The following is a 243891-nucleotide window of genomic DNA, read 5'->3' as shown; positions in this document are numbered from 1 at the left end:
AAACAGAGCAGGGAGCTCGCGTTGGCTGACTGGCTGGGCGCTCACAACGGCCCCATGGGGTTGGTTCTATTCTCATCTCCAATTTTTTTAGGAAAAGAAACAGAGGCACAGAGGAGTTGATTAATTAGCCAAAGTCACACAGCAAACAACTGGCCACTCTTGGATTTCAAATCCAGGCTCCAGGAGAAGACACGGGCCCATGAGCATGAAAACATGCGGTGGCCAGTTAGGGGTGCAGGGCCCGCAGCTTTGCAGAGAGACCCCTGGGCCAAGGCAGGGCGAGATCACCTGCCCTTCGTTGCAGGTCGGCTGCTCGCCTAGCACAGGGCCTGAGGTCAGGCAATCTCACCAGCAACCTGTGAGCCAGTCCCAGCTCCCAGCACTGCCTCTCCAGGCCCTGACCCACCTGTGGTGTCCTGCAGCTGGAGGTCAGCCCTGGGTGGGCAAGCCGTCCAACCAGCGGCAGGTGCGTTCCTGCGAGGCTGCAGGTGCTTTTCGTAAAAATCAGCCCTATGTTTCACTTCCAGAGGAAGATATGTTTAGAAGGAATCGTATGTTGACTCACCCTTTGTACACTAGTGTGATTTTATAAATAATTCCTGGAACCTGTGTGTGTGTGGAGAGAGAGGAGAGAGAGAGAGAGAGAGAGAGAGAGAGAGAGAGGAAACATGCAGCAGTTCACAGATGCCTCATGGTCTTAGTTTTCTGCTCTCAGACTGGCTTTGGCAGCAGCGTGGTCCCAGCTGAGGGAGGGAGTCAGCCGGGTGCTGAGCTAAGAACAGCACACCAGAGCTTGCTCTGGGCTAGGCCACCTTCTCTGCCCGGGGAACCCAGAGTTGGGTCTTCCTAATTTCTTCTGATGATTCCTGAAGGATCAAACCTGGACAGAGTAAGGTGACAATGTTTACTTTGATTCACGTTTTCAGTTACTGCTGTTTATGAAGAAAACCTGCTCAGATGTGTAGCTGAGGGTAGTTTCATGTTTATTACCGCGGTGCTTGCAGTGGACCTGGGCACAGGGCCGGCGGCTGCCAGCTCAGAAGCAGGACAGAGATAAGTGCGCCCCTCCTCCCTCCAGGACCCCTTTGACAGCAGAAAATGCTGTCCCTGCTCAGAACGCTGGGAAACTTGGGTCTAACTCTTAGAAGCCGGCAGATTGTGTAAAGGACAGGGTGTGAAGGTAGGAATGGTGCTGAGGCCCCAGGCCAGCTCTGGCATTCAACCTCTCCAACCTTCCTTCCCTTCCCCAGCAGCCACTTCCCAGGACCTCACCAGTGGCCCCGAGGTCACCTGCGTCCAGCAGTGGGCCCCCAGGCTCACTCTGCAGAGGTTGATGTGCGTTTTGGGGGAGAGGGAGCCAAGGTCTCACTGATTCCTGAAAGGTTCTGGGGTACAGAGAGTGAACTGTTGGTTGTGGGTAAGGATTTGAGTATTTGGGGAGAGAAGACACAGAGGAGAGGGTCCCTGGGAGATGTCAAGGGACTCGGTGTCTTAAGGGACAACGCCGGCATGGGTTCATACGCCTTCCACTTCACAGGCTGCTTGCAGCGTCGTGGGGCCAGGAAACGACATCTCGGATCATGTTTCCTGCTGCCCTTTCAGCGGCTCTTTGGAAAATAATTTTTCAGTGCAAGAAAGTAAAAAGTAAGAAAAACACCCAAGTCATTGCCCACATACTTCCTTTGATCTAAGGATATAAAATTACCAGACGTTGGCCACCGCCAAGACCATATTTATGGCAATGACAAGCTTCCAGAAAGTTCTCTCATAACTGCTGGAAGAGAGGAGCAGGAGTGAGGCTGCAGAGAGAGGCTGTGTGTGGGGGTGGAGACGCAGGTACTTCCTGCCCAGTCCCCCCTCTCGCCTGGAGTGCTGGGACGTATGGCTGCTTTCCCTCAGCTAAATTGGTTTGAGCCTTTTGTTTTCAGATTTGAGGTATTTTGGGGTGGGTAGGGATGGAAAAAATGTGCTCTCCCTTTTCCAAATAATTGCCGTGTGCCCTGTTTTTGTTTAAACTCTTGGAAACTCATAGTGCGGCTTGTGAAGTGGGGAGGCCCTGGGCCCTCCGGGTGGGGAATCCGGGAAGCAGCCGGATGGGGCTAACAGAGGACACACGACAAACACTGGGCCACTGCCTTCCCTTTTGGGGACATGGCACATCAGAGACGCTGTGGTCCCAGGCACAGCGGTGTGGTGGGGCCCAGCCAGCCCGGCAGGGGGCAGCAGGCCACACAGGGCAACGGGAGGGCGGAGATTTTAGGAGCAGCTGCCCCGACAGGGCAGGGACGAAGAGCCCCAGCTTCCTAGCTGTGAGATCTTGGGCAAACTTATGAGTCTAATACCTGGTGAAATTCAAGTTCACTTAGTCGTTCAACCAATGCGGACCTTAACGTTGTGATGGGTTCTTCAGTGCCAGCCAGATAGGTGGGCAAGGTTGGCTCTGGGACTGGAGTTCCCGTCGTCTAGTGGGAGTGCAGGACGGGTGGGGTCTGGCAGCTCCGGGGAAGGTGAGGGAGCTTGTTGGCCTGTGGTCCTGGGTCCTTAGGTTCTGTCGCCGACCAGCTGGGGGACTTCTGGCCAGTTACCTCAGATTTTAGCCTGTTTCCCTATCATTAAAGCTGGAACAGTAAGAGTACCAGCTTTACCCCGTTAGGGGTCAGCTGGTTGTGACCGCCGTTCTCCCCTCAGGCTCCTTTCCAGGGACCCCCAGCCTCCTGCAGTGGCCTCTTGGGCAGAGGTCTCCCAGAGGGCAGGAAAAACGTCTGTGGGCCCAGTGCTCAGGAAGTGTTTGCCTCAGGGAATGAATGTCCAGCTCCTCGAGGATGAGTCACCCCGGCTTGGGGCTTCTTGAGAAAGAACGCTCCCCCATGGAGCACTGCAGGGGGAGTTCATCTTCACAAGGAATTGTCAGGTGGGAGTGAGTCTGAGCAGGGCGGGGTCTCAGTCCTCACGGTGAGCTGAGGGGTCCGCGTGTCCCCTCCCTGGGCTGCCCTTGCATCGGGGGCCTCACGGTTTCTGAAGGCCGCTCATAAACAAGCGCTTTCAGGGTGGTTTTCCCTGCTCCCTGCGTGGGCAGTGATGGGGAGGGCCACCTGAGGGCAATGGTGGGTTTGGCTGTTGCATTCCTGAGTCAGGGCGGTTCCCGGTCATATGCTCCAAGCCCCCAGCCGTCCTGCAGGTGTGGCTCAGAGCATTTGGTTCAGGTGGCGGACACAATCTCTGTCCCTGGCCTGCAGGAAGTAGGTCCTGCCGATGCCTTCCTCATACTAGGGGTTCCGTGTTCCACACGATAAAGTGTTGGTGAAACTGCTCTTTTGCATAGGAGGGCAAAAGAAGGATCTTTAAGAGCATGCAGTACCTATGGGGAAACCGAGGCTGGGAGACTGAGTGAGGGGGGCCTCTGGGTCTCCGGGATGCTGGCATCTCCTGCCTTTCCTCCTCTGAGCATCCCCCTACCTGGGAGCGTCTTTCCTGACTGCACATTTCTACTCATTTTAAGAAGTCACGTGACCCACAAAGTCTTCCCTGATCCCCTCCCTCCGTTGGCCGGGCCTTTGACCTTCAAAGGGCTTTTGAAGCCTCTAGGGCTTTCCCTGTCCTTCTCTTTTGCTTTGTGTATGCAAGACCTCGACTAGACTGTAAGCTACAGGCGGCAGGGAGGTTTTGCTCCCGAGAGAAGTTACTGTATGTCCGAATGAATGAATGAAGGAACAACCCAGTTGTGCAGGAACCAGGACTCGGCCCGCCCACCCCGGCCCGCAAGCCCCGTGAACACTCGGGCCCGGCTGCTCCAAGAGTCTGATCATCCGGGTCCACTTGGCCAGTGGGGAGAGGCCCCAGGGGCGCACGGGGCGGCCGCCCGCCTGGAACGGCCGCATTGTTAGGGCGGCGAGGCCAGGTGACCGCCGGCCCCGCGCGGGCGGCAGCGATTGCCCGCGCTGCCTCGAGGGGGCCCTGCGGCGGCCGCGAGCCAGGAGGACGGCCCGGCCGCGCGCTGCTCGACTGCTCGGCACCCAGCCTGCTGCGCCATCACCCCGCGGGACCACGCCGCTCTCGCCCAGGTACTGGAGGGGCCGCGCAGCCCTCTTTGTTTCGAGCTCGGCGTCTGCGCCCTGGGCGCGCGGAGGGGGATGGGACGCGCAGGGACTGGGCTCGGCCGGGGACCAGGGAGGGGAACGGAGACGGGGTCTGAGGGCGCGGGGACGCAGCTGGGGCGCGGGCCAGCTCAGCCAGGGTCGGAGGACAGGCTCCGGGTCGGGGACGCGGGCCGGAGAGGCGCTGTCGGGGCGCTCCGGATGAACTTCACTCTCCAGGACCGTCCCGAGGCTGCAGGGTGGCGAGCCGAACTGGGACCGGCCATGGGAAGTTCCGGGCGCTCTTCCCTGCCGGTGCCAGCAGGCTCTGCGGTGCCTCCTCCTTCCCTTTCGCTGTGGCGGGAGGGAGGCAGGGGTCGCTGGTGCAGCCGTCCGTCCTGCTGAGGGAGCGGGCGGGGGCGGCCGGGCCACCTGTGGCTTGTGCCTCAGGCGCGCGGGGCGCGCCGCTGACGAGCGGGAGGAGGGGTGCGGGGCCGCCAGGTCTCTGCGGGGTCCCCGCGCGGCCCTCAGCCTGACAGTGAGCCTGATCCTTTGCTTGAAGTGATTTGAAAGTCTGTGCGGCGGGAAGCACGAGAGCTCCCTTCGTGTTGCCAAGACAGGGCAAGCTAGCGACCCCCTCTCCAACGTGGTTGAAACATAATAAAGGCGCCGCGGGCGTGTGGGGCCACCGAGGGCACCAATGAGGGTGTCAGTGCCCACTTAGAAGCCCCCAGACCTTTAGAACAGGCTTGTGTGACATTTCGGTGTATTTCCTGGACGCTTTGGTCTGAATACTCTCCTTGAAGTGCTGTCCTCCCTGCCATTAGAGCCAGATTTGCTTGTCCTTGTGGTTTCTCTTCCCTCTTTGGGACCTGGGTGGTTATATTTGCAAATCAATCAACAAGTATTAAGAAAGGCATTTCTGTGAGGGGCAGGCATCCCAAACGGGAGTGGAAGGGCCTCTTGTGGGAGTGGAGGGGCCTCTGGACCGACCTGACTGGGAACTGGCAGGAAGCCAGACTCCTGACCTGGAAGACAAAGTAATGGTAACCTTCCTTTGTAATATTACAAATCGTGGCCTCAGAGACGTAAAAGCCTGGTCATAGCTGTGCTTGTTGAGTGTTTGCTTGTGTAGTCTTCTCATTTCACCCAAATAACCCTGGGAGGGAGTTGGCACTATGCCCCATTTTACAGATGTGCAAACTGAGGCAAAGAACGGCAAGGTAGCTTGCCAGAGTGGATGGAACATGGGCGGTGCTCCCAGGGTTTGGGCCGGCCTGTGGTGACGTCTGACTGCATGTCTGGCTGAGTGCATGCGTGTCCTGACAGCTAGTCTGCAGCCGCAGATGCATTCTTTCTTTGCCAACCATGGAACAGAGCGGAAAAGCAGTGCCTCAGGGAACCGCGCTCCTTGATGCAACCGGACTGGCTGTGACCCAGTGTAGCTTAGGCATCTCATGCTTTTAAATGGAGCCCCTTGCAAATGTGACCCTGGGAGCTAAAGGTCACTGGGTCAAAGTCTCTTCCTGGCTGTAGGAGTTGTTGCTGAGGGGGATACAAATGGCCTGAGAAGGAGGCAGAAAGGCAAAAAAGGTGAGGAGAGAGGCCCAGAGGGGAGGGCTTCTGACCCAGTGGCCAGCAAAGGCCCATTGTACAGAGTGAAATGGTGAGGCTGGGATCAGAGCAGTCCTCTGGCTCTCTGCCTGCCCTGAGACCCTCAAACATCAGCCTGGCATAAACCACCAGGGTCTGGGGCAGGGCCTCTCGTTCCCTCCTCAGGAGCTCCTGTGTGGGGGAGGTGCGGGCTCCCCTCCCGGAGCCTGCAGGAAGCTCCTGCAATGTCCTTGCTGGCCCCTGGGCAGTGGGGCTCCCTTACAATGCTCCCTTCTTGGGGAGAGGCCTCTCTTTGTGGCTGAGCCTGAAGGTCTGCTCCAGGCAGCAGGAGCTGTGGTGGGGAGGGGTCCAGGAGGTGAGCCGACCCTGGACCCCAGACCCTTTCCTGCAGACTTGGTAAGCAGAGAGGTGTCACCGGCAACCTAGAGCCAGCCCTGTCCATCCAGAGTCCTTTGTAGTCGTCTCTGTTGACTCAGAATAAGGAGTCGGTGTTGGGTAGCTCTGCGAGTGCCACTTATTCCTGGCAGAGCGTGTTAAAGCCATCCCTGTCGGAAGTGTGGTGTCCATTCCATGTGCTGTCTCAGCTGCTGAAGGACAGTCACTTGTGTTAACCTCACAGCTCAGCAGGGTGCATTTTGGGGGGTGTGGCAGGTGGCCGATCGTCCCAGGGATGGCCACATGGAACTGGCATTTAAACCCTGGCTGTCCCACTGCACAGTTTCCACGCTGCCCCACTGCTTTTAAAACAGCAAGATATTAAAAATCACTGTCACCAAATGTGGCTGAACCTGCGTGAACTTCACTCAGGTTCAGAAAAAGCTTTGCATCTTTTGGTGTGCTGAGTCCTGTGTGCTCAGGGAAGGAATGGTGATTTCCTTCATGTCTGTCCGCTTCCTGTACAAACAGAAAACTCGAATCTGCAGCTTAGGGACTCCCGATTGCTCTCTGCAGATCAAGTGTGTCCCTGAGTGCCCACCATGGGGTGGGGGCACTTGCTGGCTGCGTGTCCAGGAGGCGGGCCCTGCTGTGGGGACATCCCTGGCGCAGCTTCACTCAGTGACCCTACCTGGTGTCCCAGACCCCACTGGGGGCTGCCCCTGCTGGATAGGAGGGGTGCGGCCGCTGAAGGCAGGATGGCTGCCACCTGAGCCTCCAGTTAGGAGCTGTCAGAATGTCTGCAATGTCACTGAAGGGTTGATGGTCATCATGGTGTCCCCTACATGTTTAAAAAGAGTTATGTTCATTTTAAAAAGAAGGCAGTGATCTGGAATTAATATGTTTTGTCCCAAATGGGCTAAATTAATGAAAAATTTATTTTTAGGGTGTCTTTGTCAGTGATCATGAAAATTCCTTCTAGTGGAGCCTTCCCCAGGCAGGCCAGGGACATGCTCCTCAGTCACCACCTCCAGGAGATACACCTCTGCTAATATGTCCCTGGGCTAAGCAGCAAAACCTCTCTTGCTCCCAGCCCAGTAACCTTGTAAGAATAGCGCCTTCTTTTGAACTACATGGACCTGGGTGTTTGCGTTCTCCATGATCTGATCATCCCCCAACTTTTCAAGACATGGCTTCATCTCCTTTCTCTGAACTGGGCACCAAGACTCAGCAAGCCTGGATAACTTGGCACCGTCATGGGGCTGGTGGGTCCAGGCTGGGTTGGAACCCAGGTGTGTCCAGGGACAGAGCCTGTGCCTGGCAACAGTCCACAGAAGGTGAGGGCCCCTAAACGTTTAGGGGCTGAGCCTCTGAGAGGGTGTGGGTGTGGTGCCGGGTGGGGTCCCCGATTGGAACCCAGGTCCCTCTGTAATGCTAGGACTTCTTCCTAAGACCACGGGTCTCCACAGTCCCCTGCCCACCTTGCCTCTATCCTGACGGGCAGATAAAGTCTCAGGGAGCCCCGCTGGCTGCAGCTGCTTCCTCACGGGGAGCCTGCGCCTTTCTGTCCCCTTTCCTTCCTCCCTCAGCGCTAATTATGGCTCATCGTGTGCATTGCCTGCCTTCCCCTTCCTCTCCTCCCTGGAGAGGTAATAGCCCTCCACGCATACATCCTTAGCAGCCAGCTTTGTTTTTAAGGTTGCGAAGACATCTGTGGGAATTCTCATTTCAGCTGCCCAAGTGGCAAACAGTTGGCGTCACTCCCAGCCAGGCTGTGCCCCAGGCAGCAGGGGACCCTCCAGGTAGGCAAAAGGCTCACACCTCCTTTCATTGTGTTGCTGCCCACGAGTGTAGAATTTCTGAAACTGGTCATGAACGATGGCTCCCAGCCCGAGGTTTGAAAAAGACAGAGTGGAATTGCTCCAACATGCAGGAGAAAAAGCAAATGCTCCCGAGGAGGCCGTGCAGCCGCCCTGGCCTTCGTGCTGCAGGGAGGCCCTGGGGAGCCAGGGCTCAGGAATCCGCTGTCCCGTCACCCTGGACACAGCTGTGGTGTGTTGCCTGTCACTCACGGTGCAGGCCCACATCTGGCCGCGCGTCGCCCTGGGGCCAGGCTGGGCCATTAGTGGGGTGCCTGCGTTCTACATACATTCTTTCTGGAGCCAGGGGAACAAAAGGGCCCTGTCCACTCTCCCTGGTGCCCCCTATGCCTGTCTCCCAGGCCTCCTGAGAGCTCAGCCCCTCACCACTGGTGATTTTGGACACAGATCAAAGGTTCGGTGCAGGCAGAGGACTGGGAAGGAACAGCCAGGTTCTGGCAGCCGCAAAACTGTGTTAAAGCCACCCTTTGTCACCGTGACTGTCCTGGAGACCCCTGCCTGGAACTCAGTGGCACTCCCCGGGGAGGGGGTGTGCGTTCCTGTGACTGGGCTGTCAGTCCTGCTGTGGCTCCTGGGTCACACTGAATTCCATAGCCTGGCTGCTCCTGCGGGAGCCGCACTTCCCCATTCTTGGAGGGGCGACCCATCCCCCACGGCAGGAGGAGGTCCTAGGTGAGTTTGTGGTGATCCAGGACAGGTGTGTTTCCCCTTCATCTCCCCGGGAAAGGTCTGAAGCTGGGGGTGCAGGAGAGGGCGCTAAACTGTGCTTGTCTCCACTGGGCAGTCGGCTGGGGCTGGGAGGGGCTCTCGGTGGGTCAGGGGACCACTTCTCTACTGGTCCCAGGAGGCCCGGGCCATTTGTCGGCTGTCTTGCTCGGGCAGGAGAAGATTCTCAGGTCGTGGACATGGTTTTGCTTCTAAATTGTTTTTTGATTCTTTTTCTATAAGGTAATTCGTAACTTACATGTACTCCCTGTAGACTTGGAAAAGAGGTAGAGGACACAGCAAAAGTATCCTCGTGATCTCACCAGCCCCAGAGGCGACCTCCTACCTGCTGGTGTGCGGGGTGCACTCTCCTTTTGAGTTGGTCGTGCTGAGATCATAGGTATTATTTCGTGTTGTGCATTTTAGCATCAACGTGGCAGGAAAAGCGTTTCTCCACCTGCAAACAACCATGTGTTGGTGACGGCACAGTAAGTGGCCGTGCGGTGGTGCGTGGTGACCATCTGTCCTCAGGTCACCCCCAGCCTGTGTGCCTCGTTGGGGAACATCCTGGCTAATCGTGTCCTTGGAAGGACTTCTGAGGCTGTTCAAGGTCAGAGAACACAAACTTCTTTTGACAGTGGTAAAATACATATAACATAATCTAGGCCATCTTAATCATTTTTAAAAGTACAGTCCTGTGGCACTAAGTACATTCCCAGTGTGTGCAGCCTTCACCATGTCCGTCCGCCCCCAGAACCCTTCATCTTGCACCAATGAAGCAGAGTTTGTGAAGCACTGACTGCCCCTCCCCTCCCCCGGGCCTGGCCCCACCATCTCCTGTCTGTGTCTGGGAAGTGGCTACGCAGGGTCGCGCGTGTAAGTGGGGCCCTGCTGTTTGTCCTGTGTGTCTGGCCGGTTCCCTCTGCGTGCGGCCCTGTGGGTCCATCCGTGCAGCAGCAGGTGTCAGGGCTCCTTCCCGTCCCAGGCTGCGTGCTGTTCCACCACATGGACACACAGCTTCTCTACTCACATGTCTGGGGACAGCGGCTGCTTCCGCCGTTGGCTGCTGGGAGCACAGGGGGCACACACCTCTCTGAGGCCCTGTGTCCCCTTGTTTTGAGTTTATACCCAGAAGTGGGCAGACTTTTCAAGTCCCTTGATCTTACGGTCAGATTGCAGCTGACAAACAGCATGGTCATTGGAGCCTCTGTGTGTCCACCCAGTGTCCGTAAGCACCCGTGGGGTATAAACCAGGCCTGCAGGAAAAGGAAGAGGGAGCCGTCTTACCCAGCTATTTTGACAGATTGTGTAAACTCAGTGATTAATGGAATGAGAAAGCAGGAAGAATGTCTTTCATTTGAAAAAAAAAAAAGAGCCTTCAGGGTTGCTTGCTTTTATTTTCAATTAGAAGGGTCTGATTTTGTTTCTGGAGACTGGTTTTAATTTGGATAAATGGTTCAGTCTGGGAGCCGCTGCCAGAGCCTGTGATCTGTGAGAGCAATGGCTCAGGGTCCCTCTGCTGCTTCTCTGAGGGGACAACACAGACCGGGCCTGCTCTGTTTGGCCGGTGACCTGGCGGTGGAGGTGCTGGGCCTTGGGAAGGAGGCAGCCCCTCTGACTGTAGCCTGCGGGGGCAGGCGGCCCAGGAGGAGGGGGCCCGGCCGACCTGGTGGACGCTGGTTAATTTTTACCCGGCGTCAGTGTGTTCCCAGCCCATCAGGAATGCCAGCGCGCAGTCCCGCCCCGCCCCCAACACGCTGGGCCAGGATTCCTGGCATGGGTTCCTGCGTGGGCATTAGCAGTACTGGTCACGTGTGGAGGACCCGGAGGGGGGGCATCCTTTTGTGCGTCCTTGTCGCGGAGGCTCCTGGGGCCAGGCAGGCTTCAGGCCAGGTGGGCACAGGTCTCTGTACAAGGTGGTGTGTGTCTTCTTCAAAGGAGGTATTGGCTGAACGAGCTGAGGGAGGAAGTCCTGGAGGGTCCCCAGGGGAGGGAGGCCAGGGCACAGGCCCCGGCTGTGCTCCTGGAGCAGTGACGGGGTGCAGGAGGGCAGGGGACTTGAGGGGCAGCGCCAGCCTCTCTGTGTCCCCGAGTGCAGCCTGCAGGGGAGGACCGTGTGTGGGCAAGGAGGTACTGCAGCCCTCTGCTGTGGCTGAGAACCCTGAGACGACGGAGCCACGCACACCTGGGGGCGGGGGGCGCAGGCTCCGCTGCAGGAGCCAGTGTGCACCCTGTCCCCAGGCCCTGTCCCTGGGGCAGCGAGGGGCTGGGACCACATGGAGAAATGCTGGCGGCGCCTGAGCCCTGTTCTCCAAGAGCTGGGACAGCACGTGCACTCCCATTTCTGGGTCAGGTGCCCCTCAGGGACCTTTGTCACCGCCACCTGCAAGGTTGCGACTTTAACCACCTCAGGCTGATGAAAACCTGGGTGAGCTGAGTGGCCACAGCAGGGGTGGTTTACCTTGCCTTTCACCCTGCGCAGCCCCATTAGAATCGGAATGACCCCACACTCAGGACACCTTTAAGGGGGCAGTGCACTTCTGCCGCGTTTCGTTCACTGCTGACGTGTAACCAAAATCATCGCCACCTGACTGGTGTCTGCACGCGTGTTGAGGTTCCCCTTGTCACACTGTCACCCAGGGTCGCCTTCCTCTTCCTGGCTAGGGCTTTGTAACGGGTCAGCCTGAGAAGTGTGATGTGTGTGGAGCTCATGCTGGTGGGTCCCTGACCTGGGTCCCACACAACGCATCATGTCTCTGTGTCGTCCTCACGGTTCCAGCCGCAGGGATGCCTTCCAGCCCCCTGGAGTGGGGCTGGACGCTGCCGGACGAGCACCTGGCCGCAGGCTGGCCATTTGTGGTGGGCGATCCTGGTCAGCACGGCTCCTTTCAGAAAGTGACGGCCCACTGTGACTCTGGCTTGTTGGCTGTCTCGTGGCCTCTGATTTTGTGTGTGGCCCATGGGGAGGCCAGTGCATCCTCACGCCTGGCCCCTCTGTGGAGGCCGACCGTCCACGCCCTGGTCCGAAGGCCTGTGGCCAGGACCAGCGGGGTGACAGCAGTGGACGTGTGTGTGGCTTTGGCCAAGGTAGGGCCTCACAAACTTGTCCAGCTTGTGTGTCTACAGCAGCTCCCCAGGCCACCATGGCAGGGCCTGTGGCTGCTGTGTGCTGGTGGGGCCCTGTGCAGGGGAGCTACTGTGACGCTGACCTTTGCTCAGCTTCTGGTTTGAGCCCCCAGTGAGCTGGACGAATGGGCAGCTGCTGGCAGGCGGTCTCTCTAGTCGCTGCCGGGGATCCCTGTGCTTCCTGGTTCCTCCCGTCCCTCCCTGCTCTGTCTCCTTCCTCAGACCCCAGTGCTTTCGGGGACATAAGTCTCTCTGTGTCCCATGGTGCCTGCTGCTCTGGAGCAGATTTGAGGGTCCCAGCTGGGAAGGTAGCGGGCTCTGCAGTCACCAGCATGGCCCAGGGACTGTCACCCAGCTTCTCTGAGGTGTTGCTGAGCACCAGTGGGTCCTAGGGGTACTACATACCGGTGTCATTGTCATTCCTTTTCTTTCATCCCCCAGGGTAGTTATTAACCCTTTCCAGGAGCTAAGTCCAAAAGAAGCATTTCCCTCCGTGCTAGCCCCTTCCCACGCAGAGCTTGGGCTGAGCGGCCTGTGGGGCCCGGAGCTCCCCAGGGCTCGGGAAAGACCTTGACCATCATGGCCCCAGTTAGCCCGTCCCGCATCTCCTGACACACTCTGAGGTTGGGTGGTGTACGTTTCGTTCCCATCTGTCATCCGTAAGGTCTGAGCTCTTCCAAGGACCAGAGAACCAAGGCTGCTTGGCATTTCTACGTGATAACAGCTTTGAACAGCTTAGCGATAGCTGCGTGACCTTGGGGACAGCCTTAGTTACGTCACTGGCGCTTCCCCAGCCCTTTCAACGGGAGGAGACAATTCCATACCCAAATGGAAACCTTCCAAAGCCGATTCTTTCCTAGAAGAGAGGGAGGTGCTTGTGCATTTTCTCCGGGTCTCTATTTTAATTTCCTCAGGGCCGCCATTCTGCTTTCTTGGCCCCTTGCTTTGCAATACACTCCACCAACTTTCAGAGGCGGCCCTTAACACTTATCTTACAGACTTGAAAATCTAGCCCACTGTTACTTTTTGGAAAGTAGCCACATTTCAAGTTGTCATATTATTGAAAGTTGGTAGCAAATGCCTGCTAGGAATCCGGTAGGGTCCCTAACAGGACTCGTGAGTACAAAGCCCTTACTTTGCTGTTCTTGTAGCATAAAAGAATGTTCTTTTTGGACGGAGTGTGCTGTGGGGTTTCCTTGCAAATCCACACTGTAGGATGACGAGAATCATGTCCTTTGTCTTGTGCTCAGAATGGGTTCCAGTCTGAGTACAGACCCACTAGCGATGTGGAGGCTCCTGTGCAGCATATAAATGAGGGTTTGTGCCTGTAAAAATGCTGGCTCCCAGCAGATTTGTCTCCTCTCTCCTGATCTGCTCTCTGCTGAGGCTGCCCGGCTTATGTTCACAAGTCCTTTCTTTGGGACTGAACGCATTTACAGAACTGGCCACATTTTGAGAGACCTTTCGTCTGCAGTGTGGCGTGCTTGGGGCCTGCAGCTCGCAGTCCCGATGAGGTGCCCGCAAGAGTGTGGCTTTATTCTCGGCCACAGTCCCAGCCCCGCACAGCCGCTCTCCATTGGCAGACCCGTGTCCTCCAGAGAGACAGCAGCCACGTCCGGGCCGTGGTGTGACCAGTGGCCTCTGGCCCTGGGGGACAGGACCTCCACCACCTGCCTCCACTTTCCATAAGGGACGAGCCGCGGTTGGGCGTCCGTTCACAAGCCTCAGGCTTGTGGCTGAGGGTAAAAGGCGCTACCTGGGGTGGCTGCCGCAGGTGGAGGGGCGTGCTTTACTTACAGATGCATGTGAGGCCCTGTTGGAGAGCGATTCCTTTGTTTGTACCTTCGTTCACTCATTGCTTTTGTGCAGCTGACGTGTGAGTGCCGCCTGCGTCCTAGTGTGTCCACCCTCAGACTCTGGAGAAGGCGGCACTGTCAGGATCCAGTTGCTGGCCCACTCTCCCGGCCTGCGTGTGGCAAAGGCATTTCTAGACTGCGCTGCTCTGCGGCCGACACCTGCACCTTCTCTGCAGCCTCCTCAGAGCCCCTGGCACTGCCCGCTGCTGTCCTCGCTTCTCACGTGCCTGTCTCGACCCCGCCTGCTGGCCCAGGTGGCAGCCACAGGCCAGAGGTTCCAGGGCTGGGCAGCAGCGGGCAGTGGCGGCCAGAGAACCAGCGGGCCAGCAGCAATGGCAGAGGCCTGGTCCTGGGCCAGCAGACATTACTGAGCCCTGTCACCTGCTGCACCTGCCCTGGGCAGCAGGTCTTCTCCTCAGCACGCCTGCCCCCGTGGGAGGCCATTGGCCTTAGGGTCAGCTGTGCTCTTGGCGAGTGTGTCGGCCGTGTGCTCTCCTGCTGGCCAGCCGAGCCTTGCTTTCCCCATGCAGTGGGCGCCTGTCAGTAGCGCTGTTGTAGTACAGGGTGTGGTGACCCGGCTGTGAGCTGTGGAAAGGGGACTTCTGAGGTGGAGCTCCTGCAGACCTGAGGCTGAGGGTGTCCGTGCTTGTGGGGGGGCTCGCTTCCTTCTCACATCTTTAGGATGAAAATGTCAAGCTTTCCCCCAATTAAAGGAAACTGATCGTGAAACCCGTCAGCCGATTCAGTGCTTTTCAAGGTTTGCTCTCCTGGCTTTAGGTCTCCCTCCCCTGTTGCCCACCACCTGCCACCTCTTCTCCCTGAGATAATCGAAGCCGGTGTCTCGTCACCCTGCACGCTTAGATGTGCCTGGAAGCCAGACACTGGCTGACGAATCCGCAGTATCATCCCTGGTGGCAACTCAGCGCTGCCATCACCACCCACTCGCTGCACCGTCTTCACAGTTCCCTGATTGCCCAAAATGCCCATGTGTTGGGAGCTAACAAGGCACCAGGCTGCACTGGCCTCTGTCACCCTGCAGCTCCCTCGTCTCTGTCGATAGCACTGGGTGGCATGGGCGGAGGGGGACAGAGATGGAGGGAGCAGCCTTCACAGCCCAAGTGATGAGATGTTGGGGCAGGTCAGGGGTCATGCCCTTGACCTTAACTGAGGCCTGAGGTCAGGAGAGCAGGGAGGCTGTGCTCCCTTGCTGGGGCGCCCCTCATGCCGCGTCCAGCTGGCGGGACTCTGTCTTCCCGGTCCCTGCTTCTCAGAGCACAGCCCTGGGATCTGCACCAGAAAGCCCTTGGGCTCAACGGTGGCCTTTGTCCTGATGCTGCCTCTGTGGGCCCCGAGGACATCAGCCCCCATTATTGAAATCTGAACGTGTTTCCAATGTCCGCGTACTATTCAAGGGTGCACGAAGCTCTGACGCATGAAGTTTTCCCTTGGCTTCTGCCACGTCGCCTCCCCTGGGGACCCCACAGGACGATCGGCTCTGGGAGGAGTCAGGCTGATTTTCCCATGTTTCGGTCCGTGGACTCCTGCAAAGTCCCCTCCTGCTCCCTGTCCTGGGACATAAGCTGACCCTGTAAGAAGGCCCAGCCTGGTGCCCGAGCTGGGTTCCTGCTGGTGTATGGAGGGTGATGCCCCATATAGGATGCCCAGGTGGGCACTGAGGGGCAGAGGCCAGGACCTCTGCATGGCCACTGCCCTGACTTCTCAGCAGGCGTCGGAAGCCTGCTGAGAGGCTGGGGCTTGATCCCAGCCCCCAGCCAGGGAACCCCGATCCAGGGAACCAGAGCCAGTGGGAAGTTGCCAGCAGGCCTTCAACCCACTTCCTGGAGTGAAACCCCCTCCCCCAGGGCTGCTGAGGGAGGGGCCCCGCCCGGGTTCTTTGAAGTTGGGCTGAGGGACACTGCCTGAGGCAGGGGCACCTAAAGTCTGGGGGCACCTCCAGGTGAGGGCGTGGGGGCCTCTGCCAAGTGTCAAGTCAGCCCGAAAGGAGGGGTACAGATGGCGGGGAAGGGGGCTTTGCTGTTTGCCCTTGGCTAAGAAAGGGAATCAGTGAGCAGAGGAAGCATTCCTGCTGGGGACTCCCTGGAGTGGCCCCAGCTTTGATCCTGGTGCCCTGGCTTGCTGTGGCTTGTCCCCCCTTCTCCTTTCATGTCAGAGCCCTGGATGGAGCGCCTGTGCAGGGCGGAGGACAGTGGAGGTTCTGGCCCGGCCCAGGCCTGCTTGCTGGGGCCTCAGTGATGGGGACGAGTGGTCCAGGGGCTCCAGGCCACAGACAGACAGACAGACAGACATGGAGATGTCCTGCGGCCCATTCACTGCCATCTCCCACCCCATCTCCCGAAAATTGGGCATCCTTCCAGTCCATAGACTGTCTCTGGAAAATTGCATGGCACACGTCTTTGAGCAGTGGCTGTGATCCCTTGGTGCACACTTCCTAGCATTTTGGGTGGAATAATTCCTTGTGGGAGGGTTTGCCTGGGATTGCATGGTGTCCCGCCCTCTCCCACTGAAGGAAATTCCGTATATTTCCAAATGCCCCCGATGTCTCCATTTATTAGTTGGCAGAGAAATCAGTCAGTGCTTAGAAAAATGAACCAGAATGAAAAAAATACCAGTGTATTCTACGAGTACACACACTGGAGCTAAGTATCGGCCGACTGCCGGTGCTCTCAGGAGGGTCTGGGTCGCGTGGATCGGGGGTCCACCTTGGCTCTCCCCAGCTGTCTGCTCAGTCTCCTGTGCTTCTGTAACCTTCCTGAGGGTAGGGGGCTGCATGGGGACAACACATCCGCTGAGCTGTGGCCTGCCCCTGTCACCCTCTGCCCTGAAACCCACAGGTGCCCCTCCTGCCCTGGGAGTCGAGCCTCACACTGAGCAGCTGTGGGAGGGACCCTGCCGTTGGGTCTGAATGGGGGGCCTTCAGCCCAGGCCCACAGAGAGGTGTCTGCAGTCACGCCCCTCGGACATCTCACCTGTCCCCTCTGGTTCTGTCTGGGGAGGAGGCTGTGGCTTCACTTCTCTCTGGTCAGGATGTGTGACTTAGAGGTTTACCTGCTGATAAGAGAAACTGCTTCATAGCAGGGCCCAATTATTGGGTTAAAAAAAAGAAATTGAAAGACACTACACGATAATTGTGCCCTTGTGAGTTGTACTGGCATCCTGTGACAAGCTCCGATGCAGGACCCCCACGTCGTGGGACAAGCAGGGCCGCTGCAGACACCAGGAGAGACACTGTCCAGGGTGTAAGACCTCGGGTCTCAGGACAGCCTGAGGGGGACCTTCTCAGGGAAGCCGCCTCCTGTGTTATTAAATAGAGAGAATTTTGAAAAGATCACATTTTGATGAAACGTTTCTCCAGAATTGCCTGCAGTCGATGGTGTTCTGAGCAAACCTCTCTGCCCAACAGTCAGTGGGGTTTATTTTATAAAAGAGGGAACTGGAATTCAGGAAGCTCCAAGCACACACTTCACACAGAGCCCTGCCTGCTCGCCTCGCCCTGCCCGCACTGTGCACGTGTGTTAACGCACGTGTCATGGGCCTCTGTAGGCACAGCCCCGTGTGCATGCGTGTATTATACATACACATGTGTATTCGTGTCAGTATGTGTGCGTGTGTGTGGGTGGGTATACACACAGCTGCGTACAAGTGTGCACGTGTGTGTATGTGTACATGTGTCACTGATTTCTGAGATGGAGGCAGAGACAGCAGCGATTCCGTTGTTGCTGCTGCGTCTTTGTTTCCCCAGGCAAATCGTTTCTCACGCTCTCGGTGCTGAACTCCAGACTGCTTCCTGGCTCCTGAGATTAATGGAAGGCATCTTTAAGCAGTCCTTTTATTTGTCAAATCCCTGTTATTTTGTCGAATCTATCTTGCAGCCAAAATAGCCTCAGGGGGAAAATAATGAAAAAAAGATGAATTGGGTGTGTCCGAAAAATGTGCAAGGGGGCGTATGCAAATAAGCCAGCCTGTGGCTCCTGTTCCCCTGCCCCTCAGGGGCCCCTTGTGGGTCTCGGGGCACCTGCAACACCTTGGGGCGGGGTAGGCGGCTCCAGGCCCCCTACCGTGCTACTCGCCCTCCTCACAGATACATTGTTGGACCTTTGCATAACTGCCACGTAGTTTGTTTTCCCCTCAAGGACTGTGCTTTAGCAGAAATCAGTCTTCGTTATTACATGGTCTCTGTGCTGGGAGGATTATCTTACCTGTTTCCAGGTAGGGGTTTGCGCACGTGCTCCTTTCACATGTGTGGGATGTATCCCCTGTGCCAGGTGCTGGGGGCACCGAGTCCCTCTGTCCGTCTATGTGACCTCCCCTGTTGGTGGACTTTGTCTCCCTGCCACTGCTAATGACGATGGCATGCTCACCCTCATGCCCACCTGCTCACCCCTCGTGTCCAGTGCCTCCATCATTGGATTGTGGTTTGTGATACATGTGGTCCAGTCACTTTCCTAAGTGCTCCGCCAGTTATTGACCTTCTCTCATAGCATGTCTCCCACCGTAGTTTCGGACACTGACCAGGCCAAAGCTCCCCGCTGCCCTGTGGCTCTGCCTGAGCCCAGCCCTGCCTCCCTCCCCTCCTGATGTCCTCACCCAGGCCACCCACACAGCGCTTCATGCACACTGGCTCTACGGTCTCCCGTCCACTGAAGTTCACACCCCAGCAAGACAGCCACCTTGTCACCCAGCCCCGCCAGCCTCCTCCTCCGGATGGGTCCGGGGTGGAGCCGCCTTGCCTTGGCACCTGCAACCACCTGGTGCCAGCCACCAGCCACTGTTGTCCCTTGCCAGGGGCACATCGTGGGTACAAGATGTTGACTGGACTTTCTGTCACTTTGCACCCGCCTCCGCCCCAGCCTCTGTCACAGGGCAGCATTGGAGCCACGTCACGGTGCCAGACCCTCCCACCATTTCCACAGACCAACTCCTTACATTAGCCACAAGCCTGGGCCCCGTCCCACCCCACAGCTGCCACTGTCCCCCACTAGGATGTGACCTGCAGTGGCTTGTCCCCACCCTTGGCCCCTGTGTTCTTCACGTGTCTGCTCCGATGTCACCTCCTCAGTCCCACGTATAAAACATCAAAGAAAACATCAGATTGCCCTTGCTATGCCCCTCCCCCATCTCTGGTGCAATTTCTGTCCTTTCCTCTGTTTTCCTCTGGGGCAGCTCACACATCTGTTCTGTGGGTTTCCCGGAGGGCTGGCTCTCTCAGGAAAACAGTAGACTGGGTGAGGACAGGGACTTTGTCTTGTGGGCTGTGACCTTGGCTGATGCCCCTGACCTTCGCCTTGCCGATCTCTTACACATCAGGTGCAGTGTGAACTGGCCAGCTGACCAGACAATACATGGCCCCCGGGACCCTGTGCTTGTAGTGGCAGGGGCCCCAAGAGCTGGGAGAGCCGCTCCTGCACCCACACTTACTGGGACCTCATGTCCGGTGTGTGTTGCCTTCCCCGACCCTGGATTTCAGCAAAAGCCTGTCACACATCTGGACCCAAACCCCAGTGCTGTTGGGACTGACAACCTCTGGAGCTCTGGCCCCAGCCAGGCCCTTCTCTCATCAAACCTGTTCTTGCTCCTGAATTCCGAGCTCAGTTAAGGTCATCCTGACCTTGGGGCCAGCTTCCATCTTGCCACTGCTGCCATCTTTTCATCGCCACCATCAGCACAGGCCTCCCCTCTGCCGGCCTCCCGCCTCCCCTCTCGCCCCTCCACCCCTGCTTGTGAGCTCTGACTCCCCCTTTTGACCAGAGTCAAGTCAGACCTCCAGCCTGGCACCCAGCCCTTCCCTGTTTCATCATCAGGACCATCTTCCCCTTCAGGCTCTGTCTTCTGGTCCCTCCCACGCGTGTGAATAGATGGGCGGTGAGTCATGTCAATCAGCTATCAGAAATCAAAGGGCAGCAGATACAGGCCCCAGGTTCCAAGGCCCAGCCCGGGTGTGGCCCCAGGGAGTGGCCCCAATGACCTGGCGTCTGTCTTACTGACTTACAGTGCTCATTCCCTCAGTGATGTGCCAGCACAGCCTGTCCCCAGTGGACACGCAGAGACCGGAGCCTGCAGTCCTGGCCCCGTGTGGCGTCCTCGTGGGGGGTCACCGTGTGCAGGACGCAGAGGGCAGCGAGGGGCGGTGGCCCAGCTGTGTCCCCCCCTCTGTCTGACCTGCAGGGACAGTGTCTGCAGGGTTCCAGACACCACATGAGAAGCCCCAGTGCTGAAGTGGGACTGGAACTGGAATAACTTGGAAAAAAAAAAGGTAGGATTCAGAGGACTGTCAATTCTGTGCTTTTTAAACTCACAATCTTTAGCTTTTTTTTTAAACCCAAACCCAAACCCTGTGTATGGCCTCCTTATTTATAATGCTTCTATTTAGTCTTCCTTCGTGTAGGTCTTTCAGATAATCACAGCAGAATGCAGATAAAACAGTTTGCAGTAATTTCTACGTGCCCTTCCCTAGTAGCCTTCTGGCTTTGCCGTGAGATCTTGCGTCTTCCCAAACGGAACCCATAAAAACGCTTCCCGGACCTTCATTTTATTTATTTTATTTAAAATATGTTATGCAGGTGTAATGGACGTATAACATTATGTCAGACTCGGGTACAACATGAGTTGGTATTTGTGCACATTGTGACCCGTCACCGTCCATCACCACCCAACCACCCATTCCAGTCGAAGTTGTTTGACATGTATCTGCTGGGTTTAGTTGTGAGATATTGTTCCCATGCTTGGTGGCATTAAATGAAATGATTTCATTAAAATGCTTCGGTGGCATTTTTGTGAATGATTGCTTCTAGATCATTAAGGACCCAGCCTAAAATTCATCTAACCATGAGGACTTACTTGTAGATTAATCATGTTCTAGATCTGTAAGTTGAGTGACAAAGCACTTGAACAAAAATTTTGACATTTAAGAATTTATATAGCTTAGCTGTAAAAATGAGAAAATGTTGTTGGTTTTAAAATCTGGTAACTTCACAATGAAAAGAAATTTATTTTATAAGTGTTGTGACTGAAAACACACTCATTTGATAATCAAAAAAGAAACCTTTAACTTTTTAAAATTATAAAAGTTTTATTAACTCGGGTTTTAAAATTATAAGCGCCACATGCCCGCCTGGGAATAAAAATGCTGACTTGCAGTGGCAATGAGAAACGCAGTAACTTGCTTTTTAAAAAACTTCAGGAATAAGTAGTTAGACTTGCTCGAAGGGATGAAAACAGCCCAACTGCCTCAGCCTGTGATGCTGTTTCCATGCCTACTAGCCCCCCCCCCCGCCCCCCAGCCCGCAGGGGCCGTAGCTGCGGAAGAGGGCTACCACTGGTGTCTTCCAGAGCCCCTCTGTGCATGGCCTGGTGGAAACCTCACCGGAACTTTGTGGGGTCGGGAGTGAGTTGTCATCCGCATTGGCAGAGGAGGAAGTGGTGGCCCAGAGTGACCACTTCTAAACCTGCATACAGTCGGCGGGTGACAGAGCTGCCCCGGTGCCCCTGGTGTTGCCTGCCTGAGGTCGGTCCCGCCTCCTGGGGGATGATGCACCAGGCCACGTGGTTGGTCCCCAAGTCTCCGTGCCCCGTGCTTCTTAACCCAGCTGCAGACCAGAGGCCCCAGGGGAGATTTTGAAGAGATTCCAGGCGTCCGGTGCCCCCCAAAGGCTGTGGGCTGAGAACGGTTCGTTCCAGGTGGGACATGGAGGGTGGTGCTGGGTTCTCAGGGGCAGAATCTCCGCCCAGAGTTCCAGAGGTGGTCCCGCTGTTACCCAGTTTTGTCTAAGCCAGACCCTGGGTCTGGAGAACTCGGGAGTGGAAGGAGTAGGGTGAATTCAGGGGGCTTTGAGCCGAGGCTGCGTGACTCAGGGCTCTGTCAGCCTCACCTGTCTCCATTCGTCCTCCCCTGGGCAGAGGGTGTATAGGGCCTTGTGCAGGGACGCTCTAGGTGATGGGCAGACGGGCGTGGGCCGTGTCCTCACGCCCACCTGGGGTAACGGCATGACTTTGGGGCCACTCACTGTAGCCACCCTCAGCTGTGGCCGTGGAGTGTCACCAAGCAGGCTGACTTCCCTGACCCTCTGCTTGTCTGCAGGGAACCAGGATTTCGGGTTGGGGTGGGGCGACACCTGGCCCATGTGGGCATTTTGAGGCCCGTCACCAGGCATGGACAGCGATACAGATTTTCCTTTGTGTTAAACAAAACCCACCTGAAATAGCTCAATTCGGTATCAGTGGGGAGAGTTGGGGCCAGGTGAGTCCCAGCAGCCGTGTCCATTTCCTTCAGCGTCCAGCAGGAAGTGGACACTCCCCTCTCTACTTCGGGTGTTCCGGTGCCGAGAGCAGCAGAATCTGTCCCCCCATTGTGGGTCTCGCCGTCTAACTGATTCGGGGGTTGTGCTTGGAGTCCAGTGCTGGTGCAGAGCCCCAGGCACCTCCAGGTTTATCACTGGCGGTGGCTTGGCACTCAGGAGCCCCAGAGGTCTGAGAACGGACCGGAGGACGGAAAGCTGTGAGCCGTCGGGCCGGTGTCTGAGTGTAAGAGGCAGGAAGACTGGCCGAGGGCCCTCCACGCTTGCAGTCCCCTTCCCCTGGGTCAGGTCAGCGTGCAGAGAAAAACCTTGTTTCCATTTACTAGTCTGATATGTATTGTTGCATCTCCACCCCTTTTCCCTATGGGAGGGTGAGGCCAAGAGTTTGGGGGCCCTTCTTACCCCAATGAACCCCTCTCTGTATCTGTGAGGGGGCAGCAGGCAGGAACATGGGGTGTGAGAGGCTGTGGGAGGGTCCTTTTTCCTCTTTGAGGTTTCACTTGATGTCCACTCAGGCAGAAGCCTGCACACTACAGCCCTTCCTCCCTGCCCTCACCCTCTCTTGCTGCACCCCAGCCTCCCCCACGGGGCAGGTGAGGGCCCAAAGATGCTTCTCTCGCAGCCCAGTTCCCATCATTCCCTTACTTTTCCCCCTGGGGTGGCCAGGAGACAGAGGAGGAAAGTGCGGTAGACCCCAAGTCTGGAAAAGAGATGACACTGCCTGGGGGTGGGAGGGTGGCCCTTAACCCTTTTGCTTTGCTCTGCAAGTTCTTGAACAAAACAGTTGCTTTTTTTTTTTTTTTGAGCAAGGAAGGGGTAAAAACACATATTGGAAGTTGATTTTGTAAGGAAAGCATTTTTTCTGTACTTTTTGAAGGCAGAGGAAAGGAAATGATGAAAGGGGAGAGAGGCGTGAAATGCCTATTTTCCGAGCATCGGCAAAAAACATTCTGCTAAGTATGTCAGAAGTTACCACTTTGTTCCTTAAAAGAAGCCATGAGCTGTGGGAGGGTGCTGGGAGCTCAGGCTGGGGGTTGCCCTGAATTCTGTAGCCACCGACCAAGACATGTGGGTTATGTTGATGGGACTAAAAGACCCCCTTGGGGCCAGGGGCTCCTGCGTTCATCACGTCTTTGAGCACCTGCTGGGACTTGGAGGAGCAGTGGCTGTGAAAGACGGAAGCTGAGGTGGCAAGGCCTTACTGTCCTGGTCCTAATACACCCTGCGAGGTGGCCCCTGTGGCCCCGAGGGGGTGCTGGGTTAGGTGATGTGCCTGTGCTCCCTGGCTCTCCATCTCCCAGGCCCCCCTCTCACCCCTAGGCGCCCTGGGCCTCAGTTTCCCGTGTTCAATGTTCCCCATCAGGAAGTACTAGACAGTGGTCTGTGCGCCTGGGTGGTAGTGGGGAGCAGACGCTTGCTGAGCAGGGGAGGAGGGTGAGGGATGTCCTGAGAGCCAGGATTTGCCCGAGGTCTGCGCCCAAGGTGGCCCAGGTGTGCCCGCCACCAGCACCGCTGGACGGGGAGGGAGGGCCAGCTCAGAGCCGGGGGCGCAAGAGCAGGCCCCAGACAGCTGTCTGGGCAGGAGCTCTGTAAACCGAAGGTCTTCTTCATTGTCGGAGGTAACCTGCTTCTAAGACGCTTTAGGTGTCTGGTGGGGACTCCTTGCCTCTCCAGTTCACAGCACAGAGGAGTGTACTGGCCTGTGACAGATGCTGCGTGTGCCAGGGCTGGAGGGTGCAGACATTGGCGTGTGCCCAGAATGTTTGGTGACCCCACCGCAGACCCCAGGCTGGGAGCTGGGGCGGGGCCAGCGGGTGCGGGTGCCTCTGAGGTCCGCGTGCAGGGCCTGGTCACCGTTAGGTTCAGGTATTGTCTCCGAGCAGGAACATCGGCAGGAGAGTTGTGCTGTCACCACCCGTGCGTCCTGGCAAGGCCAGGGTCTGGGCCCCTGACTGAGGAGGCGTGGGGGGCCTGCTCTGTTGTAGACTTACTGTCCCCTTTTACAACAAAGGAAAGGGGATGGAGACTGTGCAGAGCTGCTCCAGAGTGACAGATGGTAGACTGTGGCTCTCCTCTGCGAGGTCCCAGGACAAGTGGGAACTAAAACTTTTCCCCTTCCTCATACCCTCAGCCCCACTTACTGCTGAGCCTCCTGCCACCATCCTCTCTGTCCCCGGGGTGGGAGGAGCCTTGAGGCCACGCCGACGTCTGTTTCTCCTCAGACCTTCACTGTGTTTCCTTATTTCTGTCAGTAGGACCCATGGCCTCATGGATTACTACTGTGTCCAGTGGTTTATAACCCAGTAGTACCGCTCTCAGTGGCCGTCACCAGCCGTCCTTGTATCCAGTGGTTTATAACCCAGTAGTACCGCTCTCAGCGGCCGTCACCAGCCATCCTTGTATCCAGTGGTTTATAACCCAGTAGTATCGCTCTCAGCGGCCGTCACCAGCCATCCTTGTATCCAGTGGTTTATAACCCAGTAGTATCGCTCTCAGCGGCCGTCACCAGCCATCCTTGTATCCAGTGGTTTATAACCCAGTAGTACCGCTCTCAGTGGCCGTCACCAGCCGTCCTTGTATCCAGTGGTTTATAACCCAGTAGTACCGCTCTCAGCGGCCGTCACCAGCCATCCTTGTATCCAGTGGTTTATAACCCAGTAGTATCGCTCTCAGCGGCCGTCACCAGCCATCCTTGTATCCATGGCAGAGCCGGCCTCATCCAGGGGCTCCTGCCACAGTGCAACCTGGTGTCCAGCCCAAGGTGGGTGATGCACCCGAGGCCCTGAGCTGGGGCTTGTCCTCGTGGTCTGGACCCCAGTGCTCTGAAGTCCGTCTTCTGCAGGCAGAACCTCGCTTTGGTTCTGGGCACTCAGTGCAGCGAGCAGCCAGAGCCGGCGTTGGGTCCGAGAGGAGCATGGTGGGCTGCAGCCTGACGAGGGGCAGCCAGTTGCAGGGTGAGGCCGGCGAGGCCAGGGCTGCTTGCGCCTGGGTGAGTGGGCTCCAGTCCTGCCCTGGTTTCTGGTCCCCAGGGTCCCCAGACTGACTGACCCCAAACCCTTCTGCTTCAGCTTGCTTCTGAGGGGGTCGGGTGAAACGCTGACATTGACGGCAAGGACAGGGCGGAACGCCGACTTTTTCCTTCCTGCCCCAGCGTTTATTGCTCCCGCTCTGTTTTGTGTGTGGAAAACCCCAGACAAGGGTTAGGACTGCAGCCTGGAGGCACAAGACATGACCACACTCCAGGGCTGTGCCCCAAGGATGAGGTCGGTGGGGTAGGGGGCAATTAACTGGTCAGGGCGGTGGGACAGGAGGCGGGTCTGCAGCGGAGCCCAGAAAGGCAGCAGTTTCCAGGCAGAAAGGAGAAAGGAGACTCCAGAGTGGGGCCCGCAACCTCCAGGACACAGAGCTGAGGTGTAAGCTGGCTGGGGAGAGGGGGCCGCTAGCACAGTGGGGAATCACTGCAGGCTCCCAGTTTTGCATTTGGGGAAGTAGCTTGGGTTTCGGGGCAGAGACCACGTCCTGACTGCTGACTGCTTGTGGCAACCCCATGGGGTGTATCACGTGCATGTAGTAAAGTGTGGGAGTTTTCTGAATGGTGCACCTTTCAAATAAGTAGGAGACCCAGGGAGTCCCCAGGAGAAGAACCACCATTGTTTTCCAATCGTGCAGGCCTGGCCATGAGCACTGGCGTTCAGCACAAACATTTCCAGGGGCCGGGGTCCCCCCAGAGAGCCTGGTCCCCAGGTCCACGGGAGCTTTACCATGTTAGGGTTCACCTGCTGTCTGCTGGGATCAGGGTCCCTCTGCTGGTCCGTGGGTGAGGCGCTGCTGCGCCCTGTGGCTTCTGGGCCAGGCGTTTGCACCGCCCTGGACAGCACTACAGTGTGTGTCCTGGTCTGTGCCCGGCCTGTGTTAGGTCCTGGAGAAGCAGACATGAACGCGGCCGGGTGTGCGCAGGCTCCTGCAGTCACGGGGGAGAGGGCTGTGTCTGCAGAAAAGAAAGTCTCAACATGGGAATAATGACGACGGGGGCAACGAGTAGGGCTGGGTGTCTGGTGGGCCAGGAACCCAGAAGGGCACCCGCCTGGCCTTCTCGTGGTTGAAGGTCGGAGAGCAGCTCTGCTGTGCACCGCAGAAAGGCGGATGGATATCCAGCGCCAGCGCCTGAGAGGTTAAGCAGCCGGAGTCCTCGCTGGGCTGGAATTCGCACATGTGTTAACCATAAAGGCCCTGGTCCAGCCCACCCAGACGACTGCAGAGCTAAGGCATCGGGAGTTGCGAGCAGAGGTGAGGATCTGAAGTCGGGCGTTAGACCAACACAGCTCTGAGCTGTGGACGCATCGCAGGTCACTAGACCCGCACACGGCTGGGCCTCCGGGCAGGTCAGGTCAGGTCACTGGGGCCACTGCTGGGGGTACACCGGGGGCCAGCCTGAGGCCAGAGGGTTCCCAGCGCCATCTGCTCCCGTGCAGGGGCCTCCTCCGTGCCCCACCGGAGGGAGGAGGTGGCCCCAGCCGGACAGGGCCATGGCCAAGGTGGCCTTCCCGTCTCTTCCATCCACAGATGCGGGAGCTCCTGGTGGAATTAAGCCCCACTGCTCGTGTGGGCAGCCCACGAGGTCCATTCTGCGGGGTCCGGCAGGCCATGGAGAAGCCCTCCCTCCCTTCCCCGCTGCCTTTCCGCTCTCCAGGTGTCTGCTTTCTTCCTGAGATACCCCGTCTCCACTGTACGGCCCACCTTCACCTCCCAAACTCCAGGCTTCACATTTCCTTCTGAAACTGCAGCCCCCACGAGCAAACTGGGACTGGAAACCGGATGTGATGTGGGGAGCTGGGTGGCACGAGGGATGGTGGGGGGGCAGGAGGCTGGGGGTCCCTGCCCCAGAGGAAGGCCCCTCATCACTTGCTTTCAGCGCGCCCGAGTCCCCACCTCATCCCTCTGGAGCAAGGCTGCTCCTTGTTTTTCTTAGTTGAAGAGGCAACTCGGAAAGAAAGCCTTTCTTTCTGCCTGACGCTTGTCCTTCTTTCCACTAAACCCGCTTTTGGGTGGCAGCGTGAATTACTAGTGATACTGGCCATTACCCACGCACTGGGTGACTCGACGCATTCAAGGCTTAAAGCCCTGAAGCCAAAGAGCCTGCGGGTTCTGCTTTTACACCGTGGTCAGCGTTACTGGAGAGCTCTGAAATCCCAGTCAGGCGGCACCCTTGCCGAAGGCGAAGGTAATCCAGTCGGAGGCGGCAGAAGCCTCGCCCCCCACGCCTGCCCGGGGGCGTTTCTGCTCCACTCGCCCTGGGTTTGGCTGAGAAGCCTTCGCCTCCTTTCTGGAGCTGCGGTCTGAGGTGGGGGAGGGAGGGCTAATTCGTGTCAGATGGAGGGGCGCCGGGGGACCGTGCGCTTGCTCGCCTGGCTTTTGTTCCCTGCATCTGACTTCTGAGTGCGGAGTGGAAGTGGAGGTGGCGGCCGTGTCCGTTCGGGCCTCCGGGCGTCGAAATTTTCCTGGGACTCCCAGACGCAGCGGCCCAGAAGGCACCCCTGTGGGGCACCGCCGCTGCCCGGAGAGTTGGCGCCCGCCGACGTCCTCACTTGGCCCGGCTGGGCTCTTCCCCGGCGCCGGGAGCCGCCATGCGGCTGCGCGCCCTGACTCGGGGGCCGCCTGGAGGATGCGCGCGCGGGGCCCGGGCGCGCCGGCACCGGCGCCAAGTGAGTGGGTGCAGGATGCTCGGAGCCGGGGAACCCGGTCGCTGGGGGCGCGGGGGTTGCGGGGCTCCGGGAGGAGGGGGCGCCAGGGTGCGGGGCGCTCAGAAATGAATGCTTTCGGGCTGTAGCGCGCGCGTCCTGTGTGCGCTCATACTCTCCTCCGTGCACGCTCGTGCAAGTCTGTACTTGTGCCGTGCACCCTTGTCTGCGTGTGCACGTGCACGCTCGTGCCCTTGGTGCGCGTGCCCAGGTGTGCTCATATGCCCACGAGTGTGCGTGTGTCCTTGTCTGTGCCCCAGCGTGTGCGCTTGTGTACCCTTGCGTGTGGGCGCAGGAGAGGAGGAGAGATGGAAAGGGGGCCTTGCCCGGTGGGAGGCGGGCGCCCGGCTGAGGCCACAGAGTGGGAGACAGTTCAGGATTAACTTTCTAATCCAACCACCTCTCGAACAGGCTTCCTTGGACTCCGTTCAGGGAATGGAAGTAGGACATGGGGCATTACGCAGACTCCCAGCGCAGCCCGTGTATCTTGCAAAGGAAGGGCGCTCAGCTCTGTGCAGACGCTGGGTGTACTGGCCTGTTGCAGTAGTACACGTTCCTGGAGGCTGCATCAGAGTCCCTGGTCCGCGGTGGGGCCTCCAGAGGCTTAATTTAAACAGAGCGAACCTCCGACGGGACCCGCAGCCCTTTCTTTGAGTCCAATAATTGGGCCTTGATGGCATTCAGTTTCCTGGAAACTTTGGTAATGTTCTGAGGAGTGAGAGGTTGTCAAAATGTCAGCTCCTTTCCATCCTTCTGAGTTGTGCAGTGTCCTCATTTTCAACTCACCAGCCAGAGGGTGTTGCTGGGAAGATTGAGGACGAGGTGTGGTGTGGGGAGGGTCCTGAGTCCTATGCCCCGGGTCCTGTGGCTGCCAGTGGATGGACACATCTCCAGGCAGGGTCAGTCACCCCCCAGTTTGGGGCACACACTGTCCCGGTGGGAAGTTTCGTGGCCGTTTAACTTCGGAGCCCAGCTGAATTGTGTTGTCACTCTGTCTGCCTTCCTGGACTGCTGAGGTTTCCCCAGGTCCCCAAGTGCACCCTGGATCCTCGTTCCAGAGAGGAAGACAGAACTTGGGTTTTGCGAGTGCAGCTTTGTGTGGGAACCCCTGGGAGAGAAGTCTGGGAAGCTCTGCCTCACCACAAAGCAGAGTGGGGCGGGGGGGGGGGGGCTCCCCTTCTGCACTCACAGGGTGCACTTCCTTCCCCAAATGTACAGATTTTTCTTTCTAAAACTCACAGTCAAGACCAGTACTGACCACCGTGCACCCCTCAGGGTGGAACCCCCAGCCTTGCCCTGTCCCTTCCCAACCGCCTGCTCCAAACAATTGAATGCCATTTAGATTCCTGAACTGAGCCTGCTCAATACTGCAGTACTGAGGCCTCCCCTCCCCCTGTGCTCCTGGGCCCCACCTCTTTGGGAGAAATGAAAGCACCTCTCAGGTGAGAACAAAGGCTGTCTAATCCGCCTTTGGGCTCCTTGCACAGTGGAGATGTTTTGTGCAGATGCCATGTCAGCAGATGTCATTACACTATCTGAAATGAATCCTCAGGCATCCAGCCACTGAAATGGGTCCAGCCTCCCAACAGCACCTCTGCTGTTTCCTTCTTCCTCTCCCAGCTGTGGCCCAGCGGCCACGGAAAAAACCTCAGGAACACAGTGGCTCTTTCTCCCTGGTTGGAATAAAGGTATTTGTAAGGAATAAAAGGTCACAGTGTTTCCTCCTTGGCCCACAGACTGGCCAATTCATTTGGTCAACAAATATTAATGGAGGGTCCACAGTTCAGTGTCTGCAGGTGCCATGCAGGGCTCGCAGGACAAAGGATAAGAGCCCGTCGTCCTGCGTCTGGGAAATGACAGTGAAGCACAGGACCAAAGGCATAGAAACAATGGGAGGAATGGATGTGACAAACTGGGCTTATGAAGGAGGGCTGTGTGTGTCACATGCGTGAATGCTTCCTCCTGTCTGAGCATGAGGCTGGGCTGGACACCGGTCCCAGCCCATGTCCCTTACCCACTGGCTGTGTGGTCTCCGTCTGGCATCCTACAGCCCTGTTGCTGGAACAGTGACGACTGTGGTTATGGCACAGAAGGGTCCTGCCAGTGCCATGAACTTCATGATGGCGGCACTGTCGTTCCTCCATGGAAGGAAGGTTCTCAGAAAGTGTTTAACCTCTTACAAACCCAGACACACATATGAAGACACACGGAGTAACAGTGCCTTACGGGCTGTAAACACATCTTCAGGGTCTAGTCCATGGGTAGTGCTGGCTCTCAGTCCCACTTGCACGGTGGAGTTTCTGGGGAGCTTTCAAAGAATTCGCATTCTTGCCCCACCTCAGTCTGGGGTGAAGCTGAGGGAGAGCTGTTTTAAAAACTCTGCCATAGCAATTACCATAGGCTTCCAGTGCTCACAGCTGGCACCTGGGTTAGCCCTTGGTCATTTACAGTAGCTCTGTTAACAGGCAGGAGGCAGAGGGTATCTTTCCTCTTCAAGAAAGGTGGTGACTTGCCAGGGTCACAAAGCTTGTACTGTGGGTGGCAGAAGTGGTGACACAGCTTCTGCTTGGTGCAGGACACTTTCTCTCATTTGATAATCTCGACAAGATCAACCCAAACACCAGGAGATAAGTGCCCAGAGTGCTGCCGGACTGCTAAGGACTGGGGGTGGGGATTGGAGTGGTCCCCGGAGAAAACTGTTGCCAGCATTCCAGAGAGCTTGAGTAGCAGGGGAAAGATGGCTGGCTGTCCAACGCATGCTCTGTGAGCTTGGAATGGCTGAAGCATTGGTATAGCTTAAGGAGTTTTGAATTCACTTTCATTTATTGCTGGGTATGGAATTCTAGGTTGGCAGCTTTTCTTTCGGTCCTTCATGTTGCTCCACACTCTTCTCACTCGCTTTTTTAAAAAATGGACAGATCCGCTGTTTTGCTAATGGTTGGTCCCCTGTATATAATGTGTTTATTGTTCCCCCATCTGGGTGCTTTTAAGATTTTTCTTTGTCACTGGGTTTGAGCAGTTTGAGCAGTTTGAGTATCGTGTGTCTTGGTGTGCTGCCCGTCACCAAACTTACACTTTAGATTTGTTGACTTGCTTGGATCTATGGGTTCATAGTTTTCCTCATGTTTTGGAAAAGTTTCAGCCATTATTTCTTTGAATGCCCACCCCTCCCCTGCCTTTTCAGAGACTCCAATTACATGCATGGTAAGCTGCTTAAGGTGGTCCCGAAGCGCTGTCCCGCTGATGCTCTGTTTGTTTATCTATTTATTCACTTACTTAGGTTGTGTTTTCTGTGCTTATTTGGGAAGTTTGTACTAAGATTTCTTCATGTTCTCCATTCTGCTTTCTGCAGCATCTAATCTCACCTTAATCCCATCCAGTGTATTTTCACATTTTCTTCCATAGATATTTGATTTGGATCTTTTTATACCATCAAGGTCCCTACTTACCTTCTTGAACATACGGAATACAGTTATAATGCCTCTTAATAGCTTCTGTGCTAATTCTGTCAGTTCAGGGTCATATTCATTTAATTGATTATTGTCATCAGGGGCTGTGTTTTCCTGTTGCTTTGCATGCCTGATAATTTTTGATTGGATAGCAGACATTGCACATTTTACCTTATTGGGTGCTGGGTATTTTTCACTCCTATAGATATTCTTGATCTGAAATTCGATTAAGTTACTTAGAGATAGTTTGAGCCTTTTGGGTGCTGCTTTTCAGATGAAGCAGGCAGAACAGGAGCAGTGCCCAGTCTAGAGTTAATCATTCTCTACCATTAAGGCCAGATCCTTCTATGCTCTCTGTGCAGTACTGTGTGAATCTTGACATGTTCTGGTCTGGTTGTGGGAACAGGCACCACTCCCAGCTCTGTGTGAATACTGAGCACAGTTTCCTCTCATCCTTTCTGGTGAGTCTTTCCCCAGCCTTGGGTAGCTCCCTCATACATGTGTGTGCACACATGCACGCACGCACACACACGCATGCACACATGCATGTGCTCCTCAGTACTCGGCTGAATGCTTCAGAGTACCTCAGGAAGACCGTGAGAGTCCTGTGCAGCTCTCTCTTCTCTGGCATCCTGTCCTGTTCTGCCTGAACTCTTAGCTCCTCCTCCGCGACCCACGGAGTTGCTGGTTCCCCTTCCTTCTCCGCATCCTGGAGCCTTTCTTGATGCAGGAATCTGGGGCAATCGTAGAGCTCACCTCGTTTTTTTTCTGTCTCAGAGGAACTAGATAGATTAGTTTGCCTGTGTGTGAACATCCTATAAATAGAACCATTCACTGTGTGCCCTTTTGTCTGGCTTCTTTCACGCTGCGTAACACTGCTTTCGATGTTCACCCCTGACGCCGTGTGTTAGTGGTTTGCTCTCGCTCCACTGTGGCTGGCTTATCTAGGCTCCTTCTGATGACGTTTGGGTTACTTCTTGTTTGGGGCACTTTTAAATCAGGTGGCTAGGACCATTCTTTGCCTGTCTTTTTGTGGACATTTGCATTTGTTTCTTTCTAGTGTCCATAGCAGTGGAATTGCTGAGTCATAGCATTGGTATAGATTTAAAAATATTTATAAGAAATTGTCAAACAGTTTTCCAACATAGTTGTACCATTTGTTTCACATTCTCGATCACAGTTCCTCTTCTCAGTGAGTGTTAGCCATTCCGGTGGCGAGCAATGGCCTCAGCGAGTCTGTGTGGTATTAGTGATTGATAGAATACACCATCACTTATCCGCAAAGCGGTACAAGGATTGGGGTTGGGTTTCCAAGGCCAGCTGAACTTTCATAAGGTCATCACCCAGCTGTGAGCCTTGAGTCTACAAACACAGATTTGGTGGCTGACAGGTGGTCCATTTCCTCCTAGTAACAGTGCGTGTGGCAGACTTGAGGCCCTCCCAGGCTCAAGGGGGAACCGCCTATCTTTTATCACTCTGGTCTTAATACGGCCTGCCGTACACAGAGGCTCACATTAACGCAAAGAGGCCACGGGGCCAGGAACGTCAGTTAGGTGGCTTCCTCTGGACATAGTTGTGCTGTTTGTTAATCATTTCTTCCAGAAGAAAGCGTGCAGGCCGTGGGAGTGCATGTGGAGACTTGGTCATAGGAGCAGGTGGTTGTAAGCCTCCAGCCTGGCAGCTAAAACATGATTGCATGAGCCATGGTGATGCGTGTGGTACGCCTGCCACACTTTACCTACTGGAGACTGACCAGCTGGGCGGGTATGCACCTCTGTCTGGGACGCTGCCATCGCGGATGCTGACAGGGTGTCCAAAGCCCCCTGGGGACCCCAGCGTTGGCAGGGTGTCTCCTTGTTCTGTTTGCCTGGTAAAAGTTCCTCTGTTAGCTCTTTACAAATGCTGCTAGATTTATTATCCCCTGAAAGGGAAAAGGAAAAGCCAACAGTTATAAACTGAAGAGCTGACAATTTCTTCCTTTACCTTTTTCAGCCAGAAGAATTAACTGCGAGTCTGCACAGTTTTAAGAACAAAGTCTTCAAAAAAGCCAAAGTCTGTGGGGTTTGCAAACAAATTATTGACGGCCAAGGGATTTCGTGCCGAGGTGAGTCCACATTCTTCATTCTGTTGCTGATTAAACCGAAGCAAAGTGAGCAACAAACAAAAAACAAAATGAAAATCTTTTGGGAGTTTCCAAAAGTTAAATCTTGGAATTCCCCTTCTTAGCTTGTTGATTCCCCCCTGGTACTGGGCAGGACCGACCGTATTTATAAAGATAAGTGCTCATGACCAAATTTTCCCAGAAAGAGCAAAGCTACCCATGTGGGAGAGGGGACAACAGGATTTGTTTGTCCGTCCTGTAGTGTCAGTAACTCAGGTTATTCATTTTTGCTTTCTAATCTCTTATCAAGTTTACAGATGTTTCTGTTCTTCAGAGTCAGGCTTCACTGTGCTACTGCCCTTTTAGCCTGTTGTCAGGCATGATTTCCGTCAGTAAACAAAGCCACCAGCCTCACCATTTGATGCTTAAACACCAGGTGATCAGTGGGACTTGCTGTTCTTACTGTGCTTGCATATTGATAAGCCTGTAAATGGACACTGAGAATGGCATCTCTTGTTTCCCTTGAACCCTAGAATGGGGGCTGGGGGCCGTGGTCTGTGTCACAGAGCAGAGGTGAGCTGGGGAACCGGGTCCTGGAGAATGATGGGCTTTGGGATTTTCCCCCCTAGAACATTTGCAGTGTCTTGCTGGTGAGCTTCTCTTGTGTTGGGAGAGCCTCTTGACTCCCCTTTCCTTCCTGTGGACCCGCTGGCAGACAACCGTGATGGCTGCTCTGGGGTAGGGCGGCCGTGTGGGGAAGACGCAGGCCTGTCAGGTTTCAGTGGGGTAAGGATGTGACCTGGGGTCTCAGGGTCTCTTTCAGAAGTAAAGGTCCTGATGCCATCAATTCCTGCTACTTTGTTCCCAGTTGCTGCCTCCTAGGGGCCCAAGAGAAGTCCCCTCCCTACCTGAACCCCCAGGTAGGGGGTGGGAATTGATGCTCCTTAGGGCTTTCACGGGCTTCTCAGAGTACATTGGACCCTCTCACTTTCTCCCCGGAAGCAGCCTGTGTGACAGAGCCTCGGGGGTCCCCTTCTCCTAGAATTTGCCCTGCATCCTGGGGTCACCTGTGGGCCTTCCTGAGCTGGCCCCAGTCGTGGCCTCTGCCAGCAAGCACTCTTAGCAAAAAGCATCCATGACCTTCAGGCCACAAAGAATGGACCCAGTACCCCGAAGGGACAGTCCATAAGTGTCCTCCAGGCTGGGAGACTTAGAGCAGAAGAATATGGCCTGACGAGGACGCAAGGAGCGGTGAGGAGTGGACGAGGAATGTCCGCGTAGCCACTGATGTGCACATGTGCTGGCAAGGGGAGTGTGAGGGAAGGGCCACTGCGGGACGCACATGCCACCCAGGGCTCTCCGTCAGCGCCCACGGGGCCACTCGTCCCCCCAGAGGCGCTGAACTAGCCCTGTGAAGGGGCTGGCACGTTCCGGGTGCGCAGGGCACGGGCGGCAGAACCAGGACTTCAGTCTGCCTGCTGATCTCTTCCTACCTCCAAGGTTCCCTCCGTCCATCCAACCATCACGGCCACGTGCCGGGGCGACACACAGGTGTCACACTCGGTACCACCGTGTCGCCCTGGCTCGCCCTGCACGGGGTGGGAATGTGTCCCTGCGGGAGAGACGAGACGTAGCGGATGAGACACAGCTGAGGGAGAGGGCTTCTGTGCGGTGGTTGCTTGAATGATCTCCTGCAGGGGAAAAGCAGGCGGGTCAGAAAGTTACCTGCGTGGGACTGGGCCGTGTCTCTCCCATGAGGGGTTCTGCACACAGAGGGGCATCGGGCAAACAGGCTCAGGTTGTGCGGCACAGGCTGCTGCTCCCGCCCCTCTGCTCACCTCTGCGGAGCACACACGGGGGCCGTGCTGGGCGCGGACGATGGCTCGCCTCCCAGTCGGAGCGCTCGAGTTGGCAGGGAAGGCAGGCCGACGTTGGTAGCCACCCGTGCCCACTGATGGCCCAGAGGGCTACACGCTGGGCCTGCTCCCACATCTGCCTGGGCACCGCACGCGTGTGCACTCAACAGCATGGTGTGCATCTCCCCTAATGACACTGGGTGACACACAGCACGATAAGCATTGGAGCCTCCTGTCCACCTTGAGCACGGTCGTCTGTTCTTTCTCAAGTAAAGCACTCGCGCTGTCTCTCTAAAGATGAGAGAGCACAGGTGTCGTACAGCTGCCAAGTGCACGGGGTGCCCAAGCAGTGCGAAGCTCTCACCAGTACCCTCAGGACGGGGTGTGCGTGTGCTCACGCCAGGACACGCATGTACAAGCACATGCTACCCCACAGCTGCCACAGGCCCCTTGGCCCTCCCCCCATCTCACCACTGCATCCAAAAATGCCACAAAGCAGATACATCTGGGGACCCTCCATGGCCCCAAGCCTGTGAACTGTGGGACAAGAGCGCCCACGAGCGTCTCCACGTGCCTGGTGGGAGAAGAGGCGGGAGGCCCTGGTGGGCGGCAGAGCCAGTGCCCAGGCACAGCGATTGCCAGCCTGTCGGGCTGCACCCCGGCTCCTGTGGCAGAGACGGAAGCGCTGCTCTCAGGTGGTGAGGGCGGAAATATGGAGGCACTAAAATGGTGTGTGGGATCGCTCCTGGGGAGCCCCAGCTTCGTTTACACAGAGAGACAAGGTAAAGTTACTCCACAAACAGGAGCCGCAATACGGGCCATTGTTAACATTGGGAAACAGCCATGTGTCTGTGGAACTCGTTCAGAGAGTGACAGCCAAGCCACATCGGCCTATGTTCACGGTCTACACGTGTGCACAGCAGCGAGCCCAGACACAGGTGTCCCAGTGGGAAGCACCATGGCACATTCACTCGTGGGCTTTCAGCTGAAATAGTCATCACAGCAGCCACAAAGCTGAGTGCCAGAGTCCTGTGTGTGAGGAGCTCACTGTCTGAGGGGGCGTCCTGTGTGTGAGGTGCTCACTGTCTGAGGGGGCGTCCTGTGTGTGAGGCTGTCACAGTCTATAATATACTGAGTGATTGTAGTTCAAGGCTGAGGTAGGTTGGCAGATGGATAGGTCTATGTAATTCACTGCCAGCTTTGTGCCAGGTGCTGTGTTAAGACCCCAGGACGTGGTGGCTGCTAGGACCAAAGAGGCAATGAAGGGAGCATGGTGGGTAAGCAGACTATGGTGTTGGGCAGTCTGCCCTCCTCTGAGGGCGTCTGGTCCCCTCCCATCGCAGGTAGCCAGTTACTGGGGACACAGAGAGGCTGGCAAACTTGACAGTGATGTGGGAGAAGCAGAGGTGACGCCCAGGACTCATCTCTCCCTCGGTAAATATGTGTAGAGTGTTGAATAAAGGCTCTGACAAGCCTGTGAGACCGTGGCCTGGGTTCCCAAGGCTCCTGGAGACGTCATGAAGAATAGCAGTTCCAGGACAACGTGGAAAAATGTCAGCGTTTCAGAGCCATGTGCTGTGGGCCTCACTACTGCTGTGGGAGCCAGAATTCTTACCAATGACTCTGGAGACCCCTGTGTGACAAGGACGCCGCTGTGTGGGAAGCCGACCGCGCTCACCCCATGCAGCCTCTCACATGTGGGGCTCAGGAAGCCGCCGCTGGCCGGCAGTGCTTCGGGAAGCTGAGCACACGGAACTCCACCAGCTCTCGTTTGACGCTTCTCAGCTTTTCATTTCTGCGAAACGATGGATGAAAAACACTATCTCCCTTTACTGTATTTTTCATGCATCTGGTTATTATTAAGGCTGAGCATCTAAAAGGTACAGAAAAGATGTCTGTAATGTTTTCGTTAATTAGCCTTTCAAATCCTTTGCTTATTTACAAAAGTAGAATTTCCCCCTGCATTTCTAAGAATTCATTATACTATAAATATTAAACTTTTATCTGTTATATTAGGCAGAACCTGTGCCAATTTTTGATGGATTTGATCTACAGAATTGTTAATTTCTTATTACCCCATCTTATATATTGCAACATTCTGGGCAGTTCCTTGTGTAATTCTGTTTGTGGGCTGTTTATCATGTAAAAGTTTTAAACTTATTCAAATTTAGCCATTGTTTCATTTAGTTTCTGTTTTCGTTTCTTATTTAAGGATATCTTCCCCTCTCCATGGTCATAAAGATATTGCACACTATTTGATTCTAATATTCATGTCTGCTTTACCCATTCTGGTCCAATTTCATGGCTGATTTATTTGGAATTCATGTTATTTCTGTTATTTTTCATAAGTGAGCCGGTTTTCCCAGCATTATTTATTGTATGGCTCACCCTTTCTTCCATGAGTTGTGATGACATCTCTGTCCTGTGCTGAGTCTCACAAGTGGGTGGATGAGCCCATGGCACACGCCTGTTTTTAGTTTGTTTTGTGCCGTACGTAGTTTTATATCTTTCTCCTCGCCTAGTATAAGCATTGCCACATACGGGATTTGTACGTGATTTTTCCATAGCTACCCAATATTTTATTTGTGCATCTACAATTCTTTTCTTTTTTTATTGCTTTGGTAACTGATTTTTTCGTGGCAGAAAGGAATCTGTGTTATCACTTTGTTCTACTCCTCGTTACATACAATGAGAGCAGTGGCATTGCTGTATATATACTTTTTGCACTTCTGTTACGTATGACAATACAGAGGCTGGATCTTCCTGTCTGCTTCTGCATTCGGTCTGTTTCAACATGGTACTCAGCAGGGTTCTCCAGACAGACAAAACCAATAAGATGCACATGGAGACAGAGGTTTATTCTAAGAAATTTGCTCACACGGTTATGGAGGCTGACAGCAGTGGGCACGCTGGATACCCAGGAGAGCCGATGTGTATAGTTCCAGCCGAGTCTATAGCAGGAGAAGATGGATGGATGACGGACGTCCCAGCTTGAACACAGTCAAGCAGAGAGAAAGAGTTCTTATTCCACCTTTTATTCTGTTCAGGCCCAAAATGGAGTGGATGAGGCCAACCGACACTGGGGAGGACCATTTGCTTTCCTCAGTCCAGGGATTCAAGTGTCAATCTCTTCCAGAAACACCCCCACCCCCACCCCAGATACACCCAGAATAATGAGTAACTAAATATCTGGGCATCTTGTGGCCCAGTCAAGTCGACACATAAAATTAGTCATCACAAACGTGTTGATTTGGTTGAAGTATTTGAAGAAAATCCAGCCCCATACAGATAGGTATTTGGGGGGGGATTTTTTTTTTATATCCTTTTCAGATTATTGTGGATATTCTTTTTTGATACTATACTCAAACTCAAGTGATAGCTTCTTAAAGTTTAGTTTCAATATGGAGTATTGAACTGTATAATGAGCTTTTCCTACTCTGTTCTATTGTCCTGTCTGGCACTTTGAGTGGATCTGCTCCCTGCGTGACCTGACCGTGTGACATCACGCCATGGGCGTCTGAAAATACTGGTTCACTCAGTTAACTGGATCTTCCCAATGTTGACACGTTTATTATACAACATCAAGAAAACCACCACATTTGTTCATGTTGCTGCCAATTTTATCTGAAAAGTCTTAAGAGTGGTTGATCTCATGGTGATGGACACATCTTCCAAAATTCTAATTCCCCCCTGATAGCTCACATTTCATCATTGACCAGATGCTAGCAGTTGTTTTCCTGTGACAGCCGTACTTGGTTAACTTGAGACCGATGAGCACTCAAGTCTGATAACTGTCTGTTGTCTGTCAGGAGTTCTTTCAGGTAAACACTGTTCCTGAGGAAGCGGCTAGTTTAGCTGTGAACTCCACGCGCACAGGTGCGTTCCCACCCCCCACTCCGCCGTGCTTCCCTGAGCAGATGGCAGTTCTGTGTGCTTGTCCCATTTGGTCCCAAGAACGGCAGAAACATGCCAGGTGACTGTGAGGTAGGGGACAGAGAGCGCTGCAGTGCTCAGCAGAGAGCAGTACTTCCGAGGCCCGCTCTGCTGCTTCTCAAGATGCCAGACCACGTCCGCCTGTTGTCTCCTGGGTAATCACGCTGCGGTGTGGACGTGCCAAGAGGTGTGTGAGCCAGCTGGTGAAGTAAGAGGCACGAAGCGGTGGGAAACATAGACGAGAAGTGACTCAAGCTACATTCCGGGGGTAGTTTGGGCAGTTGTGGGAGGACAGCAGGGTGCGTGTACACAGAGTTGCATGAGGGTTGCGTGGAGACAGGTCTGTGGAAACAGAAAGACCGTGACAGTGACCCATGAGCCTGGCATTGAGAGTTAATGGGTGCTCAGCACCTGGAAATGACAGAAGTTGTAATGGAGACAAACCCACAAGAGGAGGAGTTGAAAGAGCGGAATTGATCTGTGCTATCCTGAGAAACTGACTGGATAATAGCGGAAGTGGTAGCGATAGGTGCATCCACGGAGCACGTGCCCTACACACTGTGCAGGTGCTGCGTTTTATGCCATCCTCTCAAAGACCCATTTCACAGATGAGGAAGCTGAGCCCCCTGGTGTGGCCTCTGTGCTTAAGCTCGGAGGATGTGTTGATGATTTTAGCAGGAAGAATTTGCACAAAGTTCCTAAGAGCCAAAGGGAATGGGGTAATGAGGCAATTTTTTTTTTTTTAAATGAAAGGGACATATTTGCCGTTATAATGAGTGGGATTCTTTTCAGGTAAGGAAGTAAAAGTAATGAGATGCTGGAGAAATTACAACGAACATATTTATATAATGCATAAATTTTATACCAACTAATTTAAAACCATCGCCAATGGTTTTAGGAGGAAGAAGCACAACTTGAGAAGAGCTACGTAGTGATTGGCCCAGAAGCAGGGACGTTAACATGCTGGTTTTTATCTGTGACTGGAGCATAGTCTCTTTGTTATAGAACCTGCGCAGATCCTGCCCCTTAGAGGGACTGCTGGATTTTAAAAAAATGATTTTTTCTTAACCCTCAGTAATTCAGAACTTTTCATACAGTTGAAAGCTGCGTGCGGCTGGGTGAGAGCTGTGGCCTGGGGTGGCAGCGGGCTGGAATTCCAGCCTGCACTGGCCACGGCTTGGCCTGGTGACCCTCTCCCTTCCTCCCTGTGGGGTGGTTATGAGGACGAACGCCCTAACACTCGGGGCGGCATCTTGTAAGGGCCCCACACGGCTCCTCCACCCTGGCAGCTGAATGGCATCCGTGCTGTTGGCGTTGGGGTGTAAAGTCCGTGAAACTATGAGGGTCACCTGCCGACACACCATAAACTGTGGGTCTGCCTCTGGGATCTCCGCCTTAGCACTTGAGTGGAGTCTGCGATTTCACTGTGACTGGTTCACTTTTATGAATGTAAAGATTTTGCTCTAAGTGGTCCGTGGCTCTCTTGTTGCTGAGTCGGCCATTCTCCATGAATGTCACACCACTGTCACCGTGCTTCCACTGACAGAGCCCTTTTGGGTTGAGTTGGCCTGTTGTGTTGGTTATCTGCTCCTGCTAACAGGTCACCGCAACAGTTAGAGCCGTCACTCGACAGCAGCACCTGTTATTTCTCACTGCTTCTGTGCATCAGGACTTGGGGCGTCACTGGCTGGGCAGTGCTGGTTCCGGGTCTTGTCAGGGGCTGCATCATGTGAAGGTTCAGCGGAGGCCGAGGACCTGCCCAGGGGACTGACTCCCTCGCGGCGGACGAGGTGTTGCGGGCTGTTGGTGGAGGCCTCAGTGCCTCCACAGGGCTCCCCAGGCCCTCACCACGGGGCACCTGGCTCTCCTCGGAGGGGTGCACAGACATACATAGACAGTTTAAAAAATAGATCTTGCAAAGATAACAACCGTGGCTGCTCTCGACCGAGTTCCGGAATCACCAGCCACTGACTCCATTACTTTGTTGTATCCTCATTGAATCTATACAGGCCTGTGTGAGGTCAGCATTTCTGTCCCCAGTTCCTCGGAGGGGACGGAAGGTGGGATGAAATGCTTGGGTGTTGAAGCGCTGAGCCAGGATTGGGGGTGCTGACTGCTGAGGCCTCGTCCTTCCAGGACCCCACATACTTTCTGTCCTTTCAAAGCAGGGTCCCTTGAATGGTAATGCCTTTTGGCATCGCAGTAACCATGGGAGAGGGGACAGAGGCCTGGAGAGTTCACTCTTCTTGACCAGAGTGGCCCAGAGGCAGAAGGGAGGGAAGCCCAGCTCACGTGCCCCCCACACCCAGCCCCTGCCTGCAGGCTTCACGTGCAGGAAGGGGGTGCCCTCTTGGAGTCCACATGGGAGCCTGTGATGGGCTTAATGTGTGCAGCTGCTCCATCCCTCAGCCTCTCCCTGTCCTGCCCTCTCTGCCTGGAAACATCGGGGGAGGGGGGCAGGGTCTGCATGTCTCCTCCCCCCCCACACACTACGTGGGGGGAGGTGTCAGCACAGCTGCTGCCTCTGGAGGGTGGGCCTGTGAAATCACATTGGTTCCGCTGGAAATCTGTATTGTCACGCCCCTCTGGGGTTCACACAGTGCCTCCGTGGAAGGCTCCCCCTAGGAATTGAGACATGGATTTAGCCTGATGGTCAGTTCTTGGCCGTAGGAAGTGGAAGGAGTGTGCGGCTGAAATGTACGACTCTCCCTAACTTACGGCCCCAGTCCTGATTCTTTGGGGGCATTTTTGAGTTTCCCTTCTTCAGTGGGGAGCTATAATTTCCAGGCAAACAGTAGTGCTTTTTGCTACACAGTCACCCCCTCCTTCTTCAGGGCTCCACTGGCCACATGCACCCCTGGGAAAGCCTGTGACTGCTCCAGAGAGCCCCACAGGGTCTGAACTGTGGCCGTCAGCACGTGGGGGCAGGTCCTTTCATACACGTGCACCCCGCCCGCTGCCAAAGCACCACGCGCCGTGTTGTGCGCGCAAAGCCTCCCTGGAAATGGGTTTCTCGAGGATTGAGAGAGTTTGGTGCAGAAAGTCCTGTGCAGAGAGAGCCCACTCAGCTCACGTGTGCTTTGTCTTTCTCTTCCAGCCTGCAAGCGTTCCTACCCCAGGAAATGTGAAGCCCAGGTAAGCTGGGGCTGCTCCCCCGGGGCCCCCCCGCCAGTCGGCCTCCCCTCCCATAGCTGATACGTCGGGGGCCACTTTGGACCTCGGCCACAGCCGTGAAACTTCAGAAAGGGCTACTGGGTGCTTTCCAATAGGGTGTATACTTTTCATCTCAAGAATAAACTGAAGAGCTATGAAATCCATGTTTTGAATTATAGAAAAATAACGCTTAAGAATCTGGTTTCAGATAAGAATTTGATCATTTTGCCCTGATCATGCCACAGGCCTTTCTCTGTAACAAACGATCCCTTCTTTCTGATTACACCGACATGCTGCTTTCAGGGCAGAGAGGGGGTGGCAGCAGGCCCCAGGGCACACCGCTGGCCGTGAGGAGTTTTCTGGCTTCTTTCTAGGGTAGTTGTTCATAGATTGGGGTTTTCAGACTGTCGTGGAACTCTGGGGGACCCTGAATTGGGGGTCGTTGTCCTGCAGGGGTTAAATTGCCGGATGCCCCCACCAAGTGCTGGAGGCCTGGTGTGCTTGGCTGGGTTTAGGACTTTGATTAGTTGGGAAATGGGGTGGCCTGAAAATGGCATGTGGGAAGCTGCAGCCTTCCCATGTGGGGAGGGGCCCAGGTTTTGTACCTGGGTCACAGTGTGTGCACCTCCCACGTTTTCTAGAAACAGTGTTAGCCTCTGCGAGGCCAGAGAACATGGGGGCCCTGCCGACTGGCTGGCCCCACCTTTGTGGGGGCCGTCAGATGTCCCTCAGGCTGCTCCCATGGCTGGCGGTCCAGGAAAATGGGGCTTTAGAGTGTCCTGGCATTTGCAGCTGCTGTGGACCCACTGTTCCTGAGAATCTCCAGCTGGACCTCGGGCTGGGGGGAGGCTGCGTGTACTGTGGGAAGGCTTCACGTGTGTGCTCTGCACATGAAGATCGGGTCCTGGTTCCCTTCGCCCTCCTGCCACACACACCCACACACGTGCACACACAACACACCCACATGTGCACACATACTCAGACATGCATACATATGCACACACAGTACATACATGCATGCATGCACACACATGCACAATTCACACGTGCACACACAGACATCCACACATATGCACATACTGTACATGTATGCATGTGTGCACGCACACATGCACACACAATGCACACTCCATACGTGCACACACACTCAGACATGCACACATATGCACAAACACAGTGTACATGTATGTGCATGCACACCTCCCCTCCCGCCCTCACACACAAAGTTGGAAGAACTACAGTCCAGCCTAGTTTTTTTTGTTCAGGAAAGAGATTCAATGACTTCTTTCTAAACTTTTCACTATGGAGAATTTGGGATGCATGCAAAGTAGAGAGAACGGTACAGACCTCCGTGCTATACTGTTACCCAGCCCCCATGCCAGCAGCCCCTCCTGCCCTCTCTAAACCCCTTCCTCTTCCAAGATGTCACGTGATTTTCGTTTTGTGCCTTTTCAAACACAGGCATCTGTGGTGGGGCTTTGGGGCATTTCTGCTGTCGCTTCCGGTCTTGCTGTGGGGACAGCTGGCCCTTTCCGGCCGAGGACAGGCGGTCCCTGCTCTTGCACACTCACAGGCAGGACTGGTGTCGGACCCCGGCTTAGTTTATCCCTCTGTACCCACACCGGGGCTCTTTACCCACGTGTGCCCTGCACTTGTAGTCTCAGACACTGTGTGGGAGCAGAGGTTCCGCGTGCGGTGGGGCGGGGTAACTGCCACCTTGGGGAATGTTTCAGATTTCAGAGGGGTATTTCCCACCCCCTTGTGAGGGTTTGGACACATTCCCAGCCTGAGGCTGTCCTGTCCTGAGTTGTGAGCCTTGTCCACCCTCACTTATGTGTCATCACCAGGGGGCGGGCAGGGGGGAGCCACCCCCGGGGCCCCGCCTGTCCTGTGTCATCCCTGCTTGTGTGCGTGTGCACCGCCTGTGACCGTGTTGCTGGTCCCGCCACCTCCGTGCCACCTGCACATGCAGCGCCGAGCCTGCTGCTCTTGGCTCCATTTCTTGAAGGGGCCCAGCCAGCTACTTAGCAGATTGAATTCTTCGGTTCAAAGAATTTTCCAGAAGTCTTAACTATCACTGATTATGGCATTTCTAGCTGCAGAAATTGGCAGTTTGCTGAGCGGTAGATAAGCCTTTCCTCTTACTGGATCACAGCAGGGGAAATGTATCCGTATTCATTTTCTTTTTCTTTCTTTTCTTTTTTCTTCTTCTTGATAACGCAGCTTTGAAGGGCAGGAGAGAATGCCACCAGCAATAACAAAGCCCCTTCTTATTCCAAAACCATGAATCCATGGCTGGGGGGGGACACAGGGCTGGCCATAAATTCAGGAGACAAGCAGGGACAGCTGGTCCTCTGGGAGCTGAGGTGAGGCTGGCCCAAGCGGCTGGGTCCCTGGTGACCACGTGTGTGGGCTCCCTAAACACAGGCTTGTCAGGAGACTGCAAAGTTTAGTTAAGAGCACAGCTTTGGCCGCACGCTGCACCCGTTCCAGCTGCTTCCGACTTGGGGCTGACGTGTCCTGCGGGTCCCCCTGTGATGGTCCACAGCCCTGCTGGGGACTCAGAAGGACTAACAGTGCCTGAGGGTGCCCCACATACCCCAGGGCCCGTTCGTGTTCTGTGAACCCCACTGCCATCGCCCTGTTGCCACCAGGACCACTGTCCACAGAAGTCACGGAGAGAGCCACCCGGCAGCAACGCGGCCAGGCCAGCGCTGGTGGCTAGGCAGGGAAGCCAGGCCATAGGCCGGATGCTGGAGCATGAACTGAGGTCACTTGCTGGCCATGGGGTAGTATGTCCCCTCAGGCGAGGCTGTGGCCCCGGGCACATAGGCAGAGACGAGGTTTAACCCCAGCGGGGGCTTCTGGGGCCAGTGCAGCAGCCAGAGCCCCAGCTGCTTTGCGCCAAGTTGTGAATGACACTCTGTGACCCACCAAAAACGACTGACTTTTAGCTGTGAATTACGAGGATGTTAATTATTTAAGTTTTAGGGAAGTCAGATAATTTGTGACAGCTGGAAAGTTTGGGGTTCCAGAGACTTGGCCTCCTGGGAGGCTGTGCTTGTCCACTGGACCCATGCTAGCTGCTTGGACCTTGTGACTTGGGTTTTTTCCTGACCTCTAGTTGACTCATTGCAAAGAGAGAAAAGGAAGTAGGAGAAATGAAGCCGTTTTAGGAAGGCAGATGACGCTGAGACATGGGGACGGTGCGGTGACTTCCCCACTGTCCCACAGCTTCTGATTCTGGCCTTGAGGGGAGTTGGTTTTCCAGCTCAGTTTTGCTGTCTTTGTGGCCTCTGTGGTTTGGGCCTCACTTGTCAGCCATGAGCAGACACGGGCCTGTGGGCGCCCGGTGCACTTGTGCTGGTGCCGCAGAGCCCCCGGCACCTTTGCTGGCCTTGGCCGGGGGTTGGGCAGTGCCCTCCCTGCACTGCGGCTCCCTTCTCCCCCTGAAGGATGCCCCCTCCCCATGGCTTCGCTCAGGTCCCTGCTTTGCCCCAAGGTGCCACTCACCTTCCATTGGGACACTTTCTCTCTGCCACTTCCCGCCCCCTTCCTGCTGCTCTGCGCCATCAGAGGTGGGGTGAAGAATGGATGTGTGCACGCTCGGCGTTCAGGGTGGACGGGAGCCCTTATCTCTCCACGGATGTCGGTGGTGGCACTCATGAGTGGGACCCAGATCTCTTGGGGACTGATGACCTGGGTTTGTCAGTAAAAAGGAAGGCCTGAGAAGTTTCCTGCAGAAAACCACTGGCTCCGTGAGCCCAGGGCATCTGAGGGGCGGGTCATCGCTCCCACTCCCACGTACACGCCCTGTTGCCTTGGGCAGAGGACAGTGAGATCTGAAACACGGGGCACAACCCAATCCGACAGGAGGTTTGGGGTAACGCAAGATCGCACCTCGAAATCTGGCCCAGCGGCCGGCTGGTGTTCCCGGCTCAGGAGAAGCAGCCACTGGCTCCATTGTGGAGGGTTATCAGCCTCCTGCTCAGTCTTTGCTCTTCTGTCCCTTCAAAGTCACGGCCTCCCTTGGAGGATGCACTGCAGCTCTTGCCCCAGTCCCAGGTGTCAGCTGGGATCTGAAGGAGTGGTACTGCCTGCCCAGGGGACGGGGGGACAGGGCCACGACCTGCGTGCTGTCCCCCCAGGTGCTGTGTCCCCCCCAGACTCTGTGTCCCCCCCTCAGGCCCTGTGTCCCCCCCCCAGGTGCTGTGTTCCCCCCGCAGGCCCTGTGCACATCCCCCCAGACTCTGTGTCCCCCCCTCAGGCCCTGTGTCCCCCCCCCAGGTGCTGTGTCCTGCCCCAGGCCCTGTGTCCCCCCCCCAGGTGCTGTGTCCTGCCCCAGGCCCTGTGTCCCCCCCCCAGGTGCTGTGTCCCATCCCAGGCCCTGTGTCCCCCCCCCAGGTGCTGTGTCCTGCCCCAGGCCCTGTGTCCCCCCCCCAGGTGCTGTGTCCCATCCCAGGCCCTGTGTCCCCCCCCCCAGGTGCTGTGTCCTGCCCCAGGCCCTGTGTCCCCCCCCCAGGTGCTGTGTCCTGCCCCAGGCCCTGTGTCCCGTCCACCCCCCCAGGTGCTGTGTCCCCCCCTCAGGCCCTGTGTCCCCCCCCCAGGTGCTGTGTCCTGCCCCAGGCCCTGTGTCCCGTCCACCCCCCCAGGTGCTGTGTCCCCCCCCCAGGTGCTGTGTCCCATCCCAGGCCCTGTGTCCCCCCCCCCAGGTGCTGTGTCCTGCCCCAGGCCCTGTGTCCCCCCCCCAGGTGCTGTGTCCTGCCCCAGGCCCTGTGTCCCCCCCCCAGGTGCTGTGTCCTGCCCCAGGCCCTGTGTCCCCCCCTCAGGCACTGTGTCCCGCCCCAGGCCCTGTGTCCTCCCCCCCCAGGTGCTGTGTCCCCCCCACGCCCTGTGTCTCACCCCAGACCGATCTGTAAACCCTGGGCCCTACCGGTCTCCATGTTTACTCCTTCCTTCCTTCTCCCCTCCCCACTCCCTGCACTAAGGGAGGCCAAGGTTAATTTTTAAACCGGCCAATTCAGCAAGTGTGTCCTGGTTTCGCTCTAGGCCGGCACCGAGCTGGGTGCCCAGCTGTAACTTGCTTCCTGCTGGTCCATTTTGGCCAGAAGTTCCATTTACCCACCTGTGTCAGACACGTGTGTGCCCATGTTTAATGTCTGACAGGTGATTTGTTGTTAATTAATGGGGGTTATTTTTCAGAGCAGTTTCAAGTTCACGGTAAAATGGGGGGGGAGGGGCACAGACTCCACACTCATTGGGCTTCTCCCTCCGACACATGCGTTTCTTAGTCGATGAGCCAACTCGGAAGCCTTTTAATAGCTCACATCTGTCGTTTGCCTCCGGGCTCACTCCTGGTGGTGGACAAATAGTGATGACATGTGCACTGTCAGCGTCACACAGCGGTGTCACTGCCCTGAAGTCCTCTGTGCGGCCCCCGCTCACCCTCCCACCCCCAGACACTGACCTTTTCACTATCTCGTAGTCTTGCCTTTTCCAGAACGTCACAGAGTTGAGCCATGCAGTGTGCAGCCTTTTCCGACTGGCTCCTGTCACTTAGTAACATGCATTTAAGGTTCCTCCGTGTCTTCCCGTGGCTTCACCGCTCATTTCTTCTCAGCGTTGCATCATGTCCCACTGTCTGGATGGACGCAGTTTGTCATCCACCTGCTGAAGGACGTCTTGGTGGCTTCCATGTCTTGTGTTTTATTTCTGCACGTTGCCGTCACTGCTGTCAGAAGAGCTGTGGAGCATTTTTCAGTTTTGCCTTCTTAGGGGAACTTTTGTTTCTCTTTCCGTAAGACCCTTTTCCTGGTTGACTGTCCTCAGCAATCTCTTCTGACTCAATCCACTGAGAAGAAATCACTTCGCACATGTCACCTCGTTAAAGGTACGCTGACAGCGGTGGCCATTTTCCCATCAGGAACTGTTAGTTTGAGTCTCCGAGCGTGGGCCGTGGCCCCACAGTGGAAGCTGCAGCGTGGAGCCTGGGCTGTCTCTGAGAGCCGGCAAACCTTTTGTCCTAGGAGAGGGCCATTTTCTGTAAGCAATGTGGTTTCCTTTGGACAGGAATTAATGTTTTACACCCAAAATAATCTTGGTCCTGAACAGGGGAATTGCCTGCGGGGTCTTGGAGCATTTGGGGACTTGGAGGTGGCCACTGGACGTCCACTGGACTAGTACAGCCACTGCACGTCCACTGGACAGCACCGTCGTCAGCACCGCCCCTCACACTGTCTCAGGGTGCTTAGCATGGCCACGAGTAGAAAACAGAATCCCATTTGTGGTCAGCCCTGCAGCCAGGGACCCACGCAGAGGAGCAAGCAGACCTGGGTCTGAATTCTGGCCCTGTAGTGGCCACATGACCGTGGGCCTCGGCCTCTTCCTCTGCAGAAGCAGTAAAGGCCCCTGGTTCCTGTCCGGGGTCTTTGCACGCGCTCTAGACCCACACGGTGTTTCTTCCTGAGGTCACCAGACAGATCCTCCTGGGGCAGACAAACGCCTCCTTTTGCGTTGATGTGACCCGCTCTGGTGCCTCACTGTGTGACCTCTGCAGAGCCACGTGACAGGGACTTTCCTGGTAGTCTTGGGGGTGTGCTCCGTCTCTGGCGGGAAAGGAGGTTCTGCTCGTTCCTCCGCTGTCTTCCAGGCCCCGTGTTCAGGCTGGCAGAGGTCCTCAGACCCCACGCTGACTTCCTGTCTCCTTGCCCCCCCAGTGAGAACATGCTGGTGGGCTGGAGGGACCTTGCAGGCTCGTCCTCGGGGCATCGCACCTGCAGGCACCCTCTGCCTTGGGGCAGTCCCCCCAGAGCACACGTTTGGGACGGCCGTCTCATCTGGGCGAGAGCACGCGTTTTGGACTGCGCCACTTGGGCCAGAGGGCCAGCCCTGAGGTCAGCACTGTATGCCCTTGGGCGTGTTTCTGGGAGTCCGTGGGGGCGTCTTCCTGCCTCCGTCTGAAATGCTCACCGCTCATGGAGAAGGGTATTTCTTACCACGTTCCTGGTTCTGTTTTGGGCTGGCGGCTTCTGGAGGACGCATCGCCCCATTTCTCCGCTTCTGGCTACATTTGTAGCAGCAGGATGAGCAGTTAACCACACGTGGGAGTCCCACGTCCAGATTTCAGTGTGAGACTGAACTCCAGTTGGACCCTGTGCACTGTTTTCTCTCCAGTGAAGCTGTGTCCTCGGGGCGGGGGACTCAGGCAGTGCCACCTCCCGCCCTCCTTCATGCACAGACACACTCAGGGGCGCTGCTCCCCGGGTGCGGCCCTACAGGCCCTCGGTGAGCCCCAGGCAATTGTGGCTCCAGCCCTCTCGTACGCCACGTGTCTCTGCCTTTTCGCTCCTAATTCCCCCGGAAGTCTCCAGAGCCACAGACGCCCGCTGTTCCTTCACAAAACTCTAGCTGTGGACTCCCAGCCCTGCTGCGTGCTTCACAGTAATAAACTCAGTGCTTGTCCTGGGGGTGGGGGTGGGGGTAGAAATCTGAATGACTGAAGACATGCTACGAAACCAGGACTTCTGATTTTTCACCTAAAACCTTGGGTTCTTCTAGAGACTTCCTTACTTTACAAGCGTTTGCGGGAGGTTGGCGGGGCTGTTGGAGGCCTGTGCACAGCTCAGTGCTGTCCCATGAGAGCCGAGCGCCTGTTCCCACGGAGGGGACACAGGACAGGGACTCATCCTGGAGATTCCGGCCTGCCTGCTGGACTCGTCCTGGTGGGGCAGGGGTGCCAGCCGTCCTCGCGCTTTCAGGTGGCATTCTGGGTGGACAGTGACGCTACTGGCAGGATTTGTGGACGTGGATGGGCGTTTGGTTCCGTCCAGGACAAACTAACGGGGTTTAGTGGGGGGTCAGTGAGCAGGCCAGATGCAGCCTAACGCTACATTATTTTTTATTTTAAGATTTCATGATAAGTTGTGAACTATTAAAATTTCTCCTTTTCTCCTTTTCTTGTCTGCTCCTCCCTGGATCAGAGGACAGTTGTGGAAACCAGACTGTTCACTTTTCTTAGACACTTTTGACAACATTTCTGGGGAAATTTCCTCCAGTATCCCCCTTTGTGGGATTTACCATAGTTTTCCTGAAATAACTGTTGTGATGTTTGTGCCTTTTCTTCCGTTCTCTTCCTAACAAGAAAGGATTTGTTAAAAAGTCAGTCACGTGTGGGCGTCATTCCGTTTTTAAGCTCTTAAAGAAAAACAACAGCATACACATCCCTAATGTTCAGGCCTGAGGGAGGGCATTCTTACCTCGTCTCCTCCTCTGCAGAGATGCCCCCTGACAGCTGTCCTTGTGGGAGGGCGTGGGGGGGCCTGGGGGTGGGGAGAGCATGTCTTACTGTGTGCCCCTGAGGAAGGAGCCCTCTGGTCTGACCTTGAAGTGTGGCTACTGCAGAGCAGGTGCGAGAGGTGGGCTTTCGGGGCAGGGAGGCAGCCTGAGGGCTCAGGAAGAGGCTGAGCCTGGCCACTGCCGGCCGGGTGCCCCAGGGAAGGGGAGGGGAGGGTGGAGAGCCGTGAGTGGTGGTGCCAGCCTTCGACACTGGGCCGTAGTCTGCAAGCTCCAGGAAGGCTGAGGTGCCAAGTCCAGCCTGCCCACCGCTAGCCACCAAGCGCCCTGGCCTGGGGCTGCATCCTCCACGGGTACCTGTGTGACGGGCAGGACCTGTACCTTCCTGAGGGGGGGAGCAGCCCCCCGAGAACGACCGTGCACTTGTCCCTTGCAGCAGTGATAGACGTGGCGTGCTGGCCAGTGGTGGGAGCACCCCATGCAGGGTACACAGAGGCTGGGTGTGTGTGGGGGGCTCTGGCCCAGGGCCTCGCCGTCCCCATCCAGATGTCCCCATGCGCCTTCTCAGTCCAGGATTTTACTTTTATTTTAAACATGAGGGAACCAAAGCAGAATGTGCTCCTTCACTCGCTTAAGGCCACCGGTTGGGTGACCAACACCGGTGAACGTGTGGGTGCAGGAAAGTGTTGTACTGTCTTAATCCTGTTACCCTCACCGCGATCAGTGACCCGAGGACGCCATGGCCCTGGCCTGGAGGGCCTCGCACCTCAGTGAGGTGACAGAGGCCTCGTCCGGCTGTCACAGAACCAGAGCACGTGTGTGAAGAGGGGGTCTGAGGGGAGCGCAGGGCAGGCTTAGGTCTCCGTCTGCACAGCGCACACTGTGCTGTCATCTCTAAAGACCCCTGAAGCACAGCCGCGGGGAAGAAGCCGGCGTGGAGGAGAGCAGGGCTGCGGCTGAGACCTGGGGCCGGCGCGTCCTCCCTGCGGGAAGCACGGGGCGGGTGGCATCCTCACAAGTGGCTCGGTCGCTTTCAGGAAAGTGCGATCAGATGATCCCAGTGGCTCCTTCTCTCTGCGGCTGCCCCGTGCGGGTGGGCAGGACCCAGAGGGCTGCCCTGCGTTTGTGGGGCACGCGTCTTCCCATGGGGGTTCGGCGGCCACACTGTGCGATGGCGCCCGTGGGAGGACGGGCAGTGGATCCCTCAGCAGGGGTTCTGGGCCACGCCTGACAGAGGGGCTCAGAGTACGGTCAGCAGGAAGCTCGTGAAGGACGCAGATGAGGTAGTGAGGTCCCAAAGCCCAGCACAGTGTGTGGCCACCCCGCACCCCAGGAGCAGCGGCGACAGCCTAGAAAGAGGAGCCACGCCACCTGGCCGTGAGCAGCCCTCCCGTGCTCTGTCTGCAGGACCTGCTCCCGCTGGCCTGGTGACAACGTCCTGTGTTGACTGGGTTCTCTGCTGGCCCTGTCAGACCTCTGATGGGGGTGCTGTGTCTGAGTGTGTCCCCCCCAAGTCCATGTGAAGTCCTACCCGCTGGCACCTGTGACTATTTGGAGACTAGGCCTTTACAGAGGTGATGGAAGTAAAATGAGGCCATTAGGCTGGTGGGTCCTAATCCAGTATGACTGGTGTCCCTATAAGAAGAGAGGAGGACACAGACATCCAGAGGGACATTCATGTGAGGACACGGGGAGAAGAAGGCGTCTGCACACCCAGGCGACAGACCTCGGGTGGGACCCGCCTGTCCACACGTGGATCTTGGACGTCCGGCCTCCAGGATGTGAGAGTCTGTTTAAGGTCCATCTGTGCTGCCTGTTACGACGGCCAAGCTGATGAGACAGTTGGAATCTCGGCCGTCTGCTCCTCTCTCAGAATGTCAGTGCCGGCGAGGGGACTTTCCTCCTCTCATTGTTCTGCACCCCGTTGATAATAAGTGGTAATAATGGTGGTGAAGATGACTGAGCCTGCATCTTTCTTCCATCTTGTGGAATGGCCGTGTACAAACATGCCAGTCGATTGGTAACGTACCACACAGGAAGCAAAGGCCGTAAAATAATAAAATCGAGGTGACACTAAAGGTTCTGCTCCTTCAGGAAAGTCCCTGCCCTCCTTCCCAACCCACAGCCGCTGTGTAGGGGTGAGGGAAGCGTCACCCCCACTGTGCTGTGAAGCCCCTGTACCCTGTGGACGTCACATCTGCGTTCTCTGCAGTGCGTGGTGCAGAGCGTGAGAGAAGGTGGCTTGTGCGGGTGGCGCAGTTTGGGACAGAAGCTGCTGCAGTCTCGATTTCACTGACTTTCCTTCATAAAGGGTCCCCTCTGTGAAGACAGAGCCAAGGTGGCGAACGACAAATTTTATTTCCTCTGTCGGTTCCCGCTGAGCACTGCTGTGGCGTTAGGAAGGGGCACCGCCTGCGGCAGGCGCTGCCTCTGTGCTCGGCTTGGTGTTGAATTGCCTTCAGAGCCCTGGGCAAGGTGAGTCGAGCTCAGCCTGCTTCTGTCCCCGTCTGTGCTGGTTTGGCCCCCTGGGGGGTCGGGGTTGATTTGGGACATGTGTGCAGTCCTCTAACGCACCTTAGGAGCTGTTGGCTGCTGCCATTGAGGTGACTGTCCTCCCAGGACCCTGGCGTGAATGAGACCTGCTCCTGCAGCCGGCCGCCAGGCTGGGGAGGGCGGGCCTGTGGGCAGCGTTGCCTGGAAAACCTATGGGCACCATGCGTGGGACAGACCAAGCTGCCGGCTTTGGTTGCAGCCACTGCTCATGTGCACACGTGCACAAGTGTGACCTTGAGCGTCGCTGTCACTACGCGCGTCTGTGGGGCTCTGTGGCGCTGCTTCACGCGATCCTACGTGGTGTGCAGGGCGTTAGTTACACACACACGCTTCCAGAGAACTTGCTTGGGAAGTGGGACCCTTTGCACAGCTTTGTCCAAAGTGACATTGAATAAAAAAGGCCGATCACAAAAGCTGAGTTTCTTGTTTGGTGGTGCAGTTGTCCCCCCCTTATCTGTGATTTTGCTTTCCGAGGTTTCAGTTGCCCGTGGTCAACTGTGGTCCAAAATATTAAATGGAAAATTTCAGAAAGAAATGATTTATAATTTTTAAATCGTGCGCCATTCTCAGCAGCATGATGAAATCTCGAGCCGTCCTTCCCCGTCCCTCCTGTCTGTGAATCGTCCCTTTGTCCAGCATCTCCACACTGCACGCTCCCTGCCCAGCAGTCACTTGGCAGCCGTCTCGGTGATCAGATCGACTGTCACGGTGCTTGTGTTCACGGCTTTACTGAATAATGGCCCCAAAGTGCAAGAGCCGTGATGCTGGCGGGTCAGAGCCGCCAACGAGAAGCCCTAAGGTGCTTCCTGTAAGTGACAAGGTGTGTACATATTGGAAAAGCATAGTATATACAGGGTTCAGTACTGTCTGTGGTGTCAGGTGGCCACTGGGGGTCCTGGAACATGTCCCTGCGCATATGGGGGGGTTGCCTGCCTGTACTGAGAAAAAGGAAGCCGTGTCTAACGCGTGTGGAGAATGGAGCTGTGGCCTCTCTCCCAGCACTTCCATCTCAGAAGTAAGCAGGGGACCCCGTCAGGCTGTGGGAGACCTCTCTGCTGGACAGAGAGCCTCAGTCAGAACTGGGCTCAGCCCTGGGCTGTCCCCAGGGGGTGAAGTGCAGGGCAGGGCAGGGCACACTCCCTCAGCCACATAGAAACACACTCCCAGCCTCACATGCACACCCCTACCTCAGACTCATAAACTCACACTTTCAGTCACATGGACACACAGTCTGGCACACACACACGCGCACACACACACACATTCCCGGGGCACAGTCACTCCAGGGTGTGAGGCCCCCTCCGTCCTGGTAACCTGTCGCTTGCTGGTTTGGGGACAGGTTACTGATAGCAGTGGCTGCAGGTGCCACGTAGGCAGGCGCAGCTTGTTTGTTTGGTTGTCCTTGGTAACCATGATGGGGCCCCACGTGGAGCCGTGACAAAGCCATAAAGTGATGTGGACCTGGCCCTTTGGGGCTCGGGGGCTTTACCAGTCACTAGTGGGCACTGGCTGTGCGTCCCTGCCTCATCCCCATTGTCACCTCTCCTCACCCCCTCTCCCAGGGGCTTTTTTTGCTGAGAGGGAGCTGTTCCTATCAGGTGAGCCACCTGGAGTTTGGACCCAGCGGCGTCTTCTCTCCTTCCTGGATCATGGGCGTGGTGGGCCTCTGTGGGACTCAGCGCCCCAAGCTCGGGGTGACTTTGGGGTTGAGGTGAGGGCCAGGGAAGACCTGTAGCCCCAGCACTTGGTCCTGCTGTGACGTGAACACTGGGGATGGCCCTGCTGTGACGTGAGCACCCAGGGGTGGCCCACTGGCAGCAGGGCCTGTCTTCTGTTCTCCTGCTTACAGAGCAGGGGAGGGGCTTGGCCAGGGGGTGGCCGCCCCCTCTAACACACTGGCCATGCACGTGGGTTCCTGGGCAGCAGTGTGAGTAGCACGGTGGCAAGGGAAGCAGTCCCAAGCACATGGTGGCTGCCTGCTCAGTGGTCCTAGGGTCCCGGGAGCCAGGACTCGCCTGTAGGACCTGCCTGCTGCAGAAGCCCCATCCTTCACACCCGGGACAAAGGCCGGCCGGAGTTGTTGAGGGCCACAGCCTTTCCTCTTGTCCAGTGAAAGCAGAGGAAGAGCCCACGGCACTGAGCCTGTGATCAGAGGTCGGCTGTAGAGGGCGCAGCAGGTGAGCTCGCTCTGCCCTGGGACCTGCCTGGCCTCCATCCTAAGGACTCGTTGCCCCCGGGGGCAGGTGCATGGCCACCTGAGTTCCTAATGCCCAGCGGGGTGGCCTGTGAGGTCATGGGTGTGTCCTGACCCTCCCCCCATGCTTCTGTCAGACTGTGGCCAGTCGCCTCCTTCTTTATTCTTCGAAGGCTGGAAATGGGACATGAAAATCCGGTCCCTTTTCACGGAGTTCCTGTCCTGGGACCTGGTGACCCACACAGCAGGAATCCACACCTGGCATGTGCAGTTCCTGGTCTTTATAAGTCAGGGGTTCCTGATGTAACTTAGTTTCCTCCTGGCTGACACACAGGTGGCTTGTCCCCCAGACTGTCCCCTTTTCTCTAAGTGGCTGTTCTTGTGCATTGTCGTGTGTTCTCACTGGAAGCCTGTCCTCAGGCATCTGTCTGCACTGTCACAGGGTGTGTGCAGACAGACGGGGGTTGTAATGGGTCCCTGGACAGGGCTCTTTCTGCAGGAGTGCGGACGGACGTGGAGGGGCAGTCGCTGAGCGGGGGACCCCGCGTCCCCCCCAGGCCCTGCTCACTGTCTGATGAACCGCGGTCCCTGCAGTTTGTGCCCATGCAGGTCCCCTCCTGAAGGACTTGTTGGTTGGTTACTGGGTGCCGTGAGGAACAGGTGGCTGGCCCGAGAAGGTGCTCCCTGCCAGCGTGTGAGCAAGGCGGGGGTCGGGCAAGGTCGGCGTGCAGATGGCAGAGCTCTCCAGAGATGTCGCTCCCGGTCGGTCGGGACCTGTGTGACGACTGGGCGTGGTGTGATTCACGGGCCCCCATGAGCGCGCTCGGTCTCTGGGGCACACGCTGGGGCCAGGCCCCCCAGGTGCAGGGGGACGTGGGAAGAGCACTGGTTCCTACACTGCGTGCGCCTGGTTGACCTTTGAAAACTCAAGTTCTGATACTGCGTGGAGCTTTTCCACAGACTCAACAAACGTGTGCTGCCAGACAGCGAACTTGAACAATAACTGATAGACTTTATTTTTAGGGCAGTTTTAGATTTACAGAAAAATTGAACAGATAGTACAGTCCTGGATAGGGTTTCCAGGCGGGAATTCCCGCCCGTTCTCAGGAATGTTTTTCGCTTTCCCGTTCCCGAATCCCGAGATATAAACTGTTTTCTGTTCTCCACAATGAATCGTTTCCACAAAGTGATGGCCGATACTACCATCCACCTGGGTTCAAGGAGCCGATTTTCCCGATTTCCCGACCAACTGTTCGGGATTCGGGAATGGAAAAGCGAAAATAATTCCTGAGAACGGGCGGGAATTCCGGCCCGGAAACCCTAGTCCGGGATGCCCACATGCCTCCCACTCCCATTAGAAACATCTTGTGTTAGTGCCGCGCATTTGTTCCCTTCTGCCCCGTGAGCCAGCATTGATACATTGTTACTAACCCCATGAGCCAGCGTTGATACATTGTTACTAACCCGAGCCCGTGGTTTACATCAGCCTTAGCTCCTGCCCCTGTACCGTCTGGGTTTGCACAGATGAGGTATCATCACTGCGGTATCCTACCAAGTGTGTTCACTGCCCTGAACGTCCTGGGCTCCCGTTCATCCCTCCCCCAACCCCTGGAAACACTGACCCTTTTACTGTCGCTGTAGTTTGGCCTTTTCCAGAATGTCACAGAGTTGGAATCACACAGTGTGTAGCCTTGTCAGAGTGGCTTCTGTCACCTAGTAATATGCAGCTAAGGTTCCTCTGTCTTTTCATGGCTCGATAGCTCATTTCTTTTTGTGGCTGAATAATACTCCGCTGCGTGGAATACAGACAACGATTGTTAAAGGCAGGGGCTCTGATTCCTTGCACGTTTCTTGCCAGTGTGTCAAATGTTTCGTGAAGCACCAGGACGAATGGGCCGAGTAGAGACTGTACAAGAGACGGAGTTCATTGCGGTGCTCCATCCACCATGGCGTCCGCGTCTGGCAGCCACCAGCCAGTTAGCCTATGTCTGTGGCTCCCTGTATTTTCAAAGCCATTTGTTTTGTCTTGTTTTCTGTTTTACATTTATTTGTTCACTTCCCTCATCTGTTCATCAAACTTTAATACATATGTGGATCTGAGGATACACAGATGAAAAAGAGGTGTCCTGCTTTCCAGGAAGTCTACTGTGGGGGGAGCCAGTAGGAGGTCAGCAGTGCTGGCAGCCAGAGGGGCTGCTCTGTGTGTGTGTGGGGGGGATAGGGTGCCGGGAGAGAGGGCCCCTGCCCCAGACGAGATCGTGAGTCAGAACCCGGTGCAGTAATAACACTTCTCAGACCGCCTGTCATGTGCCTTAGGAGCTTAGTAAGATAAGCAAGAGAGTTATAAATAGTCACCCTGGCAAGAACCAAGGTCATGCTGCCAGCCTCTCCAACCCACAAGGACAGCTGCTCAGGTCCCTGGGGTTTCCCCGTCTTATGTACATTTCCAAGAACTCTAAGGATGGGGTACAGGGTCCTGGGCGGGGGACAGCCGGGAGGCAGCTCACGGGGAGGTGTGTCCCACTTGCAGGCGCCAGGACCACACAGAGCAAGTTGTGTCCCTCACCCGCTGGTAGCCCTTTCTGCTCGGGGACAGCCGGTGTCCCAGATGTGGAGAGCCCGCCCTGTGCCAGCCTCTGTTCTGAGTACCACGAGCCCTCGTGACCCCTAGTTCTCAGACGAGGAAAGCGGGGCCCAGAAGGATTAAAGCTACGGCCCCGTGCTGAGGTCCCACCTGAGACACACTCCCAAGCTGGGGCCTGGGTCATTGTTGGGTCCCTCAATGGGGCCTGTAACTGTGTCTCCTGTGGCTCAGTGATGGTGGTGGCCTTGTGACCTTGGTGGCCTCGTGACCTTGGCGCAGGCTTTCTTGGGTTGCCCTTAGTTCCTCAGAGGACCATGGTGGAGTCCTGCGCAGAGCCACGTCTGGGACAAGACGACTGCACGCCTGGCCACAGTTAGACTTGCCATTCGCGTCTGCTGTGGAAACATCTAGAAGCAGTGGTCCATCTTACAGAGGACCCCAGCCCTGAAGAGCCTGGGCAGAGCGCCCTTCTGGCCGTGGCCCCCGCGGTGCTGGGAGGGCTTGCACTGGCTCAGGCTTTCAGGCCTGGGAGCCCCCTGGTTCCTGGAAACTGGAGATCAAGTTCCACACATATGAACAGTGGGCGTTTCTCTTGGGTCTCCGTGGTGTCATTACATTGTCTGCAAAGACTGGGACTTTACAAAACGGCAAAGAACGTGAACTCTGTTACTCTAGGTCATCTCTTGAGAGACTGAACTTGGTGACCGAGAACGTGGTCAGGGACGCTTGGGTTTAAGAGCCCACCTGCTCACCATGTTTCTTCTCCTATAGGTGGCGCTACCCCTCTGTGCACAAGGCCACCTGGAACAGGTAAGTCCCCGGCATCTCCTTGGGGCCACGGACCTTCGTCACAGAGGGCGAGGTCTTTATGCTGTGCCCGCTTTGGGGTCCTCCGGGGTCCTTGGGTCCTCTCCCTGCTGGAGCCACAGCTTTTTCTCGCACAGTGCTTACAGGCCACCCACATGCGTCCCTTCAGAGGACAGTCACGCACGAGTGTGTAAGAATTGCTGTTTGGGTCAGTTCCTATGAGGGAATCCGTTCCCTGAGCCTGAGCTCCCTTCTCTGTAAAGTGCAGATACCACATGTCCGTTTTCTCAGACATAAAACTGTGGGGCAGGTAGCTGTCCAGGGTGTCCGTGCGGGAGCAGGAAGTGGTGGCTTTGGAACAGGAAGCTGGGCAAATGCCGTCTTCCTATGGACTGAAGGTAAACGTAGTGATAGCACTTTCTCTTTGGCTTGCTATTAGGTAAATATAAATTGCCGGCTGCTTTTTAAATGAAAATGTCACTTGAATGTCATGGTCCCTCTGGGTATTTGCTTTGCCACCCCCACTGGAGATGACGGGATAAGCCTCGTTTTAGTGACTTAGTGGCTGGCAGGACACCCTCTGGCTGCATGTACTTCCTGGACAACAGGACACTGACTGCCGTTTTCTCCCGTAGCAATGGGAAGTGACTCGCTGTGTGTGTGTGTGTGGGGGGGTGCCGTCCCTGGCCCCACCCCTGTGGGCAGCAAACAGGTGTGCCCACTGCCTCCTTCAAGGTGTCCTCAGTTGTGTTCTAAACCCTCCCCACACTGGAGCATCAACCAGCTCGTGGCCCTGGTTTCGTGGACGCAGGATCCAGGCTTTGGGGGGGCATTTTGCCTGCCTCCCTGGTCCCCGTGTGTCTATTGCCTGAGCCTGGTAGCCCCCTGACCCAGGGCCGCTTTTCCCACGGTGGCTGCATGGAGGCTGTCCTGTGCATGGCTTTCTCCCTACACTGGGGGGTGTCGCCTCCCTCTGGCTGCTGGAGGAGAGGAGTAGGACAGATGTGGCGGCCAGCCGGCTCGTGCCCCCCAGCCCCCCCGCAGACTGGACAGCCTGGTATAAATGGACCTGCCTGTGCCCAGTGGAGCTTTCGGGGGAAGGCCTCCCCCTACACGCCATCACTTCTCAGGGTGGAAAGCACAGAAGCCTTTTTCTCCCCTGGCCCTCCGTCGGCCAAGAACCTTCCAGCACCCTGGGCCTGGCACTTTGGATGGTTTGGCCGGAGCTCCACGTGACACCCACACTCCAGATGTGACCTTGGGACTCACCAACCTGCGTGGGTCCTGGCCAGGACACCTGGGATCCCATTTCTGCCTCTGTTCCCTTCATGGAGTGTCTGCTGTGTGTCAGACGCTCGGGGGGACATTTGCCCAGAAGGTCACCTTAGCTGAACGTGAAGAGCCTGGGGCTGAGAAAGTGAGGTGACTTGCCAGGTCACTCGACACAAGCCGCCGTGGCCGCGCTGGGTGTCCACGGCCCTGCACGCGCTGGTGTTCGTGGTAAGACGGCTTTGTTGGTGCTGCTCCTCAATTTTTCATCTGCCGTGTTTCTAAGTTGGGAGTGACTTGTGCAGGAAAACCCTCCTGCCAGTGGAGCATGGCAGCAAATTGGGGCACTTAGTGCCCCGTGTTTCAGACCCTGCTCGGTATTGCTGGGCCTCGGTGCCTCGTTCATTCTCAGAACATCTCGGTGAGGTGGGCGTCAGGGGTCCGAGCAGGGGCCCCTTCCCCAAGGAGGCATTGTCCCTGATGGAGGAAACGACCGGGGGCCTTGGCCAGGCCACTCAGCCTAGCCCCAGCGCTGCCTGAGCCAACACACGGTCCATACCTGGCTCCTGCTCCCGTCCTCTCATTCTGTCCTTTTGTGTCATCGGTGGCCGTTGTCCAGGTTTGGGAGCAGGTGGCCTGCGTCCTTGCCCACTGAGGCTGCACTTGGTGATGGGCTTGGGGTGTGACGCCCCTTCGGCGCTGCTGTGTCCTGCTCTGTGACCCACTGCCGTTCGTCCACATCCTGTGCCAAGGACCCTCCTCCGTGTGCCAGTCACCTGCTCTGCAGATGTCACCCGAGTGGCCTGAGCCCTTCCGACAGCTTCCAGAACAGTGTCCTGTCGGCTCGCTCTGACTGAGCTCCCGGTCTCCCTAAATCCCATGGCAGCATGTGGGCCCCAAGTGTCCTTAAACCCTGGTCCCAGCTGGAGAGGACAGGTGGCTAATGGTGGTACCAGCAGGACCCGTGGACGTCCCTGACTGACTGCAGGGCCCTCCCTGTGCCTCGATGGTGCTATGCTCTGTGAGGGTCCTTGTCTGCCGGGCAGGGCGCCTTGGTGACACCTGGGTGGCTGGGACACACCAGGGAGGAAAGCCGTACTCAGTGGCCGTGCCTCAGCCCTCGCTGTTCGCCTGTGGTGCCCTTTGCCTATGAGTTTCTGGTGGCAGATGCTTCTGTTTGTTGTGATGACTTAAGAAGAGGTGTGAGGTTCGATTAGTACACAGACTAAAGAAAGGGCAGGCAGAGGGGCCGAGACAAAGGCCTGGGAGGCCGAGCGCCCTTTATCCGTGTTCACTTAGCTGAGGGTGGACCTGACCATGACGCTAGTTGAGCCGTGGGGCCTGGCCCCGAGTCCTCTCACTTCTGGGCTCCTTGCGGGTCTCTGTAAGGACCGAATGAAGCAGCCTTGAACGTGCCTGGTTCTGGTTACAGCACAGAAAACCCACGAGCGGGAAGAGCCTGCATTGTGCCGTGAGCCCAGGAGGGCAGTCGGGGCCTCTCCTGGTTTCTTCATCACTGTTGTCTCACCAGCTGCTGTGAGGGAACCAGTCCGGTCGGTTCTGGAGGACGCCATCTGCTGCGCCAGGACACGGCCCCGTAACAGCCACTTAGGGGACCTCGGTTCTCCTCACCCCTTGTCGGGAGGCATGGCGGGTGTCAGAAGCCGATGGACAGACCGTGGTTGCTGGGCGGTCGCCGGGCTGACGACAGGGTCTTTCAGGACACACAGGTCTGCGGGAGGCCGGCTGCTGTGTGGACGTGCGAGGCAGCCGCATGGTTGTTTCCCGTCTTTAACTCCCATGCACTTTCCAGGGGAGCTGGCTCCTATCAGCCAGAGGAAATTCCTGCCTGGGGGCAGGTGTGGCTTTGGCTGGGACTCCATGGAGTCCACTGGTATGAACCACCCACACAGCCTCGGCCCAGGGCCTGGGAGCGGCCGGCCTGGCTGGAGCACTGTCTCAGAAGTCGGCTTTTTTCAAAGTGGCTTCTGTCCTTGAAAGAGTCCCTGTCTTCCGGGGGGCAGGGCTGCGCCACTCAGCCTAGGACACAGGGGCAAGCCTCACTGGCGGCCGCACATGTGACTCTTTGCTGGGCTGCTGTGGTTTCGTGCTGGAGGAGAGGTTGTCTAACACCCGTCTCTGAAATTTGAGTCGGCGTTTCCTGAACTCCCTATGGCTTCACGTCTGTTTACTTAGAGTGAAGACAGTGGTGGTTTCTGTGGAAGGTGACAGTAGGCGTCAGGTTACAGAGTCCGAGGCTGGAGTTTCCAAACTGAGATCTGTTAGCTGCACCTTTGTCTCTGTGCACAGGCCTGGTGTTGGTGCAGGCGTGTGCATGCCCAGGGTCCCATGGAGGACCTCTGTGTAGGGGGGCTCATGGAGAGGATGGAGCCGGGACGCCGAGAGGCTCGGTTAGGACGGAGGGCAGGGCAGAGACACGCCCAGGTCGCACAACTAGAAAGGGGACAGAGCTGTGGAGTCGTCTCTGCTGGACAGCCTGCCCTTCCAGCCCCGTGTGACACTGGCAGGTCCCTGTTTGCGGGGGGAGGAGCACCCACACTGGCTGGTGTGCGTCTGCATGGCACACACACTGACAGGAACGTCCGCGCTTTACAACTTGGGGGAAGCATGGAGGCGTTTGGGAAAAGCTTAAGATGAGTGGAGAGGTGGACCAGGCCCCTGTCCCCAAGGTTCTCTCGCACCTGTGACCCAGAGCACACCAGCCCCTCAGGCACAGCTCAGAGCTGGCCGCGCCCCTGGCTGGGCTGACGCAGTTCATTACTTAGCTCCATTTCTCAGCTGCTCACTTATATTTTTGTTCCTTTTCAGAGTCCTCCGTGAGGTTGGGGATCCCCGTAAAGTTATATGGGCCCCAGTGGGGAGGAACGTAAAGCCACAGTCCTGAGCTAGCTCAGCTGTGCCTTTCTGTAGCTCTGCATTTCGCCCCTCTGAACATTCCTGTTCTAAGTCTCCCTGTACTCGTGACTGTCTCTTGAGTGGAGCAGAATACGTTTGGAGGAGGGCAGGCCCTGACCGCTTTCACAAATGCACAACTGGCTTTCGTGAGAGAAAGATGCACAGTGGAAAGGAGCTTGGATATGGACAATTCCGGAGCCCCGTCCTGACCACTCCAGAGGATGTGCCAGCAGGACGGGCACGGTGGCCGAGCTCACAGACGACGGGTGTGAGGGGCTTGTGAGCGTGCAGGCGACGGGAGGGTGTTCGTGGAGTGTGTGGAAGAGAAGCCTCTGGCATGTGGCTGGGCTCGGGAGGTCACCAGCATCCCTGAGCTCCCCAGGGACAGGCCTGCAAAGTGCTCAGTGCCGACAGATGGGCCCTGGGCTGGTGTTAAGTCAGTGAGCCCCTCTGGCCTCCCCGGAATGGGCAGGGTAGGGCCCCGGCCAGTTCTTGGAGGTGGCTCCTGGTCCCCAGGTTACAGGGGGGGCCCTGACCTCTGCCCCCAGCCTCTGCTTGCAGCTGCTGCCCGAGGTCCCCGTGCGCCTGCCCTGGGCCCAGGTTTCCCAGGAAATTGGGCACCTGCCCTTTCCCTTTCTAACCAGAGGCCAAACTTTGGTCCACACTCTGCTTTGGTTTCACCATCTCCTCCCACGCCTGAAATAACATCCGGCCTTTGGCTTTTGTCAGCGTCGCGGGAAGGTGGCCCGGGTTTCTGGGAGAGGCTGCGTGTTAAGAGGCCCTGGCAGCATTGGTATCTCCTTCTCAGGAACTCCTGGTCACCTTTCCTTACGTCTGAGTTCACTGACCTGCTGAGGAAGACGGGAAACCCTCCACAAATCGAGGAGAAAACCCACTCTGGTGAACCCCTCCCCCCCAGCCAGCCGCTCTTTGTGGCCTGGACTCCATCTGCCCCAGGCAGAGGGCCTGTGAGGGGAGCACCGAGGGAACCGTGCCAGCTGCGGCAGGGGAGCTGGGAGCCTGGCTGATGGGGAGCCCTCACTGCTGCAGGCGGCACACGCTGACCTGCCTGCTCTGTCCCCGTCCTTGGGTCAGACGTCAGTCCCCTGCCCCCCCCCCCCCATGGCCAGGTGTGTGGTGCACCTGGCTAGAGCTCCCCCACCTTCTGTGGGCTTGGGGCCAGCCCTTGTCCTCGGGCCACCACGCCCAGGCCCTCTGAGGTGACTGCAGCCCGCTTGTCCCAGGGAAAGGCTTTCGGAGGTGTTTTGCAGTGATTGACTGTCCCCAGGAAGGAAGTCTGCAGGGGCTGAGAAAGGGGTTGAGGGTTTTCTTCCATGGCACCGAGTCTGCAGCCTCCCACGTGTGACATGAGGCCCTGGAAGGCAGTGGTTACGTGCCACCGTACTGGAAATAGCAGTAACTACTGGAGGGGAAAATCGAGTGCTTATTTTTTAATACCCGTCACCTAGACAAAGCCATCCCATGACGAGGAGGCATAACAGTCCAGACAGAGGTCAGGCATCAGATCGGCACAGCACTGAAATTACCTGAGTGCATTTTACCTGCAAGAGGGCCCCTCATTAAGAGACCCACACAGCAGCACCACCCCCACAGAAGAAGTCTCTGCTGGGAGCCACGGTGGCCGGAGTGGCCCCGGCTCTGAGTTTGGGGCCCAGGGTTCTGGAGCCAGGTCCCTCCCGGGTTCCACATGGCCTAGGTCTCCAGCCTTCTCCTTTCTCAGCTGGTGTGAGGTCTGCAGTCTCCTAGCCCTGATGGAAAAGTTTCTGTCAGAAAACCAGGGGCCTGTTGCAGTTTCATTTGTCAGGTCATCAAAAGTGCCTGTGAGCTTTTCGGGAGGTCTCCCCTTCCTCTCTGGTGGATGCCAGGCCACAGGGTACCTCCCTTCTGAAAACCAGGCACCCCAGCAGCTCAGGGCCACACGGCTGCTGCCCCACCGTTATTTATTCTGCTAGTGCATTTACAGCAGGTTTGTCTGCAATATTTACTTTCCCTAGAGGATGAGGGAACACTGCTGTAAAAAAAGCAAGTTTTGTCCCATTTGGAGACTCATCTGTACAGAAAGAACGAAAAACTGTGTGTGGTTGCCTGGGCCTCGCCCATTTCTGTGGACAGGCTTTTCCACCAGCTCACGCTTTGTTTCCTTGAAATGGGATCAAGAACATTCCCCACCGGCCCCTCCTGGGTGCCCAGGAGTGTGGGGAGCGTGGTGGCCTGTCCCCCTGGGTCTCAGGAGTAGGTGGGAGCCAGGGTGACCCTCCGAGTGCAGACGTGGCCTGCATGCAGGTGCAGCAGTGTCCCCTTTGTGACTTTGGGCTGAGACATTGTTTTCTGATCTATACAATAGATGTTAAAAGTAAATGCAGAGCTTCCTTAGTTACCTTTGGGAGATGCTGGGGAAAGTGCTCATCCTGAAAACTGGTGAAGAAGGAGAAGCAATGAGGCGTTTCACCTTCTTTTCTTGTACTATAGTACCTCCGTTTTATGTAATGGGGAGTTCCAGCTGACAGATGTTGAGAAAGTGATAGTTAGGATATGCCGTGTTTCAGATGGCTGATAACGAAAGGGCTGGCTCGAGGCTGTGACCCTCTGTAACCTCCATGGGGGGGTCATGGGGCCTCCCCGGAAGCACAGGCCACCCGCCGGCCGAGCCCGTTGCAGAAATCGACCAGAATGACACCAAGACCAGACCCAGCCACCGCTTACAGGAAGTGCAGGCCCTGAGTGAGCTCAAATAATTTCGAGGGTCAGCACATCCCAGAATGTGGAAATTCTACTGGTCATTTGAAAAAAGAACGCTGGTCGTTTGAAAATAAACTGCAAGAGGAGCAGGAAAAGCCTGCACGGTTCAGGCACTGGAGACATGTCCGCCTTTACTTGGATTCTGATGCAGATAAGTGGACTGTAAAAGCACCACACCAGCCAGAACAGACAGGCGCACGTCTGCAGTTGTCTTCCATTACTCAGTGGCTCGGGGCTGGCCTGTGAGTGGGCGTTCCAGACACTGACATCTGGAAAGACGTGTCTGCCTGATGAAGTGTTTCGCTGGAAACCTGCTGAGTTCATCAGCACATGACAGCGCTGATACCTTGTTTTCTAAAACAGCAACATTTGCTCCATGGAGCCCGTTTTCAAAGTCCTTCTGCTTAGAGGGCTGTTTCACACTGGCCAAGCGCATTCTTACTCTTCCTTGGGGAAATCACCCCCCTCCCCAGACGGATTAATTTGACTGATTGCTCGTGGGTAGAAATTGGGCCAAGTCGCATACACACATTCTGAGTCAGTGTAACAAAGAGCTTCGAAGAACTAGGAGCTGAAAAAGATTGGACATAAATGAGGTACTGAGCTGCCTGTCCTTGGGGCGATTCAAGTAGAGGCTGACAGTGTCACGGCAGTGGTCTTTTCTGAAGGTGGCTGGGAGATGGGGGACCGAGTGAAAGTGACAGTGAGGGATGTTTTAACGAGACTAGCGTCGTGCATCGTGGCACAGTTTTTAGCACAAACCAAGCAGTGGACAAATAGTTGAGGTCAGTGGTTCTCAATGTGGTCTGGGACCAGCGGTGTCCGTGTAAACCTGAGAACTCGGACACAGATTCCCTGGCCTCATCCCAGACTGTTGACTCAGAAATCCCGGGCGCCCCAGGTCTCCCTTCCCATAGCCTTGTAGGTGCCTGTGATGCAGGCTGAAGTGTGCACACCTGTTGTAGCAGTTGTCTTCCTGGGTGGGGCCCTGTCCTGGGGGCGTAGGGACGACTGAGGATGCTGCAGCCGCCCGGGTTTGGGGTGCCTCCCTCAGACCCCGGCCTCTGGGCCCATCCTCATTTCCTGGTGCTTCTCTCGTCTGCCTCCTGCACAGACAACCGTGTGCTCCTCTTGTCCACGCTCTAGAATGTGAGCTAGTCCTTCTGTCTTTGTCTCGGAAACCCTCCATGCTTCTCCGTGCAGGGCGTGGGCAAATCGGGGGACTCTCAGGAGGAAGTGGAGCTCTGGGGAGGGTGCATGTCCTTAGAAGGAAGTGTCGTTTGTGGCCCGGGCCTCAGTCTGCCAAGGCTCAGCTCCTGTCCGGGCATGAAGAACCTAACCACAGCCTCGAACGCTTCATGTTATCGGGACAGATTTGTGGGGGACGTTAGAAATGGGATGTTTTCTTCAGTGAGTCAAAGATGGAATGATCCTCAGGATTATATAGGTTACGTCACAGCCGAGCCACAGTTTGTGGGCTTTGCATTTGCAGATTCGCTGACTTGCTGTGATGTGTTTAATCCCCACACCGGCACTCACTGTGCTTTCCCGGTCAGTCACAGACTGCGCAGGACGGTGGAAAACGTGCGCTGCTCGCCACTCAGGCCACCAGATGAGGTCAAGCAGGCGACTGTGCCTTCTTGTTTCAGGCCTGACAGTGAACAAGTGTCCACTGTTCAAGTTATTTAGTGCTGCATTTTCTGCATTTTTGTGCTTTTTCCTGGTGATCTCGTGGGTGAAAATGGCCCCAGCTATAGAGCTGAGGTGCTGTGTGGTGCTCGTAAGTGTGACAAGGCTGTCCTGTGTTCACGGTGACGTTTTAGAGCACGGTGACGGCGTGACTGTGGTGGTGAATCCATGGCCAGTGACTAGGTGTTGACTGGATAACAGTCGGGTTGGTTGGCTGTTGATTAGGAATTGATTAGGGATTGGTTGGCTGTTGATTAGGGTCAGTTGACCACCCAAGAACTTTTTCCCTGACCTGCCTGTCGGAGAGGACAGACCCCAGCCCACTTTCCCGTTGCCTCCCTGTGACTCTGGTGGCGACTCAGATTTAGACCCTAGAAGTGGGGAGCAGGAGAGGCCAGGCCTGGAGGGGTTGTGCTGGAGCGCTGACGGACGGATGGACGGACGGACGGACGGACGTCCTGGCTTTTGGCCCCGAGGGAAGTCGGGACATTGACGTGGAGGTTCACCCTGCTGGAGTAGGAGCTCGGACCCTGAGTCCCAGGCCTGCCGCTCACCGGCCGTGTGGCTTTGCGGTGTCACCTCACTTTGCCAGGCCTGGTCCTCAGCTCCCTTTTGGCAAAGTGGGGATGGTTAGGGTCCCAGCTGGTGGTGCGGCTGTAAGAATCCCAAGAGGGTTCAGGGACACTGAGCGCTGCTCAGGGCTGAAGTGACAGGAGCATGTTGCTCTAAGCATCACTGTTCTCCCTGTGGTGACAACACTGATAAGGACTGTGGCTTGCGTGTCACTTGCCATTTATTTGCTTTCCCATTCAGTCAAGCCTGTCCCTTAAAATGATCAGAGTCAGTAGGGGGTTGGTGAGCTGGGACATCAGTTAACTTGTGGAATCCTGACATGTTCTTGTAACGTTAAACTTGAGCATTTAATTGTGTCTGAAAACAGACAGCAGTCACTGTCTACCTATGAGCTCCGATCAGCCCTGCCTTTGAGTTCAGTCCGGGGGCAGGGGTTCCCCGTGCCATTTTGCACAATGTACACATGATGAGTCCTCCAAAATTCTCTGTCTGGGCTTCCTCGAACTGTTAGGAAAGCTGCCGGCGGCTTGTGGGACAATCCGACTGCATCAGCCCTGATTTGCCCACGTCTGACACTCCTGTCCAGAGCTCTGGCGACCAAGCCCTCCTGCAGCTCTCAAGTGGGTGGGTGTCTCTGTCCACGGCAACGACAGAGCTCTTTGTTTTTAGCTTGCACGTCGTTGGTTTGCACAGAATTTCGTTTAACTCTGACAGTAGCCAGTGCATCTGGTGTAGACAGGTTTGGGGTCTTGGGGGCCCCCAGGTTCATGGAGGAGGCGGCAGAGGATTGTGGAGCGTGGCCGCCGGCCCCGGCCTCCAGTGAGTGGGGCTCGGCCGTGGGCCTGTCTCCCAGAACGGGTGGAAATGGCCAGCTGATCGGTGACCGGGCAGCGTCACAGAGACCACGTTTGTTTGGTGAGAAGCAAGGCAAGATGGAGCTGAGCCCGTCAGCAGGCGGCCAGGGCTGGGCCTCACTGTGGCCGTCGCAGCCGCTCCCACAACAGGCACTGTCCTCCGTCCGTTCTGCATGTGTCTGTCTTTTCTTGAATGCCATCCCTTGCCAGGCAGCATTGCATTAGTTCCACACTCACGGTCCTCTCCTTCCCGCCTCTCTCATTGCAAGTTTCCCAAATGTGGGGAATCTGCTGTTCGTTCTTTTGCTTCCGACACCCACAGTGGGTCTGCATACACAGTAAGTGCTGGGAAAAACAACTGCTAACTTTAATCATGCAATAAATCAGCTTTCCCGCGGACGCACCTGTAGTGTCGGGTGTAATCTGTGGATTACCCGATATTCAGGTTTGTACCGAAGGCCTCCTGTTCAGCCGATGCTGGATCAGCTGCAGTGGAGCTGGACCCAGCCTGATGAGGAGCTGCACAGAGGCCGGCTAGCGGCTGCTTCTCCTCCCCCTCTGACGTGTCGTAGTTTCCATCAGATCTTTCTGATTATGTCACCCATTTCCACCTCAGGGTGGTTCTCCCCGGACTTTTTGTTAAACAACTTCTCATATGGGGCTCCTGGTGCCGCTCTGAGCCGGGCCTTTTTCACTCCACACCTGTGTGTGCCCCCTCCCCCACACTGTGTCCGAGCCGCACACAGTCAGCCCTTACTTCCTGGAGAGAGAGCGAGCAGGGCAACTGGTGGGGCTGGTGGGGTGGTGGGCGAGCACCTCTGACGACAAACACCTATCCCCTGAGGCCTCTGGAGCGCAGGTTCTGGGGGCCGGGAGGGGTGTGGTTTCTCCTGTTATGGGCTTCACATCCTAGGAACACAGCCCATCATTGGTCCAGCACTGACCCGGGGGGGGGGGGGTGCGCGCAGAGATGCTCTGAGGCCCATCCTGTCCTCCCTGCCCCTGGTCTTTGGGACACTGGTTTCATGCCCACCCCCACACCTCAAATCCCTCTTTAACTCTGCTAAGGCAATTCCTTCTTGAGAAAGGGGATCAAATATTCTCGAACGCAGAGGCTCGAGTGAGCTCCTTATCTTGGGACCTTTGCTCCAGTCTGGTGCACGGTCCTGGGAATCCAGGCTCCGCTTTCCAGGGACGGGCCCCGTGAGGTGCTTGCGACAGGAGCCCTGAAGCAGACTGCACGTGTAGGTGTTTGTCCTCAGCGGCACTGAGGACTGGGGCCCAAACAGCATTCAGGTCGAGGGGAAGCCACGGCCGTGCTGGGCAGTGGGTGGTGTGGACACACGGGGCTGTTCTGTGTGAAACACGGTGTGTGAGAGGGTCAGGGAGGTGCTTTCCTGTGTGGCTACCTGTGCTTGTCTTGGGGTGAGAGAAGGCAGTTGTGGGAAGATGAGTCCATCTTCTTTTTGTGTGTCTACATGTTCTAAATTTTCTACAATAAAATAACTTGCTTTTATAGTAAGAAAGAAAGCGAGTACTTTTTATTTGTGAAAAGCCCCCGCAGGTTTCCGGAGCTGACCTCCCACGAGGAGGTGGGACCCTGGTCTGCAGCTGTGAGCGGCTGGAAGGCTGCTGTGCCCCGTGAGGGTCTGACCCCAGCCCGTGTGCCCGAAGGGGGGCAGGCAGACCAGTCGCTCCTGCTGCAGAGGGCGGCTTCTTCGCCAGCCTCCCGCTGGCTACCATCTATCTCCCTGCAGACTGATTTGACTTCACTCTATTTTCCAAACCTTTATTTTATTTTGTTTTATTATTTCCAGATCCAATTTGTACTGGACACCTGACCGCCCTGAGTGGGGGTGGGCCATGGGGGGAGGTTTGTGCATCCGAGAGGCATTGCTGTTCTAAGCCCATGAGGCAGCCCCGGATGAAGCCCCAGAGGGTGGAGGAGGCCTCTGAAAGCTTGATGCTGTCACCACTGTTTGGGTGAAGTGGGAGGCCGTGCTGTGCCGTGAGCCGGTTACTTGAAAGAGACCTGGGTGACTGTCCTGTCTGTCTACACAGCTGTGGGGCCTGTGGGGAGGGACAGCCGGGCCGTGGGCCCGGGACACCGACCTGGGGTGGCTGTGGCTTGCACTGAGTAGACAGGTGACCTTGGACACGGAGGTTACGTACCCGGGGACTTTCTCTCATCACCTGTGAAGACAGAAGCACGTGTCAGTGAGGATCGTGCATGATTCCGGTGCAGCCTGTCACGTCCCAGACGCAGTAGATGGACATCATTTTGGGACGGGACTCGTGTGGGATGGGGTGGGTCCGAGAAGACTCATTTGTGGGTGTTTATCAGGCTTCTTTGTGCCCAGGCCTGTGACATCTCAGAGTCGTTGGATTGGCTCTAACCTGGCAGGATGTCTCGGAGATGAAATTTTCCTTGGTACAGACGCGGGTATTAGCTGGAAAACCAGCAGGATCTTTCGGGGACAGGCTTCTCTGTTTGTTGGCTGCCTGCAGCACGTGGGGGCGCCACTCACAACACCCCGGGTGGATGTCATTCCCCGTTTCGTGGGCAAGGACGTGAGTGACAGGTTTGCCTGCTTGAGCAGGAGCGTCCTGTCTGTGGAACACAGACGGGACTTGAGCCCCGCTTGTCCCCTCTCTGAAATGGCCGTCAGGACGGTGACAGAAGTGTCAGGAGGTGCTGCTCTGGGTGGTGCTTGGGGGAGCAGTAAACCCTGGTCACTGGGTGAATTTGAAGTTCCGTCACATCAGGCGTGTTTTCCGGTCCTGGCGGCACAAAAGCGTGGTGGTGAGAGGCGTTTCTTGAAAGCGTGGTTTGGGCGGCACTGAAGGAGTTACTGTAGGCGGGAAAATAGGGGGAAAGGGGGGGGTGGCAGGGCTGTGGAGCTTGGTCGGGGTGACGGGAGCCTGTCCTTGGGGGGCCGTCCCTGTTCAGTGATGCAGGAAACCTGGAGGGACCGTGGTGCTGGGGGGGGATTTATGCCACAGGAATGGCCAAATGCTACAAGTCAGGTTTCTTTTCCTTTTTTTTCTGTTTCTTTCCTGGAGAGCCTCTTGTTAAACATTGACAGCATACCATCAGAATGGCCCTTGGAGACGGCCTGTTTTGAAGGATATACTCACAGGGAGATGTGACTGTCGTTTCCTTAGAAGAAAGGGCAGGGGAAGAGAGAGGAAGTTACTGTATTAAATTGCCCAACATGGCGGAGGCCCTGGGAAGGCTGCGTAGGTTTGTGGACGGTCTGTCACCCGAGGACAGATGACAGTCCTGGAGGCGCTCTGACCGGAACTGCCAGGAAGCTGCTCGCTCGTGGGCTCCAGACCTGGGGAGGGGTCGGAGGGGAGCAGGACGGCCGCCGGCCGTGTCCTCTGGGTCATTTTGTGACATGCTTGCCCACTTGCGCCCATAGTGCTGGTTTGTGGACCCCATTTCTGTCTCAGGACCACTTATGTCCTCATCATCGGGACCAGCTCTGGCTGTCTCCGTCCTTCATTGCCAGGTCTCGCCTGCCCTCCTTGCTGTGTCGATGGCCTCGGAAGTCAGAGCAGAACAAGCGTCACCAGGCCGTGCTGCGTGCCATGCTCCGTGTGCCTTACCTCCGTGCTCTGGGTTGTGTGCAGTCGTCACCCCATCGTGCCCCTGGGGAAACGGAAGCTTCCGGAGGTCACACAGGCAGGCGTGTGGTCAGTGTTTAACAGAGGTCTGCAGGGAGAAAAGCCCCGACCGGTAGCATTTGCCGATTTCCGCAGCTGTCCCCCATCCCGCAGCCTCTGTCTCCGGCCAGCAGGCCGGCGTGGACTTGCTCTGGGAGGGTGCGCTCGCTCAAGCACCTGGCCGAGGGCCCGGACTGACCGGCAGACCCACTCAGGGTCAGGCCGCTAGTCTGCAGTCAGCCACACTGCACTTGTAAAATTCAGCAGCTGCGCAGGTGCCCTCTTTCCCTGAGGGGCTGGTGACAGTCACAGGTGCTGGCTCCGAGCTCCCAGTCCCTCCCGTCCTCGTGAGTCCGTGAGGCTCCATTATCAACCTGCTGCACAGCCGTGACTGATGCTCGGAGGGTGAAAAGTCCTGCTCGGGCTCCCAGGCTGCTGATGCGACCCTTGTCCCCATGTCCCCTGCAGGAAGCCCCTACCATCCCTCGGGAGCCAAGACCCCTAAGGCATAGCACCCAGCTGTCGTCAGCCCAGGTCCCCTTCGCAGCTTCTGGTCTGGTGGGGACAGGGCTCTGGTTCTGCTGTCCTTTCCCTCTTCGCTTCACCTCTGGGTGTCAAGTAACTGAATTACATCAGTCTCACACAGGTCAGGAGACCTGTGAAGTCACCGTTGTCCCCAGGACTTGATGCATGTACAGCCACTGTCTCCTTGAACCTGGGAGCCCAGGGAGCACGTGGTTTCAGGAGAGAGCAGCCCTCTGCGTCCCCTCCCCTGGGCCCCCTGCCCCTCTTCTCCCTTGTCGGGCTCCTCATGCTGACCTTGCTTTTGTGTTTGTTTCCTGGTGTGCTGTTAATTAAAAAGGACAGAGGAGGAAAGCAGGCAGATGGTCACCAGGCACCTGTCAGGCTCTGGGGCACAGGCTGAGCACCTGCCCCCAGGAACCCATAGCAGATTTCTCTCCTGGGGGGCTTTGGGGGACAGGAGACCGCCGCTGTACCCCATTTCTGTGCCCCAGAGAGGCGGGGCTCGGCCCCTGCTCTGTGCAACCCTTCCTGGTCTGCAGGCTCCTGCCCTATGTACAGGCATGCGTACTGCGCTGTGAGCCGGGCGTGCCACTGCCTGGGGACCTCCCCACTTGGGGCGGGCTGTCCCACCTGCTGGACGGCTCCTGTGGCCACGTCAGGCCAGTGACAGGGAAAGGGTGCTGGACTAAAGGCAGGGAAGGAGCAAGGCGGTCGGAGGGATCCGCTTCTGGAAGGAGCCGCCCTGGCCACGGCCCCCGCCCAGCGCAGTAAGTTCCAGCCCCCGAGGGATCAGCAGCGGCTGTGGGTGACACGTGCGCTTGGCCCTGGGTCTGTCCTGCCGCCCCTGCTCTGTTTGCTCACGTCGTGCTCTGCAGCAAACCCGCAGTAAAAGTTCCCCTGAGCGCCGCAAGGGAGCTGGCCCCGCCTGCTGCGTCCCGGGGGCGGCCACTGCCCGCCAGCCTCTCTGGGGGCATCAGACTTGATGTGAAAGCTGTGGGGACACCTCCTTCCTCTTTGCCTTCATCAGCCCCTCATCCCATATGGTTCAGACCAGCCGACACAGCTCAGGGTTCGGAGGCTTGGGTAACAAATAGCCACAGTCTGAGCAAACCTAGCTTCCAGTTGAGCTTGGGGGCAAAATGGTGTTATTTCCGTTTCCTAACTTTAGCCGGGTGTGTTTTTCTGGCCGTTCATGGGAATTACGCTCACGTTGAGGGCCAAGAAGACAGTTCAGGGGGTTGTGCAGTCGTGGTCGTGAGTTTGCTCCTGGGTTCTCATCTGGAGGGAAAGACGTCTCGTTGGAATCTGACTTTGGAGCAGCACTTCCCTACTCCAAGTCTCTATTCTCTGGCCGCAGAACGGTGGTGCTGCAGCTTCAGCTGCTTCCTGTGTTTAGGGAGGCTTGTGGGGCACTTGCAGCTCGGGCCCGTCCCTGCCTGGTACCCACATACAATGACTGAATTCATAGCTGATATTTGTTTAGCACAAATTCCTGGCCAGGTGCTGTTCTTAGCCTCGCACTCGTGTTTCCTTCTCTAATCCTGCAACACCCCACTTCCCGGTGAGGAAACTGAGTCACAGGGAGGTCGAGTGAATTCCCAGAGTCACACGTCACGGAAAGCGGTGGAGACAGCTTCAGCCCCAGGTCTTAGGATTCCACGGTGCGTGTGTGTGACACCCCACCTGCCCGGTGGTGAGTGAGTGAGTGAATGAACGAATAAATGCCTTCAGGTGTGTCAACTGAGTGTGGCTGGTTGTTGCCTTTGAAAAAGGTTTTCCATCTGTTTTCTCTCCACTTGCCTGGGGAAACTAAAAACGTGCAGAGGTGTATCAGCCGGTCTCTCCCTGAGTCCAGCCCTGCCGTGCACTGTGCACCTGCCACCAGGCCACATGCAGCCTTGCTTCCTTGTGAATCTGGCTCCCGTTGCGCAATGTCTCTTTTGTTCCTTTTTACGGAACTGTTCAGAGGCGGATCAGGGTGGCCAGCCGGCTGGGAGCCCCACGCAGCCCCGGTGACTCCGGCAAAGCTGGTGTCCTCACTGCGCTGCCAGACCTTGCCGAGGTTCCTGGCACGGCACCCACGGAAGGTCTTCCTCTCTTTGCTCCTCACCTGAAAGCCGGAGCAGGCAAGAGGAAGGGGACAGCAGGGCCAGGCTTCCATCTCTCCAGCTCAGGCATCCTGCTGCTGCCCTTCCCCCGGTGAGCAGGAGCAAGGGGTGGCCTGGTGACAGTTGCCACGAGCCCCCTGGTGGAGGTCAGTGGTGTGCCCGGGCATAGCACTCCTGCCCGGCTTCAGCCCCCCGTCTTTGGTGGTGGTGGGGGTTCCAGGAGAAAGCATTAGGGAGGGCACGTGGTACTGTAGCCGAGTCCCACCCAGTCGGCAGTCCCCGGGGTGCGGCTGAGCCCACGTGTGGCGCTTACCGACGTGTCTGATGTTGGCGCTTCACCACATGGCCACCCAGTGATCTGTTCTTCCTGAGTAAGCCCCCCACTCCTCACTGATTCCATGTGTTACAGCAACCTGGCCAAGGCCAGACTTACTGCGTTTCATTCTCCTGTTAGATGACAATTCTGTTTAAGCCTCTTGGGTACACTTATTGCTGTTACCCTAAAAATAAAGCTCACTAGGTGTTTGTTACTGAAACATATACGCCGTATCCCGTGCCTCTTAAACAGGCCACCCCGTCCCTCTGAGCGACTCCTGGGCATCCGCAGGTGGTTTATTCCTTCATCCTGCAGACCTGAGTTCTGTGCAGGACGATGCTCAGGTGCTGAGCTGCTGGGGGCAGGCAGGTGTCCTCATGGGGGGACGCAGAGCTCAGACAGGAATTCCCAGAGCTAATGATTTCTGCGTCGTGGAGGTAGACGGAATATGCAAGCGGGGAGGGAGATCAGGGCCCTTTGTGCGGAGCTGCTGTCTGAACTGGGAGGTCTAGGGTCAGTAAGAGCCAACAGGTGAGGCTTGCACAAGTGGGGGGCCCTGTGTGGCCTGTGCAAAGGCCCCGGGGCAGGAGGGAGTGGACTGTGTTGGGGGAACTGAAAGGAGGGCTGAGAGGCAGGGCTGGAGAGTGAAGGTGCGCTGTGGGGCAGGGGCCGGCTCTCCCAGGGCCGCATGGGCCCGGCCAGCCCCCTGCCCGACTGCCTTCTGCCTGCAGGACGCACAGCTGTGCCAGGCCCACTGTGTGTGTGTGTCAGGGGTGGGGGCTCGTTGCTGTTGTGTCTTCTGGATGAAGCAGCCCTCTGTCCCCTGCGGACGTGACACTGCCCACTGAGTGACCTCGTGAGGCACTCCCTCCTCCGTCCTCACTTCCCGTGGCCCACCTCCTGCTCCCGGAGCTCCCTGAGAGTGTCGCTGTCGACACGAGGCATTTTTCACGTGTGAGTCCTGTTCCCTGACAGGCCTCCCTGCTCTGACCCGATGACCTCGCAGAGAAGGCTGCCACCTTCCTAGCCCATTTCATGGACGAGGAGCTGAGGCCCCACAGCTGGCATGCGCAGAGTTCTCACTAGTCAGACTTACAGAGAGGCCGTCCTCTGAAGGGGTGGGGCTGGTGCTGCCGGGAGAGCATCCTGGCTGCATGTCATTCGGTCCCCAACTCGGCAGAGCGCCTGCCTCTCTGAAACGGCGTAGTCGATGTTGGGAAAGTATTTCCTTCAGAGATGCTGGGCCCAGTGTCCCAAGTGCTCTCGAGCTGCCCAGTGGTCTTGGCAAATGGTGCCTGTGGGACAGGGTGCTGTGGGCTGGCCCGTGGTAGGACGGGTCCCTGTAAGGTGACGAGCTGCATCACGGGACGCTGTGGGACAGGGCGTGCTGTGTGGGGTGCCATGCTGCCTACCCGACAGGATGCTGTGGGACAGGGCGTGCTGTGTGGGGTGACATGCTGCCTACCCGACAGGACGCTGCAGAATCTCCGCATGAACAGCTGGCCCTCCCTGCCTGCCCTGTGTGGTCTGTAACCCCAGGTGACACAGGGTCTGTGGTCCTGGCCTGGAAAGACGAGGCCCACAGGGTGTGGAGTGGCCGAGCCTGAGTGTGGACCAGACAATCTAAAGAGGCGCCAGGCTCTTTGTCAAAATCTGGGCCAGTTTCTCCTCCCTAAACGATGGCTTGGCCCCATGCCATCCAGCCAGCCTCCCCCACCCCCACCCCATGGGCAGCACTAGGGGTTCTGTCACTGTTAATAAAAGCATGTTGTGTCAGCAGGTAAACCTCAGGGGCTCACTGTCCTCGCTGGAAAGATGGCCACCTGGGCTTACATCCCATGGCTCCAAAATTGCTGTTGCTGTGTCTGTTGCAAATAAAAAAATAACCCATTAACTAAAGAAATAATTTCAAGCATACATTGAGTCACAAGCACTTCTGGGCAGCTCACCTGGTTCTTTATCTAGGGGAGTGAACACACCCTCTGCTTCTGACCTGGGGACACGTGGACTCCAGGACCAGCCGCCTTCTAAGCGCTGGAGCCACAGCTGTCATTCTGTTCGAAGGCCTCTGCTGACTGGGTCCCATCGGGAGCCAGGACGGCCTGGAGCAGCCAGATCAGCCCTGGGCCGGGCAGCTGGACTGCTCAGCAGAAGTGTGGCCTGCGCTGTGTGGGTCTGTGTTCACCTGCCCAGGTTAACCATCAGCACAGTGCCTGGGCAGCGTCCCTTTCGCTTCTTTTTTTAGCGCCTTTAGAAGTTGCAGGTGGTGATAAGAGCGTGCAAAGTGCTGAGGGGAAGGAGGCTGGGCCGGGCAGAGAGACGGGGTTGCATGGTTCCAGACACCAGGACAGGACACAGGACACCGGCACTGCTGTCTCCTGGGACGCCGGTGTCCGTCCTTCAGGACAGCTGTTGTCCTGAGCCCACAGCACGAGGCCTTCCGAGGAGGTGGGAGAAAAGGGCTTTGCAGCACACATCTAGGGTCCCAGGGCCCAGAATCAGAGATTTTCTTAAACTTCTTGTACCAGCTCGGGATGCAGTCTCGTGAGTTAGGGAGCGTCTTCCATAAACTACGATGGTTTCTCCATCATTCTTGAGTCATGGAACGTGCTGTGATGTATAAGGAGGGCTCTGGCTTTTGGACCCCAAACGTAGGCGTATTCTGTACCCCGAGTAAAGGCACACAGAGGGTGCCTTCCGTCCTGAGCCCTGCAGCGTGCGTGATCAGATGGACCCAGGCCCAGCCCCCCTGCGGCCTGTAGGGGTGAGTGGCAGGAGGGCGAAGGTCGGCGGCCAGGGCTTTCTCTGCAGCCTCTTGGGGGCCCTTGGACTGGGGGGAGGGCCTCCCTTATTCATCCTGAGGACCCTCCCTCCTGTCTCTTCCCCTTCTCTCATGTGTTCTGGCCACACTGGTCCCCTCCATGTTTCCCCAGCTGCAGATGGCCCGTCCCAGGCCTCGGCACCTCTGAGCTCCCCCGAGGCAGGCTCCATCCACGTGCACGTAATGCCTCTCCCAGGGCCTCAGCCCACCTCCCTGCCCTCAGTGGGGCGGGCAGGCGGTGTGTGGCGGTTCCAGCCCCAGCACTGGTTAGGTAATGGGGGTGGAAGGCAGGGCTGGAATGCATACAGGATCTGCTTCAAGGAGCTCGCTCTTTATTGACAAACTTACAGGAATGGATCGTGTCTGATTGTTCCAAATCAGTGCACAGCACTTCAGTCTGACCCTGCAGGTGAAATGGAGAAATGATGGGAGGGCAGGCAGAGGCCGGGCCTGCTCATTATAGCTTTGTGTGTGTATGCGTTTGTTTAATTATCTATATTTATCTACGTACATACCTATGACTCTTTATGTCATCTATCCACGTATCTGTGTACCTGTCTATGTAACTATGTATCTATCGTCTGTCTATTTCCATGTCTATGTATCTCTCTGTCTGTCTATCTATCTATCTATCATCTCTGTGTCTCTCTTACATCCATCCGTGCAAAGAGTGATGGAGCCCAGGACCTTTTGGGGTGAGAGTTGGTTAGGCCCCTCGGTGAAGCTGCTACAGGGGGAGGGCTGTCCCTTTCGGTGCAGCCTCTCTACCCTCCTGGAGGCCAGCCTTGCCCAGGGCCCAGAAGCTGCCCAGGGCTGTGCCCTCTGGATCAGGAAGTGTCACGTGCCCCTGTGCTAATTCTGGGGGGAAATTACAGAGCAAATGTAAAACAGTCCCTGTGGACCTGGAAGCCAGGAGAGCAGAGGGTGTGGAAAGATGAGGCTTTTGGAAGAGGCCCTGCTGGCTCCTCGAAACTCAGCCTCTGTGTGTCACATCCAGAGAGGCGATGGGGACCCCCCTGTGGGCCACAGTGCACATTCCTGGGGTGCCCGTCGCAGGCAGCTTGGCCTGGTCACAACAGTGCGTGGACATCAGCAGGAGGGCTTGGCTGCAGGACCCCCAACGCTTCCCTGCCTTGGCGTCGGCATGTGCTGCCCTGCTCTTTCACCACCGAGCGTTTACACACCTAGGGGAGCGGAGTATGCCGCCTGTCGGTAGAAATGCACAGACATGAGACCGGAACCAGCTCCGTCTGTGCTGGGTCGTCGTTGAGGGCGCTGATCTGCAGACAGCTTTGATCACACGTCTCTTGTGGCTCAGACCTACTTGTGTTCAGTTGTAAGTGTAGTGTGATGGAACACAGTGTCACGTTCTTTATAAATTATGTCGTGAGCTTTAATACCTCATGAATTATGTATGTAGTTGCTAACACAGTGTGTGCGTTCTTGTATGATACAGGCATGAAATTGTGAAGGGGGGGAACTGAAAGGCAGTAGACAGCGCCCCCCCCCCCCCCCCCCACGGGCCGTGGTTCTCAAGCACAGTGGTGGCTGGGCTCACCCGGTCAGCTGAAAAGCCGCAGGGCCAGCCTTCACGGCAAGGTTTTGAGGATGTGTTGTGACCGGTTATCGAGTCCTAAGGGAGATGTGGCCACTAGGAGGGAGGGCGGACTGGGTGGCCTCACCGACATGGTGGTCAGGTGGCCCCAGTGGCAGGGACGTGGCCACGGCGAGGCTGTGGGCCACTCTCAGGCCCTGCATGGTGACTGGTCAGCGCTTGTAGGGGCCAGAAACATTCCTGTCCCCAGTGCTCAGTGTCCACCCTTGGTGGCTCCCTCGCTGCCTGCCGTCCAGGAGGGCCACTGAGTTCGGTGGCAGGAAGGGCCCTTCTGCAGGGTGGGGGGGAGGCCTGGCTGCCACCCCGGGAGCTGAGAGTCCATCTGAGCTGACCCAGGAGGCAGGACGCCCTCTCCCTCCAGTTACAGGATAAACTATGTTCTAAGTGGAAAGGGAAAAATCACACAGAAGAAACAAAATGGAATAGAACATTCCAGAAACAAAGAATGGTCCGATCAGCCTGCAGTCTGGCCAGACCGTTAACCTGCTATGTGCGTATGTGTGTCATACACGCATCACGTGAGGTGGAGCAGCACCGTGGTCGTCGGGACCTGGGGGGTGTCTGCTGTCCCACGTCACGCGTGTCTCCTGCCCACAAGTCCGTCTCCATGTGCACAGCCACTCAGCTTCCTGTGGACACCTCACCTGCACGTGGCTGAGCCCTTGGGCCGCTGTCTTGCACGTACAGGTTTGGCACCTTCTGGTCGTTCCGAGGACACATCCTTATGTTGCTACGTCATGTGCGTCACTTCCGTTACTGCTTTTCCTACAAACTGATGAGCTGACCGCTACAATGTTGAATCAGTCTACATTTCACCAATACTTTAAAAAAGCTCTTTTGTACGTTTCAGTCTTTGCCGTTCTAACAGGCAAACAACCATCTCACGGCTCGGCGTTCGTCCAGCCTGAGCCGTTAAGGCTTTGGAAAGAGCCACCGAGTCTGTGAGCCCCCGGCCTGTGGCTGCAGGGAGGCTAGTCTCGGACGTGGGAGCCCTGGGCTGCACGGCTGCCCCTGGCCCAGGTCTGCCCAGTCTGCAAGCCCATCCTATGCTGGCTGAGCAGGGCTCTGACCGCTGATGGCGCCATCTCAGTCAGTGCCCACACACCTGTGAGAGGACAAGACAAGCTAGAGACAAGTGTCTCGGCCAGTGTGACGCCCCAGGGTGAGCGCCCGACACGGTCTCCGGGGAGGAACGTGTGGTCCAGGTCCTGCCTTGTTTGAGGGTGAGGCCACGACCCTGTGACTTGGAGTTGGCTGAGGCATCGTGGTGCTGAGATTTCAGGGAAACGTCTGTCTTGCTAATCCCCAAATAGTCCTGGTCGTCATTTGCTGTCCCTTCTGTGGGAGCCAAGGTGAGCCCGGAGCCCGAGGGGGTCACCAGGTGCAGTCAGGTGTCAGGTCCAGTCTGAGAAGGGGGCTCTGTCCACCGAGGCAGGCTCAGGGTGTCCTGATGCACACGTCACCCAGTGTCACCCGCCTGGGGGTGTGTGCTGGCCCGCGCTGGTCCACACAGCAGGGTCTGGGGAGGAAGGGCGTTTGGGGGAGCTGTGGGGCCATCCCGTCCCCCTGCCCCTGCCGTCCTGATAGCTCCCTGAACCTCTCTGAGCCTCAGTTTCCCCACGGACATATTTCCCACCTGGGATGCTGGGGGCATCTCCTGAAATAACGTATATACAGCCTTAGTGTATCACACGCACACACGTGTGCACACACAGAAGGCTATGCAAACTCTGACGGAATGAGAACCTGCAGCTTTTCTTCCTGTTGGGTTGGCTTTGGAAACAGGAGTAGATAATAGACCTCTCTCAGCGTTGTAATTGGTTTTTCAAGTAGATCTAACAGTACCGATGGCAACAGCTGCCCGTGTTGGTAGAGCACCTGCTGCATGAGGCACAAGCCTGGGGGTTGTCTCCCTGCCCCACATGGAGCCTGTCCACTCTTGGTTCATGGGATTGTGCCACCTGGACTCCGCAGTCCGAGGGCTGGGCACCCTCCCGGTGATAAGATGAGCTAACAGCTATAGGGTGTGACTGTCCATTTATGATCAAACCACGGAACAGCTGTCGGTCTCCATCCTCTGGAGTTTGTGACGTGGGGACTGGCAGGGCGGGTGACTGCAGAGTGACACGTGTCTTGTCATTTGCAGGCTCCGGGAGGCGCCTCAGCGTCCGCTTCTCTCTGCTGTGACAGATCATCCAGGTGAGTGTCCCCGGCCTTGGGTCAGACCTCAGAGGAGGCTTGGGCGTGGTGCAGTTTATTCTGCCGTAATCTTCATTTCTTTTCTGATTTAAAAAATAAATGTCCAAAGGCGCTGCATGCACATCGTGTTACCTCTCTGTTTCTGGGTGAGACGTCCTGGCATGAGAAGCTCCATCCGGAAACGTGCGATTGGCTCTCAGTAAATAATTACAGAGCCGGGGCCTGGTCGTGGGGGGTGTGGCTTGGGGAGGTCCCACGCTGGAGCCTCTCGGGGGAACGAGCTCTGTCTGTGCCTCCGAGGAACGGCACAGCCCACGGCACGTGGATGGTCCGTGATTGCTCTAGAGGCACATTGTGTATTTTTAGATCAGTATTCACAGAATTTTGACTTGATTTTTAAAAGGAATCACCACTCTTACGCATCCATGTCTGGTGCGTGAGGTGGAGGAAAAAGTACCTGACACCTGTGCCTTGTGCCGCACGCCCTGGGCTACCCCAGGTGCAGTCTGGGCAGAGCCCGCACACAGTGTGTCTCCCAGTCACCAGCCGGCCCTCCCCCAAGGGGAAGTGCCCTTCAGTTTGCAGCCGCTGGGGTCTGTCTCAGGTCCTCCCCTCTGCAGGTTCAGCGGCCTCCTCCCTGGGATGCGGGCCCCCACTGCCCCCGATGCTGCCTGAGACGGCCTTGCAGGCCCCTCCCAGCCTTAGCTTCTGCTCCCACCACCCCGCCCCGGGCACTTCTCAGCTGCCCAGAGCTGACCTGACACCAGAGCAAGGCCCTGGTGTCCGAGCCCTGCTCCCTCTGCAGGTCCTCGGGCCACACACCTGTCTCCTGGTTATTCGTTGCTCGTGGCTTGTAGTCCCCAGTTGTGACCGTTAAGGGCGTTTAGATGGTGCCATCCTGTGGTGACAGCACACTTAGGATGAGGGGACGGTAAAAACCCAGTACGCATCCCCAGGTTCCTGAGGCCCGTGTGTGGCCGCCCTGCAGACACGCCGCTCTCTCCTAGGCCGGCGCTGCGCGGCCCCAGCATGGAGGACGGCCGCGAGCTGGAGCTCACCTACATCACCGAGCGGATCATCGCCGTGTCGTTCCCCGCAGGCTGCTCGGAGGACTCCTACCTGCACAGCCTGCAGGAAGTGACACGCATGCTGAGATCCAAGCATGGGGACAACTACCTGGTGAGCAAACGGCTGGGGGCAGGGTGGACGCTGAGTTGCTGAGACGGGAAGGGTGCGCCAGCATCTTGGGGACCCGTGAGCTGCGGGGGGGGGGGGGCGGAGGTCGGTTCCTGGTTCTGAGGAGCAGCTGCTGGGGGAGTGTTTGTCCCTCCTGCCGTCCCCTCAGTGCTGTGGAGGGTCCCATGTCCACAGTCCCCAGCTGCCAGCCGCTGCCCCGTGTGCACTGAGGGGACACCAGGGGGAGGGATGGCTGTCCCAGCACCCAGCACAGGCTCAGTGGGGCAGTCCTTCCTCCTGAAGTGACCAGGAGGACGAGGGCGGGTGTCTGGAAGCCAGGACATGTGGTTGGAGCCACACGTGCACCTGGAGCCCAGGTTAGAGGGGGAGGGTCCCCAGTGTCTCCCGGTTCTGTCTCGACGTGCCTCCCCCGCCCACCACATAGCGTGGCCCTGCTGCTCTGTCCCAGGTGCCATTACTCCTGAGTGAAATCTACCCACAGCCTCTGCCCCACCCGGGAGGCCTTTTTATCTGCCGTGATTGTCATCCCTGAGGCCCCTCAGATCACAGAGTAGCTGGGACAGGGCCCCAGAGGGAGGGCAGCCGGGAGTGGACCCTCTGACTCGGAACAGTTAGTGCTCCCCTGGCTCCTGGTCCCCAAAGACCTGCTGCTGTCTCCCGATGCCCGTCCTCAGCACCGCCTGGCTCCAGGCAGGGAGAGCCGAGTGCAGGTCCCTGGGACCGTCACGCCCGCCTCAGCCTCTCCGGGATGTTTTCCTTCCTCTCGGAGACCGTAGGCCTCCTCCTGGCACATGCCCAGATGGAGGGCAGGACGCCCCCTCCGCCTCAGGAAGGCCCATGGCCTGGGCGACAGGGATGGGATCTGGGAGTCCCTCCCTTCACCTCGGGTGGGGCCTCGCTGGGTCAGAGCACCCCTGCCAAATGGCTGGGGTGGGGTCCCTGCCTTTGTGGGGACCAGGACCTCTTTGAGAACTCTGAGGGAAGACACTGTGGGTGCCTGTAAGAGCCAAGTTGAGAGCCCGGTGAGCCCATCTCTCCCCACATACGTCCCGGTGGTGTCCTGACAGCTGGACGTGGACACAGAACAGCTCTGGGACCCGCAGACCATGGCCCAGGCCGTCCAGTGGGACACGCTTTGTCAGGCCGTGTCATTCTAATGGGGCCCATGTCCCAGGGTCCGGGAGGCAGTCTGTTCCACGGAGCAAACAGCGAGCGTCCAGGCCGTGCCTAAGGCAGCCCCCACCCAGCAGACAGGCCCCCCGCTTCCAGGACCAGCCCTCCTCTCGGCTCTCCTGGACATTCTGGATGTCCACTCTCAGAAGTGACACAGACGGAAACGCATTTCCCAGGCCCCGTGTTGTTCCAACATTGTCCTCTGCTGGACACGTGGTCAGCTTCCCCCAACAGCCCTGCCTCTCCGTGAGGGCACGCCCGGTTCCCGCTGGTCCCGAATGCTGGCGTCCGCTCCTCGCAGGCCTGGCCTCATGCCGCAGCAGGGCCGCCCTCCTCAGGCTGTGTCCTCTTCCTCCCGAGGCCAGTCCCATGGGATTCTGCGGGCTATCCTTGTAGTACACTGGCTTTATTTTGTTTCTTTTGTGTTCTGTGACAATGACATATGTGTACATTTCAATCTTTTATAATTGTCGAAGGTAAACTGCATGTAAAAGTGAAATTGTGTTTTTTCCTTGGATTCCCCAAGACAGTGATTTGTCCAATAGCTTCTTATCTTTTCTTCGTAGGTATTAAACCTTTCAGAAAAGAGATACGACCTCACAAAGCTGAACCCAAAGGTATGGCCCTTTGTCCTTTGTATCCTGAGTGTGTAAAATGTCAGTGAGGCTTACCCTGCTGTGCAAAATTGTTTCAAGTGTTTGTGGGACTTGACTTGATAAGGATTATTAGGAACCGTTTGTATCCATGGGCTACTTTTTTCAATTAAAATTTTTTAAAATTTGAGATAATTATACACACAGAAGAAATTACAGAAACAACACGGAGAGATCCCATGTGGCTCTGGTCCTGTCGCCACCACCAGCAGCACGATACATCAGTGCCCGTAGAATGTGAAAGCCAGTGCTTTGACGTTGGTACAATCCACAGACTGCGTTCAGCCCCCACTGGGTTTACAGGCAGCATGTGTGTGTGCACGTGTGGTTGTGTGTGCACACATGAGTGTGTGCACGTGTGTGTGCACATGTGTGGGCATGTGTGTACACGTGTGTGTTCATGAGTGTGCATGTGCTTGTGCATGCATGTGCACGTGTGTGCACATGTGAGTGTGCACATAGGAGTATGTGTGTGTGAGAGCACGTGTGAGTGTGTGCGTGCACGAGTGTGCACGTGGGTGTGTGCGTGGGTGTGCACGTGTGTGCATGTATGAGTGTGCCCACGTGAGTGTGTGCAGGCGTATGTTGTGCACGTGTGAGTGTGTGTTTCTCTGCTGTCTCATCCTGTGCAGACCTGTGTCATCCCCCTGCCATTCACACAGGACGTTGCTACCGCAAGGGTGTCCCTTCTGCCACCTCTGTGCAGTCACACTCCCCCACCCCCGCTCCATCCACACTTCTTTTAACAGCAAAGATTTAAGGGGAAACTTTTAAGATGAAGTGTCAGTTATGGTATATATGATATATGTGTTTCATATGTTGGGATATTTTGCGGCCATTAGAATAACAAAGATAGGGAGATGGTGAATTGGCAGGCTGGGTGCGAGGTGACAAAGGCGGAGCATGGGGCTTATGCCTCACCATCTCCACTCTGTCACATTTGTGTAGAGGTCTAAGGGATTCCCCGAAATGTCAGAGCTGTCACTTCTGAGCAGTTGTGTGGCTTCCTGCTTCCTGGCCGTTTTCTGGATTTTTCCATCAGTTTGCACTATTTCTATTGCTTCCATGATAAGGCAGAGCTCTGCCTCCCCTCCCCCACTGAAGGAAGGAACAGGAAAGGAGGGACCCAGGGCCCAGCTGCAGGTTCCCAAGGCGGTGGCTCTGGTGCCAGAGTGCTGCAGAGGCCTTTCCTGCCTTGGGGCACATTTGTCCCCTCTTGGGGAGTACCTGTGTCCCCAGCAGGTGCCTTGGGCTTCCGTCTGAGATGTTATCCCCGGGGTCCTGGGACTGGCTCACTGCAGTCTCCCAAGCTCGATTGTATTCGGAGCGGAGGAATCTGAGCAGCGGCTCAGCCAAGAACTCCCATCTCAGATCCTGCCGGTCCCCCTCCCCCCCAGCTTTGCACCATTAGCGGCTCCTGGGAGCCCTTTCTAGAATCATCATTCCAGCTTGGAAGAGCAGATAAGACCCAGGAACCGATGTCTCATGGGGCAACTTAATCCCTTGCTTTTTCTTTCCTGGTCGCAGTTCCCACTGAGGGTTTGAAAAGCAGCACATGGCTGGTTCTGTGCCCTTGAGTGGAAAATGCTGGTAAAACAAACAGCATGGACGTGGCCTCCAAGGGCCCAGAGGCGGGAGCTGAGGCTGCTCTGTCGTTGCAGATTCTGGACGTGGGCTGGCCCGAGCTGCACGCGCCACCCCTGGACAAGGTGTGCACCATCTGCAAGGCGCAGGAGTCCTGGCTGCACAGCGACCCCCAGCACGTGGTCGTCATCCACTGCAGGGTGAGCGTCCTTCCCGGCACTGCCAGGGCCCAGCGGCTTGCGGGGTGGGGGTCAGGGCTCCGTACTTGTCCTGGGCAGAGCCATTCCCCCTGCTGCACGAGATGGCCTTCAGAGTTTTCAGGACAGAGGCTCCTGACGTGCTGCTGGGCATTTTGAAACTCATGAAGGCCACCGTGGGAGTGAAACATTTCACTGTGTGCATTTCTGTTTCTCAAGGAAAGCCCCCTTTCAAGAGAAGGGCACTGTTAGGGTACGTGGCGTCGGGCTTCGTGCCGCCCGAGTGGTCAGTGACTGCGGGCACTTCCCAGGGCGCTGGGGTCTGTTCCCACACAGCGGATGTAAGAGTTGGCTGCCCATGGTTCAGGCGGCCAACTCAGGCCATGTGGTGACCACTCGCCCCCGAGGACAAACCCACGGGGCGCTCAGATGACGTTAACTTCTCTGTTTCTCACCTTTGCCCACACCTGACTTGAATACGTTCTCCCGCCGACAGCCAGGCACTCCTTTCTCTTACCAGATTGTTTCCGCTAACCGGGGCCTTTTCAGTGACATTAGGAGCTTCTCTCCAAATTTTTTTTTTGGTGCAAACTTAGAAAAACAGACAGAGAGGCTCTTTTAAAAAAAATATTCTCAATTAAAACAAATTCATATTTTCCATGAGGCTTGGACGGACGGTTTTGACATCGTGCAGATAATACTGATGGTCGTCGTTGCCTGAGGTTCTGTCATAGCCTTTCTGAGCAGCGTTCCCTACCCGGGCTCTCAATCCCACCCACATTCCCACCATTCCCCTATGTTTTCTTCTAGGAGTTTTATGGTTTCAGGTCTTACATTCAAGCCTTTGGTCCATTTTGGGTTAATTTGTTTGCATGGTGTAAGATGGTGTCTGCTTTTATTCTTTAATGTGTATCTATCCAATTTTCCCAACACCATTTATTGAAAAACCTGTTCTTTCTCCATTATGTGTTCTTGGCTCCTATGTCATAAATTAATTGACCATATATGTGTGGGTTTAATTCTGGACTCTCTATTTTCTTCCATTGATCTATGTGTCTGTTTTTATGCCAGTGCCATGTTGTCTTAATGACTGTAGCTCTGTAATATAGTTTAAAATCGGGAGCATATTGCCTTCAACTTTATTCTTTCTGAAGATCACTTTGGCTATTCAGGGTTTTTTTGTGATTCCATGCAAATTTTATAATTATTTTTCTTTAAAAAATGCCACTGGAATTTTGATAGGGATTGCACTGAATCTGTAGATTGCTTTGGGTAGTACGGGACATTTTAATAATACTAATTCTTGCAATCTGTGATCATGGACTATCTTTCCATTTATTTGTGTCTTCTTCAACTTATTTCTTTATTGTCTTATAGTTTTTAATATGTAGATCTTTCATCTCCTCTGGTTAAATTTATTCCTAGATTTTTTTGATACATTGTAAATGGGATTTTTTTCTTAATTTCTCTTTCTAATAGTTGGCCTTAGTGTAGAAAATACAAGAGATTTTTCTGTATTGATTATATGATTTAATGCAACTTTTACTGAATTCATTTATTAGTTCTAACAGTTTTTTTGATGGAGTCTTTAGGGTTTTTCTACATAATATCATGTCCTCTGCAAATAGACACAGTTTTACTTCTTCCTTTCCGATTTGGATGCCTGTTATTTCTTTTCTTGCTTCATTTCTTTGGCGAGGACTCCAGTGCTGTGTTTAATAAAAGTGGTGAGAGTGGGCGTCCTTACCTTGTTCCTGATCTGAGAGGAAAGGCTTTCAGCTTTTCCCCATTGAGGGTGATTTTAGCTGAGGGTTTGTCAAATATGGCCTTTATTATGTTGAGGTGCATTCCTTTTGTACCCACTGTGCTGAGAGCTTTTATCATAAATGGATGCTGAATTTTGTCAAATGCTTTTTCTGCATCTGTTGATATGACCGTATGATTTTTACCCTTCATTTTGCTCATGTGGTGTATCACGTTGATTGACTTGTGGATGTTGAACCATCCTTGCATCACTGGAGTAAGTCCTACTTGATCCTGGTATGTTACCCTTTTAATGTTTCGTGGAATTTGTTGTTGTTTTTTGTTTTTGTTTTTTTTGTATTTTGTTGAGGATTTTTACAACTATGCGCTTCAAGGATATTGGCCTGTAATTTCTTTTTCTTTTCTTTTTCTTTTTTTTTTTTTTTTGTGGCAAGCTTGTCTCGTTTTGTTATCAAGGTAATGCTAACCTCGTATAATGAGTTTGGAAGTGTTCCCTCTTCTTCTAATTTTTGGACAAGTTGGAGGATTTTTCTTTGCATGTTTGGTGGAATTCACCAGTGAAGCAGTCTGGTCCTGGGCTTTTCATTGTTGTGAGATTTTTGATTACTGACTCGATCTCCTTACTAGTAAGTGGTCGGCTCAGATTTTCTGTTTCATCAGATTCTTGGTAGGTTGTATGTTTCTAGGAATTTATCCATTTATCCTAGGTTGTCCAATTTGTTGGTGTATAATTGTTCATCGTACTCACTTATAATCCAGTGTATTTCTGGGACATCAGTTGTAACACCTCCTCTTTCATTTCTGATTTTATTTATTTGAGTTCTCTGTCTTTTTTCTTGTTGAGTCTAGCTAAGGGTTTGTCAAGTTCATCTTTTCAGAGAACCAGATCGTAGTTTCTTTGACCTTCTCTATTGTCTTTTAAGTTTGTATTACATTTATTTCTTCTTTAAATATTTGTCATTTCCTTCCTCTACTAACTTTGGACTTTGTTTGTTCTTCTTTTTCTAGTTCCTTGAGGCATAAAGTTAGATTGTTTATTTGGGATTTTGTTTGTTTCTGGAGGTAAGCATTTATCGCTCTGAACATTCCTCTTAGAACTATTTTTGTTGCATCCCACAAATTCTGGTATATTTCCATTTTCATTTGTCTCAAGGTATTTTTTTTTGGTTTCTCTTTTTAGTTTTTCTTTGACCCATTGGCTATTCAGTAGCATGTTGTTTAATTTCCACATAATTGTGAATTTTACAGTTTTCTTGTAATTAATTTCTAGTGTCATGTTGTGGTCAGAAAAGATGGTTGATATGATTTCAATCTTAAATTTATTAAGACTTGTCTTGTGGCTTAACATGTGATCTATCTTGAAAAAATGTTCCATGTACCCTTGAGGAATGTGTTTTCTGTTGCTTTTGGATGGAATGTTCTATAAATATCTGAACTCTGTTTGGTCTAACATTACTTTGGGCTAATGGTTTCTCACTGATTAGCTGTAACTACTACAACTTGCTGTTGCTGTGTGGAAATAGCCATTGATGTACCTACACGGGTGTGGTCGTGTTCCAGTCACACTTTATTTATGGATACTGACATTTCCAGTTCATATAGTTCTCGTGTGTCATGAGATATTATTCTTTTGATTTTTCTTCAATTGTTTAAAAACAAAACAACTCTTAGCTCACAGGTTGTGAGGACCCAGGTTGTGGGCACAAGTGGCTTGCCTACTGCTGTCCTGGGTCATGGCGGCATGTTGTAGAGGGTGGCAGTCCATGGTTCTGGGTGAGGGTGGCCTGACACGTAGCTGTGGTACTTCCAGACGTCTCTTCCTGTTGGTATGTTGGCCGGTGGTTCCAGCCAGGCCGCCAAGTCTGGAATATACAGGCGTGTGGTTATGGATTGAGCCATGCAGTTTTCGACAGTGGTCTCCTGTGTATGTGACCAGGCATGGCTGGGGAGGCTGTGCCAGTGACATTGTGGTGTGGCCAGCTCACTGGAATGTGCTGTCCTACCGATCTGGACTTGTCCAAGCTGTGTGTGCAGCCTCAAAACCCTCATCCTGTGCAGGGAGCTTCCAGGTCCCTGTCGCCTGGGTCATGGAGTCGTGCTACTTGCCTTTGTCCCGGCCCAGTTTTTCCGGCCTCACTGGGAATTGCTGAAGTGGCTGGCTGCCCCTGTGCAGATTTGCTCTGGGGGTTGGCACAGACACCCCGACAGCACCCGCTCCTGCTGTGGGCACCCTGTTGCCCTGGGTGCTGCTGTCCCCAAAACAGCGACCAGAGAGGGGAATGCTGTCTCCCTCCAAGTGAGCTCTTTGTCATCCTGTGACAAGTAACTGTTCCTGTTGTAACTCCATCTCTGCCATGGGCTCGAGAGAAAACTAAGTCCTCCTTTGTCTTCCACAGGGCGGAAAGGGACGCATCGGCGTGGTCGTATCATCCTATATGCACTTCACCAACGTCTCGGCCAGGTAGGAGGAGGTGTCTGTGCTGCTCTGGGCGGAGAGAAGCGCTCCGCTTGGTTTCCTTTTGTCCCTCAGGCCTTTGCAGTCATGAGGAGGCAGCTGTCGTGGCTCCCGCTTTGCAGAAGGAAACTGAGGCTGGGTGGTATTGACAGTGTGCCCGTGGGCAGGAAGCCTGGACCAGCCTGGTTGTCAGAACGTCCTCTGGCGTCTACCATCGCCCTCATGTTTCAATGGCCACTTTGTGCAGCGAGCTGCCCCACTGAGGAAACACAAGCCTGTTCATACTGGCCGATAAACCGTTCCTTTCTAGCAGCAGGGATGAAATTTGACTTTCCGAATGTTTTCTCTGCAAACAAATTGGGGAGCTTGGGCCTGCCAGGGAGGAAACCCAACCCCCCGGTGAAAATCAGACCCCTTCTTGGTGATAATGAGCATTTGTGTCTGTGCAGACCGTGCTCACATGAGTCCCTCAGTGCAGCAAAGGCGTCTGGGCGGAGACCAGGCTTCCCTGGCGATTCTCGACAGGGCCCCTCACATTTCTGCGTCCCTGCCCGCAACAACGCAGCTCTGTCTAGACCAGCGTCCTGTGCACTGTGGGTGTCCCGGCAGCTAGAAACAGACTGAGAGCTTTATTCATGGAAGGCCCATCACTGAGCCGCTTCTAAAAGCTGCTTTCCCTAGTAGTCAGTCCATATTTCCTCTGTATGTCAGGCAGTTTACATGCACCTCTGAGCCTCACGGTCCTTCCTTGTGAAGCGGGGTGACAGGTATGCCTCACGAGCTCTTGTGACACTTCCCTGTGTCATTGCACGGAAGGCACTTAGCCCCAGTACTCGAGTATCAGCTGCTGTTGATGCTGCTCCTGCCATAGGAGCAATAGGAGTGGGTACTTTTTAGGGACGTGAGGTGACAGACACCACAGTGCTTTTGTGACCTGCTTTTCTGAATTAGGACTCTTTCCTGAACGTCTTCCGTGATGTTGTTTAAGTGGCTGCACAGCTCTCGCTCGGTCGATGAATAGATGACATATTTCAGCATTTGGTGATGTTGGCTATCCAGGTTGCCTCCAGTTTGGCTTGAGAATTTTAGTTTCTTGTGCTGATTCTATCTGCGAAAGCAGCTCTGATCACAGACTCGTGTACACCTGTGATCATTTCTGCTACTGTTCCTCAGGTGTCATTCCCAGAGGTAATCACAGGGCAGACAGTTTTCAGGCCTTTGTTGCAAACTGTGCTCCAGATCCGAACAGAAATCTCAAGGCGTGAAGTAGGAAGAATATTCCCAGGCCAGCATCGTAAAGATAAGCATTCGGGAAGGTAGAGCAGTGGTAATGCCTCTCATCCTCGTGACGTCAGATACTGGGCATAAGCGTCGGCCAAATGCATTATAGCATTTAACAGAACCGGTGAATTCCAGACACAGGAATGCTAAACATGAAAGGTGGACATGGAACACCTGTGGGCTTGTGCAGCCAGAGTTCAGTGTCAGACAGGGTGGAAAGCCGGTGGTAGTCACTTCAGAAACATAGTTATGCAGCCGTGGCCTCCGTCAGCTCTCCTCCCCACCAGCCGCAGTGATGCCTCTTGAACCTGTGCATAGATGTGACTCCCTGAGGCAGCACTCAGGCTGTCCCCTGTGGGTCCCAAATGCTTGGTGGGGTGCCTGGTACCCTGTGACACCGACGCTTGGGTCTGCCCTCTGGTCTTGTATAGAGCCCACTGAAAGCCACCTCCCTTGATTGGAGCCGTGTGCCATGGGACGTTTAGGGGGTGGGGCTGGCAGTGACTGTCCTGGGCGCTGTGTGTGTGGCACAGCTCAGTGCCACCACCTGGGACTGGGGCTGCTGTTTCCAACAGGACGTAGGCCCTGTGACCTGGCTGCCACTTTGGGCTGAGCATATGTCTGCAGGGACTGGGGTTAAGAAGACGTAGGTGGGTGTGCAGTGCAGCGTGTTGAGCTCCGTCCGAATGGGCGCCGGTGGCCCAGAGTAGCCCCTGCACTTGTCCCCTGCCACCAGCCACACTCGGCGTCCACGGTGTTAACAAGCTCTCTCTGCTTCCCCAGCGCTGACCAGGCCCTCGACAGATTCGCAATGAAGAAGTATTATGATGACAAAGTGTCAGCTTTAATGCAGCCTTCCCAGAAACGGTACGTACGTCCCGGGCCGCCGTGGAAAGGCGCATGACAGCTCACATTTAGAAATGTACAGACACAAGAGGCCCCTGGCCAGCCAGGAACAGGAGATGTGCTAGGAGCCCCCACGTGTGGAGAGTGGGGAGCCCCCTGCGGTGACCAGTGACATTGCAGCCAGGCGTATCTGTGGTCACCACGCACTGCCCAAGCTGTGTGATGAGGGCTTGGCTGCCATCAGCCTCCTCATGCTGCTCTCAACCAGGGGTGGCAGGACTCTCCATGTGCATGAAAATGTGAGACGGAAACTGGTCCGTGTGCTTACTGGGCCCACGACGTTGAGAGCAAAGGGCCCCTTGCTCAGTGGCTGCTGCACACGCCTGAACAAACGGCCAGGTGCCCACAGGCTACACAAGCCGGACAGCCAGCTGAGGCGACCAGGGCCTCCCACACTGGAGGGGAAGGAGCTGCTGTCCAGAGCAGGGGATAACTCGGGGGCCCCCTAATATCCTTCACTCCTCCTTTCTGGGAGCCACAGAGCTGAGAACCCAGAAACCTGCAGTGTGCCTCACTTAGCTGATCAAGTGCTTGGACAGGTCACCGGGTGTCCTGCCACACACACACACACACACACACACACACACACACACACTCTCTCTCTCTCTCTCTCTCTCACACACACACACACACACACACACACACACTCACTCACACACCCACACCCACACACCAGAATTAAACGGGGTGTGCGGCGCCCTCTGGTGGCCAGGCCCTGGCTGTGGCCTCCGCCGCTCTGGGTCCTTTTCTGTCACCAGGACAGTGGAGACACTGTGAAAGGAACCTAAGCTGAAGCAGATGTTTATCTCTAACATTTTCCAAGGAGCACCGACTATCACAGGGTTTTAAACTTTGTGTTTAGCATTTACCGGACATGTCCGTGTTGTGTGTGCACGTTCAGCGGCAGTGATGGACCAGAGTGTGTGAACTGCAGGCATGAAACCTACGCGAGGCCGAGCCTGCTGGGCCGCGCGGTCCTGGCGGGCGGGGCGGAGAGGGGACCGCTGCCCCTGGGTGGTAGACTGGGCAGCCCCGCTGGCGTGGAGGGCCTGGTGCCATGGCAGCCGGGAGGCTCGGTGACTGCCCGTCCCTGGCTCTGCGCAGGCGACACAGACGCGCGCGGCCAGTCAGACGTGGGGCCGCACAGCACACGGGGCTGGCGGCGCTCAGAGGGGCTCGCCGGATGTCTTTGGGGTCGCACCGCGACAGTGGCTCTCGGGGACGTGGGCTCGAGACTTGGGTGTGGAGACCCCAGGAGAAGCAGCGGGTGTCCCTGCCTCCCTCGGGCCCCACTTGGGCTCCGGGACCACTGGCGGCGCATCCTGGGGACGCTAAGCCGGCCTTGCTTTGCAGGTACGTCCAGTTTCTCAGCGGGCTCCTGTCGGGGACGGTGAAGATGAACGCCTCGCCCCTGTTCCTGCATTTCGTCATCCTGCACGGCACCCCCAACTTCGACACGGGCGGAGGTGAGTGCCGCCCGCACGGAGGGGTCTGGACTTGCCGGCTGGTCCTGCCCCTGCACAAGCAGGGCTCCCGTCCGTCCTGAGATCTGTGCCCTCCTGGTCACTGACTGGACAAAGCCATCCGTGTGTGGCAGGGCCAACTGGCTTGTCAGGGAAGGACAGGCGGCCAGTGAGGGGAGCAGGGCCTGTCCCCAGGAGCCCCGGTGCTCCTCACACTGCCCTCCACTCCAGCCCTGCTTCCCCAACGTGGCAGGCGGCCCGTGGGCTCGTCGCCTCAGGGCACCTTTGTCCCTGTTTGCCAAACGCTGCCCTTCCGCTCACCGAGGGTCCCGCCTCCCTTTCAGTGTGCCGGCCCTTCCTGAAGGTCTACCAGGCCATGCGGCCCGTGTACACGTCGGGGATCTAGTAAGTGTGCTGCGTGCGGGAAATGGGCCCGCTGGCGCCCTGCAGGGGCGGGGCAAAGCAGAGAGGTGGGCGGGGCAAAGCAGAGAGGTGGGCGGGGCTCCTCTGGTGGCTGGTGCCCCTCCCCCACTCAGCACGGGCGAGGGGCACCCGCTCCACAAAGCATGCTGTCCTGCAAGTGAATCAGAGTCCTGTGACTGGGCCATTACTGTGAGCCTTTCTTCCCCTTTGCATTTCAGACAAAGGGCAGGCACACATCCTCAGAATTTGTACAAATTGCTGGGCTTTTTGTGTGTTGGGATAAGCATTTTATGAACATTAATGGAAAATGGGTAAAGGTGAAAAATGTTCTCACCACTGTGTCATCAGGCAAAACAAGCTGCTTTCGTGTTTCTGGACTCACGGGGGACCCACACAGGGGCGATGCTTTGGCAGTTGTGTGCACCCCATGCCACATGGCCCCAGGCACATGCCCTGGGGTGAACGTGGGGTCCCCGACCCCATGTCCCTGGCCTGGCAGCTTTCTGCCCCTTTTGGACTCATTCTCAGGACTTAGATTCCTGGCCGCATGGGATATTTTGTGTGATTTCTGAGTTGTCAGCTGTGGGCTTTGTTTTCTCAAAGTGTTCTTCCCGTTAAATCATGAGGCGGCACAGTGACTCCCTTCTCGTTTGTTCCAAAGCAACGTGGGCCCAGAGAACCCCAGCCAGATCGCCATCGCCATCGCGCCTGCCCAGCTCCTGAAAGGGGACGTCATGGTGAGTGCTCCCTTGGCCCCGTGGCCCTGCTCGCCCATCATCACCCTAAAGGGGAAGACTGTTGTCTTCAAACAATCGAGCCCTCCTGCCCCCACACCTGCACGAAGGGTGAAAAACAGCTTTTACCTTAGGCAGTTGATTAATTAATCCTGTGAGTGTTTTAATGAAAGGGACAGAACAAATCCTTGGAGCCCTTGACATGCACCTGCAGTCAAAGTCCTGACTCAGCCACAGTGCTTCCGAGGGGTCACGTTCCCTGCCGGCCATGTCTGACCCAGACGTGTTGGAACCTCCAGGGAAGGGTGGGTGTAATAAGGTGTTTATTTGCGGGCAACAGCACAGCTGGCGGTGCGTTTCACTTGTGGTGTGCTGGTTCCCGAGTGGCACGAGCTGTTCCAGGTCTGCCTTTTATGTGCCTTGAATACAGCACATTTCATACATTTAAAGTAATTCTCGGGGACACTTCTGTGTAGCATAGCCTCCATGGGGTCTCCGCGTGGCCTAGGACGATACGCTGTGACAAGAAAGGAACATGGTTCAAGAGTTGGCTTTTTGTTTTATTATAAATGGTTCATTCAGGGTTTTTGAAGGTTCTTGTTAGCTTTCCCTAAAAATTTGGGTTTAAAACTCTTCCTTAGTGGTTGGTGAACTCCCACCTGGCCCCACCCGGATCTTTTCAAATCAGGTTGGTGGGGTTCAGGAAGACACACACCCCTGGGCACACCCATATCCTGGACACACACCCTGGGCACACTCACCTCTGGGCACACCCGTACCCTGGACACACCCCTGGGCACACTCACTCCCTGGGCACACTCACTCCCTGGACACACATCTTGGGCACACTCACACCTTGAACACATTCACACCGTGAGCATACTTACCCCTGGGCACACTCACTCCCTGGCCACCGCCTCCAGCTCTGGAAGAAGACTGGGCAGGCCCCACCCCCCACCTCTCAGTTGTCCCACCTGTAGGCAGCCTGAGAATGGGGGCTGAGTAAACGTCACAGGTGCTGCTCAGCTGGAATGTGGTCTAAGCAGGTGGCCTGGGGTCACTGGGAGGAGACTGGGTAGGTAGGGGTCGAGGTTTGGCTGAATAGCTGGGAGGCAGGTCCTGGAATGGGGTGGGGCAGGCGGAGGAGGTGCTGCCTGACTGACGTGCTTGGACTTGGTTCCTGTGTGGCAGTGCCACCAGCCAGCCCTGGGCACGCGGGAGCTCAGTGAGGCCGTTTGCTACTCCAGCGGGAGGCAGGGTCCCGTAGGGATGGGCGCTGCTGCCTGCATTGTCCGCAGATGACAGATGACCACTTCAGTAGCCTGAGCCACTAGAAAGCTGTTTGCACGAGAGCATTTGATCCAGAGGCCACACAGGGACTGGCTGTGGCATCAGACGCCCCTGCACCCGCTTTGCTGCGGCAGGAAGTCCGAACGGGTGGTCACTTGGCTCCTCCCAGAAAATGTCATTTCTAGCTGACACTCGCCAGCCTGCTTAGTGTTGAGCAAGACGTCCAGAAGCATGAGCCGCAGACGGAGGCGTTCGGGGTGCGCCTGCCGTCGCCCTCCAGACGGGCCTGGGGGCTGAATGTCTCGGGCCGTCGGGACCTCTGGCAGCACTGGGCAGCTCACGGTGTCCTGGCCGGGCCATAGGCCTTGCGTCTCTGTGTAGCATGGCCGGCCGAAGGGACGTCCAGGGAGAGGAGACCCCACAGTCAGGGGGGAACAGGCAGGTGGGGTGCAGCAGCCCCAGGAGGAGGCTGACAAGATGGGCAGGCGTGGGGCTTTCAGAGTGGGGCTCAGCGCGGGGGCTCCCATCCTTGGGCAAAGCAGTGTGTTCTCCTGCTTCCCTGCCGCCCCCCCCCATCCCTCATCCCTGCACGGCCCAGACCGTGGCATTTCAGCCGTGTCCGTGGCATGGCCGTCACTCCCTCTGCTGCTTCCTGGGCCCCAGCTGCCGGCTCGAAGCCCCTGCTCTCCTAGTCGTCCCCAAGCCTCGCCACCCGGGGGCCGTCCTGAGCTGCTGTGCCCTGGGCTCTTGGTCCCCTGCCTCTGCTCGCTTCTGCCACCAGCCCTCGGGCCCCAGGCTCACAGCTTGGTGTCCCCAGCCCACTGGCATCCATCGTGCTGGTTTCTAGACCCCACCCCACACCCCAGACTCCAAATGTGAGCTAAGTCTTCATTATCTCATGAATTCTGCATCTGAACCCGGTGACAGACACGCGAGCCTTCCCTCCTCCCAGGGCTGCTGCTGTGTGTTCCTAGCCGTGCTCCACGCCGTGTGACACAGGCTCCCATCCGTTCAGCCTGTGTCCTCCCCCGGGGGAGGGAGGAAATCCAAGCTCCCTTATGTCACATACGACCCCCTCCTTCCCTCCCCTCAGTCATTTACCGTGGGGACACTGTTATCTGTCATATTCTGAACATGGCCCGAAGTCACCAGGGGTGTCTGTGCTGCCATGACTGGCCACTCCCTCCCTCATGCATGTCGGCGATGTGTCGTCTCAGCGGCCTGCCAGCCTGCAGCACGGCCATGTACTTGTAGCCTCTGCAGAGCGGTCACCTGCTTGTCAGCACCTTGCCACGAGCTGATGAGGCAGGCACGGTGCCCAGTGTGTCAGCATTGTCCCCAACTTACACTTCAGGCCCTGTGGCTGAGGTGACAGTCCCTGGGCAGGGCCACACACCAGTGCTGGCCGAGCAGGGTCTCCACTGACAGCGGCCCGCGAGCCTGCTGCTGGGTGAGTGGTGACAGCCCAGTGGGGGAGCCGAGGGCCACGCACAGCCATGTGTATTCCAGGCCTGTCACATTGCAGGGATAGCGAAGGTGTGTGAAGACTGCTGCAGCTGAGGGAACCTTCCGGCATTCAGGCCTCTGTGGCTGTAGCTGGGGGGAAATTTGGGGTGAACATTTCATGTCATGGAGCTCCTGTCTGAGTTTTGGTTCCCATTAGAAATGCCAGCAAATAGGATGCCCAGACCCTTCCATGGGAGCTGTCACTGTGACCAAACAGCTCTCCTGCCCGCGTGCATTGCCGACAGTGGTCTTAGGGCTGTATCGCCTCCAGGTTTGTACTTCCTGTGTTGACAACGCATTTTTGTGTTCTCCACTGACTTCCTGCAATGTTATCAGGTGGGAGGAGGGGACGTGAGTTACAGCTGAGAAGGGGAATTTTTCCATCACAGAAAAGAGTTACTAAGAGGTTTAGTTCACTTACTCGTCTCTAAGAATCCTAAAAATAGTTGCAACCTCTTGTCCCATGGCTGTTGTAGCACAAAGTACCACAGGCTGGGCCTTAACCAGCAGACATTCATCTCTCCCGGTGCTGGAAGCGGGTCATCCGAGATGGGGGCGTCGCAGGCTGGTCCCTCCCGAGGCCGCTCCGGGGTGTGAGATGGCATCTGCTCCCCGTGTTCTCATGTGGTCGTCCCTCTGTGCACGTCTGTGTCCTCATGTCCTTCTGTCAAGGACACCAGTCACGTTGGATCAGGGCTGCCCCTAGGACCTCATGTCCCCTTCCTCACCTTTTTTAAGACCCCACCTCTAAGTACAGTCACGTCCTGAGATAGTAGGGTTAGCACCCCTACATAGGAACTTTTGGGGACACAGTTCAGCCCATAACCCCTGTGTTCATCAAATGAAGCCCATCTAGCAAGATTAGTGAAATCAGGTGCCACTGGTCACCCAGTACCAGTGGCCGTGATTTGTCTCCAGCATTCATTCATTCATTCCCTCATTCATTCATTCCCTCATTCATTCATTCCCTCATTCATTCATTCCCTCATTCATTCATTCCCTCATTCATTCCCTCACTCATTCCCTCACTCATTGATCCGTCCACACAGCGGCTGCTGCGCCAGGCAGGGCAGTGGCCGTGAAGGTAAATCACACGCAGACCCAGCTGCCAGGGGTTCTGAGCGGGGGGTTGTATGACTAGAGCAGGTGGGAGACTGTGGGGCCCGGGGACGTGGGGTCTGCACGCACTCAGGAGGGAGCTGCAGGTGCACAGGCTGGCGAGACAGGCCCGTCCCAGGGTCCGCGGAGCCTAGGCACCGCCAGGGTGACGCTGACGCCGGTCGTGACCGATGGGGTCCACAGAGTGCTGCAGCTCGAAGTCCCAGGCTGCGGCTCCTGAGCATGACTTCAGGGGACAACACGGCAGGACAAAGACCAGCGTGTCCCTCCATGTTGGCACAGCGTCCCTGGACAAGGCGGCCATGCCCTCCCCCACTGTGCTGCTCGGCCTGTTTGCTGGCTCAGAGGCAGGACAGGTGCACAGTCCCTCGTCTCCAGCCTGTCCCCCCCGACCTGCAGGACACACGTGCACGGCCGTGCTGGCCGGGCCCCATGTTGTGGGGGGCACTGCTCGGTGTACCTCTGCAAACCACTGGGCGTTTCTCAAGTTGGGAAAGTGGCAGGTGGGGCGTGAGGTTTGGGGCCTTTTCTGTGAAGGGTCACATAGTCAGCACTTTGTTCCACACTGAGAGTCTGGCAACAGTCGGGACTCAGAAGGGACCCTGAGTGCACAGGACACTTACAGCTTCGCTCCCGACAGCTGCCGTCTCACGGCCTCTCTGCCCAGCCACCTCTGTGCTCGGGGAGATAGAAGGTCGCTGCCAGGCTGCCGTTCATCCTTGGTCGCCCTCCCGTGAGACGGCATCTCGTCCTCCTTGATTTTTCCTCTGTGTGGTTTTGGTGTCAGTCTTGCGTGCAGATAAATTTGCCTGTTTCCTCATGAGGGATTCCGTGGGTCCAGTTTAGGTCTGACAATTAAGTTCGTGAACTTGTTGCAACAATGTTGCTAACCTTTTTTTATATCAGAGGAATTATTCATTATGAATTTGTACCAACTGCACAAACAGTTAACCAAGTTTACTATTTGGAAGTGCTGAAAAGGCTGTGTGAACAAGTTAGACGACCTGAGCTTTTTGCCAACAATTCATGGCTCTTGCATCAGGACAATGCACCAGCTCACACGGCACTGTCTGTGAGGGGGTTTTTAGTCAGTAAACAAATAACTGTATTGGAACACTCTCCCTACTCACCTAATCTGGCCCCCAATGACTTCTTTCTTTACCCAAAGATAAAGGAAATATTGAAAGGAAGACATTGTGATGACATTCAGGACATCAAGGGTAATATGATGACAGCTCTGATGGCTATTCCAGAAAAAGAGTTCCAAAATTGCTCTCAAGGGTGGACTAGGCGCTGGCGTCGGTGCATAGCTTCCCAAGGGGAGTGCTTTGAAGGTGACATTAGTGATATTCTGCAATGAGGCATGTAGCACTTTTTGTAGGGTGAGTTCGAGAACTTAACTGTCCGACCTCGTACAGGGAGTCAGGCTGTCTACTTGACGGGGTTGGGAAAACTACTTGGGAGAGTGGACTGCTATTGTCACTGCTTTGACTTGCGAGCTGGTGGTGGCACTGTTACTGGTGAGGCAAAGCTGACAGTGGCCACTGTTTGAACAGCCCTCCCCACGCGCCCCCACTACAGGGGCCCGCCCGGCTCTGGGCGTGCTCAGGCTGGAGGTCAGAGTCCCGAGTCCCACCCAGGAAGGTGCTGGTGAATGCTGCTGTTATCGTTATGTAACCCGGCCAGGAATGCATGTGGGCGGGAGCCTGGCAGGGGTCCAGGGCCTCACGGACACGCCCGTCCACGTGCCTGGTCTTGCTGCCTCTGCTCTGCAGACCCTGTGGCCACTGCGATTTGTGTCTGTGGTTCAGGGCTCAGCCCGACTTCTGAACAGAGGGGCTGCATCCTCAAGGAGCCTTTGCATAGAGAGCCCTGTAGTCAGTTCTTGCCCGGTGTTTGTGCAAGGTCAGGGGAGGCAGCGGGCTCACGGTGCCCTCCTCGCTCTGCTGTACTGGGACCTTCCTGGGTCCCCCACCCTCGCCCAGGTATTTGCTGCCCTTCTCTGTATGCGTCAGAACCCAACCCCTTACTGTCCCGTGAGTCTCCCCAACATGGCTGGGTCTCTGTCCTGTGGCCTTAGCACAGGGGACTTCATGTGTTGTCATGGACCGCCAGTGGCGAGTGAGTCTTCAGTGGGTTTGGAAATGAATTTCAGTACCGACACCCTCTGGAGTCATTTCCAGCTCTGGTGACATCATGGCTACTGCTGGCTTGCGTGAGGCGGCACCCTGACGACCGGGGCTAGCCACTCTCTAGACCTTCAAGTGTGTATGTGTGTGTGTGTGTGTGGGGGGGCGCTTTCTCTGAAGAGGGCCATCTAGACAGCCACTGGGCCACTAGCAACGTCGGGTGAAATGGGTGACTCCCTTTTCCAGTTGGGTGTGTGTAGAGGGTCCTGCATTTCTTGTGAACTATGTTCCCCACAGAAGCTTAGAGGATTTAGGGGAAGGTCGGTCTGAGTAGGAGCTGCTTTGGACAAGGCTGAGGCGGGAGCAGGAACTGGGGACACTCGAGGCCGACCTTGACCTTGACCTGGGCTGGTGCTCTGGGACTGGCCCTGAACCTTGACCCCTTCATCCAGGTGCTTTTCTCTCTTGGTGGAGATTTGAAGCAAGCAGACCCCACAGGGCCTGGGAGCACGAGGGCTGTTAGTTTACCAGCTGCCTGACACCAGGCAGTTTGTCCTCGGAGTCAGGATTCATCACCAAGGACAGCGCCTGGCGCGTGTGCGTGTGTGTGATGTTCACTCTGGGGAAACTGAGGCTCAGGTGCTGCTGGGTCACAGTCACGGACAGCTCAGAGTCCGATCTGGGGGACCCCGGTTTTATGCGGCCGTTGGAAGGCGAGGCGGGGCCAGGCTGTGCCAGATGCTGCATCAACCACGCAGCGCGCCTCACCGCGCACGGCCGTCTTTCAGGAGGCTCGGAGCTGGTCCGAATGCAGCAGAAAGCGTGTGCTCACACACAGGGTTACTGTCCGTACACTGCCGACCTAATCCTTGTGACACGTCATGAGGCCGGTGTTGTCACGTCCACGGCATGGTCAGGAAAGCTGCGTCCAGGTGAGGATCTTCCCTGACACCTGAACGTTCCCAGAGAGTTGTGACGTGGCCCACGCACCAGGTGCCCTTGGGTGGGCTGTGGCGACAGCCTTTGACGGATGACGTCACCCGATGCAGCTGTCGCTGTGTCCTACTTCGTTTCAGTACTGCAAAGTGGACACTGCAAGCCTTCGAATTGTTTCAAACGCAGATGTTCCAAAACCTGAGCAAACACCACCCACACCTATGGATGAGGGGAGTCCCTCTGACCGCCCTGAAATGTGATCCTTACTTTAACCCGAAAGGGGCACCTGGCTCTTCCTCCCAAGTGTCAGGAGCAGGACCTGGCTCTCTTGTCACCACGATGACACCTGTGAGCGTGATGAGCACGGCTGCTCGGGGTGTCCTGACGGCAGGGCTCCTGCTGGTGGGTGGGTGTCGCCTTCTGTCCTGGCCGTGAACGGGACCGCATGTGATGGAGGCACCTGTGGTTTCCTTGCCTGCAGGATACAGCAGTGGTCACTCCTGAGGTTGTCAGGAGACTGGAGGGGTGGCGGCCGCCTGTCTAGTGGGGACAGAAGTTGAGCTGAAACGACGAGAGGCGGTGTGGGCAGGGCTTCCGGTCCCCACCAGCACGGCTTGTCAGAGCCGCATGGTGCCCCCAGGAGAAGGGGGCCTGGACTCTCTGAGCCGTTGTCCTGTGAAAAGCTGGGTGTCTTCAACTTGCTCTCAGCCGGGGGACGGCCACCCCTTCTCCTGTCTCCACCCTGCTGTGTGTGTTGACCTCTGCGTCTGCCATGCCTGGTGCACAGGGGACCCTGTCGTGAGTCAGGCTGTGTGTGCAGCTCTGCTGAGCCCTGGGAGGGGCAGAGAAGGGAGCCAGTGAGCACGGGAGGTGGGGGAGGCCTTGGGGCTCCACGTGGGGGGCTGGCAGCAGGAAAAACCCAGAGCAGGAGCAGGGCTCCCCAGAGACGGGAGTGCTGGGGCCGTCTGTGCCGCAGAGCCACACCAAGGTCCCTGCTGTCTGCTGTCAATCATGAGGGCCACCCTGGAGCCACCTCCCCCTCAGGCTGTCAGCTTCTGGAGATTGGTTGTGTTTTTGAAGCTTGTTTTTGTCAGTATTATAAAGCTTTGAGGGATGGTATGAGTCTGGACCTCCCCTTTCTCCACGTCCAAGATGCCTCTCTGGGGAGGGGCAGACAGGGAGGCTGGGTCCCTTTGTCCCATGGAGACGGGGGCAGGTGGGGACTGCTCTGCGGAGTGTCCTCTGCAGTGTGGGGTGGGGTCTGGCTGCAGGAGGCGTGGGCAGTGCCATGTGAGGGGCATGTAGCACGTTCCAGAAGGTTCCGGAGGACGGCCGGCCCTTTGGTTGGTCCTGCTGTGGCGTCAGACCCCACACACAGGCGGGAGGCAAGCCGACGGGAGTTGTCACGTTCTCCAGAATTCTTGTTCGCTGGCTGCAGACGCCCCAGATGGGGGCTGGCCAGGGCCTGGATCTGGTGGGGACCACTCAGCACGAGTGTGTCAACATGAAACACCCCCGAATGGCGTACTTACATTTGTCAGACTGTCCTGGCCGATGGCTCAGAGGTAAACAACCTCGGTCGCCTCCCAGGCTGTACTGCTCCTTTTGGGTGACAGCTGCAGTTGGTGACATGGAGCCTTGCTGCTCTGGACAGTGCAGTGTGGGTACTTGTCACCCACGTTTGTGAAGCGGAGTATTCCAAACACATCTTTTTCCAGGAAAAGCCTCTTTCAGGAACACAGCTGTCCCTTGGGGCCCCCGCCTCCCCTCCCCACCGGGCATGTGAACGGGAGGGCGTACCCACCTCCCCTTCACTCCGTCTGTCTGAGCCGAGTTCTGCCTCTCCTGGCCCGAGACCCTGGGGACCCTGAGGACCCTGGGGACGCTCGGGCCCTGGGAGGAGCCTGTGTTCACATCAGGTCTCTAGTGACCGCTGCGGGGTGTCCGGCCAGGCCTTTGTCTCTGTCTCCCCCGCCCCGTCTCTGTCTCTCCTGGTCTCACTGCACACGTAAGCGTTTAGCATATTACAGGTGGTAAGGACGTCCTGCTGCCTTGGTGAAAACAGAAAGGCGTCAAGTGGAAACATGGGGCGTTGAGATGAAAGAAAAACTTCCTCACGATCGTTAGAATTTCATAAAAAGAGGCCGTGGAATCTCATTTCCGATGTTTCCCGAAGGAGGAGAGCATGTTGGTGGGTCTGAGGGCGGGTGTGGCCGGCTGAGAACTGAGGACTGTGGCATGTTGGGCCCTGGTCCCGCGGGGCAGCGCAGGCGTCCTGGGGAAGGGCCAGGCAGCAGGGACGTGCCACCCGTCACCAGGGCCAGGTCCTGCTGGGGGACCCGCTGGTGCACACCCCACGTGTCACCCCTGAGGAGCGGACTGTCCCCTGCAGCTGTCTTGTGTTTCTTGGCACAGGTGAAATGCTACCACAAGAAGTACCGCTCGGCCACCCGTGACGTCATTTTCCGCCTGCAGTTTCACACGGGGGCCGTCCAGGGCTACGGGCTTGTATTTGCAAAGGAGGATTTGGACAGCGCCAGCAAAGGTGAGGCCTCGCGGGCACCCCGCTGGTGCAGGGGGTTGGGCCACCTGCCGCCTGGTTGTGTGTTTCACTCTCTATTCTCCCTGCCTCCTCCCACTAATTAGCCGGTTGACAAAATTATGACCAATCTCAGGAAAGGCTGACAGTTGATCCAGCAAAGAAAATACTGGAGAAACCAGGACACCCCTGGCATTCCTGTGCCATCAGTGAGCCGTGGTGGCTTGGGACCGGTGCTCTCCTGCTTGGAGTGTGACGACAGTCCATTCCCGCTTTGTTGGCTCCTGGTCGCCACGTTTGCTGAAGGACAATTTCTGTTTCAGATGACCGTTTTCCTGCGCATGGGAAGGTTGAGTTAGTGTTCTCGGCCACCCCTGAGGGGATGCAAGGTGGGTCGAGAGAGGGCAGCGTGCTGGTGTGGGTGGGTGACCGGCGTGTCTGGGGCCCTGAACGGTGTCCGGCCGCGGCCCAGGCTCGGACATTTTCACAGCGTGAGCCAGGCCGGGCCCACACCTGCGTCTGCGCGCGTCCGCCCTGAGCCGGTCCTGAGTGGGAAAAGGTGTGGGTGACCCTGAGGTGCAGGAGCTGCACCCAGGCCGAGGGTCCGGGCTCGCCCTCCTTCCCCACGCAGTTCTGACTGCTGCTTGCTGTGCCCGAGCCCGTGCGTGCCCGGCCGCTTAACGCCAGGCTGTGGGTGCAGGGCTGCACCAGGCACCGGCCCCCAGACTCTGGGGGCCTCACCTCCGGGCACGTGCCTGAGGGGCTGGCTCGGCCGCACTGATGCCTGTGTACCTCCCCGCCCCCCTCACAGGGTGTGAACATCTGTGCAACGACCCCAGCGTGAGTGTGGACTTCAACACGGCAGACCCGCTGATCCGCTGGGACTCCTACGAGAACCTCAGTGCGGATGGTGAAGGTGCGTGTGCTTGTCTTGTCAGCTCCACGTTTGGGTCAGAGGAGCCCCCGGAGGCTGCTGGGAGGCTGCACAGCCTGCTGTGTCTTGGAGGTGCAGCACCCACGCCCTGTGGGGTTGGGGGTGCTCGGGGGACCCGGCCTGGGAATTGGGCTTTGACAGCTGTGACGGGTGCTGGCCGGGCGGTGAGGTCACCCCCAGGGCTTCCGTGCCCGACGTTGCACAGTGCATGTTGCCGGGACCGTCCCGCTTACTTCTGTCCCTTCCAGCTGTGTGTGGGGTGCCAGACATCTGCTCGGGGCCAAGTCCCGGGCAGCAGGCTTTGGGCTTCATTTCTGTCTGCTTGTCACTCTGCTGTCCTGCTTTTATGGCTGCATCATAACCTCTGTTTCTGAGTCCCTTTTCATGGGACATGTAATTGGGGTCACTGTAGTGTCACGAAGGAGGGACGGAGGGAAGGGTAGTGTCTGCTGGGTTTACTGGAAGAAGCCACTGGAGGCTTGTGTCAGGGTGGGATGGAGACTTCCTGGGTGCGTGAGAATGCAGGCATTGCATGGTTTTCAGCCCCTGGCGGAGAAGCAGACCTGATTTGGGAGAGGCAATCCAAATAGGTTCTGTCCACTGAGTTGTGTCCAGATGTAAAGTAGCCAGAAGCCCGTGTTGTGGAGACAGCGGCACCACGTCCATCTCCGTGAGTCGTGAGCTTACAGGGCTGCCAGGGGACATCCTCGGTGCACGCTGGGGTCATCGACTGTGCCCTCTGGGTGGCACATGGCCCCTTGTCCCTCCTGGGCTTCTGGCAGCAGTGTTGAGCGTGCAGACGGTCCTGCTGGGTAGCGATGACGCCCTCCTCTGGGCGCCCTGGGTATGGTTTCTCCGTATTGTGTCACACAGTGGGGCCAGCCCTGCGTTGTCTCCTGGCCCGACCTTCCCGTGTAAGCCCATGTAACCCCTGTGTAAGCACCGGCTTGTGTCTCGAATGCCTGGTTCGTCCACCACACTGTTCCATCAGAGGGTCCCCCAAAGGCTTGCGACCTTGTGCAGAGCTCGTGTGGGTTTCTGCGTTCTCACCCCCGCAGACGCTCGATGGAAGACTTCTCCTTCCCGCATTCCCGCCTCCCAGCCCTCGTTGCCGTGAGGCCCATCTGCCAGGCCCTTCCCGGTGCCCTCTGCTGCTGCCCGGAGCCAGCGGTCTCTGACTTGGCTCCCTGGACGAGGACACAGCTGGGCCCCCAGTCCCTAGGAGGCCACCCTGGCAGGGAGGCGGGCAGGAAGCAGGCGGGGTCCCAGCCACCTTGCCAGGCCGGAGCGCCATGGGGCGTGAGGGGCGGCAGCCTCAGGCGCCGGGTTCCCAGGGACGGCAGGACAGGACGGGAGGTGTCACAGCAGCCTCCACTCCCCTCCAGCTCTGCCTGTCCCTACCCCACCCGTAAATGAAACCCAGCTGCCTTGAGCCCGTCTGTCCCTGGAAGTCCCTGTAGTGCCCTCAGCAGGCCCTTGGCCCCTTTCATGGTCTCCTAGTAGGGACCCTGGCCTCATGAACGGAGCTCAGGTCAAGCCTTGTGGGGTCAGGTGGTCTCATCCATGGAAACCGTGTTCTGTCTGTCTGGGGAAAGGCAGGGCTGCGGCCGTCCCTGCACCTGTGAAGCCTGGAGGTGTGCCTTTGCCAGGTTGGGCCCAGGCCTGTGGTCACGTCACCAGCATGGGACCGAGTTCTGACTGATAAATGGAGCCAGAAGCCTGGGAAAGAAGGGCTGGTGCACACGCTTGACCCCCGATCCCCACGCACCCTCACCCCCGCTCGTCCGGCCTGATGAGAGTCTGGGGCCTTCCAGGTCCCAGAGATGTGGCTTTATCACGCCCACCCTCCCTTGGAAGGGGCTGCAGAGCGCAGAAGACCCAAGGCCCCTCGGGGGGAAAGGTGCCTCCAGTCAAGGAGAGAGGGAGGTGGGAGGCGCGTGCAGGAAACGCTCTGTGCAGTGCATCCTGACGGCCACTCAGCACACGCGCCCGGGAGGGGAGCGGGGACGTGTTTTCGGGCTGCTGTTCTGCAGAATGTGGACACGGGAGCTGCTCTGTGGATGGCGCCCTGCAGGGCTGAGTGAGCAGGGGCAGGCCTGGCGCTGGCTGGCTCGTCTCCCCGCCTCCAGAGTGCAGGTCTCACGGAGCCCGGCTGCGGCAGACCCCACCCTCGTGTTTACACTGCACTGGCCTCTTTGCCAGAATCAAAGTCCCGTGCTCTGCCAACAAGGCCTCCACCTCTGCTCGCCGGAGGGGCCGGGCCCTGTGGGAGGTGGCCCAGCCCAGGACGCTGTCGGGCAGACGGCTTTCTGCCCAAGGAGCCTGTCCCACAGCTGTGCGCTAACCATCTGCTGGGCCGTGTGGGAGGAAGGTAAGTGGGAGCTTAAGCGCGTGTGTGTGCCTGTGTGGCTTCTGCAAAGCCACAAGGACTAAACACAGCGGGCCTCAGAGAGCCGCTCAGCAGACAGAAGGCGGAGGGCAGGAGGTGGTGCTGGCGGCGTTGAGAGTTGTGTAACACGCGGAACCGCGTTTCTACCTGGCAAGGAGTGCCATGCGGCCGGGCCTCAGGACACTGTCCACAGCTCAGGGCGATGTCACTGCTTCTTCTCTGGGGCTCAGGTGTGTTACAGCTAGGGATATCCGAACAGGACCTTGGCGGCCTAGTCAGAGGCTGCCAGGACCAGTGCCCTGGACGGGACAGGCAGGGTGGGGTGTCGGATGGCAGCAGTCCTGGCCACAGTCACATTTGTGTGGGCCGTCGGGGCCGTCGCCAGGTCCAGGACACGCCGGCCACAGCCCCACTCTGAAGCCCGTGGTTTTATCGCAGCATTCCGGGGCCACGCCCAGGGGCCGCCAGGAACGGCTGGAGCCTCCCGACGCTGGGTCCCTTCCCGGGCAGGGAGGCGTTGGCTTCTGGTTGGAATGCCTCACTGCTCCTCTCGCAACTTTTTTTCCTAACGTGTGTTTCTGTAAGAATTTGCAGCCTGCCTCCTTGGTTCTAGAAAACATTTGCAGGGAGCTCAACTTGGCTCCAAAGCAAGTGCTTTTCAGCAGCCCCCATGGCAGGCGTGGTGTCCCAGTGTCACTGCCAGGTCTTCTCTTGCTTCAGGCGCCTTGCAGGTCAGGGGGCAGCTCTGAGTTTGGGGGCTTGGCAGGTGAGTGCTCTCAGGGGCGCTGGCGCAGGGAGACAAGCTGCCTGCAAGCACAGAGGCACTTCTGGAACTCCGCCCGCGGACTTGATCTCGTCCAGAGGTGCACGCCCTCGGGGACTTAGTGTTTGTCACCATCTATTGCTTGTCCTTTAAAAAAAAAAGGAACAGTGCGCATTTCTTGCAGCCCTATAATGTCACAGTCAGCCAGTGTCTGCTTTTGTCGGTTAAGGTAATAGTCTCCAATGCCCAGCACACGCCCTTGATTTTGAGGTGGGAGGTAACTCAGCACAAACGGTACAGACGCAGGGCCTATCGAGTCAGCACAGAGGGGGTCGTACTGCAGGAAAGTAAAAGCAAACATCTTACAGTAGCAGGTTCTAGCCGCTATAGTCATAAACGTGCGTGGAAAAGGACACTGCTTGTGAGACGTGGGCTTGGGCCGTCGGAGCCCCGTGAAGACTTATTGAACTTCGGATAATTTCTTTTAAAAGTCATTCTTCAACATGATTTCCTAAGAATGAGGTCAGTTGAGCTGAGTTGTGTGTACTCATTAATCACACACAAGGGGACATCTTGTTCCCCAGGCTCTGGGTCCCTAAGTTGACACTAATGCCACGGCAACCCTGGCCAGGTGACTTCTCTGCAGATAAGGAAAGCATAGCACAGAGAAGTCGAGTAACTCACCCAAGGTCACACAGCTGTGATCAAGCCATGATTTCAGCCCTGATGGATTATGCCAGAACATGTAGAAGGGGAGTGAAGTCATACAGGTAAGTCACTGCAGTAGAAAAGTCCAACAGGCTTTGTGCCACAAGGGACCAAGATAGCCATCCCAAAGAGAAGCGAGTTGTCACTTGTCATGGAGTCTGGGAAAGGGAAGGAAGGTCCTAGAAGGGAGGGAAGAGGCAGGCAGGCAGGGAGGGGACCGAGCCATGCAGGGCGGGCTCCTTCCAGTGGGAGCTTCATTTCTGTGCCGATTGCCTGAGCACGTCAGTGGGGGTGTAACGTACACAAGTAAAACCCACCTCATTTACTGTGCAGTCCTAGCCTTTGGTTCTGTCCTGAAACCCAGCAGAACCAAGACACAGAGTGCTTTCTTCTCGTGAGCCGTCACCCCGCTGCCCCTTGGCAGCCTGCTCGTCTCCTGACCCCTCCCCAGTGCCAGGCTGGGGATCGGGGCCTGTGCTCTGCGTGGGACACAGAGGCAGATAATCAGTTTGTCCGTCCTCCACACTTCTGGGAGGGCAGTGGTTGTAGGAACCCTCTGTGTCCGTGGGGACTTGGGACTGGTACTGCCCACTGCCTCCACTCATGGGCACACGTCGAGGTGGTGGATTGATTAATTTAGCTGGGTGGCCCAGTGAGTCGTCTGGAGGGAGAGCTGGAGAACGTGCATGCAGGACGCAGCGGTGACCGTCAGTGTCCAGAGAAGTGGTCCGTCCCGTGGTGGGTCAGGCCAGATGAGAGCCTTCCTGCATGGGGCCCGTGACGTCCAGGGATGTGGGGACATGCACGGAGCAGTCACGGATCCTCTAAGTACAAGGATAGAAACGCAGTGATGGCGTCTGCTTCAGCCCAGGACAGATGGAAAAGTGTCCCCATCCAAAGCCACCAAACGCAGGATTCTGCCTGGGGCAAGGGACCACTTCAGGAGTTAGGGGGGAAAACAGAAAATGCTTCAGTAGTTTCAATGACATGATTATGTGTGTGAGTATGAGTGAGTGTGCACTCAAGTGTGTATCAGTGTGTGTGTATCAGGGTTTGTGTGTGAGAGAGAGAGAGAGAGAGAGAGAGAGAGAGAGTGTGAGTTGCAGAGAAAACATTCAGGCAAATTCCTTTCTCAAGTTAAATTGCTCATTTCACAGAGGAGTGGGTTGGGTTTGGAATTCCACCCTTTTAAAGGGACAGGAAGCGGTGGGTGTGGTGGGAGGCAGGACCTGGGTCCCAGGTGACGCATTCAGTCAGCGTTTACACCCTAAAGAGCTGCACAAGCTCGCACCTGTTTTCTCACCTGTGAAGTGGCCTTTCCGATTCCTGCTGCACAGCCTTGCCGTGGGGTCCCTGGGGTCAGCGTCCTGGCACATGGCAGTGCTGGAGCAGCCTGGGTCTGGACCGTCAACCTGATGGCAGGACAGGCGTCTCGGGAACCCTCTCTCCTGAGGGCAGCGGCCTCTGGACCCACCTCTTCTAATATCCGGCTCTCTCTCTGCCTCTGAGCCGTCTGCGCGATGCCAGGGAAATGCACCCGCCTCCCCTTCACCTTTTCTGCTGTCCCTGTCCCCAGGCTGGGCTGTCCCTGGCAGGTGCTGAGTAAGCCCGGGGGACTGTTTTCCTCCTGGAAGACTTGCAAGGAGGGCACTGTGCCTCTTTCAAAATGAAAAGTTGCTTTTTAAGCAAACCTGTCACAAAAGTAGAACGTAGGATTTACAGGGTCAGTACATAGAAGAAAGAAAGAATCCGGGGAGCTTGATACACCCCGGGCTTGTCCGTCCTTTGTATTGGATCGTTTTGTTGTGGTTGGAAGCAGGCCCAGGGGACAGCTGAAGGTATTACAGCCAATTGTACACGTTTTCTGTGGCCCAGTGGTTGGCCCTGGGAAGGAGCCCCCCCTTTGCGAATCTTTAACACAGCCGAGCACACACTGTGCTCACACCTGAGAGCACAGGTGACGTTGGTTAATCCTGTGTTCAGCTATGATGGGAAGGAGTGTTTTCATCCTTTTTCTTTTCGGTCTGCCCCTTTTCTTAGATTGCTTAGGAAATGTTTTCTGAGCGCCTCCTGCCCTTGTGAGAAAGGCCCTTTCGGAAGTCGGGTGGGCGGGCAGGGGGTGGTCATGGCGAGGATGGGGCCGTCACTGGTCACTGCCCGTTAAGGAGGCAAGAACGTGCTCTGTGTATTCCTCCTCGCTGGTGTGCACTCGGGGAGTGACCAGAGCCCGTGCCTGGGTGTGATTGTGGACTAGGCGCTGGCCGCAGGGCAGCCATTACCAGACAAGCGAGGACCCTCTAGTAGTGATCTCGGTTCTGGTCAGTGGGGGCAGCGGGCAGGTAAAGCGGACGCAGAGGGAATGCCAGAGGCAGTGTCGTGGGCTGGGATGCAAAGGCTCCTGGGAAGGTCACTTCCTGCCTGCGGACCAGGGTCTTTGCACAAGAAAGATCCATTCAAAGTACCCCAGTCTTCCTTTGAGCTGGAAGCACCAGCTAAAATGTGTCTTTTAAATATACAATAGACACCAGGGCAGATAAAGCCATGACTCCACCTTCGAGAACTCTTGTCCCCGCCCCACACCCACCCCGCAGGGGAGGGGAGCGGAGCTTGGCGGCCCTCAGCCTCCTTCACCCACCAGCCTCCCTCTCCCTGCCCCTGGGACCCCAGCCACGGCCACCCAGCGACCACAGACCTGGGGAGGCAGATGCTACGTCAGGTCTATGCAATGACTGGGCCTCAGCTTTCACAACCCAGACCGTGTCCTAGGGGCACACTGCCACCCGTTAGATCCAGGAGTCCCTAAGGATCACCAAAGCTGGGGGCCTTGCACAGCCAGGGGGCTCGTGTTTCCTGTTCCCTGGAGAGTCTGGCAGCCAGCGGCCCCCAGTAGTTTCCAAGCGGGAATTCCCACCCGTTCTCAGGAATTTTTTTTTTTTCGCTTTCCCATTCCCGAATCCCAAGATATAAACTGTTTCCTGTTCTCCACGATGAATCGTTTCCACAAAGTGACGGCCAATACTACCAACCAACTGGGTTCAAGAAGCCAATTTTCCCAATTTCCCGACCAACTTTTCTCGGGATTCAGGAATGGGAAAGCGAAAAGGATTTCTGAGAACGGTCGGGAATTCTCGCCTGGAAACCCTAGCCCCCAAGCCCAGGCAGGCAGCGGCCCCCAGCCCCCTCGGTTTCCATCGTAGCAGTGGTCCCCTTATGGCTGCCACCTACAGACCTCACACGGGGTCCCAGCAAACAAAACGCCAACCCAGGTACGTTAGGTCGCCCTTTTCTTCCTGCTGTACCTCAGAGGCAGGAAGAGCTCTTGCAGGCTGCCCCTGGCTGCCCCTGCTGTGTGCACGTGAGCGAGGGGCGTCTCCCTCGCAGGTGGCGGCAGGATAGAGGAGACAGGCCCACTGCACGCCAGGCCTCTGCCTTGCTCCTCCCCCTCCCCCAAGCTCCAGCGTCCCCGTGTGTCTGGACAGCATGTGCAGACGTCCCCTGGGCCTCTGTCCTCTCTGCTAGCCCCATGGGCCCTTGGGCTCACTGTCAGGTTTACAGCATTTGTTTCTGTGACATTTTGGACGCTTAGACCCTGTGACTTCCAGCACATCTCCGGTTTTGTCCTTTGGCATTGGAGGACCAGCTTGGCTGTGGAAGGGCAGGCTGAGGGGGGGGCCTGCTGCCTGCCGGGGCGTGGGGGCCCCGGGGCTGCAGGTGGCCGAGGGCTGCCGGCACTTCTGCTTTCAGACCCTTGCCTTTTGTGTTTGTTTTTGGTTGATTGTTTTTTGTCTGCTTAAGGCTGCTCACCGCCTTTCCAGAACAGCTCCCCAGGTTTTGTTGTGTGACAGCAAACTAGAACACTCAGTGTCTCAGCTACGGAGTGTCACTCGATGCCAGGGACTGCTCCCTAGTGTGGGGGGAACACAGGCAGCGAACACCCTTGCCCTCCCAGAGCCTGTCCTCATGGGGGGATGTTGGGTAAGCCTGCAGGGTCTGAATGGAGGTGCCAAGGAAAGGAGCCTCAGGGACGCCCACGCCGAGGACGTGGAGAAGTAACCAAGACAGTGCTGGAGATGGCCGTGCAAAGGCCCGGGGGCAGGCAGGCGTGTGCCTGCTGTGGGGGGAGCCCCGGGAGGCCGGGAGAAGTGAGGGCAGCGGGGCCGGGTCTCCTGTGCTCGGTGCTTGTGCCCAGCCAGCTCTGTGCTGACTGCCGCGTTCAGTGTGCCTGTTGTCATTTGCGATTTCTGCTGCTGATGCAATGGTGACACCGGGCTGCCCCTGACTGCAGGCAGGGGCTACGCTGCTCTTCACACCCATGTGGGTCACGCAGGACGGTCCCAACGTGGGGCCTGAGGGAGGGCCCTCCTCACAATGGCGACAGCCCCTTGGCCAGCATCGCAGTTTAAATGAGAAGAATTGTGTGCAATTCATTGTTGGCTTCCGTTCTTCTTGTTTCAAATCTCTGTGTCAGTCCATTTTGATTCTGATTTAGGGAGAAGGATGTGGAAGGCATGGATGCACAGGCTTTGCAACCTGCATGTAGAATTCTGGGGCTCCCCGCCGCCCCAGCTGTCTGGCCCTGTGGCCTGGCAGGTCCGCCCCCTCCCTTATATGGGGCCTGTGATTCTTTCAGAGCAAGAGCATTGCTCAAAGCCACTGGGCCATCTTCTCACGCCCTGGGGAGCGGACGGCAGGGCCCTAACCTACCACGTCTTGGGGTGCTTGGGTTTTCCTGGAGACAGAGGGGCTTCAGCAGAAGGCAGACTAAACGGTGTCTCCTCGGGCTAAGAAGACACTCCTCTGTGTGCTGTGTCAGACCCCACATAGAATTCACACTCACCCTCATCTCACAGCTGGGAGTCCAAGGTCGGGGGCACCCAGCTCGTGGCGCCTGTCTGAGGCCCCGGTCCTGCCCCGTTCTGCAGGGGCCCACAGTGTCTTAGCATGTGACCCAGTGACTCACAGACCGGTGGCATTTTGCACTTTCGCACTGTCGAGACATTTGCATGGGCCTTGTAATGCAGGGCTGCCTTTCCGGGCGTCCTGGCCTTACCTTGTGGTGCTCCAGGGAAGGTCTTTCTACTGGTGCCCGTTCAGAGAGCAGTGACCGTGCCACCTGGCTCCGGGGCAGGGCCACGGGCACAGGCCTTGGGATGTGTCCCGTGCTCTGAGCAGGTGGGGGGCAGGTGGGGAGCAGCAGGTACACAGTTCAGGGCTCCCCAGGAGCTGCCTGGCCTTGGGCAGGTCACTGACTGTCCTAAAGCCGCAGGCCTTTACCTGTAAAGAGGGACAAGCCGAGGCCTGGATAGGCCATTCTGCGGGAGGCAGAGAAAATGTGCTAAGTGCCTGCCCTTAACAGGTGCTCAGTAAATACCAGCTGTCACTGAAACCATCACCCTCAGTTACTCCCAGCTGAGTCTAGCACCTGCCCCTTACTTTGCAGCTGGTCACCAAATGACCTGTCCCCTGTCATGATGTATCTGTGTGTCCTCTCTCCCCCAGCCCTCTGCCAGGCTCTGCTCTGATGAGGGTGGATAGGACCCAGGCTGGCCGGTACCCTGGTGTTGCCACCCCCCATCGCCTCTCCCCCTGCTCCCTCAGGCACATTTGAAATAAGAACTTGGGCAGAGCACCCAGTGTGCTCCACAGGCCTCTGTCCTGACATGTTGCCCAGCGTTTCCACAAAAGCCAGAAGCCACTGACCGTGGCCATGTACCCAGCATGCCAGGTTCCCCCGGCGCGGCCCAGGCCCAGTTTCCACTGGGATGTGGTGGCTCCCAGGGTCCAAAGAGTGTGGGCCAGGCCCTCAGCAGTGTCGTGGCTGCCTGCAGTGTCGCCGGGGAGGGTGGAGGCAGGAGGCGCAGGTGGCCAACTGCCTGCCCTGCTGGGTGTTTCTCCCAGCTCTCTGGGACCCAGGTGTTAGTGTGTACCCGTCAGCAGCCTGAGGCCTGAGAGGCGTGGAGGCCGCAGCCGGGCCTGTAACTAACAGCAGTAGCAGAGGGCTCGCTCCTCCTGCCCACGTCCGAGGCCCTATAACTTTCGCGTGGCCGTCCCAGTGTGTGGAGACCAGTACACAGGGGTCGCTGCAGTGTTCTGAGCCCCCCCCCCCCACGTTTGTGGGGCTGCTTCGTGGCCCAGACGCTGCGCTGGCAGGAGGCCTGAGGCCAGTTCTTACAGTTCCTGTCTCCAGTGAGTTATGCTTTTCAGTTTCAGCAGATGCCAGAGTGTAGAGAGGATGGCAGGCTCGGGATCTGATGTCCTGCCTGGTGAGACCAGGGCACTGGCCTCAGCAGAGGCTGTCGTGCTGACGGGTGCAGGGAGCCCTCCTGGTCTTCTGCATCCGTGATTCTTGGGCATTTTAGAGCTGAGCTGAGCTCAGCCTTCAAACTGCTGGAGAAGTTAACAGGGCGCCCTCAGGGCCAGTGGCTTATGTGGGGGGCCGGGAGGTTCTCCAGATGACCCTGCAGATGCCGCCTCTGCCTCAGAAGGAAGAGCGTGCACGTGCCAGACGCTGCTTGTGCAATTGCGTTTTGTCGGCCTCCGCGTGTGTAGAACCTGGGGCTCCTGGGGAAGTTTTGTCCCTGATTCTGCCACTTGTCGTTAGGAGCTCATTTGTTTGTTCACCCAGTGCACACACCCGTCAGTGCCCGAAGCGCCAGCACCCTCCACTGACAGCCCCTCTCCATTTTCTCTCACAGTGCTGCACACGCAGGGCCCTGTCGACGGCAGTCTGTACGCTAAGGTACGGAAGAAGAGCGCCTCGGATCCTGGCGTCCCAGGGGGGGCCCCAGCCATCCCCGCCGCCAGCAGCCCAGACCACGGCGACCACACCCTGTCTGTCAGCAGCGACTCAGGCCACTCCACTGCCTCGGTGAGGACAGACAGGACCGAGGAGCACCCTGCTGTGGGACCCAAGAGGGGCCTAAGCCCCCAGGAGAAGGCTGAGTTGGACCAGCTGCTCAGTGGCTTTGGCCTGGAAGATTCCGGAAGTCCCCTCAAGGATATGACTGATGCTGGGAGCAAGTTCAGTGGGACACGCCACGTCGTCCCAGCACAGGTCCACGTGAATGGGGACGCCACGCCCAAGGACCGGGAGACTGACATCCTGGATGACGAGATGCCCAGCCATGACCTGCACAGCGTGGACAGCATTGGGACCCTGTCCTCCTCGGAGGGCCACCCGTCGGCCCCCCTGGGCCCCTTCGCCTGCCACCAGAGCAGTCACAACTCCCTCCTGTCTGACGGCTTTGGGAGCAGCACTGGAGAGGACCAGCACGGCCTCCTCCCGCCCGACCTGGGCCTGGGCGTGGAGCCCCCATACAGGCGGGAGCAGGCCTTTGGGACCCGCGAGCCCAAGCCACCGCCTCCCGTGCTGGGGGCGCCCTGCGTGTCCGCCCCGACGCAGGTCTACGAGCAGAGCAGCTACTCCACGCAGACCTGGGTGCGCCAGCAGCAGATGGTGGCTGCCCAGCAGTACAGCTTCGCTGCCGACGGAGAGGCCAGGCTCGTCAGCCGCGGCCCTGGGGACAGTCCCCACCTGGCACAGGCCCCGCCCAGGATCCCGGTCACCCCCACCCGGGGGGCCAGCAGCAGGGTGGCCGTCCAGAGGGGTGTAGGCCCTGGGCCACATCCCACCGACACACAGCGGCCCCCTCCCAGCAAAGCCTTCAAAGCCAGGTTTCCAGATGTCGGAGTGGTGAACGGGTCGGGCCCGGAGCCCAGTGCTGACCCTTCCCCGGGCTCGCCCACCCTGGACATCGACCAGTCCATCGAGCAGCTCAATAGGCTGATCCTGGAGCTGGACCCCACCTTCGAGCCCCTCCCCACCCACCTGAGCACACTAGGCAGCCAGGCAAATGGCCCCCCAGGCCCGGACGGCGTGGGATGCGGGCTCCGGGCGAGCGGCCGCCTTCAGGACAGAGGAGGGGGCCCCAGCAGGGCCCCTGCGCAGCAAGGTGAGCGGGCGTTTCGGGTGCAGGCTCCCCTGCGTCGGGATTAGAGCCGAGCACAGGCTCTTCGCTGGCCTGAAGGAGGGGATGGACGGCTGGGACCTCGGGCACAGCCTTGGGGAAACCGGGAGGTTGCTGCATAGTACTGGCTTGTCAGATGCCCCTGAGCTGGCCGTGCACGGAGGGAGGCTGTGCCTGGCCATTTTGGGGGTGTGTGGAGGGAAGCCTGGAGGGGCAGGGGCAGGACAGTCGGGGCTAAGCGGTGCGGCCGCATCCAGGGCCCAGCACGGTGGGGACGCGAGCCTAGTGGGGGCCCTCTGCACCCCTGCAGCAGTGGGGCCCGTGCTGAGTCGGGCCAGGACTGCACAGGCCCTTGCCCCTGGATGTGGTAGTGCGGGGACCGTGGCCGAGCCTTCTTGCTCAGCTGCTCGGCCTGGGAAGGCTGGGGGTGGCGATAGTGGACAGGCAGTGACCTGTGGGTATAGGGATGCTTGAAGGGGGGGCCACATGTTGGGAGGGAGTCTGTGACATGCTTTCCGTGTTGGGGAGGCATCAGGCTGTGGGGCCCTGCCTCTACGTGTCAAGACTGGACGGTAATGAAGGAAGGGCACTGTCACTTCGTCCGTATTCCTGCGTCTGACCTGAGTGCTGCTTGTCAGCTGAGCCAGGAGACCTGACGGGAAGCAGTGCAGTTCGTGGCAGTGCTGCTTCCTTCTCCCCGGGGCCCCCTGGCAGCAGACACAGAGCCCGTCTTACAGCTGAGTTCCCGAAGGTGTCAGGAAGCGAAGTGGCCCGCCCAAGGTCACACAGGTCGCAGGCAATAGAGCAGGAGTCGGCCCTGCCCGCTTTACAGTCAGATGGAGTGGGTTTCAGCCCCACTCGGGTCGGGACGGCCGGGAACGTGAGCTTTGTGTCCTCGGTGCTTCTGTGCTGTGCGGTGGCTGGTCGTGTGGCCTTGGCAGGTAAACGATGTGATCTCTGAATTCCTGTTCACTCCTTCTGGTAAAAAACATCCTGTCACAGGACCCGGCTGATGTTCAGGAAATGCAGGTCGACATATACCTGTCCTGGACCTGGGTCACTGTGAGCCACGTGACCTGCCAGCTTCCTGGGTCCCTGTGTACCCTGAGCTGGGAGCTGGAAGAAGCTACAGCTCCCCGCAGTGGATTGTGAGCCTCCACCAGACGGCAGCAGCTGGTCCAGCTCTGAGGACCCGGGTGTGTGAACGCAGTCAGGCTCCTGCAGGGAACGAGGAGTTCACAGAGTCTCAGTGGGAACAAATCCCGCGACATCCTCTCTCTTAGCACCACCTCTCTCTTTAGACTCACCAAACCTACTTCAAATAAATTACTTGGAAAAGTAACAATCAGAAGTTTTTCTCCAGGATTAAAAAATCTCCTTTGAGATTTGGAGGCTGTTGGAGGCATCTGTTGGGGTAAAGGGTCAGTTTGCCATCCCGTGGCCTCTTTAGGTTAATGTTTTTCACTTGATGGAATTTAGTCCTTAGTCATGGTGGTGGTGATGGTGGTGGTGGTGATGATGGTGGTGATGGTGGTGATGATGGTGATGATGGTGATGATGATGATGGTGATGGTGATGGTGGTGATGGTGGTGATGATGGTGATGGTGATGGTGGTGATGGTGGTGGTGATGGTGGTGATGATGGTGATGGTGGTGATGGTGATGGTGATGGTGAGGGTGGTGATGGTGAAGTTGACAGTGATGATGGTGATGGTAATGGCCATGATAATAGTAAATACTGCTACTCTGAGTGCCTGTGCTGTTCCAGGTACTATGTTGAAGCTTGTCGACATCACCTTTGACCTCACCTACCTTGCCGTGTAGACAGTTTCTTTCCATCTGACTCTACATTTCATGGCTGTGCCACCATGAAAGGCTCTGCCACTAGCCAGAAAACCCCTCGGGTGCAGCCTAGTGACTTGTTCATTTTGTTTTCTGGCACATGGTAATGTTTATAAACAGAAAGGTCTGTGGCATAAGTGGGGGTACAAGTGACTGTCCTGGGACCCCTGGGGCTATGCTGAACTGGCCAGGGACTGTAGTGAGGTTTACCAAGGGACAGTCTCCACTCACAAGGTAAAATGGAGGCTGTCTAGAGGTGGGGGGTCTCAAAGCTTTGGGCAACCTTGTGAAATGGAGTGACGTGGGGGTGTTTGGCTCCCTGCAGGCTCTGAGTGCCTCTGTGCCTCCCTGCTCTGATCTGAGACTTCACTGCTTCGGGCACAGCCCCTGGGCACTGGTGTGGCCTTGTTACACCCCCTCACCCGGGTCTCCCAGCTGCTCTGCAGCCCTGCATGTAAGTGGGTTTCTTGGATCACATCCTTTAAGTGGGGGGAGATTTCACCGATGACACCCCAGTGACAAGGAAATGGCTCCTCAGTGACAGTTACGGGCCCACTGATGGCAAGACCCAGCTCTCTTATCTCATACCTGAGGGCTCTTTGCTTCATGTTGTCAGAATATTTTATTCATGTTGCATCAGCCCCCAACCCACAACTGGGAGCCCGAGCAGGCCCTGCGATGGCTGTTTGTGCGCAGGCGCAGACAATAACACTCCTCCTCATCATCCTGAAAACATTCATAGTGGCGAAAAGTATTCGTCACTGACAGTGGAAACCTGTCGATCGAATTATATGAGTGTGAGTTCTATGACTCCCAGCCAAAGGCAGTCAGGGTGAGAACTCAAGGGCATGTTCGAGTGAGAAAGCACTAGACTTACTGCACACTGAGTCTCCGTGGGAGGGGCTGCGAAACACAGGTCGCCTCAGTGCCAGGCGGTGGCCTGTGAGCAGGCGTGCATGGGTGGGGGTGCTGCAAGCGCCCCGGGGGAGGTGGGGAGGCATGAAGTGGCCACAGCTCCCGCACTCAGTGCAGCCCGGGTCAGGAGAAGAGCGGTGCCCCTTGCATTTGGCACTGGTGACGGGTGTGATTTTCTGAAACCCCAGGTGTATTCACCTGTGAATTGTGTGTTACAAGTGGGTGGCCTCAGCTGTGACACCGTGAGTGGCAGGCCCTCTAAGCTTGAGCAGGAGGACCACTGTGCACGTCATATAGAATTTACCACTTTCACCATTTTAAAGTGTGCCATCCAGTGGCACGAAGTCCCTTCACAGTGCTGTGCAGCCGTCACCACCATTCACTTCCACAACCCTTCATCACCCCAAAGACACCCTCCCCGTTAGCCGCCACTCTGCCCCACCCCCAGGCCCCCGGCCTGTCTGCTGCTTCTCTGGATGTGCCTGTTCTGGCTTCTCACACTGAGCGCTGTGTTCCAGGCTCATCGTGTGGTCGCACGTGTTGGAGCGCCACTTCTGCTTAGGGCTGAGCTGTGTTCCCTGGTGGGGGCGGACCCCACTGCGCTCCCCCATCCCCTGGGGCTGAACATGGGGCTTGTGCGCACCTTGGGCTGCTGTGAGCATCTAAGTACAAGCACTGGTTTGGATGCAGCCCCAGGAGTGGAGCTGCTGGGCCACACGGCAATCTGTGTGAACTCCGAGGGCCGCCCCTCAGATGTCTCCAAGTCTTCTTTGGAGACCTGGCCTCCAGTGTGCTGTCTTGTTTCCGGAAGCCGTGCCGCGGGTGGACGCCGCTGGTCTGCACAGATGAGCTCCCCCAGGCCCCGTGCTGTGTCCCGTCTGCTCTATGAAAACTGATTTGTCCAATCGTGGCGGGAGGGGGGGGGGTCCTCTCCATCGGGTCTGAGGCTAGGACGTGGCCAGCCGTCCACTGGCGCTGGCCCTGGCCCTGAAGGTGAACAGCCCTGGGGACTGTCCTGCATCGCATGATGTCAACACCACAGTTGCTAAAAGATGGCACGTTTGGAGAGAAGGCCAGTAAGATCAAGTATTTGGGGGGGTGATAAAAAAAAGGAAATAAGTTCAAAGAAGCAAAAGGAATGGCAGCCAGGCAGCCGCCAGCTGGTGGTGTCCTGAGGGAAGGGTCGCGTGTGGGACGCCAAACCGTCTTACGCTGGCTGCCATGCGGCTTCTCACGTCTGCACTTTAAATTACAGTTATTTTGAGGATAGATGGGAGTATTGCTAGCATTTCTCCTTTGGAAGGACATACTTCCTAGGCTTTCAGACCTACTTCCCCATGGCCTGGCCGAGCCTGTCAGTGTTTCTCAAGAGAAGGGATTTTCACTTTTGCCGTCCAAAATACAATTCCTTTCCTGGGCATTTGGGGGGCAAAGGCCTGGAGCAGCCGGGGACCAGCTGCTGGAGTCTGTGCTCAGGTTTTGAGCTTCATTGGCACTCAGACTGAGGGCTTCCAGCAAAAGTCACCCAGTTCTGCAAGCACACAGGCTGCAGGGGAAGGGGCTAGTGAGCCAGTTGCTTGGGGGACAGAAAAGCTTCTTAACTCCTCTGGGAACACAAGCTCGAGGGGGTGTCCGCTGCCACAGCCGCCCTGCTCCTCCCCACCGTCTCTTTAGAAGACACCCCGTGGATCTGAATGTGCTTAAGTCAGGAGGCCCGAGCTAACGCAGGGCGGTTGTTTGTTTTCAGGCCTAGGAATGCAGGGAGTTTCCAGAACCCACCGGGTACAAGCGCATAAGCACATATGACGCAGGTCTTCGGTCTTATCTGATCATAAGAAGATAAATAAATAGCTAAGGGCACTTTACCTTCCAGTGGCCCAGATAGAAGAAGCAGCCATATTCTGGGAGGTCCCAGGTCTCCAGAGCAGGGGTTTGTCCCCAGCCACACAGGGCGTCCCCTGGGAGCTTTACAGATGCAGTGCTGACCATACCGTGCCACCTCTGCCATGGACGGTCGGGCGGGCAGGCTGGGCTTGCGGCCGGGACGTCAGAATGATCTCAAGCTTTCCCCACGCGTGCACCTCCACTGTGACTCTGGCCTTGTGACCTCCTGTGGCTCTCAGCGTGGCTGCATGTTGAAAATGCTGAGAGTTTTATAAATGCAGGTACTGTCGTCACAGGAGAGGGGAGAGGTCTAACATCAGGATTTTAAATGCCGTCCTGAGTCCACAGGGCTTTGAGAAGCGCTGTTTTATATTCATGTTTCTAACCTAGGCGTGTGTCCCTGGAGGGCTGACCCCCGCTGGGAGAGGCAGGAGGGCCCCCCCACCGGGATGTTCTGGGACCCCGCTGTGCCAGGAATCTGGGCTTTGACTCCTTATAGGCCCCCAGAGGCCCCGGCGGGGGGCGTTATTCCAGGGGTGGGGAGCTGTGACTCCAGCACGTCAGTTCTGGGTTCCTCCTCTCTAAATAGGATCCAGTAGTCACCCCGAGAAAGCCGAATCGCCCTGCACAGTGCACGGACCACACGTGCGTCTGAGTCCCAAGGACAATGTGGTCGCTCCCTCTCTACCCGTTTGCATGGCTGGGCTTCTGTGTGTTTACGGGAAGGCGCAGACTTGCCATGGAGCTTCTGGGTTTTTGGACACAGTCTGCTGGTGAGCCGTCTCAGAAGGTCCCCTCCCTCACGGTGGCCACCACGGTGCTGACCTGCCGGGGGAGGCTGAATTCAGTCCCTGGTGCAAAGCACTTGACAGGCACCCCGCAGTCATGACCCGATCCCCCACATCTCAGATCTCAGCGGGGCGTCTGGGTGTCCACGCAGGAGGACTGGCTCTCCTGCTCCATCCTCAGCTCCCACGCGTTCCGGCCCTGACCTCTCCCCACCCTCTCGTGGTGGCCAGCGTGAGGTTGCGTCTACGTACTGGGCAACTGGCTGTGCCAGGCCGAGGCGCCTCTGCCCTGCTCCTGGCAACGCTGCCCGGCCCAATCGCATCACCTGAGTGACCGAGCATTGTGTGTCCCAGGCTTAGCCAGGACGCGCTCTGTCTGATGAGCAGATCCGGCCACCAGACATGTAGAGTTATCAGAGAGAATGAAAAGTCTGTTGAGCAAACTTGAGAGCTGTGGGTCTGAACACAGAAAACGCACTAGTGAGAATGAGTATGGGGGACCCGGTAAAGGCAGCGCAGAGACAGCAAAAGGGGAAGACGCCTCGTGCTTCCTGAAGATGGTCTGTGTCTTGTTTCTCCACGTTAAAAGTACGTATTAGTGAAAACTGGAAAATATAGTTATTTCAAAAAATACCATCAGTGCCTAGATTTGCAAACCCAGAGGGAGCCTCTTATGAACATTTCGGTACATTTTCTTAATTTTTAGAATTCAATCTGCGATACAATGTCCAAACTACACACCGGCCGCAGGCTGGCCTCAGGGAGCTCCTGCCCCTGGCGGGGCCTGGGTCACAGACAGCTCCAGCCCAGGGCCCAGGGCCCCGGTCCACACTCTCGCTCTTGGACCGGACGGGCTTTGAAATGTGCCTGGTCAGTGCCCGTCGCCCCCATGTGCTGGGAAGCGCTGGCAGCCACGTTCCCCAGTGGACCCCACGTGTTCACTCACAGCAGGAAGGCGCATTCCCACAAAGCGTCCACGTGGTGACAGCAGGAGCTGAGGAGTGTGTGTCCGCTGCCCCACAGCACGTGTCCAGAGGAAGGGTCCCTCTTTCCCAGCCTGTGTCCCCTTCATCATCCATGTTAATCGTTAGTCACTTGCACGTCGACACCACCTGTGGTTCTGAGGTCAGGGCCCACCGACGTCTGTCTGGGTTGCGTCCCCCAGGGGGCAGGTCTCCAAGGACACAGCCACTCACTCAGCACCTTTCTGGGGCCTCACGCTGCCCCCTGCATTACTGTGCTGTCCTGTGTCACGTGGGACCAAACAGCATTGCTTATCATGCACACTGAACAGAGGAAGTGCCCCTTTCCGCCCACGTCCCTCTGAAAGGCTTCCGAGCAGCGTGGCCTCTGCATTTCTCGGCTGTGACAGACCGCAGGTGTCAGCCCAAGGGCCGCGGAGCCCCCGTGCCCCAGCCTGGGCTGGCCCTGTGTCAGCCTCGGCTCTCGCCGCTGGGTGTCAGGGTGCCGTTGCATTAAATGTCGTTTTACTTCATCCTTGCCCCAGTTTTTCTCCCCATGGGAGAGAGGACAGCAAGCGCTGGTCACGTTTTGCACATAATGAAATGGGGCTGGAGAGTGGACGAGCCTCCAAATCTCACATTCTAACGCCCTCCCCTCTAGGCCGGGTCTGGGGGGCCGGCTGTTGGGATAGGAGGGGGACGTCAGGACGGTAGATTAGTTCTGGGGGGGCCCTGCCACGCGGCGATCGGGTTTGGGTCTTGGTTGCTCAGGCACCAGCCTGTGACATGGGGCGGGGTGTGGGGGGTGCCCAGCTGGCCTTTGCCCACGGGGGGTCCATTGGGAACCTAGAGGGTTGGGAGATGGGACCTTGGAAGGAATCCCGCTCCTTTGTCACTGGACACAGCAGCAGAGTGTCCTCCTGCTGTTGAGTTGTCTTTCCCTAACGGGGCAGCTTTTGAATTCCACACAGCTTCTTAAAGTCCATCCTGGGGGAGCCGGGGGACAGCTAGGCCAGTCACTGTGCTCACATGACCGTGTGTCACAGCCACGGACTCATCAGGGACAGTCGGGCCAGGGCAGGCCTCACACACGGGCAACTGAAGCCTTGAAATGCAGTCGGGTGCCCTCCCAGTTCAAAGGTTAGGTGTATGTACTTTTCATCCCAACTGGGTTGGGGGGCAGGGGAGCCCGCCTGCCCCCCGAGTCTGAGCGCAGCCTGCCTGCCCCCCGAGTCTGAGCACAGCCTGCTCACCCCCCGAGTCTGAGCACAGCCTGCCCGCCCCCCGAGTCTGAACACAACCTGCCTGCCCCCCGAGTCTGAGTGTAGCCTGCCCGCCCCCCGAGTCTGAGCGCAGCCCTCCTGGGCCACACTTCATCTGCAGAGCCCTCCCTGAGCAGCCCGCGTTGGCTGGTGCTGAAGTAAAACACATTTTTGTCACTTTGCAGTATAAAGCGTACAGGTTACCAGTTCTGATACCACTGTGTGTTTGTCTATATGCTGGGAACTGGCAGATTAGCACCTAGATGACGTACAGGTGTTAAAAGCTAAGAGATACAGTTAAAAGAAACGCCGCAGATGGGGAAGGTGACTGTTTGTTTGGGCGGGTGGCTGTGGATACATGTTAGTGACCCAGAAAGAGTCTGTGTCTAGGACGTTGTCACCTCCTTGATGGTCATAAAGCAAAGTGCGAGCATCTGGACCCAAAGTTGACCACTGGTGCCTTAGAGGGAAAGATGGACAAGGGGTAGTGACAGGTCTCAGATAATCAAGTCCCAGGTGTCCACGGCCACCAGGGGCCACCCTGGTGTCTTTCACGTGTAACCACCAAGAATCTTTCCTGCACCCTTGGTGAGGGATGAGGGAAGAGTCCTCCTCCTGGTGTTCCCTGAGCACCTACTGTGTGCAGGCAGCGCCCTCCTCCCTGGTGCTCCCTGAGTACTTACTGTGCGCCGTGTTGCACACACTGGGGAGCCAGGTGGACAGAACCCTTCACGGAGCCAAGACTGGATGAAACAGGAAATGAGCAGAGATCAGTTTAGACAGTAACAGGATGAGCCGAGAAAACATGATGCCGAGTGAGAGAAGCAGACCCCAAGGACATGTGTCATATGGTCGCATCCACAGGAAATGTCCAGAGCGGGCAAATCCAGAGGCAGATAGTGCGTTGGTGGGTGCCAGGGACTGGGGGAGGGCTAATGGGGACGGAGTTTCCTTTTGGGGTGAAGAGAATGTTCTGGAACTGGAAATAAAAAGTGACTTTGAGAAATTTCAAAGTCGGGGCCCCATTTGGCTGAAAGTGTCGGCGGCTCATGTGTCTGTCCTCATAGTCTCCTCAGGTGGCGAGCCCCTGGGCAGGAGGTTCCGGAAGCTGAGCCTTGGGCAGTATGACAATGCTGGAGGACAGCCAGCCTTCCCCAGGTGCGGGTGGGTGAGCACCACCGGAGCAGAGCAGGCCCCGAGCCTGGCCGCTTTTCTCTCTTCAGCAGAAGCCAAAGAGGTACGACCGCCACCCTGGAGCCCCGCCACAGCCCTGTCCCAAATCAAGGTCCCCTTACTGCCCTGCCCCCGTCTCACAGGTGCGGTTTTTCCTTGAGGCAGGTGTGCAGTCGCGGCCCCTGAGCCTGTGCTCTGACCTGTAGTGGGGGGATGAGCAGTGAAGCCGGGGGTGGGCGGTGAGGTTAGAGGTCACGGGGGCTCAGCGGGTGGACGCCAGCAGTAAAGGGCAAACAGACTTTCTGCGCAGACCCTTGGGGTCCCCGAGGGAAGCAGGAAGCAGGTGGGTCAGGTGGACATGTCACCCTGTGGGGACATCACAGAGCATCTTCCAGGAGGCGTCATTAAGGCTTTTAAGCAGACTGAGTAAGACAGGCCGGCAAACCCCCAAACAAGGAGTTTTTTCAAATTAAGGCTTTGTTTATTCTCAAGGCAGGAAAGGTGGGCCCGGAATAGACAAGAGCAGTCGCTCACGGTCTTAGCACACTAACAACACAGTGCAGACCTTTGGGGCCCATCTGTCCCGCTTTGTAGCTACGCCTGCGTGTCCGATTTGTGGCATGTTTTACGTACCTGTGACCGTAGCCTTGGGAAAGATGGTTCTGCCCTGCTGTTCTCACTGAACGATAGAAACCCTCACTTTCCCCGCGCTGTGCTCAGGTTCTGCCTGTTGCACCTGTTAGCTGGAGCGGCGCTTTCTCCCACTGTCCCTGCCTGGGAGCAGGACTGGCTCCCAGGCTGCAGTTTCCGAGCTGCGCCTCCACCTGGCTCCCCCCCTCCCCGCTTTCAGACAGCGATCGCTGCATATCCCCAAGACCTCGACGGGGTCGATGGCAGGATCTTCTCTCCAACCAAGAATGGCAGTGAGCCCCTGTCCCCCACGCCAGCGTTCCCCGTGTCTCCACAAACACCGTACGGTAAGGAAGAAACCAAGCTCCCTCTGCGCGTCCCCACCTTCCTTCTGGGAGGGGACTGAAGCAGCTCATCACTCTGCTTCCTTTCCCAGTGACAACGCCCCCACACTACCCGCCGTTCAGCCCGCCCGAGCCGCAGATGGGCAGCGCCAGCGGTCTGTACAAAGCTTCTCATGGTAAGACACCCGCCTGCGCCCCTCTGCTCTAGGTGGCCTTAGTGTAGAAATATTTCCATGTCTGTCACATCTGAGAGCCACACGAGTGAGGGTGGCTGTCACCTGGGAAACTGCAGGGCACAGCCCACTGGGTTGTCATCCAACAGTGCTGTGTGTCCTCTGGGTGGGGTCCGGGTGGGCCCAGCAGTCAGCATCAGTATTCTTCAGCTCCGTGTGGCATTACTTGGAGTTGAAAGAAGAAACTGCTGCCCGTTCACAGTGAAAGTAGAGCCCACAGAGCGCTCTGTGTGGCACAGGCAGCCCTCGCCCGCTGCCCGGTCACATGGACCTTACATCCTCCATGCTGGCCACTGCCCTGCATATCCCCAGGGGAGCGCTGACGTCTGGGACGGGTCTGTTGTATTGTCGGAAAGTGCACTGCACTTTCCATCCTGGACACCGTGTCTGCGATGCACCACCTGGGGGAGGCATAAAGCAGGCGCTGGTGGTGTTACTCAGCACCCTTCCTGGGGGGCATTTGCCACTCTCCCCGAGAGTCCAGGGCAGTGTGACCTTCGGCAGATGAGGAGATGCAGCTAAAGCCCCCGTACTTCAAACACCACTCTGCTCCGTAATTGTAGATTCTTTACGCTGCAGCTTTTCTGCCTTGAAGGCGAGTGAGTGTGCCCGCTAACGGTCATGAGGCTCGGTCCGGGAGTGGGGCGCAGACACGGCTAAATCCTGTGCTTACCCAGGAGTGGTGCTGGTGGTGACAGCGAGCTCCGTTTCCTGTCTTCCTCCAGAGAAAACCAGAGGCAGGTGTGTTTTAACAGAAAGGCCATCTTTCTCCCAAAGTTTCCTTTATGTTTTTAGAACCAGAGGTGCTTGTACACCGAGCATACACAGAGCATAGCAATTAAACTGCCCCCCTTTCTTGGCAGGTGTCATGGGAATGTGGGTCAGAGAGCTGTGTGCAGTGTGACTGCGTGTGCTTGTATGTTACGTTATCGGTGCCTGAGGAGGCGTGTCTGTGTTCCCGTGTGTGTTAGCACAGATTCAACAGACGTAGCCATGTGTCTGTTCTTCTATATTTTAATAATTTAGATGGGAGCAAACATAGGGTCGTTGCCTCCATCTGTAGCGCCGCCCCAGCCCAGTTGACCATGACTGATGGCTAATGTGGACGTGCTTGGGGGGTTTGGACGAGAACCAGCCCTCTGACATGCAGCCCTCGGCTCCTACAGCACCAGGGCAGGCTCACGGGAGCACTTGTGGCGGCAGAGGGAGGTGGGTGACGGGTTCACACAGATGCATCACACATTTGTTTCTAACGGCCCCAAGCGGGAAACACCGCAGTTGTCCTTCAGCGAGGGGTGGTTCAAGCCAGACGAATTAAAAAAGAAAAAGCCGGTTAAAGCTGGAGAATTCCACAGACATTTACAGACCAGGGAGTGTGAGTTCTATACCGTCCCTTCCAGACAATAGAAGAGGAGACAACACAGCCCAGTTCGTTTTATGAAGCTGATGTCGTCCTGACACCAAAATCAGGCGACGACAAAAACAACTCCAGAACTAGACCTTTATCCCTTAGGAACAGGCACGAAAACCCCTGGGGAAACATAAGCAAATGCAAGTCAGTAACACACAAGCAGTTACGCATTGTGAGCAAGTGGGATTTACTCCAGGGATGCAATGCTGGTTTGACCGTTGAAAATCCGGCCGCGTAGAACCCTCTGAAGGTGCTAACAGAGAACTTTCATGATTACGTCATGGATGCAAACTAGTGTTTGTCAAAATTCACACCCATTCATGACCAACAACCCCGGGCAAAACAACAGGGGAGCTTCCACCACCTCAGCCTGCTCTCAGTGCTGGCAGGTGTGCAGGGCTGGCCCTGGCCACTGGCTTCAAAGGGCAGAACGGAGGCGTCTGCCAGAGGAGGAAGCGAAGAGGAGCCCAGGAAGGTCTCCTTGGGGCGGTGGGGGGAGGGGTTGCCTGGGGTTACTTGGAGGCGATGCTGTATTTTTGCCGTTCTTTTTTTAAGTTGTCACTCTTCAAAGCTTGACAAATTGTAAAATGCTTCCACAAGGCCTCCGCCTTCTTCCTGTAGCCGACTCGCTTTTCTTTGGAAATTTTGTGACCTTTTAATGAGAGTGTTTAGAGTGGGGACAAAAGCCCATTTGTGCAGCGTGTGTGACACCCTGGATGGCTCTGCATTGGCATAGCCTGGGAACACGCCCACCTCCGTGTGTGCTCAACGCACGTGTGTGGGTGCATGTGGAGCATTCACACCTGTGCATGCGTGTCCTGCTCTGCTCTGCGATCAGTGCACAGCGGTGACTGGTGACCCCAAATAACTGGCAGGGACAGCAGCTGCTGCCCCTGCACCCCGCATTAGCAGCATGGAAGCAGGCACGGGACTGCCTAAAAGTGTGTTCAAAACTGAGCGCCCCTGCTGGGTGGGTGCGCTCAGCAGTTGGCCACGATAGGGACATTTATTGATGTGAGTGCCTGGAGCTCAAAAAGTACCAGATGCTGGCACACAGCACGACACCTTGTCCACAAAGCAGGCCTCCTGGCGGTGTCCCCACATGAGTGGCCGTTTCCCAACCGTGATGAATGCCCTGTCTTGTGTGCTTGCTTTTGGTTTAGAGGAATCTTTGTTCCTCTAAATTTATTTATTAGCTCATGTCACCCCCTCTGGTGGGCTGTTCTCGAATCTCAGCATGGACACGTGACTGTGACTTGCCAGCGGGTGTTTGCTCTACTGTGGGAGGCAGGGGGCCCTGGGGCGTGGTGACAGCACATGGGGTCCACATCTCCACCGTCCTGCACGCACCGCAGCAGCTCCTGAGACAGCTTGAGCCCAAGTGACTGCAGCTGTGTAGGCATGGTGCTGGGGGACGGTCTCCGACAGGAAGGGACGTGTCAGCGTACATGCACAGTGACGTGCCAGAGTTGACCTCGAGATGCAGCTTTTCAGCTGCAGGCCCCTCGTCGGTGAAGCCACACTGTGTGTCAGAATGAGCTCTGCTCTGGGATTGGAAAATCCGTCAGTCTGGGCCTGGCACAGGTTGGGCCTGGCAGACGGGACCCAGAATCCACAGCCCAGGCCTGTGCTTGTCCCTGAAGGCATGAGGCGGTGGCCAGGCCACCCCTAGCTACGGGATGACTTGGGGAAATGCACAGCGGCCGACTGGTGGTGTTTCGCTCTGGAAGCGCTCACCAGTGCCGCCCGCACTGTTTACCTTTCTCCCAAAAGCCCTGCGAGCCCTGGCCCCACATGGACAGCAGCTCCCAGCCTGGTGGGAGACGGCAGGGACAGATAGCCTGTCACGCTGTCACCTCAGGCTGCATTCTGGGCTGTAAAATGCTATATTTTGCTGGACTCACTTGGGAAGGTTTGGGATCGTGACTCTGGAGAAGGGTCAGCCGTCCTAGTCACTGAGGGACATGGAGATTTAGACCTGCCACCTGCCTCTCGCCCTTTGTAACTGGCTGTGGCCTGGGCTGGTCAGAGACTTTGAGGGTGTTCACAGGGAAACCCAGTGACCCCAAATTAGGGTGCCTCCTTGACAGACATCCCAATTAGGTAAGGAAGCATCTGTGTTTGGTTCAAATCCTATCACACTTTAGTGTGTTCTCAAGAACACATGACAGCACACGCACACGTGCCATGTGTATAGTTGTGTGTGTGTGTGTGTGTGTGTGTGTGTGTGTGTGTGTGGTTATGCCTGGTGGAGGCGCCCGGCTTTCTGAGCATTTCATATGTGCATATGTAGAGAAAGAGAAAGCTTCTGGAAAACCAAGAGCCAGCAAATGAGAACCACAGTTGGGATAAGAGGAGGCCCTCTCCAGGGCCCGGGAAGCAGTCGAAGGGCGGTGTGGGCAGCTGTGTGCCCTCAGGTCTCGCTGGGTCACAAAGATGGATGCATGTGTGTCATTTCCATGAGGACCCGGAGGTTGGGCCGCTGTGAAGTGAGAGTGTAACCAACTCCATGGGAGGCAGGCTTGTGTGTGACCCCCTTCTCTGCGGACCATTCACTTGGGTCTCAGAAGTCCTGAGCAGGGCCTCCCGGGAGGCCCCAGGCTTCCCTCCGATGCGTGCTCACTGGGGCCTTCCTCTGCCGTTCATTTTTCTGGGCAGAGCACTTGCTGAAGCCGTACGTGCAGTCACTGGGGGTCTCCTCTGTCCCTGACCCACCGTCCTGCACACTGGGAAGCCCATTTCTCTTCCGCAGCACACCTGAGGCCTCCGTCACAGATCCCTTGTTCTGTCACATCCTAAGTCCTGTGGTCAGGGAGACCTGGGGCCATCACAGAGTGAACACCAGGCAGACAGGGCACTGCAGGTGACACGGGTGGGGTCTGCACTTGTCCCTGACTCCTCCAGGGCTATGTGGTAACCCTGCCAGGGCCCAGTGCTGTGGGCACCGTGGGTGCCCTCCTTCTGGTGGTGCAGGTCCTAGCACCAAGTGGGGCAGCAGAGTTTCAGGGGACGAGTTCCCCAAATGTGAGTTTTCATCAGCACAATTGGTGGCCCTCACAGCACAGCCGCGAAATCATCTCCTCCCTGTGGCGCCAGCCCAGCTGAGGGGATGGGAGCCGGCAGACAGAGCTGCAGAAGGACCCTAAGTGACTAGACCGCCCAGCCACAGCTGCTCTGGTCACGGGTGGTTAGACAGAGAGCACAGAGGTGGCATTTCAGAAACGGGCCCCGCCCACCCCGTGTGCCCACGGGCCAAGGGAAGGACCCACCCTGAGGAGCGCCGTCCATCCGGCACTGCCCTTCCTGGGCCTGGCCGCACGACAGCCGCCTTCCTCTGTTCAGGGGGTGACGGGCCCTGGGAAAGGCCGGTCCGTGTTCTGCGGAGCTCGCTCTGGGTGGAAGTCAGGCATTTCTGGCAGCTCCTCTGCTGCCCTGAAGCCAGTAAACACATAAACAACACAGGAAGTGCCCTGCTGGACCTGGGGGAGGGCCCGGGCCTTCCTGTGCCTCCTGCTGAGGGCACGTGCCTGTCCGCCTGGTCTAGGTGGGTGAGTGGGTCAGAGGGTGGTGCCGGGCTGGGCAGGCGCCGCTGTGCCGAGTGGTCGGCTGCCACGCTGGAAGCCTGTGTGTGCTCATGCCTGCGCCATCTCAGGTTGCTGGGCACAGTGCCGGCCCATGAGCAAGAAGGGACTTCCTGGGAGGGAGGGATGTGGGACCTCGTCTGCAGGAGGACTTCAGGGAGGTGGCTCAGACTTGCCGCCTGAGTGGGCCTGTGCCCCTTGGTGGCTGTAGAGCTCGGATGTGCACGTCTGCCCTGGAGCTTTGTCCTGTGTCTCGAAGGCCACACCCAGGACAAAGACCTCCTCTTTACCGTGTGGACTCGTTCCTGTCGGGTTTCAGGCCACCAGGAATGGAGCACATCCTGCCACCTGACTGGTGGGGGTGGAGTCCCAAGTCCTGTACAAACGTGGGGTCATTTGAAATGGGCTTTGAAGAATGCATAGGAGTTCTTTACCAGCTGGCTAGGAGAATTTGGCCTTTCGGATAGAAGGGCCATGAGCGAGAAGAGGTGTTCAGACCTGCCAACAGCCTGTTGGTGGAATGGGCCACCAGCCAGGTGCTCAGGCTGAGTGGCTGGAGATGAGATTCTGCAGGTGAGGTCTGGGCAGCGGGTCAGAACCCACTGCAACCAGAAAAACCTGTAGGGTTTGAGCAGGGCAGTGACAGGAGGAAGGTCCCCCGCTGCCCTGGGCAGGGGGTGGAGTGAAGAGCCTCTAGGATGGTAGCCGGGGACAGGTTACAGGTGATGTCCCCATCCAGGGGCCCCGGCAGGTAGGAGCTGATCAGGGGCTGCAGTGGTTGCCAGAGGCTTCTCTTCTGTGAGCATAGGATCCCAGGGAAGCGGGTCTGCTTTGGGGGAGGTGGCAGTGGGGGGGCAGGTCCTGAAGTGGGAGGCTGTCCTAGGCCCGGCTGGGTGGCCTTCTCCCCTTCGCCAGCTGCTTGTCCCTTGGGTGACACTGGCCCAGGACTGGAACAAATCCGAGGAGGATTTCAGCTGGGAGTTTGCAAGAGATTAAGGGGGGGGAGGAAAAGGGGGTAGAAACGCAAAGGAAGCAAACGATGCAGCTGAGTGAGGCGGGGCCACCGCGGTGGGGAGGCACTGACTGGGCAGGCTGCCGCCACAGCCCAGGCCGCCAGCCGTCCGGACTCTCCTCCTGCCCGCTCTCCCGGCCACCCTCTGAATGGGCCTCCTGGGAGGTGGCCGCCCTGCTTCCCGCCCCAGCTCCCCCAGGACACTGGAACGCAGAGTTGCTCTGCCTCGGTGGGTGGGGGACACCCCTCACCGCTCACCGCTGCTGGGGACTAGCCCACAGCGCTTCCCCCGGCCCACGGCGTTCCAGGCCCTTCCATGGACTGACCGGCGCCCCGGGGCACCCAGGTAAGCGGAGCTCAGTCCCAGCCCACAGTCTTCTGGCCACGTCCCTTTGCTGCTGAAACCTGATCTCCAGTGGTGGGGGAGGGGACGGAGGCTGGGGTGAGGTGGGCTTCGGGATCCCCAGGCCAGCCCGGAAAGGAGCCGAGTCTGGATTGGGAAGAAGGAGACTCTTCCCAGTGCCCCTGTCACTTGGTGACAGCCCTCAGGGCCCTGAGACTCTGGGTCCAAACACCCAGCTCCGGAGCCTGGGGCTCCTTCCAGAAGAAAAGCCGCTTTGTCTGCGAGACGCACGGGGCGGAGGGAGCCTGGCTCACAGATGTGCGGCTTTCCGGAGGCCTCTTCCAGCCCAGCATTCTTCTGCTGAAACCAGAAAATGTGCTGCCTCCTTTCAGGGCTGTCGCCTGCACCTCGGCTGTCCCCTCCACCCTGGCCGTCCCCTCCATCCCTGGCCGTCCCTCCATCCCAGCCTGTCCCCTCCTCCCCTGGCTGTCCCCTCCACCCTGGCTGTCCCCTCTACCCCTAGCTGTCCCCTCCCCTGGCTGTCCCCTCCACCCCTGGCTGTCCCCTCCACCCCTGGCCGTCCCCTCCACCCTGGCATGTCCCCTCCATCCCAGCCTGTCCCCTCCACCCCTGGTCTGTCCACTCTACCCCTGGCTGTCCCCTCCACCCCTGGCCGTCCCCTCCACTCCTGGCCGTCCCCTCCACCCTGGCATGTCCCCTCCATCCCAGCCTGTCCCCTCTACCCCTGGCTGTCCCCTCCACCCCTGCCCGTCCCCTCCACCCTGGCTGTCTCCTCCAAGTTCTCTCGCACAACCTCCAACGAGACAGTTTTCTTAAATGCTGCAAGCAGGTGTCAGGAGCCAAGTTGGGGTTTCAGAATGAGAGTTACTATTGTCCCAAACAAGTCACTACTGTCACCCAAGACCTACAGCCACCAAAGTAACCTGCTCACATCAAGAGAGCTTCCCGAGGGAAGTGTGTAGGTCCATCCCGAGTCTTGCCCCTGACATGTCCGAGGTGCGTCACCGGGCGTGGGCCCAGCTCTCAGGGTGGCCTGGGCAGGGCAGGTGCCCAGATCATAGTGGCCATGCTGGGGCATCTGTGTCCGGCCGCGAATTCTGCTGTCACACCACGTGTGTGTGTTAGCTAGAAGGATGGGGACGATGGAGAGGGGGGAACCCCAACACACTGCATTGTGGGAAAGGCTGTGCGAAGGCGGGAAGAAACATAAGCCCAGCGGGCAGCGCCTCCCTGTCACTCCCGCCCAGTGTCCCCTGTTTGCTCCCCTGAGGATGGTGACACGTCTCTGCACTTGAATGGAAGACGGTGTCTGTTCACATGTTTCCTGTGTTTTGCACACGTTTATATGCACCACAGCAATTTTCCATGAGTCCCACACGTGTATCATTTATTAGAAATTGTGTGATCAGGATGGAACTATTTTTCTAACCCCAGAAGTGAGATTAAGAGAGTTTGGGTTGGTTTGTACTTGGAGGGGCTTCCTGCGGACGGCCTGGGCTTTCTAAGTGGAACCCACGGGCCCAGGGCCATGGGCAGGTTCAGCGCCCCGACCTTCTCCTGTGCGTTCTCGTCCTGCCCGGGGCGTTAGGGTGTGTTTGCGGGAGGAGGCAGCCACTTCAGGGCAGGGTTCTTTTATTTAGTTCGTTCCCTGACTTTGAGAGCTTCCTGGTGGTGGCACAGATGCCTCCTGGAGAAAGTGTAGCCTCCTTTCCAGTTGTTGAGATGTGCTGGCCGCCTTTGAGCAAGTTTCTTAGCCTGGTCTCCAGAACCGCTGTCCTCGTGCCCACGGGAAGGTTTTCACCAGGAGCAGGTCAGGTGACACGTGCACACGGCTTCGCAGTGCCAGGCACACAATGGGCGTTTGGCCGGGAGCGGCCATTCTTCTTATTTCCGTTATCATCATCTTTATAAAAAAAGCGACCATGCGTTGGTGCTCGGATGGTAGGGCATTTTGAGACACCTGGAACTAGAAAGCCGAGGACGTCGACCAGCTCCTGCAGCTGCCACAGAGCTGCACCGAGTGTGGCGACAGCCAGACCCGCATGTAGTTCAGGTGGGATGACCGTGGGCTCTGGGTACGCAGAGGGGCTCATTAAGGACCACTATGGACACTCGGCCTGACAGCTGCCCACTTGCCTTTCTCTCTCTGACTCAGTTTCCTCTGCCTGTATCTTAAGGAAACGGTAAATAATCCAATGGTATCAAGCTGCTCGGTGGAGCGGGCCCTGGACAGGCAGGCAGGCTGTGTGGTGAGGGGTGTCAGGCCTCCTCCCTCCCCTGGTGCTGGGCTCCCAGCCGTCAGCTCAGAGCCCCCTCTTGGGAGCTCCTCACTCACTCTGCAGAAGACCCGCCTGAGCATGTCCTGACTCCACACATCCTCTTATGATCGCAAGGCAGTGGGACCACCGTTTATGTAAGAACAGGCGTCCAGATACCACGGTCACAGCCCACACAGCCCATCCCCCTGCCGCCCTCCAGAATGTACGCGTAAGAGGCCTGGACTGAAAAGTCCAGAGCAGCTCAGCTTCAGGTCGGCCACTACATAGCAAGGTGACCTTGGCCTGGGGCCGTGCCTGTGGTCTGGCGTTTGACACGGTAGCCTCAGGGGCCACAGGTGGGCATCTCAGGAAAGGTGGGTGGTACCAGCCAGACCAGATCCATAAAATGAGACAGGATTTTACAAACCCAGAGTGGGCGAGAGCAGGATGAGGAGGGCGGACTGGGCTTGGGCTATGGTTGCGACTTAGCTGGGCAGAGGGCGTGGGCTCGCTAGGACAGAAAGTCGCCTGGGTGACCGAGTGCAGATAAAGGACCCTCTGGAATGCCCTGGAGTTCCTTGACAGCTCTGGACAGGGCTGTAGTGACAGACAGACGGGCAGATGGACGGGGCCAGGCTGACAGGCGTGAGGAGGCGTGCGTCCCATGCAAGGTCACTGCATTCCCCTCTGTCTCAAGAGCTCTGTCTCAAGCTTGTCACACAGCCATTCTCCACAGCTCAGATGGGACACAGGGCGAGGACACCGCTGCCCGCTTCGGGCCTGGCTAGAATCTCAGCTGCTAAATGACTTGCAAACAGCAGACTCTGGCTTCTGAAATCGGGGGATGCATCCCCCTAGCTGCTGAGGGTCCCCACTGTGTGGGCCGGGCCCCCAGGGCCCAGGTGAAGGTCCTTGGAATTATGTCCATTAAATCTTTCCAGGAAATAGGGTTCTCCAGCCACACAAGAGCAATGAGAGAGTCCAGCAGTGTCCCAGCTGTAAATCTCTACAGTGCAGTCTGGATGGCAGGGAGCTGTCATCCTGGAAAACACCCCTCAGGCTTCATATGTCAGTGTGGGCGCTGAAGTGACCTTTCTTTAGAAGGTCTGTGACAAAGTTACTGTGTGTCCTCGTCCCACTTTTGAAGCAGCCAGATTGGCTGGGAATCTGTCTGAAGGGGGAAGGAAGGAGCAAGGCCCAGCTGTGGGACGGGGGTCGTCCTGGGCACCTGCGACTTGCACCCACACAGGGGTCGGGGTCCGGCCACGTCACTGACTCAGACTGGGCAGCATGTCGCAGGGTCTGTGCCTTCTGCCAGCAGCGCGTCCATTCCCGTGTAACCTTGGTCACTTCGCGTCGTGCTCTTCACCGGCCTGTCACCCTCTGAGCGAGTGGCACAGCTTTTCCCTCTGCTTGGGAAACGCCATCTCTGGGTTGGTGGCTCAGTACGAGGGGGCCTCAGGGGAGTCAGACCCCTCACCCCCGAGCCCGTTCTTGTCTGTCTCCCTTCCCACTGGCTAGAGTTTCAGCAAAGGTCTGTGTCCATGGGCTGCTTTCTGCTGCAAGGAACGAGCCCCAACTCAAAGAGGATAAAGGAATACAAAGGACATGGAATGTTCACTGGCGCTAGAGCTGGGAGGTACCCACGTGTCCGTCCAGGGACCAAGGGACAAACAGAATGTGATCCCTGCACACAGTGGAGTGCTGCCAGCCTTAGAGAGGAAGGGAATTCTGACACCTGCTCTAACACAGATGGACCTCGGGGACATAAGGTTATGAGGTTCCACTTCTGTGTGGTCACTGGAGCGGTCAGACTCATCGGGGAGAAAGCAGATGGTGCCGGTGCCAGGGCTGGGGGGAGGGGCAGCCAGTGTTCAGCGGGGACACGGTTTCAGCTTTGCGGAATGACAGTTCTGTGGGTGGATGTGGTGATGGCTGCCCCAGTGTGACTGGACTCAGTGCCACCAGGCTGTACACTTAAAAAAGATAGCGAAGTTTATGTGACGTACACTTCACCACAACTGGGAAAGAAAGGGAAATTCAGGTGAGCACGGAGGGTGGCTCTGGCCTCAGGCCTGGTGGCGCCAGGCCTCACTCCTGCCCCCGGTGTCACAGCTCCCCGTGCCGCTCTCAGGAACCGAGGACCTCAGCCCCAGACCGTGCTTCTGAACCAGCGGCAGTGTGTCCCCGAGAGCTCTCACGACGCCACTGTGCCAGCCGCCGCGTTCACGGGTTGCTAAGGGCCCGCTGGAGACACTGGCCTCGCCTGGTGCATCTTAATGTAGAAACTGCTTTGCAAACCCTCAGTGTGAAGGGGATTCCACATTAGAATTCCCTCCCCGGAACCCACGAAGTGAGGCAAATGTGCTTTCAGTCCAGCATGTGTGAATCCGAACCTCAGCCAAGAAGGGGGGCGTCTTCAAAGGACAAGAGGAAGGAGGGTCCCCAGTGTCGTGAACTACTGTTCTGCGGTTCCTGGTTTGTTTCTGTGACTGGGCAAAAGGGACACTGCCTGTGTTTCTGAAGGGATCCTTCCGGTGTGGATAGGACTTCCCAGGAGGGTCACCCTGTTCACAGACAGGGACCCCGAGTAGAGCGCTGGCTGTGCACACCCACCCCGTCGGGCAGTGAGGACGTCGGATGCTTCTAGAACAGCCAGTTCGTCCTGGGAGCACTTCCCTGGAGCTTATTAAACCTGGACACCTCATGCCATAGAACACATTCGTGTTGTGTGACTTGGACGGAAGGGGTTCCAAGAGAAAGAACTCACGGCCGAGGAAGTGACCGCGTCGGGTCCCTTCACCATTTCTTCTGTGTTTGGGGGGTGTCTGTGCGGTCTGAGATGCAGCCCTTTGCTTTTTTATTAAAACAACAACAACAACACATATAATGGCCTGTACTTTTCCAGTCTTCAGTAATTAATTCTCATTCTATCTGGCTGCCCGCCCATCTTTCTTTCCTTTGCTTTCCAGAAGGTTGGTTAAATGGCCTGTTGTTCAGAGACAAAGAACAGAAGAATTATAAGATCAGGACCCCTTAAAACAAAAACGCAAACGAACAACAAAAAAACCTATCGAACTCCCCGCATAAAGTCTTGCTTTCTTAAAACGATACTTTAAGTTTAGAGCTAACCAGCAGGAAAAAGACTGTTTTATCTATGGAATGTTTTGTGTAAACCTCATGGTAACCAGAAAGCGAAAATCTAGAGCAGAGACAAGAAATAAGGAAAGGGGACACAGAGCAAAGCACCATGGAAAACCACCAGCCCACCAAGGTAGACAAACGCAAGCAGTAGAGAGAGAAACTTAGAGGGGACCCTGGAAATCGTCTGAGCTGAGCCTGCCGGGTGGGGTTCTGTCGAGATAGGACCTGAAGGTCCCAAGCTTTGGCCTGGGTCCAGCGGCCCAGGACAGGCAGAGCCAGGCTGGGCCTGGGGTCACGCTCTCCCTCCTGGCAGCCCCAAGTCTCACCCCTAGAAATATAGTGAGAGGAGGAGACAAACGTTTGCTAATATCCCATTTTGTCAAAAGCGCTCAAGTGGTGAAGGGAGCTTCCTAGTTAAGTACAAGGTCCCAGGTGGAACTGGGAGAGGAGACCGTGGAGGGACACACATCACAGACGGACGTGAGGGAGTCATAGGTGGGTAGCTGTGGGAGGAAGGTGAGATAACAGATGGATGGAAGGAAGAAAAGCAAAATGGATCATGGACTTACTGCGATTCTGCCTGTTTATTATGCGTCCAAGGTCGAGGCTGACTTTTGGGCCGTTAAATAACAAAACTCAAGTTTCTTTGTCTGGATAGGCTTGTGTACTCTTGACTTCAGTTAAATTTATTTTGTTTTTAAAGGTCTTATAAAAAGCTTAATGGTAATTTGTAATTGTTAACAGAATTAATACATGAAGTGACTAATTTTTATGCCTTGGTAAGACTTTTAATGTCACCAGGAAGACAAGGAAATGCTGATCTTTTTTTTTAATGTCACGTGCCCTGACCTTGTCAGTAAGTTGTGCTTCCTGCGCCCAAGATCCCAGCTGTACTGGGATAAACCTTGATGTTGGGGTGCGTCCTCAGTTTTCACTCTGTCGGGCAGACAGGGGCTTTGGAGGACAGTGAGCCAGGGGGTCCCCAGTCTTCCTGTTAACTTATGTGTGATGTAAATAGAGGACAGTGGGGAGTAAATGGTATCCGGCTTCCCACAGACCTCCTGCTGCAGCTCCAGCGACAGCACAAAAATAGACCTTGTGGAAGAGAGCCTGTGACCCGCTGACCCTTGTTCTGGGCAAAGGAAGTGCAGGAAGGGGATGAGGGGAGAACAGCCTGGCTGTGTTCAAGGGCCCAGAAGGAGAGGGCGCCCTCGTCCTGCAGGCCAGGACCAGCTGGCACTGGGGACAATCCCAGAAGTGAGGGGTTTGCATTTCTAAGCACGGAGGGGGTTCTGCGTCCCCTGTGTGATCACAGGCAGGGGTGGAAGTGAGAACATGGTGAGGGAGGGCAGAAGTGCAGCTTTGCGGGGAGGGTACAGGGACCTGAAAGAGGCGTGTGTTGGGAGCCCAGATCAGGGGGCAGCAGGGCTGTGCCTGTGCCGTGCATGGGGCCCTGGTGTGGGCTTGTCCCCGACCTGTATGCTCATCCCCATGGGGAGGCGTGGCCCAGGAAGATGTCTGCCTGCCCTGCAGCCCTGTGGGTTTGGTGTAGGACCCGAGTGCTCACCGCGTCCGGCCAGGAGCGGAGACGGCCGGCCAGGCACAGTCACATAGAGGCCGCTTCCTCCCATGTCACCTGTGGGACCTCCGAGTTGCCCCGGCCTCCTCAGTCCAGACCTGAGACAGAGGCCGGAACCCGAACAGGCAGCTGGGTCACGGACAGTTGTCCTCTTAGAAATTTCACCTGTCAATTAGCTGAACAGCAAGTGTGCAAAACAGCACAGCACATTCTGCTCGTAGGACGAGCACGTTTCTAGGAGTGAGGTGAATCCTTGCAGCGGGAGTTGTGGTCTGCGGTCCAACCCACGGAGCTGGTGTGTTTGTCTGTCGTCCTCTGGCCTGTGGGGTCCCTGTTCTCGCACTCTCGATCCCCAGCAGGGACAGTGGTCAGTACCCACTTTGTGCCCCAGTCCCCCTGAGGCCGCACGCAGGCCGGGTGGTGGCGGTGGTGGCCGCCAGCTGCATGCATCTGAGCGCCCAAGTCCCAGGCTGGGGGCCAGGTGGGCCAAGGTCCTGGACTGCCCTTCACTGGATGGAGGGTTGAGTCCTGTTGCCTGGGGCAGGACTGAGCCGAGAGCTGGCCCTGAGCTGTGAGCAAGGCACTTGTGTGGGAGATGCTGTGCTTGCCCTTTTGGGGAACAGGCAGCATGACCACAGGACAGAGCGGGTCCTGTTTCCTTTGTTGTCACCTCCTTTGGTGGACGTCTCAGGCGCCATGAGAGTGTGGCACGGATTGCCGAGGTGCTGGTGGCTCTGGGACTGTGCCGACGGGGTGTGCAGCCCACAGCACCACAGGAGGGCACTGGAGCCGGCAGGCCTGGGAGTTAGTGATTCCATAAGTGGGTGCCACGTGTGCACGAGCCATTTCTGACCCCTGTGCCTCCCTGCGTGGGGCCCTGGGGGCTGTGGGCACCTCTGTCCTCCCACACCTCGGGCCGCCCCTTGACCTATGCTCCCACTGTTTTCCCAGCTTGCCCTTTCCTTTTCCCTTCAACCTCCAAGCCTCTGCTAACTCATTCACTCATTCATTCATTCATAGCCCGAGTGACCTGGGCCCCCACCTGTGGCAAGCTCAGTGGTGGGGCCCGCAGTGCCCAGGGGCAGCTTCTGCCCTGTGGGCACAGAGCCCACAGAGGGGGCCCAGCACCCATGTCGCATCCTTTAGTCTGTCAGACTCCCACCCATCCTTCCCGGCTTCCATCACATGCCACTTCCTCCAGGAAGCCTTCCAGGTCTCCCCAGACAGAAACGATTCCTCCTGCAGTTATCTGAAGCGCTCAGGCTACACCTCACATCCTGTCTCTTTGTCTCCTTATCTCCTCATTCTGACAAAGTGTTCACCCCCCACCCCCGGAGGGCGCCCACTCCCCGCTCTGCACTGACAGCTGGCAGGTTCGAAGCAAATACACTCTCCGTGTCTGCAGATGTTATTTTAGTATCAAGATGGCACATGCTGGTGCTGGTGCAGGGCCACCTGAGAACCAGCCTTGGCATTTGTCTCCCAGCTTGGGGCGGAGGGATTGAAGGGTGGGCTCTGGACTGTGCAGCTGGTGAACTAAGCATTCACTTTAGGACATTTAGTAGGGAATGTCCTCCTGGGACGCGGGGCAGTTGTGCACTGTGTGTAGTAAGAACACTGGGTCTCGCTGGGAATTGTCAGGCAAGGGCAGCAGGAGGCACGCAGGGGGCTTGTCCACACGCTGGCACCCACCCGGCCACCCTGGTGGCACCCAGGCAGCCCATTCTGGTGACAGTTGCACTCGGGAGACGGAGCCCCTCCCAGGGGCCTCCAGTGTGGTTCGTACAAGTGGAACATTAGCAGGAGGCTTTTCTATAGTGAACAGTTTACCAAATGTCTAACAAACTTAACACCGAAATTGACTCCCACCCTCCCCGCAAATTGGACAAGGTGCTGTATTTAAAGTTTGTCTTTGACTTTCGTAAGCATTACTATTATGTGGATGTATGTAGTGTTTTTACTTATCTTGCTTAAGTTTCTTGGGTTTTTTTAACATGCAGCTTGATTTCTTTAGTCTGTTTGGGGAAATTCTCAGTAAACATCTTTCCAGCATTCTGCCTCATTCAATTTCTCCACCCACTTCTTGGGCTCCACCTGCACGAATGTTAGACGTTTTCATCGTGTCCCGTATGTCTTTACGCTTGTTTCTGTATTTTTCATACTCTTTCTTCTGTGTTTCAGGCGGTATTTTCCTGATTTACCTCCCAGATCACTCATCATTCCTTCTGCTGTGTCAATCTGATAAATCTGTCACCAAATGCTTACTTTCATTGTGTTTTGAAGTTCTAGGATTTCTATTTGATTATTCTTCATGTCCTACAGTGGTCTGGCGAAATTCTCCCCCTTTCCTTCTATTTTCTGAAACAGCTCTACTTTAGTTATTTTAAAATCTGTGTCTTTAAATTCCAATTTTTCTATCAGGGTGGGTGTTTTTTCTGTCTTTACTTTTTTTCTTAATTTTCATTTCTTTGTGCTATTACCTGGCATTGCTCATCAGTTTTTTTTAAATTAAATATTTGATATTGTGTCCAAAAATGATATAGATGGATGAATAGATAGATGATAAATAGAAGATAAGTGATATATAGAGATAGCTAGTTAGCTGGATAGATAGAAGGATGGATGGATGGATGGATGGATGGATGGATGGATGGATGATTGGATGGATGGATGGATGGATGGATGGATGGATGGATGGATGGATGGATGGATGATTGGATGGATGGATGGATGGATGGATGATTGGATGGATGGATGGATGGATGGATGGATGGATGGATGATTGGATGGATGGATGGATGGATGGATGGATGGATGGATGGATGGATGATTGGATGGATGGATGGATGGATGGATGGATGGATGGATGGATGGATGAATGATTGGATGGATGGATGGATGGATGGATGGATGGATGGATGGATGGATGGATGGATGATTGGATGGATGGATGGATGGATGATTGGATGGATGGATGGATGGATGGATGGATGGATGGATGGATGATTGGATGGATGGATGGATGGATGGATGGATGGATGGATGGATGGATGGATGAATGATTGGATGGATGGATGGATGGATGGATGGATGGATGGATGGATGATTGGATGGATGGATGGATGGATGGATGCATGGATGGATGGATGGATGGATGGATGGATGGATGGATGGATGATTGGATGGATGGATGGATGGATGGATGGATGGATGGATGGATGGATGATTGGATGGATGGATGGATGGATGGATGGATGGATGGATGGATGATTGGATGGATGGATGGATGGATGGATGGATGGATGGATGGATGGAAGGATGGAGGCAGGCTCTGAGGCTGTTGAATCCCTCAGAAAGGACAGGACTTGGTTTGAGGCAGGCTGTTTAGATCCGGTCAGGGCTGGTCTGTTCCTGGAACTTGTACTCCCAGGCTTCAGCCTTGAGGCCTCTCCCTGGGTCCTTGCAGTGGCCCCTCTTCCTAGCTGAGGTGCTGAGCTCTGAGCCTCGTTCTCAGCCCCACCACGAGAGTGCCCAGACCCCTCGTATCTGACGTTTCTCGGTAGCACTGCTGTCGTGGTCACCCTGCTTTGGCCCTGTGCCTCTGAGCGTCGGAGTCAGTAATACCTGGAGGGGAGACGGCTCTGAGCGTGCCAGTCCTTCCTCTGTGGTCCCTTTCCTCTGTGCTCTTTGCCTGTCATGTCCTGGCTGCCTTGGAGCTCTGCTCCCCAATTTTTGTCTCCCCAGACCTGTGGGATTCCCACGGCCTTGACCGTGGGCTTCCGTTTGGCCTCTGCACCACATGCTCCCGAATGGGTCTGTGTCAGGCAAAACGGCCATGACCGTGATGCCCCTCAACGCCATCGCTTCCCAGGACTGAGTCATAGGCGTGATGCGGAGTTGCTTAGCTTTTCTCTTCTCCTACCTGTCCTCCGTTGCTTTCAAGCAGAAAGCAAAATGCCCTGTGTTTCTCACAGTATTATTGTATGATGTTTATACATTTGTCCAGTTCTTAAAGCTTACTTAGAAAAATAGACAAGGTTTTAAAAATCCTGAGAAATAATGGAGATGCTGGGCTGTGGGCGCGGTGGGCATTTCGTGAGTGGAATCCTGTCACACAGGCAGGTGTTCAAGGCTCTGGGCTTCTCATCTCCTGCGTGACGGGCCCGGCAGGTGGTCACTGTACCTCACAGGGCGAGGACACCAGGGCCAGGCCGTGCTGGAGGGGGGAAGTGTGCCCGGAAGGCAAGGACCCAGGTGCGAGCTGAGTTCCCAGTTTGCAGAGGGAAGGCTTGGCCCTTTCTAAAGTGACAAACGGCCTGGGTCGTCTACACGCTCAGTAGTCGGTCCGGGTAGACTGGTCTGCAGGTGGTGACATCGTGCTTCCCTCCCGGGTCACAGGGCCTCAGGGGCAACGCAGTGAGGACGACAGCTCACGGTCCCGTATTGGAAGCTGTGGTCAGGGACTGACGTTGGGTGACTCACGTTTGGGAAATGCTCCCCTGCTCGGTGGGATTGTAGCTCCTTTGGCAGCAGGAAGCTTCAGAAGTGACACCATACCATACAGGAAGAAGGGCCCAGGCTGAGTCTCCCCGAGTCCTGTAACCAGGTCCCTCTGCTCTTGTGTCATTGCCACAGAACCACGAGGCTGCGCTGAGGTCCTCAGTCACGCTGTGGGGATGTCAGAGAGCCCCGTGGGAGCCAAACCCGCAGTGCTCCGGGCGGATGTGCCCACAGCGCCCTCCTTCCAGCGGGCATTCACGCCCTCCTGCACGGTGTCCAACAGCAGCCCCAGCCAGCGGCGGGACAGGTACTGACCCAGGCTGCGGCACAGGCCCGCACATCAGCCCGGGAGAGGCCGGCAGGGCTCGTCCTGCAAATGACCCCGGGCCCCTTTGTGGAATGACAGCTGTCACTCTCAGATGTACATTGTGAAGGAAGGTCCTGAGCGCATCACTATTAACAGGCAGGATGCACAGGAGCCCACCTCCACCTGGCGTCTGGTGACAGTGCCCTGAAACGGGTGCCAGGGGAGGGCTGTCTGAGCTGAGGCTGGGCAGGGGCGCGGGGGCCTGACGGCCAGGACAGGCCTGCCTCTGGGCTCATGGAATTTGTGACGCTGTTGGGAGAGCAGAGGGACACTCGGTGGGATGAGAAGGGCAGAAAAGAGGGGCGGTGACGGAGAGAAATACCCTGTTTCTATTTCACAAGGAGCAAGTCCGTGGCTCAGAGCAGGCGGGTCCCAGGGCTGCTCGTGCGGGTTCAGAGCTCCCCGGAGAACCCCTGGGCTCTCCTCCCTTCTGTGTGGGTGTGACACCACACACAACACACGCGTGTTTGCTAGTGAACTAAACGCGCGTGTGCGATCGGGTGGTTTGTCAGCCAACTCTCTGTATCCCTGAATGTGGAGTAGTTTCCGATATTCTCCCCCCGTGCCCCCCAGTCAGCGGGTTTGTCCAGCAAGCCCTAGTTGAACACTGACGGCCTGGTGCCCGTATTAGGTGTCAGGGAAAGAAGGAGAAAATGGGTGACACAGTTGTACCTGGGGGGGCGCGGGCTCTTCGAGAAGCAGACACTAAGTGGCAGCTGATGACAGCTTGGTTGACCCCTGTGCCCGGGGTGGTGGGACCAGGGGTTCAGCGCCGGTCCCCAGGTGCACAGACACTGGCCGGGTACTGGGCATGGCCTGGGCAGCTCCAAGTTGGTGACACACAGAGCTTCGTGTTAAAGAACGGGAGGGCCTTGTCTAGTTGAAGAGCAAAGGTGGCTGGGGGGCTGTTGGGGGTTCATGACACGAACACTGTACCCACGAGGGACTGTGGAGGGGCTGCCCTGGGGCCAGCGTGGCTGTGCTTGCTCACAGGCTGCCCGTGGCTCATTTTGTGGCCTCTCCATGGATTGGGATCTTCTCTGATGCTTGGTTTGTCTCCTGAACAGCCCCCCCTCTGCCGAGCACCAGTGGGTGGAGACTAGCCCCAAAGCCACACGGGCCCTGCTGGGGGGCAGCCGGCCCCCAGGAAGCCTTCTCTGCGCCAGCGAGTTCCCAGGTCCCAGCAAGGACGGCCCCGGCCCCGGCCGGCCGCACCTCCTGCCTGCCGAGCTCACAGCCTCTTTCCACAGCCATGAGCCCTCCCTGGTGGAGCTACCGGAAGCCTTGGGCCCCCCAAGCGGCCAGGCCTTCCTGGGCCTGCCCCCCAGGGAGGACCCTGGGGCCCTGCTAGCCAATTCCCACAGAGTGTCCCAGCCCCCCAGCACCCCGCGGACAGCAGCAGCTGCCGACAATGGTTTCCTGCCCCACAGCTTTCTCACGGTGGCGCCTGGACACGGCGGCCACCACAGCCCCGTCCTGCAGGGCCAGAGCCTGTCCCTGCCCGGGCAGCCGCCCCTTCCCGAGAAGAAGCGGGCCTCAGAGGGGGACCGCTCCCTCGGCTCCGTGTCCCCGTCGTCCAGCGGCTTCTCCAGCCCCCACAGCGGGAGCACAATGAGCATCCCTTTCCCCAATGTCCTGCCGGACTTCCCCAAGCCGCCCGAGGCAGCAGCTCCTTCCCCAGGTATGTGTCCCCTCCTCTGCGGGACCCATGGGACCCACCGTATTCACTAAGGAAGGACCCCCAGGCTTCACACCTGGGCCTGAGAGCCAGCGCCACCTCTGGGGCTGGGCTGGGTGCCTGGAGGGGGACGCCGAGGGAGCAGCAGTGGGCGTGTCCGTCCTCTGTGTCCCTGTCCCCACAGCTGAGACTCGTTCCGACAGCAGGCCCCACCGTTCCCGCCGTGGTGCTCTTTCCACTGGGCGTCCTGCTTGTTCAGAATAACTTCTGTTCTTTAATGCAATGCTTTCATTCGCAATTTAATGATGAGCCATTTCAGATTATGAGAAGATGGCCCTGGCACCCTCCAGCAGCCCGGGCCAGCTCTGTTTGCTCCCGCCTTCTAACCATGCGCCGCTGCCGCGTGCTGCGTGGTCCTGGTCACAGTCCTGCTGTCTGTCGTGCTCCCGGCACTCATCTTCCCCGGAGACCCTACACCCCGGGGTGGGCACTTTGACCTTCTAGTTCCCTGGGAGGTGAGAGCTAGCAATAAAACGCCCTTCACAATGCTGGGCTTTAAATTCTGTTTTGCAGATAATCCAGGCGATAAGCACGTGTCCGTGAGCTTCGTGCAGGACACCTCCAGGTTCTGGTACAAGGCGGACATCTCCAGAGAACAAGGTGCGTGGCAGACAGGGCTCCGAGTCCTGTGTGCGGCGGGGCCTGAGGGGGACATGAGGGCACCGCTCCCCGGGACGCCGAGTTACAGCAGGGCTGCCCTGTGTCACACACCCCGGAAGTGCCACCACCTCTAAGTCTCTGTAGGACAAGTGGGTCCTCGTGAGGGAGCTGCCGAGGAACAGGGGTGGCCTCGCGCTTTCCGGAGGGCAGGGAGTCATTTCCGCCAGCCGCCTGATGGCGTCATGGCTGGTGACAACTGCAGATTGTGACCGAGGGTCGGGAGGAAGGACAGACGTCCCTCCAGCACCGTTGCATCTGCTTGTGGGAAAGACAAGCGCTGATAACAGGCGCCTTGCACGCACGTGTGCCACCTGCGTCTGCTGCAGCCTCATGGCAGCTGGGAAAATTTGAAATCACCCACAGTTTTGAGCAGCTAAGTCATGTGACATTCTTCACTGGAACTCAGATTCACGAGGTCTCCGAGAGGGAGCCTGGCCGGCCATTAGAGCGGTGGCCCCTCTGGGGCAGCTCCTGGGCAAACAGTGGCCATTCCTTCAGCAGATCTCGTTTGTCCCCGAGACGTGCTGCCCTCCACTCGCAGGGAGCTGCTGTCCCCCTCACAGCTGTGAGAGACACAGCCTCCTGGGGGCTCATAATTCCCAGAAGTCCCTCAGAGAGGACGGTGTGTGACTGCCCGAGGAGCCTGGGGTGCACGGCCAAGACACAGGAAATGAAGTTCCCCTGTGAACGGTGGCTCGGGGCTGGGAAAGGGGTGGCAGTAAACTGCCCGCCACGGTCCCCACACAGCCCGCGGGCTGTTCTGTGTGTGACCTCAACCTGGGGAAGAAAATCCTTAAGCCTGTCCCAAAGATGACTTGCCTGGACACCAAGAGTTAAGTGGCTGCAAACAGCACAGTCCCATTTCCTCACTGAAATTCTTCTGTTCAATTAAGCAGATAATAAAAATGGTAAGAATGTGCATTTCTCCCCAAGAGCTCAATGAGACTATTGTCACTTCACACAGGGGGCCACAGTGGGAGAGGCGTCCCATTCCCTCAATTGGCCTTTGTGGCTGAGCCTGGCACCACGATCCAGGCTCCACTGTTGTCCCCTCCCTGCTCTTGTTGCAAGAATTCCCAGGACTGGTCCTTAGCTCCAGCGCCAGGCGCCTTGTCCAGCCAGACGGACTCTGAGAAGTGCTGGTCGAACACTGTATTCTAGAACACTCCATGTGGACCCTCCCTTGGCGCAGCCTTTTACACCGGGGTGCTGGGTGGGGCCAGGCTGCCCCCTTCTCCATGGGACAACCAGGGCTCCAGCTTTGGAAGCCGGCAGCCTTGGCTTGAGTGTGCCAGGTGACTCCGGGGAGTGTAGGCGACAGAGCCAGCCTGAGTGTGGCTGGGCGGTGCTGGTGGGGGAGGCACTGTTGCTGGCACCTGGTAGGCACACAGTAGGCGGTAGCAGTCACTGTTGTCATCTGCCTAATTTAGCCCCACATTTAAAAAGTCCCTTTGGGTGGAGCTCGTCTCAGAATAGCTGCCATGTGCCCTGGGTGCTGCTCTTCCCAGCTGGACTCTGAAAGCGTCACTTCCTCCACTTTCTCAGCATTTTGCGTGGAGGACACCTATACGGACGAATGTCCTGTGGGTGTGACAGCTCCTCCAAGGGACAGAAAGCTGCCCTTGGGCTTTGTCTTCGTGCTGTGTTAACTGTCAAGATGTGCCTTTTGCTATAAAAGCTGCAGTGAAGTTTCAGGAACACGCAGGAGGGAGACACCTGGGTGGCCTCTTCTGGAGCATGATGGGTCCATGTTACTATGGGAAGGCTCATTCCTTGGGGTGCTTCTGGGCAAACTTAAAAGTACTCAGGAGGAAAAGAGCTACAGGAAAATCAAGTTCCGTACCGCTGTCCCCGCCTTTCCACTGGCCCTGAAAGAGCCCGTTGCAGGGAGGGGAGGATGAGGGTGGCCCTGCCGTCCACCGTCTTCGGAAACGTGGGTGGGGTTGGTGTGTCCTGTGGGACCTGCACAAGCTGGTTTTTACAACCTCAGCAGGCTGGACTCTCTGGCTCATTTCTTTTGCAAAGAACCAGAGTCTAGCATTGTCCCCAAGCTGCCCTCCACTGGGAGAGGAGCCCAGGCTTCTGGGGATGAGCCTGGGGGGAGAAAGAGTTGGAGCTGACCTGCCGCCCTACACGGGGGTGGGGGTGGGGCAGGATGGGCGGGGCCAGGGGCGGGGCCGGCCTGGAAAGCCCGCCTTCCCCACAGCAGGAGGTTGGGGCTGGACACTTATTTACTGAGGCGTCACAGGCGTCCTGCCACTCACTGGTTTATGTCCTCATTCGCTCCAGACAGCCTTTGGTTTTACAGAAAGGGGGCGTTTCTATGGCTGTAATTTTGTATTACTTTGTACTCGAAATTCCTAGTTTTCTGTCTTTTTTTTTTAAATAAAGGCTGAAAGTCTATAAAAGAAATCCTGAGATGAATTCCTGTTACTAGAGAGAATTCTGGCCGGTGTCTGGGCGGCATCAACCTTGAGGTTACTGTCACCCTAAGTGGTCCCTCTGTCTTCCTCTGCTGTGCTGACAGGACCCCGGCTGCCAGATTTCAAGCAGGAAGGGGGGGGGGGGGGCGTGTTTTTTAAAGCAGTAATTATGAGCTAAACTTTCTGACCTCACCTAGGAAAGATGGAAAGAGTCCGTTCTGGGCTCAGCAGCTGGCCCTGAGTCATGGTGACGGCCACAGGGAGGTACAGCCCTGTCCTGGCTGCACGAAGGAGGACCACCTACAGCCACGTTTTTGCCATTCCCCGGGGCAAATCCTGGAATTTGTATTAAGTACTGAGGAGCTTTGGGGCATATCCTGTTTATCTTCAGAAAGTGTGACTGGAAAGTTCTTTCCTTTCATTGGAAGTTGAATGCGCACACACTCTAAGATCCCAAAGGAAAAAAATGCCATATGGCCCAGTGGGGACGGTGGGGCAGCTCTGCCTCGCTTCCTGCCCGGCCAGGCCGGTAGGTGGGGGTCGTCGTTTGGGCTTCCTGGGTGCTGTGGGATGGACGGAGCCGTGTGCTTGGGGCAGCAGAGCCCTCGCGTGCTGGCCACGTCTGTGAGGCAGGGAGGGGCGGCCCTGCACCTCCACGTGCTTCAGTCAGGTCCCCACGAGAACTGCACGTCATCACAGACCTCCCAAGGGCACTGAACCGCGCTTTGTCCCCTGGCCAGCTCCCACTGACCCAGTTTGCAGAAGGCATGAGAAGAGACCCTGCTCAGGGGACAGTCCCAGCAGAAACAGACTGTGTGTCCCCGGCACACACTCATGTCCCTCTGTTCCCTCCCTAGCCATCGCCATGCTGAAGGACAAAGAGCCGGGCTCGTTCATCGTCAGGGACAGCCACTCCTTCCGAGGCGCCTACGGCCTGGCCATGAAGGTGGCCACCCCACCGCCTTCCGTCCTGCAGCTGAACAAGAAAGGTAGGGTCCCGGGGCTGACGTGCTGCGCTCACCTGTGTGTCGGTCGTGCATCCGCCTCTGACGGTGGCTGAAAACAGTGCTCGTAGGCTTTCCCTGCGGTAGTGGTGTTTTCAGCTGTATTTTACTAAGCACTGTCTTTATTCAAGAAAGCCCGTTAATTATCTGTAAACCTTATTCCTTTATTGCTTTGGATGGGTGACCCGTTTCACTGTGCAGGTATTAGAACAGCAGTACAGGGCTCCACAAATGCGTCGTGTCCCCCTCCGTCCCCTTCCCTCCCCGTCAGACCACGCGTGATCGCTTCCTGCTCTGCTCACGGACTGTCCGCCCAGTGCCAGCAATGCGCCTTCCCCCCGTCCTCACGTGAGGTGAGCAGGCTGCATACCCCATCTCGTGATGGATAAAGTGAGGCCTGCAGTCATCACATTGTCCCCTCTCCAGCAATGGCCGTGCCGTCCTCCCCCTTGCTCCTCACACTGCACAGGGGAAAGGTTAGCCAATCGCATGTAGATCCATTCAGACCTTCCCCTGCCCTTCTCAACGCCTTCGCCATGAGCCGTGACCATGTACAGCCATGGTGACGCCTAGTGCACAGGTGACCTCACCGTGAAGCGGCATGTACACCGCCCAGGAGGTGCCTGGCAGGCAGCCCTGTGTACACCCCTTCCTGTGTGCCGTGAGCCATCCCACTGTTACTCCTGGGGTCCAGCAACCCCACATTTGGCCACGTGAGGCCTTTGAGCTGGCCCATGACTTTTGCTGTCCCCGTTAGTCCATGAGCACGGCCAGGCCTCTGCAACTGTGAATGTGTTGCAAACTCGCTCTGCACTTCCCTGCCCAGCGTCCGTCCAGACCCCTGGTCTGCTCACCAGGAAGGGCGTCAGGAAAGCCTGACCTGTCCCTCCACGTGCTCTGTGCTATTGAGTGTCACCGCTTCTCTGCAGTGACCAGACCTAGGGAAGGTATCATTTCTAAAAATTCATGCACTCCTGCTGACACTGCCCGTTCCAATGTGGGCTCACAAGGTCCTTTCTCACCCTCTCACTCAGTGACCAGCTTGTTCCCAACCACAGCAGACCATGCCACCCACAGCAAGAAGCCCAAGTGAAATGTAGACTGCAGGGTTTTTATACTAATCACCAAAATACGAATCCCTGAACACTATGGTTTTGCCTATTTTCAACCTTGTGTGAGAAAACCAATGCAATGTGTATTCTTCGGTGACTCTGGCTCAGAAGAGGCACTCTTTCTGCTTCTGACGGCTGTAGCTGCCGTCCCCCTCGTTGCTGGCAGCTTTCCATCCTCTGAATGAATGGGCTGCAGGCTATGCAGTCCACTGTTGGTGGACGCTCGGTTTTCAGTTTCTTCTTCTTTTTGGCTCACCCTGCCCTTCCTGCCTTTCCTGCCACTGTGCCTCAAACTAAGGAAAGGGACAGGACTCTTTTACCCTCTTTCCTCTAAGTGGTGAGTGTGGATGGCCATCATCAGGTCCCCGGGGATGGGGGACGTCAGAGTAAGACAGGGCTGGTTTCTACAGAACAAAATGGTGCACAGTGGCTTCACTCACATTCTGTGCCTGGACCTGTGGCTTTTTCCAGATCCTTCATGAAAGCTCGGCTTAAGCTTCCTGGAGAAAATTGGGGGACTTAAGCCTTGAGGAATGTGAGGTTTGCCTGTCAGGGGCGGGGCCTTAGGCTGAGCTGAGGGTTTTCAGGAGGCGCAGATGTCTGTGAATGGAAGCGGCGGGGCAGGGCAGGAGGGGACTCTGAGTGAGCACAGAGCCCAAATCTGTGGGGACTGTCCTTGTCTGGGAGTGAAGGGGGAGAGGCTTGTGCACACAGGTAGGACAGGTGAGCCTTGGCAGGTGGGGTCTAAGAGCTGCCAGAATTCCAGTCTGAAAAGCTCCAGCAGGCACGTGCCTCACTTTTGAGTGGAAATAGGGCTGTGTGGGATCTGATGGAGGAGGGCCTCAGACGACTGTCCTAATTGGGAACCTGCTGAGTGACGCTCGGTCGCAGCAGGACAAGTGTCAGGATGGGATGTCTGTGGGTCTGTGGGGACGACGGAGCGTGTGGGAGCGCAGTGACCGACCTCTTGGCAGCTGTCACCTCCTCGGTTCCAGCTGAAAGTTTAAAACGAGGCCAAAAAACTGGTGTTTTGCATGCATTACTTTTGGAAATACAGGGGGCGATGTGTGGCCCTTCCTACTTCTGGGCAAACGTCCCGCCTCTCAGGCCAACTGACTGGACGTCAAGATGAAGGTCACACAGTAGAGGCCGTTAGAACAGCCGTGGCAGGAAACAGTGAGGCCGCGTCCTTGGGGTGGAACCCCACGTCCAGCCCTGTGCCTGCTGGCACCACCACTGTCTCCCTTCAGCTGGGACATGGGTCCTTTCCTCCCACAGCCAAAGGGCATTTTTATCCACCTCGCCCTTTGCTGGGAGCTGACCGTTTCCATTCTGCCCCGGCGGAAGCCTGACAGTAATGGCGTTGTATATAAACCTTATTTGCGAGCTACTGTGGGCGAGGGGTGGGGACCAAGCCCAAGTGCAGCGGGTCCTGCCGTCAGAGTTCCAGTATGGCGGGTCCTAGAAGCCACGGCAGACGTGCCCATGGAGCGCACAGGAGCGGGGCCGACAGCACCATGTGACTGTCTGCTGGCCACCTCGGCAGGGAGCCGTCACCTGCTGTTCGTGTGTTGCTGTCATCGGTGCTGTCCTGCCCCCAGACACTCTGCTCTCCGTGGCTTCTGTGACACCGCTGTCCCCTTCATGGCTGGTGCCGCTCAGCACAGGGACGTGGAGGCAGGCTGCCGTCTGAGTCCAGCAGGGGGCACCCTCCCAGCCTCCTCAGTGCGCCCTGCTGGGCATTGCAGTGTATCCAGACGCCGCCAGCCTCTGCTCTTAGTGGGGAAGGCCCTGGAGTCTTGTTTTCTTTCCCAGCTGCTAACTCATTCCTCCACCCCCACCACCCCCCACCCCACCCCCGCCAAACTTTTTGCAGGACGTGCGAGGCTGTCCCCAGGGCCCATCCATCTGGGTGCTCAGCCTGCTGTCCTGGGAGGACCCCTGGTGACCAATGCACTCAGTGGCAACAGGGACCTACAGGTCACACAGGGGCCTTCTCCACGGCAGCTCCTAACCACCCTATAACTTCCATGCTTTCATTTCTAAAAATTCTTTCTTTTAAATTTCTTGCCTCAGCTGGAGATTTGGCCAACGAACTGGTCCGGCACTTTCTGATCGAGTGCACCCCGAAGGGGGTGCGGTTGAAAGGCTGCTCGAATGAGCCGTACTTTGGTGAGTGGCTGGGGGTGTGCAGTGGACATGGGCCGGCGTCCCCTCTGCTCGTGGCCCTGGGCCATCACTCGGGAGCCCTCCACCCTCATGTGCTTTTCATCCCCAGTTCTGAGATCCCTCGCACCTGAATCACCGTCCCTAAAACAAAGTGGACATGAAATCGTTCTTTAAAGCTTCCCCACACTGAACAAACGACAAGCAGGGAGCTGGGCCTGGGTGGGGGTGGGCAGATGAGAGGGGCCGAGGCTGGAGCCGGCGTGGCCCCTCCCCAGGTGCAGGACTCCCCGGCAGCGTCCTTCCTACCCAATGAGGCCATCCTGCCCTCGCAGGCTTGTGGGGACGCTCCCTGAGCTCCCGGGCGGGGAGTCTTGTGTACACGTACACGAGCGCATCACTGTCTCACAGCCCCTGAGGCCCCTGACAGATGGCATTGGCGGTACAGACTACGCCGAGTCAGCAGACGGACTTTTCTTATAAAGTATGAGAATGTGTGTCTCAGAGCCATCTCAGCTCCCTGGCCCAACCCCTCACTGTCTCGCTGAGCTGTGGCTTCACGGAAGTCTTGCATGAAGGCCCAGCAACGGAGCTTGCTAGCTGCCGACGTCAGGGCTCACCCTGCAGCAGCTGCCTTCAGGGGACACCAGCGGAGTGTGACACCGTCCTAATGCTCGTCTGCCGTTCCCTTTTGCAGGGAGCCTGACGGCTCTGGTGTGCCAGCATTCCATCACGGCCTTGGCCCTGCCCTGCAAACTGCTTATTCCAGACAGAGGTACGTGTGCGGCCATGCTCAGGCCACAGGCTGTGAGTGGGGTCGGCCGCAGGGTCCCTCGTGGTCCAGCGAGTTACAGACAGGACAGCTTTCCCTGCCTTGTGCTCCGTGGGTAAACCCCCGAGTGCTGACGGGTTCACCGAGGCCAGGACACAGGAGGCTGCCTGTCATACCACAGCCCATGTCACATTGTCACAGCCCGGCCTTTCTGACAGGGTTCTGTGGAGCAGAGACTCTGCAGTTCAAAATGTAGAACGCCTGAGCAAGAGGCCTTCGGGTCGCTCACTAATTTCTGTGACAACAGAATGCTGATGTGCTGGGCTGGGTGCTGGGGTTGATTGAAGGGAGCCGCAATAAGACGTTAAAAACAAGTAACGCCTACAGCGTAACAGTGCGATTGGGCCTTAGGGCCAGCTCTCCCAGCAGTGTCGGCTTCACACCGTTTTACTCCAGACAGAGGAGTAATTTACACTGCAGTCAGTGTGATTTCCCTCTTAGAATTTAGTTGTTCATATAAATTAATTCAGAGGTCAGGAAAATATTTGCTGGGTGCTGTCATACCAGCTTTTGCAAAGGATGTGATGACACTTTTGCGGGCTATTCTGCTGTCACCCTCTGGGATTTCAGTGACGAGTGTATCACACTCCTAGGAACCTGCTTTTCCACAAGCCGCACTCATCTCTGTTTTTTTGCTCCTTCCTGCAGACCCGCTGGAGGAAATAGCAGAAAGCTCGCCCCAGACAGCGGCCAACTCCGCAGCTGAGCTGCTGAAGCAGGGGGCAGGTCAGTCACGCTCCCTTGTCCCCACGGCACCCAATGACAGCCTCCTCCCTCACCAGTGTCTGGCTCCCTTTCCTTCTGCGTGTCGGAAGGTTTTCTTCCTGTGAGAGCTGTAAGGGAGGGCTCCACATGCTGGAAACGTCCCTCTGGCTCAAACAAGAGCCAAGTCAGTGGAATGAACATCAAGTCCCGTGTTTGGTTTGGGGAAGCACAGTCAGACAGGATGTGGTGACCTGCCCTTCCAGCCGTCAGTGTAAACGTCCAGGAGATGTGACTCGATCATCGAAATGAGCCAATGGTGTGACCTGTGCTGCCAGCACTCCAGGGTGACACAACCCCCCACAGCCCCCCAGTGCTTCTTTCTTTCTTATTAATAGACTTGACTTTTTAAAGAGCTTTGAGCTTCACAGCAAAATTGAAGTGAACATACACAGACTTCCCATGTGCGCCCTGCCCCTCCCCCCCACTGCACAGCCTCCCCCGTTGTCCACAATCCCCACTAGTGGGACGTTGTCACCAAGATGAAACAAATTGACGTCTTTATCATCCAGAGTGCGCAGGCGCCGTTAGGGTCACTGTTGGTGTTGTTCCTTCTGTGGGCTGGACAGATGTGTAACAACATGTCCACTATTCGTGTCTCACAGGGCAGGGCAGCGTCACTGCCCTAGAACCCCTCCATGCTCCCCCAACCCCTGGCAGCACTGACCTTTTACTGACTCCGTAGTCCTGCCTTTTCCAGAACGTCACAGAGTTGAGCCATGCAGTGTGCAGCCTTTTCCGACTGGCTCCTGTCACTTAGTAACATGCTTTTAAGGTTCCTCCATGTGTTTCCGTGGCTTCACCGCTCATTTCTTCTTAGCGTTGCATCATGTCCCACTGTCTGGATGGACAGTTTATGTATCCGTCACCTACAGAAGGGCATCTTGGTGGCTTCCAAGCTTTGGCCATTATGAATAGAGCCGCCATGACCATCCATGGGCAGGCTTATGTGTGGACATAAGTTCTCATCTCCTTCAGTAAATACCAGGGAACAGATTGCTGGATCGTATGATGAGAGTGTGTTTAACTTTGTAAGAAGCTGCAAACCGCCTTCCAAAGTGGCTGCACTGGTGTGCACCCCACCGGAAACGAGTGATCCCGGGGCTCCACGTCCTCGCCGCCGCGTGGGGTGGGCAGTTTTCTGATAGGAGAGCAGTGGCTCCTCATTGCTGCTTTGGTTTGCGTTTCCCTGATGACATGTGACGGGGAGCGTCTTCTCAGAGCTGATTTTCCTTCCGCGTGCCTTCTTGGGTGAGTCGTCTGGTGAGGCCTTGGTGCATTTTTTTTTATCAGGTTGTTTTCTTACTATTAAGTTTTAAGAGTGCTTTGTATATTTTGGAAAACAGCCCATCAGTGGTGTTTTCGCGACATTTCCTCCCACTCTGTGGCTTATCTTCTCATTCTCTTGACTGTGTCTCTCGCAAAGCAGACGTTTTTCATTTTAATTAAATCCAGTGTATCAGTTAGTTCCTTCATGGATTGTACCTTTTGTATTGTATCTAAAAAGCTATCACCAAACCCATGGCCATCTGGGTTTCCTCCTGTGTTTCCTCGAGGTTTATAGTTTGCATTTTACATTTAGGTCTGTGGTCCATTTTGAGTGAATTTTTGTGAAGGGTGTGGCGTCTGTGTCTAGATTCATTTTTTGCTTGTGGACGACTGGTTGTTCCAGGACCATTTGTTGAAAAGACCGTCTTTGCTCATTGACTTGCCTCTGCTCCTTTGTCAAAGGTCAGTTGACTGTATTTGTGGGGTCTGTTCCTGGGTCTCTATTCTGTCCCACTGTCTGTCTGTCTGTTTTGTCACCAGCTAACATGCAGTCTCTCTGGTTGCAAGAGGAATGTTGGAGTGTTGATCTCTTCAGACTTTCCTTAAAGGAGAAGTGACATATGGCCAGAACAGAGATGACAGGTGTGTGCCCACGTGTGCTACAACCTGAATCTCCAAAGTGAAGAGTGCTCAGTCCTGGGTTCGAGGCTCTGCCACTCAGATCGCTGAGCCCTGCAGACCTCCGCATAATACAGTTCCCCCGCTACCTCAGAGTAGAGCGTTCCTCTGAAACCTTGCATTAGCCAAAATGGTGTACAGTGAAGCGTACCCCCACTTTCCGAAGGCTGTGTTATGCTACTTCCCTTTTACAAAGACCTACGTTCGTGCGGGGGCCTGGCATATCATCTCTCCCCCACACCGTGAGTGTAAAGACCAGATGAATAGGACACAGAAAGGCGCTGGGGCCTACGTATAACACGGTCCCAGAAACTGTTCTCATATTCCCGCCACTCTGCTTACATGTAAAAACACTTTTTCTGGCCCAAGAGCAATGGCCTTCCCTGTGACCTCGTCCTTTCACCACGTAGGCCCAGTTGGAAGGGCAGATCCTGGGTGACAGCCCGGCAGCTGCAAGGTGGTGGTTCCTGTGCCAGAGATGACCTCAGTGGCCCCCACAATCGTTTCAGACGGTCCCTGCAGCCCCCAGAGGCTGTTGCCTCCTTATTTCAAAGCAACAGCATGTCTCTGGGTCCTGGCAAGGTTCCCAGGGCACACCAGAATTTGCTGCAGACCCACCTATGCCCTTCACACAGGAGACAGGACTGCAAACCCTGTTCACTCAGATTTGTTGGTTTAGTATCATCACCACAACCAGCATTTCATGTTTCTCCTTCAACTTTATTGCTATTTAACATTTTCCAATAGATGTGGAATTAATGGGTCAGTGGATGAGTTGACCACAGAAAGGTGACACTAAAGTCTTCTGTTCTGGCTTTTCATTTTTAAGTCACGTTATGATCTTACTAAGTCATACATAGCACATATCAATAACTACAAGCGTTTTGTTTCTCTAAAGGGTGGGCCTTCTGAGTGTCAGGACTTTAGTCAGAACCTGGGGTCTTTTTTAACCATCTGAGTTGGGCATTTTCATAGAGGGTTAAATCATGAGTTAAATTACGTCCTTTGAAAATCTCTTGGTTCTAAAACACATCGGAAGGTAGGGATTTCTGTACAGCTACCTTCATGGCTCACAAGATAAAGAATCAGATCACGACACAGAAAGGTGGCCAGAAGAGCGAGGCCGCTGTGGAGGGCAGCCCCAGCCACCTTCCGGGAGGTTCAAGGTCATTTACACAAATTCAGAGCAACCCTGGCTGGGAGGTGTGCAGATGGTCCGAGCTCTGCTTACTGCAAGGAAACTGAGTGAGGTTTTTTCCTTAAAGTACATTCCATCTGCTGTCCTATTCACTGAGATCCCTGGACCCCTGGACTTGACCGTGCTCCGGGACTCTCTCGTCCAGCTTCCTCGTAAGTGGGGAGGCCCAGGCAGGACAATGGGCAGGGCTGGACGGCGTGTAGCACGAGGCGTAGACTTCAGAGCTCTTCAGTTAATGCCTTTCATTTGAAACTGACTGTGAGTGTGTCCAGTCTCTAAAACAATTCTGTTTATGTTTTTAGTCCCAGTTCTTAATTGGTTCTTGTTGAAGCAGAAGAATGCAGTATAATCCTGGAAAGAAAGGCACTTTAACCAGACTTCTGGCAGACTTCCCACAAGTCTTGGGGCTGTGGTTTTACCTTACTGTGTTGCAGTGTATTTTTTTAATAAAAGTGATGTGTGTTCTTTAAGTTAAACAAAGAAGATGCAGAAAAGCGAGGGAGACTGGATTACTCAGAGACCCATCACCCATTTGCAGACACTGAGTGATAGCCCTTCTCTCACGCAGCGTGAGAGGCTCAGCCGTGGTTTTGCAAACACACTGTAGCTCTGTCATTGTCAGCAGCTGTAGATCTGTCATTGTCAGAGGCTAAGTGACGGTCCGTTGTGCGCCCCAGCTCCTGTGGTTGTTCGTCTAGCTTGTTACTAGCGTCCCCGAACCCCAGATGCTGCTTAGGAGGCCTCCTCTCTTCCTTACTTCTTTTCAAGATTCTGGAGTGTTGCCTTAGGATGCTACCTTCCCAGAGGGTAGGCCTGAGTGACGACCTCTAGATCCTGGACTTCTGTTCCGAGCTGGCAAATCACTTTCCCGGAGTAGCCCAGCCAGCGCCATGCAGCGCTCCACGCTGGGGATTTGTGGGTGCTGTCCCATCCAGAGTCACGCCAGGCGCCACGGCTCCACATCCCTGCACAAGAGTACTTGCCCTGTGGACCTGGATGTCTTGGGCCTGGCCCAGCGGGACAGACACAGCAGGGACCCTCAGGCCCACCTGTCCGCTGCTGGACAGTAAGGACTCGGGGGGCTACTGCGTGCTCAGCACAGCTGCTGGAGAGAGCAGTGCCCCTTCCATGCTGTGTGGAGTGACAGCATGGCTGCCCAGACTGCTGCTGCTTCCCATCAGAAGGCCGCCGGTGACTGCAAGTGTGCGCCCCATGCAGACTGCCATTGGTGGGATGCCACTGACGTTAGATCAGAAGTTTCTCTCTTCCTCTTTTGTAACTGCTTCGTTGGCATGACAGTGGGACTAGTAAATCAGAGACCGAATCTTCACTCTCTGAAATCAAAGTGCCCTTCCAAGTCCTGCATGCTGTTCAGTTTACTCTTCGAACCAAGCACAGACACAGTTTTATTATGCTTCCCCATCGCCATGAAAGTTCTCCACGTTGCTGTACAGTTTCCATGGTCACCATGTGCTGGTTGTTTGATGCTCCATTGAGGGACTGACTCAGCCCCTCCCCTGTTTGGGGACATACCTTGTCCCAGCTTTTCTCGCTATAATGTGATGTGGCTCGGCCTCTTCTCCAACTTGGTGGTCTTACATGGTCATGGTGTGTGTCCTGTGTCCGTCCTCTCAGAAGTGAGACCTCTAGCTTAGCGGGTGCAGGCGGCTCTTCTGACCATCCCAAATCCCAAACCAGGACGGCTGTCCTGGCTGACACCAGGTTTCACAGAAGCACCTGGTCTGTCGCAGCTTTGCAGGCACCGAGCTCTGGGCCGGCCAGTCCCTGGTCTCCACTCTCAGCTCCAAGCAGGGCGGTGATGGGTGCAGACCACACGCTCCCCTCTGGGACGCTTCCTAAACTCCAGTCGTGGTTCGGCTCTTGTCCCACCCAGACTACAGCCTCACATGAGGACGCCAGATGCAAATGGCACAGCAGGGTGAAAACTTGTCCTGGGGTCACCAGGAGGGTCCCCAGGACTCCAGTGCTACGTTTATTCTCTGCGTTGGCCTTGGGGCAAGTATCTCTGGGTCACTCAGTCTCCATGCCTTCAGAGTTAGGGGCAAAGGGCATTTGCCTCCGCTGCACCTGGCACAGGCCACAGGTGTAAGCCATTGGTGCACTTCAGGGCCACCGTGAGTGACTAACCCTCTGCTTCCCCTCGTCTGCAGCCTGCAATGTGTGGTACCTCAACTCCGTAGACATGGAGTCCCTCACAGGCCACCAAGCCATCCAGAAGGCACTGAGCATCACCCTGGTCCAGCAGCCTCCACCTCTGTGCACGGTGGTTCACTTCAAGGTGTCAGCCCAGGGCGTCACCCTGACAGACAATCAGAGGAAGTGAGTGTGGGCATGGCTGCGGGGGGCGTGGCTGCGGGGGCGGGGCTGCAGGGGGCGGGGCTGCAGGGGGCGGGGCTGCAGGGGGCGGGGCTCCTGGGCTGAAGTGATCCATCTGCCTTCCTATCATCAGATGGGTCCCGCTTCCTCTTGCGTAGGCTGTTAATGTGGGGCCCAAATGCTTTTTCTAAGGAATCAGTAAAATTAAAAATTATGCACACTCCTGTGTAATTTATAAATGCAAAATCTTTTAAGTTATTTCTGTAAAAATACTCTAGGAGTAATAGAATCCACATCACTTCTAACTGGTGACATTGTGGCCTTGCTAAATATGATTTCAGTGTCTACATAATATAATTGTTACATAATCACATAAACTAATCAATATTAATAAGTATTGATTATTACCTCGTTCCAAGTGACAGTATATTACAGTATCTGACTATCTAGATAGTAGGTGATAGTTCAGTTTCAAGCCACTTTCATCAGAGCTGCCCATGTATAGCTCTGCTGAGCAGGTGGCCCAGGGCACCTTTGTGGCCCCACCTGAGCAGCCCTGCCAGGTGCCAGACAGAACAATGGCAGGCGTGTCCCTCCCACCAGCAGAGGCTTTGAGCTCCAGATCAAAGGCATTTCAGGCACAGTTATTACTGATTTGTTAGGAAACGGCCTGATGTGACCGATAAGGGCACCAGTCATCAACCGTACAGACAGATGGCGGGAGCGTCCCGGGCACCACTCAGACCAGCTGCCCAGGCTCTTCCCTGCCTCCCCCACCCGCCCCTCACGAGGCTCCAGGTCTCCTCCGTGAAGGGGATGGTTTCTGAACCAGAACCTTCCATCCACTGCTGTCATGGCGAAGCGGGTTGGGCGGTTCACCCATAACCCTTCTCCAGCTCAGGACAGGGGTGTGACGGGGGCCGTGGGCCTTGATCCTCAGATCTGGGTGCCTTGTCCCGGCCACTCCCCAGTGAGGTGACCACGGCAGGTCCTTCACCCTGTGACCCTCCGTTTCCTCATCTTTCTGCGTCAAAGTCATGGTCTTGGGATTTTAGTGACTTAAGTGAGCAGGTGGCAGGAGCCCAGAATAGCTGAAGAGTGGACACGATGGGCAGTGCAGCTGTTTCTTCCCAGCATGTCCCCTGGCTCCAGCCACCTGTGCTTTTTCTGAGCTCTGATTTCCCACGTCCTTAGAAACCCGGCAGGTGTGTGTGGGGGGACCCTGTCCCTAGCATTCAGAATCTGTCCTCTCGTGAGACACAGAATTCAAATTGAGACTGGCTGGTGCTGGATGGGGGGCTGTACCCTCCCCAACAGCCCCCATTAAAGGGGTGCTCAGGGCCCCCGACCGGAAGATGTCCAGGCCTGTGCCTCTGTCACGCGCTGGCCTCTCTCTCCTCCTGATGACCTTTCTTCCTGTGTCAGGGGCAAAGCCAACAGTGTCTGCGGACACGACCTCTCCCAGGAGGGGTGTGGGGCCTCAGAATCATGTGGACCTGGGGCAGGTGGTGCTCAGAGGAGCAGGGGTGGGGGACACTGGCACTGGAAACTAACGATGCCATGATGTGAGCCTGGGCCGGGGACAGAGGGGTCCTCTGGTGGTTGCACCAGTGGCCGTGCTGGCTCAGCAGATGGCTGCCCTTTCTACAGCGAGGCAAGTCAGGCTGGCGACGGTGGGCAGGGCAGCCTCTCACCCCCTCGCCCGCCAGCGCCTGCGTGTCAGGCCCCGCGGTTGCTCCTGTCCCGCAAACTGTGCTGTGATTTCCCTCCGCACCCCGCTTCTCTTCCCCCGGTGGCAGTTTTCTTCCCGCGCGCCAGCCTCCCCAGAACGTCCTTGCCCGGCGTCGCGTGTCTGCGGACTTGCGATGAGTGTACGCTCTGCTCTTCCCTCCAAACCGCGGAAAGCGTACGCGGCCCCGCCCCGCGGTGTCCTGGCGGGAGCCGCGCGGGCCTCACCGTCGCCCCCTCCCGTGTCCCCACAGGCTCTTCTTCCGGAGACACTACCCCGTGAGCAGCGTCATCTTCTGTGCCCTGGATCCCCTCGACCGGAAGTAAGGCCCGTGCGCGGCGGTGCGCGTCCTGCGCCCTTTGAGTCTGTGCAGATGGTAACGTAACTGTTCTCTGTTTCTCTGTTTGGCAAGGTGGATGGCGGACGGCCTCTGCTCCAGGTGAGCTGCCTGCGCGCCGAGCGCCCCCGGGATTCTGGCCCAGCCTTCCGCGAGGGCCTCGTGAGGACCGGGCTGAGTGATGCCAGTGGGCTTGGGCTTTGCTTTCCCAAAGCGGGAGCGTCCCGTGGTGCCCGGGCCAGTGGGTGTGCCTGCCCTCCCAGTGTGCGGTATTTGCTTGGTCCGTGGAGTGAGACACGGTAGTGAGAAGCAGGTGGGGCTGCAGTCGTGAGGTCGGGCATGCGGAGGAAGAGCTGTGTGTGTGGGCACAGGTGACATGGGCACACGGCATCCCCAGATGCAGAGGGATGTGCCTTCCGGCGCCACACTCTGTGGCCACACGTCCTGGGCAGCGTGGGGCTGTCTGCAGGCCCCCAGGGGAACGTGGGCCACACCACCTAACGCCGAATGCCAACCAGGAAGGCTGAGTCACAGGCGGCCTGTTCACGTCGCCCCTTTCTCTCAGCGTTGACCAAGTTTCCAGAGGCCTTGCTTAGGTCCCTGGTGGGGCCGAGCCCTGGGCTCTGGCTGCCGGGCTAGCAATGCTCCCAGCCAAGTGGAATGTGTGACCCCATTAGGGTGATGTGTCACCCCATTTGAGTGCCCTTGGCTGATCCCTCCTGTGGTGTGGAAACGGCTAAACTGAAACAAGACAGTCCTTCATCTCTCTAAGAGGGAGGAGAAAGGCTTTGCAGGGACTGGGACCCCGACAACAGCAGTTACTGTGTCAGGTCCGGGCTCCTGGGAGCCTGTTCAGATAATGGCTTCAATTCTTCTAAGAGGAATAACTGGACATGCTGTGGTTTCCACGGGCCCTCAGCTGTGTGTCGTGGTGATGCAGGCGCACAAGGCCTTAGGGGAGACTCTGCCCTGTGGGGGTGGGGGGGGGAGTAATCTGACCCCCAGGGGCAGCCAGGTCCTCCCCAAGGACACTGGGGAGTGGGCTTGACAACTCACCCTGACAAGTGTCCATAGGCCTCGGGCTGGGCGTGGAGATGCCGCTATGACTCCTCTGGTCCCAGACCAGGATGGGCGGCCCTCACCTGTGCAAAGGTGGAGCATTAGCATCCTGCCACAGAAGGGTGAAGGTGCAGAGGATGCTGGCAGGTGTCCTGAAGGGCACGAGGGCCCTGGCAGGTGGAGGTGGCAGGAGGAAGCTGGGCTTTGCGTCCCCACTCGTGCCTTGCAGGTTGGGACACTGATGCACTGACCCTACTGTCCTTTGCAGAGTCTTTGGGTTTGTGGCCCGGAAGCAGGGCAGTGCCACAGACAACGTGTGCCACCTGTTTGCAGAGCATGACCCCGAGCAGCCCGCCAGCGCCATTGTCAACTTCGTGTCCAAGGTCATGATCGGCTCCCCTAAGAAGATCTGAGCCCCTCACAGCTGGAGTTGGCAGAAGGGCTGGGGTGGCCCCGCTGTGTCACCAACTGTGGCCCTGACATTGCTGGCCCAGGCCAAGGGGCTCCTCCCACCCCCTCCCCCAAGAGCAAGCAGTGTGTGCTGGGCATGGTTCCAAGAGGAGCCACGCCCACACGTCTGCAGCCCAGCGCTTTCTGGGCTCTGCATCACCCACTCGGGTTGCCCGCTGGAAAGGACCGTGCGAGCAGACATGGGGTCCCGTGCTCTTTGCACGCTGGTGTCTGGGAAGAAGGGGCGCCCAGCCCTCTCTGCTTGCTGTGGCTTTTGTCCTCGGCCCAGCAGATGCCATTAACCTGGGGAGACGCCTGTGTGATGAAGGCTCATGCAGGTCAGGCCCTTCTGGAACACGGCATGAGTGAGGGGACAGCGTGAGGGGCTGTCAGGATGGGGTGTCCCGTGGGCTGGAGAGCCCCACCTCGGCCTGGTGACTGCCCTAGCCCCCACCCCCGCATGGGGTCTGAAGGGGCTGCTGGGCCTCGGGAGGAGAACTGGAGAAGACGCAAGTTACATGCCGTTTCCGTGGAATTCCTATTGTACTTTTGCCAAATTATTTATGGTCGCGATTTGCCACTGCTGCCCTGTGCTCTGCCCCAGTGCCACGTCCTGCCTGTGTTGGGGGCACCAGGACCGAGGGTGGCACAGTGGACCGGCTCCCATGTGAGGTGTCCCCAGAAGGTCCCTTTGCCTCCAGCATCCCACCCCAACGCTTGGCCCTCGGTCTGTTGTTTCCAGGCTACAGGTGGCGTCCTTTCTGGGGAGAAAGGTTCTGGAAGGATGGGGTATGCTTAGGTTTGAAAGCGCCATCCTGTTGGTCCAAGTGTGTGGGCTCCTGAGCGAGGGGAGATGAGAACGTGCGAGCCTCTCAGGGCACTTGTCTGCCTGGCCTCAGGCCTCAGGAGCTGCTGATGTGATCAGCAGTGCGGGGGCCCGTCGCCCGTCCATCCGTGGTCACAGGCTTGCAAGAGCCGATGGCCCTGCATGTCCCATCATCCTAAGTTACCCTCTCCTCCCATGGTCTCTGGGCATCACCATGACGTCACCAGGCCAGGGTTTGGACGTGCGCTATGTGCACACTCTGTTGTGTGTCAGAGACATGGCGGGAGCAGAGCTGGCACCGCAGGTGGCAGTGAGCGCAGTGCATGTGGAAGCAGATGGCTGCCCGCATTCAGCTCGTAGCCATGCGCCAAATGCAGGCACCTGATTTCTGTTCTAAGCGAGTGCCTGGTCTCCGCCGACCTTTCCTGCCACATGATGGGTGACGGGAGAGCCTGCTGGCGCCTCCCAGGCCTGGGGTCCTGGTCCCCGCAGGAGTTGGAGGTATCCCCACGTGGCGCCTGAGATGGCTGAGGTGCAGACACCCTGAGATGGCTGACACCGCGTGTGACCCAAAGGCCGCAGGCCAGGCCCCTACTTTCTGACGAAGGAAGGGGGCTTGTGTAGAAATCGGAGCGAAGGGTGGAACGGGGAGCTCGGGCTACGGGGACAGGAGGGGCTTCCGCGCCCGCTGCAGAGTGCTTGAGGAGCCACACTGACTGGCCCACTGTGACCTGTCCTCTCGGGCTCCAGGGCATCAGACTTGCTCTAAGCAGATGGCTCTCTCGGGGGAACCGGGGAAGCCAGCCCCTGGTGTCTGAGGAGCTGGTATGTCAGCCCCGCTCCATGTTACGTGTTACATGTGCGTTGACTGGAACAAGACCACATGACCTTGGTGCTCCCGAGAACTGTGCCCACAGTGCCACAGCCAGGGTCCCACTGGCCCTCACTAACCGCACACTGAGTCCTCCAGTGTTAACCTGTAACCATGTTAAGTCACAGCCGTTACGGTCTCCCCGTGTACCCTCTGCACCGGAGACTGCCGCGTCTCCTCTGCCTTAACCAGTAGTGGAGTTCTTACTTTTCTTATATTGTAAAGACTATATCCAGTATGTATATGAATGTTCTATAAGCCCTTTGTATAGGCGTTTTGTCTGTCCATTAAATATCATCTCTATCAGAGTATAATAAAATATTAACCATGGTGGTTGTGGTGGGCGTCTGTTTTTGTGCTGGGTAGATGTGCCCCGAAGGTTGTGTGCAGGAGTGTATGTGTGTGCAGGTGTGTATACATGTGCATGCGTCTGTGTGTTTCTGGGGAGTTTGAAGGCGATTGCTCATGGATTCAGTTATAAATTTGTGTGTATTTTCCCTTCAAGAACATAGTTTAAGAGTTCTGCCCTGACACTTTGGAAACATTGTATTCAAGATTTTAAGAATGTAATTCCTTGTGTAATGTGTGGTGTGATCGTGGGTGCTGGCAGGTTTTGCTATTGAGCCCCTGATGGGACTTGCCAGGTGTCACCTAGTTGGGCATTGGACTGAATGGAAAATGGAGTGGTCCCCCATTTCTTCAGCAGGCGCAGGTGGCAGGTGCAGCACGCCCTCCTGGCTCTCGGGGCTGGCGGGGTTTGTCCCCCCAACTAGGTGAGGGCGCATCATGTGGGCTTTCTGCCCCCTTGGGTCTAGACCCCCTGTCCTGGAGACCTCCCTCCTCAGACAGGTGATGGGAGCACAGGACCTCACTGCCCTTGTTCCCTCTGTGACACAGGGTGGCTGCCGGACACGCCTCAGCATGTATCTGTCATACCCAGGCCCCAATGGGTGGATGGTTACTGCACTACATGGGCCTGCCTTCCTCTCCCGAAGCAGGCTCCAGCATAGACATGGTCATTATTGTCACCAGGCTCAGGGCAGATGTGTGACATTCATTTAGCTTAAGCCTCATGACTGTATCCGCTCCAGGCCAGAAGACAAGCAGTGCCTGGCCCCGTCTTGGGGTGGCCAGGCACGCAGATCTCAGCGGGCGGCCCCTCCACCCTTAGCTTGCTTCCCTGCCACCCTGTGAGCCTGTGCCACTCCTCCCTCCACTCTGGGACGCTCCAATGAGACGTGCCCACATGTTGGGAAGGTGGGCTTGTAACGTGCCAGTGTAGGGCCAAGTGTGGAGTGGGCAGGCGGAGCTGGGTGGCTCCTCTCCATCAACAGGTCCCCGCTGGGCCATCAGAACCCCTGGCTAATGTCCTGGCAGGGAGTGATGGTGGCCAGGGCACTGCTTCCACATCCTTCATGGGTGTGCTTTCCAGGAACACAGTCTGGGTGTGTCGCAATGGCCCAGAGGACTGTGGGAGATCCGCTGACCACCAGGTGTCGCTGGACAGGCCTTGCTGTGTGGGGGTGGCACGTCTCAGTTCACATTCAGCGGTTTATTATCGATGGGCCCAAATACATCAAAATGGAATCTTAAAGACTAACCAACAGGTCGGCAAGAAAACAAAAATGAAAACAAGGCAAAACAAATAATAACACAGCTGACTGTAGCCCTAATTTATCAGTAATTACCTTAAATGTAAATGTTTGAGCTATGCCAATCAAAAGACAGAGATTGGCAGACTGAATAAAAAATAAAACGTGACCCAATTACATACTTTTTATAAGACATTTCAAATTCAGTGGCATCGGTAAGTTGAAATTAGGATATAAAAAGATACATCATGCCAACGTTAACGCAGAGAAACAACCACCGTATTGCTGCCGGTGAAGTGCACTTGAGAGCGAAGAGAATTGCTGGTCGCAGGAGAACACGGCGCAGTCACACGAGGATCAGTCCGCGGAGAGACGTAACCGTCCCGAATGTGCTCACCAAACAGCCTCAGTGCACGAAGGAAATGCCGCAGAGCGAGAGGAAAGGTGGACATTTGGGACTAGACACGACCTTCTCAGCAGCAGATGGAGCCACTAGACGCAAAGGCAGAAGGAACGGAAACCTGAGCCTCGCAGCACCCGGCGGGAGCCAGCTGACCAGTGCTGAGCCCGCTCGCAGCCAAACGCACGCTTTCTGCAGTGCCCACGGCGCTCGCACCAGGATACACGGCTTGGATTCTGAGCTGTAGACTGGAGGTGGGTCCCCGCAAAGGTGCGTCCCCTCTGGGGAGATGCACGGTGTCATAGGCTGCCAGGTCACCTGGGCGCTGCAGGACAGCAGTCGGTGGGGACAATGAAGCCGACATTGGTTGCCTACTGTTGACCAAGCACAAGCACTTGCCGGTGGGCTCTGGAGGAGGGTCCGAGCCCCCTCTGAGCCCAGGAAGTCTCCCCCAGCACACCCAGGGGCCTGGCTGGAGGCGTGCTTCCTGTCGTCTGAGCCAGGATTCGGCCGGCACCATGGGTCACCCCAGTGTCGTGGGCACTGGCTTCTGGTCACCTTGTCCAGCTGCAGTGGCAGCTCCTATAATGTAGGGCACAGACGAATTCGGTGACCTTAGCTGCTGACAAATGAACAGCTGAGGTGGCGATGGCAGGTGGCCCCTGCCCATTTCCAATGACGCTCAGGGTCAGAAAATCTGGGCATTCGGGACACAGGCCTGGATGAAAACGGAGAATTAGTTCTTTACAGTGGTGTGGGGTTTGATTTTGCTCCAGGCGCCATGGGAGGCTGCGAGAAGTCAGTTGCACATTCCTCCCTGCGCTTGCGCCGGCCCTACCTCCCCACAGTGAGCGCCTGCTTTATGCCCTCTGCCCTCTATTTGCCCGGGAAGATGCCTTCTAAACTGTTGTCCAGGCTGCCAGGACTGGTGCACAGGTCCGGGGTTGAGAGCGTCGTGGGCAGCACCGCCCCCTGGTGGTCGGCGCGTCTTACTGCCGCAGGGTGCAAAACGGAGACCGCGGTGGCAGTGCCAGCGGCCGTCCGCAGAGAACCTTGTATTGCCGTTAGCGGCGTGGGTTGTCTGGCTTCACATCTGGGCTCTGCGGTGAATTCATGTGTGACTTTGACACGTTACTTGACCAGTCCAGTTTTCTCCTTTGTCAAATGGGACCAATGACAGTGCTACGTGACAAGGTCGTTGTGAGAATTAAATGAGGGGTCAGAACTGCACCTGATAAGGAATTGGCACTGACTAATTTCTAGCTATAGTTAGCTTTAAGAACTATTAGTAGAGTCCAGAGTCCCTGTTAGGTCAATTGACAGTATTTGTTGGTGGGTGTTCAGCATTTCAAGCCCTGAAAATTTGAGACCCGTTGTACAAGTGAGAAGTTGTCCTTTGCAGCGGCGACCCCATCCCCCCGCCCAAGGGGTCAGCAAACTCTCCAAAGAAGGCTGGATGAGTTGCACTGGTTTGAACAGAGACAGCTGGCGGACCCCTCCCACTGCTGGGTGGACAAGGTCCCTGGCCAGAGTGACCCACGCGTTGGTCCAGTCGTCTCTGTGTCGTAGCACGAATAGTTGCTGGCAGGGCCGAGCTGGTCTCAGCTCCCACAGGAAGGAGACACACCCCTTCCTCCCTTTTCTGTGCACCTCCCACTCCACCGGCCGCCTTTCTGTCCCCACCCACCTGCTAGCCATCCTTGCGATGCCAGGTATGCAGAAACACCAACAGATCAAACGAGAGACACTTCCTTTGTGAGGTGATGAAAACCTTCTAAAATTGGTGCTGCTGCTGGTGCCTTGTGGGAAATACACTGAAAGCTGCTGACCCTTAGCCTCCTCGTGGGTGAAGAGCATTATATCTCAATAAAGCTGCTGTAACAGTAAACAGTAGGCAGAAAGAATCTAGGAGAAGATCAAAGACAAACACGGGTGTCCTCAGTGACATGCCTTGCATGGGGAGTGTGGCCGGACAGCACAGACGAGACGTGGCTGCCACGTCACCCAAGGCTGCCACCTCGGAGGCCTTGTGAAGCAAGTGAAAGTGCGCTTTCTGTCTGTCCTAGCGGTGTTGGTTTCAAGGACTATCAAGTGCCTGCAGAGGATGGGCCTGTGTCACTGCGGTGTCAGGCTCCTTCTCTGTGACATGGCCGTGCCGGGAGGCCTCCTGCAGTGAAGGGAGCAGAACACACCCAGGTGATGGGAGGGGAAACTGAGACACTGAGGGAGAGACAGGCCGACCTCCCCACACATAATGGGGGGCTGTTCTCCTAAAGTCCCAGGTTTAGCTTTCCAACATCACCTTAGGCTGAGAGATGCACCCAGCAGGCTAGAATTCCCAGGGTGCCTAGGTGGCAAGAAGGGTTGCCCATCCCAAAGCCAAGGCAGAAGACAAGGGACATGAATTCTTGGTACAAACAGGATGTTTAGTAGCGAGGCTTGGCAGGAGTCTCTGCATGTGCGTGTGCGACTGTGTGTCTGGGGTCCTCCTTATCACCTCTGACCCCAGCAGGTCAGTGACAGTGGTGGGCCAGGAGTGGCAGGGGACACAGAGCTCCTCGGTGGCTAGCAGGGACCAGGCCCGGAGGGGCTCCTGGGGCCCAGTACCTTCCTGCAGCCCCAGCAGTGGTGACAGGAACGGCTGGCAGAGCCTGCACCTCACTAAGACCGGGGGTTGTGGGCCTGAAGTCACATGAACCCGCTTTAGAGAAAATAAAGTGGGCAACGCTTTTGCAGGTGGGTGGGTGCAAAATCCCACCCGCTCCTGGGGAGACACTGCCCCCTGTTGGCCGCACCTGCCCAGCTGTTGCTGGGGGTCCTTCCTGCCCCACCAAGCCCTCAGGGTGTCATTATGTGGAGAGAGATGAGAGAAAAACACAAAGTGGTGACAAAACGGTAGTTGTGGCAGAGTGGTTGGGTTCTTCCTTTTTTGGTTTCTAGAAGACACTTTGATGCTAAAGTCCCTTGTCTTAAGGACCTCGCCGAAGTCGGCCGTCTAGGCGGGTGCGCGGGCCCGGGTGGCCGGCAGGGGGCGCGCGCCATCGCAGACCCGCGGAGCTGCCTGGGGCGAGCGGGATGGCACACGGAGAAGACCCGCCCCAGGACAGGGGCCGCGGTCCTGCAATTCGCACACCTCGGGGGTCCTCCTGCCGCGCCGCGTCCTGTGCTCTGAGCGCGACACGGGGGGTGCGGACGCTGCGGCTGTGCAGTGAGGCCGGGCTGCTGTGTCCCCATGCAGGCGACACCGCATGTGACGCTGCGCAGGAGCGAGCTTAACACCACACACACACACACACACACACACACACACACACACACACACCCGCATTGCAGGGTAAGGAAAGGGCCAGGCTGCGTGAGCCTGGCGTCCCTGAGGCAGGAGCGCTGCCTCTGGTCCCGTCCTTCCCCAGACCGCCTGTGGCTCCGTGGGCGAGGTGCCCGATAGGACCCACCACTTTGGCAGCCACTGGCGGTGTGGCGCTCCCCACGGGGACTTTTGCTGAACTCCCCCAGCTGCCCCTGAGTTGCTCTGTCCCCAAAGACCCCCACCCAGTGTCCTGGGCTGTCAGCCCCTCTAGGATTTGTCCTGTTAACGTGGCCTGAAACACCTGAGAGCTTTCCTCTTGGGACAAGCGGAGACCCGGGGTGCAATGAGTGGGGGTCACGGCGTGGAGAGGTTCTGGTTCCCTGCAGGTAGTACTGCTGGAATTACTGCTTGCTCACTGGGACCACCTGGTTCTGTGACCCAGGAATACAGCTTTTCCAGGAAACCAGGAAAAATGCTTCATCCTCTTCTTTTATTTGTGTAGTTTTCAAAATGAGTTTATTCCTTAGACTCCCCTACGGGCGACCAAGTTCGGGTTGATTTGTTTCAGTACCTTTCTGAACTCCTCAGCTGTCAACACGTGTTTCCATCCATGGCTAGACTGGCTATTTTAACTTTGCATGTTACATGTAACCTTGAACCTTTCATGTTAAAGGCACATAACTCTGCCACAAGAGCCAGGATGATGGACAGTTCCTGCATCCCATGTTCCATTTCTGGGATTCCATCCCAATCATTTTTAAATCATTAAAAAAAAACCAGATCTGAGTAAAAGCTTTATGAATGCACATATTGGTCAAAGCATTTCAAATAATGAAAGTTTGCAAATGCTCTCATTATTCCATAGCCGTTCAACAGTTGTTTAGTAAAATATGGCACATCATTTGAAAATATTGATCATTTTAAAAACAATGTTAACAGTTTTTTAGTATCTTTATTGATGTTTAACATACATAACTACGATATTCAGCCAATTTAAATGTCGTTCAGTGACTTTTCATAAGTTTACACAGTGTGCACCCATTGACACAACCACATCTGACGTCACCTGTGAGTTTCCTCGTGACCCAGAAATCCCACCCCTGGGTCTCTACTCCATGGAATCGAAAACAGGTGTTCAAACAGAAACTTGCGCACGGATGTCACAATTGCCAAAAGGCGGAAACCACTCAAATTTCCATCAACTGATGAACGGATGAAAAACGTTGCGTGTTCACGTCATGGAATGCGATCCAGCCCTGAAAAGGAATTGCTGATATGTGCTCTGATGTGGGTGAGCTTGAGAAACACTGTTGGGAGAGAAGCCAGACCCGGAAGATCACTGCAAGATTCTGTCTACATGACACGTGCAGAAGGGGCCCATCCACACACAGGAAGTGGACTCATGGGTCCAGGGCTGGGGGAGGGCAGGTGGGGAGTGACCGCTGAGTGGGCATGAGATTTCCCTTTTCAGTGATGAAAAAGTTCTGAAACTAGTTGCACAACATTGGGAAGGTACTAAATACCACAGAACTGTACACTTAAAGTGGTTAAAATTGTTCACCTTGTCTTATCCCACTCCTGAGTCTCTACTCCGTGTACTTGACTACAGTGAAACAAATCAATTGAGCCTCCGTGAGTGGATTTGACCGTCTTTTGAAAGGTAGTGCAATATGGTGGAAAGACCACAGATTTTAGATGTGGGACAATTTGATGATAACTCGGATACTTTCTCGCTCTGTGACCTTGGCCAAACCTCTTCTCACAGTTATGGAGGCTGGAAGTCCAAGAGCAAACTGTCCGCAGGGTTGGTGACCTCTCTCCTTGGCGTGTAGACAGCCATCGTCCCATGTCCTCATGTGGTCTTTCCTCTGTACGCGTCTGAGTCCTGATATCCTTTTGAGGACGTTAGTCACATTGGGTTAGGGCCTCACCCTAGTGACCTCATTTCACCTTAATTACCTCTTTAAAGACCCCATCTCCAAACAGCAACTTTGGGGGTTAGGACTCTGCCCTATGCATTTTAGGGGGACACTATCTGTGCATAACAGTTATCAAGCGACAGGGTACCTGCCATAAAGGTGAGCTGACCTACGGGAGGTGGCCTAAGAGAAGACCAGTGACCTCTCAGCAGGAAGGAAGAGAGATCTTTTCAGTAGAGGAGCCATGGGTGTTAGCAGAAGGGACAGGCCAGGGCTGCAGGACAGTGGCTGAATGAAGCTGGCAGGTGGGAGGGCCCCGAATCCCAGCATGGGGACACCCCGTGTTGTAACTGGAGACAGAACAAGGTAAGCTTGCTCTCTGAAGACAACCAGCCCAATGGCTGCATGAAGCCTCTGCGGTTTCCCCAGCACCTGACCACTCGCGGTTCCCGCCGGGCAGCCCCCCGGAGCTGGGTCTTCCAGTGGCCAGGATGCCAGCTCTGCAAAGGGTCAGCTGGAGCGGAGTCCTTGCTCTCTAGCAGCTTTTCAAAGAAGTTACAAAACACGGAGTGCTGTGGGAACCCAGGCCTCTCCCACCTTCCTTTTTTTGTAAACAAAGGAACTGCCAAAATGGAGCCTCTCTCTCCGTGCTTCCTTCAGAGGGTGATAACGTGGACTATCCATCATTTTTATTTCCATGTGTGAGCCGTCCCAGCAGGGTCGGCACTCTCTTCCCCACCGGCCAGTGCACTTTTGTCCCCATCAACAATTGGATCTGGCACCATTATGAGGTTGATGTTTATTTCAACCTCATAATTAAAGAAGAATGTTAAGTGTACAAGTCAACTCTATTCCAAATGCTGGGAAGATCTGGAACAATGTAACCCCAAGAGAAAAGCTTAGGAAGAAGAAGAAAACCACATTTACAAATAACAAATTTGGAAATAACAGATCATCTTAGTTTGGGACACATGCAACTTTCATAGACTTTTTTTTTTTTTTGTCTGTTTGTTTGTTTTTTAACGAGAATTCTTTGAAAATCAACAGAAAGAGGTCAATTGCAATAACAATTTCAGAATAACCATTAGAAACCAAAGGAAAACATGGAGATGACAAAGAGGATTGATTGTCTGTGTGAGCCCATTTCATAAAAGTGACCGATGAGCAAAGACACAGATGCACAGGTACCCTGTGCCCTCACTTGTGCCAAATGACAGCTTTCAGCCTCAGCTTTTAGTCGAGGAAGAGTGTTTGTCCCCTTCCAGCAGCATCTCCTGAAACTGCCACAGGAAGAAAGTTTCTGTATTCTGGTGGCGCTGGTAAGAAGCCGAGCGATTCTCCGCAGAGCTCAGGGCTGCCGGGTCTGGAGCTTTGGACCCAAGTCTTGCTGCAGAGCAGGTGCCTCCTGCCTGTCCTGCCCGGAGCGCAGCCCCACCGGGGAGGCAGAAGGTGACATGCTGAGGCCGTGGCGTCTGGCCTCCAGGAAGGGATGTCTGTGGGGACACCCCAGCACACAGTTCAGTCCAGCACAGTGGATCTGGCACCTGCCATGCCCGGGGCCCTGGAGGCCGGCTGCTGTGATGGGGACGCCTGCCTGAGCGGACGGCATGCAGGACGTTACCCTCCTCCAGGCGTTTCTCCACCGAGGTCTCCTTTAGGGTCTTAGCTCCTCCAGGCAGTGGACGATGGCAAGTCAGCCTTCACAGTCCCAGCAAGAAGCCATAACACGTTCTCTTGACAGGAAACACTGCACAGACAGTCATGTTTTAACAGGACAGGAGTCAGCCTGGGCCTGCGGGAGGGGAGCCGCAGTGACCAGAACTTCCCTCCCCCAGGCCGTGCTCCCAGGTTGGTTCCCACAGGGACAAAAGCCGAGCGTCCCCAGGCCCTCACTGCCTTTCCCAGCCCCGCACCCTTCTTGCCTCTCATCTCAGAGGTCGGAGGGGTCGGAGTAGCTGCCTCTCGGCTCCCTTGTGAAAGCGGGTGCCGAGCCACTCAGTTCTGGGCCAGTGGGGTCCAGGCTCCCGGTGGGGCTGCCGGTCCCCTGCGCCTGTGCCTGGTGGGGCTGCCTGTCCCCTGCGCCTGTGCCTGGTGGGGCTGCCTGGTCCCTGCGCCTGTGCCTGGTGGGGCTGCCTGGTCCCTGCGCCTGTGCCTGGTGGGGCTGCCTGGTCCCTGCGCCTGTGCCTGGTGGGGCTGCCTGTCCCCTGCGCCTGTGCCTGGTGGGGCTGCCTGTCCCCTGCGCCTGTGGTCTTCTGCCCACCTGCCCCTCCTGCCTGTGAGCAGGCATGATGCCTGGAGGTGCCAGGCCGTATTGCACACGTGGCCATCTGCTGCCCACTGAGACACTGTGGCTGGGACAGAGGGCCTTGGCCTTCACAAGCCATCGCCCTCTGGAGTTTCGCAACCTCCTCACTTGTTTAAGCTTAAGTGGAGGTTTTCTGTCATGAGCATGATGATAAAAATCCTGCATGACAAGATGATAAATCAGAAAAAGACCAAAAGGGGCCCTGAGAGCACATTCGTCGTAAAGAGAAAGGGGTGCGGGACAGCCAAAGCGCTGAGGGCTGCCAGCATCTGCAGCCTGGGACCCTGTCTCCCACCCGCCGGCACACAGCAGAACACGCATGCGTTTGGACTGCAAGCCTGTCCCCAGGGACTAGGGGACATTCAGTGCCCACCAGTCTTGCTGTGGGACGCCCCGGACCGCATATAACCCAGGCGGGAGGGGCGGGCTCCTGGCACTGCTGTGAGGACAGACAAGCCTGGCCCCAACAGTGGGCAGCGTCTGGCAGGAAACTGCACCTGAAACAGCCTGAGCTAATGGGGAGATGGCAGCAGAGGTCAGGGTGGTGGGGGTGGACCAGACCCTCGGCCAGCTCGCAGTGGCTTCCTGCCGACCTCTGGCGGGACCTCCCACCACCTGGAGGCAGCCCCACTCTTCAGCCTGGACGCATGTGTCTGTGCTCGGCCCACGCACGCCATCCTGACCTCCCCAGCCGGCCCCCTAGACTCATGCAGAATTCCTAGCAGTGCCCTGAGGGTCCTGTGTTGTCACTGCCCACGCCTTCTCATGTGCTGTTGTCGCATTACCAACTGCGTGTGGCCAGCCTCATGTGCTCTGTAGGACTCTGCGTGCTTTGGCCACATGCCTGCCCCAGGTGACACCTTTCCCGTGTTGTGAATCTTTAGATGAGCTGACACCTGCTGTTCTGATAACACAGCTGAGTGCGTGTAAGTCACATAAATGACACCCAAGTGGCTGCAGAGTGACTCGTCTGCATCAGTGGGGGACACCGTGAGCCCCGGGAAAGAGAAAGCGGGGATGGAGACAGATGGGGGCCCTGCAGGAACGATAGCCGGGAGAGGCACAGGGCAGCACCTGTCGACGTTCAGCTGGGAGCCGTGCGGGGCGTCCTGAGGGGACAGGCCACTCCTTCAGGGAACCTGTGTCCAGGAAACGGCCTCCTGCTGGTGGCTGTTGTGGGACCTCGGGTTGAGTTGCCAGGGCCGAGCTGAGGACCCCCCAGCGTGGTGCGCGGACAAGCAAGGAATGGATCGGGTTTCCCGTGAGCCGTTCTGACCTTAGAGCGGGACCCTCAGAGCTGGGGTGCAGAAGTACAGCAGCTGGGGCCCGGGTGTTAGACGAGGGCGAGAAGCCGAAATCTGAGGGCTCACACGTGACCCGGACTGGGAGGCACTGGCCTCGGTGCTCCCGGGGGCACTTTGTGGGGGAAGCAGCCCTGGGAACAAAGTCCGGTGGTGTTAGAGCGGCAGCATCGTGGGAGGAAGCCACCAGCATCACCCCAGGCCCCAGCGGCCTGCCTGTCACACGCTCTGCCTCCCACTGCTGCTGGTTATGCTTCTTACCGCATCGTCGTTCCCGAGGCCACTCGACACAGCAACTTGGGGGGCCTGCCTACCTAGGGGCTCCACCCCTGGGTCACCCTGAGACCTGGCTGACTCTAGGCCCTCCTCCACACGCGTGCGAGAGAGAGAGAGTGTGTGTGTGTGTGTGTGTGTGTGCATGCTCCTTTCCTGGATTGAAAGAACAGTTCGGTGCATTTAAAAGTGTTGGGCTCAGGACCTTATATGACGTGATTGGTCAGCATGGAGTGTCCAGTCCAGGACTGTCCCTTCCAGTCTCTGTTCCTGTAACAGCAGCAGGGCGCTGGGCCACAGTGTCCGCTGGGGTGACCCACACAGCCTTGGTCCCTTAGCCCCACCCCAGCCATCCCCCACATTCCTGTTCTGCTCGTGACTTGAAGCTTTCGTTCCCATGTCATCTTGGCCATTGAGGTTCAGCCCAGCCGTTCTTGCCCGGGCTCTGACGCTTTGGCCCTCAGCTTTTCCTGTTTCTCACCTGCGTTGGAGCCAGACCCCGGGTCTGCATTACAGGCGCACACTCGTCTTGTGGGTGAGACCGTCACTAGCAGCAGAGGCACTGCATTTCAAATCCCAGAGTGGCACATAGCAGGGGTTCGTGTATGTTCTTTCTGGGCTGGAATTCCTTGCTGTCATCGGTCTGCCAACATACATGAGCCGGATGTGTTTAGAGCAGTTCTGTTAGTTTAGAGTAAGTGCTTTCAGAAGGAGCTGGTATTCAGGTGGATCGCGTCTGTACGCAATCCCAGGACGATGACAGTGACATCTCAGCTGTCCAGGTGGCTTTACCGTCTGGATTCTCTGCATTTCCGTATATGTTTGGACCAGCTTGTCAGCTGCTACAAAGGAGCGTGCTGGGATTTTGGCAAGAATCAGATCAAAGCTACAGACCAACTGAGGGTAACTTTTCATCTGTAATGTTGTGTCTTCCATGGCCATGAGATGTCTTTCTGGTTATTTAAGTATTAAACTGTGTTTTGTATTTCTTAGTGTATAGTGTTGCATGTATCCCTAAGTATATTATTCTTTTGGGTGCTAAATAGAATTAGTTTCTTAATTCATTTTCAGATCGTTCATTGTTAATGTACTGAAAACAACTGACTTTTGTATATTGACCATGCAACCTGCCACGTCGGTAAGCTAGTTTGGTTCTAACAGAGTTTTGTTTTGTTTTCCTTGCATCTTAGAATTTTCTACATAGATTAGAAGGTTTTAAACAAAAGATTTTAATTTATTTAAGAATTGTAGATCTATTCAGGTTAATTCTTCTTGAGTAAATTTTGGTAGTTTGTTTTTCAAGGAATTGGTTCAGTTCATCTAAGTTGTTCAATTTCTAGGCAGAGAGGACCCTGGGACGCCACTGTTCTCCTTGTATTATTTGTGTGTTCGGAGTGACTATTCCCTTCTTTCTTTTCTGATACTGGGATTTTGTGTCTTCTTTATGTCTTAGTTGGTCTGGCTAGAATTTTATTGATCTTTTCAAAGAACCAGCTTTTGTTCCACTGGTTTTTTCTATTATTCTGTTTTTAGTTTCCTTGACTTCTTTTCTTATTATTTCCTTCCTCCTGCTTGATTTGAATTGATTTTGCTTTTCCTGTTCTAGATTTTTAAGGTAGAAGTTTAGATTACTGATTTGAGACCTTTCTTCTTTTCTAATATAAGCATTTAATGCTGTAAGTTTCCCTGTGAACAGTGCTTTAGTGACATACAACACATATTTATAGGTTGTATTTTTATTTTCATTTGATTCAAAATCATTTCTAATCTCCGTGGAGACTTCTGTTTTGACCCATGTGTTGTTTAGAAGTGTCTTATTTAATTTCTAAATATTTGGAGATTTTTCCAGATTTACTTTTGTATTTCATTTCTAGGTTAATTCCATCTTTGCTAGAGAACATAATTTGTATGAGTCAAGTCTTTTACAGTTGTTGGTGTTGCTTGTATAGGGCTGGATATGTTCTCTCTTGATGAATGTCCCACGAGCCCTTAGAATGTGTAGTCGCTGTTGTGAAGTAAATTGTCCTATAAATGTCCATTAAATCATTTGTTGATAGTGTTTTCCAAATCTTTTATGTCCTTGCTGATTTGCTCTCTCTCTTTTTTTATTGATAACTGAGAGTAGAGTGTTAAAGTCTCCAAGTTTAATTGTGAATTTCTCTACGTCTTGTTTTAGTTCCATCTGTTTTCAGTTGATTTGTTGGGATTATTATACCTTATTGGTAAGTCAACCCTTTATCATTATGTTATGTCCATATTCATCCTTGGTCATTTTGTTTGTTCCGAAGTCTACTTTCCTAATATTAATATAGTCTGTCTGCCTTTGAGTTTTTCTTACTAACAGTTCATTTTGGAATAATTTTAGATCCACAGAAGAGTTGATTATTTGGAGTGCAGTATCCTTACTGCTAATACCCCTTTTTGTTGTTCCAGAATCCAGTCCAAGAGACCACATTGTACTCAGTCACCATTTTCCCTCGTCTGATCTGGCCCGTGACAGACAGTGTGTCAGTCATTCCTTCCTTTTCAAGATCTCAGCCGTTTGAGGCTAACGTCAGATGTGCCGTCTGAGCCAATGGGGCTGTTCTGAGTCCCTGCTTCTTCCTACATCCGGTGACACTAATGTCCTGACAGCATCAGGCCACCCTGACGGTTACATTAGATAATGTGTGTGGAGCACCAGCACTGTTTGCGTGGCACACGGCATGGGCTGAAAAGCATAGTTGGTTTCATTTCTTCAAGCACCTGATAGTTTGTTTGTTTCTAGTGAGCAGATTTACGTCTGTTGTAACCAGGACTCCCAGCTCTTGTTTCCAGGCAGTTGCCTCCTGGTTATAAATATATGTGACGGGTTGATGAAAAACCTTCCAGGAAATTTCTGTCCAGCACATGGTGACAGAAATCGCATGCACATCTGAGAACCCCCGAAAGGACCTTGTGCCTAGAATGGTCCTAATATACCCAAGAGCATCCAAACTTCAAATATATCGGAAAAGACTGGGAAGCTGTTCAGGTTTCTCTCTTTCTCAAGAGTTGGCACTTATTATTCTGGAGGGAAATACTGCAAATATAGCTTCTTGTGAAATGTTGATACCTCAGGTCACAGTAATCCCTTGGTTTGTGGAAAAATAGTGTTGTCCGATTCCCTTGACACCTCTTGCTTTGTTCTTTGGACAGAGATGAGCGAAGAAGCAGCAGAAGGTCAAGGCCACTGTGCTCTTTTCTTGCAGCTCAGGGTTCCCGCTGGTACAGCCGAGGCTGAGTGTCATGCGGATTGGAGAGTGAACAGGCAGTTTCAGCAGCGCAGTACTCATCTTCAAGTTTTAGGAGTTTTAGGGGTTTCTCGTTCCCTTGACAGTCAGCTCTTGAGAATTTAGAGCTTTCTCTGGAGGACAAATGTGTGTTTTGACTCATCAATATAAATGGTACAGAGAAACGAAATCATACGTTTATAAGATACTGGAGCTGGATTGAAAGGTGAAGTGTTTTGCCCAGAGTTGCAAAGCTCCTTCGTGGATAAGTCAGGACCAGAACAGTTTTCTGGGTCTCAGTTAGGTTCCAAGTTTGACATATTTTGTGCCTTACAGTTACTGCCCTCAGAACGATCCTCTGTCTCCTGTCCCCCACCTACTGCCCCGAGTAAGTCGTTATTGGGCAGTAATTGTAGGCGACTGTCTGCCTCAGGGAGTCTGGGAAATTTTGTTCACATCACAGTGCCGGCATTGGAGCGGAGTACAGGCTCCCCACGCACGGCTCAGAAGGATGTATTTGACTAAAGCTTCTGAGAGAGCGACCCCCGCCTCCCATCGCAAGACTCGATGCTGCCTTTTTAATTCAGCTTCTTCTCATCAACCTCACAGCAACCCACGGCCCATAACAAAGCAGGGGCGTTACAAGGGGCATCTGTGAGTCCTGCCTTCCATAACCTTCAGCGTCAAAGCTATTTCCCGGTCCTTGCCCATGTCCTGGCTTGGTTCTCCCTCACCGCTGCCTGCCTTCCGGATATGACTGGCTCCAGTTTTCTAGAGGAGAAAACTGGAGTTTGAGAGGCTCAGTCAGCATCTCCCCATTTGTAGCTTGTCTATGACAGAGTCCATCATGAATCACACTTTTGGACCTGCAGCCCCGTGACCTCTTCATGGTACCAGGCACTTCCTGGCTGACACACGCGATGACACTTGTGCAGGTTTCCTCAGTGGTTCTGAGGATAAGCCTTCCCCTCATGCTGTGCTAATGTGGAGAGCCAGGTCAGTGTGAAGGGAAGGTGAGGGGCCCCGTGCAAACTGCACCAGCACCGTCACCTCATCCGGCAGCGTCCTGAACGAGCTGCTGCCTTCCGCGGAGTCTGGTGTCATCTTTCCTGTGCACTCCGGGCTGGAACAAGAGTGGGGCCACCGGAGGACGTCACTGTCCCAGAACGTTCGGTTTCTGTGGAGTCCAGTTTGTTCCATTCCTGAAGAATTGGGCAATCTCTAAGAGAAAAAAATAAATATGGGAGACATCCAAAAGAATTACAGAGACAGCGAAAGAACCCAAACAGGTACAGTGGTATCTCAGTTTTCGAACGTCTCCGTTGACGAACATTTCAGTTTACGAGCACTGTAAATTTTATGGATCTATGGTTTCATGAGAGAGTAAAATTCAGGCTAAATTTGCAGTTTTAGGGGTTGATTTTAAAGGTCTGGAACGGATTAATCCATTTTGCATTACTTCCTATGGGGAAACTGTGCCTCGTTTTTTTGAACGTTTCAGAACTGGAATGGTCTTCTAGAACGGATTACGTTAAAAAACCGAGGTACCGCTGTATTTGGAGCTGACTTTAGACAATCACCTGCTAGTCAGCAGGCTTTTGTTGTTGTTGTTGTTGTTGTTACAAGTGTTATGCAGACCTTAACATGTGCTGTGCTTTACTCCAGTGAAGTCTCGTTTTCCTCTTGCTGGTGACGTCCTGGTCCCACCCTCCTTTCTGTGAAGCCTTCCATCTTGTGCAATGCCTGGGAGTATCTCTGCTCACTGGGTGAGAGGCTGCCCAATTCATGAACCGTTTAATAAAGCCAATTCAAATTTACTCAGTTACATTTTGTTTAACACACCTCTCCTCCCAAAAATGGCCACTGTCTGTTGTTATGGCTTTATCACCCAAACGTGCATCCCCAGACACTGTTGTTTAGTCTTACGTATTTAAAATTTTTTAAATATGTATTTGAAGTGCCTTCTAATATGCAGGTCCCCCTCCAATCCTTTCTTATTCCTCAATGTATTTGTAAAAGGATCTGGGTTGTATGACCTGTAGCGTTTCCCGTGGTCTCTCTTTCAATGTGTGCACATTCGTGGTGCCGACCAACACTCCTTGTAGTTCCTGTTTTACAAATGGCTCGGGGGCTCCATGACCAGATTCCCGTCTGTGGCCTTTGGCGAGGTGATAAGTAGTGTTCTGTTGTTTAATCACAAAACTCATAGTATCAGCTTATCTCCTTCTGTGATGCTACGAGACATTGAGGCTGAACGCCTAGATCCATCGGGTCATTGGAATTATGCACTGGGGGTATTCTAAGTCGAGCACTTCTTTTTTCATTTCTTGGTTGGAAGACTTTCATAAACAGGTCTTTCCTTTCATTGACTGTTTGCTTATCCCGTGGTTATCTAGTTCATAAAGGGAAGGGGAGAAAAGTGTTTGATTTTCAAGATAAAGAAAGGTCTTTCATTCTCTGAAGGTGATCGGTTACTTTAAAAAATATTAGAATAAACTCTTGGATTTAACATATATGATAGGCTTCAATCCAGTGGCAATTATTTAATTTATTGACCTCACAACCTCTATGTTTTGCCAGTGGGAGACTCTTCCAGGTGGCTGCTGGCTTCTCTAAGGTCACCCTAGTCCCTTTGATGGATTCCCTGCTGTCTGATTTTGTGGCGTGCTCAGGGCTCATCCCTCCTGCCACAGGCATGGGATCAGCAAGATCTTAAGAAGCCTCATTATTTTAGTATAAATGGTATTTCAGTGCTGCAGCCGTGGTTTACGTGTGCCCGTTGCTACTGGATTGGTCATTATTCTAGGAAATTTTATTGAATAGAACTATGAAATTATATACATTTCTTCTTTAAAGATAAAGTACCTCATGAGTTCAGACTAATATATCCACTAGGACTATTTCAGTGTTTGTGCTGGCTCTTCTGCATGTTTTTGTGCCTGGTGTGTTTCACTCAGCATAACGCCCAGGCTTCACCCTAGTGTGGGACAAAGTCAGGATTCCCTTGCTTTGTAAGGGTCGTATTTCCATATACCTTATGTATTTTCAACAAACACGGGATCATTCTCCATGTGTTGTACCTTCTTGTAACTTGTTTACTTTTAACTTTTAAGTTGATTTGTCTGACTTCCAACCTCTCCCTCACAGCAAGGGAAGACCTGATGAAAAACTAAGAGGAAAAGGGACAGAGAAACGAGAGACACACTGTGCTCCCTGTCACAGGCAAGCTGGCCCTGCCACCTAGGGAGCCACCCGCCATTGCTCTCAGGCGGCTAACAGCCACCGGAGGGTGCGCATTCAGTCCCCAGCTGGTCCTTGGGGGATGGATGAGTCACGCTTGCACCCAGACCTGGGAACTCCCTGCTCATCCATTTCCCTGGAGCCTGAGCCTCTGTGGCGCCCAGCATCTCTGCCAGGGCGGGTCGTACGGGTTATTTATGCCGGTGACAGTTGAGCAACTGCAGCATACACGGCCAGGGGCTCAGTGGCCATGGCTGGCTTCCCACTCTTGTTTTCTTCTGGGCTCAGAGCCGCTGTGACTTTTCAGGACTGACTCCATCTCTGGATGAGCAGCAGAGTGGGGAAGGGACATCATGCTGGGGAAAGAGGAAGCCAGACAGACTGGACTGGCCTGAGGGTCAGCCCATGGCATTTGTCCCTACAACTGGTGCCTCAGGTCCTCGGCACTGCTACCAGCACCCTGGGGGTGGGCAAACCCTGAGATGAAAATGAGAGCGAGCTCCTGAAAACTCTGTAGGTGTGGGGATCGTGCACCAAGGTGTCACCTCTGGTGGGAAGTAGGCATTCTTCCCCCACCTCCCTTCCTGCAGGGGGCAGCCATGGTCTGGGGTTCTGCATCGTGCCAGGCTTCCGCTGACCCCTGTGTCCCCTGGAGATGCCCAAGGAGGTGACACTGCCCAGCAGGACATGCAGCGAGGCCAGGAGACGGTTCAGCTGTAGCCCCAGACCAGTTGGGAGGACTCTGATTCGAATGTGTAAGGAAGAATGGTGGGCGCCCCCAGGGACACTGTGCATGGAGGAAGTAGAGGTTCTCTGACACCCCAGGAGTAGAGTCCGCGACATGGCTCATCCTGCCCCTGGTGCTGGAGGGACCCTTGAGCCGTGCCCCCAGCAAACCAGTAAGTTGGTCTCCTGACATCTGCTGTCTGAGGGCACGTGGAGTACAGGGGAGGCAGTGACGCCCAGACGGCCAGGCGAGAGAAGAGGCAGAGCAAGGAGCTGTGCACAGCTGAGGACTCTGAGCCTGAGCTGTCCTCTCAGGGGCCGGTCTGTGCTCTCAGGGGTCACCAGCAGGCCCTTGAGAGGAACAGCTTACTGAATATCTCCATCTGACCCTCCAAGTACCTCACACAAAACAACTACCTGAGCTATCTATGTCGCACCACCTGGGACTAAACGTTTTGAGTGTGTTTATACAATTTCTTACCTTGGGCAAGTCACTCCCAGAGGGATAATGGGTAATAACCAGGTCCTGAAGTCAGGTGATATCACAGCTGCCTCTTTTTTTTTAGCAGAAATTGACAAGCTGATCCCAAATTCAGAGGGAATGCAAGCAACTCAGAATTGCCAAAACAATCCTGAAAAGGAAGAGCAAAGCTAGAGGGTTCACACATCCCAATTTCAAATTTTACTGCAAAAGTACAGCGACCAAGAGTGACTGGTGCTGGCATAGGGACAGATATATAGAGAGTTCATTTTGGGGTGAGGGAGAGGCCCCATTTAATTCTCTCTGTGTGAATTAAGTTGGACCTCACAGAAAAATTAACTCAAAATGGATCAAAGACCTAAATATAAGAGGTAAAATCATAAAACTCTTAGGAGAAAACATAGGCATAACACACATATCCAACAAATCATGGATGTTCATAGCAGCCCAGAGTGGAAACACCAGGACTGTCTTGTAATTAATAAGTGGGTTAAAATTTGGTCTACACATAAAGTGGAGTATTATTTAGCTTAACAGGAATGAAATACTTATATATACTCCCACATACATGAACCTTGAAAGTACTATGCTGAGTAACAGGAGGCAGGCATACAAGGCCGACTCTTGTGTGATTCCATTTATACAAAGCATTCAGAACACACAAGTCCATGGAGAGAGAAATTAGGTGAGTGGTTTCCAGGGGCTGGGGAGGGGAGGGGTAACAGCTAGTGGGCACGGCGTTTCACTCTGGGGTGATGGAGACATTCTGGAATTAGACAGCGGTCTGGCTGTCCAACTCTGGGAATATACCCAAGTTACCAGACTGTGCACTTTCAAAGGTGAATTTTGTGGGATGTGCATTATATCTCAGTTAGATAAAAAAGACTTTCAAGACAGAGAAGGTGGAAATATTTTGAGAGAAGACTCAGAAGTTAAACTTCAGCCCGTTGTTTCCTGATCTGGGGAGAAACTAATCTGATAGGCGTGGAACAAGAGGAGTATGTTAGATAGAACTTGAAGAAAATCCAAGTTCTTACCAGCACAGTGCTGTCCATTGGGAAGCAAAAGGAAGACCACGGCCGTCTCTTCCACAACTATCGTCAGAGAGAAGGCATGTCTCTGACCTTCAGGACTGAAACACACAAAGGCAGCAATGTTTCCTTGTCATTGGTTCTGCACTGGAAATCAAGCTTTTGTGTGTTTTCTCCTCCTATGCTTATTAATGAAAGTTATGCTAATTGTGGAAAGTTAAAAAAACACAAAATGGAAAATGAGGTAGGGCATAGGTCACTCATCCCACTACCTAGAGATACCCATTATTAAGGTGACGGCACAGTTCCCTCCAGGATTTTCTCCTTTTTATCACATAGTTGAGATCACACTGAATGTATAATTAATGGCCTGCTTACTTGGTTTCATCTTGTAGCACAAGCGATTTCTGTTCCCTTCTGGCCGTTGGGAAACTCACTGATGGAGCAGCCCCTGGACAACGTGTGTTGCTTCGTGTGGAGGCCGGCAGATGTCTGCTCAGCACCTTCTGTGCTGGAGGGAAAGCCAGAGCTAGAGCGGCCCTTTCCCCCAGGACAGCAAGCTCTGACACTCGCCATAAAAATAATTGACTGATGGTGGAAGGGGCTGAACCTAATCAGGGACAGCGTGCAGAAACCTCAGCCCTGCCTGGAGCCGCACAGCAGAGCCATTTCCAGCGACCGTGGCGCTGTCATGGCGTCTGCCACAAATAGCATTCCTGGAATCAAGATCGAGGTTCCTAGAAATCCATGGCTTTGGGGCAGGCTTCCTTCATGCTGTAAATAACCGTGATGCGTTGCAGCTGCCTGTGGTCAGGTTGCCCCATAGATGTCCATGTCAGGGTGGGGGTAATAGCTTCACTGTGGCTGCACACTGTCCCGTGGGGAGCTGAGGTGGCACGTACCAACAGTGGATGCTTATGCGATGTGTGCCCCTGGGGGCCACGGCTGGCGCTGCAAACCAGGAAGGTGAGTGAAGGGCTGCGTGCTGTAACTGGGCCAGGCGTGGCGCTCGGCTTGCTGGGACAGTGGCAACTCTGGAGGAACAGAGATGAGAAGTGGGAAGAAGGAAGGAGACTGACCTAGTTAGAAAGAAAGCCCCTGGGAGAGGCAAGCCAGAGAGGGAGACACACAGCCACCTGTCTCTCTCTCCAATTTTACTTTATTGTGGCAAGAACACTCCCCACGAGCCCTGTCCCCATCACGTTTGATGCATAGCTCAGTGTGGGTGGCTGCAGGCAGGCACGCTGCTGCAGCAGATTCCCGGGGCAGCCATCTCGCTGACGGGCACTGTGTGCCTGAGGAGTGATGATCCCGTTTCCCCTCCTCAGCCCCTGGTATCACCACTCTGCTCTTTGAACCTGTGAATCGACCATTTGCAGTCCGTCAGACAAGTGTATGAAGCAGTGTTTGTCCTTCTGTGTCAGCGTTATCTCAGTGTGACGTCCTCCACGTCCATCCGTGTGGTGGCGTGTGGCAGGACGGCTGCTTCTGAAGGCTGAATGGCCCCGCGGTATGTACAGACCACGTCTTCCTTACCCCAGACCGGCTCCTTTGGAAATCAGCGGTGAGAGGAGGGGTGATGAGCAGCTGCCATGTGAAGATGCTGCGCTGGATACTGGTCCCGCCCCTAGAATACGTGCAGCACGTGCTTGGGGAAACTGAGGCCCAGAGACAGGGCATAACTCGGTGACACATCAGGGAGGGCGGGAAGGACGTCCCTCCCAGGAGTCTGCCACCAGAGCACAGGGTCACCTCACCTGGACAATGCTGCCTCCACCAGTTGGGTCCTCAGGGTTTCTGCGTTTTCCTGGTCACAGCGGCCACTCTGCTCACATCCCTACCAGTGTTTCCAAGATGTTTGATCTCAGCAAGTGGCAGCTCTTCTTTGCCACAGATACCTTGGTGCGTGTGGGTGTCCTGTACGGAAAAGACGGTTGACCCAAGGGCTTCGGGTCACGACTGACCCCTGAGAGGTTGTCCCTAGATGGCAGACAGCCTGTCAGTCTTGCTGTTTTGGAAAAGTAGAAACAAGCCTGAATGTCCGCGTGCATTGATGCCCTGAGTCCGGAACACAAGAACCTGCTTCCATTGCCCCCCACCCAACTGGCTGTTGGGCCCGCCAGAGCACCCCGTGGCCACACCCGCCATGGGTCAGGACAAGCATGGACCCGTGAGATCACAGGGGAGGAGGTAACGGAGGGACAGGAATGGCAGACATTGCCTACCTGTCCAGAAATAAGCAGCTGCTAGGAAAAAGCTCTAACCCTGAATTTCTAAAATGGCAGCATTCCTTGGTCTCCTTAGGAAGAGGCTGGGGAGTGAATTTCTGAATGCCACAGGCAAGAGTGTCCCAGGATGACATGTCAACGTGACGCTTCTGGCCGCCACCTGTGGTACCTGCGATGGACTTCAGGAGAGCTGTGGGTGTCACTTCACATGTGTTCATAATTTCTCAAAAGCAACACTGTTTTGTTCATTTGGGAAATGGAATCTTGTCATTTTTTAAAGCTTTTCATTCGTGTTCAATTGGTGGGAAACTCAAAGTGAGATGTTTTACTTGAAAAAAAAGCTGCTTTTCATGTAATGATCACTTTATCACAGAACGGCTGGATGCCGGATGCTTTCATGCCAGGGTTTCTGATCAGGGACAATCTTTTCCTTTAAGTTCTTAGCTTGGAATTTTATATAAAGACTAAAAAAGATGTGAACACAGGACGCAAACACTTCTAAGATAGTCACGGTGGGCAGAAGAGGGAGCCGCTGCAGAAAGGGCGGCCGTCAGGAATGACAACAGGAAAGGAAGCAACGGAGCCAAAGAGACCAGGACACACGGGTGGGGTGGGGTCGGGGTGGGGCTCAGGGCAGAGATTCGGGGCTGAGTGTGGCTCCCCTTAGGGAACGTGCTCGATGGCTCGCGGAGCTGCCGTCAATTGGCAGAGACTGATGCCGTGACTTGGTGTTTGGCAGTTGTTACATCTGACTTACCCCCCCCCCATTTATATGTTGAAGTTGTAACCCCCAGGTCCTCAGAATGTGGCTGTATTTGGAGATGGGTCCCTACGGAGATGAGGGAGGTAAAATGAGGTCATGCGGTGATCCCAGTCCAGCGTGACTAGTGTCCTCATGAAAAGAGGAGACTGGGGCACAGAGACACACAAAAGGACGACCACATGAGGACACAGGGAGAGGATGGCCATCCACACGCCCAGGAGAGCGGGCTCAGGAGGAGCCAGGCCTGCCCACACCTGGATCTCAGACTCTAGCCTATAGGATGTGAGAGAACACGTCTGCGGTCCAAGCCGCCCGGTCTGTGGGGTTTGCTATGGCGGCCCCAGCAAGCTAACACAGCAATATCAGATCAATAACAATTGCAAGTCAACTTTGACAGAGGCTGAGGAGTGGCAGCCAGATCAGGGGGCATCACGGCGTTCCTTCTTCGGGGTTTATGAAGGTGAGACATTGAGGGGGACAGGCTCTCTGGGGCTCGTCTTGCCTCCTGTTTCTGTCTGTTGAGCACATTTATGTGACTCAGCTCCTCACGCAGAACCCAGCACAGCCTCAGCCCCAGGACGTGCTTGGGAGCCATGGCATGGCCCAGGCACCTCTTCAGTTGTCATGGGGTCGCTCACAGGTTCTGGAAACTTCAGGGCTGACGTCCCAGGTGTTTGCAGCAAGTTCTGGGGTCATGTTGGCTGTACATCCTCACTCCCCACCTTGCTGGTTCTGGACTTGGTAGCATGGCAAAGACCTGCAATGTCCTGGGAAGAGGGTGTCTGCGCTCAGAAGCTCAGGGACAGCCGCACCAGGGAGGCTGAGGGGTGCTGGGGGACTGGGGCTTTTGGGGGGCTGCAGAGGTGCTGAGGGAGGCGAGGGGAGCCAAGGGGGACCGAGGGGGCAGGGGCCTCTTGGTGGAGACAGATGGGAAGATAGACCAGCTGGAGGGAACAAGAGTACTTCAAACCAGGGGCCTAAATCAGCGAGGCTCAAATTTATGTGCCTGCAAATCATCTGGGGACATTTTGAAGAAGGTTGTGGTGTGGGAACAGCCGTGTTTGGCATCCTCCCCAGGCACCCCGAGGCAGGTGTTCCGCACCCCTTTTGAGAAACGCGGCCTCAGCTGGTCCACTTTTGTTAGTGTCTCTTTGGAAGGCAGGTCTTCAGAGCCACACTTTCGGATTTCCATGAGGACATGTACCGTGATTTAAGAAGAGTGTAATGTACAAAATGCAGAGAATTTAAGTTGAGAAAAATATGAATACAGTGTATGTTGGCTCGTGTGCCCCGATTCTTACCCACGGGCACGACCAGTTCCCGTGCTCACGTTCACGTGAAAAAGACAGACGTGAAAATAAACAGCAAAAGGAAATGTCAGTAAAATAATGAAAGATGGAGAAAAAACTCATTAAAGCCTAAAAGCTTTAAAAATTGAGTAGAGAAAATGGAAACATGGAAATAAATGATGAAAAGGAAGAATAGTTAAAATAACAAAATTAAAATAAGAATCAGCTAAATAAACATCTCCACAAAAGCAAAGAAAGATGATTCGAGCTACTGAAATAGAAAATTGGCCTAAAAACCAATCATGGAAGAAAAAAAAAAATGGAAACAGAGGAAAGAGAAAAATACCTGTGGAGTCATAAAAGAGCTAAGTGAATATAAAATAATTATAAACAAAGGCTAGTAAATATGGAAAGACCACTTGTCCTAAATAAATAGTTTAAAAAATGGAAAGAAGTGAAAACAAGCTTGAAGATTTGGAAGATGGGTGATAAAAGATACCACTGCAAAAGGGAACAGCATAAATCAAAAACATGGACAGTATAACACATGGCAGAGTTACAGGGTTTAAGTGTTTTTAAAACAATAAATATATCCTTGAGATTATGAAACAAAAACAAATAAATTGAAAGCAAAAAACCCCAGAGTCCAAAGCCAGCGAGTGGGGCGTGTCCTCAGCTGCGCCCTTGAGTGGGGAGAGCTGACCGGAGCCTGTGTGGGAGCAGGCGACCTCAGGCCACCTCCAGGCTTCACCTGGCACCTGGCGCCCCTGTGTGTTCTGGGGGCCATCTTGGACAGGAAAACACTTCCAACCCAGGGACTGTGCCATGACGTTCCCGTGTCAGCTTGGCCAGACCACAGCACCCGTTGTGTGCTCAGACTCCAGCCAAGATGTGGCCACGAAAGTCTTTCACGTGATTGTCACAAATGACCCTCCGTCATGTGGGTGGGCCTCACCCTCCCGAGCAAAGACGGATGTGCCCCAAGGACGGCTGTGCTGAAGGCTGCAGGATAAACACCCTGCCTCCTGTTTCTTGCCCACTGCCTCCCGCACGTCCCAGACCTGCCAGCCCCCGTAAACCATGGGCCAGTCCCTTAAAATGCACCTTTCTCTACCACATGCGCCCTGTTGGTTCTGTTTTTCTGCAGAGCCCGCCTGGCACAAAGGTGTCTGCATTCTGTGTACAAAGAAAGTGCGGCTCAGCAAACTTTGGACATGCGAGGGCCCTTCCTCTGTCGGTGCGTCAGGCTGTGGGCCCCGTGTCTGGGCACTGAGACCCTGTGCCGTGGGGAGGCCTGCATGGAGGTCCTGCTTCGGGGGCCTGTGTGGGGACTCTCCCACCAGGTCAGCTGCTATTTTCCTGTCTGTGAAATGGGAATGGCAGCATTCCTGGCTTTGGGGCATTTGTGAAGATTCCAGAAGCTGTGCCTGATAAATGTGTTTGATGCATAGAAGGTGCTCAGTGACAGGCACCGAATCTGGTCGTTTTGAGCTCCTTTCCTGACCCCCGGCAAGGAGATGAGATGACGCCAAGTTAAAGTGGTAGGAAAGCGAACTCCAGTTACCTTTTCATGGTCTGTCCCTTTAGGAGCAACCCAGTGACCACCAGTGGTGGGATGTGAGAACTGCTACCCCACTGCCCGTTTTCTATAGGATCCTTTGGGGAGTAAGGAGCCAGTCAGAATAGGATTTGGCGGTTTCCGGATAAGAGGGGTGTAGGCGGACACTTGGCAGGTGTGGGGCTCCCCTGATGGGCAGGGGGTGGGAGCCAAGGGGCTGGGGGTGGCGGCTCCACCGACCGGGAGGTCCACCTCCTGCCACGGGCAGCGCCCAGGGACCTCCTATGGCATCTGGCACTAAGCAGAGGGGCTCTGGCAGTGGTGCGACGCTTCCAGTTGGCTGTTCTCTCCGCCTGTCCAGGCAGTGGCACTTGGCCAAGGATAAGGGGCTGACTTTGAATGAGGACACGTGGGCTGTACAAGACCATGGTCATGTGGGGAGACCCACGCCCACCCAGGAGCATGTGAGCCCTGGGGATCTGGGGCCTCCCGTGGGATTGCGGGGAGATCTAAGGAGTGGGGTGGGCATTCTTGGCAGCCTTGGTAGGGGGAGCACAGAGCTGGGCTCCTGCAGAGGAACAGAGACAAGTCGTGCACGGGCACCCGAGCCCCTCCCCCGCAGGTCCCAGCGGTGCTGACTGTCAGTATGAGCCTCCCACTCTGACCAGAGTCTGTTGATGGAAACAGGTCACACTGGCTTCCACATGCACTCATTCTGGGGGTCAGAGGACCAGACCAGGGCGGGGGGGTGTTGAACCCTGGGGCCTGGTAGATTCTTCCAAAGTTGGGGAGTGTGGGTGGAGCAAACCCAAGCCAAAGGCCTAGAGAGGCAGCCATGAGCACGGGACTGACTGCTCGGGGGCTCAGTGCATATTGGGGCTCCCATGGGGGGCTTCTGGACACAGGAACCCCAGGCCAAGCAAGGGAGCGGCGGGGTGTGGGGCTCAGGTCTGTGCACAGATGAACAGCCCTGTGACGGGGCCATGGGCTGAATGACAGGTGGAGGCGCGTGTGTGAGTTGGGTCAGTGAGGTGGGGTGTGTACACAGCCAGCTGGGCTCAGGAGGCTGCCACCTGCGACCCACACCACATGGCAAGACCTTTTATGGAACATTTTAATGCTTTGCTTTACAGTGTGGCTACCAAACCAACATAAGGGGTCAAAAGGTAAGAGGAAAATAAATATGGTGCATTACGGAGCAATGAAAGGGAAAGAAAGAAAGAAAGAAAGAAAGAAAGAAAGAAAGAAAGAAAGAAAGAAAGAAAGAAAGAAAGAAAGAAAGAAAGAAAGAAAGAAAGAAAGAGGGAGGGAGGGAGGGAGGGAGGGAGGGAGGGAGGGAGGGAGGGAGGGAGGGAGGGAGGGAGGGAGGAGAGAGAGAGAGAGAGAAAAGAAAGAAAATACGAGGTTTAACAGGAGGACAAAACATAGAAATAAGTAAGTAGGAAAAAATAGAATAGAAATAGTTCTCTTCTTCCAAGTGACTATTAAATGAAGGCCCCTCTCCAGCCCCAGTGATTAAATTGCAAAATATGTGAAAGGCAGGATTTGTTCTGAAGCCAAAACCACAAATCACGATTATAAGGAAAAGAGTGTTAGAGAAATGTTTGACATTGAGGCAGTCGTGTCGGCGATGACTGAGCAGAACACAATTTTAACTCCTCGGCGGTCATGGTGGAGACTCCTAACCTCCCTTATCTGCTGCTCTCCACTCCTTGCTGGGCTCGTGGGACACTGTCCCTGCAGGGCCCTGCACACTGGCCGTGCCCTGCCACCTTCTAACCGGCAGGCTGTGTGACCTGAATTTCCAGGTGTCACTTCCACCCTGTGGCCCCCAAGAGCTCTTACCTGCTGTGGCAACTGAGGGAGTCCTGTGTCGGGTGACAGAGCTTCTGGGGGCTGCCAGGCCTGCAGCACACTTTTCTTTTAAAAAAATTTTTTTTTAATATTTTTATTAAAATATAGCTAACATACAATATTATATCAGTTTCGAGGATACATCACAGTTATTCAACATTTATATATCTAAGAAGTGATCACCATGATAAGTCCAGCAACCACCTGACACCGTACCAGCTGTCACAATATTATTGACTATATTCCTCATGCTATACCCTACATCCCCATGACTGCTGTGTAACAACCAATTTGTACTTCTTAATCCCTTCCCCTCTTTCACTCACCCCCCAACCCTCCTCTCATCTGGCAACCATCAAAATGTTCTCTGTATCTATGAGTTTGTTTCTGTTTTCTTTGTTAATTTTGTTTTTTCGATTCCACATATAAGTGAAATCACATTGCATCTGTCTTTCTCTGTCTGACATGCTCCACTCAGCGCAGTACCCTCCAGGTCCATCCATGCTGCTACACATGGCAAGGACCCATTCCCTTCCCTGGCCGAGCAATATTCCATTGTATATATGTACCACCTCCTCTTTATCCATTCATCCATCAACGGACACCCAGGCTGCCTCCACATCTTGGCCATTGTAAATAATGCTACAGTGAACATGTGGATGCACACGTCCCCTCGAAGGAACATTTTGGTTTTCTTCAGATAAATACCCAAAAGTGGGATTGCTGGGTCCTTCTTTGTCTCTTGTTATAGCATTTGTTTTAAAGTCTATTTTGTCTCGTATAAGTATTGCTACCCCAGATTTGTTTGTTTGTTTGTTTGTTTCCATTTTCATGAAATATATTTTTCCATCCCTTTACTATCCATCTCTATATCTTTCAATCTGAGTCTCTTGTAGGCAGCATATGTGAGGGTCTTGTTTTTTTTATCTATTCACCTTCCTATGTCTTTTGATTGGAACATTTAATCCATTTACATTGAAAGTAATTGTTGATGTATGCGTAGCTATTGCCATTTTATTCATAATTTTGATGTGTGTTTTTTTTTCCGTCTTGAAGAAGTCCCTCTAACATTCCTTGTAACACTGGTTTGTTGGTGATGACCTCCTTTAGATTTTTCTTACCTGAGAAGCTCTTTAGTTGTCCTTCAATTTTAAATGATAGCTTTGCTGGGTAGAATAGTCTTGGTTGTAGGTCCTTGCTTTTCATCACATTGAATATTTTGTGCCAATCCTTCTGGCCTGTGAAGTGTCTTGTTGAGAAATCATCTGACAATCTTATGGGAGCTCCCTTATAAGTTAATAGTTGCCTTTCTTTCTGTTTTTAAGATTCTCTCTTTGTCTTTAACCTTTGCCATTTTAATTATAATGTGTCTTGGTGTGGGCCTGTTTGGGTTCATCTTGTTTGAGACTCTCCGTTATTCCTGGGCTTGTATGTCTATTTCCTTCACCAGATTAAGAATGTTTTCAGTCATTATTTCTTCAAATAGTTTCTCAATGCCTTGCTTTCTCTTCCCCTTCTGGTACCCCTATGATGCGAATGTTGTTATGCTTGATGTTTTCCCAGAGGTCTCTTAAACTATTATATTCTCATTTTTTTGGATTCCTTTTTCTTTTTGCTGTTCCAGTTGGATGTTTTCTTCTACCTTGTATTCCAAATTGCAGACTCCCTCCTCTCCTTCATCTAGCCTGCTGGTGATTCCTTCTAGTGCATTCTTCATTTCAGTTATTTTATTCTTCACTTCTGACTGGTTGTTTTTATGGTTTCTATGTACTTTTTTATGTTTGCTATCTCTTTGTTGAAGTTCTCTCTAAGTTTCTTGAGTATCCTTATAGCCATCGTTTTGAACTCTGTATATGATGAGTTGCTCGCCTCCGTTTTGTTTAGTTCTTTTTCTGGAGTTTTCTCCTGTTCTCTGATTTATGATGTATTTCTTTGTTTCCTCATTTTGCTGCCTCTCTGTTTGTTTCTATGTATTACGTAGATATACTACATCCCCCAGACTTGGCCAGGTGGCCTTATGTAGTAGGTGCCCTGTGGGGCCCACGGGCACAGTCTCCCTGATCAATTGCTCCGGGTGCTCCAGGAATGTCCCTTGTGTGGGTTGTGTGTACCCTCCTATTATAGTTGAGCATTGGTTGCTATTGGCAGGTTCGTGGATGAAATTGACCCTCAGGGTTGTGGCTGTGGGGTTTGGCCACGTCCACAGCTTTTGGGCTTCTGTGCAGGGGGCTTACCTCAGTGAGTGGGATTTGCCCCAGTGGACTCTGGTGCCTGTTGAGACCACCCTTTTTGTGTGCCTCTTGTGGGGTTAATTGGGCAGTGCTCTGCTGTGGTCTGAAGCCAATCTCCTAATATGTTGGTTCTGGGGCCTCTTGGGGGGGGGCTCCAGTGCAGGCCCAGGTCACCCACTGCCTGTGACTGTCCAGGGACTACCTGATAGGAGCTTCAAAGTGATTCACAATTGTTCACTACCTGTGCTAAACTTGGAGATATGTAGGAGAGGCCATGCTGCAAACCAAGGACATCTGCCACCAGTCCTTGGCTTGGGGAAGAAAAACAAAAATCCAGGACACCCTGAGGCTAGCTGCCACCTGCCAGCTCCCTTAAGGTTCAGCCATTTTTAATGCCTCACGTGGTATGCAAGTTGGGTGAGGCAGGGTCTCAGGGAGTCACTAGAGTAGGAAGAGATGTGTCACCAGGTTAATGTAGATTCTGGTGTGGTGCCAGTGCTGAGCCTGGAGCTACTCAGCAAAAGCCTCAGAGCAAACCAAGGCCAGCAGCTGCCTGCCTGCAGCCTATGGGCCATGATAGTTTTCCAAGAAAGAGGGCAATACAGGCTGGGCCGGGGCTGGCTGCTCAGAATAAACTGCCTCCCAGTGCGTCAGCACAGTGGAGTAGGGGCGCTCACAGACCAATCAGATTCAGATTTGGCCGGAAGTGTAGTGGGTGGGCTCAACGCAAGCAAGCTGGTGCCTGGCTGCCGGCTGCACGGGAGAAGCACCTCTCACAGCGAAAATGCTGACTGTCCTCCAGCCCTCGCTCTGACACCCCCGAGTCACTGCCCCTGTGCTGGAACCCAAGGTGAGTGCCTGCGAGCAAGCGAGTCTGTGCGCCGGCCGTTTAAGAGGACGTCTGGGTTTCCTGCATCCTCCGTCCCACCTGGACGGTCGGGATCCCCACTGTTTTTCACAGCCAGTTGTTGTGGGGGCTCCTCTTCCTGGCACCAGTGCTCTGGGCTGGGGAGTCCGGTGGGGGGCTGGGGTCTGTCGCTCCTCTGGGAGGAACCTCTGCAGCTGAGATATCCCACCTGATTCTCATTCACCACACTCAGGTGTGGGGCCTGTTCCACTACTCCGTCCCTCCTACCTGTCTCAACATGGCTACTTCTTCACATTTTTCAGTTATAGGACTTCTGTTCAGCTAGGCTTCAGATGGTTCTCCAGGTTGATTGTTGTATAATTTAGTTGTAATTTTGATGTGTTCGTGGAAGGACACAGCCACAGTGTTTATCCGCCATCTTGGACCTCCCTTCCACACTATGCAGCACACTTTTCTATAACTAGTCAGTGAATTTTTGTTGTATTAAAACCACAGAGGTATTGGGGCTTGTTTATCATCAAGCACCCAGCAGCCTGTCCTGACTAACCGAGTGTTGGTGGAAATGCCAGGGGTGTGTGTAGTCATGAGCACTCATTGAATAATGGAGACCCATTCTGTTTATTGGACAAACTCCTTGGCAAGATACCCAGGACACTTGGTACTCGCTCCTTTTGTCACTCCCAGCATGAACACTTCCCAGCCCCACGTGCCATGTTCTCTTTAAGTTGCACTTTCTGCTCACCATCTCCTGCACCTCACAGCCTTGCTCACATGTGCCGTGTGCTCAGACCCCGTGGGTGCACTGTATTCCTACTGTGTGCACTGAGAGAATATTGCACCCCCACAGCTATGTGCAAGCATCTGCTCTTCCAAGAAGCTTCACGACTCGGGGGTCCGGGTGCCTTGCTCCCCATACTCTGCGAGGTGTTGAGTGCCCTCCCTCCCGGGACTGACTGCAGGCTGTGACGGTGGCTGACGGTCCAGGTCTGCAGTGCGTTCTGCAGTGTAATCCAGTGCAGAAAAGTGTGGCATAAATACCACGAGGCAGTTAATGATTGTTAGGTTTAAAGGCTTGTTTTCTTTTTTGGAGAAAAATGATTGAGGTGGTTGTTATAGCTACCGTTAGACACCCCTCCTCCTTCCAGAGGTTGCAGGTCAGAGCTGGGAGGTCAGGCTGATCCATCGAAATAATGTGTAGTTGTGAGACCTTAACCAAGGTAGCATCCACGAACATCTGTGTTTTAACTACAAAGTGGGGCAAATAGAGGTGCCATTGTAAAAATCCAGAGCCATCCTGCACCTCACATGGCGTCTGGCACACCACAGCCTCGTGGGATGGCTGTCACCATGCACATCTTAGCAGTACTCACCCAGGTTTGCGTGCTGCGTTACGCCTCTGCTTTCGTGGTGGGCGTGTGAGGTGCAGAGACGTGGATTTCATCTTGGAGATGGACCTGTGTGTTGTTTCCTGGAAAGTCAAGGTGATTAGGTGATGGAGATCTCTGTGGATGCTGTCATGGCAGCATCTGCAGTGTGCGTGGGCTGCTGCGGCTGGAGTGGTCACGATGTTCCTTCTCCCAGAAAGGGCCTGCATGGCTCTGCTGAGTCCAATGGGGCGTGACAGGTACGGCCACCGGCTCCGCCAGGTGCTGTGTCGGCCTCCGTCTCGGCAGGCCCCTGGCGTGCAGCGCTGCTTTGGGTGCTGTTACTTCTGGTTCATTCGTAGAAGGGCATGGAAACCCATGCCTTGGCACGTACCCAAGAAAAATGAGTAAATATTTCTTCCAAAAGTCATGTGCGTAAGCTCATAGCTGCTTTACTCATATTTATAATGCCCCAAATCAAAAACCACACAGATGGCCACTTGAGGAGAGAGGGTGAGTAGGCGCGGTGCAGGTGTGGGACATACTGTCGGCGGGTCGCACACGTGGAGGCACCTGCAGTCTTCATGCTGCGAGAAAGGAACCAGGCAGAAGAAAGTACACACACCACGATTCCAGTGATGTGAAGTCCACAAAGGGCAGGATGAATTAATGATGCAATACCAGAGAAATGGCTGGCTGTGGGCGTGGGGGTGGGGGTGGGGTGGGGGACGTTGGTCAGTGCCTGGAGTGAGGCGCTTGGCAAACTGGTGGGTGCTGTGCTAACTCTGATCTAGGTGGATGTGTCCACACTTGTGTGCATGTGTAAAATGTCACGAATCAACACTAAGGTAAGTTCACTTCATGTGTTTTATGTTCAATTCTTATAAAAATGGAATGAGAGAGAGAAATAGGGAGGAAGGGAGAGGATGGGACTGGAGAGAATGAGCTATTTCTTCACATTGTCATTGTCTATTGTGTTCTACTCTTTCTACATTAAAAGTCCCAAATGGAAAAAACTAGACAAATTACCTTGTTCCTGTGGGAAGTGCCAGAAAAGACAGCGGGGACTTGCTCTCCTGTGGGATGCCCGAGTGTGTGGACACGTAGGGAGCTGCGAGTCTCCCCACCCTGTGCTCTGACAGGTGTCCTGTACTTTGACAGGTCGGGGCAGTGATGACTAGAGCTGCTGTCCCCCACTTCTCTGCTTCCTGGTCCCCTTTTGGTGACGTGATGTAGGCTCGGCCCAGGAGCCAGTGCAGGCACCGTAATAAGTGCTGAGATACACTTGTGTGTTGGCCGTGCTGTGTAGACCTCCACACCCACACCTGGGGCACCCGTGTCTGTTGTCATTGCTCGTGACGTCATCATCTCTTTGAAAATCAGTGACGGCAGGAGAGCTGAAGAACGTGTGAACGGCCCAGAAGTCTTGGCAGATTCCGCTAAACCAGAGGGTCTGCAGTCTGCCCCTGTAGAGGTTACTGTCTGGTGTCTTTTCACTCACGTGTGCTGAGAAAGCGGGCACAGTGCTGGTGGCTAATCTTTTAGCTGTGGCAAGACCCCGAGTCCCCATTTTGGCCATGCGGGCGGCGTGCAGCTTGCTGGGAGTCAGGTGGCGCTCTCCCTGCAGGGCGAAGATTGTCCCTGAGCTGGCGGCAGGCAGCAGGCAGCTGTTTGCAGTGTCCCCAGGTCCCCTATGTCCATACCTGTCTTTACCTCCCCCTCTGTCTCTCGTTCTCTGTACCTACGGCTATTCTCCTCCATATCTCCCATGGACGGCCCCCCAGTCTTAGACAAGGCCCCCGTCCTGCTTCTGGAAGGAAGGGCTCGGGCTGGGAGCGCTGGGCTGTACAGCACACCCACAGATGTTTTGGGTTAAATTTTCTACTTGTTCTGCCAGTTCCTTTATGAGCTTTTTATGAGTTTTCTTCTCTGGCATCTGCTGAGAAACAAATCAATGGCAGATGCTTTCCTGAGCGATGAGCTCAGCCTCCCGTGCGGTACCTGCTGATACTGGGTCACTCGGAGCATCCTTCCTAGGGGCGTAATGAGGAAGAAAGAGAATGTGATGGAAATGGCAGAAAGACGTGATGGAGTCACAGTAGACTGAGCTGGAAGGGCCCTGGGTCGTGCCCGACACCCTGTCTGATGGGGCCAGAGAGGCGACCTACCCCCCCCAAGGTCAAGCTCTCAGAAAACCTAGTCGGTCACAAGCTGTGCCCGCCGACCAGGCTGACAGCAGACGCCCAGGAAGTACAGATTCTCGGTGGGCTGACAGCCCAGGCCCAGCGCAGTGCAGACCCTCACAACACAAGTCGTCCTTGGCCTCTGAACCCGGCACCTGGGAGGGCATGAGGCAGAGGATTTGCCCCAGAGGGAAGCGTTCATGTGACAGGGCGTCAAGGGACAGCCCGTCCCAGCAGGCATGAGCTCAGAGTTTTGTGCATGAAAAAAGTGAAGAGTTTCATGTGTCAGGACACACGAGAACAGGAATGATGTGCTCGTTTAACAGTGGACACAGTGGGTCCCAGAGGCGATGAGTGTCCGTGGAGTCTGTATGTGCTCAGTTTACTAGATTTTGTCAAAGAGATTTCCCAGGTGGCTGAGCGCTGCCCTCCCATCCAGGCGAATGGCACCCCCACGGCCCCACAGCCGCACCGACGCTTCCTGCTACCAGACCCTTACCATCGTGCCAGCCTGATGGCTGGAGGTGGCATTTCATGATCCCCGTCTCCATGTCCCACGTTACCATGCACCGCTGGGGGCAGAGCAGTGACTGCCGTTGTTGCTGTCGGGACCTGCAGCCTGCAGGTGGGGAGGTGGGTGGGGCCAGTGGGCCTCAGGTGACCGTCTCAGCTCCCTCGCTCTGCTTTTCCTCCGGGTTGGTATTTGTTCCCAGTTCAACATCAAAGTGTGAACCGTCATCAGTTCAGACTTGTGTTCTGGTGATGTCAGTTTTCCAGACACTTTCTACGATGCCCCTGAGGCTCAGGGTGAGAGGCAGGCCTCGTCACCGAGTGTCCTCCCCCAGCACCTGGCATGAGGCAGCGGGGGGGCAGGCAGCTGTGTAGGCAGCAGGGCCTGGTACAGCAGATGTTTGCCCGGGAAGGGCCATGAGCTGTGGCCTGACTCCACCTCGTGACCTGACACCTGGGGACTCCACCAGTTCTCTGAACTGTCACTGCTCCTTCATAGACGTGCCATCGGGTGACCCAGACTGCAGTGCCCTCTGCTCTCATAGTCACTTTGAATGACTTTGCCTGAACTGTGACATCGCAGGAGCTTGGGGGCCCTCTTCCCACGTCATGACTCATTCTGAGAACTCCGGGCTAGGTGTGTCACCTCCCTGATGACACAGCAGGAATCAGTGTATAGCAGCTGGTCTAAATCAAGATCAGGTTTAATTCAACAGACACTTGCGACTAGTTCACGTTCTAAGTGCCAGAGCTGCAGTGGTGGATGAAACGTGTCCTGCGTCCGGGGTTTACCTGCTGACGGGAACAGACAGTGCACCAGGAAACACACAAATAGGATCATTTCGGGTCATGGCCGGCCCAGCAAGGAGAGTCCAGGCCAGAGAGGACAGAGCACAGCAGGGAGCAGCCCAGTGAGGGTGGAGTGTAAAGGAGCAATGGCCAGGAACCAGTGTGAGCAGGTGTGAGGGGAGGTCAGTGAGGCTGAGCGAAGACCCCACAGACGCTTCTGGGAGCCGGCTCCGGGTCTCCAGGCACTGACGGAGCCTGGGTGGCTGGATAAGGGGGAAGTGAGGTCTGTTCCCAGCTGTCGGCTGTAACAGCGGCTGCTCTGCTTTGGTCTTGTGTGGGCCTTTGGTGATCTGCTAATGTGGTGGAAGCTGGAGAGACAGAGGAACCACCCCACCCCAGTCCCAGCCTGGGCAGGACGCCATGGGGCAGCCCTGCCTCACTTCCTCCAGCTCCCATCCAAGTTCTGCGGGCATCCTGTCAGTGAGCCCGAAACAGCTCCGGGGCCCTGGCGCTCACTGTTCCCTGACTGCGCTGGGCAGCGAGATGGGGGGTGGTCCTCTCCCACTGGCTGCGTGCACAGCTCCCATACCTGGCCGGGCCCTGGCCAGTCCTGCACACCGGGCATACACAGGGGCACACGTGCCCCAGGAGAAAGAAAGGAGGGACTCGGCTAAGCCTGTTCACCCTCCAGTGGTGCCCCAGCACCTGCACGGCAGCCATCAGTGCTTTGCCCGCGTGGAGTGAACAAGGGCCAGTCCTCGAGCCAGCCCTCCCCAAACTGTCCCTCTCTCGCCACAGAGTTGGAAGGCTGTGGTTGGAGGCACTGCTGGCCTGGTCTCTGGGTTTCCAGCTCCGCCTCCATGCGGACTCAGAAGCAGCTTTGGGGGGCGGGGAGGGAGTGAGTGAGCCCACTGAGCTGTTTTTCTCTCAGAAAGTACCTGGCAAGCTGCAGACGGCTCCTGTGCCAACATTTGAAAGCCATAAGTAAGGTTTGTGTGGACAGGCTCTTGTGAATCACAGTAGGGACGCTCGGGGAGCTGGTGTGGGAAGGAGAGTGGACGCAGCGACCTGCCCTGGGCAGGTGGCCCTTCCCTACAGGCCGAGGAGCATGGGAGGAGGGGCTCCGAGCGCTCAGCGTGCAGGTGCTTGCGCCTCGCGCCTGTTTCCGAATCGGTCCAATAGGGAAACTGACGGAAGGGAGAGCTCCCACAGGTGAAGCCGTGACCCCGCCGACCCGCAGGGCCTGTGTCCTAGTGCCAGCACGTTGTCTGTCACTGCAAGGCCACGCCCTGCGCAGCCAGCAGAACCTGCCGTCGCTAGGAGGCAGAGCCGCCAGTCCCCCACGCGGGCACTTTCACGATGCCACTCAGGCCGTGCTGGTCTGTGTCCATTGTTGGTTTACTTGATGAGTCCCACACAAAATTACCAGGACACACGTGCAGTGCCCTCCCACGTACGAAAGGCTGTCGCTCGTGACACAGGCGTCGGTGCTCCTGTGCCCGGCCATCTGCGCCCTCACCCGGGAACGATTCCCTGGAGGGTATGGCCGATGCGGCCACGGGGACCTTCCCTGTCCTTCCAATTCGTTACCCTTTCCACAGCTTTGTGGACCTTGTGAGTGGGCTGCAGGCAGGACGGGCGTCAGCCGCCATCTGCGCTTCCTGGTGGAGATGCAGACATGCCGTGGCCAGAGGGGGGATTGGCTGGGGGGCCCCATGTCCCACGAGGAGTTCAGAGGTCGTTGTACCACGGACAGGAGAGCAGTGGGGCTACGGGATTGGATTGTGGTCCTTGTCTTGGGGGTTCAGCTTCCAAGTCTCAGAGCAGGGGCTGGAATCCCTGCGACGACGGACCCCACAGCCCCTGCCCCTTCATGACCCCTCTTCCTGGCGAGTGCCCTCAAAATGCTGTCTCAGGCCCCCAGCCTCCTGAAAGGGACCACCAAGGGATGCCCTGGGATCTTCATTTTAACGCTTTGCTCTTGGTTGGGCATGTGCTGGCGGCCTCATCTCCACAACACCACCCAGGGGACAGCTCAGGTGCTTCTGAAACTCTCCACGGGCACCAGATGATGACTGAGCACATTTATCTACCTGAACCCTCTGCAAAACAAACTGGTTTGTGGATGTTTTCCGTGGGTGGTTTCTTAGAATTCAGAACAAAGCAGAAGAAAACAGGAACCATTAGTCTCTGGCCTTCCTCCGTCCAGCAGATGGCTGTCTCTGACCAGGAATCTGGGGGACCAGCCACCACAGAAATGCTCCCCTATAAAAAGAGGACTTCCCTTTGGGGTGTGCAAGGAAACTGGAAATGTTGTGCGTTGTGTACGAGGGAGCGTGGCCCTGCCTGATCTCAGACCTCTGGCCTCAGGAACGGAGATGAGACATGTCTGTTGTTTAAGACGCCTGGTCTGTGGTCCTTTGTTATGGCCACTCTAGCAAACGAATACACTCTGCAGTTGCGGAATAGCCCTAACTGCAGGGAGCTTACAGTCGTCTGAGGGGTCAGGTACATGAAACACAATACAGCTCAAGGTGGTGAGGCTGGAAAGATGGCCCTTGTGAAGGAGACTTTGGGGGTTTAGGGGAGAGGGGCCCAAATGTGCTGGGAAGGAAGAAGAAGGCTTCAAACCTTGAGTGAAGTCTAGAAATGGCCAATTTAATTAATTAAATTAATTTAGGTCACTCAATTCAGGATAACTTTGAATGGCTACACACGTCCGTTTTTATTATATCACAATTCTATTTTAAGCTGTCTTTTTTCTTGAAGGCCAAGTATTCCTAATGTTTTCTAGTATAAAGAACTTAGGCATGGCTTCATTATGGCTACATTTCCATGCTATGTAGGGAAAATTTCTGTGTTTTAGGGTAAATTACTTCCAGTGTAATAGTAAATGTCAGGATACATTCAGATCACTTTGTGCCTTTGAGGTCACCACTCTTAAGAAGGGCGAGACGAGCACGTTCAGGAGCGGAACCAAAACCGGGTCCAGTCATCGGAACGACCAGGGGGTGTGTCTGGGGCCAGTCCACGCCCTCCACGTGCCCCCAGGAAGAGGCAAAGGACACCGTCCACTGTTGGCACTGCACACTGTCAGAATGGCTAAGTTGTTTCAACTGTGAAAGATGGAAAGTTTTCAGTGAGGGAACAGCAAAGGACATTGCCCTCTGCCCTGAATTCTGACGAAGGCCCAGCTGCTCAGAAGGAAATGGGCTTGGAAGGCGGGTCACTGGCACGAGGTCTTCAGTCTCAGACACCAGAAACAGGCGGGAAACCCGCCCACCCGCTGGAGGGGAGGCCATTGCGTGGACAAAGCGGCCACAGAGAGCTGTGTGCTTGACTCTGGCTCTGCTTCAGTGGCCCCAAAGAAGGGGGTCACTTCCTGGAAGCCCCCAGAGCGCTCCCGGCTGCCAGGTCAGGCCGCCATGGTGCTGCTGGAAGCCACAGGTGGCCGTCTCAGCTCTGGGCGCCCCACGCCATGGCGACACATGCAGACCCCGCCAGGACCACCACCTTCTGCACACAGACGCTCTGGTCAGTGTCCTCATGGCAGGTATTTGCAGCTTCTGACGTCAAAGAGAAAAAGCACAAAATCAGTGTTTCAGATTTTTCCCTGAGTACTTGGCATAGAATGAATATATTGTTTCCTCTAGAAAATACTTTTCTTTTCTTACATGTCATAAAAATTAAAGTGAGGAAAACTTTTAGCCATGTGACGCTCACAAGATTAGAAGGAAAAACGTTCCCTTTTACTAGTCACATGCTGGTCTGTTGTGTGTCACAGTTCATTAAATGACAATCCACACATCCTCCCCAACGTCAGGTGAACCTTTCAGTGGTTCTCCGTTTACTCCAGAGTTGTGCATCCATCATCCCATTTTTGTCACCCCAAAAAGAAACTCCACGCCCCTTAGCAAAAATGTGCCACCTTCTAACTTGAATGTCAAAGGGGTAAGAAGGAAACGTCAGGAATGAAATGTGCTTCCCTGATTACTTTTAAAAAGTGGCTGCTGTGTTATCTGGATGATTAGGACATGAAAATGCCCCACGTGCCACACCGTTCCTGGAACAGGGAGCAGAGGGGGTCCAAGGCATTCAGCCATGAAGAAAGTGATTTAGACAGAAACGATGTTTCTGAATTTCCTTTTATGATTCATTATTCCTATTGCTGGGACATGTGTGGAAAGGCCTTGTACGTGGCAGCAGTGTTTGAATATCCACAAAGTGTGGATGGGGCGACATTCCTCACCGGGCGGTGAAGTGACGTGGACTCGCGATGGGCAGACAGATGGTAACGCTGACAGTGGGTTTCATTTCCGTGGGCCGATGGTGGCCCACGTGTTCTGCCAAGCTCTTCATCCAATGACGGCAAAGCTAACACGCGTCGAACTTTCACTGGGTGCCAGCCGCTTGGCTGAATGCCACATGTGGCTTATTTTTTTATTCTTCCCAACCCAAGAGGTGACACAGATGGGCAGATGTCACTGAGCAGCGTAGAGCTGCCTGATCCCCAGGCCTGCATTGCCCCTCTGTGACAGCAGTCCTGGTTGTCACGGGGGAGGTGACGGCTCTCCCGTGTGTGTGGAAGCCCTGCTCTGGAGCTGCCCACCTCCCGTGTGGGGTGCGCACTGGGACATGGGGGTCTTCACATCTTTGCAAAGAGCATGTCTGGGATTCAAGAAACAGAGTCTGTAGAACAATGCGTATTTTTAGACAATAGAGGAAACTCCATAAATAGGGTAAAACTCCGTAAAAATGTGTTCTCTAGAGCGACTCTGGCTGCCATTTGTACACTTTGACCTTGTGGGGTTTTTTTTTTAATTATCCATTTTATAAAACTTGAGCAAGAACGTCTAAATTCCTGAAGGCAGAATTCTTTCCACCCCTGATGTAAGTTTCAGTGGCCGTTAACCCTTTAACTGTGTTCCTTCCCCTGCTGACAATGACGTGTTATGTGACACAGCAACATGGCGGTACCAAGACCTCTGCTGCTGCTCCTGGGAGTGGGGGTTTCAGGCTCTTCGTGGTGCCCACACCCAGATGTCACGTGTACGGGTAACAGGTGTGTACACAGAAAGGAGGGGACATGGGGCGGCCACCTGAGGTCACACTGTTGTTTCTCATTTGTGTTCTCACCAGTTGGCTGCAACAGTTAACGGTATTTCCCTCCCTTACAGTTGCAGGACGTCATCTAGCTGGGTTTTTTAAAATGAAAACATATCATAGCCTGTGAAGCAAAATTATACTCAGAATTTAATGAAATTGAAGCAGAGAGAGAGAAAGTGGGAAAGTGGGGACACTGGCTTAGCCCTGGCCACCTGGGTTCCAGGTGTGCCGGTTCCTATGCAGGGGGTCTGCATTCTGGACAGGTTGGCTCCTGTGTGCAAACTGTTTGCACAGCAACTGGTGACTCTGCCCTTATAACTGTGGACAATACACTGCGAGGAGGGGATGTCATGTCGCCGCTGGGTCTGGGCATCCAGAGGCCGTCCTCAGCTCTGTGTCCGCTCTGGCTTCTGGCTCTTACCAGCTGTGCCCCCAGACGTGTGAGAGCCCAGCCCAGGTCAGCAAAGCTACCCCGCCCAGCTCCAGGCAACCCACGCTGACACCTGAGTGAGGCCCGCTCCCGGCTCAGGCCGGCACAACTGTGGGGCTGACCCATAGGTGGGAGGGAAATTCAGTGCTTATTGTCCCTGAGTCATTTGGTTGTTTGTGCTGTGAGGAGCCGTCACCCTGGGTGACTTCAGGCGAGTCATCCTCTCCCTGGTCCCGCCTGCCGTTAACTGCAGATGGCGATGGGCAGAGGCCCAGGGGAAGGCACCACAGCGCTGTGTCCCCAAAGGCCCCTGTGTGTGCACGTGCGTGTTCCTGGAAGAGTGTATTTACATGAGAGGTATCAGACTGCAAGGCGCCTGACATCTGTCTTCCCTGCCTGAGTTTTGGGGGGAGGTGGTGGGGGAGTGGTAGACGTGTGTGCAGCTCTAGTAACAGCACATCCGCTGATGGGCCCCCCGTCTGTGTGCTCTTTGCCCCGTACCTTCCCTCGAGTGACAGTGACAAAGAGTCCTTGACAAGAAGAGGAGGCTGCTCCGAGGCTGTCTAGTCTGAAACAAGCATTGTGGGCCTCTCCCGTCACCACCCTCACCACCAACTGCTCCCACACCAGGTCTCAGCAGACAGCAGGGATCCCCCCAAGCTCATTACAGCTGGACTTGAAACTCCCACCGTGGGTGGCAGCCCTCCCAGCAGCCCTGGTGGGACAGGCAGTTGTGTCGTCCACCGACAGCCGTGGAACAGCACACATGCTCATTCTCTGCGTGGACGTTCCACAAACAGCCAGGCAGGCAGGGACCTCAGTGTCTCTTCCTCTGGTCACTTTTCCCTGTGGTCTGACCTTCAGTCTTCACCTTGGTCTGGACTTAATCCCCCCGGGCTTCCTGGCATCTGATCAGCGACTGTTTGCTGGTTCTCACCCCAGTGTCTCTTCTTTTCCAGCCAATAGAATCCCGTTCCCTCCTCCAGGAAGCGTGTCCCTTTTGGCTCTGACTAGCCGGCCCCACCACACTCTTACCTGCCTGTCTTTCCTGCTCCTGGGTGAAGTGGGGAAATGGTGTTTGACTTCCCCATGCTTCACAGTTACTGCAAAGACTAAATGAAGCGATCGGGTCTCCAGAGTTACCCCTGAGCGCCAGTGTGAGAGGGCACCGCCCTGGCTTAGCTCACGTCTGCCTAGAGGAGGAAGGAAGATGGACATGCTTCAGGGTTTGTCCTGAGTTTGCCTATGGTCACCAGCCCCCGGTGTGAGTGGACTAACACAGAAATGAGGATTTTGCTGTTGGGTAAGAGTCCTTGCCAGCTGCCCCTCATGGTAGAAAATGGAACCACAACCAGCCGCCGTGGGCATGTGGATGTTTTCTTCCACAGAAAGTCTTTGCTGCATCATCATGGTTTGCCAACAGGTCTTAAAATTTAGGGAGGAAAACAGGGGTCCATTAAGGAAAATCTGTCTCCCTGACAGACACCTGACTGCTGATGGTCATGACTTTCCACTCTGTTTTCCGTTTTGTCTTGTAGATGGTGGGTGGCTGAAAAATGTCTCTATTTAGACATTGAAAATACAATTTAGGATTGTGTCTTATCAGTAAAGTGCTCACAGGCACCATGTATTATCTGATCCGCCAATCTCGTTGCGCGATCTCATTCGTAAGAGGTACGTACGCCAAGGAAATGTCTGAATGTGTGAGCACATATGTGTAAAATTGTTCTCAGTATTGCTGGGAATAGTGACAAATAGGCTCAACCTAAGTATCCATGATAGAGTATTGTTACAATAAGGATGGCGCATCGGAGCAATAAAACACTGTGCAGCTATTAAATACTTTTTATAGAAATCCCTTCGCGTTATATCCTTACTTATGCTTTTCTTCTCAATCTGGACAATCACATACACGACGTTTAAAGAGTGTTTCCCTGGTATTGGGATTTTGAGTAATTTTAATGTATTTATTACATTAGAGATAATGTATTCTATAATTTCAAATTTTTAAAAACATAAAGAGAAATACAAATACTGCTAAATATGGAAATAATTATTCCTACTGACTATTAATTAAGAAAAGTCTCAAAAGGCACTAAGCTGTTCTGCACCTCCTGTACTTGCTAAATAAAAGAATATAGTTGTTCTGTGTCGTAGAACTGGAGTGAGACCAGGCTTCCATCCTAAGCCGAGCCTGTGCCGTCCACACATGCTCCCTGAGCACACAGCTCAGTCAGAAACGTCCTTCAGCTTCTGACATGGTAAATATCATGGTGCTCATTTCAAGGACAGTCTTTGTGAGAAATATTGGCACTGGACATTGAATAGTTATTATCGGACATGTTGCACGTAATAGTTTGTGGTCTCGGCTCTCGTTTATATAAGGAGTGTGACTGTGGTTGTAAAATACCTCATGACTTGGGTGGGGAACGTATCCTAGGAACCGAGCAGCACTGCCGGTTGGCTGGTTAGTGTCAGCGCTCACCAGACGCGGCCTCCTGCACACACCTGAGGGGTTTGGGCACAGGGGAGGAAAAGTCCGATCCGGCGGGAGGGTCTCACATACGCCCAGTCGCTTGGGGAGAGGAATCTCGGGCCTGTATCAGGAGTTCCAGCCAAGCAACATGGGACTCTTCCTATGCTACTTTTGGGGACAACAAAGGGAAACTAGAGGGGTGTATCCCCAAATGAAGACATATTACTTGTGTGTATGAATCATGAATTTCCTAAAATATGTGTTACGAACATTGAAAATGCCATTGATTAGTTGAGGGACTCCCAAAGGCTGCAATGCAACCTGAAGAGTTGAATAAACTCAGGAGAATCTTCCTTCTGAAGAACGCGTACAGACAAGGAACAGGACCGCTGTCCCACGGTTGACGTGGACGGGTCCCGTGGCCCTGGGGGCCCCCGCGGGTGCTGGACCCTGTAGGTGCTGCAGCCTCCGACCTTGATGGTACTTGTTTCCAGCCACTTCCATCCCAGCTGCCACCACCCTCCCCACAAGGGCAGTTGGCGGGGCTGCCTCTCCTCGCTGGCCTCCTCTTGAGCCCTCAGCACACGGAGCGCGCTCTCCGCAGCCCGTCCCGCAGCCGTGCACTGGGCGGGCCCCTGCTAGGTGCCTGCGGACTCGCTGCTCGTCCCTTCACATGCAGCTCCCTGCGTCATTGCACATTCCTCTGTGAAAGTCTGGTTTCCGTGGCACATGGACCGCTGGCTTTGGTTTCCACCTGTTTTCCTCCTTCCATCCTTCATTTCCTCCATTTACCCCTTAAATAGCACTGTCCTCAGATATCTATCTAGCTTTGGACTTCGCTTCCCACGTTGTATATTTTCTCTGAGTTATTATAGACTGAATGTCTGTGTCTCCCCAAAACCCTGTGTTGGAATCCTAACCCCCAAGGTGTTGACATCAGGAGGCGGGGCTGTGGGAGGTGACTGTGTCGTGAGGGTGCGCCCCCGTGAAGGGACTAGTGCCCTAATAAAAGGGACCCAGAGACCTCCCTCACCCCTCCGCCATGTGAGGACACAGTGAGGAGCCACCTATGAAGCAAGAGTGGGCGCTGACCAGACGCCGAATGTGCCAGCGCCCTGGTCTTGGCCTTCCAGCCTCCAGAACTGTAGCAGTAAATGTTGTTCGTAAGCCGCCCAGGCTACGCTTGGCTGTTACCACAGCCTGAACGGACTAAGTTCTCTCAGCCTTTCACTTAACTTCAATGTCCACCTTCATTGCTCACTAACAGATACACATCTGTCCCCCAAACACTCTTGTGAGCACCAGGTTGGAACGTTCATCTGCCTGCAAGACACTTGCAGCGGGATAGCCCACGATACCTCCAATGGACTCACGGTCCTCCGGCCATCACATCGCAGGCAGTGGCCTCCCCATCCTGACGGGCCCGTCCTGCTGAAGACATCAGCACACCCTTCCCGCTGACCTCCCCATCTTTCCGTCAACTCTGGCCCGTTCTGCGTGACATGTCTCCTGTTTTATCTTCCTTTGGTCATTCCCACCCCGTTTCTAACCCTTACCTGTTTCCATGTGCATCACCCCTAAAGCCTTTATGTCGTCTTTCTACCAACCCGGAGCTCACTCTTTTGGGTGACTCAGCTGCCCCCCCCCCCCTCGCTCACAAACAAGCCCTGGTCACATCTCTCCTCTGACACTGCTGACTCCCGCGGCCTGTCCGTGCAGTGTAGACTCCCGCCAGGGGCTTCCTCAGGCTGCTTCTGAGATACCCGACCTCCCCCCGGTGGTGTTACCGAGTGCGGGGGCAGTTTTGCACCTCCGTCCCACTGCCCAGTTCCCCCCTGCCTTCCTATTCCTGCTCATTCTAGTCCCATCCACCCTTCTTGACCAAACGTCATCACCCAAGGACCACAGGCGTCCTGGGACCCGGGCTGTGGTCACATCCGTGTCATATGTTGATCCACGACAACTGGAAATTCTTCGAATTGCAAAAATGACTTTTGTAAGTAAAACTGTCTCATGGCACTTCTCAGCTGTTCTTGTGGGGGAGCAGGGAGCACACTGAGTAGTGGGAAAACTACAGGGGGTTACAGAGAAGGGCAGGCCTCCGAAAGCTGCCAGCCTCCCTCAGCAGCCACGGAAGATGGAACAGCTTTTGTTACGTGATGCCGTTTTAAGCACAGTCGTGGGGGTGACTGTTGCCAATGGAATTCTAAATAGAAATAATTAGAGCCAGTTTTCCTAGGAGTTTCCATGGCTGCAATCCAGGTTTAAAAAATAAGTCACAGAATCAGGCGAAGGGGAATAAAAGAGAAGCTTATAATCCGTAAACAAATGTAAAACCCAGTGAATCATAACAGTCAACTGGACCTAATGCAAATCAGCTAAGCTTGTAGAGATGGAGAGACTCGGGGGTGGGGGAGAGCCGGGAGGACAGAGATGGAGAGATGGAGAGAATAGGAAGACGGACGCTAGAATGGAGAGAGTGGGGAGACAGGAAGTCTGATTTACCTCTGCCAATAGCTAAACAAGTATGTCATTTCTTCCCACTGGGCCCAATTTTGCTATCTAAAAACTAAATGTTAGGCATTGTCCCAGCCCTAATATACCATGACTATTCACGAACATCAGTGCACTGTGTCCCACTAATGGCTATGCTCGTACCTGTCTGAGCTTTAGGTGTAAGTAAGTCTTGGTCGCTTACCTTCAGGCAAGTCTCCCCAGTGAGGGGAATGGTGCACGCACTTTTCCTTCTCTACTAGAGAGAAGATTGTGGCTAGCTGTGCTCCAGACACACGGACCAGGAAAGGAGCTGGCTCAGACGTGCAGACATGGGCGGTAAGGGGTCATTCCCAGAGCATGTGAGCGCAGACCTACAGCTGGTGGCTGCGTCTCTGGGGGCGCTTGGGCTCTCTCACCAGGGCCCTGTTGCACGCAGCACGTACATACAGAGGGTGCAAAAAAAAATGTATACACATTTTAAGAAAGGAAAAAACTGTATTAAAATTACGCTGATGGGAACCACTTTGAGCACCTCTTGTAATTGCAGAAGTCAAATGTGACTTGTATTCATCTTTTGTTATCAGTATTGAGTATTACAATTTTAATACAGTTTTTTGCTTTCTTAAAATGTGTATACATTTTTTTGACACTCTCTGTATTTTCAATCAGCGACTTTAATGAAGGCATAATGGCTGGATGCTGATGTGACAGTAAATATAATGAAAGATATTAGCCAGTGTGTTAGTCTGCTAAGGCTGCAGGAGCAAAGTACCGCAAACCGGGACTTAAACAACAGAAATTGATCTCTCACAGTCCTGGAGGCTGGACGTCCAAAATGAAGGTGTTGGCAGAATTGTTCCTCCCAAGGCCTCTCCTGGGTGTGTAGACGGTGGTCTTCCCCCTGTGTCCTCACATGGCCATCCCTCTGTGCATGTGTGTGTCCTCACCTCCTCTTCTTAGAGGGACACCAGCCGTATGAGGACCTCATTGTAAGTCAATTACCTCTTTACAGATCCTATTTCCCAATTAGGTCCCATTCGTAGGCATTCATTTGTCCCCAACATACAAATATTGGGGACAACCCGTGACACCTGGTATAGCAGGAAATAGACTATAATAAAGGGAGTCACTGCGTTGTGAGTATGAGATGGAATAATTAGTCCCCCAGGACACAGACCCAAGGCCTCCGCCCCTGAGCTATGTGGCATGTGACGCTGCCACGTTTGGAGGCCTCCAGTTTATTCCTCTATAAAGTGTGAGCGAGACTCTGACACCAGACCGTTATGGATTTTAAATCCAATTTCTGAGACGGCACCAGGAATAAAATACATAGACTGTAACACTTGACTTCCCCGTAGGGAAGCACAGAGCACCCTTATCTGTTATCTTGGAGGCATAAAATTGAGAATGACTGGGTCAGATATGATGAAGTTAATAAAGAAGAAATGGAATAATAGGAAAAAAATTCTTACTTTAATTGTTAATTAAAACCTTATAAGAACCTAATTTCCTAGATCTTTTATGGACATTTCATGCAAAGATACTATTTACCAACAGTAATGACTCAACACATACCAGTGGGAAAACAACATTGAATTCTTTTTACTTGTCACAGCGTTGTGTGTTTGACTGGTTCTTAACGAAACAAACAAGATTTGATTTCAGAGGGAAAAAAGGAGGATTTAAAAAGAAAAAACCCAGAAATTGTGAAAACTTGCATGTGTTTATTTCATTTGTCTTTGTATTGTTTCCACAAGAAAGCATTCTCCTCTGACGTGTAATCTTTAGGCGCTTTTGAACACTAACTTTTACTATTGGGTGTTTTTTGAACACTGGGATTTTCATGAAGGCCTTAAGAGGCAATCCTTCAGGAAAAAGGAAAATGCTACTGCAAGGAAATGTGGATTTACACAAATGAATGATGAACTAGATGGATAAATACGTAAGGTTTTTCACTTATTACTTAAATCTCTTTAAAATATAACTGACTAAGCAAAAATAATAATACTTCAGTGTAGCATTTATAACATATGTAAAAGTAAACTAGATGACAATAAAAGCACAAAGGCTAGATGGGCACACCAAAAGGATATCGTGGGAAAGTTAATATCCTACACATGCAGTGGTATAATAACACTTGAAAGCAGACAGCAGTAACTTAAAGATATATACTATAAACCTTAGAGGAACCACTAAAATAACAAAAGAAAGACCTGTAGCTAACGATACAATAAAAAAGATAAAACGGGATCATAAAAGTATTCAATTAATCTAAATGAAGGCAGAAAAGGGGGGAAGTGGATGAGGAATAATAGCAGCACAGTAGATTCCAGCCTGGCCACAGTAATACCAAACTAAATGTAAACGGTCTAAACATCAATTAATACATAGAGATTTTTGGATTAGACTTTAAAAAGCAAGAATCAATCATATGTTGCATAGAAGAAACACAGTTGAAATATAAAGATATAGAAAAAAGCTGAAGTAACACTAACAAAGAGAAAACTGGCATGGCTAAGTCAATTTCAGAGCAAAGAAGAATATTTCTAGGAATAAAAAAGTCACTTTTTAATGATGAAGGAGCCAGCTAACTCATCAAGAGGCCATAATGATCTTAAATGTATGCACCTAATACAAATTGCAAAACACTTCAGGGAAAAACTTATTTAAGGAGAAATAGACATGTCCACAATTACAGTAGAATATTTCAATATTCCCCTTTCAGTAATTGACAGAGCAAATAGAAAATAAGTACGGCTAAAGAGAACCCATCAATACTACCAACCAATGTGACCTTCTTGACGTTTATAGAACAGCCCACGTAAAACAACACAATGCACATTTTCAAGTGCATATGTTTTCAAAGATAGACCCTATTCTGTACTATAACATAAGTCTTGATAAGTTTGGAAGGATTCAAGTCATTCAAAGTATATTTCTGACTAAAATATAATTAATTAAAGAACTTAAAAAGAAGATGTTTCTGGAAAATGTCCCATGTATTTGGAACTAAAAGCATATTTCTAAATAATTCAGGAGTGAAAAAAAAGGCAAAGGGAAACAGAACATATTTTTAACCAAATAAAAGTGAAAAATCAACATATCAAAGTTTGCGGGATGTAGCTAAAGCAGCACTTAATGGAAAATTTATAACCCTAAATGCCTATATTAGCAAGAAAGGAAGGAAGGGCTCAAACAAATGACCTCAATTCCCACCGTAGGAAACCAGAAAAGGAAGAACAAATGCCATTAAAAAAGTAAGTAGAAAACACATTTGACTCTATTAAGAGTAACAACTTTTATGTACCACCAAACAAAACACAAAAAGACAAATCACAAACTGAGAGAACATATTCTCAATAAACACAATCAATTAAGAATTAGTATTGAGAACATATTTTTAAAATTCTGAACATGACTAAGGGAAGTACAAACTACATGACAGAAAAGTGGGAGAAGAAATTAGTAGTCAGCACAGAGCAGTGTATGTGCCAATTTTCAAAAAAATGTCTGAAGAAAAAAACATAATTGGTGATAAAGAAAATGTGAATCAAAACCATAATATGATCCCCATTTCATACCCATTTGATTGGCAAAAGTTGGAAAGTGTACCTTCCCTAGGACTGCGAAGACCTATTATGCGTTGCTGTTAGGTTTACAGATTGTGGGAACATTCTGGAAAATTGTTTGGCATTATGTTCTAGGCCAGGACATGCAAGTATCCTACCTAAGGGAAAGTCTGTGCACAGTCCAGTGTGGGGGGTATTCACAGCAGCACTGATAATGCCAGGGAAATGCTGGAAATAACTCAAGTGCCCATCAATTTAGGGATGGCTGGATCAACCCACACGTTCACACGGCAGAATGTTATGCAGGAGGAAGACGGATAGCTAAGCTATACACCATCTGAGTGAAGCATAGCAAGTTTAAAGAGTTAAAATGTTCAACATGGAATAATACTCTTTTTATAAAGCTTAAAATTTAAAATATACCTGAGGAATAATACTATATGAATATGGAATCTATATAAAAAGGATAGAAAATGGTGCACATGAGAGTAGGGTGATGCTTATTGCAACGGAAGGAGAACGGAGGTCAGGGTTAGATGTTCTTCCCGAGAAGGCCCTAGGGTTTATTGGAGGTGTTGGGTATATAGGCACTTACTGCGCAATTAGTACTGCCTTACTTCTAACCAACTAACTATGGACCAACGATGATAACAGCAAATGAACAATCCAAGGGCCATTTCTCTGCACTGATTGTTCAAACAATAAAGTGTGTGTGTGTGTGGAGAGAGAGAGAGAGAGAGAGAGAGAGAGAGAGAGAGAGAGAGAGAGAGAGAGAGAGAGAGAGATCAGGTTTCTGAAATAATAAATAAAAATTGACTTTAAAGTCAGATTCAACTTTTCATTGTTTTAAATGGAGAGCCGATCACACTACAGCGTCTCCAAAGGACACGCGCCTTTGACCGTGTTAACTTAAAAATAAAAGGCCTTTTAAAGTGAGAGACAACAAGCATTTATTTGTGATTAAAAAAGGAAAGAAAAGAACAGCTATTTGGGCAGCACTGACTGAGGCAGAAGCCCGAATGGTGTTCGGATGAGGAGACAAAGGCGATGGGTGTTTATGAGAAGGGGAAGGGGACAGTGACATCCACAGAAGGAAGACACTGCTGGTGATGCAGAGAACGTGACATGTGACGCGATTCTAAACAATGTTTTCACTATTCAGTCTGGTCGTCACCATAGCTGCTTTCTTGTTATCTCTGCAGAGAGTCTGGGCGGCAGGGCTGCTGCGGCCCCTGCCAAGGGTCTGACTTCCCAGGGTGGAGGCGGCGGCCGGCCGGCCGGTCCTCATTCCTCGAGGCGGCAGCTCCAGCTCCATAGTCAGGGGCTGCGTTCATTGTTCACGAGTCGAACCAGGGCAGTTTCAGTTCTGTTCTAATTCAGGTTCATCGGTCACTGGGGCTTTGACCAGTCTGGGTGGAGTTCCGGCATTGGCCATCCACACTGAGCCTTTTCTTGGACTTTGTTTACTGAAAATTTGAGTTTCAAAGACTTCAGAATAATTATTCAGGTTAACTGTTGTTCAAGTTTAATGATTAAAGGTTTAAAGAATGTCATTTAATTTATAATTGAAAACAAGGTTACGGCTAGTCAACTTTCTGACCTCACAAAGTGGAAAAAACACCTGGCCTATTCTTTTCTTTGTAAGTCAGACCACCATTCCCGTAGGCAGCAGGTGGCCGGAGTGTGTGGCCATCCTGGGGGCCCAGCGGCCCCTTGGGTCTTGCTCCCTCCACACCAGCCGCTCGCAGAGGGGCTTACCCACCCCTCTGGGCCCAGGACGTTTCAAACCGATTCCTGCCCCACGCTAGTGCCTGAGGGGAAGGCTGGGAAGGTCATGATGGTGGGAAAATCCGTGTGTGGCCTGGTGCTGGCAGTGTCACCCTCACGGACACTGAAGCCCCTGGGTTGTGGGCGGGAGTTGGGGGGCAGCCTTCACCTGGCCAGGAGGGTGACTGACATGCAGACAAGGCGAGGGTGGGGATGGGTAGAGAGGGAACGCCTGATGAGCCTCAGAGGACTCCTCATGCAGATAAAAGAGCAAAGACCTCTTACAGTGTATACTCTCCTCAAACGCAAGGAGAAAAATAAACAGATTTACTGGCAATTAATAGTTTAATTGGCTTGTGGGGGTCACTGTGTATAAACATCATTGTTTTGCTCCTTTGGATTTTGTGTTAAAAATGCCATTTGTTTCTTTTAGGGACTTTTAGGGGTTTTCCAAGGCCAAAACCATGTAAGAGCCAATTGTACGGCCATCTGCTCTCTCTTTATGACTCTTAAAAGTCATTTAATAAAAATTTAAGGACAGACTTGGGAATATAAAAAAAACTGGGCTACTTTAAGTTGAATATATATTTTCTAAACCTCAAGCAGATATTTCCAGGGAAAGAGTGGCTCTGATAATACATTTCCTGTTACAAAATTTAGCGGACCAAGAGGTCGCTTGTAATATTCATGGAAAATAGTTCAGTCACGAATGGGAATTACTCAGACTTTGTCCCATAAATAATGTCGGGCAACCCCATTAGCACGACTGGGTGTCACCCGCTGTGCGCCCCTCCCTTCAAGCCCCACCAGCCCACGAGGCAAGCCCAGAGGGTCATAGCCAGTGTGTTTCTACTTGAGCACAGGGGCAGCTAACGGCGTCCTTCTAGCGCCCGTTCATGAAACTGTGCCACCTGGGGCCCACAGCCTCGTTCCCATGAGCTCACCATGTAAACCAACAGCACGAGAAATGGAAAAATGTGAGGAGTCAGGGCAGAAGGCTGGGGAAGCTGTAGACGTAGCTGTCTCTGGAAGAGACATTGGTAGAGAACACCGATGCCTGCTGACGTGGTTAGCGCAGTAAAATTCCGTAGCTGTTTGTGGTGAGACTGAGAAACTAGGAACCAAGAGCAGCTTTCTTTTTTTGACGTAAGAAATCTGTAAAACTTCATAGGTCCCCGTGAAATAGATGCTGGGAAGGAGACAAGGCCTTTTGGCTTTGTCTACACGGCATTTTAACGGGGGCCCTCGCAGCTGTAGTCAGGCAAGTAAGTCAACGAAGTGGTAGGTGCCTGGATTGAAAGGAGGAGAGGCAGCGATCTGTATTCTGAGACGACACTTTGTGGAAAGAGAAAACCCAAAAGAATCTTCAGGTAAATAATTAGAATGAGTGAGTTTAGTAGTATTAACTTTGTATCACTGGATCCAAGGTCAAATAGAAAAATCAGCTGTGTTTCCAGGGGGTTTCCGGGGAGCGGCAGGTGGGGCTGCTTGGGTCCCGGCCCCGGCTGGCTTCTGGCTCGGGACCCTGGTGCAGCACCTCCTGCCAGCGTCGGCCTGGAGGCGCGGGTGGGCTAAGGCCTCCAGGAGCGGGTCTGGAACCACTGAGGGCCCACTCGCTTTGTCCCCCGGGCCAGCCGGGAAACTGCTGGCGCCAGCTGGTGGAGGGCCCGGCTGGGTGAGGTCTGTTGGCCCCTGGAAACCGAGACCAAAGAGCAGCAGCAAAAGAAGAGTTGGTCCCCACAAACCGCCCAAAGTCAAGGTGAGGGTCACACAATGACTCTTGAAGGATGCTTGCGAGTTCCTTCCGGTGCACACCCCACCCTTTGCCCCTCTCATCTTCTAGTTGGACAGTGGTTAAGGCTTCACGTAGAGAAGACAAAGAAGCAGTTGGACCATGGTGGAGCCACTGAATCTTGTTATTAAGGGAAAAATGCAGCCATGCTGTGTGAAGAGGGCTCTTTGTTGTTCGTTTTTAATTTAAGAACCTAACTCATTTCACAAAAGAATGATCGATATTTGCCCTAAGTAAACGATAAATAATTAAACTGTCTGGGCATAGAGTTCCCACAGGGGCACTTGTTCTTTCAATACACAAATAAAGGGACGCAAAAGTCAACAAGCAGAAGGAGTGCGTTAATAGTCTTCTGAATCTACAGGAGCTGAGAGCTTAGCTCTGGTTTGGTTGGTGACCAAATTTCTGATTGCTTGTAAGGAACTGCTGTTTGACTACTTCTGCAAATGTTGCAAGACCTCCTCACTGTTGTATGCCAAATAAAGCAGGTTTTTATTCTTGGAAGACTATAGAATGTTCTCTGAGGAGCAAGCTGTGACATGTATAACTAGTTTAGGTATAACAACAGTAACTATTATTTACCAGGGAACAGGCTTTTGGCAAATAATCTAATGATCTAAAACACTGTTCGTTGGGCATATGTTAATGTTTGTATGTTATATTAGCAGCAGTTGTTTTCTTCTGCAGTTCATTCTTGTCTGAACACTTGGATGATGGTTTCAGAGCTTGTGCTGCTTGGACCCAGCCTGTACCTCTAGTAGCCAGAAAAAGCAGACTCAGCCACTAGCTTGTGTGTACTGAAAGCTTTACTTGCTGAAGGTAACTTTATGTGATTTTTTAAAAACTTGCCCAAATAGGCATTCCAAGAGGTAGGGAATCAGAATTTATTTTAACATCCTTCATTCCAGAGGCCCAGGTGTGCGGCTTTTACTTTAATTGTGGAGAGACAGTGTTCCCAATTCTGCCTCCCCAGTAGTTTGCTCTGTTGCATCCCTTGAAAGGCATGAGTCTTGAGCCAGAAGAAAAGACAGTAAGAAGTAAGCCTCCATAGCTCTTTGGCTCTAGTGTAGACCATGCCCTTCACAGGCTAGTATTCCTGAGCTACCTTCTTGTTCCAGAGCAGGCTGCAAGCCCAGGAATGGCGTAGGGTGCCAGAGCTGAGCTTCTTAATGCAACCTGCATTGCCTTAATGAGACGCGGCGTCAAGATTGGTTCTCCCTGTAGTGACAGTCTTACCTTGTGAGTTGAGGTTGACTTGTCTCTGCTAATCTGTATCCTCTGATAAGTCACTCTCAGTGTGTTTCCTCTTCTATTTGTGGAAAGTGTGCTAGGTCATCTCTGGTGTTCTTTCAGCTTCGAAAGCCTGTCAGTTGGACTGGATTTGGCCATTTTTCTAACTGATGCTTCATAAGTAGAATCAGAATAAGGAATTTAGTGGACACATCATTGCCAGTTTTCTTAAGGTCCTGTCTTTATTTGAAAAGATCCTCAATCGGGTTTTTATTCTCAAATGTCTGTCAGAATACCAGCTTAGAATAACAAAGAAATAAGGTCTGCTTGTATTTATTTATAAGAAATAAAATCTGATCATTCATGCAACTAACCAAATGAACTTTCCTTTGCACAATTAATTAAGGAGGGGTTGCCTTGGTATAAGAATAATTTCTGTGTAGCACAGCACGCCACCAGCCCCATCCACAGTAGTTACTCTATTGCAATTATATTTTGAAAATGGAGTCTAACAAAATTCTAAGCTTTTTTCTCTTAGAGAGGTAATTCCTGGTCTTTGTCATGTGTTTGTTCAAAAGTATTTTTCCTATGGATGGTACAAAGTTTCATTTCACCCTGACTCATGTCAAAATTGTGAATGAGTGAAACCTGAATAACATTCTATTGTAATAATCTAGACTTGACTAAATAGTATTCTTGTACCCATTTTATAGTTAAGGAACCAGAGACTTAAAAAGTAGAGCAGGATTCTAAAGACATCTGCCAAAATCCCTGCTCTTTTTTAATGTCCAAATACTTGGCAGAAAATGCTGATTTCATAAAATTAAAGTATGTTTTCTGAATCTGTAATTCTTAATTAACTGGTAATCACAACTGAAATCTTCCCAACCTTCAAAATTGCCTATTGCCCAGGTGGTGGCGGCAGGTCTCAAAGAGTTGTTGAGGTGCAGAACGTTCTCTCCAACCTTGCCAGTGGATTTGCCTCGTCATCTCCTATACATGACCTGTCTGACAATCTCTAACTTGAAGAAAAAAAATGTATTTCCATAGGCTAGCAGCAGAAAATTAAAATTTAAAATTTAGAATAGATAACCTACATAATAACAAAAACATAACTTCCCCAGCATCAAATCTAATAAATGATATAAACATCTCTGCACAGACACACAAAAAACATTAAAACACGTTTGCAATGAATTAGTACACACTGAATAACAGAGCTATACTATCTTCATGAACTGGAGTATTTTGAAGATTGAACTGTTAGAATATTGTGACGTTATCCACAAATTGACTTGCACTAGGACTGAGCCAGCTGTTTGGGGTGGAAATTGACAAGGTGATTGTAAAATCTGAACAGAAATGCAAAGGGCTGAGAATTGCCGTGCAGATCTTTAAAAGGACCTGCCCGTTCGCTGAACTCGCTCCATGAACGTCGAGATTATAAGACAGGGTTGCAGTGGTCACGACAGGGCTGCATCCTGAAAGCATGGAAGAGAAGGTTGGGGGCCAGGTGGAGAACCCGGGGGTGTATGCACACAGAAGGACTCTGTGGTCTTAAATGGGACCCCACCAAGCAGCAGGGAGAGGGGGCCCTTAAAACGTAGATACTATTGGATATCCCCATGGAAAAAAATGAAACTGTATTTTTATCTTACACAAAAATAAGTTTCGGGTGGACTGAAGATCTAGATATAAATGAGAAAAACAGGATTCTAGAAGACAACATAGCCAAGCATTTTCATGTTCGTTGGCAAAGAAAGATTTCTTAATGAGAGCATTTTACAAAGCATTCTCTGTCACCACAGGGACAGCACAGCACCCAGGACCATCGGAGATGAGCCCTCAAGGGACATCAAGTTGGCTAAATGACAGGCAGTCTTGTCTTTGAAAAAGTGCAAAGCAACCTCTGTAGCATGTTGGTTCTGCGTGAGTGCAAAGCCGGGCTGAGCACTCCCTGCAGTTAGACAGTCTTCACAGCAGCCTGAGGATGACTTCACATTTGGTCCGAAAGTTGCTTTCACCATAGACACTTGTCCCTTTGGGCTGCGTGCACTGTCTCCACCAGCCCTACCGTGGGGCCCCAAATCTTTCTGCCTGTGTGTTCCCCACGTTTCCATCTCAGGATGGACTCCCGGGGCTTATGGGGGCTGCTTAAATGGTGACATGTCACTGTCACAATGGCTCGTGCCGATGTACCCTCCCACCTGCACTGCAGTACCGTAAGTGTCGTGTCTACCAACTTTGCCAGCAGTGGGTATTCCATTTTCAGGATGTCTTGTTAATTTAGTCAGTGAACTAAGTATAAACGGCAGATTATTAAACTTTTAAAAATAGCTGCATGAAAGTAAAATTTTAAAATGCAGTCGTTGGCCCCCTATCACAGGAAGCCGGTGGTATCTACATTTTCTGTAAATAATCTTGAGATGTTATTTTTATGTCACGCCCTTTAATTATTACAACAAATTATGCAGTGGTTGTCCACGTATTTTACACAAAACACATTTTGAAAGTCTGTGATTTGCTAAAGAGATGTTAGGAAAAAATATCTTTAGTCTAAAATACAAATGGAAGCATGGAACACGTAAGTGTGACCAACAATGAATTTCCCCAAGACAGCTTGAAACAACATCGAAAACTTGATCTCATTTTAAACACCACTGCAGGGGGTACTGGGGGGATTGTATCCGGTCTTTGAAACAACCAGTCCTTACGTTTAGCGCGTACGTGAATACCCACGTCACAAAGGTCACAGCCGGGACAAAGGATCAAGGTGCAATTATAGTGTTGTTGGGAAGCCCTCCAATTTGAACATCGCCACATTTGCTTCAAAATTGATTTTTGCTCCAAGAACTCCTTTTGAGAGAGATCTGGGGTACTCAGACTCATTGCAACGGACGGCTGTGTGCTGCCTGGACCGCGGCTGCCTTCACAGACGTGGCCACCGTGCCTCCTCCCGGGATTCGCAGAACTCTGAAAGTGGGGCGATTCCCCGTCCGAGTATTTCCCTTCGTATCTTGTGCCTTCCTGAGCATAACTGCCCTTCCTGGAGGAGCATAAGGACGTGGGGGGCTCGACCCCACCTCTCCCCACACTGGGGCTCCTTTGTCACCTGCCCACAATGGGGATGGCAGGGGGCGGTGCCCTTTCATTGGTGTCTCCAGTGTAACAAAACAAGCTCATGAGCTAATGTCTCAGCTTGCAAGTGCTGCACTCTTCCTGGGAACAGTTGGAAGGGGCTCAGAAGATCTCGCTCCCAGTTCTGCTGTCCTTGATTTTAAGTGACATTGAGTGAGTCACTGCCCCTTTCAGACCCTCAGTGTCTGCGTGTATAAAGTCTAAAGAGGACCTTTAATGCCCCTTGCAACTCTGTCTTTCCGTAATTACGTCACTGTTTCTGTTACTGAACTCTTTGGTATTTCTTTACAAATTTCTTTTTTGGAAGATTTGCATAGAAACTTGTAAAATTAGCTCACTTTAATTTGTTCGTTTGCTGAGGTTCTGCTTTGTAAAGGCATCAGACAGTGGGCACTGGTGCACTATTTAGTAAAAGATGAGAGCTCTGGGGGAGGCAAACAAATGAGTGGCCGTCACGGACTCGGGGGCTCGTCAGGCCACAGAGACAGACATGCCCTCCCAGGGAGCAGGGTCTCCTACAGCACACGCCACTGCCGCCCTCTCAGACCTGTTAGCTCAGAGCCCGGGTGGGGGGAGCAGCCCCCTCACAAGAGGTGTGCGCAAAGCCCTCTCACTCCATCCACAGCCTGCTGTCGTCTGCATTTCATTGGTTCTGAGGTTGAAGAGTAAGAGGTAAAGTGACGTGCATTTAAGGGACACACAGGGGCCCCGATTCCACTTCGGTGACCCTGCTCTGCCTCCTGGAGAGACAGGCGTGTTCACCTGCATTGTGAGGCACCTTGAACCCGTGGAGCTAGCCCCCCTAAACGAGGTATCAGGGTAACTCCCTGACTTCTGGTTGGCTAGAGCCTGGATGTGATTTCCACTCATAGTTTCATTTATTTAGGAGCCCAAAGGACCAAAACACAACGCAATCTTCATTATGTTTTGTTTAAAAGGGGAGAAAGTCTTTTTTACTTGCATTACGAGAAAAACGTTTCTTTAAAGAATTCTCATGCTGTGTGTTGGGGGAGTGGGTGCTGTTTGCACCTCGTGCCACTAGATGGTGACGTGTGAGCGCTCAGCCCAGCCTGGGCGGTGGGCTCCCGCTTCAGCCAGGCCCCTGGGATGCCATTGCAGTGAAGTGACGGACACCCTAGAAGGACAGGTTCTGCAGGTTGGCCCCTCAGCTCCGCGCAGCTGGTCACAGAAGAGGAGGGCAACTCACAGTGGGAGGACGGAGCCTTGGCTGAGGGACCCAGGAAGCCTGCTCCCCACCCCACCCCAGTCCTGCCTCCTGAAGCTTCAGCCTGCTCCCAGGGCCCCGGCCTCCATCCTTTACGCCCCCAGCTGCCCTGCTCCTTTCATGAGTCAATGAGTTTTATAAATAAACTGGGGTTTTTTCATTTTCTCTTTGATGCAAGATGTACATATATATATATATATATACACACACACACACACACACATATATACATATATGTATGTATGTATGTATGTATGTATGTGTGTGTGTGTATATATATATATATATATATATATATATATATATTTATTTATTTTTTTAAATGAGGACTTTGATTATCTAAGACACGATTTCCTCTGGGCTGCAGCGCCCAGGACCGCCAGCCCCAAGGCCTGACGCTAATTGACATGAATTGACACAGAGCTGGGTGGTGACAGGAAACAGACAAAGACCTGTGACACATCTCCTGTGGTCCTGAGTGCTTCACTGCGGCCATTAGTCTTCACAACAATTCTATAGGCCATGTCAGTAAGCCACCTCGTAAGCCATGTTGGGAGCCTGAGGCACAGAGGGGCTGATAGCAGCTGGGAACCAGCGAGGTCAGTTTAAGCTCCTTAAAGCCGAACAGGGCAAACTGAGTTTCAACTTTATTCATAAAATTTGAGGCACTAACATTTGATAGCATTTTTATTCTTTACTGTTTCTGCCATGTGCACAGGGGACACAAACATGAGAAACGGGCTGTTCGAGGCCCACAGAGTGTTCTGGCTGTTTCCCGCACTGCCTGGTGCCTGGCCCTTGACCCCTCCAGCCTCATTCTGGATTACCCTGCATCACCTCTGTTTCCACCCTGTGCATCTCTCCAGTCTCAGCCAAAACGGGGTGTGCGTGTGGACAGGGCTTAGGGTGAGGACTGGTTGTATGTTTCTGAAATCTAAGCAGAGGTTTCAATGTTTGCCCAGCTAGGATTTGGTGGAGTCCTGACAGGATACACAGGGAGTGAGCCCTAGACCCAGTTGTCCGCCCCTCCCACAGGGTCAGTGACTTCCAGCAAGCCCCTCCCCCATCGTGAGCCTTCCCCAGTGTCACCTGTACGAAAGGTGGGCCATCATGAAAGTCCAACTGAGTTAGGCAGGTGGCGGTACCTGGATTGGAGTCTGGTATAACAGCATTTATGTGCAATTCGCAGGGTCCCACTGCTGCAGCCCACAGCCTTCAGAGGCCCCGGCTGCTGACTGTGGCCGCATGCTGTCCCTGGGACACTGGCCTCACCTCTCTGACCCGGTTCACCCCGCATCCAGTCGTGGGGTGAGACGTGTGAGGCCAACCCGTGGTGCTGGGTCATGTGAGCCATCTTCTCTGCCATTATCCCTCTGAGCACTGAGCTTTGGCCTCAGGACATAAGCAGGAAAGCCACGTCTCCTGCGCCCCAGTAAAGATGGCTGCAGGGGACGGTGGCTCCAGGCCAAGCCACGAGAGGCCCATCCTGTCTGTGCCTGAAGGGTCCTCAAGAGTCGGGAGCCATCCAGTCCCAGCTCCAGACCAAACAGATTAGAAAATGTAAGCAAAGCTGTGGGATGTGTCGCTGAAGTCCAGGAAAGGTCACCTCCTCAGCAAACGTTCGACTCCTCCAGTGTTTATTTAGTTTTACAACATCAGCAGCTGTAGTCGGGGACGGAGCGAGGCCGCCAGGATGGGAACCGTTCCGTTCTTTCCTCTATTCTTAGCACGACACCCCACTCTTCTAACTCACTGTCAGGGGAACAACGTTTTCTGACCAGAAAGAACCTTTGGTACCACAGTAAAATAGAATCACCTCCTTAAACAGAAGGAAAAACCAATCGCAACTAAGATGGAATACATTCTAAAGATCTCCCAGTTAGATCAGCAGCCGGAACTCATAGGACAGTGTCACTTCCACATACACTCAAGACTTTGGTTTTAAAAGTCCTTTCATGGGAGTTACTGGTTTGCTCGGGTAGCACACATTTCCTGTGGGCCCACGTGCCAGGCCCTGGGTGACAAGCTGGAGACTCAGTGCCCTGCTTCTTATCACGGTGGGAGAGACAGATATGGCCGGTGACTGTCCATTTTAGAGAGACTAGGATTTCAGAAAAGAAGACTTCTAACCATCCCAGTTGGACAGGCTCCCAGAGAGACCACGGCCTGAGTTTCAAAGAACAGTAGGGATTACAGAAGTGCCGGGGGAGGCAGGGGGCACAGGAAGAGGACAGTGAGGTACAGAGGCGCAGTGGTTTGAGACAGGAGCAAAGCGTATGCACGGAAACTCCAGCACCTCTGTGCATGGAGCCCAGGGTCCGTGTAGGGATGGTTTCAATGCTGGGACACAACCTAAAGTACCGAACACGGTACCAAAGGCCTTCACATTTGTCCTGAGGGTAATGGGGAATTAGCTGTGGAAACTAGAATTTCAGGTTGGCCACCGCATTTAGGGTGTGTGTCCTATGACGGATGACCGTTCCAGACACCATGGAGGTCAAGAATTTAGGTGTGCTTGAGCTAGTGTGGGGGTAGAAAGAAATTGGGGGGTGGAAAATTTGAGAGACTGGCAGCATCAAGTTGAGTCTACTCAGCGAAAGGCTGATGGGGGCAGGAGGGACCCTGGCTCGGGTGCTGGTTGGGGCTCTGCTGCACGGGAACTCTGGAGAGCAAGGACAGTTTTCTCCACTCTCGGGGATCTTGTGCCATCACCGTGCTCAGCTCACAATTGGGGCTCAGGACTTGTTGCAAGGATCAAGGCTATCTCAGAGTCGGGGTGTCTGAAGGTCAAGTGTGTGGGGGAAGGAAACGTTTGGGCGTGTGAGGGTGGAGGGTCCAACTGGCGGTAGGATGTATTGATCTCTGCTGTGGAAATCTAGAATGGGCAACTGTCAGTATGAATTGGTGTTCAGAGGCTAACTTGGGGACGAAAGCATGAAAAAGGGGACTCAAACCAAGCAAGAAGGGGACAGGTGTTACAGACTTAAGGAGCGAACAGAAAACTGAGGGCCTGGGAAGCAGCAGAAAAACCAGGGAGACGAGCGATGAGCTTCGTGTTGTGTGTGTCAGGGCTCCGCCAACCCCACATGCTCTGGGCTGCACTAACCATGTACTGAGCCTTGATACCAGGAAGAAAGAGTCCCCCCTTGTTTTATTCTTCATCAAGACCGCTTTAGCCATCGGGCCTGTGCCCTTTCACACACATTGGGAATGAGCCTGTTTGTGTCTGTGACAACCTTGCTGAGGTTTTGGTAGGAGCTGCGTTGAAACTGTGCGTCAGTTTATGGAGATGTTTATTACGTGTCCTCTGTACTCTGTTGACCTCCAGTCCATGAACACAGGATGTGTCCACATTCCTGTAGGTTCTCTCTGCATTCTTGTAGGTTTCCGCACATGAGTCCTGTTTGTCAGGTGTATCCCTAAGTGTTTCATTTTTCTTAGCAAGTATAACTGCATTTTGATTTCGGTTGCCACATGTTGGGTGGATGGGTGCCATTATTCATGCGTCCTGGTGGGGAGGGGCTGTAAGGAGGGTGGTCCAGGGAGGTGTGTGCCTGGACCCTCTTCTCATTCTGTGATGTGGGTAAGACCACAGAATGAGCCTTAGGTGGCGATCAACACGCACCTCACAGGGGTCAGGACAACTCAAATGCTGTTGACGTGCAACCAACTACTGGTGCCCTGTCCTCAGCAGGCTGGTATGCTTTGCACTTTTGAGTAGATGCCCACAGAGGCACAAAATGCTTGCTGTGCCCTGAAGATGATGGGCACGGCCCATGGAACCTGGTTGAGCAGGAGAAAGGACAACACAGAGACCTATGTCCTGACCTACATATGAAATAAATACAGCTTCGGAGGTGGGGAGCGATGGCGTGATGGGCAGAACAGGGCTGAGCAGCAGGTGCAAGGCCGGCAGAAACCAGGAGCCTGTGAGAAGATAAGATTTAGGGGTGGGGAAGGCCCCACAGAACAGAGACGGCTAATGGTCAGGGTTAAGTTCTCTCTCTCCCTCTCCTTCCCTCTCTCTCCTTCCCTCCCCCATCACCCTCAGAGCTGCTGCTGCTGTTGTCTGCCACCATCGTTGAAGGCTGCCATTACGCTCTGGAACACAAATGCTCTCTATGGAGGGGAAGTGGAGTGGGATCAAGAGTGGGTAGGAGCAGAGAAGAGCCACCTCTGAGATGAGATCAAAGTCTAGTTTAAAAAGGACGTTAGGGAAAAACAGTGGACGCTCCCAGGAAGTGACAAAAACCTTGGAGAGTGCAGGGATTCATAGCAATTTAATGCAAATCTCGGAGGACAGACACATGACCCTGACTGGTGTTTTCTACACCAGCATGAGAAGTATGGTGGCAGCGTCCCCTTCCAGCTACGGTGATGGGTCATCAGGCAGCTTAAAGGCAGATCCAGGCCTGAGCCGGGTGACGCCGGCCGGTGCCCTCACCTCCCAGCTCACAGAGGGACTCCTGCCCACACAGCAGGCTGTGAGAAGGGCGCAGAGCACGGACGGGGTGAGTGAACACGGGCAACTCCCTCTGTGTGTTAAATCCTCCGTATCTTTGCCAAATGACCAAACTCTATCATTTAAGCTGAGTACTTATATACATGCTTTTAAAATTCCCAAATCTGTGTCGACAAACCGGCCCAACCCTCTGAAACTGTGATCAAGAAGGCTACAGAAGGAAGGGTCACCGCACACGATCTGCCAACGTGCTCACTGAGCCGCCCAGCGCCTTGCCCACGCCCTCCAGACCCAGGATGCCAGGGGGGACGCGCTGGGAGCCTGCGGTGAGCGTTAGGCTGGAAGTTGCCTCCACCCGAGGGCAACTCTTGCGTGAGTACCCTTTGCAGGCGATTATCTTGTCCCAAGTCCCTGTGAGACCATCACTGGTGAGAAGCTCGAGCACTGAGGGAAAGTGGCCTGTGGGCCAGAGGCGAGTGAAGCCGAACACAAACCAGGCCTCTGACCTTGGTTGTTTAGAGGTTCTTTTAATGGTCAAAATATTTGCTTTTCCTTCAGACGCCTGCCTTCCAAGAGAGTTTATCTTAGCACTAAAGCTAGTTGGGATTCCAAGCTGCACAAAGATTGGGGTCACAGCCACCTCGGTCTTTTGTCAAACAACTTTTTTGAAGGCGCAGCTGTGGTGTCATTGCAAGAGGCCTGATCACAGAGAAGAGAGGCGAGTGTGGGGCGAATGTGGCCTTGGCAAGGCCCTGAACCCATGGGGGCCGGTTCCCACAGGACAGCCAGCGAGCTTTGGGAGCATGAGGGGTGTGACTACTCCCCTTTCCACAGCAATTCAGTGACACCTGCAGGACGCATGCCAAGCATGGAGCAAACCGCGTCACATGATTTTCTAGCTGAGTTCTAGAAGGACCTTGTGAAGCAGGTCCCCAGGGCAAGCCGGTGTGACCGTGAGGTGCGTGGGTCCACATCAGCAGGTTTACGTGGGCAATGGTTGGAAGCCCACACCCAGAGGCAGAGCACATCAGAGAAAAATGGTCCCATTTTCTCAGGTTCGGTTTTGAATTAACATGAAATGACCAGAAAACGTATGAGCTTCAGTCTGCGTCCCTTCATAAGTGGCTAAGGATTATGTCATTGACAAATTAACTGCGATTTTCATATTTGAAAATTAACATGAATCCTGCCTTTTAACTTTCCTACAATATGGTGCCAATTATCTCTCTCCCCGTATAAGGGAACCTACCAGTGGCCATTAAAATGCATTAATTCAGCTGCTCATTTCTTTTTTAAAAAATTCTAAATAAAGAGTTTGCTCACTCTAAAGTCCCCTTGTCTCTCTTTTCTAGAAGGCTGGTTGGGAAGCTGCCTTCGGTGGGTCCGTCGCATGGTCTGTCTTCTTCAAGCAGGAGAGCGCGTGTAACAACAGTTCCCATACTTGGGAGCTGGGGGTCGTCTGGCAGGGTCCCAAAACTACCCAGGCTGGCCCTCTGGACCCTGGACCACAGAGTTAGGAAGGTGGGGCCCTGGTACAACCGGGGTCAAGGTCCTGCCCGTGCCAGAGGCCATTTCTCCAACCCGAGTGTTGCCAACACCCAACACTTCCATGAACGGCTGCGCTCTGGGAATGGACGTGACCCTTGTCTGCTGCCCGCTCAAGGCAGCGGTCCCCCCAGCAGCGAGGGCGCTAACTATGTCAGGACCTGGTGCACCTTTGGGCCACGGTGCTCATGGAACTGAAAAGAAAAATCTGAAGTTTCAGTTTGCCAATTAAAGAAAAATAAGAGCCTCTGCCCCTGTCTTATGCTAAGTTTGCGCTTGTGAGCGCTCATAGCAAATGCTCACGTCCAGTGTGAGACGGAAGATCCGCGGGAATCTCACGGCTCCCACACCTGACTGGACAGCCCCTTCCCACGCTGGCTGCCAACGGTGGCTGGCCTGCCGAACCAGAAAATCTGTTTGTATGTTTCCCATGGGACTAAAAAGTAAAAAGAGCTGGGCGAGTATAAAATTAGGAAACAATTGCAGTTTGAGTTTCATCATTTTTAGTGGATTTTAAGTGGAACAGAATACAAATAGTTTTTTAATTACTAAATTTTTACCAGTCTTTCAGCAAAGGCACATGTATACATCATGTGTTTTATGATGTCTGTGTCTGGTTTCCTACAGAAACTGAAAATACACTCTATGACATGTCTTGCTGGTAAGAGGCGGTTAAGCCTATTTCACTGGGTGAGAAACCCAGCTTTGTTGATCGTTTAGAAAAGTAGCCAGTGAGCAGCCCAAGACCTGGGTGGCTGAGAGGGGAAGGCTGGTGCTCCCAGGTCTGGGCGGTGCCTTGGGGTCTCCCTTGACGTGCTCCTGTGGACCCTCCCCAGTGAGGCCCAGCCAGGCTCAAGCACAGGCCAGGCTACCCGGGGCCCTGCATTTCAGGGGTCACACAGCAGCCTCTGGGCACACATGCCTACCCATCACCTGGCAGAAGTTTTAGCTTCAGACGTTAAGAAGCCAAGAGAGAGAGGGAAAGAGAGAGAAATGACTGAAGTCAGTTGGACCCCATGGTCTTGAGTATACGTCGTGAGTGTATACAGTCCACGCAGCCTGGGCTCAGTCCCGTGCCCTCCTCCCTCGAGACCATGGCAGCCCACAAGGGCAGCAGATCAGGTCCGTGCCCCACAGTGACAGCTGCCATGGGCGACCCTATGCCTAGATGCCACTTTCCCACATTAGGGCTCTGCTTTCTCCTTACGAAAGGCCCATGGCTGCTCAGTAAGTCTAACGTCCAATGGCTTACCCATCCGACACAAGGAAGGGCCCCCCTCTCAGCCATACTTGACTCAGTGCCTGCCGTGCATTTCTGCCACGAGGGCGAGCTGGCCCCACCTGGGGAGAGCCCTGCCCGGTGGTGTTCCTGCTTGGGGCTGTGTTCTTGCCACTTGTCCTGAGGATGTGCTGGCACCCTGGCCGTGACCAGCGTCACTGTCTTCTCAAAGCTCCGCAGCCTTGATGCTCCATGCCTTCCCTCTCCTCCCCTCCCATGTCCCATTGTTGCTACAGAAACGTAGGAAACACCTACGTGCTTATAAGCCCCACAGCACCACGACCTAATAATTACTTATACAACCTTATGTCTTTTAAAGTGCTCATGGAAAGAATCTATGCGTCGATGTGGTTCTCTCTCTCTCTCTCTCTCTCTCTCTCTGTCTGTATCACTGAAGACTATGTAATGTTTCCAAATTAGGTAAACCACTTTAAAATGAGTTCTCCTCTTCCTGGTAGTCAGACACCATTTCGTTCCCATTCTTGAATTTTGAAGCCTATTAATTAGCTCCTAATTTAGGATCACAATCATTATTTTGTGAGAGTGGTTCCACTCTCTTTTCTGGTCTATTTTTATTATACTTCAATCTCAGAGTGACATTTCCTTGGTAAAATAAACGCTGTATTTTTTCCCCATCTTTTTACATAGTTTGGGAAGGTTTTAATGTGTGTGTTTTTTTCTTTTAATATGAGTGAGTTCAGTGTCTTGTGGCTGTTAACACGTTTGGGAATCCCTCCGCTCTGGTTGTGACTTCTCCCAATAGTTTGGGGGTGGCCTAGCTGCAGATATAGAAGCTTCTAGGATGCTACGGAAGCACAGGCATCTCCATGCCTCGGCACCAAGCCTGTTGACAGCCCCGCCAGGCAGTGCCTGCTAACGGGACGGAGAGCTCACCGAGGCTGGGCGGGGGCTGCTGGCGTGGCCCCGTCCCCAGGAGCCCAGTGCAGACGCGGAGCTCCCGCCTGAGTGTCTGTCTGCACACCCTGTGCTCTCGTTTGTCCTGTGTGGGCCCCATCTGGTGATGACTGTTTACATTCATCATCACGTCTTCCAAGCTGCGGAAGGAAACAGCTCGGAGCTCGGTGCATTCCTGACGCCGGGCGTCTCCTCCGAGCGCGCGGGCACAGAGCGCAGCGTGTTCCACAGGCCCTGCGGCTCCCAGCGGCTGCCAGTTCCCGTGTGAGCGGCCGGCTCGGCCTCAGGTTGGCTGCTCTGTGTCCTATCCATGCATGTGTTGAGTCTCGGGCTCCAAAACCAGGTGGCCCATTTCCCAGACCCGCTGCCGCCCGTTTCTAATGTTCTTCCCCAAAGTTGGAAGTTCTGTCTGCACCTTTTCCTGCACTTCTTCTCACTGGCCTTTTTTGCATGATTCTAGGTTTTACTTGCCATAGACACCACTGCCCTGGGGCCTGGGTCCTCATTGGCCACACCTGCCCGGGACAGTGGGCGGGTCCTAGGAGGTCCTGGGACTGCCGTTCCACAGGGCGCTGTGTGTAACACCAGCAGGCCTTCGCTAGGTATTAGCAGATGGTGCAAAAGGCCCGTCCCTTGGAGCTTGAGAAAGTCACGTGCAGCAAGCCGGTGGCAGCCTTTGGCCTCACTCAGCCCCTGCTGCTCCAGGGCTTGCCCGCAGCAGGGGACGAGGAGGACAGGGCGCTGTGGGCGTGCCAGCCCTCTGCACTCCCTCTGCCTCCTGTTCACACTCATGTTCACTCCGGGTGTGACTGGCAGGTCTCCACACTCACCGGAGGCCAAGTCAGGATGACTCCTCCAGCCAGAGCCCTGCACGTAGGAGCCTGCGGCCCTCCCACCCGACTCGTCCCATCTCACTGCTCTCTCAGCCCCCTAAGCATTTGCAGCTGAGTCCCCCTGGGGTGTGAGCCACTGGTTTCAGGAGGTAAAACGTGACCACGTTTATTCATCAGACAGAACCAGGGCAGTGCAGCTCTCAGCGATGTTTTCCAAAGCAGAATATTGTTGTTCTTTCTTAGGAAGTTCCTGTGATTCTTAAACATCCAACAACTTTATGGTTCACTTCTTGTTATTTTGTTGGTTGTGTCCTGGGTACCGTTCATATGTGAGTGGAAATGCAACTGCACACTCGGTTTATTGCTGTGTAAACAGATGCTACTGCTGATGGGACGGCTTGTTGGGGATTTATTTAGACATGGAGACCCAGCGAGGGGAGTGTTGTGAGGGGGCCCCGGGCTCGTTGCTGCCATCTGGCTCCTTTATGGGGGGGTGTAACCGATTTCAAGGGTGTCTGGAAAGAAGAGTTAGGTCTCATTGAGCTTTCTTGTTTCACAGACAATCTGAGGAAAAGTAAAACATTTTATGTAATTCTTAGAGTTGCTATTAGCACAGCTTTTTTTCCATGTCAATCATTTTCTAGATCCACATATTCTAGATTTTGCTTGCAGGTGAGCACCCTAATACTTCAACAATATTCCGTCTACTTGCCTGTTTGCTGCCTACTGACCCCGCCCCACGACCGTGTCCGGATGAGGAGCAGCACAGCAAGGGGCATACGAAGGGGAAATGGCCTCAGGGACCTCGTGGGACTTGGCAGCTGGGAATAACACAATCACCCCGTCTCTGAGCCCGAGATGCCGGGGCAGAGGACTGGGTTAGGTGACTGCGGCGCTTGGGACCTCTGTTTTCCCACTCGGCAGTGCCAGGCGAGTCTCCTCTTGGGCTCGGAGATCCTCCTGGAACCGCGGTTAACCCTAGAGCCGCCGGAGCCTGAGGGCCGAGGCTGGACTCTTGCATCAGCCCTGTACTTGTCCTGTGGTTTGGAAACGTCGTTCCTCATCCTCTCTCTACTTCTCCGTCTGTGCAAGAGGCCTTATGAGACTGCTGTGTGATGTCCGGGAGGGGTCCCCGTGTGCCACGCACTCTGGGAGCGGTGGGTGCCACCACCAACCCCTCACATCTGCCCGAGGCACAGACGGGAGGAGCCACACTCCCGTGGGCACAGTGTGCAGCAGAGCGTGTGTCCACTCTTGGAAGGCTGCTCTGTGAGCTGGCTCAGCTCCTTGCAATTCTGCAGGAAGGTGATCTTAGTTTTTGCAGAAAACCCAAAATGTTGCCAAAATACTATTTTCAAATTAACAAAGAATTATTAAGTTCCTGTTGTGGTCACCAAGTTCTGTGCCCCATGCTAAGCCCTGAGGATAACTGGATAATCACCGACACATCTACACCCCATTGCCTCCTATGTAATGGAAAGACAGGCATGGCAAACATGGAGGAAGGTTCTAGAGAGGAGCAGTCGTCAGAGAGTGACCTGGGGTAAAACATAGGGAGGTGAAGGAGGAAAAGGAAAAACAGGTGTGGAAAAGCAAGGTTCCCCCCTTTTACTTATGAGACTCGTGCACCTAACGAGGTACCAAATGACATACTTGTGTCACATTTCAAAGTCATGTGGGACTCAGATTTCGAGAAGAGACTGTCCCAAGGGTGAGAGTCACCCATTGCTTCTGAAAGTACAAAAGCTCATGTTCACTTGTGGATGGGTGAAGACACCAGGTTGGGGTTTGGTGTAATAAGGAAACTGGATCTCAAAGAAGAGTCTATCACTGAAAAGAAAAAAAGGTGACGGTGGAGACGAGGCCGCAGAGGAGAGGAACGTTACGAAGTCGTTCTTCTGGGCGCTGCGTCTGGGTGTGAGGTCAGGAGAGGGAATTTGGACCAACTTCCCCTCTGAGGACTAGTGAAAGATACACAAAACATTTAACAAGAGTCCTTAGCTGTCGGGGGAGAGTCCCTATAAGGAATAAGAATGGAGGACGGGAGATAACTTGTGGATTTACTTTACTAGAAATAATAAAGCAAGAAATAATAGTGGCCTGAACCCTAGTGCTAGCAATGGAGGTAAGCATGTGAGGATTTGCTGGTACTGAATAGTGAGTAATCGAGAATTCCTCCTAGTTCCTCATTAATATAATGTAAGACCCGATCTCATTTTAGTGTAAGACCGGGTCTATACTATACTATACTATACTATAAACCCAGGTTTTATATAAGACCCGATCTTATATTAATTTTTGCTCCAAAAGATGCATTAGAGCTGATTGTCTGGTTAGGTCTTGTTTTCGGGGAAACACGTAGTTGGCTGACAGGGACACTTGGGGGAAGAGAAGGCTAAGGTGAGCAGGTTTAGGACGAGTATGAGTTGACATGGCGGTGGGGTGTCCGAGGCAGATGTCTACAGACAGCTGGACATCTTAAGAGTGTATCAGTTTGCTCGGGCCGCCACGACAAGTGCCACGGACTGGGTGGCTTACACAATGGGAATTTATTTTCTCACAGCTCTGAGGCTGAAATCTGACATCAGGGCACTGGCAGGTTTGGTTTCTTGTGAGATCTTGGCTTGCAGAGGGCAGCTCTTGCTGTGTCTTTCCTCTGCATGCTAGTCTCTGTGTGTCCCAGGCCCCTCTTATAAGGCCCCCAGTCAGATTGGATCACGGCTCATCCTAAGGCCTCTTTTTACCTTGCACACACCTTTACAGGCCCTGTCTCTAATATGGGCAAATTTTTTATGTGTGTATCCCTTGTTTTTTAAATTAGTTTCAGGTGTTAATATGGTTAAATTTTGAAGTATTAGATTTATAAGGTCTTCAATGTATGAATTGGGAGGGGCACAATTTAGCACATTACAGATATACAATGCTAGAGCAGTTTCGGTAGGCCATCTGAATTTAGAAATTTTTGCAGAGATGGTATTTAAAGTCATAAGAAAGAACATCGCTCTAGGGGAGAGAGAGGGAGAGGGACAGGGAGACACAGAATCTCTAAAATCCTGGTAAAACACACCAACTTGGTTTTTAAATGCCTGCAGAGGAGGGGAAATACAGTAAGGCCTCAGAGGCCAAACCACTGAGAAAAATAGAATCCATGGAGGTGAGAGGTGAGTGGTCTTGGGAGTTTACTGTAATGAAAACTCTTAATCCTGGCTTCACCTGGGTGCCCATATGGACAAGGGAGGAAAGGGGAGACCGAGCCTCGTCTGAGCAGAATGGAAAACCAGATAGAGCAACCCCATACAGGCCACGCCCGTCTCAAGGAAATAATTTCAGGGGTCGAATTATAAAAATATCCTATGCGTCAGATGGAGACCACGTGGACCCATGCTTGACTTGGTCTTGGCATTCCCCAGCGTGGGTAACCAACCCCCCTGTTCTGCATCGTGGCCCATGTGTGCAGTCGGTGCTCTGAGGTGTCGGGGAGAACGGGACGCTCATGGCGGGAAGGTGGCACTGAAGCTGAGTCAGGGAAGGGACCAACAAGGGGACAGGTGGGCGCTGAGTGTCAGGGACAGCAGCAGGGCAGGGACGGTGACGCGAAGCAAACGGAAGCTTGGGTCGATCTCCACAGGTGCCCAGTCGTCGGGCCTCCAGGCTCCGACTGCACCACCAAGGGTGTGAGCCTGGCACCGGGAGGCCTGTCGGCCTCTGAGAGCGCATGTTCCCTGCGAGGAAGACACACCGTCTTTCCTCTTGTCACATGCATGTGGTGGCCTTACGGCCATGTGGGCTCCTGAGAGCACGAGGTGCCCTCGAGTTCCGCGGCTGACAGCTGTGAGCTGTCGTCACTGCGCCGTCTTGACTGTGTCTCGTTCCCTAACACAACTTCACTGGCTCTTCCACGCGTCATCCTGCTGGGGTTTCCAGTCGGCAAATGTGACGGAAAGATGCTGTCGTGAGGGTCCCGTACAAGAGAAATGTACCCTTCAAACCCTGGCTGGTTTAGCCTAGAAAAAGTCAGCTGTTGGTTAAATCCGGTACATGGCAGTTTCTTACACACAGAATGAAAGCACCGTTCATGTCCCACACCCCAACGCAGCATAGTGACAGAGGCCCCGGGAGAGTTTGGTGGGTCCATCGGGAAGGATTTCCTTTCACAGAAAACTTGCCATGGTAACGGCACCAAGGGGCCCTGCAGACTCGGTTCCTGGGCTTCTGTAAGAGGCAGCATAATCTTCTGCCCCCGTGACAGCCGTCTTGCCACCACGGGGTAACCAGCCTAACGATACTCGAGAGCTCTTCATGTTCCCTTAGCCTCTAATTAGCATTTTTATGTGCTGTCCTACGGTGCAGTCCAGAAAGGCAAATCAATCATTTGCCTAACTGTCACCGTCAAAGTCCCCCGTGGCACGAGTGTAAGTATCTCATTAATCTTTTGGCAACGAGCCTCCCGTCAGTGCAGCCTTAGCTCAGCCAAGACTCTGCAGCTCCCTGGATGCACACGGGCTGAGTGACCAGAACTGTCACTCTGGAACGAGCACCAGGCAACCTCGCTTGGTCTCACAGCATCTGTGGGACCCTGATTTCCTTTGCAAACTGCCTTTGCGGGAGATTAGCCCGCCTCAGATGATTTTTGAAGGGGCACTGAGGCTCTCCAGGATGAGTTCTGCTCACAGGCACACGCAGTTAAGGAAGCCACAGCAGGGCCTCCTGCCTGGCCCTTGGAACCGGGCGTGTGCCCCCCCTCGAAGTCCAGCCCCTTTAGCATCACCACCCCGTCTTCTGCCCACAAGTTCTGACCTAAGTAAAACACAAACCATGTGCTTCTCACACGTCCTGATACTCAGCCTCTTGCCCTGACAGGGCCGGGTGCTCGTGGAGACGAGAAAGCCACACGGCCTTCTGGGCCCCAGGTCCTCCGTTATTTCACGGCGTGAGAACTGTCTCCCTTGCAGAGTCATTGTAGTGATTGAGGAGTGAACAGTGAATTTATGAACACTTAAACATTGCTAACACTTGTACACGTAATGGTCAGAGCGCTGTGTGTCCGTCCCCGCAAACTGCAGCATGCGTGGGGGGGTCTGTGCGTGCCTGACCACGCTGCCCACTCCCCGGACTTGACTCCCTGGTCTGTCCAACCTTCAATTGGAGATTGTGCTTGTTTGTTTTTCTTTCCCACGCTTTTGCTGCCACATGTGCACCTAATATCTTACCTGTCTGAATATACATTATAAAGTGGGTTCGATCCATGTCCCAATTACAAGAGGGACTTGAGGTGTCTGTCTCATCATCACGCCTGTTCTTGTCCAAACATCTGGTCCTTGCACTGACCGGCCTTCCCCTTTGTCATCCAAGCATGTGACAATCGTCAGACACAGGCCTTGCCAGAAATCAGCAGGTGAGCGGTGATCCTGGACGAGAGTTTGGGGAGCTCACCTGCCTGCTGTGAAAGCCGCACGCAGTGGGCAGCCTCTTTTAGCAGCACGGTATTTGGGGTGTGCTGGCCGAGCCGCCTCACTCTGCTTCCACAGCCCAAGTCAGCTGGAAGCTGGCCAGACTGCAGGCTGTGTCCTGCCACAGGCGTCGGTGTAGTTTTCTCTCTAATTGAGTGACTCAACAGCCCTCTTCTGTCGTGAAACTCAGACCACTGCCGATGGGACATGGGTCAGGAGGTCCCCACGCCTCAGAAACCTTAAGGTCCATCATAATCCCAGCCCGCGTGAGACACCTGTGCGTTCCAAACTCTCTCTTTCATCGATCTGCTCTGTCTTCTCAGGTCCTCAACTGCGTCTTGCGTCACGGCGAAAATTGCCGTCTCTTGGCTTTCCGTGTCCCCAGCCCCACTGCCTTGCTAATGATCTTTAAAAACAATCCCTGTTTCTGTGTCTCCGTGGTGTGAACGCCGCCTCTGGGCCCTGAGCTCAGTCTCCACTGACGCCTTAGTTAGGGACGGCATCGCTTTCCCTGACGTCGTTCCCCAGCCAACTCTGCACTTCCCGAGGCAGGCAGTGCAAGCATGAGGACGACAGCTCACACCGGGGACCACAGAGGGCCAGGCGCTTCTCCTGGGCCACCTCACACCGGGGACCACAGAGGGCCAGGCGCTTCTCCTGGGCCACCTCACCGGTTGCTTACGGCTGCTGCGATCGGTGGAGTCCAGGAACCAAACCCAAGCTGGGGCAGGGCAGGGCCGGGCTCCAGCAGCAAATGGCATCTGCCTGGTCCTGACACCAGCGCTGCCACTGCAGGTGGGCACTCGGGGCTCTGTCTCAGGCCCAGTCTCTGGGGGTAGCGGAGGTGATAGCAGCCTGCGGAAGGCTCTGTGCTCGCAACCGCTTAGATGACGTCATGCCCACTGGAAGCACACAATTTGGGGTCATTTCTCCTAGGAACTGGAGGGAAAGAGCCAGGGCTAAAACGCTTTCATGCACCCTGTTCCTCCTTCCTGTTGCCCCCTCACCAGGAACTTCCAGAACCAGGAGGCAGCACGGCCACGGCCAGCGCCTGGCCAGAGCACACAGCCCGGGAACCACGCCGTGTTTATTTTCTCAGGGCTCCTCCTTGACCTTCAGTATCTGCCTCCAGCGGGTGGGGCCGGGAGGGAAAGCTGGGGCTCTGCTCAAGGGAACGCTGGCCCCGTGTCCCAGGTCCAGGCGTGGACACAGGGCCTTGTCACTAACTGTCTGTGTGACACCTGCCCGGCCACAGCGTGCTGCGTCCGACTTTCTCAAGGAAGTGGGATTTGATGAGAACGCAGACTTCATCTTACGCTATGATTTGTTCCGGTATTTCTTGTCTACGTTGATATTGTGTTTCAGAGGCTTTCATGCTGTGATTACTTATAAAAATAACTGCCATGGTGCTGGACACATAAATGCCAAAACATGTTGACACATCAGATAGGCATAATTGAGCGACTGCCCCAAATCATTACATTTTATAGGGCGGCTCTACTAATTGTCTTGTTTGGTTTTCAAAACAGTCAGGTGACATAAGCGACACCACCCCATTTACAGGTGAACGTTTGCTACACAGAGCATTGCTCGGCGGGTGTTCCAACGTCACACAACCCAGAGAAGCAGAACTGAGACGCTGGCCTGCGGGACCCCACCCCACCACGAGTCACAGCCACCGCTAGTCTGCCCTGGGCTTAAACGGGACGCGCTGAGGGACTTGGACGTGTAGGCGTGTTCGTGTCATCGCCCCCAGCTTATTTGTCAGGAGTATCAGTGACGTGCATCCTGAAGGGAACAGAAGTGGAACAGGCTCACCTGGGCTCCTCCTCGAAATGTCTGACTTTCCCTCCAGGCCCCTTGGAGGCCCCGACTCGGCTCCCTCTCCTCAGTAACGCCTCTCAGTGTTACTTTTTATTTCATGTCTTTAACCTTAGATGTTTTTGTGTGTGTGTGTGTGTTTTTTGTTGAGACAACAAAAAGAATTTACTGAAAAGAATTGAAGGAGAACTGGAGAACTATAGAATCGACCCCACATCAGAGAGTGCACTGGTCAGATTAGGGAAGCAGGAGGCAAGGGTTTCTGCACATTCTGGGGGTACCCTGCAGCTGAGGCTGTGTGGAAACATAACGTTAGGGAGACCGACATCTGCGTGGCGTGCAGACACCTTTAGGCCACCTGCCTGAGGACTCCACTCCAACGCTGACCACTCCCCATGCTGGGACCCGGCGGGGCTGGGACCCCCGGGCTCTAACCTGCCTCTCCTCCCTCTCCCCCACCACGGTGGCAATCACCTACCAACTTCTAGTGGTTTTCCCATCACGTTCTGCACTGGGTACTGTTTCCTGTGGCCACAACACTCAGTTAAAGCTGGTCCCACAAACACTAGTTTCCCAGTCACCTAACGTCTCCCCCTCAAGGGTCCCCCCTCTTGCACTCACCGCACCACGTTGGGAGGCCCCCACAACTCACAGGGCGTCTCCCATGCCCGTCTCATGCCCCTTCCGAGGTCCCTGTGGCCCACACACGAGTCCCACGTTTCCTCCAGAGCGTGCTGGCCCCTTGGCCAGACACCCTCATCCACGCTGCCCACACCTCCCTCCTGCCCTCATTTGCTGGGCTCTGCCCTCCATGGACTGTGCTGTGGGGGACTTGTTTTCTTGTTGCATTGTTCAGTCTCTGAAAACCCACCATTCCTGGCCCAACCTTTTTCAGCATGTTCTCGATGCTCCTCACTTGAAGAGGCTCCGATATTTATGAGTCCTGGGAACCCCTTTCTTTGTGGGGTGCAGCCATGCAGAACCCTCGCAGGACTGTGGTCTCCTTGAGGGGGCCGTGACCACAACATACCTCGGCGGTCTTTCCTCACACGCAAAGGTGCTGACGCACAGCAGCCTGGCCACTCGCCTCCTGGGTTGCTGAGTCTACCGTTTATGCCCTTCAAGCCCCACTGAACGTCTATTACTAATATTTTAAGTGTAAAACATGC

General features: G+C 54.7%; 1 protein-coding gene and 2 long non-coding RNA genes across 9 annotated transcripts; 2 read left to right on the top strand and 1 right to left on the bottom strand.

The window, feature by feature from the left end:
- The first annotated feature begins 684 nt into the window (after positions 1 to 684).
- TNS3 (tensin 3) lies at positions 685 to 168055 on the top strand. 7 transcript variants are annotated; one of them, XM_019731607.3, is made up of 31 exons: positions 685 to 889; positions 33121 to 33232; positions 42116 to 42153; positions 58566 to 58604; positions 81863 to 81915; positions 82923 to 83094; positions 84852 to 84902; positions 86600 to 86722; positions 90880 to 90944; positions 93003 to 93086; positions 94479 to 94591; positions 94933 to 94993; positions 95673 to 95748; positions 105141 to 105270; positions 105588 to 105653; positions 106076 to 106180; positions 116754 to 118010; positions 126746 to 126915; positions 127702 to 127828; positions 127918 to 128001; positions 146043 to 146214; positions 147342 to 147955; positions 148526 to 148612; positions 151953 to 152084; positions 155288 to 155383; positions 156075 to 156152; positions 156858 to 156935; positions 162288 to 162456; positions 164436 to 164504; positions 164595 to 164621; positions 165847 to 168055. In XM_019731607.3, exons 1-31 carry the CDS (start codon positions 860 to 862, stop codon positions 165989 to 165991), a joined length of 4623 nt encoding a protein of 1540 aa, XP_019587166.3. In that variant the 5' UTR covers positions 685 to 859; the 3' UTR covers positions 165992 to 168055. The 7 variants fall into 7 exon arrangements, with proteins under 7 accessions (XP_019587166.3, XP_019587170.3, XP_088653758.1 ...); XM_019731611.3 differs by lacking the exon at positions 685 to 889 and adding an exon at positions 3366 to 4061; XM_019731605.3 differs by lacking the exon at positions 685 to 889 and adding an exon at positions 27341 to 27643.
- On the bottom strand, positions 70189 to 73040 carry LOC141573229 (uncharacterized). Its single transcript, XR_016021005.1, has 2 exons — positions 71060 to 73040; positions 70189 to 70855 (listed from the first exon to the last, which is right to left on the bottom strand). It is a non-coding gene; the product is annotated as an uncharacterized LOC141573229 (long non-coding RNA).
- On the top strand, positions 134268 to 139583 carry LOC141573230 (uncharacterized). The gene is made up of 2 exons (XR_012498942.2): positions 134268 to 134408; positions 138800 to 139583. It is a non-coding gene; the product is annotated as an uncharacterized LOC141573230 (long non-coding RNA).
- Positions 168056 to 243891: the final 75836 nt, after the last annotated feature.

This window comes from Rhinolophus sinicus, chromosome 4 (assembly GCF_057876585.1).
Source record: "Rhinolophus sinicus isolate RSI-liver-muscle chromosome 4, RSI-T2T, whole genome shotgun sequence".
NCBI lineage: Eukaryota > Metazoa > Chordata > Mammalia > Chiroptera > Rhinolophidae > Rhinolophus > Rhinolophus sinicus.
This window is presented reverse-complemented; position numbering and strand designations above follow the sequence as displayed.

Bases quoted from the DNA above. Each gene is read 5' to 3' on its own strand.
- TNS3 (XM_019731605.3), top strand. From the start codon at position 27,566: ATGCGGCTGCGCGCCCTGACTCGGGGGCCGCCTGGAGGATGCGCGCGC. The intron at 126,916-127,701 runs GTACGACCGCCA...CCCCGCTTTCAG, and splicing joins CTTCAGCAGAAGCCAAAGAG to ACAGCGATCGCTGCATATCC. The intron at 146,215-147,341 runs GTACTGACCCAG...TCTCCTGAACAG, and splicing joins CCCAGCCAGCGGCGGGACAG to CCCCCCCTCTGCCGAGCACC.